General features: G+C 37.2%; 11 protein-coding genes, 2 long non-coding RNA genes and 1 pseudogene across 17 annotated transcripts; 6 read left to right on the plus strand and 8 right to left on the minus strand.

Moving 5' to 3' along the window:
* Positions 1-8,204: 8,204 nt before the first annotated feature.
* LOC127171329 (uncharacterized) lies at positions 8,205-12,007 on the minus strand. The gene is made up of 3 exons (XR_007828499.1): positions 11,932-12,007; positions 9,372-9,409; positions 8,205-8,661 (listed from the first exon to the last, which is right to left on the minus strand). It is a non-coding gene; the product is annotated as an uncharacterized LOC127171329 (long non-coding RNA).
* A 9,139-nt stretch (positions 12,008-21,146) lies between these two features.
* Positions 21,147-28,131, plus strand: ihha (Indian hedgehog signaling molecule a). Its single transcript, XM_051119907.1, has 3 exons — positions 21,147-22,174; positions 24,034-24,295; positions 26,641-28,131. Exons 1-3 carry the CDS (start codon positions 21,875-21,877, stop codon positions 27,309-27,311), a joined length of 1,233 nt encoding a protein of 410 aa, XP_050975864.1. The 5' UTR covers positions 21,147-21,874; the 3' UTR covers positions 27,312-28,131.
* A 1,287-nt stretch (positions 28,132-29,418) lies between these two features.
* slc23a3 (solute carrier family 23 member 3) lies at positions 29,419-39,109 on the minus strand. The gene is made up of 12 exons (XM_051118582.1): positions 38,863-39,109; positions 38,443-38,579; positions 38,279-38,349; positions 38,074-38,147; positions 34,978-35,159; positions 34,708-34,792; positions 32,888-33,080; positions 32,553-32,803; positions 32,353-32,458; positions 31,340-31,507; positions 31,160-31,255; positions 29,419-30,772 (listed from the first exon to the last, which is right to left on the minus strand). Exons 1-12 carry the CDS (start codon positions 38,998-39,000, stop codon positions 30,516-30,518), a joined length of 1,758 nt encoding a protein of 585 aa, XP_050974539.1. The 5' UTR covers positions 39,001-39,109; the 3' UTR covers positions 29,419-30,515.
* Positions 39,110-41,956: 2,847 nt separating this feature from the next.
* LOC127171112 (myc box-dependent-interacting protein 1) lies at positions 41,957-57,523 on the minus strand. The gene is given in 21 exon segments (XM_051119553.1): positions 41,957-44,746; positions 44,827-44,928; positions 45,023-45,085; positions 47,097-47,168; positions 47,489-47,725; positions 48,189-48,206; positions 48,510-48,587; positions 49,169-49,291; positions 50,301-50,373; positions 50,868-50,912; positions 51,130-51,185; positions 52,163-52,238; positions 52,518-52,603; positions 53,146-53,238; positions 53,394-53,420; positions 53,422-53,502; positions 53,584-53,679; positions 55,178-55,272; positions 55,372-55,426; positions 55,536-55,616; positions 57,268-57,523. Coding segments are annotated over 21 exon segments (1,746 nt in total). The 5' UTR covers positions 57,355-57,523; the 3' UTR covers positions 41,957-44,644.
* Positions 57,524-62,993: 5,470 nt separating this feature from the next.
* On the plus strand, positions 62,994-96,886 carry tmem198a (transmembrane protein 198a). 3 transcript variants are annotated; one of them, XM_051119707.1, is made up of 6 exons: positions 62,994-63,305; positions 65,713-65,842; positions 81,399-81,684; positions 85,466-86,041; positions 92,295-92,542; positions 94,795-96,886. In XM_051119707.1, the coding sequence occupies exons 3-6, from the start codon at positions 81,516-81,518 to the stop codon at positions 94,945-94,947; spliced, it is 1,146 nt and encodes a 381-aa protein (XP_050975664.1). In that variant the 5' UTR covers positions 62,994-63,305; positions 65,713-65,842; positions 81,399-81,515; the 3' UTR covers positions 94,948-96,886. The 3 variants fall into 3 exon arrangements, with proteins under 3 accessions (XP_050975664.1, XP_050975663.1, XP_050975666.1); XM_051119706.1 differs by lacking the exon at positions 65,713-65,842; XM_051119709.1 differs by lacking the exons at positions 62,994-63,305; positions 65,713-65,842 and adding an exon at positions 74,050-74,474.
* Positions 96,887-101,096: 4,210 nt separating this feature from the next.
* On the minus strand, positions 101,097-108,540 carry desma (desmin a). Of its 2 annotated transcripts, XM_051119772.1 has the most exons (10): positions 107,914-108,540; positions 105,110-105,170; positions 104,893-104,988; positions 103,982-104,143; positions 103,747-103,872; positions 103,210-103,430; positions 103,079-103,122; positions 102,124-102,239; positions 101,921-101,962; positions 101,097-101,493 (listed from the first exon to the last, which is right to left on the minus strand). In XM_051119772.1, exons 1-10 carry the CDS (start codon positions 108,465-108,467, stop codon positions 101,452-101,454), a joined length of 1,464 nt encoding a protein of 487 aa, XP_050975729.1. In that variant the 5' UTR covers positions 108,468-108,540; the 3' UTR covers positions 101,097-101,451. The 2 variants fall into 2 exon arrangements, with proteins under 2 accessions (XP_050975729.1, XP_050975730.1); XM_051119773.1 differs by lacking the exon at positions 101,921-101,962.
* Positions 108,541-113,226: 4,686 nt separating this feature from the next.
* ptprna (protein tyrosine phosphatase receptor type Na) lies at positions 113,227-151,807 on the plus strand. Its single transcript, XM_051118683.1, has 23 exons — positions 113,227-113,680; positions 117,538-117,588; positions 125,668-125,778; positions 127,337-127,430; positions 130,299-130,452; positions 130,532-130,841; positions 131,234-131,359; positions 131,564-131,595; positions 131,828-132,108; positions 133,637-133,723; positions 133,832-133,911; positions 134,015-134,079; positions 142,999-143,208; positions 145,154-145,366; positions 145,746-145,893; positions 146,323-146,396; positions 146,561-146,638; positions 146,806-146,925; positions 147,016-147,182; positions 150,614-150,667; positions 150,757-150,821; positions 150,896-150,969; positions 151,056-151,807. The coding sequence occupies exons 1-23, from the start codon at positions 113,605-113,607 to the stop codon at positions 151,125-151,127; spliced, it is 2,742 nt and encodes a 913-aa protein (XP_050974640.1). The 5' UTR covers positions 113,227-113,604; the 3' UTR covers positions 151,128-151,807.
* Positions 151,808-155,531: 3,724 nt separating this feature from the next.
* On the minus strand, positions 155,532-166,475 carry dnajb2 (DnaJ heat shock protein family (Hsp40) member B2). 2 transcript variants are annotated; one of them, XM_051118685.1, is made up of 11 exons: positions 166,174-166,474; positions 165,462-165,548; positions 163,550-163,659; positions 163,377-163,430; positions 163,177-163,293; positions 162,409-162,501; positions 161,507-161,633; positions 161,142-161,212; positions 159,630-159,887; positions 155,888-155,947; positions 155,532-155,608 (listed from the first exon to the last, which is right to left on the minus strand). In XM_051118685.1, the coding sequence occupies exons 2-10, from the start codon at positions 165,524-165,526 to the stop codon at positions 155,919-155,921; spliced, it is 924 nt and encodes a 307-aa protein (XP_050974642.1). In that variant the 5' UTR covers positions 165,527-165,548; positions 166,174-166,474; the 3' UTR covers positions 155,532-155,608; positions 155,888-155,918. The 2 variants fall into 2 exon arrangements, with proteins under 2 accessions (XP_050974642.1, XP_050974641.1); XM_051118684.1 differs by lacking the exons at positions 155,532-155,608; positions 155,888-155,947 and having other exon boundaries at positions 156,900-159,887; positions 166,174-166,475.
* A 5,908-nt stretch (positions 166,476-172,383) lies between these two features.
* Positions 172,384-176,798, minus strand: tuba8l3 (tubulin, alpha 8 like 3). Its single transcript, XM_051118782.1, has 4 exons — positions 176,662-176,798; positions 173,995-174,217; positions 173,593-173,741; positions 172,384-173,486 (listed from the first exon to the last, which is right to left on the minus strand). The coding sequence occupies exons 1-4, from the start codon at positions 176,662-176,664 to the stop codon at positions 172,509-172,511; spliced, it is 1,353 nt and encodes a 450-aa protein (XP_050974739.1). The 5' UTR covers positions 176,665-176,798; the 3' UTR covers positions 172,384-172,508.
* A 494-nt stretch (positions 176,799-177,292) lies between these two features.
* LOC127170644 (tubulin alpha chain-like) lies at positions 177,293-179,934 on the minus strand (annotated as a pseudogene).
* Positions 179,935-185,584: 5,650 nt separating this feature from the next.
* LOC127170646 (uncharacterized) lies at positions 185,585-188,420 on the minus strand. Its single transcript, XR_007828388.1, has 3 exons — positions 188,293-188,420; positions 185,861-185,976; positions 185,585-185,673 (listed from the first exon to the last, which is right to left on the minus strand). It is a non-coding gene; the product is annotated as an uncharacterized LOC127170646 (long non-coding RNA).
* A 16,623-nt stretch (positions 188,421-205,043) lies between these two features.
* Positions 205,044-207,876, plus strand: mnx2a (motor neuron and pancreas homeobox 2a). The gene is made up of 3 exons (XM_051120146.1): positions 205,044-205,653; positions 206,348-206,508; positions 206,895-207,876. The coding sequence occupies exons 1-3, from the start codon at positions 205,230-205,232 to the stop codon at positions 207,249-207,251; spliced, it is 942 nt and encodes a 313-aa protein (XP_050976103.1). The 5' UTR covers positions 205,044-205,229; the 3' UTR covers positions 207,252-207,876.
* A 698-nt stretch (positions 207,877-208,574) lies between these two features.
* cfap65 (cilia and flagella associated protein 65) lies at positions 208,575-224,601 on the plus strand. Its single transcript, XM_051120144.1, has 33 exons — positions 208,575-208,711; positions 209,431-209,510; positions 210,090-210,259; positions 210,775-210,877; positions 211,049-211,215; positions 211,306-211,505; positions 212,144-212,268; positions 212,339-212,561; positions 212,638-212,906; positions 212,991-213,188; positions 213,301-213,690; positions 214,851-214,988; positions 215,101-215,340; positions 216,157-216,381; positions 216,458-216,604; positions 216,778-216,943; positions 217,419-217,547; positions 218,332-218,545; positions 218,636-218,764; positions 218,857-219,033; positions 219,118-219,184; positions 219,277-219,387; positions 220,543-220,734; positions 220,882-221,031; positions 221,121-221,264; positions 221,382-221,498; positions 221,580-221,717; positions 221,797-221,841; positions 221,988-222,211; positions 222,338-222,463; positions 223,715-224,008; positions 224,125-224,259; positions 224,426-224,601. The coding sequence occupies exons 2-33, from the start codon at positions 209,436-209,438 to the stop codon at positions 224,568-224,570; spliced, it is 5,373 nt and encodes a 1,790-aa protein (XP_050976101.1). The 5' UTR covers positions 208,575-208,711; positions 209,431-209,435; the 3' UTR covers positions 224,571-224,601.
* Positions 224,602-225,044: 443 nt separating this feature from the next.
* On the plus strand, positions 225,045-230,567 carry LOC127171297 (melanoregulin-like). The gene is made up of 5 exons (XM_051119843.1): positions 225,045-225,217; positions 225,316-225,502; positions 227,830-227,920; positions 228,205-228,368; positions 230,134-230,567. The coding sequence occupies exons 1-5, from the start codon at positions 225,150-225,152 to the stop codon at positions 230,209-230,211; spliced, it is 588 nt and encodes a 195-aa protein (XP_050975800.1). The 5' UTR covers positions 225,045-225,149; the 3' UTR covers positions 230,212-230,567.
* Positions 230,568-247,148: the final 16,581 nt, after the last annotated feature.

A 247,148-nucleotide genomic window follows, 5' to 3' on the forward strand; every position in this document is an offset into this window, starting at 1 on the left:
ACTTACAGGCTGTGAGTTAGAAGTGCCAGACTCCATTTTAGGAAGGCGAGGCTGAATCTTAACTTTTATTTAAGAATATCTCTTTGCATTTGAGACTTTAATCTGTGCAACTTTACAGATCTTATATATGCACAAACAGCTTGTAACACTCCAAAGACAAAGGAAAACACTGAAATCACATCATATGATCTTGAATTTTTGGTTACATGTGGCTCCATATGGTTTCCTGGCAGGGCACAAATCATCCCGAATTCAGTCTCATGGCTATTTCTTCCAGTTTAGAAGCGATGGTTGTTCTTTCCATGAAATCTTTTTTCTTTTTTCTTTTTTTTTTTTTTAACTTTCCCATAAAATGGTGTCTTCAGCATAGTTTATTTTCCCTGCGTCTCCCAGGGAATCCTGAATCACGTTTGGTGTAATAATGATAAACTTGCTCTCATTCTACAGACCTGAACACAAACAGACTTTTAGGACAGCGCACTGTCACTGTCAGTGTTTTTACAAGTATATGATGGATGAAAAAAGACATTAATCATCAAATCCCGGAGCCAGATATTTCTGGAGAATCATTTTTCCTCATCTGAAATGTTAAAAAGGAGTCTTGTTTCAAGGTTGTTTAACATGGTTAACCTGTCCTGTGGAGAAACAGAGCATCCTACGCTCCCCGTTAACCGCTCTTCAGCTAGAGGATACAGACTATAGAGTGATGAAAGATGGAGATGAAGTGATTTATAGTTACACAGCTTGTAAGGTGAAAAGGTCATCGCCTGATGAACTAACGCAGGCGTTACAATGCACCCTCACAGAGATTTTTTGACCAAAATATCCTGCTTTGCTTATCTCTGTAATACCATGAATGGAAATTCACACTACAAACATGTATTTCTGTATGTTTACTATAAGTTAGGAATAGATTCCCAAGGAATTTGTTCTCTGTGATCCCCTACAGTCACACTTTTCCAACGGTCAATATTGACATGCATGGTAATTATAACCCGCTGAACACTGCTGACCCAACAGCCTTAGTGTCAACAGCTAGTGTTAGAGGTTTTCATTTAGATTACATGATCAAAAGAGACTAGCATATCATTTTTGCCATAAATATTTAACTATGCCCTCTTAGAAGTAAAGATTCCAAAAAGGAATTTTCACAGCGATGTCGTAGAAGAACCATTAGTTCAAACAGTTCTGAAAAGAGACATTTTTGCTTCATGTGAAGAACATTTTAATAATCTATCAAACCTTTTTACTATAAAGAGCCTTTTGTGCAATGGAAACGTTCAATGGATGTTAAATGCCTTAAAATAACATATTTTTAAGAGTGTACTTATGTCAAACAGATAGAAGTTGACCCTTTCTTTGTTTGTGCATACTTACTTTGAGCATTTATAAGCACATTTCCATTAATTCCTATCATTTAAACACAGTGGACTCACTCGTCCTCGTCCTCGCTCTGCGTGTCTGGCTGTCGCAGACTTGTATTGAAAGCGTGTAGTTCTCTGCCTTGTCAATCAATGGGTAAAAAGCAGTTAAATCTCTCTGTTAGCCATACATGTAATTATAGCTTGCCAAAATGTTACTAAATATGCCCTCGCTGGCTTTCTGGTTTTGTTTTTTCCTCCCCTTTCGCCTTTTGAAGGAGTTCTAATTGGTGGAGACAGTGTGTCAGGATTAGAGGCTGGGAGTTTTAAACCCCAACACCCCCCGAAACCACACACACCCCCTCCTGTTCCCTGCTCGGAGCTGTAGTACAGGCTCTGTGAGGGACATACAGGGCTGTGTGCTCGCTGTGGCTGGCCTCTCAGCACCTCTCCTCTGATTCTGCTCTGCACCTCCAAACCTACTTCTCCACAAAGGCCACAGTCAATATACCGCTACATATGACTCAACAGGCATTTCGGGGAATTGTCGTTTATTTTCAAGTTCGACAGCCGTTGATTTGCCTAGGCCCTGGGAAGGAAATGCCTTGACTGAGCAGTGAGGATCAACATAAGCGAAGATTAAAAAATACATACAATCAAATGTTAGGATGCAGGCTCTTTAGGGTCTGGGACAGGTGTATGAGAGCAATCAATCAACCTCTTTCGTCACCTTCTTCTGCTTGACTTGTCGACTCTGTGGGCGCCTCATCGTACGTGCTAGGAAGTTATTCTGCCCTCCTCTACACAGTGCTGCCGCTGTCCTTCCGACTCTGACTGAGCCAAGTCAGAAAAACACAGAATCCCTAAGGTGTCTATAGACTTACTTTCTATGACAAAGCCTGCTAGGACCTGATCATTCAGGTTGCAGTGAGGGTTTAATAGCACTAAAGTGCGCGAATGTAAAGTATGTTAATTGAAATCTGGGAACTCAGTACGCCGTCCATGTTTTGACACCACAGCCGCAGGAAAATTGTCACGTGAAGGCTGATTGCACAAAAACACGCAGTCCCAAACTCTCCACTAGTGATTATCCAAAGCTGTGACGCCAAAGGTAGCATGGAAAATGTGTCCAATTCACAGTTTCAGAGTCCTCAAGACAGAAAACTGGCAAAAGATCTTTTTTCTTCACTTGCATAGTGCTTTATACAATACGCATTGTTTCAAGCAGCTTCACAGGAAACAGGAAAATAAGTGTTGCAAAATTTATCAATTGTGAAATGACTTAAATTTCAGCTATAAGTCATTATTCACCTTAATTTAGCTCAATGTTAATTCAATTTAGATCAATAAGTGTCTATGATGAGAATTTAATCAATTGTGAAATTGATTCAGCTAAAAAGCAGTTCTGTTGAAAATAATCCTGAGATTATTTACCTCATTTTAATTCAGTGTTAATTCAGTTCAGTTTAATGCACAGTTCATCAATTCAGTTGATATTTTGTTCTAATCCAGTAGTGTTTTTGGAAATCAGTAATATTTCTGAATATTTCTGGATTTTTTGTCCCAACTGAGCAAGCCAAAGCAACCATGACAAGGAACCAAAACTCCATCAGGTGACAGTAGTGGACAAAAAAAAAAACCTTGGGAGAAATTAGGCTCAGTTGAGGGTCTCTGTCTCAGGGTCAGAAATTAATTTTTCCATTTGATTGCCATTAAATGCCCTAGAATTGATTTTCAGTGGCATTTTTGACATTTGTGAGGGCCATTTTTACAATCAGCATTATTATTATAAAAACCAAATGTTGTCTTTCATGTCCAATACTTAAATTAACCCAATTGCTTTAATTAATATTTTAAATATAAATATTTGTTTAGAATTGTATCTAAACTATACATGTAAAAAAAAAGAAACTCAAAGGGCTGCAATATTATGACAAAAATCATTATAGTAGATTATTGCTCTTAAAATTGTAATAGTGATTATAAAAAAAGGTTTTTGTTTCATTTTGAGCATTTTGGGCACATTCTGGCTTCACAGACAAACATGTCGGTCCATGACGTTGGCAAAAGTTATGCAAAAACTCCCGTTATAATCACTGAAGCTACAAAATTAATCTTTTATTTACATCGTATCTGCACTGTGTTGTTTATGATGAGGGAATTCACAAGCGTGTGCACTCATTAACAGCTCCAGCGTTTTCATGCACTGACTAATCTGACCTCTAATTGGCCAATGCCAATAAAATCCATGGAATAAGAGAAAAAAAAGTATTTTCTGTGCCTTTTGATGCCAGAATGGGAATGCAAATAAATTTTTTAGAATACTGTCCCCAAATATAGCATTTTAAGTTAAATGCATATGTTTAAACAAACAGAATATGGATGAAAACGGCTATGATTTTAAAGCAGAAATTTTATTTTATTTTATTTAAATAATATTAATCATAGGGGACACATTGTGTTAGCCCTACAGTTATAGTATGATGTAATATTTAAACCTACTTTTTTACATAACATTATACATTTTATTTCACAGTTCTGACTTTTTCCTTACAAATGCAAGTTTTTCATCTATTCCGTGGCTCCATAGACTGCCACTTGAAAACCATCATTTTCTCCAACCAGATCCACCCACAAAAAACATCACTGTTTGCAAGCACTGAATTGGTCTATATTAGGCTGGTTGCAAAAAAACAGAATGCATAGCTAATTTTAATGATCATCAGCAGAGAAAATGCATTTTGTGTCCATGACCTTGTGTACAAATACGCTCTACCAGTAGTCACCTTTTCTATGTATTCTTGCATAGGCGTTAAGCAAAAGCTATTGAGTTTGTCTATGTTTTTGAGACATTGCATAAGTTGCAAGAGTAGATTTATTCTAACTTTGAACAGACAAGCTTGGTAAGTTCTGTAATGTTTATATATTCAGTGCAGTGCGACAGTTAGTGTTTGTTTCATGGTTCTGTTTATGCTCTATAGATTTCCATTGTAAGAATTCCATTGGATTTTTCTTTTGTCTTCATAAACTGAGGAATGAATTCTTTGTTGTGGGCACAAATGCTGTCAACATAGCTGAAATTGCACTTAAGCCATAATATTCCTGTAAAATCACATATATGAGCAATGTTAGATTATCAAAGCATCAGAAACGGACAGAAAATAATTGACTCAGCATGTCTGCGAAGTGTCGCTTAAGGTGAACCCTGTGGCCTTTTTGACAAATGGCAAGTCAAAATACTCTCCATTAGCAAGCAAATTCACTCACTGACCATTTGTTTAGGTCCATTTTAAATTAAATTCAATGAAACAATATGAACAATCAGCAAAATCTCTGGGAGCCAGCTAAAGTAATTATGCGCTCCACACAATAAACACATGAACAATGAATAAGTGTGTTTGGAGTCTCGGAGTGTAAATATCACTCCCCTCGTGCCCGCTGCTCTCCAGGACAGACCCCCTGATGGGCTACTGGAGCCGTCTGTATTTTTGAGGGTGTACATGGAGTTTCCCATATTGCTATCAATCATTATAGTTTAGAGTGAGCACTGAAGCTTTAATATACTGTTTTTATACTGTTTGTGATTATTATTCACCAGATAATCAACTATGCTAAGTTAACTTTAAAGCTTTGCACAAATATATAGAGATTAGTTCATAATTTAATACAATTATGCAGCGATCAACCTGTCTTCCTAGCTACTGGCTCGGAATAATTGATTCCAGGTTCGCAAACACTGTACCTCTCCGTGATGAATGACCCTCGCATGTACACTAAACTGTCACACACACTAACAGGCCTTTAAAATTATATCTATATTATGCTGACTATATTGCCTCATAACTATTTCTGGCTCCGAGTTCTTAGAAAATGGGGGTAAAACTGGTTTGCATTGTGTTTGTGTATATTTTTCTCCTTCCTCTGCTTTTTTTCAAAGTTGTGTTGCAATTCAGAGTTCAGTGAACCAGAGGCTGTGCAGCTATCAGAAAGGAAGGGCTACGAGAGGCCAGTCCAGCCGCTGATTATACTGCTTGCTTGCTCGTGCTCTCTCTCACTCATTCTTGCCCTCTTCCCTTTATTCTACGGGTTAAACATTTACAGACAACCTGTCAATAAATGTTCAAGCTGTTTGATTGTGTGAACTTGTAGAGGTGATGCAAACCTGTCCATTGAAAGAAATACTGCACAGAGATTGAAAATAAGTCGAGATTAAACAGCTTGTTCTCTGAAGTACATAAACAAATGTAAGGACATCAAAGTTCCTTATCGGCTCCGAAATACCTATTTGTATAATTAAAAAAAAATGGTGATAATGGAAGCATTTTTTCAGATTTGTGATATTTAGATACCAGGTATCTGGTTGAAGCTGTTTTTAAAAGACATTTTTTGCTTATATAGTTGTTTTGATGTTTAGGTGGGTGGTTTAGTAGATAGTTTGTAGATTCAGATTATAATTTGTAATCCTTCCTATTATTAATTTAAATCATATATTATGGTGCAGTTTCTAAAGGGACCCTAAAGGGTATTAAGACTTGTATGGCTTAATGTTACAGAAATGATGTCTCTTACTGATATATGAAGAAAACTCATGAAAGATTTACATTATTTATAAAAAATCCAAATCACTTTATACATATTTTGGACTATGGGGGGCATTATTATTTTTCAGTGACGTGAAGTGGTGGCACTCGGTGATCTACTGGTGCTGCCTGTTGCTATTTTTACCCAGAAAACAACTCTAAACAGCTACTGAAAGAGCTCACGGGTGGTGATGGATGTGAGTGTAGGCTTAAACCAAATCTTGTACCATCAATTTATTGATTTGACCCCAAAAGGAGTCTAAATGCCCCCAGATATCAAGTAAAATCCACATTAAGAAACTCCTTCAGTGTCTGCAGCGTCATGACAAGCATCTGTATGTTTACATCCTACCAGGATGGCATCTAGCGTTTCTTGTCTGTGCCATTTGTAAGCTCTTTCATTCGCTGTGGTCTCCTAAAAGCCTCAAAGACATCAGGACTAAAGTGGAGAGAACAAAGATGTGAGTCTTTATGAAGTTTTTTTCATCTATAGCATCTTCCCATTCTTTTCTCCTCTTTTTTATCACTTGGAAAGCAGTGAAGACTTACATCGCTTCTCTTGTTGCCCTTCGACTGAAAATTACAACCAAAAAAAAGCCACACAATGTGCGACCCCCCCACAGTCCGAAATATGTGTAAAACAATGTGGATTTTTAAATAACTTAAATCTTTCATGGGTTTTCAACTACATATTTTAGTAAGAGACATCATTTACATTATATTAAGCCATACAAGCCATACCCAGGGTTCCCTTTAAAGGAATAGTTCACCCAAAAATGTGTGAAAATTTACTCAAACTCGTGACATTCAAGATAGTAGGTGTCTTTCTTTCTTCAGTAGAACAGTAAAGATGATTTTTAGCTGAACCCATGGTCCTTGGTGATGCATAATATGCAAGTCAATGGGTGCTGTCACTTTGAGAGTCAAAAAAGCAGAAACACAAAATTAATAACTATGGCTTCTGGCGATATATTGAGGTCTTATGAAGTGAAATGACTGGTCTGTTTAAGACAATGAACATTATTTAAAACATTATTATGTGTAATCCATAGCCCTAGGCAAACAGTCAAGCTTTTGTCACATGACGTACTGTAGCCATGGTAGCAGAATCATTGAAATGCAAATCAGTGCTATAATGCAAATCATGGCAAATTAGCATATTTGATGCAAATCTAACTTAACTGAATCAAATGAAAATTGTATATGTATGTTTGCTCAAGCAAAGCAAATTTTGAAAGTCCACTCAAAACATATGTGACCCTTGTCCACAAAACCAGTCATTTTTTGAAATTGATATTTATGCAACATCTGAAAGCTGAATAAATAAGCTTTCTATTGATGTATGTATTTGTTAGGATAGGACAAAATTTAGCCGAGATACAGCTATTTGAAAATCTGAAATCTAAGAGTGCACCTTTAAAGTTGTCCAAATGAAATTCTTAGTAATGCATATAACTAATCAAAAATTAGGTTTTGATATACTTACAGTGAGAAATTCACAAAATATCTTCATGGAACATGATCTTTACTTAATATCCTAATGATTTTTGGAATAAAAGAAAAATGGATAATTTTGACCCTTACAATGCTACTTAAGATTGTTGGTCCAGGGTCACATATACAGTTTTTGACATAGACAAATTACAAAGTACATGTTATTTGGCAACATGCTTGAGCAAACTAATCAAAGATAATCGATTAGTTAATCAAGAACTAACCAACTCCCTAAGTGATGGCACCCACTGACTTGTGTGTTATGAATGACCAATAACCATGGGATCAGCTTAAAATCATCTGTAGTGTATGGTGAAGAAACAATGTTGGATGAACTATTCCATAACAAGGTTACCAGTTGATTGGCACATAAAGCCACATTATTTACTCTCCAAAGCCATTTTTTACTCACATTTGGCTCTTAGCTAACCAATATCTCATACCATTCCAGCCATTAGTTTGGTTAGTTTTTAAATGATGTGAGAAACTCATTGGATTGTTACAGATGGGTTAATACGCCTCCTGCCAACAGCACACCAGCAGCCACAGCTGGGTTGGATCGAGGCCGTTTCTTTCCAACACAGCTGTGCACTGAACTGACCAGGGCGCCCATCGCATTTGCCCTTTAAAAACCACAGTGGACCAAATCTCTCTCTCTCTCTCTGTCTGTCTTGCATACCCATTTGACAAACACACAGTTTCTCTGCCAGTCTAGTGCGGCCTTGCATCCCCTCTCTAAAAATACTATTAGCAACAAAATACAAGGATTATATAAAAGCATGAGTATAAATGTATAAATATAAAGTGCATAATGAATGTATTGATATTTGCCGTTTCAGAGTTGCAGTTTCCTCAGGGAGTGGCGAACCAGAGCAGCCGGGACGCTCTTTAAAGTGGTGCGCTGGGATGTGGGAATGTGCGCTTTTGGGCCGGAGTGCTGAGCGATGCAAGTGATTCTGGCTCTCGCTCATATAACATCACTGATCAGTCTCACTCAGGCTATACCTTTCATTTCCAGAACTTTCCACATGCATTCATAGACTGAGATATTACTGCGTTAGAAGAATAGTTCACCCAGTTTAGTCTTTTTGAGTGTTTCTGTTTATCTCTTCTCTCAGCCTTTTCCTCTCTCGTTTAGTCTTCTTGTCACGTTCTCTTATAAAGCCTTTGATTTTTTCCTCTTCTTTACTCTTCTCCAAAGTATATTTTGTCCAGGAAGGGTGTTTCTGTGAAGATAAAAGATACGTTGAGTGAAACGTAGGAGACAATAACATTAGTCATTATTATAACCTCTGATTAAATGGCAATTCCGGTAAATTGTGTTGTTCCTACAGAAGTATTAAAGCTAGCGTGATTAAGCCCCCCGCCGTTGACGTTTGAAATCTGCGAAGATCACAGAGCGATGTTTTGGTTTCAGTGCATCTGTACGCTGGTCGCTGATTGCACTTGCCTGTTTTAAATCACTACTGATGACAAATTGTGGCTGAGGTGGGACTGTTAGCACACGCTAGCGCAAGAGTACCAATGAGTTCCAGCGGCTGCATGGGAGTTGCCATTATTACTTCCTTCAGATATTAATCTTTTTGTGAACACGAAGTTTGTTCAATGAGTCTCCTCCACTTTCCTTCCTATTCTGAATTTGACTTTCAATTGTGAGTCAGCAGAGAACACCTCCACCCATATCTATATGCGGAAATAAAAGTTTGATCATTTATAGATATCCAAAAATATAAGTGGATTTTTCCACTCCTTTTAGTCGGATAGAACAATTAATATTAGCTCTGGGCAATTTTAATTTACTTGGTTATGCAGTTAATTTTAATTACAATCCAGCCAATGTCTTATTTACTACTACTACTAGACTTTATTCCTTGAATCTGTCTATTAAAACGGATAGATGCAAAAAAGAATTAAAATGCTATTATTATTTACTCACCCTTGTGACATTATAAAATCAGTCTGACCACCTTTCCTCTGTGAAACACAAAAGAAATACATGAATTTATTTTGGACAAAATTGATATTAATTTTATTGAGAATAACAGTCAAAATACTTGAAAATTGCTAAATGTATTAACATTTTTGAAAGAAGTCTCTTATGCTCTCCAAGGCTGAATTTATACCAAAAATACAATAAAAATAGGAATATTATTGAATATTAATACATTGTTAAATAATTTTTTTCTATTTAGATATATTTAAATATGTAATTTATTCCTGTGATGTTAAAGCTGAATTTTCAGCAGCATTACTCCAGACTTCATGTCACATGATCCTACAGAAATTCTAATATGCTGATTTGTAAGAAACTTTTTTATTATTATTATCGATGTTGAAAACAGTTGTGATGTTTAATATTTTCGTGGAAATTGTGATATATTTCTTTTGTAAGTGTAGCTTTGTAACTTTGTACATTTCTGTAGTTACTTTTGAGCAAACTTTTAAATGAATGTTTATTGACAGGAAAAAACGTAAGTTCAAATATACATACAACACAAGAATGTAGAGCATGGGGTAATCAATTATTGCTAAACAAAATAACTATAAATTACCAGATTAAGTGTGATCAGAGTAAATATTTCATAGTGAGAAATAAATATGCTGCAGTGTATTTGAAATACATTTATTTCATGCTAAGTGTACTACAAATACGTGTACGTATTTACAGTTTTATGTGAAAGTTTGGGAACCCCTTGCAGAATCGGAGAAAATATGAATAATTTTAACAAAATTAGAAATCATACAAAATGCATGTTTGTTTGTTTTTATTTAGTACTGTCCTGAGTAAGATATTTTACATAAAAATGTTTACATATAGTCCACAAGACCAAAAAATAGCTGAAATGATTAAAATAACCCCCCCAAAAGTTTCTTAATACTGTGTGTTGTTACCTGGATGATCTATGACTGTTTTTTTGTTTTGTGATGGATGTTCATGCATCCCTTGTTTGCTCTGGACATCTTTTGCATATTTGAATCCTTTCCAACAGTGACTGTATGGTTTTGAGATCCATCTTTTCACACTGAGGACAACTGAGGTACTCAAACACAACTATTAAAAAAAGATTCAAACATTCACTGATGCTCCAAAAGGAAACACAATGCAGTAAGAGCCAGGGGGTGAAAACTTTTGGAATTTGAAGATCAAGGTAAATTGTACTTAATTTGTCTTCCAGGAAACATGCAAGTATCTTCTGTTGCTTCCAAAATGCTGTACTAAATGGAAAAAATATATATATTTTAACAAAATAAGAAAAATTTCGTCCTCTTCATCCTGTTCAAAAGTTTTCACCCCCCGGCTCTTAATGCATCATGTTTCCTTCTGGAACATCAGTGAATGATTGAACCTCTTTTAATAGTTGTGTTTGAGTCCCTCAGTTGTCCTCAGTGTGAAAAGATGGATCTCAAAATCATACAGTCACTGCTGGAAAGGGTTCAAATATGCAAAAAATACTGGAAAACTGACAAATCTGCAGGACCTGGAGGATTTTTATGAAGAACAGTGCTCAGTTTAACTGTTCGGAACAAACAAGGGACTCATGAACAACCATCACAAAACAAAACAAAAAAAAAAGTAATTGATCATCCAGGTAACCACACACAGTATTAACTAAAAGTAACTTTTGAAGGGGGTTATTTCAATCATATCAGCTATTTTTTGGTCTTGTGCATATGTAAACATCTTTTATGCAAAATATTTTACTTAGGACAGTACTAAATAAAAAATAACATGCTTTTTGTATGATATAAGCTGGTATACTTAAAGTCTGCTAAATTGGAACAAGTAATTTTGTGTTTAATGCACTTCAGTTGTGTGGAAGTAGTTCTGAGGTCCAGCTAAAGATATGCTGAAGTATATTTGATTGTGCTAAAGTGAAACTATTGCAAATATACTTCAGGTACACTTTAAATATCTTGCATTTAAAGACAGATATTATTCAGAGATCAGACAGTTCTTATTAATTGTGACATTACACATTTTAGGCATAATACTAAGAAATGTGTATTGTGCACAAGTAGTACTCCAAATCAAGTTATGATATATTATGTTTTTTATATCAGTAAGCCTTGAGTGCTGTGTCAGTATGTTAATAGATTTGAACTGTACTTAGTATGAAATAAATGTATTTGAAATACATTACTTTTTTCACTAGGGTTAGCTAGGTGTAAATATCCTGGTCGTCCTCATCTCTGTCACTGTTTTTGTAAATCCGCTTTCTGTCCCTTACTTCCCTTTCAATCCCTTCTCCTGAAGAATGCACTGGGAAAATTTACTGTAAGGCACTGGATATATACACAAACCATGAGGACAGAAAATGTGTCATGAATCAGATTGTGGTCTTTCTTGGAAAACCCTGAATGATATAAGCTCTCTCTGAGAGTAACAAACAGTTAGTCTGCTTTAAGGTGTATGTGTGAGTGTGCATTCATCGCAGTGTGGTATTTTTGTCCATTATAGCCCTAAGTGAGCATGTCTGTGGTAAGACGGTGTTTACCTGTGGTCAGATTAGCTATACTGCAGGCCTGTGGGTCTCCCTCTGTATATAGGTGAGACAGGGAATGTGAGGGGACCTGAAGACAGACAGGGAAGAGGTTAAAATTAGCAAAAAGAACCACTATGTTGCTGTGCCGATCATAAACGGCATTTAACAGTCCAGGCGGAGATGTGGCCGTGATAATGAACTGATTCATCATCACAGCGTGTGCTAATGGCTTACTAAAGAGGGGAACTGAGACAGAGTTGTGGAATGGCAGTCTTTTAGGGAATGATGAAAGGATGTTGTAGCAATCCTCCACTAAATCATTAAACTGAGGAAATAACCAGGTACATTTAACCACTAACTGACTGTATCCTGTAGCGGTAGGCTGAGGGCCATTGCTAATGGGGTGAAAGGTGGGAATCATTCTAGGGGCCCACAGATCCAAGGAGACTCACAGTATTTCCAGTAGGATTGATGTAGGATCCAGTATAATAATCCATTTGAAGCCACATTTAAAGAATCAAGGCGAGAGGCGAGAAGTTTATGTGGTCAGCGAGTCATACTGTCAGGAAAGAAACAAAAATCTGCTCGCCATAAAAGTCAAGAAAAGAAGGAGAATGAAAACAAGCAGTATATATACACAACACAAAACCAGATTTACCTTTCAAGAAAGTTTAGTTTATCAAACAAGTCATATTAACAATAACAGACAAGAAAGGTCACTACAGGAAAGGTCAGGAAAAAAATGGCTGGGTTTACCGCTTCTTCGAATCATTTATTTCTCACATTCTTCCACAAATTGACTAAACTCAGTTGATTGCTGGACCTTATATTTGATTTCTGATTATCATATGAACACATAAGTTTATATAATTAAGCTAAAATAGCTAAGTAACATGAAAAGTCATTAAAAATGAGATCGAAGACAAAAGAAGAGAGATGAAAGAAGAAGGAAATAATCAAAAAACAGCCTCCCATATGGGGTCATATTTATATTATAATATTAACGCCCCTTAATCTGCACGTTTCCATCCTCGGCGCCGTCATTTTGTTTCCGTAAGTGACAAAGGGGTACTAGTTTTAACGCCATGGCAAAAATTTGAGCAAAGCATGCTAACTGTTCTGTCGTTGGCTGCACAGATGAGCACAGAACACTATTTAGAGTCCCAACCTCAGAGGAGACGAGAGCAATGGATTTATTTACTGTATATTACGCTGCTGCCACACAGATCTGATATAAACATGATTTCTTTCCAAGCTGTTTACCTTCACAGATATAATTGACTGTTTTTGTAACTCCTGTGTTTTTAATATTAACCTGTGTGTATTTGATAGTTTAAGTGCAATAAGACATGAAGGAAGTTAGTTTAGTACTCACATGCCGTGTGACAGACACTTTCTGTGTGTGTACTTCAAATGTGTATACTCAGAAAAGCCTGTGAAACTGATATGGTTTAAATATCATGATTTCAGCATGATAGACATGATAATCAAAACCAAACAGATGTTTTTTAGCAGAGTATCTGATTTAGGAGCTGTAAAGGCACAGCTCTATTCTGGAAAAGCAGCTCACTTGCATTTAAAGAGACATGCATGAAAACAGCGTGTTTCTGCTTTCACTCAAAATAGGCATTTTCAAAACAATAAAATAAATGATCTGTGGGGTATTTTGAGCTGAAACTTTACAGACACATTCTGGGGACACATGATACATATTGTGAAAAGGGGCATAATAGGTCTCCTTTGAAGGGGTCATCAGATGCCCATTTTCCATAAGTTATTATGATTCTTTAGTGTCTTAATGAAAAGTCTATAATATACTTTGGTTAAAAATTCTCAATGGTAGTGTAAAACAACACCCTTTTTACCTTGCCAAAATCAGCTCTGCAAAAATAATCTCTTTCTGGTCGAGGCTGCTTTAAATGCAAATGAGCTCTGCTCGCCCCGCCCCTCTCTTTTCTCTGTGGAGTGACGAGCCTGTTTACTTTAGCCGCATTTAGCCGCTAAACTTGCTAACTAGCACATTATTAGGAAAGGTGCTTGCAAAGAAACCTTATACTCACTTCTGCTGTAAGTGAAGCTGGATCATGAATGATTTGCGTGAACATAGACGGATATATGTAGATCAGGAGCCGCATTCCCTTCACAAACAAATATAATCCACTGCATCTTCAGCAGCTCAGATGTCGGGAGTAAATGATGACCACTACGTTCATTATTACATCCAGCAACACAACACCTCAATCGCTCAATTCTTGTCTAACTTACATCCCTGCTCCAGCATCAAAACATGGAGGTTGGACTGTTACAGCTGATCTGAGGTAAGACGCTCATGTCAATCAACTATCATGGGAGTGGTCGATTTGAAAAAGGGGATATTATTTTTACAGATTAATTAAAAACCACTGCATGGATTTTTATCATTATAGGGTAGATTTGTACATACACTGCCAAAACACACTTATGTTCAAACAACATGTAAAAGTGAACTTAGCATCCGATGACCCCTTTAAATAAGATCAAATACAAAAAGGAGAAGAGATGAAAGAAGGAGGAAATAATAAATAAAAAAATAATAATTAGATAAATGGGGAGAACATTCTCAAGCCAGAACATTCCCAATCTAACTCTCCCATGTGAGGTCATATTGACCCCACATATTTTAATATATGTGACCCTGGACCACAAAATTAGTCAAGTAGCACAGGTATATTTGTAGTAATAGCCAACAATACATTGTTTGGTTCAGAATGATTGATTTTCCTTTTATCCTTTTTTTATTCCTTTTTTTTCAGTATTCTGATTTGCACCTTCAGATTCCAGATTTTCAGATAGTTGTATCTCGGCCAAATATTGTCCTGTCCTAACAATACATCAATGGAAAGATTATTTATTCAGCTTTCAGGTGATGTGTATATCTCAATTTCAAAAAATTGACCCTTATGACTGGTTTTGTGATCCAGGGTCATGTATGATAATTTACTGTAATTAAAGATAGTATTTAATTTTCTTTTAAAGTCTGTGTAAAGGCAATTCAGAGAATTGTTTCTAAAAACATTATAAATGTCTTTTAGGTTTTTTTTATCATTCAATTTTGGCTGGGTGGTTAACAACATTTTTCTGTCCTGTGACAAACTTAGAACACATATTTAATATTGCTTTAAACAGACTTTATCTCACTCTCCCTTCTGCCCAATATTTTAAATAAACTATTAGGACAAAATACAAAATCACAAAAATCACAAAACCATATCACATCTTACACCAATTAGATATTGCACCCTTAAAATCATCATGTTATTTTGTTCAAAGTTTGGCTTAAATAAAAAAGAAACAAGGTAAATAAAACACAAACTAGGTGTTCAGATACAGAGACAAAAAATATGAGATAACTTCAGTTAATTTTGTAACACTGTAAAATTGGTAGAATCAGAAAATTACTCAAGCAACATTCAAACTTGCATCATCCGCATACAAGCGCCACATGTCAGAACATGTGCACTGTCCACCAGACCACATCTCCGTCTAAGCTTGTCTTAAAAAAGGTGAGGGGCCTAGAGAAATATACATTCATGAGGCCCAGACTCCCTAGCTGCAGTCCCAACGACAGCACTAATGGTTTCCTTCCAGGCCTGGGTCGTGGATTGACAGAGAGATACAAACAGACAGAAGGATAGAGCGAGAGAGACTACTGTGGGACAGATGAGAGTAAGATGCTATTCCTCCCTTCATCCATGTCAGCCTGCTGCTACTGAAGCGTAGTGTGTGCACTTGCGCACACTTTCCGCTAGCTTGTCCCCAGCTCCAAGCAAGCACCCTCTAATTAGGGCTGCGGGCAGGCCTGCAGTCTTTGAAGCTTGCAGCAGCACCACAGCAGCTCGCCACAGCCGGGGTGACAGCGGCATCCCACAGAAGATCACGAGACAAACCCGTACAACATGGACACGCAGGATCTGTTCTGTCTTTTCTTCACCGTTCCCCCTTGCGTCGTTGCGCAATACTGTATCTCTCACCTTTCTGTCCTTTCTGTCCTCTGTTTTTCTCCAGCGCTTACCTTTGTTCTTTCATTTTTTTTCATCTATAGCTGGTAGCACCACCTTTCAGAACAAAGATTTCAGTAATAGATCTGTAAGTTTCTTGAAGATCAATCCAGGCTTAGGCCGCTCGAACGATCACTTTAAAGTGCACAAACACTCACGAGTACAAATAAACGAGCTTGACAGCTTCTGACATAATATCGGATTTAATTTCCCACTCACTGAGACTCATTTGTACTCTTGCCTTTTACCTCGGTCTTGCCTCTCGGCAAAAATTGAGGCCTAAAATCCAGCCGTTTTTGCTTGTGGGCTCTATGTCAATACTGGGCACTGAATGTTGATGTTTACCTTCATTTTAGCTGTTTAATCATATTGTCACAGCCTATTTAAAGGAAACAGGCTGTTAGCCAGTACACAGCTGGCAAGGGCAGCAGCGGTATAGTAAAATATAAATATAATAAGAACGTTTTTGAGCTGGTGAATCCATTCTGAGCAGTGAAACATCACCACAGTGACCACAGCTGTGGCATGCGTGCAGGAAAAAAGCAGCCCAGGCCTCTGAAGCCTGAGAGAAGAACCCAGTAGAACCAATAAACAGGCAGAAATGTGCAGCATGTGCCCTACTTCATTTTAAACGCTGCCATTAGCATGGATCCCTCCACAGCTATCGGTTACGCAAAACAACGCTGGTCATCATCATCGGAATGATCACTACTAAGTATAACGTTATCAGTATCCTTGTGAATCACAAACAGCTTTGACTTCTTTTGGGTTCTTTAAGGATAGGCCACAATCTTAGTGACATCTTAAACTAATTTCTGATGCTCAAATGCACAACATTTGATTTAGACTTCAAAACATACTGCATTAGTTAAATAACTAAAGTTATTCGAGAAACACTGAAACTCACCTTTCATCTCATCATCTTATATATTTAGCTAAGAGTAAAGGTCACCACAGTCATGGAGGTGAGTGAGGTTTCAGCTCATCCGTGGAAAAAAAAAAAAAAAAAAAGAGGCGGTTTCAGGTCGGTTATGAAGGTAAAGAGAAACATAGAGGGGGGAGGTCCCACAGGCTGCTATTGATGCATTGAGTTATTCAGGGCTCTTGACTTTAGGCCTCAATTACAGCCATTTGGCAGGAGCACTAACGTGTGGAGACGCGGCTGTGGCGAGTCCGGTCCACACTGCCCGACCCTGTGCTTGTCCCCTGGGCAGTGCTTTGTTTTTTTAGCAGGCGGCTAGCTCAGGCTGCTTTTAGCCTCTGCTTTTATACATCTCTGGTATTATTTTTTCCCTGCTTGCTCCAGCTGTGACTGCCCCAACCACTCCTCGTGCTCCACTGCATGTGGAGGAATGGAGTAATCGGACATTGACGCTGCACAGCTCTCTGCATGCATGAATGAATTCAGTGACATCTTCTGTCTCTTGTCCAATCAAAACAGAGGCCTCTAGAGACTTCAGAAGTGAAGCTGGGATTCAGGTGCCCTTAGCTGAAGTCGTGTCCCAAATGATGTAGTATTGTGCACATAAACTACACAACATCTCATTTAGTATTTTAGAAGGGTTATATTATTGTGGCGCAGAACAGCGTAAATATTTGCAAAATGGGACAAACCTTTCACTCTGAGACAGTACCTTTAAAGGAACTTCTTTGTACCGTATTTACCCTAAAAGGTTCATGGTAGTACCTTAAGAGAACTCTAAGGCAGGGGTCTCCAAACGCGGTTCTGGAAGGCCGGTGTCCAATCCTAATTAATCACACCTGAACCAACTAATCACAGTCTTACTAGGCATGCTAGAAAGAGATTTTCAACTTGGGTCACATGTGCCTTGATAACCAATCACATTACAGCCTTGACGTCACTGAATTTCAGTCAGAGCTGTGCGACACTCAAAAGCAGTTTTTACGGATACCATAGGAATGAATGGGAAGTGCCGTAAGATGAATCCCACCTGTCGCAAAAAGTCTGTGATTTATCTTATAAAATGGCTTTTTTTTTGTGTAAACTCCAGTGTAAAACATATTGAAGATTAGCCAATAGGTTGACGATTCATTACATGATTAGCTGTTTCCTCTAAAAAGCTGTTAATTCAGCATAATGAAGCCTCTTCTCCATTGACATCCATTAAAAAGAACGGCCTCTAGTCTCCTTTCCCAAGCCATTATGCTTTTTTGGCTAAAGGTTGCAGGCTTGCCTTCTTTTGGCTTTGTGCTAGAAGCTTCCAGGCAGGTGTATAGAGCTAAACTCCCTGCAAAAAAAAACGTGTATTATACCCCCGGGAACGCAATTTTTATCGGGGGGACCTCCCTCAAAATGTGATTCTCTTGAGCTAGTTTTGAGTAGCAACTGGGTAGGTTTTGTTGTGAAAACCTGGCATCCCTGATATGCACCGTTTAGGGCAGAGTTCTCCAATCCTGCTCCAGTAGAGCCAAAAGGTCTTGCAGAGTTTAGATCCAACCTGCTCCAATACACTCACCTGGAAGTTTCTAGCATCCCTTGATTAGCTGGTTTAGGTGTGTTTAATTACGATTGGACCTAGGAGTGGTTTTCTGGAAGCAGGACTGCACACCCCTGTTTTAGGGGTTGATAAGTTACAAAGGTTGTACCTTTAAGGGTACTGCCCTTGTGACAAGCTGTTTTACCACTAAAAGTACAATTTTTGCATTTTTCTAAAAGTGTTAAATTGTGAAACTGTCTTTGGTTTCCGCCCAAATTAGCGGACTATGGAGGCTGTTGAGATCCTACAAGGTTTATCATGCAGTTCAAGGGCGCTGCCCCTCTTTCCCCTGAGGCTGTTAGGGACAGCAGGAAGCGGTGAGGGAAAAAAAGCTGCTATTACCTTGAGGGGAGTGGAAGAGCGGCTCACAGAACACCGAATCCCACCACAATCCACAAGAACGCCATTCCGAAGAACGAAAACAACTAAAAACAGAGTTGTTTACCAGTTAATAGTGGAGAAACACCAAGTTGCCCATGCTCTTTCTCTCTCTCTCTCTCTTTCTCCTCCTCCCCCTCGGCACTCACTCTCCCTGTCCCTCCTGCACACCCTTTGTTGGTTAGTTCCGTGGGTAGCCCTGGTGCCCATGTGAGAACCCAGCAGACCCAGTTCACTCACCCCACTGACAGCAGATGAAAGGCTCCCTGGCTGGCATTATTTGAAAGGCACCCATCTCCCTCTGTTTTGGCCCGGGTGTCCTCTTATTTCACAGGGCAAATTAATAACTCTGCTACATCAATGGACTCTCACTAAAAGAGCCTGGGTTGGCGTCTGAACCACTGCCATCGCCCGGTTGACGGGGAACAGCCGCTGCTGTGTTGCCTTTAAGGACGTGGGCTCTTTTCTTGAGGGCAGAAGGGATTTCTGACTGGATCTGACCACTTCTGAGGCATTGTCAACAGCCAAGTTCAATAGGCAGGCCTGCAAGGAGCCATGTCTTTATTTACGTCCATCAAAGGGAAGAGGACATGCTCAGTGGGATCCACACGCTCTGTAATTGTGTCTCTGTGATCTCCAGAGTCAAGATGCAAAAATTTGAAAACAAGCTCATCCGTTGCATTCCATCTATGCACGCTGGTATTGCTTAAAACGTACCTGGTTCCCATGAGGAACCATCAATCTGTGGAAGGTGAGCTAGTGGAAGTCTTGACAAAAAGTTCTTCAAGACTCCAGTGACTGTAACTCATGAAGTGCTTGTTTCTTATTAAGAATATATTTAGATTAATGATCCAGATACAGGGCGGCACGGTGGCTCAGTGGGTAGCACTGTCGCCACACAGCCTGGGACTCCCGGCAGAGCAATGAGGCCTTTCTGTGGGGAGTTTCTCGCTGTGTTGGCATGGGTTTCCTCTGGATGCTCCAGTTTCCCCTACAATCTAAAGAGACGCAGGTCAACTGAAGAGCCAAAAATGCCAATAGATGAGTGAATGTGTGTATGCCTATGTGTGTTAGCCCACTGATGGACTGTGATCCTACATGGGAGAAGCGGTTTGCAGAATGGATGGATGGGTCCAGTTAAGATAGAAAACAGGAGTACAATATAAACAGCCATTAAAAGACTTTTAAACAACCAATACAGAATAAAAATTAAATGATTTATTAGAGAAACAATGGGTCGTGATAGTAAGAATGAGGAATGGGTGACCTGTACCAAATGGTCAAAGTGAGAGTGAGTTTGATTGAAAGAGTGACAGTAGTGTTTTCCTCATCCGCTCAATTACTCTCTTTTACTCCTTGTTCCAAATGAGGACATGCCAACCCCCAAACCTAAAATACTTTGATATTTACAGACGTAAATAATAAAAAAATAAATCAACACCAAACACCATGTCTGTTAAATTTGCTTTTGAAATGGGCACAAAACCACTAGCCCCTTTCCGGCAAATATTTGCGGAGCTAATTTGGAAGACTTGGGTCTGTTTCCTTTCCCTCATTTAAAGAGAAAGTGAACAGAGTTTGAGTGTCGTGGATATATCTGTTCTTAAGGTGCTGACCGCTGGCTACCTCCACACAGTCATGACTTGTGTAAGTGGAGCGTCTTCTCTCAGTGCTGTAGAATAGAGCTGCTCCTGTGTAACGGTCTTCCAAGCTATACGGTCCCAGCGTCTTTACCAGCTTCATCTTCAATTAGAACAGTGAACCCCTCATGCAGGTCCCACCACAGCCCATTACCTCAGCACAGGCCTGCACACACTGGAGCTCTGTCTCTTAATATCTGATACAAATAAGATCTATTGAGCAACTGATCTATCAGCAAGGCTCAGTGCAGATAAGGATGCCCAAGATAATACAAATGAGAACTATTTTTGTCATGATTTTTAAAGTCACGAATATTGAGAGTTATTCCATTTGACATGAAAAAGCTTTCTTACTATTTACTACACCACACTGGATTTGATCTGGCTGGACAAATATTATTTGAAAACAACATTGCTTTGCTGCTTATTTTTAGATAACCTTTCCAAACTGCTTATGCAAACAACACTTTAAAAAAAAAAAGCTTATTTCTAGACACCACTTTTATGTATTATTGCATAACTTTAAAAAAAAAAATCACTTGTCTTTGACTAATAAGCAACGTCGTTACACCTGTCACCAAAAAGGAACGGTTTAAACAAACGGGCGTTTCTGATCAATAAGTGATCAATCATTCAAACGAACGCGCCAGGTTGTAGTCTAGCGTGTTTCCTTTAGCGTATCAATGTTATAAACAGGTAGGGGAGGGCAAGAGTCGCTCACGTTTGTTTGAGGAGCAGCCAGACTCGTTCTCTATTCGTGGATCTATGAATGGGAGAGTCTGAGTCCACAGTTCTTCCCCGAGACTTGTGTTTGCCCAGCCAGGCGCTGTGAAGCGTTAAAGGGAGCCGGTGGGTATACGACGCACCCAATGTGACCCATGGGGAGGAGTGGCAGGCAGGGATAGAGAGGGGCAAAAAACTGGCAGGGTGCGGTCTCAGTTCGCCGGCAACTCAGATCACTTGACGTGCGCCAAAGGACGTGCTCATTCAAAGACAGCAGCCGCAGCAGTCTCTCCGAGTCTGACAGCTCTCTCCCAGTGTGCGTCGGAGTCACCCTGTATCTCTGTCTTCTAGAATCTGTTAGATAAATAAATGGACTTGCCTGCTCGCTCTCATTTCGGTGATTTTCTCGAGAGACCAGCGTTTCGCATTCTATGGGCACTGAACACTTGGTATCACTGGATCTTTTCTCCGGCGTCTCTCCATGACAGCCTCTGCGTAAAGCGACTTTTACGCACGGACGATGGCGAGGATAAGGCTGATAAAGAAGTAGAGGTTTTGTCCTCCCCATCTTTTACCCCGTGGGGGGGAATAAGGATCTTCCGGGGGGTAGTTTCTCATTGAACGGCGAGCTGTGCCACCGTACCACTCCGTGTCGGAGTGCCCAGCGGGTTGGGGTGGAATGCGTCTCCCCGTGGTGTTTGGGCTCCTCGTCGGCTGCGCCCTGATTTTCGCACCTGTTAACGAGGGCTGTGGGCCGGGGAGGGGACATGGGAAAAGGCGGCCTCCAAAGAAACTGACACCCCTTAATTACAAGCAGTTTAGTCCAAATGTAGCCGAAAAGACACTGGGAGCCAGTGGGAGACACGAGGGCAAGATCACCAGGACCTCGGAGCGCTTTAAAGAGCTCACACCGAACTACAACCCCGATATCCTGTTCAAAGATGAGGAGAACACAGGTGCGGATCGACTCATGACGCAGGTGAGCGACACTTGGATAATGCAGCTCGAATGAATTCAATTATCTGCCCATTAGAAACACACTCAGTGGCTTTGATTCGATTGCGAGCACATTAGACCTGTTGCTCAGCGGTGTGCCCTTTGCTCAGTCCCACCGACGCGCTTTCATCGATCTTCGCAGCTTTCAGAGGAATTGATTGCTGACAGCGGGTTGCCTCTTAAAATCGTTTAATAATAAATCTTCATCGATAGCTCTCGGGTTCGGCACAGAACCTTGTGTTCTTAAAAAGCATAAGTTTGGGTTCTTGAGTTTGGCAGTATGGTTCTATGGGGGATTTTAAAAAAAGGTGTTACGTTGCAGCTCAAATCAACACATTGGTTTCTGAGTTCTTTAAAGCAGAAAACAGATTGTTTACGAAGTGACTAGAGAATATGACGTTCTTACGATGTTTCTCTGTGGAACTTACAGGTTTCTCAATCAAGGGAAATCTAGGAGCTGTCAAATACTTTTTAATATGGTCATGTGCTTTCTGTGTAAAGTGTAAATAATTCACTTTTACGCAGTGGATCTACATAACAGTGATTGTTTTGTATTCTAAACGATGTAAACATATCTTTTGATGTACTACGTTATCAAAAAAAATAAAGAATATAAAATAACCACATTCAGCGTTAAAAATCAACGTTAATGGTAGCTATAAAACGTTTTGACTTATTAGTCATAAACGGAAATAGCTTCAAAAATAAGTAAACTTTCCGTTTAGTGTGTGGTAACAATTTATTTATTTAAATTTAATTAATTTATTTAAACAATTTATAAATAAATCATAAATGACTCATGAACCTGAACTTATGACTCGTACTTCCGTTGCAAATAATGAAACCGATATTGCATTAAATTGTGGTTTGTTACAGTATATCTATGCGTTGGCAATGAACGCTTGTTTCCATGCCGAAATATGAATTTGCTGTTAAAAGCAAATTTGCCTTGTGTATTCTAAAGGGTGGTGAATGTGGTTAGGTTAAATAAGTAAAAGTGAATCACTCAACATTCTGGACACATTTTGTACCTTGGTCGTTGAAAAATACCTGTGGGATGGTAAAAATAAGTCAGTATATATTTGTGGGTTCAAGCATCACTCCGTTCTCCTCATGATTCAATAATTTGTCATTATGTAATGTTTTAGGTGGGTGCTTTTGAAAACAAACTCTAAAGGCATTAAAGAGAGGTGCCTGGGTTAAACACAAAAAACTAAGGCATATTGTATAGCATGTTAAAAACATGGAAAAACGCATTGCAAAAACTATTTTAGTTAATTAATATAGGAACAAGTGCTAATTTGTTTAGGAAAGCAAAACTAATTGTTGGAAAGTCTACAGTTGAAGACAAAACAGGGTAAGTGATACTGATTTCTAAAATGTCACTTAATTCAAAGTGATCAAATCATCTTTATATAAACAAGAATTAGAGATTTAGCCTGTTCATTTATTTTGCATATAACTTGTAGTGTTGCAGGACTCTTTGAAGTATCATTTTCAGATCTTCATTTCATATTTTTACCACAACAACAGAATTCAGTGTCATTTGCCCACTGAGCACTGTACGTCCAAACGACGTCATTTCAACGTCTTTGTCGGAATATAGACATGATCTGCACGTCGGGTGGACGTCTCATGTTTGTTGGGTGCATCAAATCTGCCCGTCTTTTGTCTTGCCCTGTGATGCAGGGTTTTTTGTGTGTGCAAGTGTGTGTCTGCTTTGCCCTTTGGAGTTATAACTTGTCTTGTTTGCGTATTTCTCGCAAAATTCCAGTAAATGCAGGCCATCATCTTCCACGTGTGTAACCCAGGGCTAAACATCTTTCCTTGTTGCGTTCACAGCGCTGTAAAGATAAGCTGAACTCTCTGGCTATCTCTGTGATGAACATGTGGCCCGGGGTGAAGCTCAGGGTGACCGAGGGTTGGGATGAAGACGGCAATCACTTTGAAGATTCGCTGCATTACGAAGGAAGAGCTGTCGATATCACCACCTCTGATCGAGACCGCAATAAATACGGCATGTTGGCACGTCTAGCAGTGGAGGCTGGATTCGATTGGGTCTACTATGAGTCCAAATCCTACATCCACTGCAGCGTCAAATCAGGTAGGACTGAGAGTCAATACACTCCTAAAAATAAAGGCTCCAAAGGAGTTCCATTTTTGGTTTCTTTTAGTGAACAGTTCTTAAATGAACCATTTTGAAGAACGTTTTAAAGATCTAAAGAACCTTTTCTGCATTTGAAAGTTTCCATGGATGTTCAGGGTTCTTGTTCAGGAACCATCGATACCAATAAAGAATCTTTATATGACTTGTTTATTTACAATACACCTATATATAACTATATCAAATGTGTAACATTCAGCCAAGGACTTTGTTCATTTAACTTCAATAATAGTTGAGCCATACTCATTTAACTAGTGCTTCCCATCCAAATGGATAAAATTGGAATATAATTATGATTTTAAAACCAGGTTTATGAGGCATGGTAAAAACTGTCCAGTGTGATCTCTCAGTGTGATGTTTAAAGAGACTTCAGACTGAAAGGTTTACATGCGTTCACCGTGCAGTTAAATTAGGTGTGTCCTATTGTGGTGAAGATGGTCATTTCTCATTAACTTGGGTGAGATAAGTGCTAGACCTGGAATGAAGGTAACAACAGGTAACAGACCACATCATTAAACCTTAAACACCTGCCTCTATACCTGAGTCACCAGAGACCAAATTATTGGCCAGACAAGCAGAAAGTAAAAGTGCAACCATTCAGTGTTTTATTGTCTTGTCTACTGACCTGCATTTTCTTTTTTTTGGATACTAAAAATTACCTTTTGCGCACAGGATGTTTGTGTACTCATTGAAGATGGATTGAAATAATAATTTCATTTAACACACATCCTACATAATGGGAACAACAAAAAAGTTTTTTAAAACTGTGCCAACAAAACTACTTATACTTATTTCTGCAAAGTGACCCTGGACCACAAAACCAGTCTTAGGTAGCACAGGTATATTTGTAGCAGTAGCCAAAAATACATTGTATGGGTCAAAATTATTGATTTTTCTTTTATGTCCGAAAGTCTTTAGGATATTAAGTAAAGATCATGTTCCATGAAGATATTTGATTAATAATATACATTACTAAGAACTTCACTTGAACACTTTAAAGGCGATTTCTCAATATTTAGATTTTTTGCACCCTCAGATTCCAGATTTTCAAACCATACATCAATGGAAAGCTTATTTATTCAGCTTTCAGATGATGTATAAATCTCAATTTCCAAAGATTGACCCTTATGACTGGTTTTTTGGTCCAGGGTCACAAATGTTTTGGATAATTTGTTTATCTTATCACCTAGCTACCAATAAAAATCCATGACTTTATAACTTACTTACCTTTAATCAGTTCCTCAGAATTCATCAGATCTTCCTGCATAGACAGAACAGATCTGTAGATTTGGATTGGGTTTGGCTACTAGAAATAGTGTCTGTAGAGTATTTCACCACTTCTAGCGAGGAATGAGACCTGTGTGTGGACATATTTGAGGCCCTTCTGTTATCTTTCTGATAGAGCATGCAAACACAAGCAAGACCTGTTGTCTACTTCTGCTTTATCAAAGTCCTCTATAGGTGTGTTCTTCAACTGGCTTCTTCAGGCACTTAGTTCGATATAAAATAAAAAAGACTCTAAAGAAGATTCAGTATAACTCGAATATAAACAGTCTTGAATTTGAAGCTCTGTTTTTCTTTTTATGCACTTCCGCACACATACAGTACATGTAGAAGTGCATATGTGTGTATGTAAGAGAGAGAGAGAGAGAGAGAGAGAATGTGCCTTAAGAAGTAGGTCTGGCTGCTAAAGTGCTGTGAGATGATTAACCAACTCCTTTGTTTTCCAGACGGCAACTCTGTTGTCCCCTTTTCTCAGATCTCTTATCTCAGCCTGTCTTATCACCTGGCCTTGGTACTTACCTTTCCCAAATATTTGTGTAGGACTCAACGGAGACTTGGGACTTACTCTGGTTTTCATAGCGCATACGTCGCTCAAGACCCCAGTCACTTCTGTTGGACAGAAGTCACAGGGAGCCAAGATTGAATCAAGTGGTTATTTATTAGCTTTTATTGCATTTTTACCCGCTGACTAGAGTCGTGCAAAAAAACTAATTAGCTTGAAGGATGGCGCTAGAAATGTTTGCCACATTATTTTGCCACCGCAACTTTCAGTTTGATTGGATTTTTATGGGTTTACAATGAGAGCGGGAGTGTGTTTGTGCTTGGGTGTGTGTGTTTTAAAGATTGAAGATTAATCCGAGGTGCCGTTTGAACAATCCAAACCTAAGCTTTAATAAACACACAACCTTTGGAATTATTTTAGGCTACTGTGCACATCAAGAAGCGAGAATGAACAACTTTCTTGTTCATTTCTTATTATATTCTCTCTGTTTCTCTTTCAGAGCACTCTGTAGCTGCAAAAACCGGCGGTTGTTTTCCCGCATCGGCTCTTGTCACCGTTGAAGACGGAAGCGTGAAGACTATGGACAGCTTACGGCCTGGAGACAAAGTACTTGCTTCGTCAGAGAGCGACGGAAGTGGGCCGCTCATCTACAGCGAAATCATCGCCTTCCTCGACCGCGATCCCTCCGCAAAGAAGCAGTTCTATGTCATCGAGACGGACTCGGGTGCTAAACTGAGCTTGACAGCGGCCCATCTCCTGTTTGTGTCTGAAGGGAACTGCTCAGGGCCTGCAGAGCTGAAGTCTGTATTTGCTAGTGACGTGCTGCCAGGTCAGTGTGTGGTGTCCACACGAGGAGCAGGACAGCGGGGACATTTGTCCCGGGTCACTAGGATCCAAATGCAGGAGGACAAAGGGGTGTTTGCGCCGCTTACCCGCCACGGCACGGTGGTGGTCAATGGTGTTGTTTCCTCTTGCTACGCGGCCGTGGACCAGCAGTGGCTGGCTCATTGGGCTTTCGGCCCACTCAGGGTACTTTATAGCTGGGGAGGGACAGTTGGACATCAGGCTGTGGGGATACACTGGTATTCATCACTCCTGCACTGGGTTGGGACTCGCGTGCTGGATCCAACACACTTCCATCCCTGGAGCATGATGGACAACGATAGATGAAATAAAGGTTTTGGAAGGACCTAAAAGAAGACGAAGTATGTAAAGTCCTGAATATGAAGAACACATTCATTTGTGACCCTGAATAGACTTTAAAAGACTATGCTGTTCTGTGGGTCGAGCCTTATTTGAGGACATTGGACGTGATGAAATTGATCTTTAGAACCCATATTTAACACTTTCAGATGGGTTTTCTATACTGCCTACACTGGAACATTATCACAAGTATATCAAGACGCGCACACTTCCGTTCGGATATCTCTTATTCAGTCTCTTTCTCTCTTATACACACATACACGTTGATTAAACATATCGTTATAACCGTACTAAAGATGAATTTGCTTTAAACTCAGGTATGCAGTGACTCAAGCAGACCAACGCGGCCTGATAAGGTTCGAGACGGAGGAGGAAGTTCGGTTAGAAAAGAAATGAGAGTACACACAAACACACCCATAGAAACGTACACTTTATAACTGGGTTAAGGCCTTTATAACATCACTTTGAGGTCCAGAGCGGTTCATGATAACATTCGTATGGTCAGTTACATGTTTCTCACTGTAAACGTAGAGGTGTCTGTCCCAACGTAATCAAGTATTTAATGGTCACATTGTACACTGTATTTCTCCATCTAGCATACATAAGGGTGTCGAGTACTTTTATGAAGGCTTCATTCGAAATTAAAGAGTTTACTCTGTGCAATGTGTAGCAATGTTTATGCCAGTTTATGTAGTCCTTATGTGTGCTTTATGCAGTAATACTCAGTTTCCCATAGAACTTACTGTATTTATCTGTTTTGTGGCATTATTTACATTTTACTTAAAGATGTCAGAAATTATATAATATTTGTAAAACTATTTAAAGATCTATTTTTCAGAATTAAAGATTATGGAAATATCTGCCTTTGTCTTTCTTTACAGACTTTGTCTCTTGACAAACTTTCTATGTTTTCAGAACTTCATGCTAAAATGTATGCAGTTGGTTCCAGAAGTATTTTTCATCCATCCATTTTTTTCAATATGGATTTTAAAAGACTTAATTATGGCATTGAAAGCCATGAACCAGATCAACCAGCTATGGGGTGAATCGCAACATCACAAATCTTTATTTGAAGCACCAAAGGTATTTGAAAATTGGACATAAGGACAAAGGTACAAACTGTGTACTGGATTTAATAAGGGAAAGAACTACAATCCCATGAAGCATTCCGAATTACATAAATTAAAAAATGTTGGTAAAATTAAACTATTGACTTCAAAGCTGTTAATTATAGCTATGAAAATAATATATTTAAAATTTAAAAATAATATATATATATATATATATATATATATATTTATATATAAATAGTTAAGTATTTTGAGAGTAGGTAGACCAGCTTGATTGTTGATTTGCAGTGATTCATCTGGTGGATGTCCTCTGCAAGCTCTTTTGCTGTAATTTGCTTTTTTGCTCTCTCATTGGTGGATATTTCTGCACGGTATCATGGGTAATGTAGTTTTTCCACTACAAAAAAAAAGCATCTATGGGTCGACCAATACATGTTTTTCAGAGCCGATGCTGATACCGATTATCACAGATCAAGTTGCCCGTTAGCCGATATTTTGAACCGATATATATGTCTGGTGTAAAAATGAAAATGTCAAAATTTAAAATAACAAGGGCTCTGACAAAAATTTTCTTTAAATGCTTTTAAATTATTTTATCGGTAAATTTGTTTTGTAAATGACCGATACCGATAACCATAAAAATGCTTTAAGGCACAATGTGTACGATTTTTTCCAAAAACCACTAGAACAGTGTTATATATTTTGCTGAATTGTGTACTTACATTATCCCAAATGTTTCCAATAATGTTTAAAGCCAGAGAAATAAGCAATTTTAATTAGCATAATGGGCCGTGTCATTGTGTCGACTGCCAATGACGTTGTACCCTCGAGTTCCAAAGACACTTTAATATGTTACAGTGATCTTAAAACAGGTCTTCTTTAAAGGGTTAGTTCACCCAAAAATGAAAATTAGCTTATGATTTACTCACCCTCAAGGCATCCTAGGTAAATATGAATTTCTTCTTTCAGATGAATCCAGTCTGAGTTATATAAAAAAATGTCCTGGCTTTTCCAAGCTTTATAATGGTTTTCATTCAACTGTTTTCATTTCAGTCCGAAACAAGTCTAATAAAGTGCATCCATCCATAATAAAAAGTTCCTCAAAGGCCTCCTGTAGTGAATCGATGCGTTTTTGTACAAAAAATATCCATATTTAAACCATTACAAACACTTTTCTCTAGCTTGTACCAACTGTCGTGCGCACAAGCCGTTCTGGGCGGATGATGTAGGACGTTGGCGTTGGCCAATGAGAAGTGACAAAAGAGCAGAAAACAAAACAAAGCACCAGTCACGAATTAGAAGTACAAAACGAGGATTTGTAAAGAAAAATGTCAGAGAATTTCGGTGTAAACCAAAAGGAGACTGTTTTTCCTTTGCTAAAGTAAGGAAACTTTGCTTCCTTTGCTCCTGTAAACAAACGTTTGTTCTCGTAAGACTAGCATTTTCTCCACGGCGCATGGCTTGTGTATACAACAGTTAGCGCAAGCTAGAGAAATGTGTTTCTAACGTTTTAAATATAGATATTTACTTGTTATAATGGATGGATGCACTTTATTAGACTTCTTTTGGACTGTTGAACAGAAACACCCACCCACTGCCATTATAAAACTTGGAAGAGCCAGGACATTTTTTTTTAATATAACTCTGATTGGATTCATCTGAAAGAAGAAAGTCATATACACCTAGGATGGCTTGAGGGTGAGTAAATCATGGGCTAATTTTCATCTTTAGCTGAACTATCCCTTTAAAGGTTCAAGGTATCTTAAAAATCAGTTCCTCTATAGGAAAACTGAAAGAGATTACACTTCTGGAACCCAACTGTTGCACTCAACAAGGGGACCACAAATGAATATATTACCAAATAATAATTAATATTAATAGTAATATTATTAATAAAATAAAACAATCTAACTTAACTTGACCTAATAAATAACTTTTAAAAAAAAAAGAAAACTGGTGATTTAGGAGGGGGAGAGAGGGGGTTGAGAACCACTCCATTACTACAAAACTGTACTACCCATAAACATAATACAATTTATAAAAAGCTAACTAGAAGTTAAATACAAAAACACTAATAAAAGATGGCCTAAATCCCAAAAATTCAGCCACTGCTAGCATCCTTGTCAGGTAACAAGCTAGACATCTCTGGTACTGTCACTACCACCTCTTCAACAGGTGGGCTTCTGCAGGCACAGAACGGGACGGTTCTCAAGCCGCTCAGGTCCAGCACTTTCATCACAGGTGGAGGAGGGTCATACACTGTGTCTGGACTATGGCTGTATCCCTGCTGCAGGTCGGCGAGAGACAGAATCTTCTTTGTGTCTTCATGTCGCACAAGACCCCTCTCAGCCAAAGTCCCTAAGCACATTAAATCAGAGCTTTATTTTAGGTCAGTAAAGACAGTTATAATGTCGCATAAGATTTCTATTTCAAATAAATGATGTTCTTTTGAACTTTCTATTCATCAAAAATCCTGAAATAAAAATGCATCATAGTTTGCACAAAAATATTCAGCAGTACAACTGTTTTCATCATTCATATTAGAACAATTTCTGAATTCAGCTTTGCATCACAGGAATAAATTACTTTTTAAAATACATTCAAATAGAAAACAATTGCAATAATATGTTACAAAATTGCTGTTACAATATTTTTGATCTAATAAACAAATGCAGCCTTGGTGAGCATAAGAGACTTCTTTTACAAACTTGCATTGAATGGTAGTATATTTCTGTGTTGTTTTACCTGAAACAGTGTGCTCTAGAAGAAAAGCCAAAACTCCCACAAAGAAAACAGGTAAGGTTAAAAGACACTGGAGAAAAACATCAACACTTGGTACACCTGAACACAAGAAGATGAAAATTCATACAATGAAACAGACTCATGCCCAAATGAACATAATGTCCTGATTGTATTATACCATACCTGTTTGTATAAAACTAGAGTGAAGTCTGAACCAGCGTGGCAGTGCTAATGACATGAACACTGTGAAGCCAATGTTGAAAATGTTGCGTCCTGAGTCAACATCTGCATGTTGGAAATAAGTTATGCCTGTTGCAATGGCAAGTGTGTAGGTCACGGCGAGCACAGCACCTGAGAGAACAAGAGCACACCCAAACATTTCATTTATGACTATAACGCCATAGTCTAAACAAGATGACTGGGCTGAAACCATTAGATTGACCTGATGAAACTCAAATATGGACACTTGTGTAAATTTGTGTACACAGTCAAGAAAGACAAGAGAGATATAGAGGCAGAGTTATGAGTTACGAATATGGAAAATACACAACTGGTCAAAACTTTGAATTAATTTATTAATTCAATTAACTTGTTCGGGAAAAAGTTTGGTTTTATTTTTTGTTGGGTTTTTGCTCATCAAGGCTGTATTTATTTGATCATAATACAGTAAAATACAGTAAAAACTGTAATATTGTGAAATATTATTATAATACAGTATTATCATAATGTATTTCTGTTTTCTACTTGAATATTTTTTTAAAATGCAATTTATTCCTGTGATGCAAATATGAATTTTCAGAATCATTACTCCAGTCTTCATTGTCACATGATCCTTCAGAAATCACTCTAATATGCTGATTTGCACCTCAATTATTAATACTGGTTTAACGGATAATCTAGAATACCAGAATTTATTTGAAATATTTATTTAAAATAGAAATCATCTGAAGTCAAAGTCATTTAATGCATCCTTTCTGATTAAAAGTGTTTTTTTTAACCTAAATGTTTTGACCACAAAACCAAAAAAAAAAAAGTTACAAAACTGTAATAATATTTCACAGTAGTATCAATTTTACTGCAGTTTCTGATCAAATAAATGCAGCCATGGTGAGCACAACAGACTTCTTTCATTAAAAAATCTTGGAAATTGGATAAAAAAAGGAAAATGATAATCTTAAATAGAAAATGATAATCACCATGGATGGCCAGAGGGACTGAGCAGAGCATCTGAGTTAATTGAGGAGACACACCCAAAATTACCAAGAACACCCCAGCGAGCTGCACTGTGCTCCGCGACCCAGACTGAGAGACAGAAACGTCATGAAGAGATGTTGCAATAAACATCAAAAAGTTACAGTCACAATAATGTTCTGAAAGCATCAATACAGTCTCTTACCTGGCTTAGCCCAATAACACATGCATTAGGCACACTGCTGCACAGTCCTACTGGCGCCCCCATCAGGCCAGAGAGCACACTTCCCAGTCCATCCACACAAAGGCCCCTGTTACAGGCATGTGCTGGGGGCACAGGAGCCTTCAGGAGCCGAGCTGCCACCACGTACACAGCCGAAGAGCTAATGCTGGCAGACAGGCCTCCTGCCACTCCTGCTGCAATGCTTCGGCCAGACAGCAGGGGGAGTGCTGAGGCTGAAATTACACAAGAAACATAAAGATCAACCAAAACATGGGAGGAAAAAGCATTTTGAGAAGAAAACAGATCTTTCAGATTACCAGGAAAGGGGAAGTCCAGCCAGGGTACAGAGTCATTAGTAAAGGCAAAGTCAGATGAGTGTGGACTATTCCTGGACTGAATAAAGGTGGAATTTCTTGTTGAGAGCATCTGGGTCACAGAGGTAAGATGGACATTTCCCACGTGCACAAGTATGGCACAAACACCCCACGTCACCATTACAGATAGAAGTACCTAAACAGGACAGACACAAAGAGCAGGAACAATATATCTGTTATTTTTTTTTTTTTTAAAAAAGACCTACATGCTGTGACCCAACAGCATTTGGACCAACTAGTGCATAAATGTCATTGCACCTGAATTATGTCACATACAAAAAGACAAGAAGTCATTGCAAAAAAGAAAAAAAAGAAAAGCACATAAATCTATGTGCAATATATGTGCATTTGGAGTTGGTAAGATTTTTCGGTCTTTTATGCTCACCAGGGGTGCATTAATAAAATAAAATAAAATAAAATAAAATAAAATAAAAAGACAGTAATATTGTGGAATATTATTCTTATTACAATAACTGTTTTCTATAGTAATATATTTTCCTGTGATGGCAAAGTTAAATTTTCAGCATCATTATTCCAGTTTTCAGTGTCACATTATCCTTCAGAAATCATTCAATATGCTGAATTTGTGCTAAACAAACAAAGAAAAACACTTATTATTATTACCAATCTTAAAAATTGTATAGCTGAGCTGTGCTGCTTTATATATAATACATACATATATATAATATTTTAAAACAGCATTTATTTAAAATAAAAATCATCTTTGGTAACATTATAAATGTCTTTACTGTCACTTTTGATCACTTCAGTGCATCCTTGTTGAATAAAAGGATTCATTTAAAAAAAAAAAAGAAAAAAGAAAAAAAACATATTGACCCCAAACATTTGAACAATGATTTTAAATATATTCCAACCATAAAAAAAGAAAGCAAGCATTAATCTATGTTTATACTAATTTCTACATATACCGATGCATTTTAACATTTATATTTATAAATGACCTTTAATAAATGCTGGTAAATATTAATAAAATTGGATAATGCAATTCACACATGTTAATCAGACGTAGATGGATGAGAATAATAACTAGACAGTCAGGCACTGTCTAGTTTCACACGGCAGAGAAAAACCAATAAGGATTTCCCAAAAGCGAGATTCCAATGCGAGCTTACGATCACTCATAAAAAGCTTCAAACTGTTTCCCATAACCTTTGACAACATGCAACCTCATATTAAATTAAGAACATTTTAGCTAAAGATCACTGTAACACAAGGCACATCTTCGTTGGGAAACTTTGCCAAGATCAATGACATAATCTTCTTACAGGCAAAACACTGATCTAATGTACTGCAGGTTAAAAGCTGTAAAAGAGCTCGACTACCAGCGCAACACAGGAAATCCCATAAATCATGACCGAAGGTGTCTGTGTTAGACTAGTTTTGGAAGTGAACGTTAACTTTTTTTTTAGTTGAAAGTCACACAACATTAAAAAGTGAGAAAAATAAAGGCTGGAATACACTACACAACTTGTGCCCAGATTTTCGCTGATTTACAGTCTGAGTCAAGACTAGATGTCAAAAGTCAGAGCCAGCCTGCAGATCTTGTTTCAATTTGTCTCGTAGCAAAGAGCCACATGTTTCTGTGCAAGTAAGTGTGTGATTCTCAGTCGTTTAGTGTATGTCTCTCTATAAACATTTACAAACACTGTCAGCACGTGTATCATGCCTAGTGTTTTAAAATCAGTCTTATAGTGTATTCCAAGTCATCCTGAATATAAACAAAATCCCTTGATGTGACTCACAGAGAGTCTCCTGCAGATGGAGAACACAGACAGCCGCAGAAAGGAGGGCAGATGCTGAGACAGAACCACCAGAAGAACAATTGCCCTGAAAAACAAAACAAAACAACAAAAAAAGACATTTTGTATTTACAAAAAGACATTTTGTGCTGTCTACGTAGACACACACTCTTTCTTTTAGGGTTTTTTCGATATTGTTTCATTACTAATTTTACAAATGTTTTTTCCTGGACAGTACACAATATGAAAGACTTCAGGAAAGTTTGCGCTTACAGCGTAGCCATGCCCCAGTGGTCAGAACAAAGCAGCGCTGCCTCCTTGTAGATGGAAAAGCCCAGAATGCAAAGGAGAGGAGCCAGAACCAATGGTCCACAATGTACCAGTGCAAAGCCACCCAGACCAGTCAAACCCACAGCGAGCTGCACCATACCTGCAACCACAGCCATGCCTCTCAACTGCACACACACCAGCACATGCACACAATATGCCAATTACAATAAGCACAATGAAACTTTAATGGACAAGCACTGACTAACTTGCACAGACACACTTCCCTCCAAAAGTTTGGAAACACCCCTGGCAAAGTGTGGTTTTGGACGAAATCAGCATAAATCCTTATCATTTTCTGATGCAAATACATTAAAGTAACTTGACATTATCACTGAAGACCAGCAATAATAATTTTCATTTTGATTACATAACAATGGCAATATATACATGTCAAAATCAAGACATGCCCTTTTGCTAGCTGTGATGCCTGGTTACTCGTTTAATCTTGGCCCAGGTTTTTAAAAGATTTTTGAGTCAGCACACCTTAATAGCTTCAACAATTGATTGCCAATTAAGTTTACAATACAGTGAATTTAGGCCCAGATTATGCAGAGCTGTAATAGCTGCTAATGCTGGATATTTTGATGAATTTACGTTTTTTCTATATATAAACTGTTTATGTAATAAAATATGTTTTCGTGTTTGTGTTCTCCCTTATCAGTGCAAAATTATCACAAATTATCACAGGATTCATGCCAATATTGTCCAAAACCCCACTTTTCTAGGGTGTTTCCAAACTTTTGGAGGGCAGTGTATATACACACAAATCAAGATAAATATGAACTATTAATATAATATATAAATATGAAATATTTGCTTATCTAAAAAAAAAAATAATTATTTTATTGTCATTCCTTGCCGCTGTTGCCTCTGGCTTGCTTAGTTTGGGACACTTATTTTTTTAAACGATATCGTATACTATTTGAACTGAACTGAGCTGAATGATGACATCACTGAATTCAATGATGAACTGCCTTTAACTGAAAATGGAGTGTTTATTGTTTTCCTTTTTGCATTATTGGCACATTATTTCCTATTTAATATTGTAAAGCTGCTTTGTCACAATCTGTATTGTTAAAAGCACTATATAAATAAAGGTGACTTAACTTGACATTGATATATTATTATATTATTATAGTTTTTGATGATATTTTGAATTTGATTTTTGTTTTGTTTTACAATGTTGTTTCACATTTTTAAAATGTAATTTATTGATGCGACTTCAAAGCTGAATTTTCTGCACCATTACTCCAGTCCTTAGTGTCTATGCTGATTTGGTGCTCAATAAACATTTTTATTAATTTAGTGTCATTTATATATTTTTATATATTATATTTTGAATTCAATTTTATTTTTATATTTTGGTTCACTTTAACATTAGTTAAAGTTTTAGCAATTTTGGTTTTGCCATTTTTACTATTTCTTTTATGTATGGTTTTTATTTAGTTTTATTACTTTGTTTATTAGTTAAGTATATTTAGTTTTAGTTATTTTAGGTCTACAGTGAAAACAAAACATTTTGCCTTGGCAGTTAGCTAACAAATTCAAAGCATTTTATTTTAGTTAAAGTGCATTTTTTTTCAAGTAACAGATTTTTTAAATTACCTTTAAAAACACTGAAATAAATAAATAACTAAATATTTTCTTTCGGTTAACATTTATTTTAAGTAACAGAAAGGTTTTAAATGTTTTTAGTTATCTAAAATAAACAAACAAATAAATATTTATTTATTTTATTTCGGTTATTTTACTTCAAGTAACAGAAATGTTTTAAATGGTTTTAGTAATCTATAACTCTGATAAATAAATAAATAAATACTTTATTTCAGTTAACATTTATTTTATTTCAAGTAACAGAAATTCTTAAAAGGTTTTAGTTATCTGAAATAAATAAATAAATAAATAAATAAATAAATAAATATTTTATTTTAGTTAACATTTATTTTATTTCAAATAACAGAAATGCTTTAAATGGTTTTAGTTATCTATAATAACTCTGATAAATAAATAAATATTAAGGTTAACATTTATTTTATTTCAAGTAACTGAAATGTTTTAAATGGTTTTAGATATCTATAATAACTGATAAATAAATAAATATATGTAGAAATAAATATTTTATTTGAGTGAGTATTTATTTTATTTCAAGTAAGAGAAATGTTTTAAATGGTTTTAGTTATCTATAATAACACTGATAGATAAAGATAGACATATAGACAGATAGATAAAAAAGAAATAAATAATATTTTCTTTCAGTTAACATTTATTTTAAGTAACAGAAAAGTTTTAATGTTTTTAGTTATCTAAAATAAACAAACAAATAAATATTTATTTATTTTAATTCAGTTATTTTATTTCAAGTAACAGAAATTCTATAAAGGTTTTAGTTATCTGAAACAAACAAACAAACAAATAAATAAATATTTTATTTCAGTTCACATTTTTTTTCAAGTAACAGAAATTCTTAAAAAGGTTTGTCATCTGAAATAAATAAATAAATAGATATTTAATTTTATTTCAGTTAACATTTATTTTATTTTAAATAACAGAAATGGTTTTAGATATCTATAATAACTGATAAATAAATACATAAATAAATAAATATTTATTTTATTTGAGTGAACATTTATTTTATTTCAAGTAACAGAAATGTTTTAAATGGTTTTACTTATCTATAACAACACTGATAGATAAAGATAGACAGATAAATAAATAAATAAATTCAGTTAACATTTATTTCAAGTAATACAAATGTTTTAAATGATTTTAGTTTTCTATAATAATGCTGATAAATAAATAAATAAATATTTTAATTCAGTTAACATTTATTTTATTTCAAGTACCACAAATGTTTAAAATGGATTTAGCTATCTATAATAACGCTGATGAATAAATAAATAAATAAATTGATAAATTAATACATAAATTTGGCTATGCTTTTTTGGCGTGGGATCTGACATTAATATGCGCTACTGTAGAACAATGTGACAATGGAGGGTGGTCTGAATGTTCAGCACCACGGACAGCACTGTGCTCTACCTCTCTTATTGGGTGTGCTGGGGCCACAGGCTCCTCTGGTTCAGTGCACTGCCCCCTGCAGGCCACAGCAGTCCCTAACACACAACACAACCAGCACCAATAACATTTTTGTTTTCTGCAGATGGGTTTTATAGAGTTTGTTAGTATGTTCAGTAGGGTAGATTATTAGATTGTCTGTGGCTTTATTTTAATTCCACCATTTTACCTGACTGAGCAGAAAGCAAGGCCAGGGCAGGGATCAGAAAGTCCAAAGATGGAGCCAGGATCAATGGCAAACTAAACAGAGGAAACATTGTACTTAACCCTATAGATGCTTTAGCACAACTATATCATCTTACACGGAAAGCAACAGGGTGAATGTAATCTTACCGTGACCCAATCCAGCTCTGCAGCAGTGTAGATATACCTGAGTAAAAGAGCACGAAGGCCACTATTCTGTCTTTGTCTGCTTCCTGAATGAGTGTATCCACAACCAACGCACACAGAGAGAACAGTACCAACACATGCTGCACGAAAACAGAGAACAAAACAGACTTTTACTTTTTTTGCTGTTTGTGTTCAACGTTAGCTTTGAGAGCTTTGCATTTATGTAGTTCATTATGATGAAAGATTTCAGCATTGTAAAATATGAAAGTATACTCGTAAGCTACAAAGAAAATGCAGTTTTAATGATTATATAGCTGTGATCCACACAGGAGTTAAAGTGCATGCTTCTATTATACTCTACTGTGTTATATGACTTTATTAACTTACAAAAAATATAAGAAATATAAATAAATAAATACTTACTTGGAATGCAAGAGCAATATTCAGCAACAACGAAGGACTGTAATTCACACCTAGGCTCTCTGTTCCTCCAGGTCTTTCTGGGTCCAAAGGTCTCTTTTTAAATGTAGTCAGTTTCTTGCATCTATTAGTCTTCACCATTGTTTTCACCGTTTTCTTTCCTTCTTCTTCACCTTGTCTTTCCTTAAAATGCTATTTGGGCTGTCACTCTGTTACAGTGTTGGCTAAATTCCTCTAGCTAAACCCTCTGATTTCTCCACATATGATGGCCTTTGACACAGTTACACAACATGTAGTTTTTTCATCAGCGTTAGTCCTTTTAATCATTATCTTCCCATTGACTTAAAATAACAATGGATTATTGCAACAACCTTGCTTGCGAAGCTGATATGACTTGTGAGGAAATCTGTGATTTTGCTTGCCACTGTGAACACTGTACATTTGCTGTTAAATTAATAATAATAAATAAATAAAATACAATGATTGCAGCTAATAAATGAAATAAAATTCCATGTAAGTGTACTTAAGAGAGTAAAAAGTGCTTAAATTAAAAGTTTTTATTTAACACACATTTACACATAATACATAAATCATTATTTTAATTATCTTTTGTCATGTGTTAACTATAATATATTCTTTTTTTGTGTTATTTATTATTTATATTTGACAAAAGGTTTAAAGGTGACATATCATGAAAATCTGACTTTTTCCGTGAATAAGTGTTTAATCGGGTCCTCGGTGCATCGCATCTACCAACACAGAAAACGTGAAAAACAATAACCCAGTACCTTCGTTTCGGTAAGCTTGTGAAAAAATGAACCGTTCAGATTTCACTCCCCCCGTGACATACACAGAGGATCTTATTATAATATTTCAGATGTGTCAGGGCTCAGAAAACCCTATATCAGAAGTTTAAACTGATATGGCTTTAAAACACATGACAGACATGATAAACAAAACCAAACAGATGTTTTTTGGCAGAGTATCTGAGATCCATATGGAAGCCCATTTCTGCCACGTAAGAAAATATCATGCCTTAAATTGAAATTATGACATACTTAAGTCATAACTACGAGACAAAAAGTTGAAATTATGACTTACTAGGTCGAAATTAAGACTTTAAAAGTCCTAATTACGAGATAAAAAGTCAAAATTATGACTTACTTTGGTAATAATTCCAAGATAAAATGTGGACATTATGGCTTAAAAAGTTGAAATTATGAGACAAAAAGTCAAACTATTACTTACTTTAGTCATAATTACGACATAAAATGTTGAAATTATGACTTAAAGTCAAAATTATGTCGAAACTATGACTTAAAAAGTTGAAATTATGACTTATAAAGTCAAAATTATGAGATAAAAAGTGAAATTATGACTTACTTAAGTATGAATTATGAGATCAAATATCAAAATTATGACTGAAAATGTCACAATTATGTTCAATTTATGACTTAAAAAGTTGAAATTATGACTTAAAAAGTCCAAATTCTGAGATAAAAAGTCAAAATTATGACTTAAGTCGAAATTCCGGGCATAATGTCTGGAATATGAATGCAATGCATTGAATTTAAGTGCTTTCCTCTCATAGAAAACTGTTATAAAGAATAAACGCTTAACATGAGACTTTGCGTCCATATTCTGCTCACATCTGCTTGCCTATATGTATGTGTGTGTGTGTGTATATATATATAGTACATATTTCACATTCTCCTCTCATATTCTGGGGTATATTCTGCTCATTTGTAAATGTTATATGCTTTATTATATAGAACCTGGTCCTCTAAACGTTTTTAAGCCAAATTAATTTGTTTTAGAATGTCCCGTTTATCATTACATCACTATACTGTGACCAATTTATTTCTGAAGTCATTAAGTCAATTTTGAAGCTTTTTATCTCATAATTTCGACTTTAAAGGGGTCATCGGTTGCCCATTTTCCAAAAATTGATATGATTCTTTAGGGTCTTAATGAAAAGTCTATAATATACTTTGGTTAAAAATTCTCAATGGTTGTGTAAAACAACACCCTTTTTACCTTGCCAAAATCAGCTCTGCAAAAATCATCCCATTCTGGTTGAGGCTGCTTTAAATGCAAATGAGGTCTGCTTGCCCCGCCCCTCTCTTCTCTCTGTGGAGTGACAAGTCTGTTTACTGTAGCCGCATTTAGCTGCGTTTACCCACTAAACTTGCTAACTAGCACATTATTAGGAAAGGTGATCGCAAAGATTTATAAAAAAAAAAACCTTATACTCACTTCTGCTGTAAGTGAAGCTGGATCACAAATGATTCGTGCAAACATAGACACATTTATGTAGTTTGGGAGGCGCATTCCCTTCACAAACAAACGTAATTCACTGCATCTTCAGCGGCTCAGATGTCGGGAGTAAATGACGACCACTATGTTCATTATTACATCCAGCAACACAACACCTCAATCGCTCAATCAGACATATTCTTGTCTAACTAACATCTCTGCTCCAGCATCAAAACAAAGAGGGCGGACTGTTACAACTGATCTGAGGTAAGACGCTCATGTCAATCAACTATCATGGGAGCGGCCACTGTCGGTGTGATGCCACAATGACAGGCATCTGAGAATGGCTCGATTTGAAAAAGAGGATATTATTTTTACAGATTAATTAAAAACCACTGCATGGATTTTTATCATTATAGGGTTGATTTGTACATACACTGCCAACACACATTAATGTTCAAACAACATGAAAAAGTGAACTTAGCATCCGATGACCCCTTTAAGTCATAATTTAGACTTGTCATAATTTTGACTTTTTAGCTCGTAATTATGACTTACGTATGTCATAATTTAAACATTTTAAGGCATTAATTATTTTCCTTACGTGGAGGACAGCCATAGATACAAGCTGTAATTTGCATTTAAAGAGACATGCACGAAAACAGCGTGTTTCTACTTCCACTCAAAATAGGCCATTTCAAAATGATATAATAAATAATCTGTGGGTTTTCAGCTGAAAATTCACAGACACATTCTGGGGACACCTGAGACTTACATTACATATTGTAAAAAAGGGTATAATAGGTCTCCTTGAAAGTGAACAATTTGTAGACAGAAAAGATGAAATATGACAGGATTAAATCCATGTTTATTAGCATTGGTGAGTCAGCAGGATACAGGACTGTAGAATGACTACACTCATGGCTTATAGTGGCAAAAAGTGGCCTTGATTTCCCAGGCCACCTCAGCAAGAAAACATCAAGTCACTACACACAGACACACTGCTCATGGATTTAAGCATGCCCCTTTCACATTCACACTTACTACAGATATAGATATGCTCAGAGAATTTCAATCTTTAGTGACAAAACTCAACAAAACTACACAATGTTCACAGCTACAGGTGCAACAACACAACAACGCTAGCAAATATCGTAACTGCGCTCAAATACATGAAGAGGAAGAGTTTGTCTGCCCACGAGGACTTTCGATTTAATTAAGAGCTTGCGCGAGAGGTCATTAAAGATGCATTGGCAGCTTAAATAACTCAGTAATCAGCCTCTATACAGATCACATTGATTTCTCAGTACTGGTTACAAAAAAACCAAGCACGCAAACACATACACTTGCTTCAAAACTGGTGAAGCGTGGCAAGAACTCTGTCCAAGCTTGGGTCACATGACGTCCAGTTAGCAGGAGATCAGGGGTAGCAAGCAAACCAAACAAAAAGGAAACGTTCTCATTCAGCACAACAGATGATTGCAGAATCAATATCTCTGCCATACCAATTTCGGTCCATATAAAAGCTCATATCCTCACTAAACCTGCTCTGCTCTGAGACTGATGGTACGTTCTGATCCAAACGTGAAAAGACCAGGGTATACAACACTGAAAAAGACCCCAGTTAAAAGCCAGTGTTCATGGCACATAGAATCATTTTAACCCTCATTTGTCTCACAATGTACAAAAATAAAACTATAATTACAGTGTAAGAGGACTGAATTCATATTATGCATATTTTGAGTCACTTTTGAATGTTGCACACAAGTGAGCATTAATATCCACTTAAAATGCCAGTATCCAATATCTCCTACAAGTCAATGAATGCAGTTCATAAAGAAATAAAAATTTGTGCAGAGATTATTGCATTTCATGTTAAGAAGGACAGAAATTCTCCTTCGCTGAATAAAAAACGTATTTTACTTAATGACAGAGACAAACTGTGTATATGACTCCGTTTCCACAGTATACAATATAATCACATATTAATACCTGAAATGGCTTCATCAAAAAAGAAAAAAGAATCAGTGGATAGTAATATTGTGTGTAGGTAAAGCTAAGAGTGAAAGATAGCACACAGGTTCATATAAATATAACCTGAGCAAGGGTCTGGGATTATAAATACGTCAGCTTAATTAGTGTCGACATCAACTGCATATGGAATGAGTGCATATGTTTTTTGTTTGGTAATGAAAAGGATAAAATACTCCTTTAACTATATTAGTCTGTTTTATTTGTTTGTTCCCGATTTAAACATGCAGAAATGATGCTGGTAGATCTTTGACTCTGTATTACTTACGTATGGCTTAATATAATGTAAATGATGTCTTTTACTGAAATATGTAATAGAAAACCCATGAAATATTTACATTATTTTAAAAATCCACATCATTTTACACATATTTTGGACTATGGGGGGCACCATTTTTTCAGTGACGTGAAATGGTTGTAGTCAGTGAGCTACTGGCGCTACCTGTTGCTATTTTTACCGCAACGCAACTTGAAAAATACTGATATGATGACCACATTTTGTGGCTTTTTTGGCTTTTTTCAGTCAAAGGGCATCTAGAGAAGCAATGTAAGTTTTCCTAGCAATAAAAAGAGCAGAAAAAAGTGGAGAGTCTTTGTTCTCTCCACTGATGCCTTTGAGGCTTTTAGTAGACCACAGCCAATGAAAGAGCTTACAAATGGCAGAGACAAGAAATGCTAGATGCCATCCTGGCAGGATGCAAACATGTCGACGGTTGTCATAATGGCGTAGCCACTGAAGGAGTTTCTCAGCGTGGATTTCAATCAATATCCAAAGGCAATATCCTGTAAGCTCTTTCAGTAGCTGTGGTCATCATATTAGAATTTTATTTGTGCTGTGATAAAAATAGCAACAGGTAGTGGCAGTAGCTTACAGAGTGCAACCGTTTTACATCATCGAAATAACGTCGCCCCCCCACAGTGCAAAATAAAATTGGATTTTTACATTTTTTTCTACTACACATTTAAGAGACATCATTTACATTATATTAAGCCATACATATTTTAAAAAGAAATACTGTTTGCTTCCACCTGTGACATAACTATATATATATCATGCAGCTCAAATAGTGCTCTGTATTAGACTATTAGACTGATTTCTCACCATTTTGTGAGCTCATTTGGGATATGACTTTAAAACATTTCCACACAAAATGGGACATGGTTAAGACTGGCTAGTCTAAAAACATTTACAGCAAGGACTTACTTTGGGTATGTTACTCCATCTATTAAAAAAGGCAAAACTAGTTAACAGAATACCACTTATTTTGCCAAAGGTTGATCCAGTCTTCTTATACTTGCACCATGACAGATATGAGTCACGGTAAGGACACCCAAAACAATTCAAAGACTAACCTGTCAACATCTTTCACAAACATAACCAGCAGATTGCCTGTGGCTGTGCATTTGTTGGTGTAGTACAGTTTTTGTCTGCATTTTGAAGGGAAGCAATAAGGAGTTATATAGAAGGGATAACACAGATCTAGCGGATCACAGGCTCTCACATCCTCTGGGTGAAGTTTTCAGGAAAGACTCCTTTTTTCCCAAGATCTTTATTCTGAATCCAGTCAGACTCTTTGACTCCCATCAACCACCCTTCATCCTGTAAGTACAGAAATTCAGTTAGGTGATCCTAACACCAAGATCTCTTGTGTAAGAACTGGTCAAAACAACTATACTAACCTGCTCGTCTGGGCTTTCATAGTTCACTACCAACACCACATCTCCTGCCTTCAACTCCAACTCATCGGAGTCATTGGCATTGTAGTCGTGCATTGCTTTCACCTGTATTCACATCAAATCACGTCTCACTTCTTCTGCTTCAACTTCTGATTAAAAGACCAATGTTAGTTAAATTGAAACATAATTATGCACTCACTTTAAACAGGAAGGATTCTGGCATCTCTACACTCTCTGTGCTCTCAGTGGTCGCCTGTGGAGTCTGAATTAAAAAAATACATGAAAATACAACAGCAGACATAAACTTTATACTTTTTAAAGTAATTTATGAATAATTAGCATCAAGACATAAAAGGTGCTTCACTTAGTGCCTGACAACTTGAAGGATTTTTTCTCAATGTTGTGGATTTCCATGTAGGTTCAAACTGTAGTTTTAATGCAGCTTCAACAGACTCTTATCTAGCGAAATGATTGGTCATTTTCTGAAAAAAATTCAAATGTATTTACTTTTTAACCACAAATCCTCATCTTGCACTAGCTATCAAACATTACGTAATCACATTGGAAAGGTTACATATGGTTAGTTCTTTGTCTGTGTACTTTGGTTTACAAAGTTAGGGTAGGTAAACTCCATCTCATTTTCTCCTCCAACTTCAACATTATCCAACATTGTTGGATCTTCTTTTGTAAAGGGTGTTTGACTTTCTTTGCACGTTCGCTTTGTAAACCCTGGGACGGTACTTCCCTGGTGAAAAAACCAGCATATGCTGGTAGCTATGTTTTGATGCTGCGATGCTGGTTAGGTATGTTTTGGTGCTGGTTTAAGCTGGTCCTTTGCTGGTCTATGCTGGTCCTTTGCTGGTTTATGCTGGTCATGTTGCTGGTCAAGGACCAGCATAAACCAGCAAAGGACCAGCATAAACCATCCCAGGACCATAGCTACCAGCATATGCTGGTTTTTTCACCAGGGTTACTATTTTTTTTTTTTTTTGAAAATGACTGATCGTTTTGCTAGATAAGACCCTTATTCCTTGGCTGGGATCATGTAGAGCCCTTTGAGGCTGCATTTAAACTGCAATTTGGACCTTTAACCTGCTAATCCCCATTGAAGTCCATTATATGGAGAAAAATCCTGGAACGTTTTCCTCAAAAACCTTAATTTCTTTTAAAAGAAAGAAAGAAAGACATGAAAATCTCATGTACATTAAAGGAGAAGTCCCATTCCAGAACAAAAATTTACAGATAATTTACTCACCCCTTGTCATCCCAAATGTTCATGTCTTTCTTCAGTCGTAAAGAAATTATGTTTTTTTGAGGAAAACATTTTTGAGGATTTTTTCCCCATATAGTGGACTTCTATGGTGCCCAGACTTTCCAAAATGCAGTTTAAATGTGGCTTCAAATGATCCCAGCTGATCTAGTGAAATGCTAAATTATTTTCATAAAAATAACACAATTTATATACTTTTTAATGTCAAATGCTTGTCTTATCTTACTCTGCCTGAACTTTTTTTCCGGTTCATGACAGTTAGGGTATGTTGAAAAACTCCCATCTCATGTTCTCCCTCAACTTCAAAATCGTCTTATATCACAGTTTTACTATTTGTTAAGGGTGTCTGATCTTCCTTGCATGTTCAGTTTGCGTAGACCGAGTCGGTACTTCTGCAGTCATGTAGGATGATTTTGAAATGATTTTTGAAGTTGAGGGAGAAAATACGATTGAACCAGAATACACACTTCAGGCAGAGCAATAAAAGACAAGCTTAAAATTGAGATAAAAAAGTATTTAAATTGTATGTTTTTTAATAAAAATAACTAATCGTTTCGCTAGATAAGACCCTTTTTCCTCGTCTGGGATCCGAATTTGGGATCATTTGAAGCCGCATTTAAACTGCATTTTGGAAGTTCACACTTGGGGCACCATACCAGTCCATTATATGGAGAAAAACCCTGAAATGTTTTCCTTAAAAAACAACATTTCTTTACGACTGAAGAAAAACATCTTGGATGACAAGGGGATGAGTACATTATCTGTAAATTTTTGTTCTGGAAGTAGACTTCTCCTTTAAGGCTGAGTCTGCAACTGCTCCTTCAGTCCACCAGAGGGAGTCCTCACCTGATTAGCAGCATGTCTTTTTGTTTGTTTATGCAAGGTTTGAGTCATTTATAGACTTCATGTTTGTCCTTTAGGATGGTGCTTTGGGTTTGATTATCAGATTTTTACTTATAGATCATATGCTATGCCTTATTTTATTCACTTACTCATCACTTACATCATTTACTGTTTCTTGTACCGCCTCTTCTGTAACAGCTGCCTTTTCTACAACAGCTGCCTTTTCTGTGGCCTGCAAAAGGGAAAGACCGGGAGATATAGAAGGAGAGAGCCAATGCAGATTGAGGAATAAAAGGTAGAAATACCAGGAGAGAGCCAAGAATTGAAAGAGAGAACAGAAAGATGCAAATTACACAGCTATTCTCATAACATAGCAAGCCCAGCTGTAGCTGTTACTACTACTACTACAACTACTGCTACTAGCACTGCTACCAGCATTCGCCCTATTGCCATGCTAAGCATCTTTTCACTCCCATCCAGAGGTTCCTACAGAAGCGCGACCTCAATACAGCACAGCTCAGCTCCTGTCAGCTTGCTCTATGTGATTTGTACCTGAGCCCCATCATCGTCCCACCCCTGGGCCTGCTGGGTAGAACCATTGTCATTCCCCTGCACAGGCTGAGAGCCATCATCATCATCCCAGGTTGGGTATGCGGCCGGAGCACGCACAGGTTGGCTACCATCATCATCCCAGGTAGCCTGGGTACCATCATCGCCCCAGCCAGAGTGCACAGGCTGGGTACCTTCATCGTCCCATGTCTGAGGCACCTCAGCTTCCTTGTCTGCTTGCTACATGTGGCAGGAAGGTGGGTAGGTATGGTGGGGAAGGGGACATGTGGGAGCCGGGGAAAAGCATGACCAGGGATCATTCAGAGTGGAGAAAGAATGAGGAGCCAGAGAAAGTGTAAAACACAGATGAGCATTTCGGCAGCTGAACACAAATTAGTTGACGTCTTCTAGCCTCTATGGAATGACGTGGCACGTGCAACATTAATATCGTGGACAGTTACTAAAGCAGGACAGACAGACGTTTACAATCTTTATGTAGGAAAGCCTTGCAGTGAAAGGAAATTTAATGGAAAAGCCTTTTCGCAACTGTTTGACAAGGGCAGACTGGTTTCCCTAACTATTGCATATTGAATGTCATTAGCTAAATAATTCAAAATAGTGTAGGAATCTGTTTGAATTCAAAGGAAAAGTTATACATGCTGATATACACTACAACTTTGAGTAAAAATGAAAGCACACTCACCTCCCATGCATCCCAATTCTGTCAAAATGCACAAAAACAAAGCAAAATGAATGACTGGACAATACAGATTTGTCCATTAGATTAGGAGGCATTTACACTGGTGTTGTAGTCCATCTCAAGTCCAAGTTCCAGACCACTCCATATTTTTTAGCCAAGACCAAGCCTAGACTCAGCCTAAACTTGTATTCGAATGAGCTTGTCTCAACTAGAAAATATGGTCTTGAGTTTCTTCTTGCTTAGACTCAAGTACTACAACATTGCGATAAGCTTTAAAAAACTTCAATTAGTTGATATTAGTAAGTTCTTCTAATTCTGACAGACCTGTGCGGCTGGTGTGGTGGCAGCCTGAAGTGAGTCCAGATCCATATCCAGTAGATTAGCAGTGGCTGGAGCATCATACTGACAAAAGGGAAATACATTTCTTTTCAGTTTTATAACTCCAGTGAGTACTTCACATCATCAATTAACTGATTTTACTTGTTATGGACAGGAAGATTGTTCAAGTACAGTACAGCACATAAACAGAGCTACTCATATGGAGCAGCTTTATTATAGGTGCAGTCATATTAGGTCAAAACTCCATTGTCTACTGTCAACAGTGTTGAAATACATGAAGCACAACTTACACAGAAGTCACTTTCAAACCAAGAACATTTACGTTGGTCAATGTGCAGGGAATTCTGACTCACTTACTCAAACCCACTGCAAAGTCTGAGTGGCGAAATTTTTGGCCCTTCCTTGGATTTTTGTTCAAATGACTGGATTTCACCCACAAGAATTTGCAGAACAACAGGAAATGTGACTGCACCTTAATTCTCACAGTTGATTATAATAGTTTCACACTAGCATATTACTAGGGTAACAACTTTCTAAGTACTGCAGTCGGTGTATTTTTGTGTATTTCAGCCAACTCTGGTATCTTCACATGTAGCATCAATAGCCTGAAGATGAGGATTACAAAAGAAGAAAGTACTGCTGACCTGTGTTGGCGAAGTGACACTGATGTCTGGAGTGGCAGCCTCACCAAACAGATTGATAATGTTCTCCGGCTTCATATCCTTTGATGGAGTAACTTTAGGAGGTGGAGGAACCGCAGGCCTTAGCTGGAAACACACATAAATATGAAACAGGGTTTCATATTTCATAGAGAAATTACTGCAGTATTGAGAAATCACTCCAATTACTAATTTTGGGGTAATTGGTTGAGCTTTCTTCTTTCAGCAACCACTTGTATGGTCAAGAGGTGTTGTATTATCTCTTAATCAGAAGACAAACTGCCACAAAGGCATGATTCCTATCTTCCTCTATTTGTTCAATTCTCAGTTGATTTTCACATGTTTGAATGACATTATTTTATATCTAATCCTGATACAACTCCTTTACCAATCGTAAGTTAAAGGGATAGTTCACCCAAAAAAGAAAATTCTGTTCACCAAAAAATGAAACTCCAAACCCGTAAGACCTTCGTTCATCTTTGGAACACAAATTAAAATATTTTTGATGAAATCTGAGAACTTTCCCAGAAAGGCCTTAAACGTGAATGACAGCAGACTGACACGGAAAAGAAGAAATTGTTGGATAAAGCCATTATTTTTGTTTTCTATGCACACAATATTCTCATAGCTTCATAAATTATGGACTATTTTATCAATGTTCTTACAGCCTTTCTGGGCCTTGAATGTGGTAACTGTGTTGCTGTCTATGCAGGGTCAGAAAGCTCATGGATTTCATCAAAAATATCTTAATTTGTGTTCTGAAGATGAACAAAGGTCTTACAGGTTTGGAACAACATGAGGGTGAGTAATTCATGACAAAATTTTCAGTTTTGGTGAACTAACCCTTTAATTATTTCATAATAATTACTTTTAAACACTTATTTTTGTCAATAAAACCAAAACTTTTGACATTTGACTGATTTTATAATTTTGATAAGTGCATTAAAGCTGATACACATTTACCTAATTTGGAAAACTTCAGTCTTATTTTATAAAAACAGTTTTTACTAACATTTTTTGTACTAAACATCTTTAAATGAATTACCTTTTTGGAAATCACCAGAATGTGTTACTGTACATGGCAAATACAACACAATAATGATTTCTAAATACATACCTTGGACGGTGATTTGGGAATGGCTGGTGGTCCTCCTGGGCTCAACGTGTGATTGGCATCTTGTGTTCTGTCACTGGAGCATAAAGTACAGATAAATGATATACAGTATCATGGCTATGAAGAGTCCCTCTGTGTCATGCTTTGATTAGGCTCAATCCAAGCACCAATGCTTCACAATGCAAGCCCTAGTCTTAGATGACCAGTGTGACCAAAAGCCTATCTGGGATACTTCCAAGCCAGAACCGACAAACTGTAACTAGTAAGACGGTATCAAACTTAACAGTTATTCATGCAGACGCAGTCGCTTCCTGTGCAAAATCATTCTGCTCATGCAGTGAACTCAAACGCACTGTGAAGGCATCATCTAAAACACACAATTCCAGAATGCATTGGTGGAATTACTGGATAACTGTATAGCACCTACAGTCTCAGGACTGCAGACGGACTGCACAAGACAAACCCTTGTCTAGGTGGGCAGCACTTGAGGGCACGCAAAAGCTTTAGTACGGAATGCAGAGACCCACACACACACTCAATCACACAGCACTGCAGGGCTACCGCCGTTACCTCTTCTGGGCCGTTGATGTCCTCACCACTTGGCTACCTGTTTGTCTGTGAGAGTGGTGTTGGGGTTTGTTCATTTATTTAATTGTATAAACTGTATAGAGTGTAATTATACCAATACTATTAATTGCCATAAGCACATTAGCTAACGTTTTGATGCACAAAGAATAAAAATGAACCAGCAAGGGTATAATGTACAATAAATTCAATTCAGTGCATATAAATGAAACATTATGTATGTATGCTGCATACAAATTTGACTAACCTGGACATATCTTGATTTTCTAATTTGTCCAGTGTATCATTCAGATTCTGATTAATCTGTAAGAAAACATATATACAGTTGAGGTCAAAGGTTTTTTACATTTTATTAAAATTGTTAATTATTTTACCAACGTAAGAGGGATCATAGAAAATGCAAGTTTTCTATTTAGTACTGACCTGAATAAGATATTTCACATAAAACATGTTTACATATAGTCCACAAGAGAAAATAGTAGTTGAATTTATAAAAATGACCTGATTTAAAAGTTTACATACACAATACTATGTTGTTACCTGAATAATTCACAGCTGTATTTTTTTTGTTTAGTGATAGTTGTTTATGAATCCCTCGTTTGTCCTGAACAGTTAAACTACTCGCTGTTCTTCAGAAAAATCCTTCAGGTCCCATAAATTCTTTGTTTTTTACAGCATTTTTGTGTATTTGAACCCTTTCCAACAATGACTGTATGATTTTGAGATCCATGTTTTTCACACTGAGGACAACTGAGTTACTCATATGCAACTATTAGAGAAGGTTCATTATTCTTAATGCATGTTTCCTTCTGAAACATCAGTGAGCCTTCAAACCTTCTGTAATAGTTGCATATGAGTCCCTCAGTTGTCCTCAGTGTGAAAAAGTAGATCTCAATATCATACATTCATTGTTGGAAAGGGTTCAATTACACAAAAATGCTAAAAACCAAAGAATTTGTTGGACCTTAAGGATTTTTCTGAAGAACAGCGGGCAGTTTAACTGTTTAAACAAGGGACTCATGAACATCTATCACTAAACAAAAAAAAAAAAAACAACAACTGTGGATCATTCAGATAACAACACAGTATTAAGAATCCAACGTGTACATTTTATTAACATTTAAAATTAACATTTTGCATATTCTGCGAGGTGTATGTAAACTTTTGACCTCAACTGTATTACTCATTCACCAGAATACTTACTTATAATTAAATTACAGGTAATACACAAAACATAACCATAATGTTCTCAGTTGATTGTGTTGCGCTGGGTTTCTTACTTTTCCCATTTCTCTATGAAACTTCTCCTCCAAACCAGCCACACTCTGGAATGTATTCACATAAAAGCCAACACGACTGAAAAAGAGCAAACACAATCTCAGCCTGACAAAGATGACAACAGATCTCAGTCTTAAGATGGGGCACTCATGGACCATATATGACCCATTCTATTATTACTGTTGATTTTACATTTATCCACCCATTAATTTCACATAAAGAAAATGAACTGTTACATGTTGTTTTACATGATGATCAGACAGGTTTTTAACCAGAATTAACCGGAATGTGGACCAACATCTGTGAGAGTAAACACAGAGAAGATCTGTGAAAGCAAAACAGTTAATAAATCCAGACCTGTTCCACAGAGATGGCAGTTCCTCCTGCAAATCTATATTAATTTCCTCAAACACTTTCTGTGCCCTCTCCAGCTCTTCCTCTGCCTATAAACACAAAAAAATTACATTACCACATGACAGAGAGTTCAATAATCTTATTCACCCACACGGCTTTAGCTGTTGAAACAATTTTCCTCAATAGAGCTAATTAAACATGATAAATTGCTTCAACTACCATATTTGATTTGTCATTTATTCAGTCCAAGCATGCACAGAATAACCAGGTAATATAAGATTCTTTTTAATATAAGATTTGTGTTGGCCTAGCTTGACAATACTGCCCCCTTGAATGAGGAAAATTAAATCAAGATGATAGCTAATATCTCATAATAGCTCAGAATGTAGTAAAACTAAAAAAAGGAAGTTATTTTAAAGAACGTTGGTAACCAGGCAGTTGACAGTAGCCATTGACTTCCATAGTACTTTTTTCACACTATGGAAGTCAATGGCTGCTGTCAAATGTTTCTTCAAAATATCTTCTTTTGTACTCAACAGAAGAAAGAAGCTCATACAGGTTTATAAATATATAAATGACAACAGAATTTTAATTTTCAGACAAACTATCTCTTTAAGTTACAGTGCGTCACCTGACTCCTGGAGAGGCTGGTTTGAGCCACATTATGGGCAGACAGGATCCCCTGAGCCCAGCCTGGGGCGGCCCTCTCCAGCAGAGAAGCTGGCTACATAGAGAAGCAGAAAAAAAAAACAAACGTTAACGAAAAATAAATCTCACTTCATGTGCATTTACTGTAGAAACATTAAATCGCAACATGAATACAAGAAACCAAACGGCATGGCAAAATTCTTGTAAAAAACTAAAAACTAAGGGCTGTACCTTGGTGATCTTGATCCCCTCTTTTTTTCTTGCCTTTGTTTACAGCAGCATAGTTGTGTCGTGCACTGTCAAAGTCCACCAGCTTCCTGTCACGCTTCGCAATACGGGCCTGAAAAAAATCATGCAGACATTAAACAGAAAATCACAGCATGATATGCTAAACTACAGCATCGTTGTGGGATCTTAGTACTTTGATGTCAGGAAACTGGCCCAGGTAAGTGTCCATGGATATAAGCGCATGATCCACAAGTTTCTGATGGAAGTCTGTCCAAAGTAGGTCTGAATCCTGTTTTACACACAACAATAGACACAAAATATTAGTATGGTGGAAGACCATCTTAAATACATTATGCACACACCTACACACATTCACGGAGACATGTACTGTATCTACAGAGACAACTACAAAGCAGCTGGATCCTAAGTAAAACTGTTTAGACTAATCATAGTGTCACTACTCGTGCGGTTAAATAACAGTTTCCTGCAGTCACTGATGAAAAACTATATAGCGTTTAAATGTTTATAAACTAACTATGGGAATACACAAAGGAGTTAAAAACTAATTTCTAATCAAAACCCCTTGATTTACCTCCCATCAGTTTCCTCACTTCTAACACTCCTTTCAAAGAAAACAGAAATCAATTAAGAAGTAGAATGGATGCACATATGCTACTGTTCAAAAGTTTGGAGTTTAGGAAATTAATATTTTCATCCAGCAAGGACACATTAAATTGATCAAAAGTGAAAGAACCCTGAAAGGAAATGTATTACTATTTCTACAAAAATATTAAGCAGCACAACTGTTTTTAATATTGCTAATAAGAAATGTTTCTTGAGCAGCAAATCAGCATGTTAGAATGATTTCTAATCATGTGACACTGAAGACTAAATTAAAAAATTAAAAAGTAAATCTTACCAGTGCTAAACTTTAAAACAGCAGTGTAATGTGTAATAAAAGCATAATGAAATGACAGACAGGTGTGAATTAAAAACAATAAAATAGAAAGAAGAAATGCTGTAGGGGATACCTTGTGCAATTTCTGCCTTTCCTCTTTCCTCTTTCCTCAGTTAACGTGTTAAAGGAATTTTATGTCATTCTTGATGATTTGGTTTACGCTTTACATAAAAATCCCACGAAATTGCTTGGTGAGGCAATTTTCTGTTGTGTGTTGAAATTATTTCCTTTTAAAATACAAAGCTGAGGCAAAACACAAAATGTCATCAGGCAAAGACTTGCTACTTGCTAGTCGACTGCAAATGATTTGGGGGGACAGCATTTGCATATAAAAAAAGCCATTTTTGGACTAAGATTTGGATAGCACAAGATGAGTCATCAATACTTTGGTCCATTTTACAATAAATACTATACATTTTAGTATATAAAAGGAAGAAAAATCCAATTTACAAAAAGCAAAAACATGGAAGAACATACATTTTTATTTCCAACGTTGTTTGAATGTACACTTTTTAAATTCAAACAAAAACGTAAAATTTTCACCCAAAAAATGAAAATTCAGTCATTAATTACTCACCCTCATGTTGTTCCAAACCCTTAAGACTTTCAATTTTTGGAACCCAAGTTAAGATTTTTGTTTGAAGAAATCAGAGTGCTTTTTGACTTTCTGAAGCTCTCAGATTTCATCAAAATATATTTTTTTGAGAGAAAATTTTTTTGAGTGAACTACCTCTTTAAACTGTATTAATGGGACAAAAAGAGGGCTCAATTTACTCCTGAATGACTCTGAGAGTCTAAAACATTTTACTGACAAGTATAAAACACTAACCTCCAAGAGTGAGTCCACGTCCTTTCTTCCATACCAGTCAGATTCATACATGTCATCCAGGCACTCGTACAGACGTTTAGAAGACTCATGCATGGCTGGGAGAAACGAGGAGAAAGGGATCAGCAAGGCAAAGAAAGTTACACATACAATTCATGGTGCATCAGGTGTGTACATTTGTCAAACGTTAATCTCACTTTTCACAGCAGTCAAATAGGCCCGAAGGTCTTTCTGCAGTTTGGTACCCTCAACCTATGTGAGCACATGACACAAAATTGGAAAAGAGAGACATAACCCAAGAGGATAAAACCAGAATAGATTCCCAATGCTTACACTGCTAATGAGTTAGAAAAACACTCACCAGCTGTTTGTTGAAGTTGATCACACCCTCTTCAAATGCCAGATCTTTAGTCTCATCTGCCTTGCCAAGCTTTTGGAGAACCTAAGAGAAGATGATTGCATTCTTGACCACATTATTCATATTAAAATAAAAAATAACTAAATTATTGTGGCTTGTTACATTTCCAGATTTGGTAGTTGTATACTGCATGTTGTTGAAATATTAAACGAACAAGAAAGTGTTTTTTACAATGTGCAATGGCAAACCAGAACTTCTATACAGAAATAGCTTCTCTGCATTGATGAGAACTACATAGGATAAACCTGGATATCTATATTATCCTAAATGTGTAAATGAGTCTACAAAAAAAAAAAAAAAAAAAAAAAAAAAAAAAACTGCTCCTCCTTAGCAAACAACAGCACCACATTCAACTGTAGCTGTATAAATGTCCATAGAGACAATCTAAGTGTGACTATTTAAATAAATGCTGTTGAAATATTATTAATAAATTCTCAATGTCATATATATTGCTAAAAACCATGGCTGAAATATGTATTTGTCTCTGCAAAATTTAAACGAAATCTCTCATTTCCTTAGCCTTATTCAGTGACAGCTGGTGTAAAGAACCCGAACATCATTCTAAGGGAAATACACAATCAATAGTCAGAAAAGCCAGATGGTCTCCTGACCTAGGCTATTTAATCATGCTGGTAACATTTCTGACCACAATTTACTTATGAGTTTAAGGAGATTAATATTTTTAAAAAGCTGTTGGTCTATTTTACACAAAGTTATGAAATGTCAGGCTGCAGCAATCAAAAGTGGTGAAGGATGGGGGACAGCAGTGCGTGATGCAGCTGCTCATCTACTGTGGTGAAGGGAAGACTCATTTCCGCGAATCGGTTCTTTAGAACAATTCGTTCGAAGAACCGAAAAACGCAATTGCGTCATCACGTGGACCACGTCGTTCCAGCGTGATGCTCTAAAATGCTTTAAAATATCTAACCTGATATTTCAGTTTATTTTGTTAATATTTGTTGTTTGTTTACTTTATTGTAATTTCTCAGTTGAGTTTGTTGTAGCCATCACTAAACTTATTAAAACAATTCAACTTACACTATTCAACTTGTATGCTTTTCAACTTATAAAAACGACATTCGACTCTAAACATACTAAAATACTAAAATTCAATAAAATCCAGTTATCTTCTCATTGCACGCAGGAAAGGGACGGTTCGATTCGTTTTGTGAACCGACTCACTAAAAAGATTCTATTCAAAAGAACGATTCATTTTCGAATCCGGACATCGCCGTCGCGCTCATCCATTGGAAGTGCACTGCTAGGTTTATGCAAAGGTTCTTAGGCAAAAATGGGTTAAATTAAGCTTAAAACACACTGAGAGCTGATCGTCGTGGTTTTAAATCAAACACACAAATCCAGTGTAACAGGCGCAGCTTAATGTTACTTGTTTCCATAGCAGCCCCATTGCACTTGCACTGGCTCAATAAACAGCGAGCTTGCACCTTCCATTATTCCATTATTGCATTAACCATAATTTTATTATAACATTTGGAAATATAGGTGAGGCAAATGCATGGATGAGCCTCGGCTCTGACACTTTCCACATTTTATGCATCACGACAGAGGACGACACACACTGATGTTTTATTGTAATGTAAGGTAGATAAAACTGAAATCAGTGGTAAGAGAGGATTATGTATTTGATATATATCTGATGATTAAAATGGCTTACCTTTTCCTGAGCCCTGGTAATTTTTTTCTGTACATTGCTTGCTATTTTTCCTGCGGATACCCCTTTCCCCATCGGTAATTCAGCCATTTTTATCCGGAGTGTGTTGTTTTCAAATAACACGTCAAATTAGCATTTGTTACAGTGTATAAATCACCAGAGCTGTTTTTCCCTCAATGCAGGTGCATTAAATTCTAGGCCTTATAATAACACTCGCCCCTGGAATAGAATGAACCTGCACAAGCGCACACGATACAGATGGTCATTGACCAATGACAATAGCGCAGTCTTAAAGGGACAGTAAACTATTTTTCATGTCACACCAACGAGGCCGTAACCCATTATTTTAGGCCTGTTGTCGATTTTACAGTGGTTTTGCCCTGAAATGTGCATCAGAAATATTTATATTGTCCAAGAGTTGTTTCTTTCTGAAAGATGTTGGTATATACCAAGTAAATGACTGAAAATGCATTCAAAGCTGCTACTTCAAGCAATGTCATAAACAATCATAAAAACGGGACTCAATGATTTGCTTCAGTAGTCTATTTAAATCAGTTACATGTGCTTTAAATACATTAAAAAGGAAGAAAAAAGGAAAATAAATGTTTGTGGGTTGTGCATGGGTCAGCCTCATTTGCGGATTGGCATGAACAGAACTCCATAAACTCCAGAGTTTCTCCGCAAAATCTCCATCACATTTCAGCAGATGGTTCTGATTTATTTGTGGTACACAGCCAGCCTCTTAGTGGTTCATGGATCAAACATTTATTGGAGCACCAGAATTAGGCAGTCCAGGGCATTTGATAGTTTGTGGTGAGACCAAAAAGCACAGCCTCTAAGGAAGCTGCAAGTGATGTAATTACTATTTCAAAACCAATTGCCATCAGTTGCATGCACAACAATGGAAACAAAGGAAATTATTCATATTTAAGATGAAACGTACACTAGAAATACAAAGGGTGAAACCAAATATTGGTGTATTTGTACTGTGACAACAAATAAAATAAAAATTTAGGTGGAAAATTTAAGTGAACTCACCTAGTCTTTACTATACTTCATGTGTCTATGCATTTTAAAATCACTCGAATCATGCCAAGATGCAAATGTGACCTAGAATGCTGTTGATGATAATATACAATCAAACCAAAAATTATTCAGACACCAGATATAATTTTTGGTATTTTTTTTACTAAATGACATTTACTGACATTATCAAGCTGAGTTTGTTCTGACACAGTTTAACTCTGAGTTCTTGTCATTTTATAAACTATAATGAATAAACTCTGGTAATGTGAGAAATGTTGAAGGTGTCTGAATAAATTTTGGTATGGCAAGTAAGGATTCCAGAATAATTATTTTTAGGGGAAGAAAACGACAACTCGTTTTGCTGAATTAACACGCCAACACTGCTATCAAACTGTTTTGACCTTTTAATATACACCAGCATCCACCATAATAACACAAACAGTAAAGAGACCACATGATAAATGAAGTAGCTTATATTTTTAAACATACTCTTAGTTCAAGTGTTATTGTGGGCCTGTAAAGCATAATACTGCAACCCTTGGACATTTTCTGAAGGTGTATTGCACTACACGAGCATCAAAGGCTGTCTGACATCCCTTATTTCATTAAATCATGTGCATTTATTCATGCTTTCCTTTTGTTAATGGCAATTCTTCTGTTTAGAACACATTCACAGTATAAACAATATCAATATCCTAATCTAAATTAAATGTATGAATATGTTATAATGCCATTATATAATTTAAGAAATGTATTCTAACACGCTTTGTCTCATTTACACAATTTCAAAGTATCACCAGCAGAGGGGGCACTTTGCACGTGTATCTGTTAAGAGTGATGTCCATATGTCTATAGTGACGTTTAGGGTGATATTTGGTAAAGGCTAGAAGAGACACGGCTCTGGCTACTGGGCATGCGCACATCAATCTAACGTTATTTTTGTCACACTGTACAACAATAATACTGGTTTTGTATTATAGTAAGAGTTAATAGGGTTGGAGTAGGCGTAGAGGTTAAAAAACACAATCTAATAGGTAGAACAATTAATTTCATTGTTAGTTTCCGGTCGGAGCTGTATCCCTACTAGCCACAACCGTGATATTTCCACACTAAACAATCTTGCCCAAATCGTAAAGTGTAATAAATAGCTAGTCCAACTTGTTTAACAAGGAGACAACGGTGTCAGTGAAGAGGGTATGCAGTGTGACATACAGGTTCATATGTGAAGAAAACAAAATAAAAGAAGAATTATTTTGCACAGCAAGTGTGAAAATATTGTGTTCGTTTATATGCTACGAAATAAAGGTTGAAATTACTTATCCCTGTTGCATTTGCTGCTCCATAGTATTTGCAAAGTATTTGTGATACTAATATAAAACATGGATGTCAATTTGAATTTTGAATAGTTTTGCGTAAATTTTGTGTATTTTAATATGTATACATAACCCCAACATTAATTTAATTTGAATGAACATTTTATTTTAAAGTCGGTTAAATAAACTAAAAAAAGTTTTTCATATTTGTAAATATGTTTTATACAGTATAAATATATTCAGACGTATATAGCACAAAAATATACTACTATGATATATGTAATATGATCATATGTAAAAGAGCATTAAAGAATTACTCCACTTCCAAAATAAATATTTCCTGATAATTTATTCACCCCCATGTCATCCAAGAGGTTAATGTTTTTCTTTCCTCGGTCGCAAAGAAATTACGTTTTTTGAGAAAAATATTCCAGGATTTTTCTAGATTTTCCACTAAGTAAGCATATGGGCGAGACTTCCGGTTTATTAGCTGTAGGAGAAGAGTAACAACATGCAGTAAACTGTGAAACTGTTTGCACTACAAACCACTGCGTTCATAGTTAAGGTAATACATTAAAATTACATGGTAAGATACAACAATTTACAATATCAAAGAAGCTAAACAAGCTGTTCTGTGTACAGGTAAAAATATCTGGACGCGGATGAGACTGGAAGCAAGAACCATAAAATTTACAAATGGGAAAAATTTGTACTTACGGGAAAAACTGCATTTTTAACCTTCAGGTTGTAAGCACCATTGAAGTCCTCTACATGGAGAAAAATCCTCTGTTTTCCTCAAAAAACTAACTGGAGAAAGAAATAGATGAATATCTTGGATGACATGGGTTTGAGTGAATTAGGAAAAGTTTATTCTGGACGTTGAGTAATCCTTTATAGATTCCGAGAGAAAAGCTATTGTCCTCATGTACTTTGTCATTATTATTGCAGTTTCGGAGATTTTGTTTTATTTCTCTGAAGTTAATGCGATTGTATTGACGCAACTGTCACACAGGAGGGCGATAGTGCTTCATATCTTACCCTGTCAAAATAAGATGAGTTTTTGTGCAAGTGCATCCTGTTGCAGCCAGATGCTAAAAAACCTTGAACGGTGTGCTATACATCACACCAGCAACAGCCATTTGCTTTGTACACATAAAAAGATTTCTATAAATCTCATTCATTGCCATTTGTCTGTTTAGACTAATAGTAGAGTCTAATAACATACTGTAACTTCGATGTTCTCAAATCTTCTTTTCTATTAATAGAATCGTGTCATGTTTCAGCACTAGACAGCGCCAGAAATTAGTCAACACTTTCCCTTGACACTTATATAAGAAATGAGCAATCTTATATTCTTAGAACAGAACACATTTTATGCATATATTTGTTTGTTTTGTATTATAATTGACATATCAGGATTTTATGGCTCATAGTATGATAGAATGAGAATACAGAGCTCACACAATCCAGAAGCCAAACCGAGCAAAACTATGCAATTTGATGCAGTTATTTATATAACCAAAAAAGATTTAATTCTGCATGTAATGTATAAATCAATGAGATCTTTAAACTGTATACCTGATCTCTCATTAATACAGTATGTCTTGTTAAGACGATATTTAAATGCTTTGATCAAAGTTCCGTAGTTTTCATTGTAGTGAGCAAAGAATATAGTGCCATGCAATACAATGATGATTGAGAGATGAACAAATAAATGTTCCTCAAAGCCTGTAGTATCATATTTGATACGTACATTTTCGTGCATGTGTTCTATCATAAAAAATGATATATGTGTAATCATAATTTCCAGTAATAAGATAATCAATAGTAATAATAGTAATATAGGCTATGTTTCTAATGACATAAGTTATTCTTAAAGGGGTCATCGGATGCCCATTTTCCACAAGTTCAAATGATTCTTTATGGTCTTAATGAAAAGTCTATAATATACTTTGGTTAAAAATTCTCAATTGGTAGTGTAAAACAACACCCATTTTACCTTGTCAAAATGAGCTTTGCAAAAATCAACCCATTCTAATGGATTGTTCCTTTAAATGCAAATGAGCTCTGCTCGCCCCGCCCCTCTCTTCACTCTGTGGAGTGATGAGCCTGTTTACTTTAGCCGCGAAACTTGCTAACTAGCACGTTATTAGTAAAGGTGATTGCAGAGATTCATTAAAAAACCCCTTATACTCATTTCTGCTGTAGGTGAAGCTGGATGACAAATGATTTGCGCGAACATAGACGCATTTATGTAGATCAGGAGGTGCTTTCACTTCACAAACAAACATAGTCCACTGCATCTTCAACGGCTCAGATGTCGGAAGCAAATGACGACCACTATGTTCATTATTACATCCAGCAACACAACACCTCAATCGCTCAATCGGAGATATTCTTGTCTAACTTACATCTCTGCTCCGGCATCGAAACAATGGAGGTTGGACTGTTACAGCTGATTTAGGGCGGTTCTGAGGTAAGACGCTCATGTCAATCAACTGAAAAAGGGGACATTATTTTTACAGATTAATTAAAAACCACTGCATGGATTTTTATCATTATAGGGTGGTTGTGTACATACACTGCCAACACACATTAATGTTCAAACAACATGTAAAAGTGAACTTAGCATCCGATGACCCCTTTAAACATAAATACACCTTTATTTGCTATGATATATAAACAATCAGACGACAGAGGGCATGATTGTGCACAACAGGCTTTTCTACAAAGTTTTGATCATGCTGATAATTTAGAGGGCTTAGAAATTTACATATCAAATATGATACTGATACTTTTATTGAAAAAAAGATATATAACTGGAGAATAAATGAAAAGAATTAGAACAAATGTACAACCTTATAACCATAAAACCTAGTAGACTTTATTGCATTCCTGGGCTCACTGGCAGCAGGGACATTGCCATGACTGGACAGCTGAAAAGGAAATACAGTACGTTAATATAGAGTTGACATAAACACTACATTAATACATTTGGCACGTGAGAATTATGTTTTAAAAAATCTTTAAAACGCCAGAAAGATTAAGATAATCATTTTTTGTGTGTATGTTTTGATTTGATTAAATCAATTCGTGACTGCTTTGTGACAAACATTCACCAAACTGCAGTTTTCAGCATTTTGCCGCAACGTTGTTGGAAGAGTCACGTAACAAGTTTTGTGGTTGCATTTATTTTGCCCACTTACAATCACATTGTTTAATTTAACATTTTACACATCCAAAAATTAAAGTATATCCTCATTTGAATGGCCAATTTGATAAAACTAATACTGAATGGGGTGCACAATGCTTCAGCTTCATTCACTGAGGCCCCCATTGTGCACCTCCCCCCACTCTTAAGTGAATGGTACACTCCAAAGACAGGGAGCATGTGAATCAAAATGAAAACACTGAGTGCCATCAGATGTACACTAGAAAGAAAGGAAACCGGAGGGACACCAAAAAATGCAGGTATATGATAATATCGAATCAGTCTGAAAACATCTGGACTTCTAAAAAATGATGTGAAATACGTGCATACTACAGGCTTAACATCGTGACACACGAGTTGTCTTATTAGATCACGGACGGATTGTGAATGCTTCGGAATGGGAAAAAACCTTTGCCACAAAGGATGCTAAAACTGAGTTATCGGCGCTTCGTATAAGCAATTAAAATTACTGAACTCGAGCTGTCACAACGGTAAGTTTTGTGTTTTTTTTCTTAATGTAAGTCCTTTATTGTTCAGAATTTTTGGGTGTTTTTGTAACCAAAGAAGTTTTAAAACATTAATATATCGTGAAAAAATAAGTCAAGATGTTTTACTGACAGTACACTAAACGTTGAATATAAATAGGTTATATGTTGGAGGTTTGTTCAGTCCTTTGTCCACAATGCGTTTGATTACGGTGGGCTGAATTACGATGTTAAAATGAACTACCACAAGACAAAGGAGATTTTAAGAGTATTGTCCCGAAGGTTTTTCCCTCCATTTATGTCTAACGTTATATGTGATCATTTTTGGCAGCGGACTCGTTGTCGTTGAGCCATTGTCCAGCCCATTGTGTGCGTGTGTGTATTCTTTTGTTTCTCGCTCTGTATACATTATGCTGTATGTGGTTGTTTTTGTCCAGTAGTGATAGTGTGCTTAACAGCTGAGTACCGTGTCATGGGAGCAACAAGCTGCTATCACAATAGGCACTGCTATAGTACTTGGTTGTGTAGAAACGTTTTTTTCACAAACACTTATTGGGGTATACGCCGTGAAAACAAGCGGGATCTACTGCTCGATTGCTGTGGAACGAGTCACGTGATCCTCGCGACAGAACTCGCTTATTGTTTTGATGTCGTCACTGTAGTAATCCTGTACCTACATTTTACCAATAAAATATTCCTGGGTGAAGGATTCACAACCATTACATTATATTAAATTCGAGGTGACTATATAGTTTTAATATTACCTCTGTTTGGTTACATGTTTTTTCGTCTTTTGTTTATTTCTGTTGCTTGTCTGTAAGGTATCATATTTTAAGGTATTTCATATTTTTTTGTCAAAAAATGGCCTAAAGACAAGACCATGAATGTTCAATTGATGATTTGACTGATATTAATAGATTTGGTACTGACCCCACCAGTCATAATTTTTTGATTAGTAAGATTTTTTATGTTTTTAAAGAAGCCTCTTCTGCTCACCAAGCCTGCATTTACTTGATCCAAAGTACAAAAACAGTAAAATTTTGAAATATTTTTACTATTTAAAATAACCATTTTCTATTTGAATATTTTTTAAAAAGTAATTTATTCCTGTGATTCCAAAGCTGAATTTTTAGCATCATTACTTCAGTCACATGATCCTTCAGAAATCATTCTAATATTCTGATTTGCTGTTCAGAAAACATTTAGCGTTATTATTATGTTGAAAACAGCTGAATAGAGAGTTCAGAAGAACAGCATTTGTCTGAAATAGAAATCTTTTTGTAACATTATAAATGTCTTTATCATCCGTTTTGATTAATGTAAAGCATCCTTGCTAAATTTTGAAGTATTAATTTCTATAGTTTAAAAAATAAACTGGCTCCAAGGTTTTGAATGGTATAGTGTATGATACAAAAGATTTTTATTTTAGATAAATCCTGATCTTTGGATCTTTCTACTCATCAAAGAATCATGAAAAAATGTACTCAACTGTTTTAAATATTGCTAATAATAATAATAAACATTTCTGAACAGCAAAGCAGCATATTAGAATGATTTCTGAAGGGTCATGTGACACTTAAGTCTGGAGTAATGATTCTAAAAATTCAGCTTTGAAATTACAGGAATAAATTGTTTTAAAATATTTAAGTTATTTTATAGTAAAACAATTTCAAAATTGTATTGTTTTTGCTGTACTTTGGATCAAATAAATACAGGCTTGGTGAGCAGAAGAGACTTTAAAAAACACTAAAAATCTTACTGTTCAAAAACTTTTGACTGGTAGTGTATTTTGGTACTGATATCTGCTAGACTGATTATTTAAATAATTTAAAGCATTGTTATACATACAAGTACAAATTTCAAATCATGTTCAAAAGACTTTATGCTTACTTCTTTAACATTTCAGACATTTTTATGAAAACAGAGCTTTTATTGAAGAAAAAAACATGAAAACTTTCTGAAAGCTTTTTTTGCTGAACATCTCTAATGTGGCATAGATAATTTATGTATTAGAAAGGCGGGTCATTTTCCAACTGCCTGTCTATTATAAAAAATGTATGAAAAACAACGCTTTTTTCATAATCCAGGACAGCATGATTATGTAAGGAATATAATGTTTAAAAAAAGTTGAGGCACAAGAAGAAATGTCCTCATCTGTTCAAGAATTACAGTACAGTGAGGCTCAGCTGTGAAACAATGCCCCAACAAATGAATGGAGGTTAAAATAATGGGTGGGGTGGAAAAAAAATATGAAGAGAGAAACATGAAGTCGTATGAAAGCCAAGTGCCGTTCTCCATAGCGATGACTATTATGTAATAATAGATGGATGAAGGAAGCAGCAGTGCCCCTCAGAGATCCATGTCTGATTGAGTCAGGCTGCAGCACACCAAACATTTCTGTCTTTGATTTAAGGGAGAGTAGAAGATGAAGCTCGAAAGAATGAGATGATGTGATGCAAGAATGAATGGATTTGGATATTGCAGAGAGAAGAACGCATAACGATAGGCCAGAGCCGGGAGAACAGAAAGAGACACGTAGTGAGGTGAGTGGGAGAGCAGGAGAAAGTCGATGATAAATCCATTTCACTGCTGCTCTGCCCAGCAGTCATAGTTTCTGCATACAGCAACACTTAAGACTTTCTGAAGCTGGCCATATTAAACCAATCAATAAGACTGTAAGTGTTACATTCATACTGTAAATCATTCTCTCTACTATGTATATGCATTTATGAATAAATAAATAAAAAAACATATGAGGACAGAGAAATTTATGCTGTTTAATTCAAAGGCAACTATGCTGAAAATTGCTTTTTAGATCTCCATTGCTGTAACATTCTCGTGCTATACTATTCACAAGAGGCCAGGCATTTTCATGCAGTTTATCTGTAATCTTTTTTGTGACAATGCATTTTCCATTTCATCTGCCGTCTCTTTTGTTCAATCTGTTTTTGCACTGATCTACTATAGATTTTGCTTTCCATCTCTATCTCCCATTTGTCTCCGATCAGATTTTCTGTCTTCTGGAAGCAACACGTCTTTGTGCGTGGGAAAGAATACTCGCAGATTAGAATTGTCTCATAGGCATGTCACTCATCTTTTGTTCGTCCTTGGCTTTTAAAAGACTTTGAAAGTCTCTATCTAAGCTTGTACTCCATAATATGATACATTAGAGCAGATGTTTGGTGAGTCATGTAATGATATAAGAGCCAGGCAAAATATCCCCTAGTGAATATTGTACATCTATCTACTGATCCCCTGCCTTGCCATTGAGATTTATGGTTTAAATTAGCACACCACCCTGTGTTCTTTGCTGTGGATGTGAGCTGAGTGTCTTTCTTTGTTTGGCTTTATTATATTCTCTCAAGTGGAAAAATGAAATGAGTTTTGTATGAGCTTGAACTGGAGTCATTTTATTATCAGATACTTTTATGATCGATAGATTTCTAAATACTTCATTTATCAGTTCAAGCCAGATTTGCTTCTTAGAGGGTCAGGAAATGGTTTAAGCAACAGATGACGGTTAAGCTAATGTTTGTTTTTAGACCCTAGTGTTGATTTGTAGTCGTCATGTTGGACTTGGCTGAGGAGGGGCACTTTAATCTGAGAAAAGCCTATTTAGATCTTCATCTCTCAGTCTCATCGCCAGCGAAAATCACTGGAGGACTGCAGGGCATCAGTTCAAACAAGTGAAATGGGTATTTATATCTTGAAGATGTTGCTGGATTTGGCTTTGGTGTTGGATAAATCGGGAGTTGTGATTAAAAGCTAGAGTAAAAGAGTGACAAAAGAGGCTAATTCCTCCTCCTGGCACATCGTATCATTAAAGTCGACATGAAAAGGATGTTGCGATTGTCTTTTCTTCCCTGTTGTGATGTATATCTTGAAACAGCTTCTTGAAGTGGAAGAAATGTACTGCGGGACTTAAATTTGTCTACTGATTCTATTGTTGGGTCGGTGTTGAGTATCATAATGATGCATCAGGCTTTTATGGCTCAAAAAGTATGAGAATATAGAGCTCAGGAGGAAAAACACCAGCAAAAATATGCAATTTGGTGCAGTTGCTGATATTTATATAGCTGAAAAAGTAAGGAAAGTCTAATACCAGTCAAAAGTTTGTGATTTTTAATGTTTTTAGAGAAGTCTCTTCTGTTCACCAAACCTGCATTTATTTGATCCAAAATACAGTGGAAACAGTAGAATTTTGAAGACTTTTTACTGTTTAAAATATTTGTTTTTATTTATTTTTATGTTTTAAAATGTAATTTATTCCTGTGATTTCAAAGCTGAATTTTTAGCATCATTACTCCAGTCACATGATCCTTCAGAAATCATTCTAATATTCTGATTTGCTGCTCAAAAAACATGAATTATTATTATGTTGAAAACAGCTGAGTAGATTTTTTTCAGGTTTCTTTGATGAATAGAAAATTGTATTTGTAATACAAATCTTTTGTAACATTATACAATATTAATTCAATTAAAATATTAATTTCTATAATTTAACTCCTAGCTTTTGAATATATATGATTCTGATGTTTATCACAGAAATAAATGACATTTTAAAATATATTCAATTAAAAAGTTATTTAAATAGTAAAAATATTTAACAATATTGCTGTATTTTTATACCAAATAAAAGTAGGCTTGGTGAGCAAAAGAGAATTCTTAACAAAAAACCCCAAAAACATTTAATGCATTTTTAGAATTATACTTGCTAAAAAGTATAAGTTTCAAATAAGACGACAAAAGAAATGTAGCAAAATGTTGGTGTCAAATATGATAGAGTTGGCTTTATAGAGTTAAGAAATATTGATGTGCACGGATAAATAATTTCTAATAAACACTCTGATGTTCCATAAAAAAATAAGGATTGTCAATTGTAATTTCATGCTGACTTGAACATGCCTCCAATTTATCTGACTATATTTCATTTTCCCCATTGATTTCTTCTAATTATCATGCCCATCTGTCACATTGCCTTAAATTTCAGCTTTAAAAGCTCAGAGGTCTTCATAAGAGGGATTCAGCAAAAAGCACATGATCTTAACTCACAAATGGGTCTGTTCTTTTCATGTGCTTAGTGTGATTTTTAATGTGTTTTTTTTCCCCCTGACTGCCGGGGAGAATGATGCGCCTAATGTATTTCCTCCATATATCTCTCAGTCAGTAGTTCCTTATCTGCCCGTTCCTGCTTTCTTTACTTTAGTTTTCTAGATTTTGTTCTTCCTGTACATGCCGGATAGCACCCTCTCTTCCCTCAGGCCTGCCTTTACTTTATCCACTTCTGCTCCAGTGGACTGTCAGAGACTGTTCCTAGCCAGGCCAAGAATAGCTCAATAGATGCTCTGTATCATCCCCGAGAGCAGCCTGGGAAAATCACCACAGCATTTGATTTGGACACAAAGTCGGTGTCAGAGGTCACCCAGACCTTTTGTAAGCTCGTTTGGTTTGTATGTGTGTGTGCATAAGAATATGCTTGCCCCACATGTGTATTAGGACAAATGTAACGTGAAGCCAAGGCTCTGACATAATTACATTATGTGCTCACTTCATTTGTTTGCTCAGATTTACATGCTAACGACTGATTGTGAGTGGGGCCCATTGATTACTGATCCACCCACAGCACAATCAAGAGCAATCAGAGGTAAATGGGCCCCTAATGAAACAATGAAAATAATGAACAGCAGATGATGATAAATTGTCAGATCAGAAGTGTGAAATGCCACTGCTTTTGTTGTTTTTTCTTGCTGTGTATTCTTTGAAGTCACTAGCTTTTATCACAAACCCCAGACCAAACCTTTTCCTTTTCCTTTGTCCTCTCTGTGAAAGTGGAATGAGTTTGGAGGGGTTCACCCAGGGGCCTCCCAGCTTGACTGTGTGCCAAGAGCATTGAGTGCTCTGTTAGCCCCCATGCTGATGCAATGTGCTTTTTTTTCTGAAAACGTTAGATTGGTGTGCTCTGCTCTGTAGCGTATCGAGCCATACAGGACTGATGTATAGTTGTGTAATTGAGTAGGCCAGTTCTAATCTGAAGTCAGCTGCATTGGCTAAGGTGGTGATTGTGTTGCTAATGATGATTGCGCTCATAATCGCACACTCAAATTAGTTCAACACACACATATAGTGCAGTCTTAAAGAAGTAGCTTACCCACAAATTTAAATTTAATAATTATTACCCTGATGTTGTTCCAAACCCATATGCTGTTATTGTTTTCACCAGAACAATTTTTTTAACCGTCATGCAGCTTTTGATGTACTTATAGTTCATAGTAACCATCTGTTGTTAACTTCCAAAAAAGCACCATTAAAAGAATTGTTCACCCAAAAAGGTACATTCTGTAATCACTCACCCTAATGTAATTACAAATCCATTATACTTTTGTTCACCTTTGAAACATAAATTAAGATATTTTAAAGAAATATATATATATACTGACCAAAATTATAAATGCAATACTTGTTTTTGCCACCATTTTTCTTGAGCTGAAATGTCCACCAGAGCTGTTGCCCGTGAATTCAATGTTCACCACAAGCCGTCTCCAAAGACTTTTCAGAGAATTTGGCAGTACATCCAACTGGCCTCACAAACGCAGAACCACACCAGCCCAGGACCTCCACGTCCAGCATCTTCACCTCCAAGATCATTTGAGACCAGCCACCCAGATAGCTGCTGCAACAATCAGTTTGCATAACCAAAGAATTTCTGCACAAACTGTTAGAAACCGTCTCGGGGAAGCTCATTTGCATGGTCGTCATCCTTATCGGGGTCTCGACCTTACTGCAGTTTGTCGTCGTAACCGACTTGAGTGGGCATATGCTCACATTCGATTGCGTCTGGAACTTTGGAGAGGTGTTCTCTTCACGGATGAATCCCGGTTTTCACTGTACAGGACAGATGGCAGACAGTGTGTATGCCGTTGTGTGGGTGAGTGGTTTGCTGATGTCAACGTTGCGGATCGAGTGGCCCATGGTGGCGGTGGGGTTATGGTATGGGCAGGTGTATGTTATGGACAGCGAACACAGGCGCGTTTTATTGATGGCATTTTGAATGCACAGAGATACTGTGACGAGATCCTGAGGCCCATTGTTGTGCCATTCATCCACGACCATCACCACATGTTGCAGCAGGATAATGCAGGGCCCCATGTTGCAAGGATCTGTACACAATTCCTGGAAGCTGAAAACATTATAGTTCTTGCATGGTCAGCATACTCACCGGACATGTCACCCATTGAACATGTTTGGGATGCTCTGGATCGGTGTTTACGACAGCATGTTCCAGTTCCTGCCAATATCCAGCAACTTCGCACAGCCATTGAAGAGGAGTGAACCAACATTCCACAGGTCACAATTAACAACCTGATCAACTCTATGCAAAGGAGATGTGTTGCACTGCTTGAGGCAAATGGTGGTCACACCAGATACTGACTGGTTTTCAAAAGTGTTGTGTTTATAACTTTGGTCAGTGTATTAATGAAGAGAATATATATATATATATTGCCTTTTCTAGAGAGGACAGTAAAGATATGACAGAAAGCAAGTAAGAGAGAGAGAGGGGAACGGGATCAGGAAATGTCCACAAGGCAGCATTTCAACTCAGGACACCCACAGCGCAACTGCACCATATGTCGGCGCTCTGCCTACAAGGCTGTCGGAGCTGACGTAAATAATATTTCTGTCATGACAACTCTCTGAGAGTTTAGCATGGTAATGCACATGACAATGTTAATGTTAATGTGCGTGGTCTTGGCAGAATAGATGCTACACTGCTGCTGCGACAGAGCAAGTAACAAGGTTTGTTACCGCCATTACATCCACAGATGTGCTGCTGTGAGCATGTAAGAAATACTGTTGCTGCACATGTAACATGAAAAAAAAAACATATAACAAACAAAATCACCCTTTAGCAGATCTATACAGGTGGAGGGTTTCTAAAGCCCACTGCAACTGCTATAGCAAGCACTAGCAAAGTATTTGAATGTTGAGCAACAAGCTCATTGGCTACTGAGAAATAAAGAAACCAATCAGCTGCACCATGTGAATTATGTCAGATTGAGTTAGAACATATTGGGCTGTGCAATCTAGAGTTTTATAACAAAACTTTGGATTAAAGGGTTAGTTGACCCAAAAATGAAAATTCTGTCATTAATTACTCAACCTCATGTAGTTCCAAACCTGTAAGACCTTTGTTCATCTTTGGAACACAAATGAAGATAATTCTGGTGATATCTGAGAGCTTTCTGGCAGTGCATAGACAGCGATGCAACTGACGTGTTCAAGGCCCAGAAAGGTAGTAAGGACATCATTAAAGGTGATCAATTATGCCCCATTTTACAAGATATAAAATGCGTCTCTGATTTCCCCGGAGTGTGTATGTTAAGTTTTAGCTCAATTTCTGACAGATAATTTTTTGTAAAACTTGTTAAAATTGCCACTTTCAGGGTATGAGCCAAAACACACTTTTTTGTGTTTGTCTCTTTAAATGAAAATGAGCTGGTGCTCCTGGACCCCCCTTCTTAAGAGGGTGGAGATTCAAGAGCCGGCAAAAACAAAACAAGACAATCTCACATACTGAAAATGTCAGTAATGTCAGTAGCAGTGTTTAGCCTTTTATGTTCGAACCGAAATCGGCTTAAAAGTCAATCATCTGATTATACTGTGCATAATAAATGTGTGTTTATGAATTACACAGATGGGGAACATGGCACAATAATATAATATAATAACGACATAGCTGGTCTCATCGCATGCTATCACAAACTTTATTAGCCTGACTTGTGACTATGAGCTTGACAGACTGAAACAGTCGACTTCACATTGATTTCATATGCAATTTTCACTCCCACATTCCTATTTCCGATTATTCTAGTAGCACGTAAAGGCAGCATCAGTGAAAACACAATGCATTGGTATTTTTTATTTTTTTTTCCCAGGACATTTCCTTCAAAAATTAAATTTAACCAAAGTGTCCTCAGTGGTTCAGATGGAGGCAGTTCAGTGGTGCATCCCAAAATACAGCACTTGTAAATGCCTTTTTGGTGCTGACATTGTATATCTTTAGCAGCTGCAGCAGGAAAACAGTAATAGCAGACTGCTGCTTCTCACTCAGGGCTGTGTCTATGCTAATAAAGCAGAGATTGTCACAAATGGGCAGGACTTTTCCCCCTACGACGACGTCATCATAGGGAGAAATCTGGAATCATGTGTTCAGAGAGACTGTTTATGATTTATCGGGATTATAAAAAAAAATTAGTGGGTGGATTTTTACCACTGTAAGTTGGTGGTTTTCACACACTGCACCCACACAACTGTTCAAATACCTTATAAAAGTGATTTTTGCATTATAGGTCACGTGATGTCAGTGATTCAACTGTAATATTATGAAGCTACGAAAATACTGTTTGTGTGCAAAGAAAATAAAAATAATGACTTAATTCAACAATTTCTTCTCCTCCGTGTCAGTCTTTGATGCACATTCACGACAGTAATAAATTGTCATTATAGTTTCACGTTCTCACTCGTTTGGTGGCATTTAAGTAATTAAGCACAAGAAAAGCTGTCCATGAATTGCTTGCCCATGCAGAAAAATGTGCTGTTGCTGTCAGATCTCAATAACGGAAAATCGCATTGTATTTGACACAAAACTAAATATGAAAAAAAAGTATAAAAAGCTGTTTTCATGTTTTCTTAAGCAAAGCAAATTTTGAAAGTCCACTGAAAACATTCCTACATTTTTTTGGCACAGACAAAGTATGTTAAGGTACAAAATATTTGGCAACCAGCTCAAGCAAACTAATCAAAGAATACAGTTCGGAGGATTTTTATTGTTCCATTTGTTTTCTCCACATTTGGAGGCATAGCATTGAGCATACCCAGTTAAAGAAGTCATCGTTAACCATATTTGATGTGATCTCTACATGTGTTGGTTCATTTATATGAGTCCAATCTGATCATCACATAAAGCACTGTTGTCTTGGATTAAACCGCTTGATACAAGTTTCTCTTAGATCTTTTTATGAACAGTAGTCACTGAAGGAACCAAAATCTCTCAGGCTTCATTAAAAATCTTCATTTGTGTTTCGAAGATGGCAGGCTCATGGTTTGTTTAGAACAGCATGATGAAAGAATTTTCATTTTTCGGTCAACTATCTCTGTAAGCAAGATGTCATAGATTCAAGAATCTATGCTGTCTGTGTTTTGTTTGTGTGTGTATGGTAGTCATGATGTTTACAGAGTAGACTGGCTGCTGTGTTAGTCTCCACGGTTGTTCTCTCTCACCTCTGACTCATGGTAACGCACAGTGGGGCCGCTGTAGGGTTAGTCATTGTTTTGAGCCGACGGCCAGTGTATAAAACTGAAGAATCGCAGACTGAAAGACCCACACATCAGTTTGCACATGACCATGTACACATACGCATACAAACACCCATCACATTGCTAATATCATTCAGGTGAGCAGAAGGAGAAAGCAGTCCAGTGCTAATGGAATTTAGAGCAGAAGCTCTCAACAAGATTAACGAGGTTTAGCAGGGCCATCATCTTGTCCGTTAAACCAAACACACTCTTTCTTTCTCTTTCAAACATAAAGCGCACATACCCTTCTCTCTCAAATATACGTGTCCGTTCTCTTTATCTCACACTGACAAACACCGTCACCCCTTCCTCTCTTTTATTCCATTGCACGCTTACCCACCCCTCCATTCAGCCACTCACATTTCTCTACACAACCACTGTCTGTCCCTTTAACCAGGCAACCATTGCCAGGGAGACCTCCACAATGGTGACTGCCGCGGAATAAGAAATGGACAGTTTAGCAGGATGCTGCTTTATCTCCATAGCCCAAAGCCTCGTCTGGCATCTGCTCTCTTGCTCTCGTTCCAGACGAGTAAGTGGTTGTCGAGGGAGCAGGAGCGGTACATTTTACCTGTCAGATGCCACCTTCCACACCTGCAAGTGCTCTGCAGGGAGCTAATGAATGGGGGGATTCAGCGTTTATGTGCAGAAGGAGCATTGAGGCTTCCTTCTGCAGCTCTCGGACCTGTTCTTGCAACTTATAGTTCTTGGACTATTATCAACCTCCATTCACCATTATAAAGCTTGGAAGAGCCAGGACATTTTTAATAAAACTCCAACTGTATTCGTCTGAAAGAAGACGAATATACGCCTGGCTTGAGGGTGAGTAAATCACTGGGGTAATTTTAATTTTTGGGTGAACTATCCTGTCAAGAGCTAGCACTGTAAGCTCTCTCTCAAACATTTGCCAGGTTTAAAACCATTCTGCAGATTTTCCCCTAAAACCAGCACGGAAAATATGATTAGAATTGACCTTAGAATGACTTAAAAGGGGTCGTGTAAAGCATAATTACATTTTTCTTGATCTTTTGAGGTAAAAGTTTGATGTACCATGAAAACATAACTTTCAGAACATCCAGAGAGACCATTTATTAAATTTACAGAAACAGAGCTCACTGATGAATTCACTAACGCATTAACAGCGTCTGCTTGCCGTTCAGAAACTTGGCTGCTTGTCATGTTGCAGTAATTAGATGGAAGTAGGATAGATTCAGTCATTGCTAAATGCGTAAAATACTTTTGTTCCAGTTAGTGTATAGCTAATGATAAAATTACCCTTCCAGTTTGTTTTCAACACGATTCTCTGTGATTTTAGTCAAACACACTTGAGCGCACATTGTTTTGTAATCTTGTCACAGTGTTTTGTAAAGAGGCTGTTGTTCAAGAGTGCGACAGAATCAATTTCACTGAATCTGACAGCAAACCCACATTAAGTAAATGCTATTCATTGAATTCATTTTTCATGCAAATAGGGTATTTACATAGGAGTTGTACAGGATCACCCTAAAATGAAAATCATTTACCTACTCTAGAGCCCATTTTATTTATTTTTCTTTCCAAATTCAGTTTTTCCAGTGTTTCTAGACTTTGTTTTAATGGTCAAATTAAAAATATTATCTAAAAAGCATGTCTAGTTAATTAAAACCATGAAACTTAACAGCAATTTATTAAAAGTCCAACAAAAATTGAAACACTTTTTTTTTTTTTTTTCTTTTCTTTTCTCAAATTCAGTTTTATTAATTTTTCCATTAATTTTCTGGGGTCAGTTTGAATGGCTTCATTAAGTTTTGCTAATCAAAAGCATCACTAATTGATTGATTTTATAAATATAAATATATATATATATATATATATATATATATATATATATATATATATTATATATATTTTGATTTTGTTTATTTCCTTTTTTCCAGAAATACTGTTTTTACATTTTGTCTGGTAAATACATTCTGGTAAATATTCCTTAAAAAAATAATGTTTTATTGATCATTTTTATTAGTTATAGTACAACCATTGCAAGTAATATTGTTTTCTGTCACAGTTAATCCAAACTTTTATTTTGACAGGATGCTGTGAAGACCATTACGTTTCTGTTTGTATATGATACGACGATCGTTTTTCTCAAAATTAATGGTAAAATGCTTATGAAGTGACTCTAAGATGAACTCATAGGGCCCTACTACTCTTATGTTGTTCCAAACTTGTATTATTTTCCTTCTCATGAACACAAAAGAAGATATTTTGAATGTTGTAGAATGTTTATACAAAATGAGAATTTCACTTGGAAGACTTGGAACAGTGTTGCCAAGTCCGCGGTTTTCCTGCGGAATGGGGCTAGTTCAACACTGTTGCCGCAGGCTGTTTTCATTTCCGCAGGTTGAAGTGAGCCCAGTAACGTGTATTTTACATGCCCAGTAATGTGCAGTTTAGAGTTGACAGAAAGTGAAGTGGGAGAGAAAGAGAGAGGGGGTGGGTCCTCAAGCCGGGATTCAAACTCGGGATGCCCATAGCGCAACAGCACTGTATGTCGGCGCACTTCACGCAAGGCTATTGGCGCTGACGGAACACAATTTTTAATGGGGGACTCCCCTCAAAAAGCGAGTGGGCTAGTTTTGGGCTAGTTTTGAGTAGCAATTGGGCAGGTTTTATTGTGAAAACCTGGCAACTCTGACTTATGCAAGTCAGTGGAATATGCAAGTCTGGTGATCTGGATTCATTTCACACACTACCTTTGTTTTTTGGCGGAAGCTTATGCAGTTTTGGGTATCATTTCGTATTAAGAAAAAAAAAACACTAGCTGAAACATTCTTAAATTGTGTGTTCCACTGAATAAATAAATACACAAAGTACAGAATTTTGGAAAGACAAAATGGTTAGTAACAGCCATTCACTGCCATTATAAAGCTTGAAAGAGCCAGGACATTTTTTTAATATAACTCTGATTGTATTTGTCTGAAAGAAGAAAGACACCTAGGATAGCTTGAAGGTGAGTAAATCATGGGGTAATTTTCATTTTTGGGTGAACTATCCCTTTAAGACCCTTAGCGAGAGATTTCACCAAAAACAAAAATCTGTCATCATTTACTCACCCTCATGTAATTTAAAACCGTTTGACTGACTTCCTTCTGCAAACCACAAGATATTTTGAAAATTGTTAGTAACTTAGCCTTTGTACTGACCGTTGACTTAAAATAAGTGGATAAAAAACAACAAAGACATAAGCGTGAATAAATGATTACAGAATTGTCATTCGTAGTTGAACTAACCCTTAAATGAGAGAGGAGCAGTTTTAAATAAGGGATTGTTCTTAACGTCAGTGATTTATCCAATACACAATATTAGAAGCATTATGCTGTTTTTTTCCAACTGAATGGGTGTTTGCCTGATTCTGTCATTTGTGAATTGTGCATCCAGCGTCCCACATTATAGCAGACATAGGGGGCGGGATGCATGTTTGGGACCACCAGGTGCTGAGTGACTGTTGTAGCAGTTAACCTAGATGCACACACATGGGGCTGCTTGTAGCACAGATCTGGGCAACATTTCAGTGTTTTTCATTCTTTGTGCTCTTGAGCAAGCCTGCTAGTTGCAGACACAGTCTCCAGAGGCTGTTCTCACACCCCTCACATTGGCTGTTTTTGTTTAGCTGGACAGCTGTTTACATTGATCTGTCATTTTCCATCTAATGCGCAGGGCACATACATATACACGTGCATACATGGGTCGAGCTTCATTCTGCTGACATTTTCTCTGCGGGCCTTTCAGCGATCTCTAAAATATTCATGTGAAATCGCAAGCTCAATAGAGCCTTTTGTTCTACATCATGACTGACATCTACACCTGAGGCAGACAAGGACTCGTTGCCCATGATCTGAAGTGCACTGGGACGTTCCGAAGGTACCATCAGAGGATAGAAAGAGAACAACAGAGATTTTTTTTTAGTGATTGAAAAAAGGTTGAAGACAGCTTCTTGTCCTCTGAGACAGCTGGCGCCGAATAATGCTCTTTGCATGGAGATGGCGTAAGACCTGAAAGTGGTTTTCCCAGGCCATTTCAGTGGTGAAATTTCATGTAATGTTATCTCTTTCTGTCTCTCCATCCAATTGATGAATTTTTCACCTGAGTGCTGAGAGTTGTTGTGGAGTGTTGGTGCAGATCGATTTCTTATTCCTTGTTGTAACACGAGCCTGTTTGAACTGTGTGCTACAAGTTTACTCATGCACAGATGAAGGCAAACATGGCTTAATAAAATCATTTCTCTCTCTCTTTTCTCATCTATATCTCTATTTTTCTCTGTCCCAATTGTAACTGGTAGCTTTGGAACATAGTTGCTGGTTTCTAGGTGATCCAAGTTGGTCATTAAAGGAATAGTTCACCCACAAATGAAAACTGACGAAAAAAAAAAATTATGCACCATCAGGTGATCTAAGATGTAGATGGGTTTGTTTTTTCATTAGAAAAGATTTAGAGAAGTGTATCACTTGCTCAACAGTGGATCCTTTGCAGTGAAAAAATCCAAACAGCTGATAAAAACATCACAATAATCCAAAAGTAATACACACGACTCCAGTCCATCAATAAACATCTTGTGAAGTACAGATTTGCAAGTTTGTAATAAATAAATCCATCAAGACGCTTTTAAAGGGAACCCCCCTTAAGAGGTGGTTTAATATAACATAAATGATCTCTCTTACTGGAATATGGAATATTTTGGACTATGGTGTGCGCCATTATTTCAGTGATGTGAAATCTCGGTGAGATACTGGAGCTACCCGTTGCTAATTTTACCGCAACACGTCTTGGAAAATAAAATACTGATACGATGACCAAATGCTGTGTCATAATTTTTTCTCCACAAGGAGTATAAACGCCCCCAGATAATGAGTAAAATCCACACTGAGAAACTCCTTCAGTAGCTGCAGCGTCATGACAAGCGTCGACATGTTTACATCCTGCCAGGATGGCATCTAGCGTTTCTTGTCTCTGCCATTTGTAAGCTCTTTCATTTGCTGTGGTCTACTAAAACCCTTACAGGCATCAGGGCTGAAGTGGAGAGAACAAAGACGCAGGTCTTTAGGAAGTTTTATTTGTTCACAGGCATCTTCCCATTCTTTTCTCCTCTTCTTATCACTAGGAAAGCAGTGAAGACTCACATCGCTTCTCTTGTTTCCCTTCAACTGAAAATTACAACCAAAAGCCGCACAATGCTGCATCGTATCAGTTTATTATTTTTCGAGTTGTGATGTGTTAAAAATAGCAACAGGTAATGGCAGTAGCTTACCAAGTGCAACCATTTCACGTCACCCAAATAATGGCATCCCCCAGTCCAAAATAGCTATAAAACAATATGGACTTTTTAAGTAACAAGTCTTTCATTGGTTGTCTACTACATATTTCAGTAAGATACATCATTACATTATATTAGGCCATACAAGTCTTAATACCCAGGGTTCAATTTAATGTGAGAGAACAACAGAGAATGGACTTTTTAATTGAAGGAAGTGTTAATATTGATTATGAATTGGTATTTTGAACAGAAGTGACACTTTACCATTAAAACACCTTAACGGTGGCTTTGTTTCATATGAACACACAGTGTTTCACTTCACAAGAGAAAATGATTCTATGAAATGGACAACTTGTGGATTATTGTGATGTTTTATATTAGTTGTTTGCACCCTCATGGGAATTTTTGGGTGAACTATTCCTTTAACTGGCCATTGGCATTAGTTGGTCCAACCTGGTAATTGGACCAGTCAGCATGTTCAAAAAACCATCTGGTAGCTGGTTTGTTTCAGATCCAAGCTGTTCAGCTAGCTTGGACCAGCCAATGCCCAGCATGCTCCAGTTTGGACCAGCAGACACCAGTTACCATGTTCCAAATCAAAACTACCACCTTTGAAGTTTTTTTTTTCTTGATTTGTCTCCATTTCTTCCTATCTTTCCCTTTTTCCCAGGCTTTCCCAAGTTGTTATTGGCACGTCTTGGGTGCAGAAGGGGAGGGGTTTGCTTAAGGGGGAGAGAAAACTCTCCACCACTGAAAAAACTGCAAGCCAGGCTAAAACATTGATTGGTTCTCAAGCTGTTGCCATGGTGGCAGGTTGCTCTTCTCATCTCAGCCAAATGGTGTATAACTTGTAGCATCCCAGAATTACACTGTCGTTGTGACAACAGACAGGAAGTGAGGTATTGTCATCCTAGTTATGTTATATGAAGACATTCATTTGCGTTGGAGAATCTTTCATAACACAAGAGGCTTCCAATAATGATAATCAATTTGAGGTTACTCTTAGCATTGTGTCACAGAGCTGAAAAGCTGCATTGTTCTAAAACATGCTTCATAATGTAAATAAATAGAGCTGGTGTTGCTGGAAATGGTGTTTTTACTTTAATAAATTCAAATCTCTGCCTGTTTTTCAGTTCAGTTTTTTAAGCACTGATGAAAATAATAATTCCCTGTTCATTAATAAAGCATATTTGTTAGTGTCAGATTCAGAGTAAATGCCAAAGGGTAAGTTTAAGTGCATGTCAGTTTTTTGAGATGGTTTAGTTTAATGAATACCCCAAAGTCAAAGTTGGATGTACGTAGGGGCTTAATAGAGCCTTAATTTTTTGCTCCCTGCTGTCTAAGTTTAATAATGTTATTTCAGGACAAATCAAAGCATGAATAGATAGAGATTAGACATTCCTCTGAAAGTAGCGGAGAGGATATTTGCAGTTTTCCCAGCACCAGTATTCGTTTTATTCAAAAATTAATATTTTTCATAGCTCTCCAATAGAGTTTGGCACATTATTCCAACATATTCCTGATGTCTAAATCGTCTAAAAGGTTGCCTGAAATGCAGAGGGAACGAATATATAAATCAACCTTTGTGATTACCATCCCAAAAGGCGCCAAACCCTACTGGAATCCTATTAAAAAAATATATGTTTTTGAATAAGTTGATATAGCGCCTCATGTCTGAATAGCAGCGGGAACCAACATAAATTAATGGAGCCTTCCCCCCCCCGCCCTTTAACCGTATTGTGCAATGAACCATTTGTAGTGTGATGGAGGCTTTTGTAGCAGTACATTTTTCTAAAGCAAGCAAAATCTCACTGACAAAGAGATGCAGTCCTTTGTGCTTGGATGTTTTATGTAAAACGTAGGAGGAATTCTGTAAAAAATCTAATTCATATTTTGCGAAACAACGCTGATGTTCTCTCCTTTGGGCTTGTGCATTAACAAGTACTCTGCTTCTTTGAAGTACACACTAACAAATATTGACTTTTCAATAAGGCAAATACGCTCAGTGCGATGCACTTAAAAACAATTAAAGCACTGCTGTCAACCATGCAGTGCACAATCCACTGACATAATGTACAGCACTGTTCAGTTTTAGATTAGAATTATAATACTTTTTGTTTATTATATTGACTAAGGCAGTTTCAATAAGCCTTTGAGGGCTCTTTTATACCAGCATGTTGATGTTAGAGGTTATTTGTCCCAGACTGACATCCCACATTTACAGTTTTTAAATCTCAGGTAATATAGTTTGAAGAGTGAAAGATTCTATATGAATAAATGAAGAGAAAATATGACTTGACCTAAGAGTTTAATAGAGTCAGACAACTTTAGACTGTCTGATGTTGTCACAAAGAGAATTTTTAAAAGTAATCTGGCTATACCATGTTTATTCTGACGGGTAGAGTCAGACTGTCTCTGACGCCTATGAATCAATATCTTCTTATCTCTTTGAACAGGTAAATTGCTGTGGATGGGAACCTTCTCTGCAGCCTCTACCTTCCACATGACCCCACACTCCCCGTTTCATCGGCTCCCGTGAAGATACGTAACACTCTCTAATACGCACTGACAGCATGACGTCCACTGCCCAGATTCTGGCCTTTAAGCTCTCCCCACCCTCTCAGGATGGGAGTCCAGAGCGTCTGTTCAGCTGTGATGAGGACATTGAACGGCAATATGAGGTGGTCCCGTCTGTCGTCTGCTCCATGTGTTGCCTCTTTGGCATCATCTACTGCTTCTTCGGTAGGTTGCGAAAGATGAATGATTATATTTAGAAAACTCAAATCTGTCTAGGTTTCTCAAATCTAAAAAATGTAGATTTATGTAAGTATTACTCATATGACCTGAACGCGCGGGTTATGTTTTTGTCTCATTATCAAGAACATTGTTTTAGCTGTGGTTGTTTACATCCAAATTAAATTCACCTAATAACCATCTTGATGTGACAACCAGACAAGGGTGACAAATCTATGTCCCTCTCTATTAGATAAGCTTTATCACTTTCACTTGACTGTGAAATTTCCTTTCACTGCCCATTACTTGCTAGGAGAGAGAGAGAGATGGAGGATCGAGGCCATCTCAGCTGTGACGAACAGCAGCATATAGAGTCTCTTCTCTCTGTGGCATTCAGGCCTCAATGTGACTATATTAAAATGTTAAAACATGTTTTTCATTCATCCTGCCCTTCCACCGCCAATTTGAGCCATTATTAACAGTTATAAATTGCATCAGGTGAAAGCAGATAACCTCTTAGAGAAAAGCACAATGCATTATGAAAGGCTCATGTTGATTTAAAAGCTACTTTTGTACAGTAACTGTAGCAACAGAATGAACATTAATGGCACAAAAACCTTCACTCAAGGCAAATCTGATGATTCCACTCATATGGTACTAAACAGAATGATTGTCCCTGGAATTTCAAGTAGAGCTGTTTTAGAAATTACCTTTAAAAATATGCCCAGCAACAGACAATGACCTTGTTGAATAATCCATCTGACGTCTTTCTTTAAAAAATGCATTTTTATCAAGCTCAAATGTATAGGTTTGTATGTAAGTACCGGTACTTCTGATTGGGCTGAGGCTGGTGTTTCAGCGAGTTTGAAGAAAAAGTATTTGGTGGACGTATAATATGTGTCGAGAGCATTCACTCAGTATCATTATCTCATTTTTGACCGAGATGGCTTTTAGCTGGTTTTGCATCTGAACTCTTAATATATAATAGATTCAGTATCTGATGTTCATGTCTTTCTTTCTTCGGTCAAAAAGAAGCTAAGGTTTTTGAGGAAAACATTCCAGGATTTTTCTTCATATAGTGGACTTCAATAGTGGCCAATGGGTTGAAGTTCCAAATTGTTCCAAACTGCGGTTTCAATACAATTTCAGAGTGCTCTAGGAATAAGGGTCTTGTCTAGTAAAACGATCAGTCATTTTCTAAAAAAAATTAAAATGTATATACTTTTTAACTACAAATGCTCATCTCGCACTAGCACTGTGATGTGCGTCTACTAGGGGTGTAATGGTACACATATTCATACTGAAAATGTTCGGTTCGAGTATGCATGTGTACCGAACAAGTACAGCATTTTCTCCCCCCAGGAAATTCAAACAATAAATAAATGATGTGGCATGACAGATCGCTGTATAGATGCCTCAGACAGCCGCTTCTGGGACTCTTCAAAAATGTGCTTTGACTAGAGTGGCTGCGTCAGAGCCGTAACGCATCGCAGACTTAGCAGTGTAAATGGGGTCCATTCAAATGGCAGCATGAAACGCGAGTGAACGCAATCATTTCTTTCTCTGTACTACTAGTTGCTTTGTCAACAACAATGGGGCAGCCGTGGCCTAATGGCTGGAGTTGGGCTTGTAACCGAAAGGTTGCAGATTCGAGTCCCAGGTCTGGCAGGGATTGAAGGTGGGGGGAGTGAATATCCAGCGCTCCCTCCACCCTCAATATTACGACTGAGGTGAGTCTCTTGAGCAAGGCACCGAACCCTCAACTGCTCCCTGATAGCGATAGCAATATGGCTGCCCACTGCCCACTGTTTTTTCACTACGCAAAGCACAAATTCCAAGTATGGGTCACCATGCTTGGCCACACGTCACTTCCTTTCTTTTCCTTTCCTTTTCTTCCAAGACAGCGTGGAAATAAAAGGTCACGTAGCAATTCATTTACCTCGGGCAAGTCATCAGTGTCCACAGCTCGTTAGTTTACTAGAGAAATTAAGTCTAGAGATGAGCATTTATTAGGAAATATTACACTAAATACTCATTGTATTTTACTTTACCTGTTAGTACTATTTTTTAATGTATGTTTAAATTGTTATGAAACATGTTATGACAGCCACTGTGTAGTTAAATATATATTAACAATAGAAATGTTATAATTTGTAACTTAATTTAAATACTGCATTGCAATTACAACATGTGCAATTTACGTGTTTGCATGCAATTTGGTCAAGTATTGATTATTATATTTAAAAATAAAGAGTAATTAAATTAAGTTTGGGTTAAATTGTTAATTGTAACCTATGGTAAATATTTAGTTGATGACTTGTCAATACGATAAACTATAATACAATATATAGGATATGATTTTACTGCACAATTCAACATATTAACATGAAATGATAACTGCAAATCCGTGTTTCACTCCCTGGAGACCATTTGAGCAGGAGTCCAGGATTCGTCTGGAAAATATTTTTAAAATGCACTTACTATAAAGAGAGCAATAAGACAGCATTATAAAATGAAAAGACACACTTAGATTTTGAGCGAAGACGTGCTCACACGCAGACATTCAGGTTAATTTTAAGAGGTATTAGCAAAACAACAAAGCTGCTGCTGTTCATGGAACTGTGATTACCCATTATACATTGTGATATAGCCTGGTTCATTGGTCCATTGGATCAGATTGCTTTTTCACAACAACTGAACTGCTCCAGAGTTTGTTTTCAGTCGAGCCAAGACCACCTCGTTCAGGTGATCTCAGGTCGTTTGTTTTGGCGCGGATTCGAGCACAATTGCCGTGTTCACATATGCCCAAACAAACCAAGCTAAGGAGGGAAATGTGCCAGGTTCCGAAAACAACGGAAGTGTGAAAGCACCCTAAGACAATTTTAATTATAACTGAATGCATTTAATAAAAGACATACTTGTTCAGTAAACCACTGTTCATTTAAAAAATAAAAAAAAAAGATTAGTTTTTCCCCCTGCTGTACCAAAATCATGACATTAAAACCATCATATTTGTGTACCGTTACACCCCTAGCGTCTATGACTTCGCATTCTTCGTCTGTGTACTTCGGTTCAAAAAGGTAGGGTAGGGCAAAAAACTTTCTACTCTAAACTTCAAAATCATCAGATATCATTGTTTTACCCTTTTTTGTAATAGGCGTTGGACTTTCTTTGCATGTTCACTTTATAAACACATCACGCATGACCTTTCCAACATGAATACATGAAGTTGTGGATGCAGAACTAGTGCGAGATGAGCATTTGTGGTTAAAAAGTATATAATTAGTTTTTTTTTTTTTTTTAGAAAATGATGGATCGTTTTGCTAGATAAGACACTTATTCCTCGGTTGGGATCGTGTAGAAGCCACATTGAATAGGCAATTTGGACCTTCAACCTACTGATCCCCATTAAAATCCACTATATGGAGAAAAATCCTGTAATGTTTCTTTCAAAACCGTAATTTCTTTTTGACTAAAGAACATGAACATCTTGGATGACATAGGGGTAAGTAAATTGTCAGAAAATTTAAATTCTGTAGTAAACTAATCCTTTCATTTGGCAATGAAGACCTTTTCAGTGTGTATTTTGAATGTAATTTTTCATCTATAGCTTTAAATTGGAATGTACTTTGACATGCAAGTCAAAAAGTGACTGTCCGGGTTATTTCTGCTGTGTAATAGCCTGTTAGATTTATTCATATTGAGTAAAAAATTCAGAGCTTATCATCATGATCATGCCATTTGCTAATAAAATAATCTTCTCCTCCTGTCCTGCCTTCTTCTGTTGTAGGGTACCGCTGCTTCAAGGCCGTAATGTTCCTCACGGGTCTGATGTTTGGTTCCATCATCATCTTCATGCTCTGCTATAAGGAGAGGGTCATGGACACTCAGCTCAGCGTGGAGGCCAGTGTGGGCATCGGCCTTGGCATTGGCACATTGTGCGGTTTGGTCACTATGCTGGTTCGCAGCGTGGGGCTGTTCATGGTTGGACTTCTCCTGGGTTTACTGGTGGCCCTCGCCTCTCTGGTGGTTCTGGAGGAGTTTTATCACCCGAGGACAGTGTGGCTTCCCCTGGGCGTGCTGCTGGGCTCGGGCATGCTGTTTGCTGTGCTCACATTGCAGTGGCAGCGCTGTTTCACCACCCTCTCCACCGCCGTCTTCGGATCAGCTGTGGTGACAGTGACTGTGGATTATTTTGTCGAGCTCTTCGCTTTGACACGGTATATCTATGAGAGAGTGAAGGTGGATCCACCTCGCCAAGTTTGCTGGTTCACGTGGGTGGTCATGGGAGTTTGGCCCGTGCTGGCGCTGCTGGGTGTTCTTATTCAGTGGAAGGTCACGGCTGAAGGATATTCACACACAGAAGGTGAGTTTGGCAAGCAATTGTAGGGAAAGAGACAAAAGTGTGAATTAAAGGAATAGTTTGCCCAAAAATGAAAATTCTGTTGTCATTTATTGTCCCTCAAGTAGTTCCAAACCTATACCTAAGTTTCTTTATTCTTTTCAACACAAAAGAAGATATTGTCTTCAAAATATCTTCTTTTGTGTTCAACATAAGAAAAAAACTTTGGAACAACTAGAGGATGAGTAAAAGATGACATAATTCTCATTTTTGGGTGAACTATCTCTTTAAGCCTTAAGTATACTTTCTGTATTGACTTGGAGAGAGTTTGTCTGTTGTTGTCTGTTCTACACAGCATGTGCAAGTACTTTAAGCACTCAAAAACAAAGGTCCACTAGGTAGTGCGTCCATCCATGCTCATGGTCAATGAAGTATACTTAAATGGCTTGTGCCCTCAACTGTGTGCTAGATGGAGCGGAACACAGAAAATGAAGTAAACCCGGGCCTTTATTGTAACTCAAGGGGTGTCCAATCCTGGTCCAGTTCTCAAGAGCTTACAGAAATCACCCACTGTACCCTAAGTGCTGTTTGAAGGTACAGCCATTTGTTGTGGTTTCCAGATTCTTAGTGGACATTATCAAGTGCGCTCATTCAATCTTATAATGCACTTCTAAAACACATGTTTACAACTAATGTACATTTAACTGATAGCCATTAGAGAATACCAATGCATTCTGAGAGTCAGGCTAAATGAATCTTGGCAGATTGTGTCCAGAGTCCTTCTGATGCTTTCAGTGTCTGGATTTGCTCACTTGTTTTCATTCACTTCTTATATTAGTGGAGTAATATAGAGAGTAGTGAATGAAGGTATACAGGGTGATTTAGGATAAAGCCTAGTAATCCCGAAGTCTTTGATTAACTGGTCCAGCTGTGTTTGATTAGGATTGGAGATCAACTCTGTAGGAGCATGATAGGACACCCCTACTGTAACAGTAACATCACTATTAAATCCTTTAAAGGGGAAAAATAATTATTTTCAACCCTCATTCTGACCCTCTGTCTAAAACAACCCGTTTTAAGGGTCGGGTCCTTTAAGGCTTGTCAGGAATCGACCACTTATGATTGGCTAACGTCATTGCATAGGAAACAGTATCAATGCCCCCTCGCGAGTGTTTTGACAACATGATTAATAAACATTTCCAGACAAAGCATTATGAAATAATTTACTTACCATTTGTGATGCAGCTGCAGTCAGATCTAGTTCCGCTTCATCTTTCAACAAATGTTTCTTTGTGAACTCTCCATGACACTGTGCGTTGTTTACAAAAAAACATGCTCCAAAGTCCGAACGATCCTCTGACTTTGTCCGGGGTGCCATTAAACATAAACTATCCACTTGTTCCTTACACTGGGATCCTTCTGATATCTGTACAAAGATGTGAACAATAGGGCTGTGTGTTGCCAAGAATCTGGTGATACGATATGTATCACGATACAGGGGTTGCGATACATTGCAATACTGTAAACAAGGCAATATATTGGGATATTTCTTATTTTATGAATAGGACATAATTTTAGAAAAGCTGTAATTAAGAACACATCACCATATGCAAACCATTCAGTGTTATTGAATCACTTTCTGTGCATAATGAGTAAAGGGGAAAAATAAAGTGCTTGCAAGATTCTTTAGTTATTAAATGTATAAAATGTAAGCCACCATATATATTTTTAGACCCTGCTTTACAATTTAAGTTTACAAATATAACCATGTCAGATCATTTTGATCTGAACTTAAGACTTACATCTGCTTAATATAAAAAAAAAATTGCAGTGCTTGCAGGATTCCTAAAGAAAACAAAATAATTGTAAAACAGTAAAATAAATACAGACATTGGATATTCTGAGAACCTTTTTGTTTTGAGAATTTCGCAGGTTTTGGATTTTGCAGGTTTTTCAGTTTGTAATTATGCTCCGCGTGGAATCACCGAGACCACGATGCGAGCACCGTCTCAACTGCACAAAACAGCCCCACCACGAAAGAAAGCGGCTGGCAGCCGTCAGGATATACACTCAAAACGGAGCAACTGTCATGAATCTTGTATGATTTTTTTTTTTTTTTAAATATGGATATTCCATTTTTGAGAATCAATACAGTATCGCCAAACAAAATATCGATATTTTCTTACACCTCTAGTGAACAAGCTGTTTAAACCAGATGCTTCAAAGCAAACATTCTTTCACTCCATTTGTCTGGAAGGCAGTAGACTCAAGCGCGTGGACTGTGTCAGAAAGCAAACGTGCATCTGTATGCTGTATTCAGTGTAGACAAGATAGCGGCAGTGATTGTAATTTCTATTTGCTTTTGGCACAACACTCGAATTTAGCGTAATCAAGTGTCAGCTATTAAGCTACTGAATGGCAGTGGGCGGGGCCTATGGTGAGAAGATGACTATTCGTCAATGCCAGTGTTTATGCAAACGACTGCCCAGGTGACGTCACCTTTCAACTCAGATCTAAATGAGCTATTTTTGGAGCTTGTTTAAATAAATGCTTTGTTTATAATGAGGAGGACATTTCAAACTATGAAACTTGCAGGATGTTGTAATGGTAAAAAGTATGCCAAAAGATCAAGGCAAATTTGATTTCTCATGTCATGACTTCTTTAAAGTAAGGATTGGGGTCCAAAACTTTTGAGCTTAAAAAAACTGAATAAAAATGTATGCCAATTTTGATTCTTCAGAGTTTTAATGGACAAAAGAATCAATTCTTTAGAATATTATTTTGTGTTCTGCAACAGAAAGCAAGCCATATGAGTTTGCAACAACACAATTTATATTTTTGAGTCAGCTACTCCTTAAAGAAGGCATCCTTCCATGGATTTCATTACAGCAAGGTGTCTTTCTGAAATTCCCCCCTGGGTATCCTCTGTGTTTTGGGGTGATAAGGTTTTTGGCAGTTTTCTATATCTGGGTGCCCTAGTTAATTACTTGCTGTGGTAGTGATCCTGTGGATATCAGACCGGCTCATCTGTGCCCTGCATACAAGCTCCCATAGAGTCTCTGAGTGACTCAATGGGAAGGCCTGACCTGAAATCCATGAATGGGGATTTTAAATTGCCTCATCACTTTCTGGTAGAAAGCAACCACCAACATGCTCAGCAGGTCAGAAGTATGCATGAAATTTCCAAGGGTAGAAGTCACATTCCCTACAGAACTTAGTCAGGTTAAGGTCGGGAAAGAACTAGCGGCGACGAAAGCCGGCGGTGTTGTTGCCTCACGTCGGCAGCACCAGACCAAAAAGCTGCACAATGACACACTGCACAGACTACAGCTGACTGCAAAGTAACATGTGCATTCTGTGGCTGCATGAGAGGAATTAGCTGTTTATATCAGCAGCTATAAATAGTAAATATTCGTCATTTAAATGGAGAAACCGAAACAAAGATAAACGCAGATATACAAAAATTAAACAAAGCAGCGCTTGTTTACGATTTAGAATATCAGTAACATTAATAACATGTTAAGTGGCTCATGTTGTTATGAAAACATTCGCATATTGGAATGCTTGAGAAAGATGTCTGTGTCGCCTTCATTTACATGCATGTTTTCATTACTTTAGCTTTATTCTTGGACACTGATTAAACACTAAGCTGAATATCAGTTCTCATTTGCGTCAGCGGCCCCGACGGCAATTCAGTATGTTGAATCGGGGCAAACTTCCGCCGATGTGTGGAACACACCAAACAAACTAGCCTGACAGACACGGCCCGACATTGGCCGTCGGCCGACCGTCAACTTGTTCCGGGTTTTAGACACCATGGGATAGTTCACCCAAAAATGAAAATTCTGTCATTAATTACTCACCCTCATGTCGTTCCAAACCCATAAGACGTTCATTCATCTTCGGAACAAAAATAAAGATATTTTAAATGAAATGCAAAAGCTGTCTGAATCTCCTTAAATTGGAATGCAACTGACATGTTCAAGGCCCAGAAAGGTAGTAAGGACATCGATAAAATAGTCCATGGGTGACATCAGTGATTTTATGAAACTACGAGAATGCTTTTTGTGCGTTCTGACATAGAACCCGGATGCGCTGTGCCTTGTTTACAAGCAGAAGGCGGCGCATGTCTAAAGATTTGGACAGAGGATGACTTCCAATTTTTTTGCCCAGCCTTACTTATTTGAACCAGAATATACAGACAAACTAAGAGAGATGGACATTCTATGGCAGAATGCTGGCTCCTCCATCAAGAGCACCACATGCATACATCCTGGTACTCTCCTGAACGCGCCAAGACTGACACAGAAGAGAAGATATTGTTAAATAAAGTCGTTATTTTTGTTTTCTTTCCACACAAAAAGTATTTCTGTACCTTCATAAAATTAGGGTTGAACCACTGATGTCACATGGACAATTTTTAACGATGTCCTTACTACCTTTCTGGGCCTTGAACATGTTGCGTTGTTGTCTATGCAGGCACAGAAAGCTTGAGGTTTTTATCAAAAATATCTTAATTTGTGTTTTGAAGATGAACGGGTCTTATGGGTTTGGAATGACATGAGGGTGAGTAATTAATATCAGAATTAAAATTTTTGGGTGAACTATCCCTTTAATTTAACACAAATGAAAACAAAGCTGTGCGTCTTAGAGCCTTTACAATGGCACACACTGTATAAAGGTCCTAAACATTTTTAATTTTTTTCCAGAAAGACATTTCGTCAACCGAGCCTTGAAAACTGATCAGTTATTAAAGGAGAAGTCCACTTCCGGAACAAAAAATTTACAGATAATGTACTCACCCCCTTGTCATCTAAGATGTTCATGTCTTTCTTTCTTCAGTCGTAAAGAAATTATGTTTTTTGAGGAAAACATTTCAGCGTTTTTCTCCATATAGTGGACTTCTATGGTGCCCCGGGTTTGAACTTCCAAAATGCAGTTTAAATGTGGGCTTCAAACGATCCCCAATTGCGGTTGTTAACGATCCCAGTCTTACCAAGTCTTATCTAGCGTTGCATGTTTACTTTGCAAAGATTGGGTCGGTACTTCTGCAGTGATGTAGGATGATTTTGAAATTTAGTTGAGGGAGAAAATACGATAGGAGTTTTTCGACATACCCTAACTGTCTTGAACCAGAATACACAGAGTTCAGGCAGAGCAAGACAAGATGAGCGTTTGAGATTAAAAAGTATTTAAATTGTATTTTTTTTTTTAAACGAAGATAACCGATCATTTGGCTACATAAGACCCTTCTTCCTCAGCTGGGTTTGTTTACAACCGCATTTGGGATCGTTTGAAGCCGCATTTAAACTGTATTTTGGAAGTTCAAACTCGGGGCACCATATCAGTCCATTATATGGAGAAAAATCCTGAAATATTTTCCTCAAAAACCATAATTTCTTTACAACTGAAGAAAGAAAGACATGAACATCTTGGATGACAAGGGGGTGAGTACATTATATATAAATATTTGTTCTGGAAGTGGAGTTCTTCTTAAAAAAACAGTCTATTGAACGCATTGTGCTTCTATCCCTCACATCCTAGTAGTTTTCATTCCTGTCAGAAATTAAATATAGCACTACGCTGACTAAGGTCATTGACTAATAACTAAGAACAAGAACACTTATCCCACAACAAGGACAGAATTGTGGGAAGTTAAAAACAAAGCCAAACATCTGCAGGACCTTGAACAGTTGCTTTTTAAAAGTACACATTCATAATCTACTTTTCCTTGTCAAGTGCAAGGCTAAACCAAACATTGTGCTAATATTCAGAATTAAAGTGCGCACTGGGAAAACGGGCGGCGTGAACTGCGCTGGGGGTGGTTGCCATGGCTACAAGCTGGGCTCTTGTTTGGCAGAATGGGGGAGGGGGCTGCAACGAGGAAGGGGCAGAAGAATAGAGACGAGAGTGGGAGGAGTGTTTTCTGAGGGGGAGAGCGAGAGAAAAAGATCATTACATGAATTCCCTGACAGATGGGCTGCGAAGCTGTTGAGGCACAACAGAGTGACTGAATGGGCAGAAATAATCCGTCTGTTTTTAATAATGACAGAGAACAGAATGTCGATTTAGCCCAGCACAGAGCAGAATGTGTCAAAACACTCAACGGTTTGTTTATCAGCTTGGCTTCGGACCACTGTTTGAGAGACCCAGCCAATACACACTGCATAATGTCTTTTTAGAGAGTAGAATAACGCCTCTGTTTTGCAGTTGTGACCTGATGTGATTCTTCCATTCCTATCGTCTTACTTAAATTTCTTGTTCGTTTTTTTAAAAGTCTTCATCAGTCACCAGCAAAGGCGAGTGCAGTTAATGCGAATCCGTCAAAAGGAAGAAAGAAGGGAATGCCGAAAGAAAAAGAAGAAAAAGCCTCAGAAACAGCCGCCGCAGCAACAGAAGTACCACCACCCCCCTCAGACCAATCCTCATCCCCCAAACCCTCCTCCCAAACTCCAGCATCCCGAGCCCACCCACCGCAGGAAACCCAACACCATTCGCCGCTTCGACGGAGATGTACTTTCACCAGTAAGTTTCAGTCATCAAATCCATCTGCCAGTTCACATTATCATGAAACCAGATCTGCGAAACCCGACAAATAAATCCCTATGCTTACAGTGGCATGCGAAAGTTTGGGAACCCCTTGCAGAATCTGTGAAAATGTGAATGATTTTAACAAATTAAGAGAGATCATACAAAATGCATGTTTTTTTTATTTAATGCTGTCCTGAGTAAAATATATTTTACATACAAGATGTTTACATATAGTCTACAAGTCAAAAATTGCTGAAATTATTAAAATAACCCCCTGCAAAAGTTTGGGTACCCTTGGTTCTTAATACTGTGTGTGGTTACCTGGATGATCTGCGACTGTTTTTTTTGTTCTGTTTTGTTTTGTGATGGTTGTTCATGAGTCCCTTGTTTGTTTTGAACAGTTAAACTGAGCACTGTTCTTCAGAAAAATCCTCCAGGTCCTGCAGACTTTTGCATATTTGAACCCTTTCCAGCAGTGACTGTATGATTTTGAGATCCATCTTTTCAAAAAGTTCAAACATTCACTGTTGAAGACAGAAAGAAATGCAATGCATTAAAGGAGAAGTTCACTTCCAGAACAACAATTTACAAATACTTTACTCTCCCCCTGTCATCCACGATGTTCATGTCTTTCTTTCTTCAGTCATAAAGAAATTATGTTTTTTGAGGAAAACATTTCAGTATTTTTCTCCATATAATGGACTGATATGGTGCCCCGAGTTTGAACTTCCAAAATGCAGTTTAAATGCAGTTTCAAACGATCCCAGCCGAGGAAGAAGGGTCTTATCTAGTGAAACAATTGGTTATTTTAATAAAAATAATGCAATTTATATACTTTTTAATGCCAAACACTAATCTTGTCTTACTCTGCCTGGACTGGTTTTTGTTCTGGTTCATGACAGTTAGGGTATGTCGAAAAACTCCCATCTCATGTTCTCCCTGAACTTCGAAATCGCCCTATATCGCTGTTTTACCTTTTGTGTTAAGGGTGTTTGATCTTCTTTGCATGTTCACTTTGCAAGGACTGGGTCGGAACTTCTGCAGCGATGTAGGATGATTTTGAAATGATTTTTGAAGTTGAGGGAGAAAATACGATTGGAGTTTTCCACATACCCTAACTGTCTTGAACCAGCATACACAGAGTTCATGGAGAGCAAGGCAAGACGAGCGTTTGAGGTTTAAAAAAAAAATTCTGTTGTATTTTTTTAATGAAAATAACTGATCGCTTCGCTAGATAAGACCCTTCTTCCTTGGCTGCGATCGTTTACAACCGCATTTGGGATCGTTTGAAGCCGCATTTAAACTGCCTTTTGGAAGTTCAACATCGGGGCACCATATCAGTCCATTATATGGAGAAAAATGCTGAAATGTTTTCCTCAAAAAACATAATTTCTTTACGACTGAAGAAAGAAAGACATGAACATCGTGGATGACAAGGGGGTGAGTACATTATACTGTATATGAATCTTTGTTTTGGAAGTGAATTTCTCCTTTAAGAGCCAGGGGTGAAATTTTTTTTTAAATTTGAAGATCAAGCTAAATTGTACTTAATTTGTCTTCCGGAAAACATGCAGGTATCTTCTATTGCTTCCGAAGGGCAGTACTAAATGGGAAAAAAATTATATTTCAACAAAATAAGAAATATTTGGACATCTTCATCCTGTTCAAAAGTTTTCAACCCCAGGCTCTTAATGCATTGTGTTTCCTTCTGGAGCATCAGTGAATTTTTGAACCTTTATAATAGTTGTGTTTGAGTCCCTCAGTTGTCCTCAGTGTGGAAAGATGAATATCAGAATCATACAGTCGCTGCTGGAAAGGGTTCAAATATGCAAAAGATGCTGGAAAACTAAAGAATCTGCGGGACCTGGAGGATTTTTCTGAAGAACAGTGTTCAGTTTAACTGTTCAGAACAAACAAGGGACTTATGAACAACCATCACAAAACCAAAAAAAAACAGTCGTAGATCATCCAGGTAACCACAGACAGTATTAAGAACTGAGGATTCTTTTGTATGTGGTTGTTTCAGCTATTTTTGTCTTGTGGACTATATGTAAACATCTTTTATGTAAAATATCTTACTCAGGACAGTACTAAATAAAAAATAACATGCATTTTGTATGACCTCTCTTATTTTGTTAAAATTATTCACATTTTCACAAATTCCGCAAGGGGTTCCCAAACTTTCGCATGCCACTGTATCTTTTCAGTTCATCAGAGATTAATTACACATTCATTTTCTCTTTCAGAGTTACATCCAGAACTTCCGTGACAGACGTACGGACAGGAGGGGCTACTCTCATGACAGGTTGATCAGCCGCTCACATGTTGTTGATTTGGACTATGACTACGGCTCCCAAGTGCCCCTAACAGCTCATACAGGCCCTGCAGTGAGAGGTTGACCCTGCGCCCTTAAATGAGCAGGAACTGCACTGCACAAACCATTCCGAGAAGCGAAAACTTTGCGGCCGGATCAAATCTTAGAGCATGCGGTTACCTCAGCCGTCACAATGGCTGACGGGACGTTCATACCCAAATCGATTTGCTGTATTCCCATGATTTTAATGCAGAACTACAAAACAATGTGAAACCACAGTATTGCTCTGCATTTAACTCCATTATATATTGCTGAAGATGGTTGTGGTATGTGTGCTCCTCTGAGGCTCATCTTCCCATAATTAGGCTGCTGTTTGGCTCCGTTCGAGAAGAACAGACTCATTACAACAGCAGAAGTTTTAAAGAAGATCCATTATGTTCTGAACTGAATCTCGGGACCAAATACGGCCTTGGCTTTTATGTGACTAAGCAGTCATAAAGCATGCAAGGGTTCTGCCAGACAGACTATTCATATATCCAGTTTACACATTCAAACTTCAGTCCTCCTGTTAGTTTCTGACCTTTTAAAGATGTTTCAGATAACATTATGTTTACAGCACAGACAGGGAGGTGTGTGTCATTTTCTAAACGTTTCAAACGGCTTTATCTGCTCTGTGTCAGGGCCTACACGAAATCTGTCAAACCGTGTATGGTGAACAAAGTCTCTGGTCAATCTGAGCCTATTGCACAAGCATATAAGTTTATCGTTAGCCAGTGCATGTGGGGAAAGTGCCACCATTGCTTTTGTGTTGTAGATATACAAGTTTTTAAGATGTTTTTCTCCATTTAAAGGGACAGTACACTCTAAAATGAGAATTCTGTCATTAGTTGCTCATCCTCATGTCATTCCAAACCCATTTTGTTCATCTTCACAACACAAAGGTTCATAACATTACAGTTGAACCACTGATGTCACATGGACTATTTTAATGATGTCCTTACTACCTTTCTGGGCCTTGAATGTGTCAGTTGCATTGCTGTCTATGCAGGGTCAGAAAGCTCTCGGATTTCATCAAAAATATGTTAATTTGTGTTTTGAAGATGAACAAAGGTCTTTACAGACATAAGAATGAGTAATTAATGACAGTTTTTTTATTTTTGGGTGAACTGTCCCTTTAAAGCTTAGTATAGAGACTGTTTGGGTGGCTCCCAGTTAAATCTCAGGGGCTGTGGCATCGAAAGGAGCCCTAATGATGTAACTGTGAACACTACTAAGGGGTTTTGTGTGACTGATTTAAGTGTCCTTGCCTACAAGAGAGAGTTTTGAAAGGGATTAAAGAAGGATGCCTAAGAGGGGTGGAAAAGATTTACAGTGGTGGACGTCTCACACAAAAATATGTGTATTTCTTTGTCTGTGAAAGCCTGAAAAGGAGAGAGAGGGAGAGAGTGTGTCTGTATTTGGAGTGTTTTGTGTGGATGTGTGAAAGCATTTGTCATACTGTGAGTCTGCAGCAGAGTTAAGTCTTAATTTCTGATTTACCTTCATGTTCGGATGTGGGGTGATTTCACACCAAGTTTCCCCTCTGTGTTTATCAGGGCTGTCGGAGCAATGAAGAGTCAAAGTCTCTAATCTTTTCCTCACTCTGAAGTAGTGAAAGGGCTCAAAGGCTTAAATTCCTCTCTGTTTACCGTGTCTTTTAAAGTGACAGCTTGGCTCTCTTGTAAAATTTTGTACATTGTCTGAATGTAAATATGCTTACGTTTCTGTATTATTGCTAGTGATTTGATTAATTTTATTTTTTATTTTTTCCTAATCAGTGGTTACATCCGTGTTGATAAACTGTCTTTTTGAATTGTCCCATTGATAGTCATTTGTAATTATAATTTATTTCTAATTTATTAGATTAAGACTTCAAGTGGAGCTCTGTGTAATTAAATTGATGTTTACCATTATTATTATGATTATTATTATTCCTGAGCATGTATTTGTACAGTACTGATAACCATAAATGTTGTGCTCCTGAAGTCAAGTATGCATGTGTATGTGTGTATTTCCTTCTTAACACACTGCTATTTTAAAAAGAAGTTGGCGGATAGATGGCAAAGAACGTGGCAGTGGATGCCTTTGAGGCACGGGGTGAAACATATTAAATTCTGTGAATAGTTACTTGCGGGAATGCACCGGCAATAAAGACAAAACATGCTCAAGTAGCTCTGTGATGCACAGCATAATTTTCCATTTTGAAAATAAATGTGCATATCCCTGCAGGGGTAGAATTCATTTACACAGTGGAAAATGAAAAATCACATTAAAATGGATTATTGTTGTCATCCTATTGTTTTACTTGCAAATTGATGGAAAGAGCTACAGATGTGATTTCAGCTGTGTGTGTTAAATTATCCTAGATGTCTTGAAGTTTTTCGAGATACAGAAATACTCACTTGTCCTTTATTTGATTCACATCTTATGAGCTGCTGGATAATTTTAACTAGTACATTATTTTCAAATTTAAATATACCCTTGCATTTCTGCAATGGTCACATTCATCTTTTAGAAGGTAAAAGAGTCTATGCATACCGAGTCTCAGACAGAGGGGCTGAGCCGGTAACGCTTCTCTTTCATTTATATGTACGTGCTCAGAATACACACTTTCTGGTGGTCTAGATTCCCTCGATTAGAAGACACTATAAGCTAGTTTTAGCATGATTATATGCTTCCAATTACAGCCTGTTTGTACTGTCTTGTATTAATAGCCCACAACCTCTGTGTGATGTTTCTTGTCATTTCATTTAGAGAGAGAACCCCGTCTTCAATTCAACACTACCAACAACCACATTCTTAGAAAAGAAAAAGGGTACAAAGCTATCACTGGGGTGTTACCCTTTGCACCTTATAGCATAGTACCTTTAAGATAAATATTGGTATTTTAAAATACATTTTTATAACTGTATATACCTATTTATAAAAGGGCTTTTCACACTTGAAATAGTTAACCCTGGCCTGGGTCAGGATTTGGGTTTGGTATTTGGGTTTCTTTGAACCCCAAATCAGGGTGTATCTTGTTCATGTTTTACGTCACTCATAACTTACCCGAGGTTAACATTCAATCCTGGGTATCCAACTTTTTAAATAAAACCCTAAATAAAAATGTGTGCAGGTTTAACATTGTATTATTGGCTTGGAAAATATGTTAATTTGACTAGAAACACCAGAGACCGGAAATGTAAAGCACCGTTCTGGTCGGCCGAGACATCTGCTTTTAGAACGTTATAAACCCTGGGTTAACCTTCTTAAATATTTGTGGTATCACATGGAACGATTTTGCTGGTAAATACAAAAATGCACTGTTCACACAGGGAACGACTTTCCGTGTTTTTACCGGTAAAGTACCATTCACACATCAGTTTCACATTACAGGAAAATTCGGTGACATCATTAACTGGCAGTAACCTTAATGGCTGCGCCTCCCGGCATTTGTAAACATGGAGGGGTGTACGCGGTCAGTCTTTTGGTTGCTGGTTTAATTTTTATAGCTATCAAACGTTTACAATCATGCAGCTACTCTTGGCCCACATTCTTAAAAATAAAGGTTCTTTATCGGCATCAGTGATTCCACAAAGAACCTTTACCATCAATGGAACCTTTTCATTCCATAGAAGGTTCTTTACAGTGGAAAAGGGTTCTTTAGATTATCAAAATGTTCTTCACACTAAGAAAAGTCTGAAAGGTTCTTGAGGGAGCCAAACTAGTTCTTCTGTGGTATCGCTGTTGGAACAACCCTGTTGGAACCCCCCCGTTGGAACCTTTATTTTTAAGAGTGCAGAGACATCGCAATGAATGACTACAAACCGAACTACACAGCGAAATAAATGCGTCATTGCGTCAGAATTCTATGAATGGCCCTCTTCCCTCAGCGCGTTAAACTCGCACTTGTTCATACCGGTAAATTGTCGAAACGAATTTACCGGTATTTTTAAAAAGGCCCTGTTCACACATAATATCTTAACGGTAATTTACCGGTAAAGACTGTATTTGTGAAAGGGCTATTGTCAGTGAATGGACGATTGCAGCATGCCTGTTTACATAACGGCTCTAGCATTGCACCTCTTCGTGTCCTGAATTGGCTTTTTGGAAAAGACTGTGCATTCTGGTTCATGTCTGTATCTTTGGGGTGCTTGTGCCAAATTATATCAGTTTAATTTAAAATAGAGGGTTGGCGGTTATGTCAGGGTTTGGTCAGTTACCCGGATGCGTAGCCATATTAGCGGTAGGATGTTAATGTACTCCTGAATAAGTTGTTCTGCTATTTTATGCTGTCTAAACCACAGAAACGTGTGGAAACTGCTACATCATATACAAAGACTTAGTAAGCAGAAAAGGGTGCAATATTTTGACAAACTAAAGTTAAAATACGAGGTAAAGATACTACCAGCAGTATTGATTAATTAAGATATTAGCCTAATATTTCACATACCTGACTGGAAATTATAAGAACAAACAGGAATGTAGTCAACATTCTTGCCTTGGAAATCCGGCTTTATTTTGGCCAACCACAAATACCTTTTGTTCCTCAAACAGTTATTTGGACTCTTCTCCTTGATTTGTTATAACTTTTGGCAGTCTATAATACTCCAGATGTTTTTCACGGTCCCACCAGTAAGTACAGCCCAAAACGTGACAATAATTGACCATTTTCAGCAGCAATAATCAAAATATGCGAGTTCTGTTCGGTTCAGTGGTTTACATTATGTGCCGCCAATATGGCCAATTGATGGCTTCAAAAACACTCTAGGCTAATTTACGCTTAATGGATGTTTCAGTGGACTATAAAGGTAAGACATTTACGTGTTTTCCGTCACCATTCGTCATTTCCCCTTTGATAAAATGTGGGGTGTTTCCGTGACTATAAAAAGCATGATAAAATGCACATGAGAAGTCTGTTGCTAAGCACCAAGCTGTAACATTGTAACACTGCATTTCACACTGAATATGTTTAGCGCTCCTGCACAAGGTTTCTTTATCTTGGCCTGGGTAAAAAGCGGTGCTAACCCCAATACTAATCTACATGTGAAACACAGGTTTATTTGGTGTTAAAAAGCAGGGTTTAGAAGTCTACATACCGCCCCAGTGACAGTTTTGTAACTTTTTTTTTATTTTGAGTATTTTTTAAATCTGGTGATAAGAAAAGGCTGCATGCTTGTTCATGTATGTATCTTTGGGGTGCTTTGTATTAAATTATATCAGTTTAATTAGATTAAAATAAATTGGATTAAAATCGGATTCATGTTATTAGTAGTCTCCATATACATAAGATATGTTTAAGAGTTCACAGTGTTTCAACCTCATTGCAAGGAAGCTCCTTAAAAATTGATCCTTTCATGGATTTTAAAAGGTTTTGATTTCTCCAGCTTGCAGCAGCATTACCCTCACTTTTCAGTTTTTATTTTCAAACCTACCTTGCACTGACACAGAAACAGACACGCAAGCCTGAAACACAACATAGCCCAAGAGGCTTTCTAAAGGTCAGAGTGAATGCTAATAAAAGAGTCTCATTAAGGTTATGATGATCCGTTTATAACCTGTCAGTATAAAGTGAGGTAACTGTAAGGTGACAGTGTGAAGGTTATAGTGGTGTGAGTCTGCACATATGCGACTCGCTTCGCCTCAGGAACAAAGTGCTGGATGTTGAATTAGGACAGAAGGTGGTATTTTACTGTGAAATCTCTTAGCGTTGTTTACTCAACCTGTCAGTTTTTTCCCTTCTGTGTTTTATTTGGATCCCTAGCAGGCCTATGTTGGTTTCAAATACCGTTTTACAATTTGTTCTGTTAACTTTAAACTATAGCAACTCTATGTATTTGTTTTTCATAAATAAAAATTGTAATTTTATGCAATTTATTACAAATTTTGTTGTCCAAAAAGATTTTATAATTTGCATTTACATTTTGTGTTTTCATTGTATTAGTTTTCATTTTGTAGAAAAGGCTATTTAATATTTAATATGCTCTGCGTTTATCTTTTACATGGGGAACAACAGTTCATGTTCATTTTTAATATCTTTTTTTTATAGCCAAGATTTTTTAGTGTTGTTGTCTACAGAGAAATTGATTTAAATGGAAAAATATTTACTATTTTACTATATATCTTGCATGAGATGAATCCAAATTCATCAGTAAATTGACTTAAAAAAGATTTTACTACTATGTATGAAATTAATCCAAAAGCACAGAAGCCTTCAATTGTATAGGAGGAAAATACAGTGCAGTTTATTGTTGTATTTTTGTAGCAGTGGAACACAGTTTCTCAGATGTCTGACCCTACCACACATGCACACGTACATTCATATCAACAAAAACTCTGGGATCAACTGCCCACATTCAGGACTCTCCAGACAGTATGCATATTATGCTGTTTTGCTCGCTCTCCATCTCATTCTTCAGCTCACTTTCCTTTTGTCTCTGTGCGTCATCCACACATGCGGTAATGGGTCATGGCAATACTGGGTGTGTGCATAAAAAGCCTGAGGCCATCGGTGAAAATGCAAGTTAGGGAAAGGAAATTCTATGAAATTCAATCTGTTTCATAGGCTTTACATGATGTCCTGCTGGTGCTGTGTGGACTCACTGACGACCTGAAGGGAGAGGAGAAAAGAGGAATGATTAGAGCAACGGGGTCTGAATAGGATACAGATGATTCACATGCACAGATGGCAGCAAATACAAGTTGGGAAAAAAAAAAGTGCTTTAAAGTGAACAGTTGATACGCCATAATAAGGAACAGAGACAGCTGAGGCTTTTCTATAAGTTAAAACAGCCCATTTCCTGCTGGAAATCAATACAGGGCTAGTGCAAGGACACATTCTTTGATAAATGAACTTCTCCGTATGTGCTGTGCAGAAACACTCTTGTGTGATATTCAGCAGAGCAGAAAACAAATATTAACAGTGATACACATGAGAATCGGAGGATTCTGTAGTGCAGTGCTGGTTAATAGGGAACAGGACTTTTTTGGGGATAGACTGTAGAAACATGAAACAAATGAGCCATGGCTGAACTTACACACTGAGCATTGAGGGCACTCATGCCCTCACTTGTCCTAGTCTAGAGTAAAATAGAAAATTATTTTGATAATATTTATTGTATACAATACACACGTGTGTGTTTATGTGTACAACACATTTTGAGGTTAGACGACCTGTAATATTCATAATTGTATCAAGCAATTACTAGCCTGTTAGTGAGTGTTTGTGCGTTTTCATTACCTCGCCATCCCGGGTCTCAATGGTCTTGATCAGAACTGTTTTCTTGGAGTGGATTTCAGAGGAGCGCTGTTGTTGTTGTTGTTGTTGTTGCTGGTGGTGCTGCTCTGGGCTGGTCTCTATAGTAACACGATTCACAACATCAGCATCATTAAACTCACTCTCACATAGTAAATACATAAATACTGCATTATTGATATCATCTTTAGTTGAGGTGCTCAAACACAAAAAAGCAGACGGAGAGGTAAGTATTTAAAAAACAATGACTTTGCCCCCCCTTGTGGATAAAAAAGACAACTTTTGGGCAAAGATGTCTATTATTAAAGGGCAGTTCATCCAAAAATAAAAATGCGTCATGATTTACTCACCCTCATGTTAGTTCAAACCTGTAAGCCTGACTTTCTACTTTCTCCACCAACTTCAAAATCATCCTACATCACTGCTTTACTTTTTTTTAAAGGGTGAGGGTGTTTGACCCTCCTTGTGTGTTCACTTTGTAAACACTGGGTCGGTACATCTGCAGCGACGTAGGATGATTTTGAAGTTGGAGAAGAAAATGAGATGGGAGTTTTCGACATACCCTAACTGTATTGACCCGGACTGCACAGAGTTCACGCAGAGCTAGGCAAGATGAGGATTTGAGGTTTAAAAGTATATGAATTGTAAAATTTTTTTAAAGAAAATAACCGATCATTTTGCTAGTTAAGACCCTTCTTCCTCTGCTTTGAAGCTGTATTTAAACTGAAGTTCAAACTCGTGGGCACCATTGAAGTCCACTATATGGATAAAAATCCTGAAATGTTTTCCTTGAAAAACAAAATTTCTTTGAGACTAAAGAAAGAAAGACAAGAACATCTTGAATGACATGGGGGTGAGTAAATGATCTGTATATTTTTGTTCTGGAAGTGAACTTCTCCTTTAAGAATTGTGAAAGTAGTTTTTCTTGTGAAGAACTCACCTCTGAAACTCAAGGAAGAAAAGGACTGCACAGGAAGTGAGATCCTGAAAATATGAAAAATAATAATATAAAGCTTTGTTATATTGGTTAAGAAAGCATTAAGCAAAAGTCTAAATACTTCTGTCTCTTACCTGCTCTCCTCTCCTTCCAGGAGCTTCCTGTAGGTGGCGATCTCCACATCAAGTGCCATCTTAACATTCAGCAGGTCCTGGTACTCGCGGAGATGGCGAGCCATCTCATCCTTCATTTTTGCGATCTCAGACTCAAGACGGGTAATGGTGTCCTGATAACCACCGGCCTCACGACCCATCCTCTCCTCCATCTCTCTCATTTGCCTCATCAAAGACTCATTCTGCGGACGGAACGACAAAAAGATGGAGAATGTGAGAGAAGGAAAAGACAAGAAGGTATGGGTGAAACTAATGTACAGAGGGAATATTAATAAAAACTGAGGATGAATTCCAGAAGATATTTCTAGTGATACAGTGTGCCATTAATGGCTGTTTGCTGAATCAAATTTATTCATTGAGTACCTGGGGAGACATATTAAAGACTTCATAATTGGTAATAAGGTGGATTCAGCTGTGCTGAGGCTCAGCTAATATTTGTTTTGGCTGGGAAATAATAACTCGGCTTAGAGCCCATGCACAGAATCTTTAAGGACTTACGGTGCCCTTGAGAGAGTCAATCTCGCAAGTGTAGGACTGGATCTGGTGACGGAACTCCATGGTTTCCAGCTTGGCTTGTCTGAGAGCATCATTATTCTTGTTTACTGCCTGGTTCAGATCTGACACCTGAGGGTGAAACAAAAAAAGTTTGGTTCAAACACCTGGCTACTTTCTGTCTAGATATAAAGATCTCAATATAGCCTTTGTGTGCCTATCCAAAATCTCTGAAACAGACCTTAGACTTGTACCATTCCTCAGCCTCTGCGATATTCTTGGCAGCGATAGCCTCGTACTGCGTGCGGATGTCCCTGAGGGCGGCAGTCAGGTCTGGTTTGGACATGTCCATTTGGATCTGCACCTGACTCTCTTGCATCTGGTTTTGCAGCTCACGGATCTCCTAAAGGAAAAGGTAAACAGAGATGTGGCTTCAGAGCGTGCTTATGTATTGTCATTTTACTTGACAAGCTGAGGCTTGATTGTCATTCTAAAGTGAAGCGGGAAACTCTTAAGAATGAAGGTTGCTTATTGGCATTGATGGTTCTATGAAGAACCGTCAACATCCATTGCACAAAAGGTTCTTTATAGTGGCAAAACGTTCTTCGGAATATTAAAATATTGGTTCTTTTAACAACTGATCGCTGAAAGGTTTTTTGGGAAACCCAAAATGGTTCTTCAGTGGCATCGCTGTGAAAAAAACCCCGTTTGGAATCTTTATTTTTAAGAGTGCAGCTGTAATTATTTCTTATCTCTGATAGCTATGTTGTAATTGTAGGACTGTGATGCCTTGTAAGGCCTTTTTCTTTTTCCACCGCCCTTCTCACAGCTGCGTCTCAGAGAATCTGTCTCTGTTTAATTATAGGGATGCATCTGTTCCACAGCTTTACACTGCCCCCTCACTGTCGGTGCGCAGCTGACACGCACACAGTTGCACATGTGACCATTTCATCCTTGCATGTCAAATAAAAAGCAGAGAGCATTTAAAGAACTTGACTTCAGAGCCACATGAGTAAAAGGTCAGTGTACGTGTTGTATGCTGGGTATGAGAGTGGGGGAGGATGCAGACAACAGACAGTGAGAGAGATGAGCAGTCAGTCACGTAGAGTGGGGAAATGTTGAGGAATGTAATTTTAATAGATGCATACAAACCTCCTCATGGATCTTCTTGAGGAATGCAATCTCTTCATGAAGGCCCTCGATACGTCTTTCCAGGTCCAGCCTGGCTAGAGTGGCAGCATCTACGTCCTACAGAAAGCACAAAAACAATAGGAAGTTGAAATTTTGGTCTTGCTTTTTTATGTTTCACCCAAGGTAACCTTAAAAAAAGACATTTTGCTAAAAACTAAAGGTGATGTAAAGAACATACCGCTCTAAAGGCAGAAAGGTTGTTCTCAGCTTCCTCTTTCTGGTGGATCTCCTCTTGAAGTCTGTGGTGAAAACAGATATTATTAGTACTTTGAGTACTTTTGAATATTTCTAAAAAGCACTCTAACTAGTCTGTCAAGAATTCCTACATAGCCAGAAATAGAGCCTGTTCTAATGGCCAAGGTGTTCTGAGTGTCCTCTATCTTTGAGATATGCTGAGAGACATGTGAAGTTGTCATTCCTTCATGCCCAGAGATCAAGACAGAACATTATATTCTCACATACTCCTTGGAGTCACACAAGGCTCCAGTTTAATGTAAACGTCTCTGAGTCTTTTACAGGAGGCATGTTGTTAATGTGGCACATATCTGGTTTCATGAATGTAATTGTTGGCAGTCAGATGGCATCTGATATTTTCATCAGAGATGAAAGGAGTGCCATGAATTATACTATGCCATTCCAATTTTGTAGGTCCTATAGGCTATAAAAAGTAATGGAGAGCTAAAATACTGATAATAAAGTCTTTTAGCTGTTTTTTCATACAATGCTGGGTAGCAATAACAAGCTATAGCTGCATGTCATATAACAAGTTCTATATAATCTTTATATGTGACCCTGAACCACAAAACCAGTCTAAAGTAGCACAGTTATATTTACAGGTAGCAATAGCCAAAAATACACCGTATGGGTCAAAATGATCTATTTCTGTTTTCTACCAAAAATCATTTAAGATATTAAGTAAAGATCATGCTAACAAACCATACATCAATGGAAAGCTTGTTATAAGCATGGCAGCTGGTTAGAGCTGGTTTAAGATGGTCCTTAGTCGGTCATGAGCTGGTTTAAGCTGGTCCTAAGCAACTAGTTCCTTCTCAGGATCAGCTCATAACCAGCTTAAACCAGCTTAGAACCGACCAAGGACCAGCCTAAACCAGTTCAAACCAGCTGCCATGCTTCAAAACATACCTAACCAGCATATGCTGTTTTTTTCAACAGATATTTCAAAGCAGCCCACCATTGGCTTCACGTTGAACAATGTCTAGAAATAGCAATTGCTGTTGGTAGGCTTTAAACAGTTATCGTTAATTAGTGCTGATAAGGTGAGGTGATTACAGTGGGTCCCTTAAGTGAAATGCACTCAGACAGACAGACACACACACACACTGAGGGAGATAAAGGTTATTTTTAGGGACACGCATTCTCTGCAGTTCTGGGGGGTATATTGAAGAGGCTAATAATAGCAGGCTAATCTGGGCAACGTGTAATGTGACTCCGGGTCCTTTTGCAAATAGGAATAACACTCTTGTACTCTTTCCAACATCATACACAGACATGAGTTACACTGGTGGTTGCTGCTTGCAGTTACTGTATACCCTGACATAGGCATTCTTGCATTCATGTTGTCTTTACGTCTGAGGTGGTCCTGACCTCTGTCTTTAGTATGGGGTGTCCGTTTCATGTCTAGTGGTTGTGTTTTAAAAATCAGGCCGTGATGTCATTGTTGGAGAACCTGAATGCATACCAGTCATATTGTTCTAGAATGTTTTGGGGAGACGATTAGCAGTTAGGAATAGTAGGTAGATGTCTAATAAAGTTTCCAATGTCGTACGTGAGTTATGAGCACTATCATGACTTCCAGTACGCTATGTGACTTCTTTCTGGACCCACATCAAACACACTTAAAAATAAAAGTTCTAATAGGGGATTGTAACCATTTTTGGTTTCTCAAAAGAACCTTCTAAAGAATGTTTAAGAACCTTTTGTGGAATGGAAAGATTCCATGAATGTTAAAGGTTCTTCATAGAACCAAGAACCTGTATTTTCAAAAGTGTCCCTGTTTTGAAAAAAACAGCATTTGCTGGTTAGGTAAGTTTAGAAGCATGGCAATGGTTTGAGCTGGTCTTTATTTGGTTTTGAGCTGGTTTAGGCTGGTCAGGTGCTGGTCCTAAGCAACTAGCTCCTGCTCTGGGCCAGCTCTGGAACAATTAAGGACAAGTTTAAACCAGTTCAAACCAGCTGCCATGCTTCAAAACATACCTAACCAGCATATGATGTTTTTTTTAACAGGGATACTATATAATAAAAGTCACTATGCCTTCAAAAAGTAAGCAGTTATGCACTCTGAGAGAAATAAACCAAATCACTTCAACACAACATCAATACTGTAAGAGATACTGTATTAATATTGAAGCTCAGAGTTAGTGTTTGGTCAACAGCTATGGCAATATCCTGTTATCTCGAACTTCAGTGAAGATAAACACAACGCTATCAATCCATATGTGACCCAGGACCACAAAACCAGTCATAGGGGTCAATTTACGGAAATTGAGATTTATACATCATCTGAAAATTAAATAAATAAGCTTTCTGATGATGTATGGTTTGTTAGGATAGGACAATATTTGTTTGAGATTCAACTATTTGAAAATCTGGAATCTGAGAGTGCAAAAAAATCTAAATATTGAGAAAATCACCTTTAAAGTTGTTTAAATTAAGTTCTTAGTAATGCATATTACTAATCAGAAATTAAGTTTTGATATATTTATGGTAGGAAATGTACAAAATATCTTCATGGAACATGATCTTTACTTAATATCCTAATGATTTTTGGCATAAAAGAAAAAACGACAATTTTGACCTATACAATGTATTTTTGGCTATTGCTACAAATATACCCGTGCTACTTAAGACTGGTTTTGTGGTCCGGGGTCATATATTTAGTAATATAATATTTCAAATTTAAATAAATTAACCTGAATGAATCGGAAGGTTGACAAAAAAAGCTAAAATTCTTGAAGGTCTCACCTCTGTTTTAGTTTCTGCAGGTCATCGGCCAGGTTGTCTCTCTCAATCTCAATGCGGGATCTCTGATTAGTCAGTGCATCCACCTGTCTGCGCAGCTCTCTCATCTCCTCCTCATACATCTCGGCGACGCGCGTGGGCTCGCGGCCCCGCAGACGTTCGATCTCCACGGACAATGCCTGGTTCTGTTGCTCTAGGAAGCGCACCTTCTCGATGTAGCTGGCGAAGCGGTCGTTAAGATGTTGCAGCTCTGCCTTCTCATTAGTGCGTGTATTGAGGAAGTCCTGGTTCATGGCGTCGGCCAGATTGAAGTCCAGCTTCTCACCAAGTCCTGCATAGGAACGGACCACTGATCCACCACCAAATGAAGCACTGGATGCGCGCTGGCTGGAATAAATGGGAGAAGAGGAAGTCTTGGTCACCTCATAGACTCTGGACAAACGAGAGGATCCAGAAGAACCAGCATGGCTAGAGAAAATGGAGGAGCCCAGGCCGGAGCCGAAGGTACGGCGATAAGAGGAAGCCGACTCGGCTGATGCTGAATATGACTTGCTCATGACTGGGCCTCTAAGGTTTGTTCGGTGTGCAAATGCCGGTTTGCTTAGGGCTGTGTGGTAGAATGAGGGTCAAGCAGCGAAGCTGGATTATATATAGTGTAGCTAGCCCCTATCTGCCCCCACCCACATTCTTTTGTCACTATCACCTCACACGTTGGCCACTTCTCTCTCTCTCTCTTTTCTAAACCTTGCTTCCTCAGCTGTCATGAGGTCTAGTTTCCAGCAGCTGGGTGGAGCAACTGGATGGGGCATGAGGTGGCACAGGTCACGTCACCTAGAATGTGCTGTCATTTCTTCTGGGCAAGAGGATGCTTACCAGGAAGAGCTCTTTTACAACGATAAAAATAATTGATAATTCTACATGGGTTTTTGGCTTATTTAAAATGTTCAATATTAAAGGATTAGTTCACTTCCAGAACTTCCAGAGTTCACCCCCGTGTCATTCAAGATGTTCATGTCTTTCCTTCTTCAGTCAAGAAGAAATTAAGGTTTTTGAGGAAAACATTCCAGGATTTTTCTCCATATAGCTGATGGGGATCAATGGGTTGAAGGTCCAAAATGCAGTTTCAATGCAGCTTCACAGAGCTCTACATGAATATGAAGCACCCCTGCAATAATTAAATATGTTCAATAAAACAAATATCCTTTATGTATTTAATCACATTTTATTAACCAGTGTCTAGATAAACTAACATTTTTGCTTCAACTAACATTTGTGCTTCAGAGTGATCTCCTGCATGAATGTACTTTTGTTTCATCCTTCTTTCAGAGGTGAATTCATTTCAAGAAGCAAGCCCTGCCCCAGATTTAAAAAGTAAAGCAAAAGTAATGTAACATGACTTTCCATAAAAAGTAACTAAGTAACGTAATTAGTTACTTTTTCAGGGAGTAACGCAAAATTGTAATGCATTACTTTTAAAAGTAACTTTCTCCAGCACTGGACAGAAATGAACTAATCTTTTAACTAAATCTTAGTGACTTTTCTCTCACAGGGTGTAACAAGTAAAAAAAAAAAAATTAATGTCAAAAATAACTGGCCTGCAAAACAAATGCTTATAAATCTCTTGCTGTTATATTATGATCAAATATTAGATTTAAACTTTTTATCAACTTCAACATTTCAACATTTTCATTCAATTCAACTTCAACAAATATCAACATTTTCAACATTTTCAAGTTTTGTATTTCTTTTTGGAACTGGTTTATCATAGGCCATGTCATTACTGACCTGAGCTTATGGGCCTAATACATTTTCACACAAAAACTGAGGTCAGGTAAAGTAATTTACTTACCTTCATTTTGTTTCAAACTTTTTTTTTCTGTGGAACAGAAAATTATATTTTAAAAAATGGCTTTGATTTTTTTGTCAATGAAGGTCAATGGGATCCAGTGTTCAGTTTTTTAAATGGACTCTATAAAAAAAAATCAAGAAAGAAAATACAAAAATGACAATCTAATCATGATTAATCTTGTGATATTTTAAGTTCAAACAAGAAGAAAATGAGTGCTTTTTATAAATTTGTATTAAATAGCGCTACTTGCTTTTACTTTAATAATATTAATGATAATGGTGAACTATGTCCAGATTAGTATGAGTTTAATTAGACAATATAATGTCTTTATTTGCATAGTGTGATATATACACTACCGTTCAAAAGTTTGGGGTCAGTAAGACTTGTAATAGTCTTTAAAGAAGTCTCTTATGCTCATCAAGGCTGCATTTATTTGATTAAAAATATAGAAAAAAAACAGTAATATTGCAAAATGTTTTTACAATATAAAATAATGTTTTTTATTTTAACATACTTTAAAATAGAATTTATTCCTGTGATGAAAAGCTGAATTTTTATCAGCTGTTACTCCAGTCTTAAGTGTCACATGATCCTTCAGAAATCATTCTAATATGCGGATTTATTATTAGAATGATCAATGTTGGATAATATCAACAGTTGTGCTGCCAAATAATTTTTGGAACCTGTATTTTTTTTTTTCCAGGATTCTTTCATGAATAACAAGTTTAAAAAGTACAGTGTTTATTCAAAATATAAATATTTTATAACAATGTAAATTATTTATTATTAACTTTTAATAAACTTTTAATTATTAACTAAATTAAATTAACTTAATACATCCTTGGTGAATAAAAGTATTAATTTCTTAAAAAAAAAAAGAAAAGAAACAATAAAAATGTACTGACCCCAAACTTTTGAATGGTAGTGTATTTCCATGATTTTTCAGTTCATGGTTTTGCCTTTAAATGTCCTTAGCTATATAAAATACTATGTGGTCATGAGACGAGAGCTTAATATTTTAGAAATACCACATCATCCTTTCAATGACAGGATGTTCTTAATTTGTTTTTCATGTGTCATAAACTCCTACATTGCACCTGGGAAATCACAGTAATGTAACGGTGTATTTGTGTCATCAGATATACCAAATACAATCTCTGTCACTCCAGCCCCCGTAGTTCTGCCTGTTCCCGAAGCTAACCATAGTGCCTGAGAAGCCAGTGTTACTCCACAGCTGCTGTCATAGTTATTAATAGACTTCCAGTCTGAACTCCGTCACCAGGCTGCTTTTCTAAGGGCCTCTTGGAAAAAGACTGGACTTGATGGGGACTCAACAATCTCAAAACACTTTATTTAGACTTGTTTATACAGAACACAAATGTGTAAATATTAATGCAATACGAGTTAAATATTTAACATATTTAATTTCGCTGAATGCATCTTTGTGAATGGAATGAATTGCGGTCTTTGTCTCTGGTGCCAAAAGTGCCTCAAGGAACTTTAACAATGCAGTTTATACCCTCGCAATTTAACACCATCTTTCCGTATGGAGGGGGGTGGGGATCATTATTTTCAACAGACACAGGGCCGGCGCCTGTAAATGCAGAATTGATTGAAAATAAATAAATTGCATGTACAAAAGAAATGTAAAATAAAAAAAATAAATGAATAAAAAACAAATGTCTTTAATCGTTTGAAACGAAAAATTTAAATATTTAAGCTTGATCCACGTTTATGCATTTTGGTTGTATGTTAACATTCACTGTATTAACATTAAAATAAAAACAGGTTGTTCAAGTTACTTAGAATTTTTAGTCCTGTTTATTGTTTATGTGTGTAGTATATTTCAAATTTAAAGGGTAGCCATTCAAAGGTTAGATGTTTAGATCAAAAACAGCAACATTACCATTTAACATCCTAATTTAATCTGACAGATGTGTTTCATCATCACAATGCTTCATAAATAATCTTATAATCTATTTTTAGCACATCATAAGAGTGCCCTCTGGAATTTCCTGGGTTACAGAGCAATTCTGGGACAGGCATGTGTCAGGTGAGAGATGATAGTTTAAAAATGAATTCTGACAAGGTCAAAACACATGAAGTTTATGTTGCCAGGTAACCACAACAGAAATTCGGCAGTGCTTCAATAACAGCTGCCAGATCTATTTTTCAAATAAGATGCATGCCTTGATGTCTAGCAGTTAAATGACTTTTTAAAATTCTTAAAATGAAAGAATTATTAAAAAGGGAGGAAAAACAGCTAAGTCTAAATTCAGGGTTTTTTAAATTCCTCATTTGCTTGTTTGTTTATTTGTTTGTTTACATGACAGTACCATAGAAAATACATTACTCATAGTATCTAAAAAAGCCTTTAATTACTTTGTTTTTATTGGCCCACTATAATAAGAAATTTAACTAAAACATAATGCCCGTGAATGCGGTGTCCAAATGGCAGGACATGTGAAACCACACATGGGTAAGGGTCGGCTTTCAAAAACTCCCTCTGGCTGCCTTAGCAACCCACCAAACAGGCACACACAGATTCCAACAAGGTGAAATGCCACACAGAGGGGGTAAAGGGGAACATAGTGAGATTTTCGGACAGAGATTAAAACATGTAAAGCGTGCAAGAGTCCCCTCTATAAGACATTTACATATATAGCTGTACTTGAGGCCACATTTCATTACACCTTCACTTTTAGAATCAGAAAAAGAACAAAAAGAGAACAACAAATGCTTTTTAAAAAAATAAATACAAAATAGTGTGCATCATATGGTCACTATTTTAAACATGTATTGTAATGTTATAATGGCAAAGCCATGCTTATACCATAGACTTATATTATAGGGTGTTTAAAAATACTGCACTGACAATATCTGGCCAGTTGGTGGCACCACAGCTCAGTTTAATCGGTGCACCTCCTTGTAAAAATGACGTGTTTTGTTGTTACTGTCTCAATTGGTGGTAGATTATGGTGACGTATAAATGATGATGACTATGACATTGGTTTTCTTTTGACAGTGCAATACACAGTAAATGCTCATTTGTCATGTTTGTCAGCTGTAAGCCTATAGGAATTTGTGTATCCCCGTTTAAACAACAGAAACCTTGCAGTCTGATACAATAACCTCAGGTGTGATATTATATTTAAAACGGCCACTCAGCTCACTTACACTCGTCTATTACTGCACAAAATTATTGCCGCTAATTTTGGTTTTATGTTAAACATTCCATATTCCGGAATGAACACAGAAAACGCGTATGATTCCAAATAACGGGTTTGAGTGACAATTAACATTTGTCACTGGGCATGTATTTACCTTATGTTCATTTGATATGAATTCTTTCCTCAGTGATATGTGATGTCATTTTCCATTTCACCTCAGTCTCTTCGTGGGAGGAGGAAAACTATAACCAAGGATTTCATCATCCTCTGCAGTCAATAGACAGCCATACATCCTGCCCACTCTTTCATTTCATAGGTAAACCAGGAGTCAGACGTATAGGCTCTAGCTCCCTTTCTTCATATTGCATCTAAGCCTCCTCACAACCCTCCTGGTCTCCCTATGACGTAATTGCGGGTCCCCGCCACATCGATGAAGGAAGATCGTGATTCCCGCTCCAGATCCGCACCAGAAATTCAGTCCATTCGTTAATGTCTCTGTATGTTTATTACTGCCTAAAACGAAAGCCTACAGTTAATTTGTCTCACCTGACGCGTCCATCACTTGTGCTACAAGCGTTTAGCACAAGCCTGCGGCACCGACAAAATGTGGATTTAAAATCTTGACGGAGGGCGATAAAACAACGCGCGCTGACTTCAATCCCGTGGATAGTTAATATGATGCATCCACGAGTATGGAGAGCCCTGTTTTTGATGTCCGTATTCTGCCAGCTTGGGATGGCAGGCAAATACGGTAAGTAGGCTATTTAAATCGCTAGAAAAGAAAGGAAAATCGACTGGAAGAGTCAGTTTCATTGTGCACATACGTGCATTGGTGTGGTTGTTTAGGCCTATGACAATTACAATGTGACCACATTTATTTACATACAGTACAACAAATGCTTTTACTCGTGGGCGATTTAGTCTATTTTGTGACTTATGGGATCACGTTTAAGATGGTTTCGTATAGATATGAGTGGCATTATTTTAAAATCACTTTTTGAGAATATTTGCATAATGTGTTTGTTTCTTATTGCCATTGCATACCCTTCTCTCCTTAAACATGCATCAAAAGTGTTTCAGACGTAAATTGAAGTGTAAAATGCAACTGGTGGGAAAGGACAGTATGGAGACAAGGAGTCGTTCAGTGAAGAGCATCATTTCAGCACCATGGAGAGGGTCAATTTTCATATTTGTTTATTTTGAAAGCATCTTTCGACTTTATGTTTTATTGTGTATATATCATCCTATATACATCGTCCTTCTCTATGCAAGCATTATCTGCTTTACAGATATGCTCTTTACTTTCCATCCCTGCTCTGACCAATAGAAATAACTCTTCTCTGTATCCTTGGCGACACGTCGGCGACATTGGAGGAGTGACCCATTTGCAAATATTTCTGTAATATATACTGTCATCTGCGTCTTATACATTTTCTAATTGATCAAAAGTTCGGTTGCACTCTCGCAGTTTGTTTAATCAACGATGGTTTTCGTGAGGTTGATTTGATTTTGTCGTGCCTTGTTCAAGAAATTGTGTTTACTGTTGACATTTATGAATGGCATGAATTCTAGCTGCCCTTTGCATTGCATTGTCTAATTTAAGCTGCTCTAAACCGATTCAGATGCTGCTTTTAGTTCTGTCATGCGTCATGAAAGTGCATCTAGTTATTCATTTATATCTTAATTATTTAAAATTATAATATTTCTTGCAAGCATGAGTTTTGTCTCATTCATCATAACATTTCCTCATTTTCTGAGGGCTGGTGTTGATGTAGTTATGACAAAATGGGTCTTTGTTAGAGTTAAGGTTGTTGCTGCTTAATGCTAATTTATACAGAACTTGATTGGATTTTGTGCAAATGTATTGCTTATAATCTTAACATATTTAATAATAATTATTCCAGTTTCCGTTTAGATTTGCACTGTGTGTGTCTGAGACTACACTGCAGTGGTTGGTGTTGTTCATCACGTTGTTTACAAGAATTCAGTGGACTTTTAATCATTAATCCAGCGTGAGTAGAACACTGCCACGGTGATTTTCACTGATGTGATAAGTCATCAGTGGAAAGTGGAAAGGAGAGGTTGACATCACATTCTGTTCTATTTCTAAATGAGCAGCTCACACGTTCCTAGTGGAAAATAGCTGTAAATAATGAGCAAACTTTACACTTCCAATTTTGTTCAAAGTAAATCACTGTTCGTTAAAACTATGCTCAACCTTCACTCTCCAATATTATGAGTTCTTGTTTTGCAGCAAAAGCTTTTTTAAACACATAATAGGGCTTTTCACACTTGAAAGGGTTAACTATGATCATTCTAAATCCTGGGTAAATGGAATCATGTTCCACACCATCTATAAAAAGTGAAACCCATCTATAAAAGTGAATGCATGTCTCAAATAGGTAAAACATATTAGGAATACTTTTAACTTGAAGTTTAGCAGGACATCTGTGTCTTTGTGTATTTTGGCAAGTCTTTGAATTTTGGCTTGCACTTCTGTAATGGAATCTGAATTTCTTACACTGGATAAACAACATCCTCCATCCCAACCTGCTACAGTAGCCACGCCCCAAACTCTCACTATTGGCTATACAGAAGTATGGAAAATGCATAGGTTAAGGCAGGTAGAAAAGATAGATAGATAGATAGATAGATGCTTCTCCTGTAGGGTCTTTTCGGACATTAAAGGTAAGAATGAAATGCTCTCTTTATCTAAATGGTTTTCCATCACCATTTGACATTTCCCCTCAAAAGCTAAAACAATAATATTAACACTAACAGTACTTTTCCCATAAATTTAATGCGTCTGGTTTCCAGGCGTCATTAGCAGCCAGCAATTTTTAGCTGTACAAAACAGCTGGTTTTGCTGCTTGATATTACAAACAGAGTTTTTTCACAACGCGTCATCAGTCGGCCATATTGGCGGCACTGAAAGTAAACAGTGCCACTGAGCCGAGTGTGACTCGCATATTTTACTGATTATTGCTGCTGAATATGGTCAGTTATCATCATGTTTTGGGCTGTGCTAATCGGTCAGATCAGGAAAAACATTTGGAGTATTATAGACCACCAAAAGTTATAATAAATCAAGGAGAAGAGTGCCAAAAACTGAGGAACAAAAGGCGTTTGTGTGTGGCCAGAAACTGAGCCAGGATTTCCAGGGCAAGAATTTTGACAACATTCATGTTTGTTATATCATTTCCAGTCAGGTAGGTGAAATATTATGCTAATATCTGAATTAATACTGCTAATGTATCTTTACCACCTATTAACTTTAGTTTGTCAAAAATATTGTGCTGTTCCCTGCTTACTAAGTCCTTCTCTATATGATTTAGCAGCTTTCGCTTTTTTTTTCTGTGGTTTAGACACAATAAATTAGCAGAACAACATATTCAGTAGTACATTAACCGTGCAATCAATTCTGTTGTTTACATCCGAGTATGGCCAATATAGCCGCTGATCCGGGTAACTGACCAAATCGTTACCTAAAAGTGCAAACCCTCTGTGTGTCTTACCATATTATTTTAACGTAGCCAACTGTCTTAAGTATAGATACACTGGTTTGTAGTGTAAACAGTAGTTCAACCATAGCAAAAGTTATCGTTTTAAAAACGAAAATGCACTAGCGCAAATGTATCCTAGCCTTTAGCATTAACGATGGAAAGTGGTGCTAACCAAAGTCCCCTTCAAGGATTATTATTTATTGTATTTCTGTAGTATCTGATGCTAACTGCTTCGGAGGAGGGCTCCATTACAGCTGGTAAAAACTTTGCTAACCCCGCTTCTATAAATCACTATAAAATGTGAAACGAACCTTTAGCAAAGACCTTTACCCGGGTTTAAATGCGTTTGGAACGACGATAATCTGGGATTAAGATAAATGTGAAAAACCTTAATCCGGCATATAATTTGCTTTAGAATTATTTCACCAAAAACAAAAACCCAATCCTTTTTTAACTGTCTAAATCTGTTTTTAGGCCACTTCACTTTATTCTCTCCAGCTTTATCTGCTTGACTTTTTATCTTTGTTTGTCCTGCTCGGTTCCCCTGACAGCAGTGCTGTTGGCCAGCCTAGCGTTTCCCACACACACACACATTCGGGCAAACAAACAGACATACACATTCACACACCCATATACACGCTCAAGCATAGTCAGGTCATGCTCGCTGGCAGTTATGTTTCCTTTTATTTGATCAGCTGTGTTCAGCACATGCCCAGAGCTTTCCTCCTCATTCTGTCTGCCCACACAGCAGTTTTGCATTTTAACAAGCTACTGCAACATGGATGAATGATTCTTGTCATTGATTCATCTTTGTTCAATATTGTTTATATGCTTTCAGATTGTGTTTTTAAGCTATAACTCTTGTCCCAGAGTCAGAAAACTGGAAAGACAGATTTGACACATTGGTTTATAGCTGAGATGAATGTGTCGGTGAAGGAAAGGTCAGTTAGACATCACTTGAAAACAGTCTATACCGTTCCTCCACTGACAAAAATGCTTTCAGGTTTTCAGTAGCTGTCAATTTAAATGTTTTATTAACTTATGTTTTCAACTGCTCACTTGCTTTTTAGTGCTTTACATCTCTCTTTCTGTCTCTTGCACACAGGCTGTTTGTTTGAGAAGAGGCTGTGCTCTAGGGAGCAGTTCTGCTCTGATGGTGAGTATCACAATCTGCAGACAATATCATATGTTGTATCTTAAGTTCAGAAACAAGGACGTGGTTCTATCTTCTGCATCCTGTCTCTGTATTTCTTGCTCTTGATGATCTAATTGTGATTTCCGGATCATCGCTTGACACCACAGCTCTGCTACATCCTGCTAGTGCTACGACGCAACAGGAGACACATGCACACAGTTCAATAATTTACACTCAAGCAATTTTCACTTCACTCATTTTATATTAGTCAGCAGTAACGAAGATTGTGTTGGTGTGTACTGGAGGCAAATGTTTATGGTATTTGTGTCAGTGATTTACATACACGTCCACATGAAGATACAATAGGTTCCAAAAGACTGGAAAAATCCTTGTATTTTGCATTATTTTCGAAATCAGACTTTTTTTTTTGGTAGCACTTTACAATAAGGTTGCACTTGCTAACATTAGTCAACATGAATTAACAATGAAAAATACATCTTAAGCATTTATTAATCCTAGTTAATACTAAAGGGATGTTTCTGGTGACCCAGAAATGAAAATTCTGTCATTAATTACTCACCCTCATGTAGTTCCAAACCTGTAAGACCGTTGTTCATCTTTCGAACACAAATTGAGATATTTTTGATGAAATCCGAGAGCATTCTGATCTAGCATAGAGAGCAATGCAAATGACATAACTGTCATTGTTTTGTTTTGTTTTTTTTCTTTTTGCACACAAAAAGTATTCTTGTAGCTTCATAACATTATTGTTGAACCACTGATGTCACATGGACTATTTTAATGATGTCCTTAGAAGAACATCTGACAATCTAAACAAAGATTTCTTTGTCAGAAATGTGCTCATTTGATTAACGACTTGAAAACAGTGCAGAATCTTATATGTTTCTCCCCCTAATTTACATCATTGTTTACACTCCTTATTTGAAACCTAACAAAATCCTAACTTTCTGTTAATTTCCAGGATTAAATATTAAAATAAATCATGTGGTCTAAAACTTTTGAATCCCACTGTATGTAACATTTAGAAGACATTCTAAAATATACAAGTTATCAGTTCTGATTACATATTCCTTTTGTGTTTCAGTACAGCTATCTGAAAATTCCAAACTGGAATCATTCACATTCCGTCTGTTATTTTGCACTCCTCTCAGGGGTTTACCTGCATACGTATTACCACAGCCATGAACCACTAGTATTCTGTCACCTACTCTTCTCTCTCACCGTCAAGTCCCTCCCACCTCTGCTCCGTGTCCCCTTGGTAACGGTGACATCATCAAGCCCATGGAAGCTGGGTGTACGCCCCCACAATCACTGATGACTCACTACCCGGTGCTTACGCACAGGCTCACGTCTTTGCCGTGCTTCCAAACACGCTCATACGCACGTACCCGCCCGCATATATACCCACACGCATACCTGCAAATTCAAAAGAGGTTACACAAATACGAGCAGCTCTTTAAAATGCGCTTCAGAGACTTGTGTTCGCAATGACGGTTAGCTGGGTCTTACGGTCAAGGCTTCCGTATTCCCAGTTTAATAAAATGATGGAACAGAGGTGTATAAATAGGCAGTTTGCTCGCAGTACAATCTCTTTTGCTCTGACACCACTACACACACATATACTAAAAGCCAGGTTTTTGTATTACACTAAATATGTACAGAGACACAGCCATAAAATACAAAAAGAGAATGGTGCTTACTGTTTAATTTCTGCATTTTTTTTGTTATTCTGAGTTTATATCTCACAATTCTGAGACAATTCTGAGACAATATAAATTCAGAATTCAGATTTATTTTCTTGCAATTCCTAATTTATATCTCACAATTACATCTCACAATTTATATCTTATGATTATGAGTTTATGCCTCACAATTGACTTTTTTTAACATCAGTATTCTTGGGTTTACTTTTTTTGGTTTCCACCACTGAATAAAAAATAAAAAAGGTAATTGCAATATTATTTCTCACAATTCTGACTTTTTTTTCTTGCAATTGGAAATTTACATATAACAATTTAGACATTTTTCTCTGAATTATGAGTTTAAATCTGACAATTCTTACCATTCTGAATTATGAGAAAAAAGTCTGAATTGTGAGATAAAAAGACACAGTTACCTCTTTTTATTTTTTTTTATTCCATAGCAGAAACATTCTTCCATAAGACAATAAACTTCAGTTAGACATTTGTTAAAAATGCCTTCAAAAAGCCTTCACTTGATCCCTCATTCTGTCATTTTAACTACAAGCATTTGCTCAGAAATAGATTCTAATGAACAATTATTAATTTATGTATGTAGCTTATATGTACACTACCAGTCAAAAGTTTTTTAACAGTAAGATTATTAATGTTTTTTTTAAAGAGGTCTCTTCTGCTCACCAAGCCTGCATTTATTTGATCCAAAGTACAGCAAAAACAGTAAAATTTTGAAATATTTTTACTATTTAAAATAAATGTTTTCTATGTGAATATGTTTTCAATAGTAATTTATTCCTGTGATCAAAGCTAAATTTTCAGCATCATTACTCCAGTCGTCAGTGTCATATGATCCTTCAGAAATTATACTAATATGCTGATTTACTGTTCAAGAAACATGTTTTTATCATTATTATTTTTATCAATACTTAAAACAGTGTAGTACATTTTTCAGGATTCTTTGAATAGAAACATCCAAATATCAGCATTTATCTGTAATAAAAAGCTTTTGTAACTATCCAAAAGCTTGGAAATTATAGAAATGTATACTTTTATTTAGCAAGGATGCTTTAAATTGATTAAATGTGATGAAAAGATTTCTGTTTCAGAAAATTGCTGTTCTTCTGAAATTTCTATTAATCAAAGAAACCTGAAAAAATTCTGCTCAGCTGTTTTCAACTGTAACGAGGACGCTGAGGCGGCGTTTGAATCCAATTGCGGAAGTTTATTACAAATGACAGCACACATAAACGTGGAAACAGGCAGAGGGTCGATTACCAGAAAAGCAGTCCAACAGCATACAACACATAAACGTAATCCAAGCAGCAGAGAGATAAAGCAGGCAGTGGGTCAAATACCGTGAAGTCAGTCCAGAAACAGCAAACAATCCAATAGGGGTAATCCGTAAACTCAGTAGTCCATAAACAAAGCAAGATAGCAACAGGTAATCCAACAGAGTAAATATAAACGCTCGGTAAGGCAGGTGAAACTGGCAATACTTCGCAAAGTATAGAGCACATGGTCAGTCTTTAAATAGTGTCAAACAGGAAGTAACAGTAGAAGCAGCAGAGGGAGCATGCAGGCAGTCCTAGGGTGAGGGCTCCCTCTGCTGGCTTGGCGTTACAGAATCCCCCCCCCCAGGAGCGACTCCTGGCGCTCAAAACAACAACAGTCCAGGTGGGTGGGGGAACAGAGGCAAAACAGGGGGTGGGACGGAGGGCCAGGTCCATGTAGAGCAGGTGGGCCTGGATCGTGGAGCAGGGACAGACAGTGAAGCACTGGAGGACCTGGATCGTTGGGCAGGGACAGACAGTGAAGCACTGGAGGACCTGGACCATGGAGTAGTGGCAGACAGTGGAACCCTGGAGGACCAGGGCCATGGAGCTGTGACAGACAGTGGAACCTTGGAGGACCTGGGCCGTGGAGCAGTAGCAGGCCATGAAGTACTGGAGGGCCTGGGCCGTGGAGCTGTGGCAGACCGTGTAGTACTGGAGGGCCTGGGCCGTGGAGCAATGGCAGAGTAGGGGACCATGGTGGGGCAGGCAGAGCAGGCAGAACAGGAAGCCGTGGCGCAGCAGGCAGAGCAGGCAGAACAGGAAGCCATGGCGAGGCAGGCAGAGCAGGCATAACAGGGAGCCATTGCAGGGCAGGCAGAACAGGCAGAGCAAACAGGAGCAGAGATATCCACAGTGGGACTAATGACATGCATAGCAGAGCGGTGTGTTCATGCATGATTTTCTTGGCCGTGGCATGACAGGCAGAGAGTTTCATATGGGTCTTCTTGATTGCGACCTGGCGGGCAGAGAGTTCATCCTGGGACGCCGCCCCCAGGGAGGATCTACAGCATGCGCTGACACCTCTGGGGGCATGGGCGCAGATGCTTGGGCAGGTGAGGCAGGGAAGTCATGAATGGCCTTCATGGCCGTGACAGGACGGGCAGAGAGTCCTTGGGGAAACGCCACCCCTTTAGGAGGTTCTACAGCCGGAGCTGCTGCTTCTGGGGGCATTGGCGTAGACTCTTTGACAGAAGAGGCCTCTGGTGTAGACTCGTGGACGGACGAGGCCTCGGGAGCAGACTCGTGGACAGACGAAGCTTCTGGAGCAGACTCGTGGACAGGCGAGACCCCTGGAACACAGTGTGCAGCCCACACACTGAAAATGGCTACGGCCATTACAGGCAGCACAGTAGATAATGGGGTGTCTGGTGACCTTGTGGGTGTGGATGTTATGGACTTATGGCTTGCGAATGTGGGCTCTGCGTGGCTTGGGAGCGTGGGCTCTGCGCGGCTTGGGAGCGTGGGCTCTGCGGTTTCAGCTGAGATGTGAGGTAGTTTGAGAAGGTTAAAGGAGACCTGGTGAGGTTTTGGTAGGACATTAGTTGTTTGCCTTGACTCAGGGAGGCCTGCCGTGGCCGGACTTGACTCAGGAGCAACAGCAGCAACCTGACTTGGCTCATGAAGAACAACCGTGGCTTGACTTGGCTCATGGACGACAGCAGCAACTTGACTTGGTTCATGGAGGTCAACTGTGGCTTGACTTGGCTCGGGAATAACAGCAGCAACTTGACTAGACTTCGGAAGAGCAGCTCTGACCTGACTTGACACAGGAAACACAGCTTTAACGTGACTTGACGCTGGAACAACAGCTGCAGCTAGACTTGACTGTGGAACACCAGCCGTGACCTGACTGGATTCGGAAACTTGACTTAACGCAGCTGCAACGTGGCTTGGCTCAGGAACAACATGGCTTGGCTCAGGAACAACAGCTGTTGCTTGACTTGACTCTGTTGCTTGACTTGACTCTGTTGCTTGACTTGACTCTGTTGCTTGACTTGACTCTGTTGCTTGACTTGACTCTGTTGCTTGACTTGACTCTGTTGCTTGACTTGACTCTGTTGCTTGACTTGACTCTGTTGCTTGACTTGACTCTGTTGCTTGACTTGACTCTGTTGCTTGACTTGACTCTGTTGCTTGACTTGACTCTGTTGCTTGACTTGACTCGGAAGCCTTGGACTTTGGAGCAGCAGCTGTAGCTTGACTTGACACAGGAGACACAGCTGCAACTTGACCTGACTCTGAAGAAGCACCTGCAGTTTGACTTGGCTCTGCAGCTTGACTTGGCACAGGAACAGTAGCTGTAATCTTGCTTGGCTCGAGGGTGGCAGCTGTGACTTTACTTGACTCAGGAAACGCAGCTGCGAATTGACTTGACACCGCTGCAATTTGACTGGAACCAGGGGTAGCTGCCATTTTAGCTGCCCATACAGCCATGAGGGGTGAGTCCAGTAAGTGGGTCATCATGTGGCATGACTTGGAGACAGCGACCATCTTATGGAGTGGCTCTGGGATGGCGGCCATCTTGTGAACTGGCTTGGGGAAGGCGGCCATCTTGTGGACTGGCTCTGGGATGGCGGCCATCTTGTGGACTGGCTCAGGGACGGCGGCCATCTTGTGGACTGGCTCAGGGGGGAGGGCGGCCATGACAGGTGCGGACTCTGGACGGGTGGCCATGACGTGAGCAGGCCCTGGAGCGGCAGGCGTGACGTGAGCAGGCCCTGGAGCGGCAGGCGTGACGTGAGCAGGCCCTGGAGCGGCAGGCGTGACGTGAGCAGGCCCTGGAGCGGCAGGCGTGGCGCAGGCCCTGGAGCGGCAGGCGTGACGTGAGCAGGCCCTGGAGCGGCAGGCGTGACGTGAGCAGGCCCTGGAGCGGCAGGCGTGACGTGAGCAGGCCCTGGAGCGGCAGGCGTGACGTGAGCAGGCCCTGGAGCGGCGTGGCGTGAGCAGCCCCTGGCGGCAGGCGTGACGTGAGCAGCCCCTGGAGCGGCAGGCGTGACGTGAACAGGCTTTGGCTTGGTGGACGTGACTTGAGCTGGCTTTGGCTTGGCAGGCATGACGTGAACAGGCCTTGGCTTGGTTGACGTGACTTGAGTTAGCTGTGGCTTAGCAGGCTTGGTTTGAGGAGCCTCTGGCGTGACGGTGACGATACCGGACATGAAGGTTGGGATGTGACGGGTCTCTGGTTTGCTGGAGGTGAAGGGAGCTGGTTGTGGTGGGGTAGCTACTGGAGGATCACGGGGTCCCTCATCCGCGATCCCCACAGTAAACGTGGATCCACTTAATAGCAGGGCATGATCAATATATTTCTCTAGTGACCAATGAATCTTTCCCCCAGGTAGCCATGAACGAATGGGATCGTTTAAACCCACCCGAAAAATGTCTTTCAGTGCCACGTCATTAAAGTCAACCAGGTGACACAGTCCACAAAATTCCCCCACATATTCCTCTATAGCCTTGTCACCTTGACGAAGGCAGAGGAGGCGAGATACTGCAGGGTTCATGTTAGCTGGTCGTGTACTCTGTAATTTCCGCTGGATTCTTGGTAGGCGAAGTATTCTGTAACGAGGACGCTGAGGCGGCGTTTGAATCCAATTGCGGAAGTTTATTACAAATGACAGCACACATAAACGTGGAAACAGGCAGAGGGTCGATTACCAGAAAAGCAGTCCAACAGCATACAACACATAAACGTAATCCAAGCAGCAGAGAGATAAAGCAGGCAGTGGGTCAAATACTGTGAAGTCAGTCCAGAAACAGCAAACAATCCAATAGGGGTAATCCGTAAACTCAGTAGTCCATAAACAAAGCAAGATAGCAACAGGTAATCCAACAGAGTAAATATAAACGCTCGGTAAGGCAGGTGAAACTGGCAATACTTCGCAAAGTATAGAGCACATGGTCAGTCTTTAAATAGTGTCAAACAGGAAGTAACAGTAGAAGCAGCAGAGGGAGCATGCAGGCAGTCCTAGGGTGAGGGCTCCCTCTGCTGGCTTGGCGTTACATCAACATAATAGTAATGTTAAATGTTTTTTGAGCAACAAATCAGAATATTAGAATGATTTCTGAAGGATCATGTGACTGGAGTAATGATGTTAAAAATTCAGAAATCACAGGAATAAGTTACATTTTAAAATATATTCAAATAGAAAACAGTTATTTTGAATAGTAAAATTGTATTTGCTGTTTTTTTTTTTTTTCAAATAAATGCAGGAGCAGAAGAGACTTCTTTAAAAACATTACAAATCTTACTGTTCAAAAACTTTTGACTGGTAGTGTCTGTCTGTGCTTAACCAATGTATAGTCAGCCATAAAAGAAAATAATCACATTTTATGTGTTTATGAATATTCATGTATATATTATGAGAGGCAGAAAACAATTTTGTTTTGTGTGCGTTACTCCTCAACTGTACGTCTTTCTTTTGCTAAAGTGATGGTGTGACATCAGTCCTCCTGGGTGACTTCTATTGCGATGTAATAATGTACTGTGTATTTCCATGCCCCAGGGCAACTGATCTATCTCCCCCATAGTGCTCTCACATCTCCATCTGTACTATAAATAGCTGTGAGTCATGTTCATGGACAGACCTGCTCTGAGATATAGAAAATGGCCGGGTTCATGTTTAGAGCTCATCTGCGTGAAGGGATCACAGGCTTTTTTTAAACCACACAACTGGAGGTTTAGTCAGGGATGAGTCAGTAGTATATGTGTGGGAAGTGAGTGTATGAGAGTGTATGTGTGGGGTGGGTTGAATATGTTATGGCTGATTATTAGTCAAGAAACTGGCTCATTTTTCACGTATGGGTTATTTTGTCTGCGACATTTTAATGTGCTTCGTAGTCACACCGTATTTAGTGCTTAAGATATCCTAACATATTTCTTATTTTATTATTTTGACGTTGATACTGACATCAGTAGCTTTTCAACAATGTTCATAAGACACTTTTTATTTTTTTGCATCATTTAAACAATGTTATTTTAAAAAGGTTCTTTTCAAGATTTTCACCTCAGTGTTCTAAATCTAAATGGTCTGAGTTTGTGTGTGTTACAGACAAGCTCTTTGGACAGTGCCGGAGCTCCAGACACGACCAGGTTCAGTACCAGGTCTCTGTTCCTGTTCTTCAGAGACTGCAGGAAGTGCTCAAAGAGTTGATGCTTCAGGGTAAACACACACACACACACACACACACACATATTTGTTTTTCTGTCATGGTGAGGACTTTCAAATTGCCTTCTGTTGTTTTTATAGTGAGCTAATAATGTTTTATAGCCCCTACCTCAAAACGTATTTAGTATGTATTTTGTTTATTAAAGGGTTAGTTGACCCAAAAATATAATTCTGTCTTTAATTACTCAACCTCATGTTAATGAACTTAAGAACACAAATTCAGATATTTTTGATGAAATCCGCATGCGTCATGGTACTCTTGTGAATGTGTGGCAGAGACTGACGCAGAAGAGAAGAAATTGTTGAATAAAGTTATTCATTTTATTTTCTTTGTACACAAAAAGTATTCTCGTAGCTTCATAAAATTACAGCTGAACCACTGATGTCAGGGTCAGAAAGCTCTCAGATTTCATCAAAAAATATTTTAATTTGTGTTCTAAAGATGAACAAAGGTCTCACAGGTTTGGAACAACATGAGGATGAGTGATAATTACAGAATTTTCATTTTTGGGTGTACTAACCCTTTAAGCTAACTTTCCTCTCTGGCCAGGCCACACAATGCTTATGATTTCAGGTTTTGTAGGCTGACACACACACACACATTTTGTGTGTGCTATTATTTTAGTGCTTTTATTTTTTTTTAAATATGAAAAATTAGGAAATGCAAATATGAGTACAAATCAATGAATAATAATAGTTCTGGATGTCATGGAATTTTGGATATTGGTAAAACATATGAGAACCAAAAATAGCCAGTGTTTTCCTGGAGCTCTACGGAGAAGCATAAAAATGACATTTACTATCACAGTTGACATCCTGCATTAAATCCTGCATCCTGTGACAATAAATAGCTGGTAGCTTTGTTACCCCTTGCATTTAAACTCACTGGTATGCTTGTATTCATTGGCTAGTAAACTTTTAATAATTTATGTCTGTTAATTTATTAAATTTGACTAATTTTAAATAAAAATAAAATAATTGCATATACTAATATAATTTATATAATATAAATTAATAATAATAAAATAAATAAAATAATAATAATAATAATAATTTATATACAAACATTTTATGATGAAAACAAACTTTTTTTTCAACTTTACGTTACATTGATTTTATTATGATACTGACAACAAAACATTTCCCACAATTTTAATATTCAACTTCATGTATTTTCTGAATCATTATATTACCAGTTTTTAGAACAGAAGTGCTGTCATCTGCTGCTGTATCTAATGGACTGTGCAAGGTCCAAATGTATGTATGAAAAGCATAATATAGTATAATATCAAATGAAATAATGAAGAAATATATTATTCATTAGGATTAGGACAGACTAAAGGCAAACAAACAAAGCATTGCCGACAGGATTGGGTATCTCAGGTTTCAGACTTGTTTTCAAGAAAAAGCACACTCACAATGCATGCTGACTCACTCCTGAAATAATGACTCTGGGAAGTCATGTACTATAGTGTAAGTGATAATGTACTGCTTTACATGTACATGCTTACATTGTTTGTGCTGTTGTGGGTATTTGTGTGCCTGTGAACAGGATTCTCCTGGCAGGATGAAATCACCCAGCGCATCATTGCAAAGGAGCTGAGCCGTATTCCTCACACACGCACACAAAAGGTCCAGAATGCACAGTGAGTGCTAGGAACAGACAATGCTTTTAGTTTAAAGGAGCAGTATCATTTACTCACCCTCATTTTGTTCCAAACCTGTATGACTTTGTTTCCTTAGTGGAACATTTTTTTCTCCCTGACCATTTTTTTTGTGTGATTGCAGTTAATGGACTCTGGAGCTCAAAAACACCATAAAAGTATCATGAAAGCGGACTAAGTTTGTTGAATTCACATAATAGCTTTGTGAATTTTAAAGGGGTCATCGGATGCTCGTTTTCCACAAGCTGATATGATTCTTTAGGGTCTTAATGAGAGGTCTATAACATACTTAAGTTAAATTTTCTCAGTGGTAGTGTAAAAAACACCCTTTTTACCTGGTCAAGATCAGCCCTTTTCAGAGCGAGCCGTTTTGTTGCATATGCCTTTAATGCTAATGAGCTCTGCTCACCCCGCCCCTCTCTTCTGTGGGGTGACGAGCCGGTCTGTTTACTTTAGCTGCATTTAGCCACCTTTAGCCGCAAACTTGCTAACTAGCACATTATTAGGAAAGGCGATTTGAAAAGATGCATAAAAAACCTTATACTCACTTCTGCTGTAGGTGAAGCTGCGTCACGAATGTTTCGCGCGAACACAGATGCATTTAGGTAGTTCAGGGATCAGCGTAGTTACTTAATAAATGAAAGTAACGTATACCCTCAGCATCTTCAGCAGCTCAGATGTCGAAAGTAAATGATGACTGCTATGTCATTATTACATCCAACGACAGAACACCTCAGTCGGAGACATTCTTGTCTTCCCTTGCACTGGCGTCAAAACAATGGCGGTCAGAGTTTTTACAGCTCACTCAGCTCACTCAGGGTGGGTCTAAGGTAAGACTATCGTGGGAGTGGCCTTTGTCTGTGTGACAAGATGCTGAAAATGGCTTGATTTGAAAAAGAGGATATTACTTATAAAGATTTTTAAAAACACCACTGGGTGGATTTTTATCATTATAGGGTGGTTGTGTACACTACAAAACAACATGTAAAAGAAGTTTTGCATTCGATGACCCCTTTAAAGGGAAATAGAATGAACTTTTACATAGTGTTTGCCTATAAATGTGTTTTACCAACCAAAAAATTAACTTTTTTTAATCCAAAATCCATAAACCTAAACAGTCTCAATTATTAAGGCGTTTTGATTTTCTGAGCAGTATGATGTCACACTGCTCAGGCCCTGCCCACAATTGCTGACGGACTGTCCTGTATTAGCGCAAATCCAGTGTTATGGATGTGTCATTTTGCGTTGTGGATGTGACATGTAAATGCTTAGAGAATGTATGCGTTACCAATATACTGCACCATCTGTTTATATTTTAATAAGCCCTTGTTGATAGTCTAAACATCAGAAAAATATCAGTCTATGCACAAGTTTTCTATGTTAAAAAAGGAAAATAATTATCCGTTATGGAAGTGACAAAAAAGGACACAGTTTTTGAGAGACTACATACTTTGTAGGATTTCTGCGAATTAAAATGCACAAACCAGTCGCAATAATACCCAACAAATAGAAAAGCAATGGCTCTTCACAGAACATATAATTGTTACTTAATTTTAATTTTTGATGTGTCTATTTTTGAGGAATATGTACTGTTATGGATGTGACAAGCCTGAAAATAGCACTTACCAGACTATGGAAAAATCATACACTAAAAATAAAAATAAAAATGCTTTAAAAACTTTAAGAGAGACCTCACATGGATATTTGAACCACCAAATATTGACATCTTTGCTATTAATATAGTAAAAACCTTTGGTAAAGACTATTTTTTCATGGTAAGGTTGACCTTTGCATGGAATTACCCATTAGCATATTTCCTCCCTCAGCCAGATGTACGTTGCACGCCATTTTCTCTGTGCTCGAGCAGCTGTAGTGTCAGTCTTGTAAGCAATGCAGGTGTTTTGTAGTCGGATGTAAAAGTGAACATGAGAGTCTGGAGCCACTGGAGACGCAGTGGATTAGTTTTACACAAAATGTGGAAGAGAGGGGCGGGGTGAGCAGTAGCTCATTATCATTTAAAGAGACATGCACTAAAACGTGTCGCTGTGAGCAGAGCTGTTTTTGACAGGGTAAAAAGGGTGTTGTTTTACACGAGCATTGAAGAATTAAATGGGAAATGGGCATCTGCTGATTGCTGCCCCCTTCAAATTTATATTCATTATTAATCTTTCCCTTCAGATAGCTGGTAATGGATGACTCAGTCAAGTTAAACTTGACGATCAGATCAGTCTGATTCTGTGATTAATTTTTCAGACTGTTTAAACACTTTATCAGTTCATTTAAAAAATCATTTCATTCAATTGAATATTTCATTCATGAATCGCCACTTCCCTCATGAATTTTCACAGTAGAGTTAGCATAGATGTCAAGATTTTCTTTTAAAAATATTTTGCCGTTTTTGCCTTTATTTGTAAAATAAAATAGACACTTGACAGAAAGCAAAAAATTACCACAACTCAGAGCTCAAACTCAAATCCATCAGCTCCAGCAGATATCAAGATTTTTGTGTTTCTTACACAACGCTGTTTTATGGCTTCAGAAGACTTCTTAGATGTTGCACAGACTTGTATGTTGTACTTATGTAAAAGATCTATAATACTTTTAAGGTGCTTAAAAGGTCTATTATTATAATTGAAAAAAATTCTCCTCAATTTCTCCTTTTGTTACAAAAGAAAAAAGACAGTCATCCAGGGTTGAAACAGCAGGAGGATGAGAAAGTAATTTCTTATTTTTCAACCGTTCCTTTGAGCGTGTGTTATTGCTGCTAGAAAACTTGATTTCAGAGGTCTCTCAGACCTCAGATGTTTGATCTCTTGTATTAGATTTAATCTAATTGACTGATTTTTTTAGGCCGCCACAGCCTGCAGCTAAGAAGATCTATTCCAGCTCAAACTCTGAACCTGGTCCAGCTCAGAGCTACATGGATTACATGGTCTTAGACCCCCACCAGTCCTCCTCGCTCCGGATGCAAGCCCTACCAATGGACCCATATTCATACCTACAAGTAAACCTTTTTTTTTCTTTTAAGTAGCTTTAATTTACCTTATCATTTTATATATATTTCTCTCATTGTTTCTTAACAGGAGGACATGAGCCATTCTCTCCATCCTCACACCAGCATGGGATACCAGAGACCCTCGCCTCGAGCTGGAGCCCAGCAAAGAGACAGAGACCGTCAGCTCCTGGAAGATGCCGTCTCTCTCTACCTCTCCTCCGCACAACCCTCTTTCCGCCACAGGGGGGCAGCAGCCCTCCCTGCCGCCCCATACTATGAAGATCTAGATTTTCCCTTGGAATATGGAGAGGACTACACCCTACAGGAACAGCCCAGCTCAGCCCAGCGCAACAACAAGAAAGTCCCTCAGGACTACAGCTCTCTTGCTGGACTTGATGGTGAGTACCGCTTCAAATGTTGTGCCCCTAAAGATGATGTCATAGTAAACAATTCACTATTGAAGTCTGCATGTTTTCCCATTTGCTTTAGTTTTGAATGGATTACAATTATGTGTATTGTTATTATGTGTACTATATATTTATATTTAGAGAGTCAGTACAATAAGATACATTTTTTAGAGCTTTTGGTGCAAGTAACACCAAGGTCATGTTTTAAATCCTAGAAAATGCTTGTTAAATGTGCACTTTGAATCCAGTGTAAGTTGGTTTGAATAAGTAAATGTGTAAATGTAGCATTTCATTTAATATAAATATGCATTTATTTTTCAGTTGTTAGAGTTGGTCTGTGCTGATGTTTTTATTTTGTTCGGCTGTTAATATTTGTGTTATAGATGATACACTGGCACAGCTGGCCAACCTGTTAAATAGTTTTGGGGTGGACCCACGAGACCTGAGCCCTCAGCAGATAAAAAGACTCACTCTAGTGTTACAGCTGCTGCAAAACATGGAGAATGCAGGTATCGAGTAACATCACAACACACACAATGTACTTATGTCATGCATTTAGACATTTGCATTGTCACACTGCTTGAATCATATGGGAAAATGTTATGGGCCTAATACATTTTATTGACAGACTACAGTTTTACTGTAATATCAATAAGATTATTTGTGGGACAAAAACACTGTGTGATGTTTTTTCTTATCTTTGTGTTCCTCAGATCAATCCCCAGGGACAGTCACGGTAAAAGAGGTAGATGCAGATTTGCAGTCTAATTATTCACCTAAATGCTAAAAGAAAGTAACACTTTCACTAGGAATTTTTTTTAACATTGCTTTTAATGCATAGTGAGTCATCTAATTATAAGTAACACTGTCACTTATCAGAAAGCGTGAAAAAGGAGTGATTAATTAGCTTCACATTGCATTTTTAGGTTCATAAAATCTGAATTATTTGTACTATGTTGTGTTTTTTTCCTTGACAGACGATTGTAGAAGGCAGTGATAAAGTGTCAGAAAAAGGAGCCAAACCCCACTTACCTGTTTTAGCGCTGCCTTCTACCCAGACATACCAGCGGGCCCCTACTCAGCCCCCATCCACACCAGCCCCTGCGACTGTGCCTAAGGAAGACAGTGGGAGCACTGTGGGGCCCACCCTGTCAGCAAAAGACCTGGGTTTAAAAGAGAAAACTTCTAACATCTTGAAAAGCGCTAAGGATGGGACCAGCACCAGAGAGGAATATGGCTACATTGTCACTAATCAGAGGTAAGAGCTCCTAAAACGTTTAGGGTTTTAATGCTCAGATCAGTACAAATCATTTACTTGAATTTACTGTGTTAGAGTTATAGATGGCAGATTCCTGATCATTTTAGACACAGTCATTAATGCTCAGTGGAACTGATGGGTCTTCCTCCTCTGGGTTTTGCAAAAAGGCAATTTTCTTAGTATTAGTATTATTTAGTATTAGTATTATTACACTTAGTGGTAGTGTTATTTCTTAGTGTTTTTTTGTCTAAGAGTACAGTACAAAAGACTGATTTTTAACTACTGGAGAGTTTTTCTTTCCTTCTTTAAAAGTAATGAATGTAAAGAAACAAAATGATGAGCATTTGAATAACACAGTATTCCCATGGTTATGGAAATCATGAAAATAGCAGGGAATTTTTAAATTGTCATTAAAAAGTCATTAAAACATTTTTTTTTTCATCAGTAAATTGTTATACTTTTTTTTTTTTTAATAATTTATGTAATTATGACTTGAAATGCCCCAAAAGTCATTTTTTTTATAAAAATGATTGGCAGGGTTTGTCAGGGAATATTTAATGTGACTACATTAAATCTAATCTGCATTCAAATTAAATGTTTCTATTAGCAATAATTTATTCTACGCTTTTTCACACTACCAGTCAAAAGTTTTTGAACAGTAAGATTTTAAATGTTTTTTTTAAGAAGTCTCTGTTGCTCATCAAACCTGGATTTATTGATCCAAAGTACAGCAAAAACAGTAACATTTTTAAATATTTTTACTAGTTTAAATAACTGGTTTCTATTTGAATATATTTTAAAATGTAATTTATTCCTGTGATTTCAAAGCTAAATTTTTAGCACCATTACTCCAGTCATGTGATCCTTCAGAAATCATTATAAATTCTGATTTGCTGCTCAAAAACAATTATTATTATTATGTTGAAAACAGCAGAGTAATTTTTCAGAAAAAAAGTTCAGAAAAAACAGCTCTTATCTGAGATTTTTTTTGTAACTTTATTATAATTTCAGATTTCTGTGAATCTTTTATTCATCAAATAATAATAAGTTAGTATTAAATATAGTAGTAAATATAAATTAGTATGATTTCTGAAGGATCATGTGACACTGAAGACTGGAGTAATGATGCTGAAAATTCAGCTTTGAAATCACAGGAATAAATTACATTTTAAAATATATTCAAATAGAAAACAGTTATTTTAAATTGTAAAAATATTTCTAAATTATAATGTGCTTTGGATCAAATAAATGCAGGCTTTGTGAGCAGGAGAGACTTCTTTAAAAACATCAAAAATCTTACTGTTCAAAAACTTTTGACTGGTAGTGTATAATTGACTAGAAATGAAAAGGAAACTGATTCAAGGTCAGTTTTTCCTCTTGAAATACATGGCATGTGTCTCTGATGATTTCCTGATAGTAAATTTGTGTTAATATAGCTGAATGTTTCTTCAAACGACTTCTTATAATTTATTTGTGCTGAACACTCAAAATAAAACAAATGTATGTCTTCCTGTGTTTTTTCCTCCAGTCCTTTAAGTCTGTATGATGGGGTGAAACTCCTAGAGACCCTGGCAGAGAGAATCCATCTCTCCACGAGCAGTTTCATCAACATTAGGTGAAGTGTGTGTGTGTGTTTGCATTAGTAGATGGAGAGACTGATAGATTAGAGAATAAAGGGTGAGAATAAAAGACAACGCAATCTATCGTCCGCTTGTCTCTGCAGCGTGGTGGGGTCGGCCCTGACGTTCAGGATCCGACAGAACTCTCTTAATCTCAGCGCGGAGGACGTGGCCAATAAAGCCGGTGAGTGACAAGCCCTCTCGCTTGGACCGTTAACTTAGATGAAAAAGAAAAAGAATGACCAGGCACTTTTTTGATTATACCGTTTATTGTCTTTACATTGCAGTAGCTGAGAAGAAGTTCCTCGAGGGTGAGACAGGATTGAAAATCATCCAGACTGGAGTGGGAGAGGTATGCTCGTCCCGTTTTTATGTTCTCCAACTGCAAACCGCAAAACCCACACATTCACTGTGATCAGCAGGTCTATAGATTAGCGATTATGGGAACTGGTTGGTATAATGAGGCACTCTCTCTTGTCACTCAGCAACAGAATTGGCCACACAGGTCATTATTCTCTACATAACCACCCTCATCAACCAAACAGGGAGCGTTCTCATTGAAATTCATAGATTGTAGAGTTCCGTCCATCTATTATGTACAGATCACGCGCCGAGATATAATTCCCGGTTCTCATGAATCACTTTGGCGTTTAATACTGAACTGAACAAGGAGGGCGTTTGAAACGAAATGTTTTTGAAATCGTCACCGTTCATCTCGGACTGTCCCCACTGTACCGCTCGCCCGTCTCAAATCCTCCTGCGTTTTTTCCCGCTGTGCCTCATTTCTCTCCCTCGCTCGTTCTTTCTCTTCTTGTCCCATGCCATTCTCCCCTCTGCCATTCTTTTGGCCCTTCTCTTTTTGTTACCTCTGCCTTTGACCCCTCCCCATCCCTTTCTCCCCCTCTCCCCCACTTTCTTGGGTGGCTTTTGTGCTCGGTGCATATTGAGGCGTTCTGCTCTCCCTCGCTCGCTCCCCTTTCACTTTGTACAGCTGTTGCAGGCCCTTGAATGCAGAATAATGTCTTTTGTTGCATCCGGCTGCTCATATTTTTAATTATTCTTTCTTGTTCTATTGTGGGCTGTGACACTTTCTTTGCTGTGAAGTGCACGGTGTACGGGCAAGTGAGCGAGTGTGTGCGCGCTCTCCCTGTCCTTTATCTTATAATTTTCTCTCTCTGCCTCAGTAATGAGACCTGCTTGCACCTGACTGTTTTTTGTCCGCCTTTTATGGGGATAAATGCTTTTCTGCTTTGGCTGTTTTGTCTCTCTGTGCTGCTTTCTCTCTCTGTGAGTCTCTTTCTTTACTTCGCTTCTCTTCTTTAATGAATTAAAGTTTTTACGTCCCACGGTGACATACACTGCAGTGCCCTTTTAGCACTCCCACTGAGATTGCGCTGAAATCTTATTAAAGGGATAGTTCACCCAAAAATTACAATTCTGTCATCATTTACTCTCCCTGAGATATTTAGGGTTGATGGTCCTCATTGGCTTCCATAGTATGTTTTCCATACTATGAAAGTCAGTGGGGACCAGCAGCTGTTTGGTCACCAACATTCTTCAAAATATCTTCTTTCGTGTTCAACAGAAGCAGTTTTGGAATGAATTTTCATTTTTGGGTGAACTGTTTTCAAATGCACCCTAGGACTTTTATATTTATTGGATTAAATCCTTTTCAACTCAAAATTCGCTACCGGTTAAAAGTTTTTTAATGTTTCTTAAACAAGTCTCTTCTGCTCACCAAGCCTGCATTTATTTGATCCAAATTACAGCAAAAGCAGTAAAATTTTGAAATATTTTTACTATTTAAAACAACTGTTTTCTATTTGAATATATCTTAAAATGTAATTTATTCCTGTGATTTAAAAGCTGAATTTTTAGCATCATTACTCCAGTCACAAGATCCTTCAGAAATCATTTTGCTGCTCAAAAAACATTTATTATTATTATTATGTTGAAAACACCTAAAGTAGAATTTTTTCAGGTTTCTTTGATGAATAGAAAGTTCAGAAGACCAGCATTTATCTGAAATAAAAATCTTTTGTTACATTATAAATGTCTTTATCATCACTTTTGATCAATTTAAAGCATCCTTGATAAATAAAAGTATTCATTTCTATAATTACTTTCCCCAAGCTCTTCAATATTATAGTGCATAATGTTACAAAAGCTTTTTATTTCAAATAAATGCTGATCTTTGGATCTTTCTATTCATCAAAGAATCCTGTTTTAAATATTGATAATAATAATAATTAATGTTTTTTGAGCAGCAAATCAGAATATTGGATGATTTCTAAAGGATTATGTGATTGGAGTGGTAATGCTAAAAATTTATCTTTGATCACAAAAATAAATTACATTTTAAATAGTAAAAATATTTTAATTTTTTTTTTACTGTTTTTGCTGTACTTTGGATCAAATAAATTCAAGCTTTGTGAGCAGAAGAGACTTATAAAAAAAAGTATTAAAAATCTTACTGTTCAAAAACTTTTGACTGGTAGTGTATATCCATCTTAAAGCATATTTATTATTTGTGTCAATTTACACACTTATTATTCTATAAATCTTTGTCAGGGTACATTACCCGTATTGTCCCCAGCTTGTGTGATCTCATATATCTTCTGTCGTACGGTTATTCCAGATGTGAAGGCTCAGTGTTTGTGTCCTTGCCAAACCATATTACTTACAAACCCCTTTTTGGGCCCATGGCACTTTCCTTACACCCCATTCGTTGTACCCCCTCCTGCTCCTGTTGCTTTCGGCCCATTTTTTCCCCCTCCTTTCTCTCTCTCTCTCTCCCTCTCTCACGGACGACCTATCCAGGGCATCAATACCACCCCCCACCCCAGCATTTCACCATCAGCAACATGTGGAGCTGTCGCTACGGCAACGACGTTTGATGTGACAAGTGGCGGCATTGGTTGAATGGGGCTGAGAGGCAGCGAGGCCTTCATACGAGTCGGACACAGCTCTCGGGGAGGCACATTCTCTCTCTCCCCTCCCTTTTCTTGTCCTTCCCATTTATTTTCACTCATTTACCTTTGCGCTCCGGCACTACACGTATGCCACTCTTTCCCTCCGTTTTGGTTTCTCAGCTCTGAAACGTTTACCGCCGGCTACTTTGCTTACGTGCTTAAGTTGTCTGACCAGGGATGCTCGGACTGTGAGGAGGTTTGAAAATGTGAGATCGAAGACGGTGCTGCGTGTGATGTAAAGAGGTATACGGTCTGAGCGTCCAGAGAGCACACGGGATGTGTGCCGGTGAGTTCTGCTTCATGCTAGATTACTCATGCTGTAGGCCTTTATGTATGATTTAAATGCTAAGATGTGTATTTTTTTGGACGTTTGTGCGTAAAATGATAGGAATAATGTAAAAAAGTGTGTTCATATAGACATAAGCTTCTTATCGTTTTAATAATCGATCAACGTACTGATGCCATTAACCATGCATCCTGATTTGTCAGATTAAATTTAAGTATGTATAATATATACATTTCGTATAGTTTATAAATATTTTTCAAAACATATTTTTTCTCCTTCCCTTGTATAAGTTAAAGAAAGGTAAAAAATGCAATATACAATTTTTAAAAAATCTCAAAAAATGTTTTTTTTTCTTTTGCACACCCATACACTCCTTTAAATATAGTATCGGTTAAAAGCTACGACACAGATATGAATCATGCTGTATTTTAAGTGTTTTGTACAGTATATATTGTAGGGTTTATCAGTTCTATAAATCAAATGCACATTGACTAGTCAAACTTTTACTTTCTAGTTACTAAACAGCACTAAACTAGACTAAACTTATAAGAAGGTATTACATTTTTTCTCTCAGTTTTCAGAAGTCAGAATAAATGAACTGTCTACATATATAAACTGTATATAAACTATTTGATACAAATATTCATTCATAAGCTTAAAACACATTTTTTTTGCATCTGTGTCATCATATCTTACCATAATAACAGAATTAAAATATTTGAAAAATTATGCTAAGACTTAAAATCATTAGAAATTAAGGTTACACTTTATTTTAAGGTGCCGTTCTCGCTATTAACAAACCATTAATTACAACTTTTGACTTAATAAACTCTTAATTTGCTGCTTATTAATAGTTATTAAGGTAGTTGTTAAGTTCAGGATTAGAGATGTAGAATATGGTCATGCAGAATAGGTGCTTTATAATAGCCAATATGTTAATAATAGGGATGCTAATAAGTAACTACTTAATAGTGAGAATTGTTTTATTACAATTAAAATAACAATTAACCACATGTATTTAATCTCAGTTCACATTTTCAGTGTTATTCAGCTTGGCACACTTATGAATGCGAGCCATGTGCTGGATGCGCGAGGTATATATGTATGCGTTTGATGAAAGATTTTTGTTAAATTCTGTTTTTAAGAATTATGCTCTTGAATGGTGATGTCAGGTGGACCGGTTGCTGTGGTAACAAGGCAGAGCAGGCTGGATGAGTGAGATGATGTAATCTGTTTGTAGTCATTGCAGGTGCACCAAAGTTCATACTATTTCTCTTGGTTTCGTGTACTTATTGGATATTATTGCAAGGTCGTAAAAAAGAGCTATTGCATAAAATGTTTTCATCACATACTGCTAAAACTACTCATTGAGTGACTGGATGTACATTTTTCATGTTACCTTAAAATGCATTTCATTGCTTACCCTTATAGTGTTTCTAGTTTCCATCTAGAATGCTATTTCAAATATTACTTGTAAATAACAGCTGGTGGGAATGTACTGAAACATGCAAGGGAGAGGAAAATCATTCATCTTAGACAACTCTCCAAAGGTTTTTTTGGAGAAAACTTAATGAAAACAGCACACCTTCTGCTGTGCAATATAGAGGCAGCGAGACGACGACAGCGCTGAGAATTCTGACGAGTCATAGTCTGAACGCCTCTATCAGATAACAGCAGAGTCCTGCTGAATTGTGAAATCAATTCACAGCGAGTGAATGGAGCAGAAGATACATAATGGGACAGACGGACTGATGAAATCTTAGATCACCGAGAGCCTCGGAGACGGTCGGTGCTTCGTTTCTGACTCGGGCCGTGCTTGAATTGCCTATTGTGATTCAGAGTGCGAAGCTCTTGGTGATCTTTGCCCTCAGGATCTTCCAAAACAAACAAGTGCACACACAGCCGTACGTGTGTGTTTGTGTGTGTGTGTATCTCCTTTTTTTGTGGATGAGGTCAAAGGGCTCAGTGGATGTCAGCGGGGTCATGGGGAACGGCAGAGGGGTCCTGGGACCCTGAATCCTATTTTCCCGCTTCTTGAGGAACAGATGTTTGAATTATGCTTCCTCGGCCAACAGCTTATTGTGATTCAAATGCACATTTGTATTCGCGGCGACATGTATGTGTTGTGATATGTTTTCTTTAAGCACGTCGAGAGGTTATTCCTCACGTATCACCCTCTCCGGACCCCGTTTACCCCTCCTGTGCAGAGTTTTACTTTCTCGTTCCCTTGCAATCTCTCCTGCTTTCTCTCTGCCTCCTCATTTCTCCGCCTGCCCCTCTCAGACCTTGGGGGGGCCTTTGTCCTCTTGTCCTAAACCAGCTCATTTTTCCTGCCTGCTCCCGTGCTCCATTCTAAAAGCCTGTCAGTCTTCCTTTCGGGGCCTCTCTGGAGTAGCAGGTGAGGCGCCCCACACCCTTTATCTCCTCCCCCATTGTCCTTCTGTCCAGTCGCGCACCCTCGCTTCACCGCCCCCTCCCCCTCCCCTCCTTCCACCTCCTTCAGTCTCTCCTCCGGAACATTCTTCTAGCTTTTCAGGAGAAAAGGCCGAATTTGAGTGGGAACAAGAGGGACAGAATGAAACGTGTGAGGAACGGAGAGAGAGAGAGAGTGGGTGTGAGGAGAACAGGGAGCGAGGGGGAAAAATGGTTGATGAATTTCGAGAAAGGACAGAAAAGAAGGGAAAGCGTCCTGACCTCTTTGTGGCCAGACTTAAGTGCTCATTCACTCAATCTTTCCTTTTGCTAGCTCAGCTCTAACGGCTGCAGAGCCTGTTCAGATGCTGGTGAGGTGTCAGCCTAAAGGTCTGTTCCACTTTCTCAGAAAAACCAGTGGGGGCCTGTGTGAAAATTATAGCCAGTGTAAGAATAGGTTTTTAGAAGTTCGTGTTGCATTTTTTTTTCCATTTTGTTCCACATGGAAAGGTTTTTTGGTAACACTTTACAATAAGGTGTCATTTGTTAACATTAGTTAACATGAACGAACAATGAACTATACATTTATTACACTATTTATCAATCTTTGTTAATGTTAGTTAATAAAATACAGTCGTTCGTTGTTTGTTCATGTTAGTTCACAGTGCATTAACTAATGTTAACAAACACAACTTGTGATTTTGTATTAGTAAATTCTGACATTAACATTAAGATATATAAGTGCTGTAGAAATATTGTATATTTTTAGTTCATGTTAACTAATGTACCTAACTAATTGTAAAGTGTTACCCTTTTTGTTTACAACTTTATTAATCCCTCAAGAGGCGATTAACAATTAAAGTAGCTTTTTGAAACATTTTTCAAAAAAGTGACTAGTAATATAAAGCTTCATCATATAATAAAAACATCTCAAAAGATTGTTTAGTTGTATTCAGATAATTTGCAATTGTTTACAGCAATTTTAAAATTGTTATTTGATTGAAATCATTAAAATATTAAATATTGAGGGTTGGACACTAAATTAATAATTCTTTGATCAGCTTTGGTTGATGTGAGAACCATATAGTTTAATTGAAATAATTAAAATATTATTAAAAGTATTGAGCAATGTGTACTAAATTAAAATCATTTTTGACACTACAAGGCTCTTAATGCAAGAGCCATGTAGTTTAATCGAAATATTATTAAATATTGAGCATTATGCACTAAATTAAAATATTTGTGACCCTGGAACAACAAAACCAGTCTTAAGTAGCACAGGTATATTTGTACCAATAGCCCAAAATACACTGTATGGGTCAAAATTATTGATTTTTCTTTTATGGCAAAAATCATTAGGATATTAAGTAAAAATCATGTTCCACGAAGATGTTTTGTAAACGTCCTGCCTTAAATATATCAAAACTTAATTTTTGATTAGTAATATGCATTGCTATGAACTTTAATTTTTTTGCGCCTTCAGATTTTCAAATAGTTATATCTCGGTCAGATTTCAGATGATGTATGAATCTCAATTTCAAAAAATTGACCCTTATGACTGGTTTCGTGGTCCAGGGTCACATTTTCTGATTAGCTTTGGTTGATGTGAGAGCCATATAGTTTATTTGAAATGTCAAATATTATAAAATATTAAAAATTATGCACTAAATTACAATAATACTTTGATTAGCTATGGTTGACAGGCATATAATTTAATACAATGCAGGAATTAAAATAATTTAATTGAAATAATTTAACTGAAAGCAGAAAATAAGTTCCTGCTCATTTTGTACATTTTCAGAATTATTGTCATGCAAAATATTAATTGATATTCTGGAAACAGGTAATATTACTTCTGGTTATAAATGACAATTTAGGTATTAATGACCAAAACTGAGCAAACATTAATATGGGCAAGTGCAGTTGTGTGATTATGTATTTTTTTAATTATCTTGAAGTCCTACAAAAGCTGTAGTTTATTTTAGTATGAATTTTGTTATTAATTATATAAATCAAGCATACATTTACCAGAGCAAGTGCAGTTGCGTGATTATATATCGTTAGTCACCTTAAAGGGTTATTTGACCCAAAAAATGAAAATTCTGCTATTAATTGCTCTCCCTCATGTTGTTCCAAACCCATAAGACCTTTGTTCATCTTCAGAACACGAATCAAGATATTTTTGATGAAATCCGAGCGCTTTCTGACCCTGCATAGACAGCAACGCAACTGACATGTTCAAGGCCCAAAAAGGTAGTAAAGACATTGTTAAAATAGTCAATGAGACATCAGTGATTCAACTGTAATTTTATGCACCTACAAGAATATTTTCTGTGTGCAAAAAAACCCATAAATAACGACTTTATTTGTCAATTTTGTTTCTTCAAAGAGTGCCGTGTCCTTATTACCTTTCAGGGCCTTGAACAAGATTTCATCAAAAATATCTTAATTTGTGTTCCGAAGATGACAGTCTTACAGGTTTGGAACGACATGAGGGTGGGTAATTAATTAACTAACATTAACATAATTTTCATTTTTGGGTGAACTAACCCTCTCATTTTAGCGTAAATTTCATTATTAATGACATATATCGAGCATACATTTACCTCACCAAGTGCAGTTGTGTGATTATGCATTTACGTCTTACAGAGGCTTAATTTATTTTAGTACAGAGGATATTCTCTTTTATCTGAAAAATTGTAGTAAAACATTTAACATTATCCTATACTATAACATACAAAGATACCAAAATAATACCACCCAAAGGTAAGGATTAGGACGCACATGGATTAAAAAGATGTGCCAGCGAGCATTACGTACTAAGGTGGTTTCTGTAGATAACACCGCATATTATTCAACGTAATAATGTAGGCGTTTTGACAATGGCATATTTCCTCTGCTCTCGTCTCTCATTTCCTTTGCTCACCGTGATGGCCATGGATTACATTGAGCATTCTGTTGTTGCCATGGTAGCGCTACGGCCTGTTCTCCCCTGCTGAGGCTCCCAGACACCATGGCAACACCAACAGGCAGGGGTTGGAGACACGGGGGCAGAGGGCTGGGACGGCGGCTGCATGACATCAGCAATCATTGCATCCATTCGTTTTCTGCTTCTCTCGATTTGTGCTATAAGTACTACAGAGTGTGGAAAACCGGAGGGAGAGAGATGGAATAAAACTAAATGAGAGTGTGCGAGAGATCCCCTCGGAGTGATTGACCCGGCATTGTGTGGGGGATTTCCTTAATTGTTTACTCGCTGGTAATTATTCAGTGGGGCGGGCGGGTCAGTGACTTTCTAATTATTTCAGGGTGGCACGTGGCTGTGCGTGTGCGACTGGGTTGCCAGGGTAATTAGTAGTCGATGATGACATCCGACTTGTTTACACAAACACAGAGAGAGACAAAAGAGGGACGAGGGAGTGTAGGGAAGACACTGTCCTGTGCCAGAGAGACTACACATCGCTGCATCTTCATTTTATTTAATGAAAGCGATCTCTGAGATGTTTTTAATTTTAACTTTCATGTTTTCCCCTGCCTTTTTGTAATATGTTGTCTCATGTTCCCTGTATTTGTCTTTTTCTTTTTTTCTCCCTTGTCATAGAGGAGCGAGGGGCGTGGCTTGCCCCAGGCCACACGTGTAGGGGAGGGTTCGCGTGGGGTCGTCCTGACAATGGTGGCCATGGCATGTGTGGGCACGGTGTTGTTAGTCGCTCTGGCGATCGCCTGTCTCCGACACCATGCCCGTCAGTTAGCCTCTGGCAAATTGGGTCTGGGACCAGAGGCCGGTGCGGAAACCCACTTTGATTACCAGGTATAGTTTAAAAACACACAAATACAAATAGAGAAAAAGATACGAAATGACTCCAAGATACTTACTACCTTTTCAGGAGCCTGAAATGCCTTTGGGGTTTGACTGGTAATCAAAACCAGTAATATTGTGAACAGTTATTACAATTCAAAACAACTTTTTTTTTTTAACTGTATTTTATTGATGTGATTCAAAGCAGAATTCTCAGCATCATTACTCCAGTCTTCAGTGTCACATGATCCTTCAGAAATCAGTCTAATATGCTGATTTGCTGTTCAAGAAACATTAAATATCATCAATTTTGCAAGCGGTTTTGCTGCTTTTAATTAAATGTGACCCTAAAAGCATAAAAAAATGCAAAAATACATTCCACAGAAAGGGTGAAAACAATAAAATGGCACAACTGTTTTCTATTTTAACACAACTGTTTTCTATTTTAATATATTTTAAAATGCATTTTATTGATGTGATTCTGTGCTGAAGTTTCAGCATCATTACTCCAGTCTTCAGTGTCACATGATCCTTTAGAAATCAGTCTAATATGCTGATTTGCTTTTCAAGAAACATTAAATGTCAATTTTGCTGCTTTTAATTAAATGTGACCCTAAAAGAATTAAAAAATGCAAAAATACATTCCATAGAAAGGGGAAAACAATAAAATGGCACATGAAATATTGCATAATGACTAAAATATTTTAACAGTCTTTTTTAGGAGCCTTAAATGCTTTTGGGGTCTTTTGATTGCTCACCAAGGCTGCATCCAGTGATCAAAAGCAGCAATATTGTGAAAAATTATTACAATTTAAAACAACTGTTTTCTATTTTAACATATTTTAAAATGTAATTTATTGACGTTATTCAAAGCTGAATTTTCAGCATCATTACTGCAGTCTTCAGTGTCACATGATCCTTCAGAAATCATTCTGATATGCTGATTTGCTGCTTAAGAAACATTAAATATCATCAATTTTGCAAGCAGTTTTGCAGTTTTTAATTAAATGTGACCATAAAAGAATTAAAAAATGCAAAAATACATTCCACAGAAAGGGGGAAAAACAATAAAATGGCACATGTAATACTGCATAATGAATAAAATATTTTAACAATCTTCTTTAGGAGCCTTAAGTGCTTTTGGGGTCTTTTGATTGCTCACCAAGGCTGCATTCAGTGATCAAAAGCAGTAATATTGTGAAAAAATATTACAATTTAACACTACTATTTTCTATTTGAATATATTTTAAAATGTATTTTATTGATGTGATTCAAAGCTGGATTTTCAGCATCATTACTTCAGTCTTCAGTGTCACACAATCCTTAAGAAATCAGTCTAATATGCTGATTTGCTGCTCAAGAAACATTAAATATCATCAGTTTTGTAAGCAGTTTTGCTGCTTTTAATTAAATGTGACCCTAAAAGAATTTAAAAATGCAAAAATACATTCCACAGAAAGGGGGAAAAACAATAAAATGGCACATGAAATACTGCATAATGAATAAAATATTTTAACAATCTTCTTTAGGAGCCTTAAATGCTTTTGGGGTCTTTTGATTGCTCACCAAGGCTGCATTCAGTGATCAAAAGCAGTAATATTGTGAAAAATGATTACAATTTAACACAACTATTTTCTATTTTAATGTATTTTTAAAATGTAATTGATTGATGTGATTCAAAGTTGACTTTTCAGCATCATTATTCCAGTGTTCAGTGTCACATGATCCTTCAGAAATCATTCTAATGTTCTGATTTCCTGCTCAAGAAACATCAATTATCTTCTATTTGAATATAAAGTTCAAAAGAACAACATTTATTTGAAGTAGAATTCATTTGACATTGAGTATTAGTGATATTAGTAACTCTACATTAACACTGATGGTTATTGATCTGAAAATGTAATTTTAAAACATTAATGCTCAAGCAGTAATGATAAGGTTTTCCTGTGTCTCTCAGGAGCTGTGTCGCCAGCACATGGCAGCCAAGTCATCGTTCACTCGTCCGGAGCCAGGCGGTCGACGGGGGACCGACACATCTCGAGTCAGCAGTGTGTCGTCTCAGTTCAGCGATGGACCGCAGCACAGTCCCAGCTCTCACAGCAGCACACCGTCATGGAGCGAAGAGCCTGCGCAGTCCAACATGGACATCTCTACCGGACACATGATACTGGTACAGCTACAAAAGCATTTTACACACACAAATTATACTTCAGACTTCAAATGTGCTATAAAAAGTGAGATACTCGAATTAACAGGAGTTATTGCACTAGCATTTCTAACTGTTCAGCATATATCAGTAAATATATCAGTACCTGCTTGCACAAACCAAATCTATATTTAAACATGCACAAAACTGCAGCAAATTTAAGGAAAGATTAGAGTTTTGTGTCTTCTTGTCTTATATAAGTCAGTTCTGAGGCTTAAGTTGCGTCCTGAAGTCTAATCTGGAGTCTTTTTGCAATGTCAAGTTGTTTATTAATTACATAGAAGCAAAATAGGCATTTCATGAGCTGTCAGTGGAATTCTTCAAATCCATTTCTGTTGTTCAGGCATATATGGAGGACCATTTGAAGAATAAGGACCGTTTGCAGAAAGAGTGGGAGGCTCTGTGTTCGTACCAGGCTGAGCCGAGCTCTGTCTCTATCGCCCAGTCTGAAAGCAACATGGAGAAGAACCGCTATCCTGACTTCGTGCCCTGTAAGAGCAATGTGCCTTTTTACAAAACATTTATTTCAGTGATCTCATCCTTTCAAAACACATTAAGATTTAACAGTAACAAATTAAACGGTTTTATTCAGCAAGGACACATTAAATTGACCAAAAGTGATAGGCATTTATAATGTATATTCTGTTCTTTCGAACTTTCTGTTCATCAGAAAATCCCGAAAAAATGTAGCAGTGTCCACAAAATATTAAGCAGAGCAGCAAATTTTTAACAGTTTTTAATGTGTTTTTAATCAAATAAATGCAGCCTTGGTGAGCATAAGAGACTTCTTTTTAAAAACGTTCAATCTTACCAGCCCAAACTTTTGAACAGTATAGTAGTATACACTGGTAAAAAAAGGCATAATATAACTGGAAAATATAAATATAAATATATAAATATATAAAACATTCATGTTGTAGATGACCATTCGAGAGTGAAACTGAAGGCAGAGGTCAACCCCTCCAAAGAGGACTACATAAATGCCAGCACTATAGTAAGAAACAACAATCTTTATTCCACTACAAAGCAAAGTATTTGCTGTTAGCACTAGTATGTATGACGAATAAGTAAATGTTTGTTTCTCGATTTAAAAAAAAAAAAATGCAAATGTGTTCATGTTACAGGAAAAGGTCTTCATTTTACTATTTTTACCTGTAGATTGATCATGATCCACGTTTACCTGCTTATATTGCAACTCAAGGACCTTTACCACACACTGTTGCTGATTTCTGGCAGGTAAAGTGCACATGTTGAGAGTAATTTAGAAATTTTAAAAATATTTTCAAAAAACAAAATATTATAACAAATATAAATTGATTACTAAATGGTTGTAAATGGAATAATAGCATAATATAAATGGTTCTTTGTGTACTGACACTGTTTTTTGGTGCATATGTTATTAGATGGTATGGGAGAATGGCTGTACTGTAATAGTGATGATGACCGCTTTAGTGGAGGATGGAGAGAAACAATGCGAACGTTACTGGCCTGATGAAGGATCATCTTTGTACAACATCTATGAGGTGAGAAACATTCAGTTTAACTGCCCTAAAAGTCCCTTGTGGGTTTTAGTTTTTTACTCCTTACTACTTATTTTTTCTTGTATGTCTCAGGTGAATCTTGTATCTGAGCACATCTGGTGTAAAGACTTCTTGGTTCGTAGTTTCTACCTGAAGAACGTTCAGACTCAAGAGACACGCACTCTGACCCAGTTTCATTTGCTGAGCTGGCCTGCACAAGGCATTCCCTCATCCACACGCCCCCTGCTGGATTTCCGCAGGTACTGCCACAACCCAACACCAACTCGCATCAGGTTGTAGCTCCTCAAAAATTTCAGATGAGGAAATAATTGATAATACAGAAATAGCAAAATAAATTTACTAAAAGATAATAGTGTACAAATGATTTTCAAATAATAGAGGGCAGCATCTTTTTTGCCTCCCTTGTGCTTGATATGTTCTCATAGTGAACATAATGCCAAATTCATGTGACAGTGTTCACAACCGCTCTTAATATTGATAAAACTGGCGCGAATGATTTTCAAGTAATCCTGCTCAATAGTAGCACCCTTGGATGAAATTTCAGAGGGAGGCAGCATCTTTTTCCTCCCTTGTGTTTGATGTGTACTCACAGAGAACTTAATGCCAAATTCATATGACACAATGTTCTCATCCGGTCTTAATATTGATAAAACTGGTTAAAATGATTTTCAAGTTTTACTGTCCAATAGCAGCACCAGTGGATAGGGTTTCAGAGGGAGGCAGAATCTTTTTTGCCTCTTATGTGTTTGATATATTCTCATAGAGAACATAATGCCGAATTCATATGACAATGTTTGCAACCGGTCTTAATATTGATAAAATTGGTGCAAATGATTTTCAAGTTTTACTGTCTAATAGCAACACAACTGGATAAAGTTTCAGAGATAGGCAGCATGTTTTTTGCCTCCCTTGTGTTCAGTATTTTCTCATAGAGAAAATAATGCTGAATTCATGTGGCATAATATTCGCAACCGGTTTTAATATTGATAAAACTGGTGTGAATGAGTTTCAAGTAATATGTCCAATAGCAGCAACACTGGATAAAATTTTAGTGGGAGGCAGAATCTTTTTTGCCTCTCTTGTGTTCGATATGTTCTCATAGAGAACATAATGGCATATTCATGTGACATAATGTTCGCAACCGGTCTTAATGTTCACAAAATTGGTGCAAATTATTTTTAAGTAATACTGTCCAATAGCAGCACCACTGGATAAAGTTTCAGAGATAGGCAGCATCTTTTTTTGCCTCTTTTGAGCTCTGTATGTTCTCATAGAGGACATAATGCCGAATTCATGTGGCATAATGTTTGCAACTGCTTTTAATATTAATAAAACTGGCCAATAAATACTGTCCAAATTGAAGCGCCACTGGATAAAATTTCAGAGGGAGGCAGCATCTTTTTTGCCTCTGTTGTGCTCACTATGCTGAGCACATTTATGTGACATAATGTGACATAATGTTTACAACTGCTCTTAATATTGATAAAACTGGTGCAAATGATTTTCAAGTTTTACTGTCCAAATTGAAGCACCACTGAATGAAGTTTCAGAGATAGGCAGCATCTTTTTTGCCTCCCTTGTGTTCGGTATGTTCTCATGGAGAACATTATTCTGAATTCATATGGCATAATATTCGCAACTGGTCTTAATATTAATAAAACTGGTGCAAATGATTTTCAAGCAATACTGTCCAATAGCAGCACCACTGAAGGAAGTTTCAGAGGGAGGCAACAACTTTTTTGCCTCGCTTGTGTTTGATGTTTTCATAGAGAACTTAATGCCAAATTCATGTGGCATAATGTTCGCAACTGCTCTTTATATTGATAAAACTAGTGTGAATGATTTTCAAGTTTTACTGTCCAATAGCAGCACCACTGGATAAAATTTTAGAGGGAGGCAGCATCTTTTTTTGCCTCCCTTGTGCTTGATATGTTCTCATAGAGAACATAATGCCAAATTCATGTGACATAATGTTTGCAACCGGTCTTAATATTCACACAATTGGTGCAAATGATTTTCAAGTAATACTGTCCAATAGCAGCACCACTGGATAAAGTTTCACAGGGAGGCAGCATTTTTTTGCCTCCCTTGCAGCTTTGTTTGTTCTCGTTGGGAACATAATGCCAAATTCACATGACATAATGTTTGCAACCAGTATTAATATTGATAAAACTGGTGCAGATGATTTTCATGTAATACTGTCCAATAGCAGCACCACTGGATAAAATTTGGCTGGAGGCAGCATCTTTTTTGCCTCGCTTTGCTTGGTATGTTCTCATAGAGAACATAATGGCAAATTCATGTGACATAATATTCACATCTGCTTTTAGAATTGATAAAACTGGTGGAAACTGATGGATAATTACAGAATAAATAACATTTCCACTAAGTTACGTCTGAATTGAAATTGAATACAAAATTAACATTGAGTGAGACAATTTTTAGTAAGCATTCTGTTAAATTAAAGGTGCACCTGTGAATATCTATGTTGAAGATTTGTTGACTTAATAACTAGTCAAAAAAACAGCTAGAAACAAATAAATGTGCTTGTTGCTATTATTTCTTTGTATGTTTTCTGATATTTTTTTCTAAAATATGTATACTACGTGTTTCTAAAAATGCATAAACATAGTATATATATTTAATTGTGTAATAGTATATTATGTAAGACCGTTTCTGCCATTGCATAAAACATTGTACTTTTTATCTCACAATTCTGTTTACATTTCGCAAATCTGACTTTTTTCTCAGAATTGAGATATAAACTTGCCTATCAGTTTTTTTTTTCTTCAAAACTGGGCTTTATAACTTGCAATTCTGAGAAAAAAAAAGTCAAAATTGTGAGATAAAGTTACAATAACCTTTTTTTATTCAGTGCGGAAACTGGCTTCCATTGCATGTTTAATATCTTGTTAATAAAAACAAGATATATAATATTTAAAAGCATATGTAACAATATCTAAAAATATGATACTAACAAACAAAAAAATGTTAATAAAAACATCCAAAAATGTTTCTTCTTAATAGTGTAAGGTCAAAGGTGTTCCACATGGCTTTGATTCAGAAGCTGAACATATTATTAAAAATATCATTATTTAAATGATCAAATTTAGACACCCATACACACAGTGTCTCATCCACATCTGTCTCACTGCGAAGACTTTCCCTACTGTTTTTCCTCACCCTAATAAGAGGATCTGCTTCACACCTTGGATTCCTTAAATATCTCTGTTTTCTTTACCTTAAAATCCAGTCCTTCCTCATTCCTCTCCTCAATTGCGTTTGCACTTTGGACCTTCCCTGTTTGTGCTCGACACAGGCCCTGTTTTACCCCTTGCTTTCTCTCCTCCTCCTCCCACCACCGTCACTCTCTCTGTCTCTGATGGAGATCGGTAGGTCCCTGGACGTAGCACACCTCCCAGTGTCATTTTTGTGATTTGCAGCTAGTAGTCTGGGTCCAGTTGCATAGTCACAAAAATGATCATTGGTAGGTGTGAGTGCAGCAGGAGTGAGGCTTAACGGATGCTCCATCTCCTCTCTCCCCCTTCCTTCCCCAGCCTCACGCGTCGACAGAGGAATGAATTGTAGGGTTGAGCAAATTGACTGTTACGCTCATTACGTTTAGTTTTTCATTTTTTGTTCTCTCTTCTATTCTTTTTCTATTTTTTAGAAAAGTAAACAAGTGCTACAGAGGACGCTCGTGCCCAATCATTGTGCACTGCAGGTAAACAACTACAATGTGTCAAACATTCTTTTTTTTTTTATCACTGTCATCATTGAAAATGATTTAAATTGGTTTCATGTTTCAAACAGCGATGGAACTGGCAGAACCGGCACCTACATTCTTATTGACATGGTACTTAACCGCATGGCGAAAGGTAAGCGCCTCATTACTCTAGCTGTTTGATTTCACATACGCACCACATGCTCATAAGCTGTTTGTGTGTTTTAGGCGTGAAGGAAATCGACATCGCCGCCACTCTGGAGCATATTCGTGACCAGAGACCAAGTATGGTACGCACTAAGGTACGTACAAAGTGCTTTCGCACGACTTAAGCGTGAATGTTTTGAATGTGAGTGAGTTTACACACTAAGCTTCTTTGTTTTTTCAGGACCAGTTTGAGTTCGCCCTGACGGCTGTTGCAGAAGAGGTCAATGCCATTCTGAAAGCCCTTCCTCAGTGAGCCACATCCAACTGTGTCACTATTACATCCTTTCCACTTACTCACCTATTTTAATACACCTCACTATCACAAATCAGAATCTTGTCACTTTTTGAAAGACAATGAAAGCTTTCCATATGCCGGAAACGCTTTGGAGGGGCCAAATTCTTCAGTCCTAATTGAATTTCAGGGAGAAATGGTAGTTTGCGTTCCAGCATCTGATTTAAAGTGTCCTAAATCTTGAACATTGACAGTATAATGTTGTCTTTTTTGTATAAATATATATACATACATATAATGTTTGATGTCGAAAAATGCAGATTTTGTTCTTTAAATGCTTTCTTTACCATGGCCAAAAATGCAATTCATGTTTCAAATGTAGTAACGACAAAAGAACCCGTGTCTCATGCAGTCAAACATGAGATCATATATGCACAGTCATGTCTCAACTTTGAATTCGTTGGAATGTACCTGAAAAGCGCCTGTGATATCTTAAGGTTCCTGTCCAATCTTACGTTCAGTACTTTCACATCTTTAATGTCTAGTGCAGCCTTTACGTCGTGTGATCACTGTACATAATTCGCAGAGAGCTCTGTTTGTTTATTCCTGTAGCAAACGTGTAGAAAATTATCAAAAAAAAGAGAAATATATGAATATAATTTTTAATGGTTCTGAATTAAATGTGAATCTGTGTAGCAGCACTGCTTCATGAGTGTGGCTTCTCTCTTTCATTATGACCATGCAGACTGAACTATGCTGTTTATTAAAAGACATATGGTTGTCTATAGAAAAAAGCTTTTTTCCTACAGACTGTGCAGTGTGCAGGCAAACCTTGATTGTATCCGTTGGAGCTCTTATTATTCTGCTTCTTCTTCTTCTTCTGCGAGTCTATGGCAGCCTATAGAACCGCTGTGGTTATGAAATTTGGTACACAGACAGAGGACAGTTTTAACATTAACCATAACTCAAACTCTCTAGCGCCACCACTTGTCCAAAGTTTCTGCTAACTTTTGAATCATAAGGTCTAAAAGGGAAATTCTTTTTCTTCTGAATCCTTGGCTTATGCCGAGTCAAATGGACACCAAAAGGTAAAATTCGTAAGATCAAGTTTTTTCGCTATTGCTGTTCGTAAGATCTACTTTTTGTCGAGCCCGTCCTAGACGGTTTGTCTGATTTTCACCAAGATTGGCTCAGGTCATCTTTAGACCATGCTGGCAAAAAGTTATGGAATTCATGTTGATCAGTCAAACTGTTCTTGACGAAGAGCACACAAAAATGGATGTGAGGCTATATCTCCTCAATGGTTTGATGTATTAAGACCAAACTTGGTGTGAGTTATAACAACCATGACTTAAGGCTACCCGCAGTTTCGGAGCAGCGCCACCTAGTGGTCAGGAGAGATGAAAAATGGCTATTTTCTCCAATTTTTCCATGTCAGCTATTTTGGGCCATTTTGAATTTTGTCATAAAATGCTATATTTTGCAAACGCATCAGTGTATCGGTATGTGTCTTCGTCACCATGCTCTGACAGTACTCAAAAAGTTTTGGGGCAGCGCCACCTTGTGGCTATTGTAATGGAACTGGTCTCAATGTATTATTTGGATCATGCCGAGAACACAGACACCAATTTTGCCATAGTCAGCTAAACTTCGTGTCCACCATTTTAATTTATGTTGAAAATCTAACTCAAGCTCCGTAGCACCACCACTTGTCCAAAGTTTCACTCATTTTATGCTATAACTTTTGAACCATAAGGTCTAGAGTGAAAATTCTTTTTTCTCTGATTTCTTGGCTCATGCCAAGTCAAATGGACACCAAACTTAAAAAATCGTAAGATTTCATTTTTTCACTATTTTTAATAGTTCGTAAAAGCTCATTTTTCAAACCCGTCCTAGACGGTTTGTCTGATTTTCACCAAATTTGGCTCAGATCATCTTCAGACCATGCTGGCAAAAAGTTACAGAAATAAAGTTGATTAGTCAAACTGTTCTCGAATAACACACAAACGAATTTAACGAATTTGTCCACCATTTTAATTTGTTGAAAATCTAACTCAAGCTCCGTAGCACCACCACTTCTCCAAAGTTTCACTCATTTTATGCTATAACTTTTGAACTGTAAGGTCTAGAAGGAAAATTCTTTTTCTCTGATTTCTTGGCTCATGCCAAGTCAAATGGACACCAAACTTAAAAAATCGTAAGGTTTCGTTTTTTCTGCTATTTTTAATAGTTCGTAAAAGCTCATTTTTCAAACTCATCTTAGACGGTATGTCTGATTTTCACCTAATTTGGCTCAGATCATCTTCAGACCATGCTGGCACAAAGATAAAGAAATAAATTTGATTAGTCAAACTGTTCTCAAATAACACGTGAATTTGACGATGAGCACATAAAAATAGATGGCTGTATCTCCTCAACGGTTTGGCGTATTGACACAAACTTAGTGTGTGTTATAACATTCATGACCTGAGGCTACCTGCATAGTTTTGGAGCAGTGCCATGTAGTGGTTAGGAGAAATGAAAAATGGCAATTTTCCCACGTCAGCCATTTTGGTCGTTGGCAATTTTGAATTTTGTCACAAAATGCTATATTTTACGAATGCATCAGTGTATTAGCTTGTGTCTTCGGCACCATGCTCTGGCAGTACTCAAAAGGTTTGGGGGCAGCACCACCTTGTGGAAAAAAAGTTATTGGCCTGTTGTAATGAAACTGGTCTCAATGTAATATCTGGGTCATGCTGAGAACATAGATACCAATTTTGCCATAGTCAGCTAAACTTCCTGTCCACCATTTTAATTTATGTTGAAAATCTACTTTTTCAAACACCTCCTTGACTATTGGTCCGATTTTCGCCTAAATTGATAAACAGATCATCTTCAGACCATTCTGGCAAAAAGTTACATTTTTTTTCTTGTCAATATATACAAAACGGTTATTGATTAATGCATCTACAAATTTGCTGGAAATATGCCAAACTGCATCTGAGATTGTATATCTGCAAAGCTTTGACGTATTTACACCAAACTTTGTATATGCCACCTCACACTGACCACGCCACATTCATTTCAAATTTTTTTCTTTCCGCCATTTTTATTAATGTTGAAAACTTACTTTTTTGAACTTGATCTAGAGCAGTTTTCCCATTTTCACCAAAATCAAGTCAGATCATCTTCAGACTGTGCTGACACAAAGTTATGGATTTTGTGTCGATAGACAGAACCGTTTTTGAACAGCACCACAACAAATTTGAGGCATGATGCCAAACTGCATCTGAGGTTGTATCTCTGCAAAGCTTTGAAATATTGTCACCAAATTTAGTTTGTGCCATTATCACCTCACACAGAAAATACCACATAGATGATTCTCAGCAATTTTTAGTAAAATCATCCTAAAATGGCTTTCATTACTCGTTGTAGTTGGTCTGATGGTCCATGCCATGTGCTTAGCCCCTTAATTGCTGCTTGCAGCTATTTTATTTTTTGGTACCATTTGTAAGCCAAAAATGGCACAGAAATGACACACTTAACCTTCAAAATCATAAAAACAAACAAACAAACCAAAAAGCATAGTACCTGTTTTTGGCAAATCTACACTAAGTTTCAAAAGTTCAGGGTCAGTAAACATTTATGATGTTACAAAAGATTTCAATTTTAAATAAATTCTGTTCTTTTGACCTTTCTATTCATCAAAATTTTTACGGTTTCCACAAAACATTCAGAAGCACAACTGTTTTCAACACTGATAATGTTTCTTGACTTCAAATCAGCATATTAGAATAATTTCTGAAGCATCATGTGACACTAGAGTAATGGTGGTGAAAATTCAGCTTTGCATCAAATGAATAAATTACATTTTAAAATATATTTATATATAAAACACATTTTAAATTGTAATAAAATTTAACAATATTACTGCTTTAACTGTATTTTTAAGCAAATAGATGCAGTCTTGGTTCTTTCAGAAACATACCGACTCAAAACTTCTGGACAGTCTGGACAGTAGTGTATAAAAAACTATGAAATACCGAGTTATGAAAAGCAGAGGTTTCAATTAAAACACAAGAAACCCTTCTGAATAAATAATAAACCTTTATCATAAGTTAAGAAGATTTTAAATTCTCAAATATAGCATATCAAGTGCAACTATACATTCATCGCAGGTTTGAATCATTCATTATTAAAATGTTAATATAGAATTTTGTCCTTAAGACACCAACATTTTTACATTAGCTCATATATTTTATCAATGCAGGCCATAATGTAATTAATATATATATATATATATAAAAAGTAATCCAGTATTCTCTCTTCAAGACTGAGAACACATTCATATACAAACACACATACATACATAGCACAGACATTTTTGACCTTTATGTAGTGTTGCCTGGGTGTTTTTTTTCCCAAATAAAACTTTGAAAAGGGTCTGAGCAGCAGGTGTGCCAGGCAGAGAAAAAGACAGAAAAGCAGAAAGAGAGAGCAGAGCACCGGGAACGCTTCACCTGTTAAGAGCAGACGGATGAATCCAGTATTAGTGTTGCTTTACAGTTTCTTATGTTGTGTTTGGTGAAATAAAACTGATTTTGACTCTACTAAAGTATTTTTATGCACAAATTAATCATGTAGACTTCAATATTTTCCTGGAATACTGCATGCTTTACAGCACGAGCAGCAAACTCTCAGATATTTACACAAATACACAAATGTTAATGAACTATGAATGGGGAGAAGAGCTGAAAACTATGCTTAAGAGCTGCAGAGACATCTACACTACGTTTTACCTCAGAGGGTAAGAGGGGTCACAGCAACAGGTCAGCCTGTGAAGGCCTGGAAGTCGGACTCTGTAACGGCAGGGAGAATGAGTCAGGACAAAAAAAAAAAAAAAAAAACATACTAAAAGCACATGAGGTTTACATATGAGTGGGCATGATGATATGAATGTGCTGCTAATAACAATTCGGCTAAAAAAGTGAGAATTACATGCTGAAGAGTGAATGGTGGATTATAGCAGCAAGTGAAAAGGGATTTATTAATGCAAAGCCTCAGCTGAAAAAAATGATTTTTCTAAAGCTGTATTTTCAGAATTTGATTTAAAGGCATAAAAGCTGCTGTTTTTATTAGGTAAACTAGAAAAAAAGTAATCATCAAAAATTCTTTTTATGCTGAAATTTTAAAATGAACTCTTACGAGCAAAATGTATTTGTTAGAGTTTATTGTTTCTTATATTAGCAACAACATCATGTCTGAAACAGCATTTATTAACAGTTTAGTCATTTAAATAGCACTTTCTGAGCACTGAAAATGCCCTGAATTATGATACTTCTTACATAACAATCAAAAGCAAATAGTAGTTTTGTGTAAATCAATGACTTGGTTTCCTCTTTGCAGCTTACATAGTTACACAAAATATTTTTTATTAATATTCACACAGCATTACATTTAAAGTTCTTGTGCTTAGCGTTTTAAGCAAAACAAATGTTCATGTATTGATGTTTTGATTGTTCATTTTATATCACAAAGCTGATAGTTATTATGGAACAAAATGCACAAACAAGTGAAAAAGTAAAATGTGCTTCTTTGGCTAACTTACACACAAACTGGCAAGTGAGATATAGCATTGGCAACAATAGCCGTGCATTTCTTTTCTAAAAATAAAAAAGGCACAAATGAAATTTCAATACTGAGTAATTCTGATACATATAAAACTAATGATGCTGTCAGTTACTGTCAGTCAGTTATTTGGCACATTCTCATTGAGATAATTCTGGATCTACATTCTCTTACATGTCTGACTAGCCATTAGTCATTGCTAATCACAACATTAGCCCTCAGAGGCAGATTATCTTTAGGTTTTTGTGCAAAATTCCCCCCCAAAAACAGTTTCACATTCAACAAGTACCTCTGAAGGAATTACAAATGCACAGTAAAAATCAGTACACATCGAATCAGAGAATCTCCCTTCTAAAATGAACATTACCAATAAACGTCAACACGGATGAAACAAAGTACTTCACTGCTGAAAGAACAAATGGAAGGTTCACTGGGAACGGGATGCCAGCTAATCAGCAAGATATCCATTCAGATGCTATGCAACACTGAGAAAAGCCATTAAAATCATGTTTAGAGCAGTGGTTCTCAATCTTTTTGACTCCAGGACCACCCATCGTCCATAACAATATTCAAAGGTCCCATGACTTTTACAGTTTTTCAGAATTTACTGGATAATGGTTTTAATAATCCCAAGGAGTTGTATGACTTTTTTAATTCACATTGCTTGTCCAAATGTAAAAATCACTTTTAAAATTAGGCTACCTCATATACAGTTGAGGTCAAAAGTTTACATACACCTTGCAGAATCTGCAAAATGTTCATTGTTTTACCAAAATAACAGGGATCATACAAAAAATGTCTGCAAGATGTCTGTTAAAGACCTCTTGATCTGGAAAGCATTTGCTGTGTACAAACGTCTGGCAGATGTCTGTAAGATGTCAGTTTTACATCCATTCTAAATCATAAAGATCTTAAAGACATCTAATAGACGTGTACTTTAACATCGGATAGGAAATGTCCAATAGACGTATTGCAGATGAGCAAACTATGTAAAAATATGTCTTGCAGATGTGCAGATGCAAATGCAGATATCAAGTAGATGTCTCCGAGATGTACGCGTGCTATCAGGGTTATTTTTTATTTAGTACTGACCTGAATAAGATATTTCACATAAAAGATTTTCACATATAGTCCATAAGAGAAAATAATAGTTAAATTTATAAAAATTACCGTTTAAACGTTTACATTCCCTTGATTCTTAATATTATATTGTTACCTGAATGATCCACACCTGTTTTTTTTTTTTTTTCTTAGTGATGGTTCAAATATTCATTGATGCTTCATAAGGAAACACAATGCATTACGAGCTGGGGGGTGAAAACTTTTTGAATATGGAAATCAGGGTAAATTTAACTTATTTTGTCTTCCGGGAAACATGTAAGTATTTACTGTAGCTTCTGAAAGGCAGTATCAAATGAAAAAATATGGTATTTATGCAAAATAAGAAAAATGTACACATTTTCATTCTGTTCAAAAGTTTTCACCCCCAGCTCTTAATGCATCGTTTTCCTTCTGGAGCATCAGTGAGCGTTTGAACCTTCCATAATATCTGTATATGAGTCCCTCAGTTGTCCTCAATGTGAAAAGATGGATCTCAAAATCATACAGTGATTGTTGGAAAGGGTTCAATTACACAAAAATGCTGAAAAACCAAAGAATTTGTGGGACCGGAAGGATTTTTCTGAAGAACAGCGGGCAGTTCAGGACAAACAAGGGACTCGTGAACAACTATCACTAAACAAACAAATAAAAAAAGCATTCAGGTAACAACACAGTATCAAGAATCAAGTGTATGTAAACTTTTGAACGAGGTAATTTGTATATATTCAACTATTATTTTCTCTTGTGGACTGTAAACATCTTTTATGTGAAGTATCTTATTCAGGTCGGTACTTAATAAAAAATAACATGCATTTTGTATGATCCCTCTTATTTTGGTAAAAGAATTAACATTTTGTAGATTCTGCAAGGTGTATGTAAACTTTTGACTTCAACAGTATCCACGTTTTCCAAGACTGTGAGAACCATTGGTTTAAAGTGCAGCAACTCACTCAGTAGAAATGTATTTTATCTGAGTGAAAATGCCAAGCATTTATCTTGGTTTGGCAGCAAAAAGTCATGTTAAACATTGGATTTAAAGGTGCTGCAAGACATTTCAGCCATTATGTCAACTTTCAACATTTTGCTAACTTTTGCTAACCATATAGCTGCTCTCCCAAATCCCAAAAACGGATTATGTCAATCAACCTGATGCCAGCAATCCCAAGTGATTCACAGGCAGACAGTGTTTCCTATCGGTTAAAAAAAAAACGACTACACTGTTTAGAGAGTGAAGGCTGGCAAATGATATCCCAAGACACCTATTTCAGTGATATCTGTCAGATAGGACATTTTGTGCGTGGCATTTTAAAATATTGCGAACAGTTCCTTCAAAATTTCCTGTAAAGTTTCCTAAACACATTTTGGCACCTGTTACTCATACCTCAATGCGAGAAAATACAATTTCAACAGTCATCGTTGTGCAATGCCATACGAGACAGAGCTGTAAGTCAAAGCACAGGCAAAAACCTCCGGAAGGATATAAAAACACAACCATAGGGTGAAAACATAAGGTTAATTCTGCTAACTCAACACACAAGCATGATTATTTTCCACATTTTTACTAACAAACCACGCACTGACACTTCCTCCTCTTTTTTACCACTTTAGTCCCATTGGCTGCCATTTTGTCATTCTCCTTATCCTGTACAACAACACTTTCTAACTCTCTAGCCTGACTCTGTTCTGTCAGTCTATCCTCTGGAGACAAGGGGGTGCTTTGTTCTGAATTATCCAGCACTTCTCTCTGATACTCGGTTTTTTGAACAGCACCCTTAACACCACCTGGTTGCTTTCCCCTCCCTTCCCCAGCACCTGAGATCATGTCCTCTGCCCGCTGCTGGGCCTCCATCTCCGACAAGCTGTAGGCCAGCGCCATCTGCAGGTCTTCGTCCTCCTCTTCACTGGCATCGGGACAGTTGTAAAACGGGGCGGCGCTGTAGGAGCGTAAAGCGGGGTTTGGGGAGCTGTCGTCGGAGGGGCGGAGCAGTGGACGTTGGGATTGTCTGGGAGGCTGACTGGACTGCTCTCTGCGACTCAGTTCCAGAGCTAAGGCCATCTCATCCTCCACACCTGGACATACAAACACAGCTGAATGTCAGATCGAGTATGCAGCAACACCTTAGGAAATGAGGAATCTGCATACGGAATAGCAAGAAGCTGGTGTGAAATGTAGCGAGTTAGCTAAATCTACATGCAAGCTTAAGATGCCGTTTTAAGTCAATATTCAAATAAACAGTTGGAAGAACATGTGTTGTTATTCATTTAGTTAATGGTTCTGGCATGGCTGTGTGGCTCAGATCATAAGAGAATAGCTAAATTAGTGGTTTAGTGTTATTTGAGAAGTTCTTACTACTAAAAAAGGAAGTCAAAGTTTAAACATAAACAGTTTTCACTGTTATAAAAGGGAAACAACCTTAAAACATTTAAAGCAAGATGACGTATTTAAAAAGACATACAAATCAAAGGATAAAGACATACCAAAAAATTATTTGTCTATGCACCAGAGTGCAAGAGTGTGAAGTCAGTCTCCAAAATATTTAAAAAATGTTACATAGCTGTCCACAATATTCTAGGTTTTAACTTTTGTAACCAAGCCAAAAGGTTATGATGTACACACATGATTGGGGTGTAATCATGTTACAACATTATTTGTATTTTCCAGTAATATTTTTTAATTAAAATTAATTTTTTTTTTACAAGTGTACACAACTTTTCGAAAGTTTGATGTTGGTAAGATTTTCTAATGTTATGCTCACCAAGGTTACATTTATTTGATCAAAATACAGTAAAAACAGAAATATTATTACAATTTAAAATAACTGTTTTCTACTGTAATATATTTTAAAATTCATTTGTTCTTTTGATGCAAAGCTGAAATTTCAGCAGCCGTTATTCCAGTCTTCAGTGTCACATGATCCTTCAGAAATTATTCTAATATGCTGATTTGCTCCTTTTATCATAATTTATCAATGTTATAAACAGTTGTGAGGCTTTATATTTAGTGGAAACTGTTTTTTTCAGGATTCTTTGATGAACATTTATTTGAAATAGAAATCTTTTGTTACATTATAAGTCTTTACTGTAATTATTTTTCTGATTCTTTCTGTATAAAGTATTCATTTCTTCCAAAAAAGTCTTATTGACCGCAAATATTTGAAGGGTAGGTTATGTGCATTAGTATTCCAAATGCATCTGCTTTCCCAGGCAGATTCATCCTGAGCTGATAAGGTGGATTTTTATTAAACACCAGAATATGTGCATTAACTATTGAGAGTGCCTTTTGGTCCCATATTATTATTAAATGACAGCAAAAAAATAAATTACCATTGATGAGGACAGATTTCAAAACCCCATCCTCCTCAACCTCTGTTCTCTCCTGACCATTTTCTCTGACCCTGAGGGAAGAAATGCAATGTTTATCAATAAATAGAAATACATAAACAAACTTGAATTCCTCTGACTTTCTGTAAGTCAGTTCTTCTCATTATGCCAATGTATGTGATCTTTTACTAATTTTCATCAACTTAATTTAAATTGCTTAAACAACTTAATTTAATCAAAAACAACTGTCTTAATGCGCAGGATGCCTATATTTTGCATATCATACATTCTGTATTCATATTACATTATACCACTTATTAAACAAAGGTAATAGTAGGCAAAATTAGTATAATGAATAGCAAACTGACTTTTTTGTGGTAATACGTTTTCCATTGACAATGCGGGTGGAAGTAGAAACAGACTTGAAATTTGCTCCTCCCATGCTGCCCATGCTGCCCATCCCACCCATCGAAGAAGAGAAGGAGGTGAAGTCAGCTGTTGATTAAAAATTTAAAATTAAAATATAATTGTTATAAGCATTTGGAGCTACATTTTAATATCAAAAATATCCCTTAGAGATTTTTTTCACCAAATTTTCATCATGTTATCAAAATATATTCAGCAAACCTAGGTGAAAAAAGTGCATACTATCATACTACCTCTGTATTTTAAAAATGCATTTAGCTACCATTTGTAGTACACTTGAACCCATCTTTCATACACCAGTACACTCAAGTGTACTACAAGTGGTAACTAAATACATTATTTAAATACAGAGATAGTATATTAAAAGCACATTGTAGTTCATATCCATGCTGTTCCAAAATAGCACAGGCGAGTACACACAGATGAGCTTAAGTTCATTTTAAGAAGTACTGAAGAATCATTTTTAATATCCACCTTTTTCTGAACGCAAAAGTCTCGTCCGACTGGAACGGTGCTTTACATTTCCGGTCTCTGGCGTTTCTAGTCAAATTAACATTTTCTGAGCTGATAACATAACGTTAAATTATTTTTATATTTAGTTATTTAGAAAAAGTTACAATTTATTTGATCTTTTTTACCCCGTTTTAACATCCATCATGGCGCCGCTCATTGGTTACTCAGGAAAAAGGTGGATATTAAATAAAAATTAGTGTGTGAAAATAGAGCACTTTAAGGAAATTATGGAAATGCACCTTTTTTTTCCACCTGGGTAATCTCAGAGGACACTGACCACATATGCTATAATTATATACAAAAAGAGCATGAAACCAGTTTGAAAACCAACCATTTGCTGAGGGGAAGGAGAAGAAGCGACCGGGCCCAAGCCTGGAGGAGGAGCTGTGAAACCCACTGTGCATTCCACCAAATGGGAAATCATCTAGTTTAAAAGTGGGAGAGTGTAGAAAATGGAAGATAGTTAAAGAGCGTAATGCTGAGTACACACTGCACGATTTTAGCCCAGATCTAGGAGAAGTGCCAATTTGTTGTTGTGTGTTTTGACTGGAAATCAAATCGTCTGTGACCTACAGCCAATGTAAGAGCTAGATACAAGGCAAGGGAAAGTTCAGGAGAATATCATAAACATGCAAAAAAACATCAGCAAGCAACCATTTTCTCCCTTTACTGTCATTCGTAATCAGCATATATTGCAAGCTTCTTGCGGCCCACGATTTTTAACAGGAAGACATCTATCTTTGCGCAAGAACTCCTGTCTCACAAGTGAACTTACGAATGATCTCCTGTCTCACAAGTGATCTTATGTTATTTCCTGTATCACTTCCTATTGAAAAGCTGTCACCCATCTGTCATGCAGTGTGCATGTAATAGCAATTAAACGGTACCCTAGACATTCACTCAAAAATATGTCAGTTTAATGTTGTTTATCTTTATTTTTAAATTTTGTTTATCTTTATTTTTACTTTTATTAAATTTAAATAATTTAACGCCCCCTGGACGTTTGTTGAGACCCCCTCGTGGGCCCCAGTATATGGTATATACTGGTATATGGGCAATATTCAGAATATATACCCACTTAAACTCCCTGAGAACCCACCAAAAAAGTCTGCGAATGGGTCCTGCCCTCCGAAGAACTCTCGAAACACCTCATCTGGGCTGCGGAATGTGAAGGTGAATCCTGGGAAGTCATCAGGAAATGAAGAACTGCCAGAGCCTATAAAACAGATGTAAAACACAATTTAAGACCTCACATAAACACATGTAACAATGAATTAAGCAGTATAAAGCTCTCCTCACCTGAACTTGGCATGTCCGATCTGCCGTATCTGTCAAAAGCATCTCGTTTGCTTTCTAGAAAAGGAGAAAAAAACATCAGTGAAATGTAACACTCTAAGTAACCTAAGCCTTTCCTAACAAATAATTTAACCATTAATAAAATTGCTGCAGAGATCAAATTTCTAGTGTCTTACTGTCTGAAAGAACTTCGTAGGCCTCTGCTATCTCCTTAAATTTTTTCTCTGCCTCTTCCTTGTTGTCTGGGTTTTTGTCAGGGTGCCACCGCAGAGCCAGTTTCCTGTAACTGTATACACAAACATAAATAAACATAAGTAAACTTAGCTTGTCTGGCATCTCAAGATTGTAACGAAGTGATATATAGGGTCAGGGGTCAGACACACATGACACATTCTTGCATCCATCTTCTTCTATATAAAAATTAGACTGACATATTAGACTGCTGTGGTTCATATTTGTTTTTAGTATCCTGCACCATGAATTATACATTTCGTTAAAAGGTCCTGTGCGAATGGTCACTTTTTTATAATTCAGACATGTCAGCTTCATCATTTTACTTAATCTGAAAGAAAACAGAAAATAAAAACATGTCATATCAGTTACACTTTACTTTAAGGTGTCCTTGTTACTTATATATTTAAGTACTGAGTAATATTAATTAACTATATGTACTGTACTTATTATATGGGTAGGGTTGGGATTAGGGTTTGGCTTAGGGTTACTTGCATGTATTAATGCATAATTAATTGTTATTATAGTAATATATAAATAGTTTCAACAGATATTGAAGACTGAAGATGATGCTAAAACTTCAGATTTCCCATCACAGAAATGAATTTTGTTTTAAAATACACTACCAGTGAAAAGTTTTTGAACAATAAGATTTGTAATGCTTTAAAAAAGTCTCTTCTGCTCACCAACCCTGCATTTATTTGATTCAAAATACAGCAAAAGCAGTAATATTTTACTAAATATTTTACTATTTAAAATAACTGCTTTCTATTTGAGTATATTTTCAAATGTAATTTATTCCTGTGATCAAAGCTGAATTTTCAGCATCATTACTCCAGTCTTCAGTGTCACATGATCCTTCAGAAATCATTTTAATATGCTGATTTGCTGTTGAGTACATTTAAGTACATTTTTTCAGGATTCTTTGATGAACAGAAAGAGCCAAAGATTAGCATTTATCTGAAATAAAAAGCTTTTGCAACATTATACAGCATACTATTAATGCTGTATAATAATACTGTTATTATACTGTTAATACTTTTATTTAGAAAGGATGCTTTAAATTTATCCAAAGTGGTGATAAACACATTTATAATGTAACAGAAGATTTTTATTTCAGATAAATGCTGTTCTTCTAAACTGTCTATTCATCAAAGAAACCTCAACAATTCTAGTCAGCTGTTTTCAACATAATAATTATAATAAATGTTTTCTGAGCAGCAAAACAGAATATTTGAATGATTTCTGAAGGATCATGTGACTGGAGTAATGAAGCTAAAAAATCAGCTTTGAAAACACATGAATAAATTACATTTTAAAATATATTCAAATAGAAAACAGTTATTTTAAATAGTAAAAATATTTCAAAATTTTACTGTTTTGCTGTACTTTAAATCAAATAAATGCAGGCTTGGTAAGCAGAAGAGACTTCTTTAAAAAAAACATTAAAAATCTCACAGTTCAAAAACTTTTGACTGGCAGTGTACATTCAAATTATAAAAACTTTTTTTGAGATATTCTCACAATTCTGAAAGGAAAAAAGTCATAATTACAAGACAAACTGCAAGAAAAATGTTCACAATAATCTTTTTTGTAATATTTCACAATTTTATTGTATTTTATTGTATAAAATATATGCTACCTTCGTAAGCATATAAGACTTCTTTCCCACACTTTTGAATGGTAGTGTGATTCACTGTTAATCAATATTTTATACAAAGGTGCACAGTAAGTCTCAAAATACTTGAGACTTCGCTTTTATCTGTTAGAGACCAATTTAGTTACATTCAATAACAACAAAGCCGAAGGCCATCCCATACTGCAAGCTACTGATAAGCAAAACCAGTTTTAACTTACGCTTTCTTGATGTCATCTGGAGAAGCATTTCGTGACACTCCCAGAACATCATAGTAATCCACCATTGCGGCCTTCAGCTTAGTCCACCTGTTATTCACATGTGTGAAAGAGCAATGACCTCATGATAAATCATCAAAATGAGTTATGAAGTGTTTCTGAAACCTTTATATGATTTTCAGAACTGTTGTTACATGTCAGTTACAGTCACGTTTACACAAATAGACATCTGTGATCATTCAAATCCATTCCCATGACACCAAACATAACAGGTTGTTGTGTTTTTGTATCAGATATTTTATTTGTATGTATCAGATAATTAACTTGTAGGCTTTTTAACAAACGTTTAGCAGGTATTCTACTTTATTTCTGTTCATGTTCAAACGCAGTGCTATGGATGACAGCAGCTCAATGAACTGTTGCTTTTTATGACAGTTTATCACAAAGTGCTGGACTTGAATTAATTGACTGAATATAGACTGGTATTCCCCTGGAGTCTGGCCTGCCCATGTCTGGAACTCTCTGGAAACCGGACACAATGTGATGTTATTTCAAGCCCAAAGTTGAAAAGCGATTTGTGTGGGCCATATGGCCACTGACAGCTGCTGCTGCTGAAACACGCGTGTTCATCACAGCGACAGACACAACTCCATATAAATACAGCATTTTTAAGATCCAGCAATCCCTGTGGCCGCCCAATTATAACAACTTTTACCTTTTTTAGAAGTATATCCAGCCAGGAGGAGCCGTGCTTCTGTAAACAGGGCTGAGATATTATTTCGGTGAAGCGCTAGTCCGTCCCGACTCCCAAGACGCGGATCACAGGAACTGACGCTCTTTTAACGTACGCGTGAGTACGGAACACCGTCAGAATCACCCGTTTACCGTTGGCACACGGGGCTTCATTACTGCAGCGTTAAACCGACACCCAACTTCTATATGTGTCTGTCCTTCGCCTTCTGCTGCGAATGCGGTGCGTCACGATCAGCTGAGCGGCTGTCCAAAAAACTGTGCGACGTCTAGAACATGCCAGTGTTTGTTTACGTCACGAGCCCCGCCCACTACTGCCTGAAAGAGCCATGTGCAGCACAGAAGCGGTAGCACAGCTAAGCGCACTAGACATTAAGTACATGAACTACATTAATGGTGTTTAAAAAAACATAACGCATCCTGTCAGGCTCAGAATACTGAGAGGAGTTTAGTAAATAAAAACAGGGACTGCGCCAAAATGGGGACACTGACACTGAAATAAATATTTCAATTACATGAATGAAAAAAAGCCTCATTTTAAGCTGTGAGGTAATTTACTTACAGGATCTTTGGCAGCAAAGCAGCAATGTTTACGCAAAAAAAAAAAAAAAAAAAAAAAAAAAAATTGTAATAATTTTGTAATATTTACTCACCCTTATGTCTTCCAAAACCCATATATTATAAAAGATAATAAACGCCTACACATTTGTGACCCTGAACCACAAAACCAGTTAAGTAGCACAGGTATATTTGTAGCAGTAACCAACCATACACTGTATGCGTCAAAATGATCGATTTGTCTTTTGTGCCAAAAGTCATTAGGATATTAAGTAAAGATCATGTTCCATGAAGATATTTTGTAAGTTTCCTATCGTAAATATGTCAAATTTTTTTTGATTGGTAATATGGTTTGCTAAGAACTTAATTTGGACAATTTTAAAGGCGATTTTCTCATTATTTAGATTTTTTTGCACCCTCATATTCCAAATATTGTCCTATCCTAACAAGCCATGCATCAACTGAAAGCTTATTTATTCAGCTTTCAGATGATGTATTTACCCTTATGACTGGTTTTGTGGTCCAGGGTCAAACTTATATTGGCCAGAGTTTTACATCAGGCTGTAAATTGACAGCTGATCCTGTTGTGGATCCTACAATAACCTAAAATGCTGAAATAAAGAATAGAAAAATAATAATAATGAAAATATATAGCTTTAAAGTTTTTATTTAAGCAGGGTGGTTAAGTAGATAAAATATAGCAGTGTGTAACAATTGTATTTTTCCATAATTGGGGATTTGTAGGTATTGGTGTGTGTGTGTGTGTGTGTGTGTGTGTGTGTGTGTGTGTGTGTGGTTATTTTTTTATTTATTTTTTTAAGTACACAGTATGAACAATGTATGTTTATTGAGGTGTATATGTATTTAATTGTACTATTTGTGGGTTTATTTATTGTATTTTCTTTTTCTTTTTTTTTTTTTTTTTTTTTTTTTCTTTGATTTGCTGGCATGGGGGCTGGGGGATTGTTCTATAAAATGTGAAAAGCTTTAAATAAAATATTAAAAAAAAAAAAAGAAAAAAGAAAAGAAAATGTATAGCTTTATGTTTAGTAAACAATTTACCCTACATTTTCTTAATTTGTTTAAGATGATAAGCATAGTAGCATAGTACATACCACATTTCTTAAGCATACTACAAGACACTTAGCATTTGTGGAATCTTTTCAATGATCACAAATTGTACTAAACAATTAATTTTTATTACAAATATTTTTTCTTATCATTTTCTTCAGGTTCTTTCTTATTTATTTATTTATGTATGCATGTTGTTGTTAACCTCTGTTGTGAGTTGTATAGCGCTGTATTCATTTTGTAAATGGTTTAATAAAAGATTCATTTTTCGATTTAACAACTCACTGATTTAGTTATCCGTTGAGAGCTAGTCTGCTGTTAACATCTTATTGAATTACTCATGTCTGACTCAAAACCAACCAATTAAGCAGTTTCAAATTATATAAAACTATGTTTGAGTTCTTCTTAAAATGTTAGCACCTTTCCCCCATGTGACTTTTTTATATTATACAGTGTATTTATAATACTGAATGTTTGATCAATCATATCCATGTATTAACATAGCATATCAAAGTTTAATCTTTTGATAGTGTATGGCAAAATTTTGTAATAAAGTCAGATGTTTGTTTACCTGAATTGACCAAAATGTGGTGAAGCCACTGGAAGTGCTTGAGTGGCCATATTAGTATGCCCAATCACTGTTACTGACTGTCCAACTTGCTCAAGTAAAATATAATTTTTAATAAATACAATTTTAAAAAGGAGTACTTACGTCCTTACTGGATATTCTGTGAATCTCCTTTGTCTGCTGTTTCACATCAGCTAAAAAAAGACACCACCTGTTCTAAGATAATGGAGTGGCCTTATAAAGTCCACAGCAGCAGACAGGTGAAAGGCACAGGCCATTATGAGCAACAGATTACATGTTCTCCACAGGTCACTGATACTTATCAGCGCAATGAATAAACACAAAAAAATAACTAAATAAATTAACCAAAATATATGTCCAAGTAAAAAAAAGACTAAAATAAATACACAGGCACTAAGAGAACTAGCTACATTAATGAATATATCCACAGGAAGGCGCTACAAACTATGAAATAAGTACATCACCGGCAACTCATATGACAGGACAATTTTATTTCCTATATTTTCCATAAAAAAGTGGCATTACGCACCTTTTAAAACAAACATGTATAAATGCATGAATATATGCGTGCCACATTATTTAATCACATTCAGAAGTTATTTTTGAAAAGCATATAACTTAGCAAACTGAATTATTGCATAATTATTATCAGAAGTAGGCCATTATTGCCTGAGCACAGCCTTTTTTACAGCATAGGATTTATCTCAAAATTGTTTGGTTGTAAGTGTATTTATTAAGGTTTGAGACTAAAATCCATATAGTCATGTCTAAAGTGTCTTTCTCTGTTAATCTAGATGCCTGTCTTCGGTCACTCTGTAGCAGCTGTTGACATCAATAATGATGAGTAAGTGATGCTTTACTACACTCTGCTGTTAGATGTTTTCCTCACTGAATAGATGCTTATCATAGACAACTTTCCTCTAAACTCTTTGACAACCTATTCATTGAACAGTCTATTTATAACTTTTTGAACTAATCTTCAGGAAATCAAACTGACTGACATTAAAGGGACAGTTCAGTCGAAAATTAAAATTGTCATGTTTTACCAAAGTCCCTTTAGGTTTTACTCACCTTCATGACATTCCAAACCTGTATGCCTTTATTTCTTGAATTGAACATGAAAATATTTTGAAGATTGTTTAAGCTGTTAATGAAAGTTCAGAAACAACATACAACATTGCCATAATGGACAGAAAACAAAAATCAAAATATCTTATCTTAATTTGGATGAATGATCCCTTTGAAGACAAACAAATGATATCCTTTTGTCTTGACGCAGATATATTAAAAGAAAAATTAACAAATCGAAAACACAGAAAACACAAAAAAATAACACTTTGAGTTAAATGTATTTTTTTTATTATTATTATACCACATAACAACACTCTGATTACCCACAACACAAGTTAAAATTATTTTTGAGCTTCTCATGTCGTTTAAATGATTTTACGCACTGTGATTGTTTTAAATTTGTTTAGTTTTTTCAGTGTTGTGTAGTTTTTTCTCTCACATTTATTTTTTGTTTTAGTTTTAGTAAAGCTTTATTTAAAAAATGTTAGCAAAACATTGTAGCATATTATGCTTTTTTTTTCTTGAGGAGGAGCTAAATGCATTTTGACATGAAAAGAAGTAAATATGTCAGCCAGATATCTGGTTGTAAATTGAAACCAAAACTTTCCACATTTTATAATCCTCAATTTCACAGCAAAATGAATTAACTTAATTTGACAATTGCTATATGCTGTATGTGTATCCAACTTAACGTTACCTGTAAACAGAAGACTGTGATCTTCTGGCAGGAGCATCAGGTCAGTCTGCTGCTGTGTGGAATCAGGTGGTTTGTCTTCGTCTGGCATCTCAGCTGAGACCGGTCCACTAGGGGTGACCATACCAGTAGTTGTGAAGTACCAGTGGCATAGCTGTCAGCATCACTGATGCACACAAGCCCTCACACCACGTCAAGCTGCAAACCGTGTGGGGGACCCTAACCTACCCTAACCCAACTGTTTAAAACAACCGCATGTCAACCAGCCGCTCACAACATCCTAACAACCTTGTAACGATGCATGAAAAACCAAACAGAGAAGTCCAGCAACCGCAACGCAACACGCTAACAACCGTCCAGACAACCTTGGCAAACGCAAGTCAACACACAGGAAACCACCAAAAACATCACGACAACGTAGCAAAGCAATAAAAGGAACCGCAAATCAACAGTCACCAAAAACATCCTAACAGTCAAACAGCAGTGTGATGAAAACTTTTATAATATAAAACTTACTTTACAAATTATAAAAATACTCTATAACTATGTACAGTATATACAGTATTTACATACATAGGTCCCGCTGTGTGATGCTCCATGTGACACTGTGATGACTCAGTGTCTGGGCTTCTTCCTTCGGGGTTCCTCAGGCAGAGGCTCTTCAATGACGTCCACGTGGATTCGTGGAGCGACGCTTCTGCTGGTCGTGAAACTCTCAGTGACCAGGACGCGTCCGTCTGGCTGCTCCGTCTCCAGCAGTGAAGGGCAGTTGAGCGTCTCCCACAGGCGCTGCTTGATCTTCAGTCTCAGCTCAAGGCTGTAGGGATGCTGTCGACCGCTGCGTGTCTTCATCATGGGCTCCACAAAGCGGTAGATGTCCTGATAGCCCTGCACGCTGCAGCCGTGGATGGAGACAGGCTCTTCCTGCTGATACAGAGGTGCCGGACGCTCATCATCTGAAGAGGCTGATGCTGCTGCACGGATGTCAGGAAGGACAGCAGCATTCTTCAGGTAGCGCTCCTCCAACCTGTTGGGACTGAAAACTTTGGCAGAGATGCAGCTGTAGGTGTGATCTAACCTGATTACAGCTGCCAGCTGTGAAAGCTCACAGGCCTCTTGAATGGAAGAGACGCCCTCCACCAAAAATCCCCTCAGGTGACTAGGAAGAGCCCTGCTTTGTCTGGGGCGACGCTGCTCCATGAAGATACCTGGAGAAACACTTTACAGAATTGGACAAATTGAAGAAACTCACCAAACTGTAGAGTTGAAGAGCTTGTATCACTTGTGATCAGCTTCAAGGCTTCAGAGACAGTATGTTGATTTCAAATATCAACTCAAGCTGCTGTTACTGACATAGAATGTTGAGGTTCATTTAAATGTAAACAACACTTGACATCAGCAGTCAGTCAGAACAGCTTGGGCTCTATATGTTACGTGCACTACATACTTCTCTGTTATCATTATCGTCTTCATTTACATTTATATATACATTTTTTATATGAGTGTGTATGTAGTTGTGCTTATGAAGTCCAGCATCGCTATAAGACTTGCTCTATGTTAATAGTCCATACCACTTACTGAGAAGTGCTGGTAGGCTGATAACTGGTTGACTGGAAAAAGCACATTTCCACAATGGCAGTGTTAAATTTTTGCAAGCTTCTGCATGGCACTAGGTGTCAGTATAAGCCTTAGATTTCTTGAATGTGGAAAAAAAAACAAAAACTTCAGACTACAGACAGTAGAATAATCAGTGAAATAGAAAATAATCCAGAATTTAGTGAAACTGTGCAACTGACTTTAGGATGAATGGAAATGCCAACAGATTAATTCCAGATTGATACTGATGAGGTATCTCTCCACATATTATAAACTTCCTTAGTGCCTACTGTTATTTTATTTATTTTATTATAATTTATTTGTAAGTCATTTAATATTTCTAAATCTAAAGGTATTTCCAATGGCATTTTAAATGGTTTTAAAAATATTGAAAGAAATGGATTGTTTTATCTTGGCCGCCTTATAATTTTTAGGTATGGGGAAGAACTAACAGAAGCCACAATAAGTAACTTAATAAAATGTGCTTAAAATATTAAATAATTAAATATGAAAATGCTTTTTTGTAAAAATTGTTTTGTAAATGTATGAGACCAGAGAGAAAACACACACAAAACACACAAAAGAATACATTCTTTCTTTTCTTATTCAAATTTTATTATTATAAAACCAATTGTAATGCAAATTGAATGTCAAGTAACTTCACTTTTTGCATAAATCTTAATGGTCAGATTTAATTTTGCCAGGCAGTAGTTCTGCCTCTTTAATATTCTTCTCCCTCTTCGTCTTCCTCTCCCATGCTGTCAGTGCCGACTTCTTCGTAATCCTTCTCCAGAGCTGCCATATCTTCTCTGGCCTCTGAAAACTCTCCTTCCTCCATTCCTTCACCCACATACCAGTGCACAAAGGCTCTCTTGGCGTACATCAGGTCGAACTTGTGATCTAGACGAGCCCAGGCTTCAGCAATGGCTGTGGTGTTGCTCAGCATGCAAACGGCTCTCTGAACTTTGGCCAGATCTCCACCAGGAACCACAGTTGGAGGCTGATAGTTGATACCTACTTTGAATCCAGTTGGACACCAGTCAACAAACTGGATGGTGCGTTTGGTCTTAATGGCAGCGATGGCAGAATTGACATCTTTGGGCACCACATCTCCACGATACAGAAGACAGCAAGCCATGTATTTACCATGACGAGGATCACACTTCACCATCTGATTGGACGGCTCAAAGCAGGCGTTGGTAATGTCAGCCACAGAAAGCTGCTCATGATATGCCTTCTCAGCAGAGATCACAGGAGCGTATGTAGCCAGAGGGAAATGAATACGTGGGTAGGGCACCAAGTTGGTTTGGAACTCGGTGAGATCCACATTCAGAGCTCCGTCGAATCTCAGCGAAGCTGTGATGGAGGACACGATCTGCCCGATGAGCCTGTTGAGGTTGGTGTAAGTGGGACGCTCGATGTCCAGGTTTTTTCGACAGATGTCGTAGATGGCTTCATTGTCCACCATGAAGGCACAGTCAGAGTGCTCCAGGGTGGTGTGGGTGGTCAGGATGGAGTTGTAGGGCTCCACCACTGCTGTGGACACTTGAGGAGCAGGATAGATGGCAAACTCAAGCTTGGACTTCTTGCCATAGTCGACAGAGAGACGCTCCATCAGCAGGGAGGTGAACCCAGAGCCAGTGCCTCCACCAAAGCTATGGAAGATGAGAAATCCTTGAAGACCAGTGCACTGATCAGCCTGTTGGAGTAAATCTGCTTATTAGAAGATACATCTTCATATTTATTAATGCATCTAAGTCAAATTTATTTGGGACTTTTCCAGGTTGAATTTTTATAATCCTCACCAGTTTGCGGGTCCTGTCCAGCACTAGGTCAATGATCTCTTTACCAATGGTGTAATGACCACGGGCATAGTTATTGGCAGCATCTTCTTTTCCAGTAATTAGTTGCTCGGGATGGAACAGCTGGCGATATGTGCCTGTGCGCACCTCATCTGAAAAGAAAAAAAAAAATGGAATCTAATCGCAGCCAAATGATCTAAACTCGGGTTCTTTTTTATTCACAGTAGCAAATTAGAAGAAGAAGGAATTTAAATGGTCCAATAAATTCAAAGGTATTTTTTAAATTAAAATTATTACTTCTTATCAGGACATGTATTTTGTAGAACTGTGCTTTTCCAATAGTTTGTAAAATGGTTTTCATGATCATTTAAACAGATTATGTTCTGTTTCTCAGGTTCAACTTACCAATCACAGTGGGTTCCAGATCAACAAAAATGGCACGTGGAACATGTTTCCCTGCTCCAGTCTCACTAAAGAAGGTGTTGAAGGAATCGTCTCCTCCTCCTATTGTTTTATCACTTGGCATCTGTCCATCCGGCTGAATACCATGCTCCAGACAGTAAAGCTCCCAGCATGCATTTCCCATTTGGGCCCCAGCTTGGCCAACATGCATAGAGATACACTCACGCTAGAGGGAGAAGGAGGGTAGAATATATTATGTTAATTTGTACATATTTTTGCTAAATACTTTAATAAGCTAACAAGTCACAGTAACATATTAGTTCTTAATATTTAACTTTTAATTAACTTTAATATTTAGCAAAAGGCCCAGTCCTCAGCTAACTTCTAAAGGGAACTTAAAGTTTCTGAAATAATTTAAAATAAGGCAAAACAAGCATTAAAATAATAATGAAAAAAAACTAAATATCAAGATATTTAGGGCCCGAGCACCGCTGGTGCGAGGACCGTATTGGATTTCTTCAGTTTCTTCTTATACTCCAAATAAATTGCATTTTCAGGGCCTAAACTTGCTTGAAAACTCATGAAACTTTGCAAACATGCCAAAAGTGGTGAAATTTTACATGTGATATGGGTTTCAGAAGTGGGTGTGGCAAAATGGCTCAATAGCACCACCTATAAAATTTTAACAAAGTGCCCCTTGAAGCTGCATTTTACATACATGTACGAAATTCGATAGTCACATGTAACACACCAATACCTATGAAAAAGTTCCTTGGTATGAAGTCTGAAACCCAACAGGAAGTCAGTTATTTTTTATTTTCTCTACAAGTTTTGTGCCGTTTTTGCCATTTTCAGGCCTTGTGTTTAAATGAACTTTTCAGATCAACACCAAATTTGGTCAGTGTAATCTAAAGCCTATTGTGATGTTAAATTGTGAAGATCTTGACTTTTCGTCTAAGGGCGAGTCTGACAAATGTCAATGTTTTGCCATTTTGTTGTAACCCATAAAATATCCAATCTGCCCCAAACTTCACACATTTGATAAGAGTCCTGGCCTGAACAAATCTAAAGATCAATATTCCATTATAATCATAGCCTCCTGCTGGCAACACGAAATTACTTGTTTTGCACTAACTTAATCTTACAATGTGTCTATTCTGCCCAAAATATCACGTTTAGTAAGAGTCCTGGCCTGAAGACATCTAAAGCCAATATTCAATTACAGTTATAGCGCCACCTGCTGGCAGCAGGAAGTTTGGCACATATAATTGACTTTAGCATATTCCTCCTATATTTACCACTTTAAATTCATATTGCTCACTGCTCACTGTTTTCCTAAGTCACTGGGTGGTGGTGATCCCAGGTGCGAGGGCCCTTTCAACACTGTTTACAGCTTTAATCCTTTGTAATTTACTCCTTTAATAACAGTTTATTTCCTTGGAAGAATTAGAGTTCCCAAAGTCTTGACATTTTTTTTCTTGGATTTTTTTTTTAAAGATCTGGAAAAGTCATTTAAATTAATAAAATCTTAAAACGTCATGGGCATTTTTATAATGAATGTATGAATGGAAAAATGCAAAAGCTACGCCAAACAAATTAGTTTATTGTATATTTAATTATTTAAATTATATTTTATTTCTTTTTATATATAAATATATACAGAAACTAGCTCATAGATTAAAAAGTTTTGAAAAGAAAACTCAAGTTTTGTTGTAGCTAATGTGGGGCCTTGAAAAAAGAACCACTGAACTAAATGTGTTCTTTTATTTTTTTGAATAAGTAATTTATATACTTAGGTCTCTTATGTTCAGCGTTAACGTGCTGACTCAGCACAAAGCTCAAAACTCTAACATGAATTTTCCTAAGCTTTTGGGCTTGTTGTTCAATGGAGAACTCGTTCTTTTCGATTACATTTACATGCATGTTTACCCTCTCCTCTAGATTGGGTCATAGGATCTCTATAGAGTACAGAAGAAGAGACTGAGTGTGTTCCTTTGAGGCCTCAGTCCACCCCCTCCCTGTCCCAGCTGTACACTCGCCTTTGTGTAACACAGAGATATCTCACTCGGGGCTTGTCACTAGAACAGTTATACCTATTATTCTGCCATGCTCCAGATTTTGTCACTCATGATCTCATCTACTACCAATGCCTCTCTGTATGTCATAAAGGCATGAATGTATTCATTCTCTTAGTAATAACTGCATGCTGCAGTTCCCCTTTTTCTCCTCTTTAGTTAACTGAGGTTCAGTGAGCTATTTTGGCTCGCTAGACCCGCCAAACATAGATAAATGTTATATTCAGAAAAGGCAAAGTACTGGAGTTTCCTGCTGACATGTGTGTCATAGTCTGAGATCAGGCTTTGAAGGCCGTGGCCACATCCTCTGTATAATGAAAGACCAGCCTTGTGTCTGAAACTCAGCATGGCTTAATGCTTTACTTTTGATTGTTTTTTATAAATCTGTTTCAGTAGTTTTACTACACATCTTCCACATAAAAATAATACACTCATGCAAGATAATTTTTTTAAACTATCATAGAGTTTACTGAAATCTCCTAATGTGCCTGAAGTGCACAATATCTGAAATAATGAACATATGTGTAGTACAATAGAGTGATTTACATATATAAAAAAAATAGAATTAAGAATCGATCAAGCACTATGAACTTACCATCTTGTCAGATTTCCCTTCAGGCCGACTTGAGGATTCGGAAAGAGAAGGCAGATGTGGAGAAGAAAGGAGAGGTGGGGTTTTTATAGAGAGGGAAGAGGGAGGAGGAAGAGAGGGGGGGTTAGCAGGAAGTGGGATCGCCTGTTGGAGTGAGGATAGTCGCACAGAAGGGCCGTCCTTCCTAGGCAAGCATAGTCTAGCTCCCTCTTGGGACTTCAGGGTCTGTGAAAACCATCTGGCTTCTTTACTAGCTTTTTCGATAATGCTAAAAGCCAAGAAGGAATTTTACAGGCTATATGTCAAAGTTCTCCATGGTCACGTGTTAAAGTTTTATAACAACTGCAGGAAAATTGATATCTTGACTATTTGTAATATAATGCTTATAGCAGGATATTGTATTCTTTGTAATCCTGCATGAAGAAAAGCACATTTAAAGCCTTCAGGGTGAAAGTGTTATTTTATATCACTAATTACCTAGACTAAATCTTTTGTGTGTAAAAGACAACTTTTGTGTCGAAGTACTGTAAACGTAGCCCTCTATCTGAAAACTGATATGTCTTTTTCTGTTTACAAAGCATAAAAAACACTATTGAATAAGATTTTCTATACAGAAAGACATTAACACACAGGCCCAATTGTCATCAGACTTTAATTTCTGTGCTACATTGATAATGAAAGCACTGACATTATCCAGCCTCTCATAGTGATGCCTATTGACATGTACAAACAGCTGAATCATGAATAACAGCTATAGCAGGTGGTCATTTTTGTGCTGCATAGACACCGAAGGGGGAAGGGTGTTGAGCTGGAAAATATTCTGTTTTGCATGTATGCCTTTATCATGTTTGCATGTGCAAATATATACAGATTTGAAACAGATAACATTCAACTGTATCACATAAAGGGTGTTTAGATAACAACTAATTCTTAGAACTCATCATCAGACTTTTGTATTGTATTTCTGAAGTGTGTTTTTACTATTTTAATAGATTTAACTTTTGCATAGGACATAAAAAGCAGAATGCATTAACATTTGGTATCATGAACAAACAATAAACATTTCATGAACTAACAATGTAAGCTTTTAAACTGTTTACTAATATAGGTTATTTAAAATTACATGTTATTTCATTAACATATGTGACCCTTGACCACAAAACCTCATAAGTAGTATGGATATATTTGTAGCAATAGCCAACAATACATTGTATTTTTCTTTTATGCCAAAAATCATTAGGATATTAAGTAAAGATAATATTCCATGAAGATATTTTGTCACTTTCCTACTGTAAATATATCAAAACTTAATTTTTGGTTAGTAATATGAATTACTAGGAACTTCATTTGGACAACTTTAAAGGCGTTTTAGATTTTTTGGATTCCAGATTTTCAAATAGTTGTATCTCAGCCAAATAACAAACCATACATTAATGGAAAGCTTATTTATTCAGCTTTCAGTTGATGTATAAAAAATTATACTTTATATATAAAAATTATACCCTTATGACTGGTTTTATGGTCCAGGGTCATATATTCAACTTAAAATGTTAAAATATAGTAAGATTGAATGCTCTAAAAGTATTTTTCATTAACGTTAGCTTTTGCATTAACTAAAATAATCTCATGAAATGATACCAAAGAATGTATAGCCCCAAAAAACATAAAAGATAAAGATAAAATTAATATCAGTTACCCTGAGATTAAAAAAACAAACTGCATTTAAAATTCCACTCCGTCCTCATCATCGCCAATGCTGTCAGTGCCGACTTCTTCGTAATCCTTCTCCAGAGCTGCCATATCTTCTCTGGCCTCTGAAAACTCTCCTTCCTCCATTCCTTCACCCACATACCAGTGCACAAAGGCTCTCTTGGCGTACATCAGGTCGAACTTGTGATCTAGACGAGCCCAGGCTTCAGCAATGGCTGTGGTGTTGCTCAGCATGCACACGGCTCTCTGAACTTTGGCCAGATCTCCACCAGGAACCACAGTTGGAGGCTGATAGTTGATGCCTACTTTGAATCCAGTCGGGCACCACTCTACAAACTGGATGGTGCGTTTGGTCTTAATGGCAGCGATGGCAGAATTGACGTCTTTGGGCACCACATCTCCACGATACAGAAGACAGCAAGCCATGTATTTACCTTGACGAGGATCACACTTCACCATCTGATTAGACGGTTCAAAGCAGGCGTTGGTAATGTCAGCCACAGAAAGCTGCTCATGATATGCCTTCTCAGCAGAGATCACAGGAGCGTATGTAGCCAGAGGGAAATGAATACGTGGGTAGGGCACCAAGTTGGTTTGGAACTCGGTGAGATCCACATTCAGAGCTCCGTCGAATCTCAGCGAAGCTGTGATGGAGGACACGATCTGGCCGATGAGCCTGTTGAGGTTGGTGTACGTCGGACGCTCGATGTCCAGGTTTTTACGACAGATGTCGTAGATGGCTTCATTGTCCACCATGAAGGCACAGTCAGAGTGCTCCAGGGTGGTGTGGGTGGTCAGGATGGAGTTGTAGGGCTCCACCACTGCTGTGGACACTTGAGGAGCAGGATAGATTGCAAACTCAAGCTTGGACTTCTTGCCATAGTCGACAGAGAGACGCTCCATCAGCAGGGAGGTGAACCCAGAGCCAGTGCCTCCACCAAAGCTATGGAACACCAGGAAACCTTGGAGGCCAGTGCACTGATCAGCCTGTTGGAAAAGATGAGAAAGAAAGCTTAAAAGACTACAATAGACTAATTTCAGTCAATTTTTTTTTTAGACTACAAAGTTTACCAGTTTGCGGATACGATCCAAGACTGAATCAATGATCTCCTTGCCAATGGTGTAGTGTCCCCTGGCATAGTTATTGGCGGCGTCCTCTTTTCCAGTGATGAGTTGTTCTGGGTGAAAGAGCTGGCGGTAGGTGCCTGTCCGTACTTCATCTACATTCAAAGAAAGAAGTTTCAGTTGTTGTATTCTCATATACAAACATCCCATGTATTTTAAACAATTTTTAATCAAAAAAAGTCCCATACCAATCACAGTGGGTTCCAGATCAACAAAGATGGCACGTGGAACATGTTTTCCTGAAGCCGTCTCGCTGAAGAAGGTGTTGAAGGAATCATCTCCTCCTCCAACAGTCTTATCACTGGGCATCTGTCCATCTGGCTGGATACCGTGCTCCAGACAGTAAAGCTCCCAGCATGCATTACCAATCTGTGCTCCAGCTTGGCCAACATGGACGGAAATACACTCACGCTGCAGATTGAGAATTACTTATTTAATCATACAGACTAAATATATAAATATTGAAATGATGTATAATAGAAGAAAAAGTTACCATATTGAATTTTGTCTTCCAGCCGATGCTCAGGGTTCGGAAAGAAGCTCTAAATGTGTCAAAGTCTGACACGGAACATATTTATACCTGGAGCGTCATGCGGTAACAGTGTTCTCTGTAATCGGAGAAGCCGCTGATGTCGATACTATCTTCAGGTGAAAAAAGGAGGAAGACAAAAAGAAAAATGAGGTTAGCACCTCCTACACTCATAGGAATAGTTTATTGTTAGTGCAAGATAGGAATTTGAATAGACTGGTGAACAATATTACAATAAGCTCCTTTGATCCTCCAGGGAGCATTGTGACAAAAGCACAGCTGAGCAAACTCTATGCCTTTACATGTGCAAAATCTTGGTTCATGTATTCTCAACAAAGAAGCATATATCTAAGAAAGAATTTGTAGGTTACTCATGCAGAGGAACCACTTTCATGAATTAATAATGGCTCCTCTTATTACAGAGAGTAATGCGATATCCTCTGTGTGTGCTCTGAATGAGGTTTGCTGGAGGAGAGTGAAAAATAGTAATACAATAGTTGCTCAGATTGACTTGTATAGATACTGTGAACTATATACCTTTAAATTTTCTTTTATGTGGCTTCCTGAAAATTGCAAAAACACAGTACACATCCTTTTTCTTGTAACCCTGGCCTGCATGCTGCTTAGACAAAGCCTGTTTGAATGTGAACAGAATTAAGAAGATTTAATAGTTCCTAATTTATCAATGTCATGTCTCTGTGATTATGTATCTGTTTATGCAAGTGCCTTCAAAGCAACTTTCACTTTTAATGTGTGTGTAGAAGATTAAATTTCACTGTTTCATGCTCTGCTTCCAGCCTTGCTCTGGCTTGTATTGTTATTACAACCAAGTAACTTACAAAAAATGGTTTTTGAACTGGTTTGGGTTTCAGTCAGAGTATAGTGTTGTCCACTTTTGTATACTGGCTTATACAGTATGTTGCTTGGTAAATTATTTCTTCTTCCTACAGATCAATATGGACTCCATATGTCGACTGTCACTTTCTAAACTCATTCAACTTTAATGTTAACTCACTTGACCTCAAAAGATGGGATAAGTTTTTATACTGGCCTCTAGTGGTTGTAAAAGGTAAACAACAAACATGGCATAATCTGAATAGATGGTGCATTCAACAATTTGACCATCAGATGGCAGAAAAGTTATAGATTTCCAGTCATCTTGTTTCAAGATGATTTTTCAATCAGTAATAAATGTTAGTAATTGTTATAGCATACGCAAATCAAATTTGTTTTTCTACATTTTTGCTAATTTGCCTAAAATTTTAATACCACTATTGACATTGTTGGTGTTTGATTTGTTCTGTTACAGTAATTGTGACTGGATGAACCTGTTTCCCCATCTGCTTGACTGGTAAGTTAGGGCACTTTAAGATGGTCATTTATATACAGACAGAACAAATCAGATGTCCTTATGCTAAAAACATCCAACTGCATACTATATGGTATAATTTATAGCACTAGTGGGTATTTATTTATGATCTGTCCATGTTTGCAACTAATGAATGTAGCTGAAAAAACACTTCTGCACTTAAAAGATTAGTTCAGTACAGAATTAAAATATCCTGATCATTTTCTCACCCCCTTGTCATACAAGATGTTCATGTCTTTCTTTCTTCAGTTGAAAAGAAATTAAGTTTTTTGAGGAAAACATTCCGATAATTTTCACCACATTCTTCAATGGTGGCCAATGGGCATTTTTTTTAATGCAGCTTCAAAGGGCTCTACACGATCCCAGCCGAGGAATAAGTGTCTAATTCTGTGAAAAGATTGGTAATTTTCTAAAATCTAAAATAATAACTACACATTATGCATTCATGTTGGAAAGTTCACAGGTAGCGTAGGCGAAAGTACTGACCCAGTGTATACAAAGCAAACATGCAAAGAAAATCAAATGCCCTTTACAAAAAAAAAAAAAAAAAAAGGTAAAACAACGTCAGACAATGTTGAAGTTGGAGGACAAAATGAGATAGAGGTTTTTGCCCTACCCTACCTTTTTGAACTAGGTGAAGAACTAACACTTTCCTAACATATATATAATGTCTGAAGTCACAGACGAACATTGCAGAGCTAGTGCAAGACGAGCATTTGTGGTTATATAGTATTAGGGCTGTGTATTGCCAAGAATCTGGCGATACCATATCACAATACAGGGGTTGCCCCATATTATGATATTTCTTATGAATAGGACATAATTTTAGGAAAGCTGTAATTAAGAACACACCACCATATGCAAACCATTCAGTGTTACTAAATCACGTTTCGTGCAGTACGAGTAAAGGGGGAAAATAAAGTGCCTGCAAGATTCTTTAGTTGTTAAATGTATAAAATGTAAGCTTTTATAAACAGACCATATATATTTTTAGACCCTGCTTTACAATTTAAGCTTACAATTGTAACCATGTCAGACCATTTTGATCTGAACTTAAGAATTGCATCTGCTTAATATCAATAAAAAATTAAGTGCTTACAGGATTCCTAAAGAAAACAAAAGAACTGTAAAATAAATACAGATATTGGACATTTTGAGGACCCTTTTGTTCTGAGAATTTCGCAAGTTTTGGATTTCCCAAGTTTTTCAGTTTGTAATTATGCTCCGCGTGGAATCGCCGAGACCGCGACGCGAGCACCGCCTCAACTGCACAAAACAGCCCCATCACGAGAGAAAGCGGCTGGCAGCCGCGTAGCTACCCTAACGCGCCCGGCGCGAAGGTCCTTTCGCGGGACGCGGCAAGGAACCACGGCGCGGGCGCTGCCTCGCATGCACGGGGGCCATGGCGTTATTTTAATGACAAATGTCGAGAGCGCATTATTGTAGCGCGAAATTAGATTAATACAATGCGCGAGCGCGAATCTCTCCACTCGCACGCGGATTTCCTTTGCTCTCGCACAAAACCGGACGCGAGTTCTCAGATTCACGCTCCTCTCTCTCAAAGTGTGCGTGTGCGCGCTCAAACTGTGTCCTATGCACTTGCAAATCTCTCCGTGCTCATTCGCTAGAAAATAATTCTTTTCACACCTGGATTAAACGTTTTTCAATATGCGCTGAAAAAAAACATCTCAAACCAGATTTTTAGTGTCTTTCCTTTATTTTTTTATTGTTATATTTTTGTTTTAACATACACTGGTTATTGTACTTCGTTTTGCTATCTCTTTTATGTACGTATGCAATCAAAGATGGATCTTTAATCGCTTTAATTCTGAGCGATTTATCTAAGCAACATATCATAGCCAGTGGCTCTAAAGACTTCATATAAAAGATCACTGTTATGTCATATGTCAGATTTATGAAAATAATTGCAATAAATTCTCAGTTTTCCTAGCTATTTCTTATATATATTTGATTAATATGACTACATATTATTAAATTGTAAAGAAATTGCAGATCCATCTTTGGAATTCCAGCTTCATTTCCCTATAGCCAATAAGATTTCATATAGAATTTGTATCTCTCAGCCGTAAAAAAAATCTGATTGGTTGATAACTTTTGACAACGTTTAAAAGAATTATTTTCTAGCAAATGACCACGAAGAGATTTGCGAGTGCACAGGACACAGTTTGAACGCGCACACGCACACTTTGAGAGGGAGGAGAGCAGGGCCGGCCCAAGCCTTCAGGGGGCCCTAAGCAGAATTTTATTTGGGGGCCCCTCTGTGCCACCAATATGACTAATTATTGTCAATCCTTTATTATTCGCACACTACAAATCTAACACACCCAATATAAATTTTATTTTTTTTTGTAGCTGTGTTGTTTTTACCCTTGCTATGATCTTTAATTGTAACAGTAGCAAACCCACAGGAGTAGTCAGGTGTTAATTTGCACTTTAACATTCAAAGTCTTGCAGTACCAGTTGGCATACTTAATGTGGTGTACTGAAAAGTAGCAAAATAAACTAGTAGACAATGCTCTTACTGTAAACACTTTAACCACTTTATTTTTTGGCAACATGTAAAAAGTGCAATACAATCAACTACAAATAAAATAAATAATATAATAAATAATAAAATATAAAGCTAAATACCAAAGAACTACAAATTAGTCAAATACAAACAGTTATAAAGTTATAAAACAGAAGCTTATTTTTTATTATTAGCACCAAGTTTATAAAACAATTTTTTTTTTATTACAAAAAACTATAATCTAGGAAAGTTATTTTTACACAGAATGCAAAAACGTGAATCTTAATCCAGCTAAGTAATATGTTGTATTATAATATATTAATATTGCAAATCTTAAATTTGCGGATGTTAAATAAAACATTAACTTTCTTGTTTGCTTAATTAACTAGCCAGCTAAGGTTAGCTTGCAATTTAGCCTCGTTTAGTTTATACTCATTTTTTTTTAACTTACCTTTATCTTGCTGTTTTTTCTCTTCCTCTGATTTCTTCCGTTTTCTTTTTTCTGCACCAGAAAGATATGTCCTTTTTTGTGACATTGTTAATCGTTTTGCTGCAGTGACGCTGCTTCTTCAATTAATTTAAATTACCTCAGTCAGGCATCGTATGGCTGTCATACTCCAACTGTGCATGCATCCTGCAGGAGCCAGTTAAAATAATATTGCGTTGTTTTTTTTTTTAATTGAATAATGGATTTCATCACCAATATGATATCCATTGAAATATTATACATATATAAATAAAAAATAAAAATAAAAATAACGATGTAATTTCATGTACTCTTGGGGGCCCCCTGGTGGCCATGGGGCCCTAAGCAGCCGCTTAGTTCGCTTATGCCTTGGGCCGGCTCTGGAGGAGAGACACGTTTTAAGTGCGCGCAATCTCTCTGGGCGAGAGCAGCGTGAATCTGAGAGCGCGCGTCCGGTTTTGTGCGAGAGCAAAGGAAATACGCGTGCGCATTGTATTAATCTACTTTCGCGCTACAATAATGCGCTCTCGACATTTGTCATTAAAATAACGCCATACGCCACACTTTACACCGAGGCGGGAGCAGGAACTATTCTTTCATTCTCCATTAACATTAGTGGCGTACCCATATGGTAGTATTTCCTGTCACTGTTTAAGTTCAGAGATAAGAAGACTGCAAACTAGCGGTCAGGATATACACTCAAAACGAAGCAACTGTCATGAATCTTGTATGATTTTTATTTTTTTAAATATCGATATTCCATTTTTGAAAATTGATACAGTATCGCCAAACAAAATATCGCGATACACACGTGTATCGATATTTTGTTACACCCCTATATAGTATAGAATTAAGTATAGAAAAGTATGGAGTTTTTTCTTTTTTTTTTGGAAAATGACCAATTGTTTTAATAGATAAGACGCTTATTCCTTGTCTGGGATCGTGTAGAGCCCTCTGAAGCTGCATTTAAACTACACTGTAAAACCTCACGAGTTACGGTAACTCAAACTGTTTAAGGAAACCAATTGCTTTAAGCCATTTAAGTTTTAAAACCAATAAATATGAGTACTATAAACTCATATACACTGAGTTAAATTAACTTATTTATTTATTTAATTAACTTATCACAAAAATGTATTGAGTTGAATTAACTTTTTAAAATTTTTGAGTTAAATGAACTGATTTCATTTAGCGAATTTCACTGTTAGGTTTTACAGTGTACAATTTTGACCTTCATCCGCCTTGATCCCCACTGAAGTCCTCTTTGAAAACCCCCTTTTTTTTGACTAAAAAAAAAAAAGACATGAACATCTTGAATGACATGGGGGTGAGTAAATCATCAGGAAACCTTAATTCATAAGTGAACTAATCCTTTAAAGTTTAAATCAAAGAGTTTAGTATTTAAGGCCCAGGTTAATGACAAAACTACATTATTAATTGACAATCCAAAAAGAACAAAATCAATATTCTTACTTTTTTTTTCTTTCCATACAGCAGATATTTGTTGTGGGCCATATGAGTAAAGGCTGTGAGGAGCTGTGCAGTTCGGACCACAGCTTTCAGCCTGATGGCCAGATTCCCATGTCAATCTTCAAAGAGATAGATACAAAGGCAATCAGCCAATCAGTGTTTCCTGTGCGTCACTTTAGATAGCACAGACAGACTGATTTACCAAAGGCAAACTATAGCAACTAGCTTAAGAGAGTATCACCGTTATACTACCTCACTAAAATGCTAAATATTTAACAAATTCTGGATGCATGTTTCTGAAGATAACCCATCCATTATCCATTGTGGCAAAAACTCCACTAGGAGGCAGTATAGTCATGCTGTTTTGGTGAGAAGAGTATTTTCATATACTGTATTATACCTGATATATATGATTTTGTAAGACAACTTATTTATTCAAAGTAATTGAACATTTCTTAAAGGGATAGTTTACCCAAAAATGAAAATCCTGTCTTTAATTACTCATCCTCATGTCGTTCCAAACCGGTAAGACACAGGTAACACAAATCTGATGAAATCAGAGCTTTCTGACCAAGCATAGACGGCAACGTTCAAGGCCCAGAAAGGTAATAAAGACATCTTTAAAACAGTCCATGTTACATCAGTGGTTCAACCATAATGTTATGAAGCTATGAGAATGCTTTTTAAGTGCAAAGAAAACAAAAATAATGACTTTATTTAACAATGTCTTCGAAGCGTGTTCATGGGTACCACAGCACATGTGGGTCTAATGGGTTTGGAACTACATGAGGGTGAGAAACTAATGACAGGGTTTTCATTTTTGGGTGAACTATCCCTTTAAAGAAATTAGTTGAAAGTGAAAATGTGTGATTGCATGGATACTAAAAGACATTATTTAAAAAAATCCAGTACACAGAATTAGGGGTATTGGCTGGCAAAACCAACACTAAAGACATGTAAGTTTAAGAATCAGTCACTGAAAATTCATAATGATTTTTTTTTTTTAAGAAAATAAAGTTTGTGTAATGCAATATACAATATACACAAATATACAATTCTGTATATTTGCAAACACATAATAATCCTGTTTCCAGGTTCACATTTTACTGGAATGTATGTATATAATATTTATATGCGGCTGATGAAATTAGGCAAAGAATTCACTAAGCAGCGGCCAACAGGTCTCAGACCATCACAAAGAAATATGTTGGCCAATAGATTTACAGCCATCAAGGTCAGCAAGCTCAAAGCGATGTCGTACCTCTTTCCATGTCCTAATTAATCACTAGAGTGACCTTAACCCTGTAGCTCATACACACACAGAGGAATGAATTACACTTTGATTAAAGTTTGCCACAGTTACGTCCTCACCAACAACCCTGGGTCTCATGCTTACAGTGTTTTTGATTGGATAGTCTTTCACGTATTACCTTTTTACTGGTTGTTTTTCATAGCCTATACTTTTCCAAAAGAGAAAATGAAAGGATTTTGGCTTATTTTTGAAAAGATGCATTAAATTTTTCACACACCTGTGAGCATTAACTCTCTATATATTCTATTTTGCGTCTTTTGCAGAAATGGACTGCATTAGGTTGATATATATTAGCGGAGTAACAGAAATAAAAACAGTCATAAATAATGGAAAATTTAGAGTAGGAAAAAATGTCACTTATTTACAATACAATGAAACATGCTGTGTGATTAAGAAATTATATTTCTTATGTAATCTAATTAAGAATATTTCCTATGCTGGATTTAGATGGAGCCCCTGGGAGCAACTAAAACACAAATGGTGTGAAACTGGCAATGGCATTCAGCTGTTAGCTGATTACATTGATTCCATTTATTTGTGACCGTTTTCCAGTCACTTCACTCCTGAAGGTGAGTATTTCATCTCCATATAAACACTTTGGACTCAGAGCCCTTTCTGTAAGCTTTGAATCTCACTGAGAATGCAGATTGGAAAACGCAAAGCGTTTTGGGATAATCAATACTGACATGGATCAATGCAAATAATTATTGATTTAATTCATTAACACACTCCACTTTCCCCTCATTCACTTACGCAATTAGAATATGAAATGCCAACAGCATATTTATTAAAATATATTTACAAATCATCTATCTGAGAGCTGGAATTGGGAAATTGTAATAAACATTTCACTGCACTGGTATGTGGAGACCATTGTGGTCTTGATCTACAGTAAAAAAAACTCTTCAGCAGCCTAAATGGACACTGTTAGTGTGGAATTCAGATTCTTTTATACAGGTTTTGAATCTTTTGATTTGTATGTTTGCAGTGGCCAGAAAGCAAAATCTATAGTTGACACTCTCTTTGATCTGTTAATCATTACTGTTAACTACTTGCAAGCTAACTCTGAGAACTTTAAGTAACATTCTGTAAAATTCTGAAAATTCTGTCATTAATTACTCACCCTCATGTTGTTCCAAACCCGTAAGACCTTCGTTCATATTCAGAACATAAATTAAGATATTTTTGATGAAATCTGAGAGCTTTCTGACACTGCATGGACAGCAGTGAAACTGACATGTTCAATGCCCAGAAAAGTAGTAAGGACATTGATGAAATAGTCCATGTGACATCTGTGGTTCAACCGTAATTTTATGAAGCAATGAGATGCGTCTACGTGCATGAGAGTTCCATGTGTTGTGACAAAGACTGACACAGAAGAGGAAGTGTTGCATAAATCATCATTTTTGTTTACGCACAAAAAGTGTTCTTGTAGCTTCATAATATTATGGTTGAACCACTGATGTCACATGGACTGTTTTAAAAATGTCCTTACATTGTAATGTTTTTTTTTAATGTTTTTATTCAGGCTTCCATACTTTACTTCCATAATTTAATTAATTAGCTGTTTAGTTTTATAGTCTACAGTGTTTCATTAGTACTTTATTGGCCTCTAATACTTAATTATTTAACTTTCTGTTTTCATGTTGTTCAACTCTATTTTAACAAGTTTAAATAAAATTTGCTTAGTTTAAACTTGTATAGTATTTAAGTCTGAAAACAACACTTTTGTAGACACTATACAGTTGAGGTCAAAAGTTTACATGCACCTTGCAGAATCTGCAAAATGTTAATTATTTTACCAACATAAGAGGGATCATACAAAATGCATGTTATTGTTTATTTAGTATTGACCTGAATAAGATCATTTCACATAAAAAACGTTACATATAGTCCACAAGAGAAAATAATAGTTGGATTTATTAAAATGACCTCATTCCAAAGTTTATAAACACTTGATTCTGACTGTGTTGTTACCTGAAGTGTTTTTTGTTTAGTGATAGTTGTTCATGAGTCCCTTGTTTGTCTTGAAAGGTTAAACTGCCTGCTGTTCTTCAGAAAAATCCTTTAGGTCCCACAAAATCTTTGGTTATCAGCATTTTTGTGTATTTGAATGCTCCATAAGGAAACATGATGCGTTAAGAGCCAGGGGTGAAAACTTTTTGAATTTGAAGATCAGGGTAAATTTCATTTATTTTGTCATCTGTAGTTTCTGAAGGGTAGTACTAAATTAAAAAAATAAAAGATATTTAGGGAAAATAAGAAAAATGTGTCATTTTTCCTTCTGCAATATCAGTGAGCGTTTGAACCTTCTGCAGTATTGAGTGTGAAAAGATGGATCTCAGAATCATACAGTCATTGTTGGAAAGGGTTCAAATACTCAAAAATGCTAAAAAACAAAAGAATTTGTGGGACCTGAAGGATTTTTCTGAAAAACAGCGAGCAGTTTAATTGTTCAGGACAAACAAGGGACTCATGAACAACTATCACTAAACAAAAAATCATTCAGGTTACAACACAGTATTAAGAATCAAGTGTATGTAAACTTCTGAATGGGGTCATTTTTATAAATTTAACTATTTTTTTCTCTTGTGGATTATGTGTAAACATATTTTATGTGAAATATCTTATTCAGGTCAGTACTAAATAAAAAAAAAAACAACATGCATTTTGAATGATAACTCTTATTTTGGTAAAATAATTAACATTTTGCAGATTCTGCAAGGTGTATGTAAACATTTGACCTCAACTGTAGCTCATAGCTTAACATCGTTCAAGAGAGAATATTATCAGGATGTTCGCATAATGAATTCAAAATAAACATTCATATAACCAAGGAAAATATTTAAAAATATTACAAAAAGATCGGTTTTGGCTTTTAAATAGTGGCTACTTCAGGTGTATAATCTCAGTCTGGGCTGTTAGGCTGGAGACATCTGTTCTTGGTGTGAGTTTGTGCGTGTGTGATTTAAGGGTTATGATTTTGACCGTTTCTCTGGTCTCTTAAAGTTCAGATCAAGGGGTATTACGAATGGATTTACAGAATTTGTAACATGGTTTAATCCTGTGGCAGTTAAAGCACACTGGTAATTTATCGGCCATATCTTAACATGAGGTTTGATAGGGTCTAATTGGTGGATTAAGGCCTTGTTAAAACAGATTAGGACTGATGGGATTATGTGGCTGTGAGAGAGATGAGACAAAACAGGAGACACAGCACAAGTTAGGGGTGTCAGTTTACAGGGGGAATTAGTTAATTAAAGTAGCCCAGGAGGAGGCGTAGGGTTGTGATTTATTCCTGCTAGTGGGTGGTGGAACATTTGCGTATTCTTCCACACTGTTGTCAGAGCGAGAGTGAAAAGTCTTCATCAATTTGTACCCATTATCATGTCAATAGACTAAGAGGGGATGGGCATAAATGCAAATGCACTCACACACACTTCTGTTCCCTCCATCTGTGTGAGTTTTTGAAATCATTCAGTTTGATATGGGATTCTCTCCTTGGCCAACATTCTCTCTCTCTCTCACCCACTGTCACACACACACCCTCCAGAGTCCTTTTACCGTAAACCTTATTCATTTTCCTGAAACAGTGACATAGACAAGCCCTCATGTTGATTAAATTGACGGACAGCGTTGGAACACCAGGACTTTGCTACCGTTGCTTATTTTAGCAGAAAACCACTAATATTATGTAACAGTGTCAGTTTATCTAAATACACAAAATGTATTGCAAATGTTTCTGCACTTAATCTGCAGATTGTTCTCACACTCAAGGTCACAAGTAAAAATGCCCTCTGTTGAGTTTAGCCCACCTGGACTCATTGTGACAGCCCCAATACTTTGCATTTGCTCATTTCAAGGATTTCAAAGGACATTTTCATGTTGAACTTTAGTCAGAGAAACAGAAATAAACATTTCCAGATATGCAGCACAGAAAAAAAACTTGAAAGCACTTGAATCCTCAATCAAAGTGCATTTTAGCCTAGTTCTAAACTTAATCTCCTGGTCTCTATTACTGACACTTTATATAATAAAAGACAGATTATATATTCTGAACGCTAGCTATGCCGAGAGCCTTTAATACCTCATACGCACTTAAAGTTCTCTGTGATTTGTTTTCAGTGACCTGTAAACAATAGCAGGTGTTATAATGTCAACCATTTCAAAAGACAAATGACAATCTGTCCTTTGATGCTTATCCATTGACGACTTCTGCACCTACCCGGGGCCCATTGAAGAGTCACACTGCAGCATGGCTCTTTACCAATGCAAACAGCATAAACAAACAAACTCAGAGACACAAGTACGCAAGATTATATCTGTGGGTGAGGTCATGTGATTTCATAGAGCATTCATTGTCATTTTATTCTTTATTCAAAAGTCAATTTTAGATGATCTAACTGCTGCTGAATAAACTCGTATGAATAGAAATTAATCCCCATTCAATTTGTCTTTGTGAGTCAGAAAAAAAGAAAGAAAAACAGTTGATACTGTGCTTATATATTAATCAAACATAGGACTGCTGAACATGTTATGTAATATTATTATATTATATTATATTACATGTAATACTGCATTAATAGAATGGATTAATAGTGAATTTTGTTCCTGTAGCCCAAATGGTACTAGAATGGTGCTAGGGATGGGGTAAAAAAAATACAGATTTCTCGATTTTAATCGATTCTCATTTTTACAAAACAATAATGCTTCTTACATCCCAAGAATCCATTAGTCTAGCCTGCTTTTAGTTAGAGAACAAAACACTGTTGTGCTCCTCCAATTCAATAAATCACAATAAGCTTTGTTCTTTGTTATTTTTTTGTTACTGTTGATATAAAAACAGTCTCAGATTTTATATTCTGCCCATTTTATTACAGTATTTAAACAATAAATGCCATTTTGGTGCTGTTTGGAGTGAGAGATTTCTGTAGCGCCTCAGTTCAGGAGAAGCGGCACATAAACTGATTGTCTCCTCCACTTTAACCAATTTCAGCACATGAACATGAATGAACATCCGAAGGTAAAAGAAAGAGTACAACTTACCGAAATCCGCATCCTGTCTCATGTAATCAATGTTTTTAATCAATTGCGGAAAGAGGTCAGTATAACAGCTTGTAAACAATGTCCTCAGAAAAACCATGTTCGGTGACCATAAACTCATTAGCTAGCTAAAAAAAATGAACTCTATAGGAGAATTTGGCTAAACATATGCACCATATGACATATTCATTATAATTTGTTGTAACTGTTCTTCTATGTTTTATTTTATGTTTGAATAAATCCGTCAAGTTTTTATGACAGCCACCATTTAAAGGTGACCTGTTGGATCACGTGTCCCTTAATAACCAATCACATTACAGCCTTTGCGTTTACAGATACTATAAGAATGAATGAGAAGTGCCATAAGCTGAATTCCACCTTTTTCAAATATCAGTGACTTTAAAAATAGTAATTGTTAACTGTTAAAAAAAGTATTGTTTACTGTACAACATGTTGAAGCTTAGCAGACAGGTTGTAGATTTATTAAATGATAAGCCGTTCCACTAAAAATATGTTTATTCAGTGTAGTACAGCCTCTCCATTGACATCCATTCAAAAAAAAAAAAAAAAAAAAAAAAAAAAAACGGCCTCTGGTCTCCTTTCCCACATACTGTCAGACCGGAAGCGTTTGCATTAGCCGTTGTGCTTGCTTTTTCAGCTAATGGTTGCAGACTTGCCTTCTAGTGGCTTTGTCCCGGCCCCCTTTTCAGAAGAGGGTGGAACTTCAAGAGAGTCAAATTTTATAAGCCCACTTGTGATTACATCGTCAAATTCAAGCGGTCGACTTCACATTGCTTTCATATGCAATTTTTTACTTCTACATTCCTATTCATAATCATTCTGGTAGCATGTAAAGGCAGCATCAGTGAAAACAGGCAGAGACAAGGCTAGCATTAGCAACATTAGCCTTACAGAGTGCTAAGAAGCTTTTTCAGAAAGGCAGTTTGGAAAACAAACGTGTGATACCTACTTTGTCTGGAGCTGACATTCGCGCATACAAAGCATTGGTATTAATTCCTAAACATATAAGATACATTACAGATTTTTTCCGGGACATTAACTTCAAAAATAAAATTTAACGGCTCAGGTGGAGGGAGTCTATGGAGACTTCTATGTTTGTTGGTGCATCCTAAAACACAGCACTTGTAATGCCTCTTTAGTGCTGACATTGTATATCTCCAGCAGCTAACACGAGAAAACAGTAATGGTGGACTGCTGCTCTTTACTGAGGGCTCAGTGTGTATGCTAATAGGGCAGAGATTGTCACAAATGGGTGGGATTTCTCCCTACAATGATGTGTATGTAGGGAGAAATCTGGAATGCCTTGTTCTAAAAGACTGTTTATGATTTATTGTAATTATAAAAAAAATTAGTGGGTGGATTTTTACCATTATAGTTGTTTTCACAAACTGCGGCCTCACAGCTGTGTTCAAACACCTTATAAAAGTGCATAATAGGTCCCCTTTAAATGTTTATATTTGAAAAAAATGAATTGGTAGAAATATAGTAATGCAAATATAGTAGAAATATAATTATGCAATTGTAACTTTATTATAAACAATTCATTTAATGTAATTTAAGTGTTTACAAATCTGTTCATATTAATTTAAGTCTTAATTTTATAGTAATGTAGTACCAACCTACTCATGTGTATTTTACAACATTAGTTGACAGATTTTTTTTTTTCTTGAGGAAATGTGGCATGTGCTATACCTGATATTTATCCAAAATAATCAATTTCAATCTGAATCGAATTGAAACAGCTTGTGAATCAGAATCGAATCGAATTATGAAATCTGTCAAAACTCAGCCCTAGTGCTTACAATGCCAAGGTCACATGTTTGATTCTCATACCAATAAAATGCATACTTCAAATGCACTGAGAGTCACTTTGGAGCATCTGTCTAATGCTTAAATGTAAATCCATGTCTAGGTGTTTCAGTTGCATGCGTTCCAATTAAATTCTATTTGCATTGTACATGCTATAGGTAAAATGTTTTTGTAATGCTAAAAGACATTAAACTAGGCATTAATCAGTGCTTACAAAGGGCATATTAATCACTCGATAGGAACAGCAGGACATTTAACTAATGCATGACCAGATGTACAATTTAGCAGTGCTGCAGTTTTTTAATTAGTCCAATTGCAACCAATGCCCAACCCTCCATCCACAACACAGCATTTAAGGGTTAAGCAGCCTGATAAATGGCTTCTTCCAGTGAATACAGGCTTTTGGCTGTGCTGTGGCTCATTCTGGCTGTGTTTTCCCCCACCATCCTCCTCCTCCCTTGTGTCTCTCAGGGGTCAGTCAGTGAGACGATAATTGAGAGATTCCCAAACAGTAATCTCTTATCTGCCTGATTGACCTCAAGTCCTATTCAGTAGAAAGCAACCAAGTGACATCTGTTGACTCTGCTTGAAAAGGACATCGCAGCCTGCATTTGTTTAAGTGGCTGTACACCCTTTGTGACGGCAGTGTCCCCTGCTTCTATAAAAATGATGAGCTGTTAAACACTCCAGCTTGTTTTCAGAGGTGGCGTTAGCTTGTCTTGATGCTAAGTGGGCAATTCACAGGGAAACATACAAAGGAAATCAGATACATTGAAAAAATACACCAGTTCTTCATAATGCAAGTGTCCCAGGAAATCTTATTTGGAAAGAACAGGGGGTGGAAACCTGTTGTTTTTACAGTTTAATTCCACCAGCTTGTGCTTTTGATTCAGATTCTGCATAAATGTATTTTTTTAATCATATTAAAGCTGATCTAAGAAGAAATGACAAATTGAAAATGGTTTTAGTATAATAGTCACGTTTTAGAATGCATGCGCCTACAAATGTTGGAGACACCCGATGTATGACCTTCCCAGTTTTGACTCCAAACGTGTTGCGGGCGTATCTCAATAAATCATCCGTCTTAATCAAAGTAGAGCCCTCCTCCATCACTAAAGCAGTGCGGCGAGTCCAATTCCACTACACAATGCGGCATAATGGAACTATTTATTTCCATAATGCCGCATTGTCACTGCGATGTTGCGCCCTCGGGACGATGACGGAGAGGCGGAGGGATCGAGGAGAGGTGACGAAGTGCTAGAACAGAAAGGGTGGGGGGTTTCTAATTAGCGAATGAAATTTCATGTTGGGCTCCATAGGAGATGAATTAGCTTTTGACAGCTCCTCCCTTTCAGCTTGTCAGAACCTCTGACAGAACGGCCAGTTAACGGATTGCTAATTCCTCTTTTAGGCCCCACCGGTTCGGACTGCTGTACACAACCAAGACTATTTCCTAAATGGGCTGCAGTTGTATGTAGCAGCGGCAACACGCAACTTTACATAGATGCAATTATACTGGCCTAATCTCATGCAGAAAATGTAACTATTTTAAAGGGTTAAGATCACTTTCAGAACAAAAATTTACAGATAATTTACTCACCCCCTCGTCATCCAAGATGTTCATGTCTTTCTTTTTTTAGTCGTGAAGAAATTATGTTTTTTGAGGAAAAAATTTCTGAATTTTTCTCCATATAGTGGACTTCAATGGTGCCCGTGAGTTTGAATTTGATGTTAAAAAGTGTATAAATTGTAATTTTTTCTAGAAAATGACACTAGATAAGAAACTTCTTCCTTGACTCGTTTAGATCGTTTAGAGCCCTTTGAAGCCGCATTTAAACTGTATTTTGGAAGATCAGACTCGGGGCACCATAGAAGTCCACCATATGGAGAAAAATCTTGAAATGTTTTCCTCAAAAAGCATCATTTCTTTACAACTGAAGAAAGAAAGACATGAACATCTTGGATGACAAGAGGACGAGTAAATTATCTGTAAATTTTTGTTCTGGACGTGTACTAATCCTTTAAGAAAGCTTTATAGTTAAAATGAAAATTACCCCATGATTTACTCACCCTCAAGCCATCCTAGGTGTATATGACTTTCGTCTTTCAGACGAATACAATCAGAGTTATATTAAAAATGTTCTGGTTCTTCCAAGCTTTATAATGGCAGTGAATGGCTGTTGAGATTTTGAAGTCCAATAAGGTGCATCCTTCCAGCATAAAAAGATCTGTACTGGGGGGGGGGATAAAGGTCTTCTTACGCTACACCTACATCCTACGTCATCTGCTGGAAAGCCACTCTCTCGTGAACATGCATACGACTGTTAGCGGAAGCTAGAGATTACGGTTTAGAAAGTTTTAAATATGGATTTGCTTCAGAGAGCCTTTATTAACCCCTGGAGCTGTGTGGAGTACTTTTTACAATGGTTGGATGCACTTTATTGGACTTCAAAATCTCAACAGCCATTCACTGCCATTGTAAAGCTAAGGAGAGCCAGAACATTTTTAATATAACTCAGATTGTATTCGTCTGAAAGAAGAAAGTCATATACAACTAGAATGGCTTGTGGGTGAGGAAATCATGGAGTAATTTTTATTTTTGGGAGAACTATCCCTTTCATTCCTGTAAAGGTCAGCTATTATCTGCTACTATCTATTATCGTCTTGCCTTTCTCTCTCTGAACTGTGTATTCTGGTTCAAGACAGTTAGGGTATGTCGAAAAACTCCAATCATATTTTCTCCCTTAACTTCAAAAATCTTTTCAAAATCATCCTACATCGCAGCAGAAGTACCGACCCAGTCTTGCAAAGTGAACATGCAAAGAAGATCAAACACCCTTAACAAAAAAGGTAAAACAGTGATATATGACGTTGAAGGAGAACATGAAATGGGAGTTTTTGTCTGTCATGAACCGGAAAAAAAAAACAGTCCAGGCAGAGTAAGACAAGACATGCGTTTGGCATTAAAAAGAATATAAATTGTATTGTTTTTATGAAAATAACCGATCGTTTCGCTAGATAAGACTCTTCTTTCTTGGCTTGTTTACAACCGCATTTGCGATTGTTTGAAGCCACACACAAGTTCAAAATCGGGGCACCATATCAGTCCATTATATGGAGAAAAATGCAGAAATGTTTTCCTCAAAAAACATAATTACTTTATGACTGAAGAAAGAAAGACATGAACATCTTGGATGACAAGGGGGTGAGTACATTATATGTGAATCTTTATTTTGGAAGTGGACTTCTCCTTTAACAAATATGTCACCCTAGACCACAAAACCAGTCATAAGGGTCAATTTTTTTGAAATTGAGATTTACGCATCTACTGAAAACTGAATAAATAATATTTCCATTGATTTATGGTTTGTTAGGATAGGACAATATTTGACTGAGATACAATTTGAAAATCTGAGGGTGCAAAAAAATCAAAATATTGAGAAAATCGCCTTCAAAGTTGTCCAAATGAAGTACTTAGCAATGCATATTACTAATCAAAAATTAAGTTTTGATATATTTACAGTAGAATCTTTGCTTAATATCCTAATAAATTGTTGGCATAATAGAAAAATCAATAATTTTGACCCATGTATTGTTGACTATTGCTATAAATATACCCTTGCTACTTATGACTGGTTTTGTGGTCCAGGGTCACATATATTACATTTTTAATTAAACTTTGGTAACTTGGTAACACTTTAGTATAGGGAACAATTCTCACTATTAACTAGTTACTTATTAGCATGCTTATTATTAACATATTGGCTGTTGCTTAGTAGTTATAAAGCACATATTCTGCGTGATCATATTCTACATCTCTAATCCTGAACTTAACAGCTACCTTACTAACTATTAATAAGCAGCAAATTGGGAGTTTATTAAGGCAAAAGCTGTAGTTAATGGTTTGTTAATAGCGAGAACTGTACCTTAAAGTAAAGTGTGACCAAACTTTTCATATTTCACTATAATTTGTAATGGAAAAACAGTTACGTTCAGAAAATGTGCATAATTTTCACCAATGTTCCTTAGAGCCAATTTCCAGTAATGAGGAAGATACTAAATTATTCACAAGCCAGATTTGTTTCTGGATGAGAATATGCTTTCTTGGACCCTTTTTGTGCCCCATGACTTGATCCCCCATAGATCAACACCCATTTAAAAACACCTAGCAGCCTACGCAGTCACTCTGCAAATTGGCATAGATTTGCAAAGCAAATATTAAATTTTAACGACAACCTTCCAGACAAACACAGAGATTTAATGTGCGCATGTCATTATCTAAGAGAATATTTTAATGAATTCCTGATGGAAATCAGATGCTGTAATTTATGAATGACAGGTTTATGATATAAAAGCACAGACATAATCAGTGCATAAAGGGATCGCTGGCTGTACGCAGATGCTATTTGTTTCAGGGTTATTCTGTACAACAAAACAGCAATTGGTTTGTAAACTATACACATTTTGATTGGAATTAAAAGGTAAAAGATATCAGTTTCTGCTTACTACTATTCTGTCTATGCAAATGTTTTTTTATTTAACATAGCATGTGAGCTAAGGTGCACGATTCAGAAAGGTGAGGTGGGCTTAAATCGTGGTTTTGAATTATAGCTGTGTGGTCTGAGGACTGTCTGATTAAAAAACATATAGTCTATTGGTGGGTGGGGCTGCTTATCCTACAGCAGGATTAGGTGCAAGCATTTGGACAAGCAGGGCTAATTGAACTGTCATATTTAATTTGCTCACCTCTGACAGCCGCACACACATACAGCCCTGGATGAATCTGTGAGCTGACTAGGATGGTCCTGGAAGATAAACACAGAGGCTGATTAGATGTAGTAGTTATCCATCATGCCTGTCCTGTTATATATCTCCGGACTGACCAAACACACACATACCCGTACACAAAGGGCACAGCAATTCAGCCCTGCCTTCTGTGCATGTTGTTTGATTTTTGCTTTGCTAATTAAATGCCACCCTGACAAATAAAAATACGGCTATACTTTGGAAGTTATTACATTGTGGTTCAGAAATCTGAAATGATATCCCATAAATTATTGTGCCTCAGGAGCAAGAAAGGCCCCAGAGGAATGTTCTGATTAAACTTTTTTAATATTTGTCCAGGGCACCTCACCTTATATCTCTGTAAGGAATAAAATGAGTATTTATTTATTTGTTTGTTTGTTTTGTTTATTAATTTACTTTTATTGTTAATCTATCTATCTGTCTGTCTGTCTGTCTGCTTATCTATCTATCTGTCTATGTATCTATTGATATTTTATGAAATAATTCATAATTGGTATTTAACTTTGTTTACTTATTTATTTTAATATTTGATTAAATACATAATCTTATAATTGGTATTGCATTAGTTTATTCATTCATGTTTATTATATTATGTCATAACTGGTATTGCACTTTATTTAGGTTGTTGCATTTGTTTAGTTTTTATTAAATGTATAATTTTGGTATTGCACTTTATTTCATTTTTATTAAATGTCTCATAATTGATACCGCATTTATTTATTATTTATTTATTAGTTTTTTTTTTTTATTAAATGTATGATCTCAAAACTGGTATTTCACTTTATTTATTTAGTTTTTTTTATTATAAAATGCATAATCTTATAATTTATTCATTTAGTTATTTTTTATTAAATGTATAATCTCAAAACTGGTATTTCACTTTATTTAGTTTTTCTTTTATTAAATGCATAATGTCATATTTGAAATTGCATTTATTTATTCATTTAGTTATTTTTTTTTATTAAATATATAATCTCAAAACTGGTATTTCACTTTATTTATTTAGTTATTTTTCATTAAATGCATAATCTCATAATTAATATTGTATGTATTTATTTATTAATTTAGTTTTTTTTTTATTAAATGTATAATATCAAAACTGGTATTTCACTTTATTTATTTAGTTTTTTTATTAAATGCAAAATCTCATAATTGATATTGTATTTATTTATTTATTCATTTAGTTGGTTTTTTTTTTTTTATTAAATGTATGATCTCAAAACTGGTATTTCACTTTGTTTACTTAGTTATTTTTTAATAAATGTATGATCTCAAAACCGCTATTTCACTTTAGTTGTATTTGTTTATTATTAAATACATAATCTCATTATTGATATTGGATTTATTTATTCATTTAGTTATTTTTTATTAAATGTATAATCTCAAAACTGGTATTTCACTTTAGTTTTATTTTTTATTATTAAATACATAATCTCATTATTGATATTGGATTTATTTATTCATTTAGTTATTTTTTATTAAATGTATAATCTCAAAACTGGTATTTCACTTTATTTATTTAGTTTTTTATTATTATTAAATGCATAATCTCATAATTGATATTGGATTTATTTATTCATTTAGTTATTTTTTATTAAATGTATAATCTAAAAACTGGTATTTCACTTTATTTATATTTATTTTTTATTATTAAATGCATAATCTCATAATTGATATTGGATTTATTTATTCATTTAGTTATTTTTTATTAAATGTATAATCTCAAAACTGGTATTTCACTTTATTTATTTAGTTCTTTTTTTTAATGAAATGCATAATGTCATAATTGATATTGCATTTATTTATTCATTTAGTGTTTTTTTTATTAAATGTATAATCTCAATACTGGTATTGCACTTTATTTAGTTAGTAATTTTTATTAAATGCATAATTTCATAATTCATATTGCATTTATTTATTTATTTAGTTATTTTTTTTTATTAAATGTATAATCTCAAAACTGGTATTTCACTTTACTTATTTAGTTTTTTAAATTAAATGCATAATCTCATAATTGAAATTGCATTTATTTATTCATTTAGTTCTTTTTTATTAAATATATAATCTCAAATAGGCATTGCACTTTAGTTAGTTATTTTTTAATTAAATGTATAATCTCATAATTGGCATTTCGCCATATTCATTTTTTTTTTTAATCTCATAATTAATAGTGCATTTATTTATTTACAGTATTCATTCATCTAGTAATTTTTTATTATTAAATGTATATTCTCAGAATTATTAATTGAGGAGTATATATTTTGTGTCTTTCTGTGTGCATATGTCTCAGCAGGAGAACCACCCACGATGCGCCACCAGCCCCTGATGTTGCCACCATTTTTTCCGGAGCAACAGATGTTTGTAGCAGCTCCGTCGGACTAATTATCCATCCCGTTCATCCTCTTTGTGTAGTACGTGCACGTGTGTGTGTTGAACTTTCTGTTATGCTTTAACTCCGCAATAGTAGGATTTAGCAGTAATTATCCAGAAACACACCCCTCTTGCCTCTGCCATTGTCTTGATGTCTGGGCAACATAGCCGTCATTAATCAAACGATTCAACGCAGGCCTGAACTGGTTAACCTGCACCGCCCAACCCTGGTTACTGAGGAAGTTTTCAATTCCCTCTGGTCAATCACAAGGACACAAGAGTGCAACAATGGCTTGGTTATGAATGGATATGAAAATAAGATGCAATTATTCAGTGGATTCCAGCAGTGCAACATTAAGTTTTGGTAGGTCTGGACAAAGAGTTCAATTTGCTGAGTAGGAAAGCTGGAATTGGAAATTAGACAGCGCTTTAATGCTGAAACCTACATAAGCAAAGCGCACAGCTATTTTTTACATCTGACCTAGAGCAAGAGGTCAGACAGTTACGAAAGGGGCAGCCCATGTCACCATGTTGCATTTGTGTATGAATAGCTGTCCATTCAATGGCTCTTTTACAGTCTCTTGAATACAAGTGTTGGCGCCCTTCTGGACAGTCAGAATGCAGAGTGCATGCACTTTTGGCAGGCTTGTTAGGCATCTGTGGACTCCTTTTATAGAAAGAGGACATTTATTTGTAGATCTACCCTGTCTTGCAAAAAACGTTACCATTTCAGTTCTCTTATTTTACCGAATTAGTAATCTTACACTAAAATTTAGTTCTCTGTAATAAGTAAACTATAAGATTTGTAAAGGCACATTTAGCAGCACTAACCACTTTATGTCTTATGTGCCAAGTTTGCACAACATTGCGCAAATTCAGCTGTGATTCTGGCCCATTCTTCAAGTCAGTCAGTCAAGTTTTGAATTTCACAGTCTCAGAAATCTGCTCTTTATTATGCTTATTGCAAAACTCCAGATGAGTTTTCACATGGTAATGCTTCTTTTGTGTCACCATTTTTTTATATAGGCCAGCACAGAGAGATGAAAATTTTGAGGGACCACTATTTAGGCACTTAATTCACTACATTAATTTAGTTATTAATATTATTTTTGTAACATGTTTTGTAATAAATTATTTTGAAACTGAATACAGACAGTTCGAAACTGATCTTTTTCTGCCTGCAGAGGTTAAGCCCAGTGCTCCTTTTCCTTTTGTAACATAATGTTGCATTAAAACAATTAGTTTTAGTCAATTTTATTATTTGTCACAAATTAGATTTTATAACATATAGACTTTATAATAATATTAGATTTGGTAACTATTTGATAACTAATTAGCGCCTTAAAATATATATGTTTTTGCCCTTTCATTTATATTGATTGGAAAGATGAAAGAATAAGCAGGATACTGATTATACCATGCTCAATTTCAGGAAAAAGAAAATCCCAATAATTTTCCCATTTTCCTCATTAATTTGGAAAATTGTATTACAGTTACTGGAAGCTTTTTTTTTTTTTTTTTTTTTTTTTTTTTTTAAATAGGCTTAATATCCATGCAGTTCTTTCTAAAACACCACATTTCAGTATGAAGTACACAAAAAAAAATATATATAATGTAAAAATTCTCATATAATTGTTTTAATTTATATTAATTTGTAAGATAGGATGATGACATACTATGATACTACTAAACCTGAATAAATAAGCTTTCCATTGATGTATGGTTTGTTAGGATAGGACAACATTTGGCTGAGATACAACTATTTGAAAATCAGGAATCTGAGATTGCAAAAAAAAGAAAAAAAAGAAAATTGAGAAAATCACATTTAAAGTTGTCCAAATGCAGTTCTTAGCAATGCATATTACTAATTAAAAATTAGATTTTAATATATGTAAGGTACAAAATATCTAAATGGAACCTGATCTTTACTTACTGTCCTAATGATTTTTGTCATAAATGAAAAACGGATCATTTTGACCCATACAATGTATTTTTGGCTAAAATATACCAGTGCCACTTAAGACTGGTTTTGTGGTCCAGGGTCACATATATAACACTGAATTTGTATCACTTGGTCGTTCTGTTTAGTATTGGTCGTTTTCAAAAAAGAAAGCTGGTTACCATGCAACCTATTTTTTCCCCCAGAAATTAAAGAAAGGCAAATCTCTTTATTATCTCTTCCGCTGCACAAACCCTACCGCTGTTAATGATTGACAGTTAGAAGCCTAATAATTGACCTTTATCTTCCTAATGAACTGAGATTAATTATAACCTCAAGGTCTTGTCTGGGAACACACTGACAGTGCTGAGTGCATTACCTTACTTCCCATGAGAAAAAACTATTCACAGACCGCAAATAACCATTTAAAACAGCAATCCTACACCTCAGGTGTGAATGCCATGGCCTTTTTGTATAATATAGGCATCTTTCTCGCTTTTAAATCTTTTCTCGATCTTTGACATTGTTATTATTATTATTATTATTTTTTACTTTTTTGTGTTGGCGCGCTGGCGTCTCAGCAGCCCTTAATGCAAAGTACCGTTGTATCAGTACCAGTTGTAAAGTACCAGTCGTTACTGGAAAAATAAACAACGAATATCCGCCAGATAAACATGGTGCTTTTGCGTTTATCCTGCTTGATGATTTATTTGTGCATTAGTATATGTTTGCACCTGATAAGAAATAGGTATAAAGGTGGTCGTGCAAACACGCCGCATTACTAGCGTGAGAAAAGCAAGGCGGCATCGCACCTGCGAGAGCACGAAATGGAAAAGGTCAACCTGTCCGTCAGTGTCCCTTTCTTTGTCAAGGTTAGCAAGAGTTAGCAATGTATTTGAACCTAATCTATTTCACCTCTCAGGAGAAACCTGTAATATAATTTCGAGATAGGTCTAAGTGAAATGTTTAATTCCTCTTCTGATATTAATATATGGTATAAGGTCCAGTGCTCTTAAAAAGCTTCTTTATTCAGTGTAAATTACGATCTGAATGTATGTTACAAAATACATGGCATTGTATATTCTTCTCTTTGTATTTTGCAAATTAAAAATTCTAAAAACTATTATATTTTATTAATTCAGTCGAAATGTTTTGGTAAAATTGTTTACTATTATTAAATCTTTATCATTGTAATTGTAATTAATAATAGGACTCTGTTATTAACTTGAACCACGCATATATAAAAAGCTCAAACATTTTCCCCCCACCACTTCGAATGTAATTATGAAATTATTAAAATTATTAAAATCTGTTTTAGACAGATGGCAACAAAAATACTCCCGTACATGTAGTATAAAGTCCCTCAGTGAAATAAGAAAAATAAATAACACACACAGATCAGTCGAAATGATATCGACAACGTGTTTTTTTTAGATATTTTAATAACGTTGATTTCTAACTGTGCCAAGTTGTTGTTTTTTAATGTATCCTGAAATAGCTACGTTTTCTTTGTTCGTATATTAATCTTTATTACCCTAAATAACGCATTTTCTAATTTCTCATTGTTATTGTTTAGCCTACATCGCCGTGTTATTGTTTTAGCAATATTGTGATCTTGCAAAATTATTTTTAGAAAACCAGTTGTCGTGGAAAAAAATGTTTGTGTGGCAAATTTATAATTTTGACCAATAAGTCGTAAGAGATGTGAACTGTATGGCTTGACGTTAAAATAAATGCGTGTAATGAATTAAAAGGCATGCGTTGGAAGTTTCTCAACTCTAAGGTACGAAATGAACCAATCAGAGTGTTTAGGAGGAGCGTGCTGGACCGCCAGACGGTCAAAAACTGAGGACGGTCGCGTTCCAGGCATAACATTGCGTCACACGTATAGAGATGAAAACACGTCGTAATAGAGCAACAAAACATCCACAACTGTCTTAAATAATTAGAGAAGGTCAGGTCAGCGGTCTAAGTAAAAGTTCGTTATTATTTTAGGTTAGTGTTAGGGGAAAAATCTCTTAAACTAAAATATTTAAGCCCGTAACATACTTGAGACTTAAACGTTTTTCTCCATGGATAAGTCGAAGAACTTTCGAATAGACGCCCTGTTGTCAGAAAGCTCTCAGCGGATAGTTCGCGAGGACTCCCCGGGACTGTGCAATGACGGCTCTGACATCGAGCCCGTGATATGCAAACGGACAGAAAACTCTCCTCCCCGCGGTTTTCAGCTTCAGACAGGGGTGATACCCAAACCAGGCATGCTGAACATTTCTCACCCCGGATTAACGTCACTTTCCCAAGGGTCTATGCCTGGAATGTATCCCTCACCTATGTACTCAATCACGGCACTTGGAGCGCAGCATCCCACCTTCGCGTATTCTGGTTTCCCGCAGCCGTATCCGGAGCACCTGAAGGCGGCTGCCGTGGCCGGTTCATTTCCTTTAGAACACTGGCTCCGGGCTGGACTCATAATGCCTCGGCTTGCAGACTACAGCGGTATGTGTTTCTTCTGCAGAATATTCATACTTAGACTAAATTTAAAGTATACTTTTGAATTTAAAAAGTAAAAGGTCTGAATGATGCCACTATAACGTGTGTAGCTAATTGTAACGCAGAAATCTAAAAAAAAAACAGGCCTAAATTTTATGTTTTACCTCAGTACTGTTAAATTACATGTATCCCAAAGTGTAGGGAAAATGATGACATATGTAACATACTCATGTATCTTTCTGCAAAAACCCAATAAGTGAACTCACGCCATAAATATTATCCAGCATAATTGAATCAGTATTTACTGCTAACGGAACTATAATGTAAGCTTTTTTATTTTCAGTCTTTTCATAGCGTCATAAATGACAACTCCATTAAAACTGCCTTCATCCGAAGGAAAACTATAAAGAAACACTTAAAACGGTCCGAGCTTCATCAATAAAGTTATCTGCAAGCATTTATTGAATTTTCATTAAGTTAATGGTGCTCTCTGGTGTTTTATTGTCTCGCTAAAGCAATATCTCCCGGCCCTGTCATCAACAATAAACTGAAGTAAAGCTGTTATCATTATCTATTAGGGGGAGGAACAAGAGGTGAATATGTTCTTGTTTGCTGCGTCTGCTTGGTGTCTTCGCCGTATGTCTTTGGTTTTTTTTGGCACGAGTCTTACACCTCCTTCATCAACTAACTTTCTTCTCAGGGGCACCTCAGTCTGGTTTAATCGGAAAGTGCCGGAGACCACGCACAGCTTTTACCAGCCAGCAACTGCTAGAGCTGGAAAATCAGTTCAAACTCAACAAGTACCTATCAAGACCCAAACGCTTTGAAGTGGCCACTTCTCTCATGCTGACTGAGACACAGGTGAGGACAAAAAAGCAACACGCTCTCATGATTTCATCATTTTTGCAGCAATGCCGTAAAACTATTTTTGGTCCCCCAAAGAATCTTTCAGTCAACAGTTCTTAAAAGAACCATTCTGAAGAACATTCTAAAGAACTGTTGAAAAGGTTCCATGAATGTTAAAGGTTCATCATGGAACCATAGAGGTCAATAAAGAACCTTTATTTTTATAGTACTGGACAAATTGTTAGCTAATTTGTTAGGTTAGGTTTGGGCTGGACCTTCATGCTTGCTTTTTTCTAAACGCATCATACGAATTTGATCACCTACTCGTAAACATTTTTTATGAAATTAGGCTGATACCAATGGATCAACCTTTGGGTGAATGATTGTTATGTATTTACCAGGTGAAGATTTGGTTCCAGAACCGACGGATGAAGTGGAAGCGCAGCCGTAAAGCTAAAGAGCAGGCCGCGCAGCTGGAAACAGATGGCTGTAAGTCAGGCAAGAGAGAAAACAAGCCCAAAGACCTCAGTCGCTGCAGTGCACATGATGACGATGAGGATCTGGACGCAGAGGAGGAAGATGAAGAAGAAGAAGAGGAGGAAGCGTTTAGAAAGTCTATTAACGCAGGTGTGGGTTTACCTCACCCCTCAGACTTTCTACATCACAGCTCTGCGCTGAGCTACAGCTCCCATGGCTCTTACTCTGACGACGACCTGGAAGAAATCGGAGGAGACCGAAAGATCAGACTAGGGTTATGAAAAACAGGTTTAAAACCCAAGAGCTGAAGACTGAAAGCTGTTGATGTCTAAACTATCCCTTAGAGCCAATGAGTTCATTGTCCATGATGTTTATAGTCTTAAATAATTCATGAAAATGGTCTTCCAGTTTATTTGCACTTAATATTTTTTCTTAAAGGCTGCTTGTAAACTGCAAATGTACACTGTTTCAAACTAACGTTTTTCTTATGTGATCAAAATCTTTACAATATGGACATTTTGGCTGAAAAAAGCTGTTGAACCAAATGAGGAAGCCTTTGTACTCAACGTCACAGGCTGACACTTGTGTTCATTGGTCTCTTGAACACATTTCATGTAAGAGTGATGCTGAGGAACAGACGATTGTTGAGGTCATCATTGCCAGCTTTCTTCCAATAACCACTGACTGGAACACTGAGGAACTGGTAAATCCTCTGCAAATATTGAACAAGGGCAAACTGTGAACAGTGCATTAGTTAGTCCATTAGTTTATGTCATGTTGTTGATGTTGGTGTCTTTAATGTTATTTAACTGTTATAGATTATATCTAATTTATTCAGCTGATATCAAGACTCAAGAAGGATGTGTGACCTTCAACGACTCTACTTGAAGACAAAAGTGAAATAAAATCGAGTTTGAGCCATTGTAGAAACGCCATCCAGCTCATGAGTGAAAGATTTAAAACTGTAAATGAATACTCCCATCCTACATATTCATCGTCCCACTCTCCTCTCCTTTTTAACCTCTAGCTGACACAGATGGTGATTGAAGCGCAGGCCATTGTAGAATCTACAGTGCATTATAAACAACAGGCCCTGATATTTATGGCCACAGCCTCTCAAATATGAATTACTCAGGGGGGTTTACTGATAGGCAAATAATTAAGTTAATGAAGGGAAAGTAAAATAATCCACTCCTTATGCTGATGTCACCGGGCCATTTAATTTGAAAGGATGAATTACCTCAGTGACCAAAAGAGCATTTTTACAGGGGTGTGGTGTAAGGCCAACAATTAAATATTAAAGCAGAGAAGATGCAGTGTTCTCAGCCAAGCTAGAATAGGACATATTTATATGTTGATTAAATGCATTGCAGTGGCGGGAATAAACACCCTGCCAAAGCAAACGAAACTTGAGCACTCAAGGGAGGGAAACTTTGAACATTTATCACGCATTTGGAAAATTACACCTGCATTTTGATCTCACCTGAGTGCTAAAGGTATTGTTGAAGCTGAATGAAGAAAAAAACAGAAACAAAGAAAGAAAAAGGCTCGCTGTGTGTGTGCGCGTGTGTGTAAAATGTCCTTCGGCTGTTTCCGTCGGAGCTCGGCGTTGTCATGGAGCTCGAATACACAACTGAACTGTGGAGTGAACTTTCAGCATGGCGAAACAAATAAACTGACACGTTTCTATTCAGTTTTCTTGTTTGTTTGTGATATAACTGCGTGAGATAAAGATACAGTGGTAAGTTACAATTTCCACTAGGATACTTAACGTAAAAATGACGCAAATTTTGCGTAGGCGCTTAACGTAGGCTAAGCGAGTACCTGTAATATTTCATATAAGCTGTTTTATTGTTTAGCAAACGGATTTATGATTGACTTTAACAGAATTGCAGCTTCTATGTAAATATAATAACGCCATGTTAACTTCATTAAAGACAAAATGTCAGTAATTTTGGACATAAAGCGAAAAATACCTCCAGAAAACCACTTTTACTTTATCAATAACATTTAATTTGATGATCCTCTGAGGCAGTCACCTTTGCTGTCAGTGATTTCCTTAAGGCAAATCACTTAATCTAATAGAGAGGTAAAGAAATGAGTGGCAGGGTCATAAATTTACACCAGCCTCAGTTAACCTCAGACAGACATATAACTGACTGCTTATGCAACAAATGGAGAGAAGAACAAATAGATGTAAATGTACCACTTTGGCATAAAGCTGTTTAAAGTAATACAGATACTGCCTAACACAGTCTGTTGTTTATGTTCATATTATCAGATGAATTATAGGTTCATTTCTGATATATATATATATATATATATATATATATATATATATATATATATATATATATATATATATACATATACATATATATATATAAGCTATATCGCATATCTGAAGCCCACAAATGCAGCACTATTTGATCTCCTGTGGTTTGGGTGTATGTTTTTTAGGTGCAATGTTGACAGATCATCCAGTGAATCCTCTGAGCTCAGGCATTCCCTTTGGAGTCACACACAACCCACATAGAAAGGTAAGGTGTTTTTTTTTTTTAAGGAGGGAATAGTTTTTATTTTATGTGGATAAACATTGGAGACTATGAGTGGAAACACTATATAGGCTACAACATGTAGGCTAAGACTAAATGGATTACGTTGATTATGGAACGTGCCTTTTTTTTAGCAAAGTTTAGAAAATGAAACAATAATAAAACACAAAATATATAGCATATATAAACATATAAAACCCCAGTCATTTGACCTGATTTAAATTACTCTTAATACTTCCTCGTTTGATAGCTAGCCCCAATTTCTTATTTCTTCAATCCTCCTGTTCTTATTTGTTTTTCATTATTTTTGCCTACTTAATCAAGTTTCATTATTCTGCTACTTGAAGCTAGTATCTTTTAGTATTTATATTGTAATATTTTTATATATATATATATATATATATATATATATATATATTTTTATATATATATATATATATATATATATTTGCATTGGTTTCTTACCATCAGTCTGTTAAACTGCTTTGCTGAGATACACTGCCATCTGCTGGTAAAAAAAAAAAAAATCCAATGACATAATGACTTGCTTACCTTTATTTTCAGAGGGTCTCACGCCTCAGGCCAGGAAGTCTTCTGAAGAGAGCTCAAAACTGCTTTTTTGGGGTTGAGACCTGGGCTGAGCTGGTCTGGGAGGGCTGGGAACCAGGACGGGAGTATACCAAATCATTGTTCCTTAAAAGCATACATGGAAAACTTCAGAAACTCACCTTCAGGTCAGTCTACTTAAACCAAAAACTCATTAAGACCTGAAGTTTGTGGTTAATTAGATTTGTTAATGGTTTCATGAAAAAGTAAAAGTGATAAACAGTAATATTGGGAAATAGTATTTAAATGTAAAATAACTGTGTTCTATTTGAGTATATTTTAAAATGCAATTTATTTATTTTCACCAGCCATTACTCCAGTCTTCAGTGTCACATGATCATCAAAAATCATTCTAATATGCAGAATTGGTGCTTGAAAAACATTCCTTATTGTCAGTGTTAAAACAGTTGTGCTGCTTAATATTTTTGTAAAAACTGTGATTCTTTTTTATGAGTAGAACGTTTAAAAAACAGCATTTATTTGAAATATAAAGCTTGAGTAATATCACAAATGTCTTTATTGTCACTTTTGATCAATTAAATGCTTCCTTGATTAATAAAAGAAATCTTTTTTTTATCTTTCAGACTCCAAACTTTCAAACATTGTTCAGATTGATGTATTTGTGGTATTTTCTCCATTTCAGACCTCCTGCTTCCAAATTCTTCAGCACACCATTTCCTCAGACCATCCTACTAAGCCCAGGAACATCTTACTCACTCCCAGTTACTTTTCAGCCTCTAGAAAAAGTAAAATATAAATGACCTGTGTTTCTTATCTAATATATCATCTTAAACTTGTTAAATTATTGAAACATTCAATAATCCTATGATTAAGATGAATTTACAGCAAGGAATGAGAGATTTTATATGCATGACTAGATTTGCATATATTCTTCTTTCTTGGTCTACTTGTTCCAGTGTGAGTATGCAGACACTATAGAGTTTCAGAGCAAGGAGGGCTCATTCCACGTGTCTCTGCAAGCTGTGATTCCTCATCATGCCCTGGAGGTACCAGACGCGGTGATGCTGCCACCCTGTGCTGCCCAGCACAGCTCCCAAACTAGCTTCGTCTTTCGTAATTCCAGGTAAAGCATGACTAAAGATCTGATTTATGGAGAAAGTGCAAAGGAAGTGCTGAATTTTAAATCCTGTGAATGCACTTTTTGTATCCCTAGTAAGCTGCAGACAGAATTCAAGTGGTTTGTGGATCCTCCGTTCCAGCTGTCCCCTGAAAATGGACAGTTAAAGCCTGGAGAAGAGTGCAGGGTTACAGTAGAGTTTAAACCCCAGCAGGCTCTGGTTTATCAGGCCGAGGCCTGCTGTGCTTTTGGAGATGATGGGGAAAACAGCTGTACTGTGCTTCTGCGTGGCCTGTGTGAGTTCACTTCACAAGTTTTTCAAATAATTTCGGAAAACACGTTAAGGATATATACTGGTCTTTACCGTTTTACTGTAATAAAGTTATTAATTTTCTACATAGAGAAATAAATATTTAAAAGGATAGTTCACCCAAAAATAAAAATTCTGTCATTAATTATTCACCCTCTTTTTGTTCCAAACCCGTAAGACCTTCATTCATCTTCAGAACACAAATTAACAAACTTTCTGACCCTGCATAGACAGCAACACAACTGACACGTTCAAGGTCTAGAAAGGTAGTAAGGACATCATTAAAATAGTTTATGTGCATCATGATACTCTCATGAACGTGTGTCAAAGACTGACACAGAAGAGAAGAAATTGTTAAATAAACCTGTTGTTTTTGTTCTTTTTGCACAGAAAAGGTATTTTCATAGCTTCATAACATTACGGTTAAACCACTGATGTCACATGGACTATTTTAACAATGTCCTTACTACCTTTCTGGGCCTTGAACGTGGTAATTGTGTTGCTGTCTATGCATAGTCAGAAAACTCTTGGATTTTATCAAAAATATCTGAATTTGTGCTCTGAAGGTGAGAAAGTTTTTTAACATTTAAATGACTCACATCACATCTAAATTCCCTTCCACAGGCAAATACCCTCACCTCCAGATCAGCTCCACGGGGCAAGAGGAAGGCTGTAAGGTGCTGGAGTTTGGGAGTGTGGCAGTAGGAGACTCTCTTGAAAGGCACTTTGAGATCTACAACCTCTCCACTGTATGTTTTCCTCCACCCTGTTTTTTGCTCAAAGAAAATTTAGATTACAGTCACTCTCTTTTTCTTTTAGGTTAGCACAACATTCAGTCTATCCTGGTTGAGACGTCCTGCTCTCATGGAGTCTGTGTTCTGCTGTGAGGTGCGTGAGGGAAAGATCGCTCCAAATTCAGTGTTGAAAGTCCCTGTCTGCTTCTCTCCTCTTACAGTGGATAGCATAAGTGTGGACTACCTCTCTCTTACTTGTCCTGGGGCTGTAGGCAAAGACCTGCTCAAAGTGTCAGGCACCTGCATAGGTACGATATATAACCCTACGCTAAGAGCTTATTAACATATTAAACCTGGTCTGACATTTTATTCTGTCCACTATAGGTCCAATAGTGTCTCTAAACACCTCTGTACTAGACTTTGGCTGTGTTGAGGAGGGCACAGAGGTCACACACAATGTACAGATCATCAACTCCTCTGAAGTATTGGCTCATTACCAGTTTGATGTGGACACTGGCAGCCATAATGTGTTCAGGATTGATAAACCTTGTGGTTCTCTGCCAGGCAGCAGCAAAATCACCCTGTGTGTGAAGTTCCGCCCACATCAGCCTATAGCTTATCACAAGACAGTGACCTGTTTGCTGCTCCACAGGGTAGTCTGTCTGTTTATCATTCAATCTGTTTGTCAGCTTTTTGGTTTTGATTTATAGTATACAATTGTGCTTGTTTCATTAAAGGAACCACTGTTTCTGGATTTGATTGGCACCTGTCACTCAGAGCAGTCGAAGCCAGCCGTTTTAAACTCCATGCACCTAAGTATCTACAGAATGAATCTGCTACGAGGGCTCACCTGTTATCCTCCTGACATACTGAGTGCCTTACTGGATGAACACAAATTAAAACTGGATGATAGCGGAGCATTGCTAATCCAGGAGGTGTGTGTTTGTCCATCATACAAACGTTCTGACATCTAAGAGTTAAGTCAAACACCCTAACCTCATAATCATGTATGTGACATCACATAACACTTCATCTAACTTTCTTTAGTTTCCAGAAGAGGACATTGACAATTCCACACCTCTCTTCAATCCACGCAGTCTTCTGGAGGAGTATTTCCACGTTAATTCAGCACCTGAAGTGGAAACCGAACTTGACGACACCTCAAACCCCTCCAAATTTCCAACCCCCCATGTTACAGTTCAGCCCTCTGAGCTTCTTTTTTATGACGGCCCAGCATCTAAGTCAGTTTCCATCACCAACCACACCAAAGGCAAGATCTGTCTGATGTGGACTCATGGAGCTGATTCCCCTTTCTCCATCTCTCCTCTTTCCTGTGAGCTGGGCCCTCTAAAGAGCACAGCCTTCAGAGTGACATACAGTCCCAACCAGCAGAACGTCTTCCATGCAGCTCAGCTTGAGTGTTTCTCTTTTTACAAGGTAATGTGAGACTAAAGGCTGGAATATACTACTTAACATGTTTGATATTCGCCGTCCTCTGCAGACTGGCTCTGACGTTCAGCAAGTAGTCGTCATCCAGACTATAAATCAGGGCAAAAGTCGTGTAACGTATTCCAGTCTGAAAGAAGAAGTTCACTTCTGGAACAAAAATTTACAGATAATTTACTCACTCCCTTGTCATCCAAGATGCTCATGTCTTTTTTTCTTCAGTCTTAAAGAAATGATGTTTTTTGAGGAAAACATTTCATGATTTCTCTTCATATAGTGGAGTTCTATGGTGCCCCCGATTTTGTACTTCCAAAATGCAGTTTAAATGCAGCTTCAAAAGTCTTTAAACAATCCCAGCTGAGGAAGACAAGTTTTATCTAGCGAAATTATTTAGCATTAATTATTTACAATTATTTTCTAAAAAATGTACAATTTATATACTTTTTAAGCTCAAATGCTCATCTTGTCTAGCTCTCTGTGAACTCTCTGTGTATTCTGGTTCAAGACAATTAGGGTAGGTCAAAAAACTCCTCATTTTCTCATTTTCTTCTCCATCTTCAAAATTGTCTTACATCGCGGTTTTACCTTTTTTTGTAAGGGCATTTGATCTTCTTTGCACATTCACTTTGTAAAAACTGGGTCTTCTGCAGCGATGTAGGATGTTTTTGAAGTTGGAGGACGAAATTAGATACCCTAAATGTATTGACCCCGGAATACACAGAGTTCACGCAGAGCTAGACAAGACGAGCATTTGAAGTTAAAAAGTATATAAATTGTCATTTTTTTTTAGAAAATAACAGATTGTTTTGCTAGATAAGACCCTTCTTCCTCAGCTGGGATCATTTAGAGCCCTTTGAAGCTGCATTTAAACTGCATTTTGGAAGTTCAGGGAACCGCCATAGAAGTCCACTATATGGAGAAAAATCCTGAAATGTTTTCCTCAAGAAAACACAATTTCTTTACGACTGAAGAAAGACAGACATGACCATATGAATAACAGGGGAGTGATTAAATAATCTGTAAATTTTTGTTCTGGAAGTGAACTTCTCATTTAAAGTAAATTGATTTGGTGACCTCCAGCAATTGTAGTCAATATGTAAATGGGACGTAAAGAGAACATCAGTTCTGAATTTAGTTTTTGTCATCTCCAGGTTCTGAGGGATCATAGAAATGTGGAGGATCGGACTTTGTGCCCACCCTGGTGCCTTACAGTCAAGGCGAGCGGTCACTCATTTCAGCCTGGAAAAGAGCACTTCATCCCCAAGTTCTCTCTTCAACACCCTAAAGTAGTGAGTCTGATAATGCTAATATCTTTTAACATAATATGTAGAGAGAGAGTGCATAATTGGAAAAATACTGTATAAAAAACCTTAAAAGGTTTTAACATCCATCTCCCTGCAGGTATTCCCTCCATTGAAACAGGTATCATACCGCAGTATTCTCCTGCAGAATACAGGGGACCTGCCCTTGATCTTCAGACTAGATCCAGAGGAATGCCCATCTGTATGCGTGCTGCCACCCAGTGGTCTGGTGCCACCAGGCAGCCATCAGATCCTTACCTTCAGATGCACTCCATCACCGGATCACCCTGCCAGTATCCCTTTGACATTACATCTGAATGCCAGCCCCAAACACACACAGGTTAACACAATGTCTTACATGGCAGATAAGATAGCATAATATTGTGATTTGACACAAAAAAGTAATTGGAGCCACTTCCAAAAAGCCAAAAATCTATAATGATACCTCTAGAAACATGAAGAAAATGGTCATTAATAAAGTCATGAACTCATTTTTGACATAGTCTATGACCTTAAAAAACATATTATCTGGTTATTACTGCCAGTTTCTCTAATAAATTTATTATACTACTGCTTCCTTATTTAAACAATCAATTTTTACGTTTATAAAAGACACAAGTATGATATTTCACCATCATTTGTGACCCTGGGTGATTTTTTTGCACCCTCAGATTCCAGATTTGAAAAAAAGTATCTCGGCCAGATATTGTCCTGTCCTAACAAACCATACACCAGTGGAAAGCTTATTTACCCGTAATTGACCCTTATGGTTTTGTGGTCCAGGGTCACATTTATGAATAATATCAGTATAGCTGAATTAGGAGTTGGACACAGACACATTTGGCTTTTAAATATAACAATTAATCATCCAGTATTAAAATAAAGTAATGTAGCAAGAACAAACATGATCTAACAATGAACAAAAGAATATTTATTAATCAACATTAACCAAGATTAACCCCTAAAGACCCCATTGTTGTGCAGAAAAACTTTTACTTTCCTGTACTTGTATCAATTTTCATAAAGTTATCTTTACTTTAACTAAAGTGTGGCACTGCACACCTGTGAAACTCATTAAAAAGTAAAATAGGAGTTTCTGAAACTGAACGCGTTTGTTTCGATGGGCCATTTTAGCCTACAAATTAATCTTTTGTAGGTACTGAATGTGGTCGCTGTAGCAGAGAAGCTTTCCATGAGTATGGAGGGAGATGGAAATCTGTTCTTTCAGCCCACAGCCGTGGGCTCCTGCTCTGAGAGGACCCTGCGGGTGAAGAACATGAGCAGAGTGCCGGTGGAGTTTAAGTGGAGGCTGTGTGGATCTGACCAAAGGGTTCTGACTGTACCGCCGGACACAGACACACTCCAGCCCAATGAATTGAAGGTAGGGCTGCAATGTGATTGTGCTATTTAGGGAATAGTAGTTTCAGTCTTATTATTGAAAGTATGTTTGCTTTCAGGTACAGAAATGGTCCTTTGCCCCTATAGAGGAGACGACATACAACATGAAACCCAGTCTCACATTCTGGCCTGTCCAAATGCCACAATGCAAGAAGTCCAGACTTACCATTAAAGCTGTTGGATTGGCATCCAAAGGGTCTCTCCAGGTGTGTTACCTGAATTGAAATAAGAACATCTAATCATCTGTACAATGGAGCGTATATTGTCAGTGACACAGATTTGCTTACACTTGATTAGTGACCTTGTGTTGGGATGGGTTGGTTCTGCATACTTTCCTAGAATTTTTATATAAAAAATGACTGTCGTTTTTTTTTCACAGGCAGAGCATCCTGTTATAGATCTTGGTGAGGTGCTAGTGGGAAGCTGTAAGTTATTTGATGTCCCTCTACTGAACGACAGCCCATGCGCTGTCAGCTACTCTCTAACCACACAGCAGAGTGTCACAGTTACAGGCCTCCCTGAAGATATGACTCAAGATCCTTTGGGTTGGAGACACTTACATTGTTAACTCACTATTCTTAGAAATATTTTGACTGCCATTGCCAAGACTCACTGTGTCACACTTTAAATGCTTCATTGTCTGTATTCAGCCATATGCAAATGGTGTAGACTACCATTCAAATTGATACTTTATTTAGCAAGGATATATTACACTGACAAGTGACGAGTCACACTAAGCACTATTTCAAATAAATGCAGTTCTTTTTAACTTTCCATTCATCAGAGATTCCTAAAAAAAAAAAAAACAAGAAAAATTGATAACTGATCAGCATTGATAATAAGAAATGTTTGCCATCACAGAAATAAATTACAGTTTAAAACATATTCAAATATAAAACATTTATTTTAGATTGTATTTTTTAATGTATTTTTTATTTAAAGAAATGCAGATTTATTTCAGAAACTTGAAAAAAAGTCTTACCAACCCCAGAAATTTGAACTTAAGCTTTACTTTTTCAGTTCTGGAGATGGAGAATGTAAGGGGAACTATACCTGCTGACTGCAGGCTACTGATCCGCTGCACAGTAAAACCAGCTCGCAGGGCCCATTACTGCTGGACCATCAGTTACCACATCCTCAATGCTTCTGGTAGCGTATTAAGAAAAGAGTGCTGTTTATTCTTTGAAGGGAACCCTGGGCATTAAAGGAGAAATTCACTTCCAGAACAAATATTTACAGATAATTTACTCACCCCCTTGTCATCCAAGATGTTCATGTCTTTCTTTCTTCAGTCGTAAAGAAATTGTGTTTTTTGAGGAAAACATTCCAGGATTTCTCTCCATATAGTGGGCTTCAGTGGTGTCCGCAAGTTTGAACTTCCAAAAGGCAGTTTAAATGCGGCTTCAAAGGGCTCTAAACAATCCCAGACGAGGAAAAAGGGTCTTATCTAGTGAAACGATTGGTCATTAAAAAGACAATTTGTATACTTTTTAACCTCAAATGCTCGTCTTGTCTAGCTCTGCGTGAACTCTGTGTATTCCGGTTCAAGACAGTTAGGGTATGTCGAAAAACTCCCATCTCATTTTCTTTTCCAACTTCAAAATCGGCCTCCATCGCTGTTTTATATTTTTTTGTAAAGGGCTTACAGGTGGTGATGGATACAAGTGTAGGCTTAAACCAAATGCCGTAACATTTTCCCCACAAGGAGTTTAAACGCCCCCGGAAATCGAGTGAAATCCGCACTGAGAAACTCCTTCAGTGGCTGCGGTGTCATGACGAGTGTCGGCATGTTTACATCCTGCCAGGATGGCATTTAGCGTTTCTTGTCTCTGCCTTTGTAAGCGCTTTCAGTAGCTGTGGTCTACTAAAGGCCTCAAAGGCATCAGGGCTAAAGAGTAAATTTCACAATATAAAATTCTTTTCTGGTGGCCAGGGTCTGTGGGAGGAGAGCCGCAATCTGTATGCCATGTACAGGCAGAGGGAGTGTATCCCACTCTGGAGGTAATGGATGCTCGTAGCTGTGGCAGTGTGGAGGGATTGAGTAAACTGCAGCTTTGGCGCCTTCTCAATCTGGATGCGCTCAACACTTATCTACGCAGAGATCCCAGCCCATCTGAGCTCACCTTCAGGGTGCCCACTAGACACAGGCAATGCTTTTATTTTGTGCTTCAATTAAGTCATTCATTCAGATATTTCTTTCTTCCACACTTTCTAATATCCATTAAAATCTTTCACAGTCTTCAACGTTGCCCTTCCATCTTCACCTCAGCCATGTTGGATTTTAGCTTCAGCGCTGCTACCCTGGGCTCAGACCCTTCCAGTATTCTGCTTTTGTTTAAGAATCCAGGAAGTATTCCTGTAGAGTGGTGAGCATCCGTAACTTGCTCTGCCTGTAGTTTACGGTAGCAAATAAAGTTAGCCTGCAATATGAAGAAATTATCAAAATGGTCTCTCTCAGGTCATTCTTGCTTCCAGAGGACCAACAGATTGAGCTGGAGTACTGGGCTGAGTCTGGAGATTTCAGTCCATCTGAGCTCCACCTGATGAAGATTCAAGACCACAGGCTCTTCTCCATCTCCCCACGCTCTGGTAAACTCCTGCCCGGCCAACAGAGGACAGTGCAATTCACATACAGGTCAGGAATGAAAACAGTAGTGCTTTTACACTGGTGTTGTTCAGTGAGGCACAGAAAACTATAAGGCATACACTTCTCTTTCAGACATGACTTTGTGGGGACAGATCGTCTTCCTGTCTTGTTGAAACTTTCACATGGAAGAGAGATACTGGTGAGGCAAATGATTCTTTTTCTTACAGCATGTGCGTCATTTTAACAAACAATTTATGCCGACAAATCTTGATTATTTTTTTATCTTTCCAGCTGAATTTTATAGGAGTAACTGTGGAAAGAGACAGACGCTACATTCACCTCTCCTCCAACCGGCACATCTTTTCCCCGGTGGCAATTGGAGGGTTCAGTCCACCGAAACAGGTTTGTAGGTGTATAATTTAACTGAAGTGAGGTTTTCCCTGTAAGCTCTTTTTATAAGCTGTATAGTTTATGTAATAGACTTAACAAAGTCTAAGTTACTTAAAAATAACTGTATTAATCATTTAATTATTGGCAGGTTCTTACAGTCATCTACTAGATATCATGTGGGTTTTTTATACATTTGTCAAAAGTTTACACATACCTTGCAGAATCATTAAAAATTATTTTACCAAAATAAGAGGGATCATACAAAATGCATTTTATTGTTTATTTAGTATTAACCTGAATAAGATATTTCACATAAAAGATGTTTACATATAGTCCACAAGAGAGAGCTAGTTGAATTTATTAGTTAGTTAGTTGAAGTTAGTTGAATAGTTGAATTTATAAAAATGACTCGGTTCAAAAGTTTACGTCCCATTGATTCTTAATATTGTGTTGCTACCTGAAGGATTTACAGCTGTTTTTTTGTTTTTTTTTGTTTTTGTGATAGTTGTTCATGAGTCCCTTGTTTGTCCTGCAGTTAAACTGCCCGCTGTTCTTCAGGTCCCACAAATTCTTTGGTTTTCCAGCATTTTTGTGTATTTGAACCCTTTCCAATAATGACTGTATGATTTTGAGATCCATATTTTCACACTTAGGACAACTGAGAGACTCATATGCAGCTATTACAGGAGGTTCAAGCACTCAATGATGCTCCAGAATGAAAAAAAAACATGCATTAAGAGCTGGGGGTGAAAACTTTTTAACAGAACAAAGATGTGTACATTGAAAACCAATGAATTTGTGGGACCCAAAGGATTTTTCTGTAGAACAGCTGGCAGTTTAACTGTTTAGGATAAACAAGGGACTCTCACTACTATCACTAAACAAAAAAATACAGCTGTAGATCATTCAGGTAACAAGGGAATGTAAACCTTTGAACCGGGTCATTATTATAAATTGAACTATTATTTTCTCTTGTGGACTACATGTAAGCATCTTTTATGTAACATATCTTACTCAGGACAGCACTAAATAAACAATAACATTTATTTTGTATCATCCCTTATCTTATTTTGGTAAAATAACTAACATTTTTAATGGTTTTGAAAGGGGGATGTAAACTTTTGACCACAACTGTAGTCACATATGCTAAATACTGAGTCTGCACAGGTGTTTGAATTGTATAATGGAGGCCCTCTTCCACTGAGATACCACATTGACACCACTCCTCTGGAGGAACTGATGGAGGAGAACTTCAGTCACCCAGTTTTACAGTGTCTGAACCCTGGAGGAGAGGTGGAACCAGGCGACACCGCACTGGTGGAGTGGATCTTCTCCCCACTGGAAGCTAAAACATACAGTGTTAGTTACTCCAAAATGACATCCTCTTAAAATAAATGTGGCGTTAACGTCCCTTGTTTCTATTTGAAAAGACATTACTAAAAGACTTTATATGCTAACCATTAAGTGTTTTATACTGAGTTTGGTGCACGATTTCATGTTTTGCAGGTGGACGTACCTATTCATGTTGTGGAGGGGGACAGCATGTTTGTAACCTTTGAGGGCCAAGGCTTTGATGAAAGGGAGTCAGAACCCATTCAGATACAGGATGGACGTATTACTGTGCCTTGCACTCAAAGAATCCCAGTACCTGGACAAGTAATAAAATGCTTGTTGAAATAAGCCATATATAAGAAGTGTTACATGAAATGAAAGATGAAATTTTCTCTCTCTTTCTTTGTAAATAGGTGGTGTTCCTGTCAGAAGAGAGAGTGTGTTTTGGTGATATCCCAGTGGGCTCTCGTAGTACACGCATCCTGTTTTTGACCAACGTCTCACACACAGACCAAGTGTTGTATAAATGGAACGGAGCAAGCGCAGAATGCCAGCAGGTATGTAAATTTAAAATATTAGATCATGCTAAAATGAAAAATGTGCTATAGCCAGTCTACTCAGTATATTGGCTATATTAACTGCATGTGTTCATTTGTTTGTCACACTGAGCGTAGACTGTAAAGATCCATCCTGAGAGTGGTCGTCTGGCACCAGAGGAGAGTGTTCTCTGCATCCTAACAATACAGGCTTCAGGCAGCCCTGCTTTCTACCAGCAAGACCTCATCTGTGAGGTGAGAAATACAAAGATACACCAGTGAACACACTGTCACTGTATATAAACACACCTAAATGGTTATCACTCTCTTTGTCAGATAACTGTTGTGAAGCAGCTTGCACAGTATCACAGAGACCTTCGACAGTGGAAGGAGGAGACAGAAAGACAGAAATATGAGTTTACTATCACTGAGAAAGACCTGAAACCGACAAACCAACTGGATAAATGCTCTCAGGTTAGAAAGACACATTTAAGCATCTTCTGCGCTGACTAATACCCTTTCACAGCTCATTTACATCAATTGACCCCCTCAGGAAGGTGCAGTGTTTGAACAGAGAACTCGCCCAAGAAAATACAAGGTAAACAACACCAGAAAATGACAAATGAGTTATTACAAGTTATGTGAAATATTCACAATTTAGATGGTAGCATTTAGCTGAAGCAGTGTTTATGTGTACATTATATTTATAAATGAGAAACCGATATTTTGTTTCTCATGTGGCAGACTCTTCCACCCATCCGTAGCAGTGATCAAGCTGAAAACGGTCCCTCGGTAAGACCCAGTCGGGCTGAACAGCGGGCTCAGCAGCAGACAGGCCAGGAAAGGAGAAGATGTCCCGAGCCTCCTCGTCCTGCAATACTCCACTTAGGTGTCACTGCACGCTCTCACAGCTTAATGGAGTACCAGACACATTTCCCCACTCAGTTCAAGACTCATTACATCAACAGGTACAATGGGATGCAAAACTTTAAGAATAAAGAATTTTTTTAAATTATTTAAACCTGGAGATAAGGAGTAATTTAAAGGATTAAATTTAAATAAGAAGTCAGACATGATGATTATCTTTGTTTCAGGTCTAGGCAACCTAAGCTTTCTCAATCTGGGACAGGTGAGAGCTGCCACTGTCCTGCAGACCTGCCCCCACTTACTCTGGGTCCTGAGAGAGACGTCATCACACACATGCTCACCTCTTTACTACAGTATGACTTACAGTATTAATACTTTTATTGAGAAAAGATGCATTAACTTTTGATGCATTGATATTAAAGACATTTATAATGTTTTGGAAGACTGTATTTTAAGTAAATGCTGTTCTTTTGAATGTTTTGTTCATCAAAGAACCATGAAAAAATGTAGCATTGTTTCCACAAAATATTAAGCAGCACAACTGTTTTTAACATTGATAACACTGACCTTCTGAAAATTCAGTTTTGCATCACAGGAATAAATTATTATTTTAAAATATATTTAAATAGAACAGGTATTTTAAATTGTAATAATATTTATTACACTATATATATGCACTATATTGCCATTTGTACTGTATTTTTAATCTAATGCTGTTTTGGTGTGAGACTTATTTGAAAAATATTATAAAACCAGACCCCAAACCTTTATACAGTAACTTTTCCATTAAAGGGTAATATTTGCCTCCTGAATTGATTTCCAGGGGCATTTTTTTTACATTTGTGAGAGCAATGTTTATAATCACGTTATTATTATAAAAAGCTTATGTTGTCTTTAATGTCAAATACTTAAATATATGCTTTAATTTATATTTTAAACTCGTCAATAACAGTAGACTGTTTAAAATCTAAATTATACATGTAAAAAATGAGCAGGACTGCAATATTATGTCAAAAATCATTATTGTAGATTATTTCTAGTTATATTGTAATAATGATTATTAATATTAATATAGAAAACAATATAAAATGTTTTTGTTTCATTTTGGGCATGTCACATTCTTGCTTCATAGACAAACATGTAAGTCCATGACGCTAGCCAAGTCTAGCACAGGTTATGAAAAAACTCCCATTATAATCACTGAAGCTACAAAATAAATCTTTTATTTACATCGTATCTGCACTGTGTTATTCATGACGAGGGAATTTGTGAGCGTGTGCACTCATCAACAGCTCTGAGATTTTCAGCGCTGACTAATCTAAGTGCCTCTGATCGGCCAGTACAACAGAAATGCGTTTGATTGGTTATAAGGCTCAACGCTGCACAAAAAAGCATGTATCAGCAAAGTAAATTTAAATGAATTGACACTTTTCATTCATTTTCACTTTACATTTTAATCATGGCAGCCATAATATGTTGTTTAATTGTGGAAGGACATTTTTTGCCTCCTTGTCTTGAAATTGTGGGGTATTTTGTTTATTTTGGTAGCATATAAAAGGTCATTTCTAACCCTGACTAGTAAGCCATTCTGTGTTCTCCTACAGGAGTCTCCTAGATGAGCCTCAGTTCCAGCAGTCTCTGGTAGAGGGCGACAATGAGCAGGTGCCGTACTTCACACAGCTGCGGCCTGCTCCTGTGCTCCCCACACAAACACAACCTGGCTCTCCTGCAGGCAACCAGAACCCTGTAGAAATGTCCAGTGTGACCTGTGTCACTCCAGCAGAGACCTACACAAGGAACTGTAGCACTGCAGACAGACCCAAGAGTGAGTGTGACCAGGAGTCTCTGAAAGAAGTCCAGGAGGAGATAAAGGTGAAAGTCCAGGAGTCCATTCGCAGGTGTGCTATGACACTAGAGAGGCTCTTATAACACTTTAAGACGAGGAAATATACTCACAAATCAAATGCTGCCATTTAAACAACTTATCTTCAGTCTCTCTCATTCTTTTCTGCAGGTTGCCTGAGTTTTATGACCTGGTAGAGGACATTTTACTTAACACCTTGCAGAACCTAATGACGGAGGCTTTCCTGGGTGAGCTGGTGCTGACGACACGACCACGAATCATTGCTCTTCCACCGTCTTCTTCCAGGTCACATCTACATTTTATGTTAATCTCACATTATCAGTTTTTTAAAATTACTTTTGTGCCATAACCTTTTTTTAATAAGTAATGCATCTAAGTGGCATTGACTCTTGTTTTATTAGCTTAAGAGGTATTAGCCAAGACTTTAATTTTTCATTTTATGTATATGTAGGCAAAACAGCCTTGGCTCCAACAGACAGTCCAGGGCCGGATCAAATAATAACAGGGAGCAGATGCACCCCCTAGTGACCAGCCCAAGCCCCTACATGTCTACTCAAGCCATAGTATCAAACCTGGAGCCTGATCATCAGCAATAATTAACTTAACACTTAGTATCTGTATGAAATGCTTGAGACTTATTCGTATTAAACTGTTTTTAAAAATAACAACCTCTGGTGTAAATTCACTGAGTCTGTTCTATCACCAACAGCTGGATTTTCCAGACTAATGCTGACAGATCAACACATTGTCTTGGTTCTAAAAGACGTGGAATGTTTGAGAGTTCCTTCTAAAAGCATTCTAAAATTCTAAAGCAATTTAGTTAGAAAGTTAGAAAGAAACTGGGTCACATGAAGTACAGTAGTCATTTCTACATATAAACATAAATGTATGCATTTTAAATAAGGCAGCTCTAGATATAGTGTTTATGTTTTATTTGTGCTGGCTGTCTTGACTTTGGTTAATCTCAAAGGTATTTAAACAGTGCAGTCACATGGCCAGAGTCACCCATTATCAAGTTAAGGACACCGCCTGTGAGAATTAACTTTGGCAGCACAAATTTCTGTCCTAGTGCATGAAGGATGTTGGTTCAACTATAAGGAACTGTAGCAATGACTATGAGTATGACGCACTGAATTTTAGCTAATTTTAGTGGGAAATAAACGCTGTTGCTCTAAATGGGCGCCATTTATTCTGGCTGCTGTCCTATTCATGAAACTACTGAGGAGAAAGATTGTATATTAAGGTAAGCGACAAAATTCATCAACAGAATAGTACTTTATCTGAATGTGTTTGTGAAATATAGTTTATTAAAGTCTCTAAATACAGTGTTGCCTCCACCAGGACCAGTATGTCAAGTGGCAGTGAGACTGCAGTGGCTCATGAGCTCCAGGACAGCAGATCTGGACCTGAGAAGGAGGGGAGGACCTGGAGCAGCACTCAAACCTCCATCTGCACCACTGAGGGGGAATCAGATGCCGAATTACACGCATTCATCAAGATGAGAAACAAAGTGGACAAAGATACTGAGGTGAGAAACAAATACACATGCACGTTGAGATACAAGCAAGAATTGTGAGAACAAATACAGAATTAGGCAAGTGAAGATATTTTTAAAGAGATTTTTTATATGAATAAGTGGAAAAATTATTATTTTCAACCCTCATTCTGACCCTCTGTCTAAAACGAGCTGATATAAGGGACAGGTCCTTTAAGGCTTGTAAGTAATCGGCCACTGTTACGATTGGCTAATGTCATTGCATATGAAACAGTATCAGCGACCTCTCACTGTTGCATGTCAGTGTTTTGACAACATGATCAACAAGCCCGTAATTTCTAGACAAAGCATTATGAAATAATTTACTTACAGTTTGTGATGCAGCTGCAGTCAGATCTAGATCTGCTTTATCTTTCAACAAATGTTTCTTTGTGAACTCTCCATGACTGTGGCTTGTTTACAAAACAAAATGTGCAGATCAATCCTCTGACATGATCTGGGATGTTGTTAAAAATATAATATCCACTTGTTTCTTATTCTGGGATTCTTCTGATATTTTTACAAAGACGTGAATGAGCTGTTTTGAAACCAAACATGTCAAAGCAAACATTCTTTCACTCCATTTGTCCTACTGACGATCCGCATGGATTGTGTCAGAAAGAGACCGCACAACTGTATACTGTATACAGTGTAGACAAGATAGCGGCAGTGATTGTAATTTTTATTTGCTGTTGACGCATAGCATCAGTGTAAACACGTGTCAGCCGTTAATCGACTAAACACCAGTAAGCAGATGACTATTCTTCAATGTGTTGCTCTGGAGTGCTCTCCAAGTGAACGTCACCTTGCACCTTGGATCTAGGTTTTAGGCTATTACACTTGCAGGATGTTTTAATGGTACAAAGATGTTTTATATGCCAAAAGATCAAGGCAAATATGATTTCTCTGTCATGACACTTTTAAATTAATTCTGAAATTCTGTGACTCGCTTTTGTAAATTTCATTGGCATTTGCTTTTTTAAGATCTTTAAAATATGTTTATATGAATGACAACCTACACAAATCTTGGAATGAACTTTGTGAATTCTGGGAAATGTCAAGTCTGATGATGATATAATTAAGTCTGTGTGTAATGTTGGCGGATTTTTTTAGATTAATGGTCAGCTGGCTCTTAAATACAGGCAGGAGTTGTCTTCACAGCTGCCATACACGTCTGTCTAGCATGTTTACATAGAAAAACAATGGAAAGTAGTGCATTTGAATGAAAAAACGTGTACTGTGTGAACGCCCCTTCATGCAGTTATGCCTGAACCAGCACAAAACCCATAAGTTCTTCCATACTTACTGCTTCATGCTTTAGAGCAGATGTGACTTTTGACTTTTTTGTACTGGATTTTGGCTACGAGTAAATACATCGGAATTTAGGCTGATGTAATTTGCCAATTTTCTCAAATTGAATTCAGCTCAACTGTACCAGAATGACAAGTGATGAAGAGTTCATTTCAGACACAACCCTAAGGTGTGGTGAGGACACTGATCCGGTCCATTACATTTGAATCATTTAAACTGTAAACCGCAATCATATGATCAGAGCAGAAATTCTTGGTCAGTATTAAAGGATTTGTTCACTCCTGAATTAAAATAATAATTTACTCACCGCTATGTCATCCAAGATGTTTAGGTCTTTCTTTCTTCAGTCGAAAAAAGAAATTAAGGATTTTGAGAAAAACAGGATTTTTCTCAATATATTGGACTTCAATGGGGACCAGTGGGTTGAAGGTCCAAACTGCTGTTTCAATACAGCTTCAAAGGTCTGTACACGATCCCTGCCGAGGAATAAGGGTGTTACCTAGTGAAACGATCAGTCATTTTCCAAACTAAAAAATCAAAAATGTATACACTTTTTAACAAGTCCACTGTATGGAGAAAAATCCTGGAATGTTTTATTAAAAAACCTCTACTTTTCAGCTGAAGAAAGAAAGACATTAATATCTTGGATTACATCTTGTTCTGGAAGTTAACTAATCCTTTGATCTTTGGTCCTGTTTTATTTTATTTATTTATTTTTTTAATAAAATGCAATGCAATGTATGTGATTCTAACAACCTTATGATGTTGATGTTTCCTGTATGTCAGTGTCCACGTCATACAGCTTTAACTTTTCTCATGTTGATCAGGCTGAGGACAGCTGGAAGAGCACATGGTCTATAATGCACTTATGAACTTGTTAGAGTCAATCGACGGTAACCCAATAGTGATGTTCTGCCATGCAACCTATGCGTCCATCGACAAAACTCTTCAAAGCTTTCTTTCTGTCTTGTTTTTTGACCGCACTTCCACTATTTGTGTATGTGTGTTAGGAATGGGAAAAACTGAACTATGATATCCACACTCTGAAGTATGCTCGTAAAGAAGTTTGTACACGTTGGAAGAAGATCTTGCTTCAGCTGGGTGAGGTGCAATATATATATATTTTTTTTGTATAAATAATTATATTACATTTGTCTTGTTGAATTGTATTTTTTCTTATTTTTTCAGCTCTTGTCAGGGCTTACAAAAACAATGTTCATTTTATGCTTAAATGTACAATGCACAATGCCACTTGGCATAATAGGAATAGCATACCCAGTCAAACGTGATCCTTCTTTGTCCACGTAATGGCAGTGGACTGTGAGCATGTCTTTGTGTCTAAGAAAGAGCAGTCATATAAATGAACATGTATGTTATTGATCCAGGTTACCAGAGGGAGGCGGACTCCTTACTGACAGTGAACAGACAGACCATTCTGAGTGACTGGGACAATGTGGAGAAGGCCAGAGAACTGCTGCGATTACTGTCAGAGGAGACAGGCCTCTTCCCCCGTGGACTCAGCAACAGTGAAAGATACGTCTTTGTCATGGTAAATGAATGTCTGTATAATAAATGACAGTCCTCAGTCCTACAGCCTTAATACTGTACTGTATGTGTACATGGACTCATTATGATAAATGTGTAATGTAAAAAGTAGTTTTCTTTTTACTTACTTGATTATACAAACCCAATTCTAGAAAGTTGCGTGAAATACCATAAATTCAAGAAAATGTTATCTGTTCATTCTCTTTAACCTTTATTTAATTGACTAAAGTACAAATAAAAAATTTCAGGTGTTTTTAGTGGCCAACTTTTAATATTATTTTGTAAATATAACCAAATTTTGATTGTCATGGCTGCAACACAGAGGCATGTTTAACATTGTGCCACATCAACTTTCCTTTTAATCACAATGTTTAATTGTTTGGGAATTAAGGACACTAATACTTCAAGTTTTACAAGCAAAATTGTTGTCCAATCTGGTTTGATAATAAACTTAAGACGCTCAGCAGTCATTGTCTGATTCTCCTTTTCATGACTGGTTATACATTTTCAATAGGAGACAGATCTGGACTGCAGGCTGGCCAGTCTAACACATCTTGTCTACAAAACCACACTGTTGTAGCACATGCAGAATCAGAGCTGGCATTGTCTTGATCTAATAACTATGGACTTCCCTTGAACAACGTCATCTTGATGCTAGTAGAGTGTCTGTACAATCCCAATACATGACTCCATTTCAGTGTTACCTTCGCACATATTCCAGTGACCAATGCCGTTTGCTCTGCTGCACCCCCATACCATGACAGTTGTTTGCGTTTGCATCTGTCGCTGATGAAAGTCTGGATGGTCCCTTTGGTCTTTGGTACTGACAACTCAATGTCCATTTTTCCCAGAAGCAAGTTGAAACGTGGACTCCACACGTGACCACAGCACACATTTCTATCGTCTTTTTGACTATCTGAGTTGAGGTCTGGCCCAGAGAACCTCATATCATCTCTGCATAGAATTGATGTATAACTTTCTGCTAGAGTAACAGAAATTTAAGTTGCATTTGTTGATGCAGCAACAGAATGTGTTAAGTGACAGCAGTTTCCCGAAGTACTCCTGAGCCCATGTGGCTATATTTAACACCACAGCATGACGGTTTCTTATGCAATGCCATCTGTGTGCTCAAAGGTCATGCACGTTCACCTGAGGCGTCTTGCCTTGACCGACATAGACTGACATTTCTCTGGATTCCATGAATCTTTCACAATATTATGTGGTAGTTGATGAAAGACATATATTCTTTGTGATTTTCTATTAAGAAATTTGATTTTTGATTTGTTTGACACTTTTGTCATGAAATTTGGCACAAAGGGATGAGACATGATCCAGCTTCGCTTGCAAAGACTAAAATGCTCCTTTTATACCCAAACATGATATCCTCACCTATTTCCATTTCACCTGCTTACTGTGAACTGTGAAAAAAACAGTTTAATTGGGATATTCTATAACCTTTTCACTTTTATTTTGCCTCTGTCACAACTTTTTTGAGTGTGTTGCAGCCATGAAAATCAAAATATGGTTATATTTACAAAATAAAATTAAAAGTTGGCCACTCTTTGTACTTTAGTCAGTTAAATAAAGCTTAAGGAGAATGAACAGATAACATATTCTCAATTTTATGGCATTTCACGAGATGTCACAACTTTTCCGGAATTGGGGTTGTACTTTACTTGATCAAGGATGTGCCACTTTTACATACAGCTCGGTGGAGCTGAAGGACGTTTGGAATAATGAGAATTTTAATTGTTATGATCATTTCCTAGGACCGACTGGTGTCTTTGGACAGTGCTGAAGACTTTGTGCGGTTGGCCAAAGAGAAATATCCAAGAATTGAGTCTTAAGATGGACAAGAACTTTTAAGTTGGGGCTCGTTTGCTCTCTTTGATGCTTCTTCTACAACTATTTTTATCAATAAATTCATTGTTGTTTTGTCCTGACGAACAGAGACTAAAGACTTAAGAATAATTCTTCCACTTTAACAATAATCCAGTTTAATTAACTGATTTAAATGTTATTTACATGTGTCTGCTAAACGCAAAAATGTAAAATGTAAGTGTAAATAGATACAGTACACATTTTGATTTATTTATTGTAATTCATTATTCATATTACAGTATAAATTACAAATAAAGATGTCTTTTATTACAATTAAATAAAATTCATACACTTTAGCTTTTTTTTTTTTCAAACAAGACTGTTTCACAGCCATAATTAGTTTAGTTTCATACTACATTTTGAAAGAATTCTCAGATTCTGTGATTTCTCATATTGCGTATATAAATGTGTTTTATTAATATACTTTAATGTACTCATAGTAAAAGTTCATTCAGTTTGATGCTATTGTCTGTACGAATATTGTACACATTAAGAAATAAATTGTGTTTTTGTAAAGAGTCATCTAAATTTTGTACACTCACATAATATGAAGACTGCACTCGTTATAGTTTTCTAAATAATACATAATGTGACCAAATAAGTTTTTCACCTTAATGAAATGACGTGACCTGCACTGTTTCATCATACGTCATGGTTAATCCTCACGTTCATTGGCTGCCGCCTATCAACTTCATTTTTTCCTGTAAGAGTGGGTGTGACCATTTGTAAATGTTATGGGTCTGGCTTCTGCTATAATGATGTATTAATGTATTATCCTAATTATGACCACATTGGTTTGTAACACAAACAGTTTTACTGTTCACTCCACGTTGTTATTTTTCTCATTATTTTCCTATATCAGCTAATGAACCGGAAGTCTTACCCATAGGCTTACTTCTATAGAATATCCCCTTTTGTCATTTTATGCACCAGATTCGCCAGCAGAGGTCAGTCTAACCTATCTTTTTTTAAAAAAATAGTTTTTCCCCCCACTCAGCACATAGTCCACCATGAGCTAACTAAACATCTAAAGACATGACTTATCCCATGATGAAGATTGACTACAGTGTTTTTCGTAACTCTCTCTGCTTGATGCCATGCATGTCTGTTTAATATCGTTCTATCAGATAATAAGTGAGTGCAGTCATAGTTTCAGCTGTGCACGTTGACCTATATATTGTTGTCTCCTGGGCCTGATCAGAGGGGCCAGAAACAGATGTGGAGCGGAGAAAGAGAGGGAGAGAGAGATTGAGAAAGCAGTGTAAGAAGGAGGAGGAGGTGGGGGCTTTATTATAAATCTTCTGCGTTTGCAAGCTTGGCTCTCTCTTATTGCTGAAGGCCAGCAGAAACACCTTGTTCTGATTATACGTGTGTGTGCGTCTGTTCATGTCAGCGTGGATGTGTGTGCGATAGTCCTGGCTTTGTTGTTACGTCCCTCTAGCAATTGCTGAAAATGTTCCTCCATGACCAAAGAAAGGACAGGGTCCAACTCTCTACAGTTTACATCATCTTAGGGTCTGTGTGTGAAAGATGATCTGCCCTCATTCACCTCGCAGACGGAGAAAAATAGGAGCGTTTTATCCCTATGTGATTGTATTTCATAATGACTATAATTACTGCATGAGTCCAACTTCATATCAGCTCTACAACTGGGTCAGGGTCTGGGTCTGTCCTTTTTTTCTTTTTTTCTTCAGTCTTTTCCCACTTTTTCATTCACTCTTTAACTTTCAACTCCTGCCACCCTTTCTTTAGTGCTTTCTACTTCTCTTCCCACCATTCTCCAGCTGTGTTGCGCAAGTTACTACGGCCGTATCCTTGAGTTGCACTAGAAATCTTATATTTTTTCCAGTTGCCTGGATCCTATTTGGATTTATTATATTCCAACAGATAAAAATTGCGAAACTGTCCCACAATGGGGCTGTGGTGAAAAATAGGTGGTTTAGAGCAGTTTGATTTTTGTTTCATTTGTATTCTGTGGTAGTTTTTATTTGAAAATTCATTTTCATAATGTTTATTTATTTTTAATTTAAGTTGTATAGTATTCATTAATTTAAAATTACTTTAGAATATTTTAAATTCATTTTAAGTGTAAAAATTTTGAACCTTTATTTGAAAATTTGAGTAAAGCATCTGTTATGCAGCAATATGCAGAATGCAGAATTATTGCAAAAATAAAAAAAACTTCAGTTTCTGGGCGAATGCAGTAAGTTTGGTTATGTTTTGCTTCGTTATGGTTCCTAAACTCATTCAAGCCAAATTAGACTCAACAAAGACAGCCATAATGGAGTGTATGCATATCTGGCCTCAGATTTAGACATTACCCTGCTTCTCACACACCACAGGGCATGACCTACATGTTTAATTTGCTGAAGCATGTAGCATATACTGACATCAAAACCATGTGTAGTCTCAACTTTGGGAAACTTTATTTACTTACAGGAAACCAAAATGTTTCATTACTAACAAAGCTTACCACAGTCTCTCAACACTCCTTATTATGTCCAGTACCAAAAACTGTCTGATTAATCAAATAATCATACTGAAACCTGCAGTTCTGTCATTTACAAGCACCATCAATAGAAAAATCCTATTATCATTTGTTTGTTGATCCCACTTACTTAGATTTTTATGTATGGCTTAAGTATCCTGTCCAAAGGTGTTCAGATATTTTTTAAGCCATTATATATGTGTGTAAGTATAAGTGTGTTTAACAGATGATGGGGAATGTGAGAATGGTTTTCTAATCATAAGAACACTTGGCAAAGAGAGCAGCCAGACCTGTGTCTCTCTCTCGCTCCACTACCCTATGAGGTAAATAGACCTGGAGCCAGATTTCTCTCCTTTTTCCCAATAATATGGATGTGAGAGATCAACTGGAGTGGCATAATTTATTGGTTTAAGAAAGCAGAAAATACAGAATTTTCAGATGAGCAGACAGACCAGGAATCAGAGAGCAGCTGAACCCTAATCAAATGATTTAGTGGGACAATTAAGAATAATTTTCCCACTAGTAATTTTCCATTTTCTAATTTAGCAGCTTGTTGCATCAGTTTCTTTTGACTTGAGATTTCTTTGAAGAGGTCATCGGATGCCCATTTTCCACAAGTTGATATGATTCTTTAGGGTTTCAATGAAAAGTCTATAACATGCTTTGGTTAAAATTTCTCAATGGTAGTGTAAAACAACACCCTTTTTACCTTGACAAAATCAGCTCTGCAAAAATCATCCTGTTCTGGTCAAGGTTGCTTTAAATGTTAATGAGCTTTTGCCACGCCCCTCTCTTCTCTTTGTGGAGTGACGAGCCTGTTTACTTTGCCGCATGACTAAACTTGCTAACTAGCATGTTATTAGGAAAGGTGATCGCAAAGATTCATAAAAAACCCTTATACTCACTTCTGCTGTAAGTGAAGCTGGATCATGAATGATTCTCGCAAACATAGACGGATATATGTAGATTGGGAGGTGCATTCCATTCACAAACATGTCAGTTATGGCCTCTGTCAGTGTGACACCACCGGCTCGATTTGAAAAAGGGGTATTATTTTTACAGATAAATTAAAAACCACTGCATGGATTTTTATCATTGTAGGGTAGATGTGTACATACACTGCCAACACACATTAATGTTCAAACAACATGTAAAAGTGAACTATGGTGCCCCTAAGTTCCAAAATGCAGTTTAAATGCAGCTTTAAAGGGCTCCAAACAATCCCAGCCATGGAATAAGGGTCTTATCTAGAGAAACGAACTGTCATTTTCTAAAAAAAAAAAAAGTATATAATTTTTAACCACAAATGCTCGTCTTGCACTAGCTCTGCGATGCACATGTGTGTCTTTACGCATTGTGTAATCACATTGGAAAAGTCACATGTGGTTAGTTCTGTCTGTGTACTTTGGTTGAAAAAAAGCAGGGTAGAGCAAAAAACTCCATCTCATTTTGTCCTCAGACTTCAAAATCATCCGACGTTGTTTTACCATTTTCACATAAAGGGTATTTGACTTTCTTTGCACATTCGCTTTGTAAACACTGGGTTGGTTCTTCCACCTGTGTCACACATGTGATTATGTAATGCATGAGGTCGGACAAGTGCAAGATGTGCATTTTTGGTTAAAAAGGATATGCGATGCGATCTGGGAAAACCCGTTGGATGTCACACTGGGACGTTTTCAGGAAATTCGAAAAATTGGTTGAATGTCAATTTTTTGCTCTAAATTAGATTTTCATTAAATTATTATTCCATAACATCTTGTCTGTCATCTCTGAAAATATCTTGGCAAAATTAACTTCTTTAGTGCAGAAAAATAGTGATTTATTGCAGCAAGCAGAAATATCTGTGTCTTTCTCTCAAGTTAAAGGAGAAGTCCAGTTCCAGCACAAAAATTTACAAATAATTTACTCACCCCCTTGTCATCCAATATGTTCATGTCTTTCTGTCTTCAGTCATAAAGAAATTATGTTTTTTAAGGAAAGCATTTCAGGATTTTTCTCCATATAATGGACTTCAATGGTGCCCCTGATTTTGATCTTCTAAAATGCAGTTTAAATGCAGCTTCAAAGGACTCTGAACGATCCCAGCCGAGGAAGAAGAGTGTAGCGAAACGATCTGTCATTTTTTTTTTTGAAAAATTAAAGTTTGTATACTTTTTAAGCACAAAAGCTTGTGTAGCACTAGCTCTGGGATGTGCGTCCACAACACTCCATACTACAGAAACACGTCGAAAGGTCACGCGTGACTCACCACCTGACTTGCTGATACTTTTCGACAGTGGAATAGATATGGTCCATTCTTGACAGCATTGGGATTCCTGCTCCGTTGGCAATGGTTGGCATTTCTCACATGTGCACCACCATGTCTTGTTTGAACGTGGTCTGCCTGAGGCTTGAGAGACATTGTCGCCACAGCAGTCTCCTCTCGGGAGGGTATGGTGCAAAACTCTATCTCATTTTCTCCTACAACTTCAGAATCACCCGACATCGTTGTACCTTTTTTTTGTTTGTAAACAGCGTTTGACTTACTTGGACTTCATTAGTCTTTGCATGTTCTCTTTGTAAACACTGAGTCTGTAGTTACACCTACGTTGCACGTGACCTTTTGACGTGATTCTGTAGTATGTAGCATCATGGACTTTTGTGCTTTTGTGCTTAAAAAGTATAAAAATTTTAATTTTTCGAAAAAAATGACCGATCAATAAGACCCTTCTTCCTCAGCTGGAATCGTTTAGAGTCCTTTGAAGCTGCATTTAAACTGCATTTTGGAAGTTCAAAATCAGGGGCACCATTGAAGTCCATTAAATGGAGAAAAATCCTGAAATGCTTTCCTTAAAAAACATAATTTCTTTACGACAGAAAGACCTGAACATCTTGGATGACAAGAGGGTGAGTGAATTATTTGTAAATTGTTGTTCTAGAAGTGAACTTCTCCTTTAAGAATGCTCTGCGGAGGTGCTTTCCCTTAACACCACATAAACAGTTAACCTATCAAAATAAACCATGTAACATATTTAATAGAGGTGTATCAATGCACATTCCCCACCAGTCCTGTGTAAAGTACGGCAAGCAAAGTTTTATTTATTTTTTTTAATATCGTGAGATGCGGAGAACAACACAGGTGATCAAAAGTTCAGAGACTATGCCCATGAGAAACAACGGAAAGCTGTCCTTTTCAGGGTAACGTTAGTCTGTTTGTGTAATAATGCTTATAGACAGCTCTCGTTAAACCCATGAAGTGAAATCCGTCTCATTTTAAAACCAGTTTTTCTCAAAATTCCATTCCTGAAAATCATCAGCCAACTTAAGATAGCCATAACTATTGTTACGTTCAATGGACAAAATAAAAACAGTTTTGGAAAGAGCTCAAACTCAGCTTTCAAAAAAACCCCAGCTTTTTTAAAAAAGGTAACAAAAAATTAGAAAATGACCGATTGCTTTGTTAGATAAGACCCTTATTCCTAGACTGGGATCGTGTAGAGCACTTTGAAGCTGCACTGAAACTGCAGTTTGGACCTTCAACCTGTTGGCCATCATTAAAGTTCACTATATGGAGGGAAATCCTGGGATCTTTTTGACTTCTAGGTACTTCTAGGTTTAAATCTAAGTTATTGTTATCGTTTTGCTACCAATGTAATGTCAGAAAACACAGCAGTAAAATATGAGGTCCCTCAAGGCTCTGTTTTAGGACCAGTGCTGTTTTCCTGTACATTTAAGCAGTTAGTAAAAAGGAGAAACCAAGTTTCAAACATCTGTATCATGTTCCATATGCACAACTGTGCTGTCCTAAGACATCATGCCTTTGTGTCCTCATTTGTTTGGTATTTTGTAAACATATTACCATAAATGTCTGGCAACTTGGATGAAACTCTATACAGATGTGACTCTAATGACGTTGAGTGGAGAGTGGGATTCATACTGCCCATAGTTTGTGTATCCACGATTTTCCTTTCCTTTCTTTTTATGTTGAATTCAGTTCTGATGGAGAATAAGCATTTATTATATGGTCCATACTTCTGCTCTTAGGGGGCCATACCATGTTTCCTTACTGAGTGAATCCAGTCTGTGGCTTAAAGCCATATTGGACAATGTCCTCTTATTGGCTAACATATGAAGTGTGGTTAAATAAACACATGTCAGTCTTTCTGAAAGAAAAGCACAATTTCTGTACTGTCCTCTTCATGAGGCCCCAGCATAGCACAGCTCTCTATTCCCATAAAAGAACAGAAAAATGTGGAGTTAAAGTTTTTGCGTAACAATGAAAAAAGGAGCATGTAGCCCCAGGCATGTTGGATCACAATACAGATTTATTGCTTCAGAAGGCAAAAGGTGAAAGGTCACTGTTGGTAAGTAAAAATGCAGCTTATCACATGTGTAAATCATTCCAAATACAGCATATGTTCCCCAGTCTGCCCTCTTTAATCATACTGAAATTCGGAGAGCAACTATATCTTTTTTTCTTTTCTTATAGAAAAAGAAATACTAAGAAAAACTTTTAATAATGGCCATAATGTATAAAATCAGGAGAAGAATAATCACAATGACCACTGAGAATATTTATGAGCTTTAATTTTATTCACATCTGCAAAAATTCACTTTTAAGATTTGAAATGTTCTACAACAATTAATCACACTTCTTTTTCACACACAAGTCTACATCTGAAGGGTATGTTACTTAACAGTAATGCACTCTAATGGCCCACTCCAGTGTCATCGCATAGACATTTGTCTGGGGACATAAATCATGTTAAATCTACAATCAACTTTGCTGTTTCCTTCCTAAACAACACAAGGGTCAGGTCACCAGACTGAGGTAGGATAACCAGCTTTAAACAATCCAGTTGACTTCTAAACTGCGTTCTTATCTATAGCCTTGCTCTACTCTGCTTTATCTCACCGCGAAACACTCCACAACCTATACTGACCTCTTTGGCCAAGTCTGCATGCTCCTACTACCCCCTCAAGAACCGCTAGACTTATTTGGGTCAGTTGACGTAGTCCACAAATGAAACCCATTATGCGCCGTTCCCGTGAGACTGGACCATATTGAATCAGAAATTTTGCACGTAAGCATACTGGCATTGTCTCGTCCAGTGTTTTTCGTTTCTTATGCTATTCCCTGATTTAAACAGTTTGGTTTAAGCAGCTTTGAGGGGTGACAGAGTCTCCTTGGAGCAGAGCAGAAATCCAGATGTGCTTGGAGGGTGAAATGTGCAGTTATGTCACAAGCGCGAGGTGAGCAGAGAAATTTGTTTAAGAGAGAGGCCCTCTGAATGGAGATAAACATTCAGGAGAGAAAGCTTTACTGCTGTTTGCATTCAGTATGGTATGTGCTTGAGATAAGTGTCTGGTTTGAGTTGTAATGTGTCTTTAGTGACATTAATGTGTCTGTGGATCCCCGGAAAACCTGTCTTGAAAAAGGCATAGGGTCAGCAGAAAATTTCTGAATTGAAAACAAAAATCTCATTGCAAAACTGCGATACTCTCGTGAACGCGTAGTGGACACAGAAGAGAAGAAATTGTTGCATAAAAGTCATTATTTTTATTTTCCTTGTGCACTAAAAGTATTCTTGTAGCTTCATAACACTAAGGTTGAACCACTGATGTCCAATGGACTATTTTAATGATGTCCTTACTACCTTTCTGGGCCTTGAACGTGTCAGTTGCATTGCTGTCTATGCAGGGTCAGAAAGCTTTCAGATTTCATCAAAAATATCTTAATTTGTGTTCCAATGATTAACGAATGTCTAATTTTTGGGTGTACAACCCTTTAAACCAATTAGTTCACAATAAATCACAGCATTTTGTAAATACGAAATTCTTTTTATTACAATTCTAAAATTTGATTTGTTATAGATTTGTTCTGAAATATTCAAATATGCAGGAAAACTTTGCAAAGACTGTGGAGACTGGTTCCGTTATGTAATTCACAATGCTTTATGAAGGTAAGGGGATTAATAAATAGTCTGGCGCTATGAAAGGAGTCCTTGATTGAAAAAAGTTTGATAAATTCTATCTATGCTATGTTAATCTGACTGTGTCAGTTGCCCTGTAAAACTAATGCACATTTGATTGTGTGTATGTTCCCATGGAAAACTGGCTCTCACCAAAAATGACTCGATGACCCTGAAATACCAAACCGCCCGGTATAACAATAACATTATGCTGACAGCAGTAAGAAAAAGTGTGCAGAAAGAAAGAGAGAAATTCAGGCTGCCACGTAACGGGAAAAAAGAAGAGCTCTTTCAAAAAACGTCTAATTACCTATGAATGGAGAATCCATTTGCTATTTGTTATTTTATTATTTTATTTTGTGGAAATGATGAGTTTATAAATAGCACTTTTTTTTACGTTTGGTATGAATATAAATTTTTATATGTGAAAATAATATTTTCACACAAACATTAATAGGGACAAAATTATAAGCTGCAGTAGAAATGATGTCAATTGTGTTTATAAATGTTTTAATGCCATTTTCTATAAAAAGAAAATAATTTTTGAATTAAAAAGATGGCAACATTTTACAATAAGGTTTCACATTAGTTAACTATTTTAGTTAATGAGCTAAGAATGAACAACACTTCTACATCATTTATTAATCTTAGTTAATATTTATTTCAGCATTCACTAACACATTATTAAAATCAAGTTGTGCTTGTTAACATTAGTTAATACACTGTGAACATTAACTAACAATGAACAACTGTATTTTTATTAACTAACGTTAACAAAGATGAATAAATACAGTGCCTTGTGAAAGTATTCATACCTTTTCTTTTTCTTCATGTTTTGTTATGTTGCTGCTATATGTTAAACTGCTTTATATCTACACTGCATTCACCATAATGGCAAAGCAAAAAAACATTTTAAGGTCTTTGCAAATTTATTAAAAATAAAAAAACTTAAATGATTCCATTGCATAAGTATTCATACCCTTACTGGGACAGTTGAAATTTAGCTCAGGAGCATTCATATTGCTTGTAGATGTTACTACATTTCAAGTGAAGTAAACCTGTGGCAAATTCAATTGAATGGGTATGATTTGGAAAGATGTACACATCTTAATAAAAGGTCTAACAGCTGAAAATGCATATCAGAGCAAAAACCAAGCCCTGAGGTCAAAAGAACTCCCTGTAGAGATCAGAAACAGGATTGCATCAAGTTACAGATCTGGGGAAAAGTTCAGAAAAAATTCTGCTGCATTGAAGGTTCACAGAAGCATGTAGCCTCCATTATCCGCAATGGAAGAAGTTTGAAACAACTAGGACTCTTCCTAGAGTTGCCCTGCTAGCCAAACTGAGCAACTGATGGAGAAGGGCTTTGGTTAGAGCGGTGACCAAGAAGCTGATGGTAACTCTAGTTGAGCTCCATGATCATATATGAAGATGGGAGAAACTTAGAGAAGGACAAACATCACTGCAACACTCCACCAATCTGGGCTTTATCTGGGCTTTATCTTTAGCCTCACTCCTCTCCTCAGTAAAAACACATTTGGCATTTGCAAAAAAGCACCTAAAGGACCCTCAGACTGTAAAAAACAAGATTCTGTTGTCTGATGAACCTCAATACCAAGCATCATGTTTGAAGGAAACCAGGCACTGCTCATCATCTGCAGAGGACCATCCCAACAGTAAAGTGTTTTGATAGCAGCCTCATGCTGTTTTTCAGTGGCATGGACTGAGGGACTCGTCAAAAAACTCGTCAGAAAGCTCAACACAGCAAAATATAGAGATAGCCTTAATGAAAACCCAGTCCAGAGCATTCAGAACCTCAGACTGGGCAGAAGGTTTACTTTCCAACAGGACAATGACCCTAAGCACACAGCAAGAGTGATTTACAGATAACTCTGTGGATGTCCTTGAGTGGCCCAGCCTAATCCCAATCAAATATTTCTGGAGAAACCTGAGCCTGAGAGTTTGAGAGGTGAAGAGGTGAGGAGAGGAATGGCAGATAATTGCCAAATGCTGATGTGCAAAGCTTGCTGATTCATACTCAAAAAGGCTTAAGGCTGTAAAGGTGCTTCAGCTAAGTATTGTGTTAAAGGTATGAATACTTATGCAATGTACTTATTTCAGTGTTTTTAATTTCAATAAATTTACAAAGCTGTGACAATTCTGTGCTTTGTCATTTGGTGTATGGAGTGTAGATTCGTGTGGGAAAAAGTAATTTAAAGCAATTTAACATCCTCAACCTAAAACATGTAAAAAGGGGGTATAAATACTTTTGCAAGGAACTGTACTGTAATAAATGTTTTGTTCATTGTTTGTTCATTAGTTAATACATTAACTAATGTTAACAAATGACACCTTATTGTAAAGTGTTACCAAAAACAATGTTTTAATAAAGACAAAACTCTGAGAACATGGAAGTGCCTGAAGTTGAAGAAACACCCAGATATCACAGACACATACACAGCTGAATTCACTTATAAGTAAACGCCCAGGGCTGGCAGGCTGGTAGAGGTTGGCCGTAGAGAAGCTCAGTGTGGTGAATATAAGGCTATAATTGAGCAGGGATCTCCCTTTTTTGGCATGATTTATTCATGCACATTAAAGCATCTGCACAGTACAGTCAGATAATTACTGAACTCAGCAAGACACTTCAGTGCATCCTTTACAGGACCGCCCCACAGATTACAGCTGCTATCAAAAGAAAACAAACGTCTGTTTTATGATCAAGTGAATAACATGTAATTGAATGAGTTATTGCCAGCATTTATTCTTTTTAGAGTACATGACCTATGAGTTTTTGCTTTAGATTTCTAAAAGGAAGTATCATTACTTTGGTTTTGGACTTGATATAGAGTCATTATGGCTTCTTTGTTTTACTGGAAATTAAGAAGTTTGCGTAGGCAGGCCGCAGGTTAGGTTGTATTTCAAGGCATGACGTCTTTCAGCAAGATCTAATCTGTACGCTGTGACCTTTCACCTGAGGGCATGTGTTGGGACAGACAGAAGCACATATTAAGAATGTTGTTCCATGACTGTTACCTGTTGACTTTTATCTTATAGACGACACTATATTATCTTGAGCCGTCAGACAGTGACTCACACACTGAAATCACCGACCCCACAGAAAAATCCTGAGCTTCTGCTGTAGAAAAGACACAGAAAAACCTCCATTGTAAGTTATAGGAGGTATATAGATAAAGAAAGTATTACAGTTGAGGTCAAAAGTTTACCTACACCTTGCAGAATCTGCAAAATGTTATTTTACCAAAATAAGAGGGATCATACAAAATGCATGTTGTTTTTTATTTAGTTCTGACCTGAATAAGATATTTCACATCAAAGATGTTTACATGTAGTCCACATGAGAAAATAATAGTAGAATTTATAATAATGACCCCATTCAAAAGTTTACATCCACTTGATTTCTAATACTGTGTTGTGTCATGAGACCCTTGTTTGTCCTGAACAGTTAAACTGCCCTCAGCTTATATCAAGGGTTCCCAAACCTTTTATGCTTATTGTTAGTTATAGGAGGTATATAGATAAAGAAAGTATTACAGTTGAGGTCAAAAGTTTACATACACCTTGCAGAATCTGCAAAATGTTATTTTACCAAAATAAGAGGGATCATACAACATGATGCATTAAGATCTGGGTAAATTTAACTTATTTGTCTTCTGGGAAACATGTAAGTATCTTCTGTAGCTTCTGAAGGGCAGTACTAAATTAGAAAAATATGATATTTTGGCAAAATAAGAAAAAAGTCCACATCTTCATTCTGTTCAAAAGTTTTCACCCCATTGCACTGTTTTTCCTTCTGGAGCATCAGTGAGCGTTTGAACCTTCTGTAATAGTTGCATATGAGTCATAAAAATCATAAAATTATACAAAATCATACAATCATCAAGTGTATGTAAACTTTTTAACATGGTCATTTTTATAAATTCAACTATTATTTTCTCTTGTGGACTATATGTATATTAATATACATATTGTATAATTATCCAATTACTTGATTATTCGCCAGAATAATCATCTGATTACTCAATTACTAAAATAGTTGTTACTGACAGCGCTACATCAAAATATATGAGATCCACCCAGTTGGATTTGCCATTGTTACTAGATTCTTTTTCTGAGAATCTGAGAACAAAGTTGTTTCGATTTACTTTCCATTTAATCTCATTGTTGTCCGGGAGAAACCATTAAGATTTTAGAGATTTCATTTGGAATTTTTTCCTTCCTACCCTCCACATGTTCACATTCCATAATCATAACCCACGTTGTCCAGATTTTCATAGACCATTGATTCTCTCCAAACTGTTGTATCCATCTTAACTCTCACTTTATCCATTACTTAACATGTCCGCTACACACATTACCATATAAACTCTGACCACTGGTTTGCTGAAATAGTCTTTGACTCAGGTTACGATGACATCAGGGGGAAAACACATAACTATGACCATCCTTGTAACCATGGATACAGTACAGCCGGACCCTTCCTTGGTCTTGTGAGACACATTCTGGTCTAATGGGACCTGGTGAGATACTCAGAGAGCCTGCAGAGCTCTATGGTTAGAACGCAACCACATTTGAGGAGTATCTCAGACTTTAGCCAGGCAGTGAACCCACAGTTAAGCAAAGTTTGATCTATAAATACCAATGGAAGTGAGACAAAATTCCTCATCAGGCTGTGTGTGTGTGTGTCAATGTATGTTGTACAGACACACCCATGTTACTAATGCTTCAGGAGTTGATGAAGGGGTAGTGTGTAGTGGAAAAGGGATGTGAAAAAAGAAATATGTAAAAAGAAGATTCCAAACATTCAAAATGTGATGGTATGATGGTGTGTGCAGTTTACTCTATGAAGTCAGTCTACAAGATCAGAATTTTCCTTAATGGAATTGTTCACCCAAAAACTATTCAGTCATCATTTATTCACTCTCATGGGGTGTCAAATTCTTTTTGTGGAACTCAAAAGCCTGTGCTGCTCCCTCTTTTCTGTGCAACTACAATCAAACTTCAATCCAAAAAAAAATAAAATGTTTTTCTCTGAAAATCTTGACATCCACCCCTAGCTCTACTTGGCACATTTATGAATGTTCATGAGAGAAGTCCAGTTTCTTTTGAGTCATATCTTTTCATTGAATCTGCTTCACTAAACTGATCTGAATGATTTGTTCAAAAATTGCGTGTTCTTTCTCACACAAAGCTATTGTGCAACTTTAGAAGACTTTAAAGGAATAGTTCACCCAAACAGTGAATTTTGCTCATCTTGTCGACAGAAAGGGCCAAAAAAGAAAGAACCTGAGAGTGGACGCAAATGTGGATTGTGTAAAGAGGTAAAATTTTTATTTGAACTTTTTTTTACTCGTCATGACAGTACCTTGAGAAAACATCATAAATGCAGGAGTAATATTGGAACACAAATTAAGATATCTGTGATGAAATCCAAGAGCTTTCTGACACTGCATAGACAGCAACACAACTACCACGTTCGAAGCCAAGAAAGGTAGTAAGGACATCGTTAAAATAGTCCATGTGACATCAGTGGTTTAACTGTACTTAAGCTACGAGAATACTTTTTGTCCGCAAAGAAAACAAAAATGATGCCTTTATTCTGTCACAGTTGTGTCAGATACAGACGAAACGAGGACGAAATATAATAAACAGTCTTTAATACAAATCCACAACAAGGGTAAACAGGAACAGCAGGATGACACACACCAAACTTACAACAAGATCCGACAACAAACACTGAACTCAATACAACTTATAAAGGGGTGCAAACGATACAAGGACAGGTGTGGGTAATTAACCAATAAAGACTTAACAAGAAACAGAACAGGAAAACCATATAAGGACACAAGGGAGAAACCAACATAACAGTCCAACGGGGGTGTGACAAGAGCAAAACCAACACAGAACGGTGCAAGGGGTCTGACACTACTCCCCCCCTCCCGGAAGGCGCAACCTCGCGCCGTAGAACAAACAAAACAAAAGAGTGGATGTGGGCAGGTAACAAAAAGTTCAAAGTAGGAGGAGGCTCAGGCGGAGGACGGACTCCCGGAAGGAGGACAACAAACAGAGTCCAGGGTGGTGATGACGGAGGATTGAGCCAAGGAGGAGACATAAGTGTCCAGGGTGGTGACGACGGAGGGTTGAGCCAAGGAGGAGACAGAAGGAACCCGGAGCAGGAGGAGCCAGGTGAGACCCAGATCGCAGCCACGATGGTAGTCCACGGTGGAGCCAACGGAGGGAGGAGCCATGGTGGAGGAATGGCTGACGACTCCAGGGGGCCGACCAACGGCGGCGGAGCAGGTGGAGGTGGAGCCCGAGGCGGAGAGCCGAAGATCCAAGGCTCTGGCGACCGAGGCGGAGGCGGAGATCTGGAGGGCCGCTGCGGAGCCGGAGCGACAGCAGACTGAGGCGGAGCTGGAGGGAGGGAGGAGCCCAACGGAGCCGGTGGGACGGAGCAACGAGGCGCAGCCAAAGGAGTGGAGTCCTGAGGCGATGGCGGGACGACGACCGACCAAGGCGGAGCCGGAGGGATGATGGAGCCCGGTAGATCTGGTGGACCGACGGGTGACTATGGAGATGAGGGAGCTGAGAGCCGGGGTGGAGCCGCTGGGTCGAAGGGCCGAGGCGGAGTCCAGGATTCAGAGGCTAGAGGCGGAGACGAGGGATCCTCCAGCCATGACGCCGATGGAAACTGGCAGACCCGCGGCGAATCCACTGCACCGATGGTGGGCTGAGGGTGAGTAGCGGGGCTGCCAGGAGACAGCGGTGGTAAGGCTGATGTGGCAGGTCCAACAGGAGAAGAATGCACAGGGAGGGTGGGTGGGAAATCCAGGCCGGTATGTTGTTCAGAGCAGGCAGGAAATTTCACATGTATATCCTCAGTGACATTGGTTAAGTCCAGTTCAATTTCTAACAGTCCCAGGTCCAGACTCCTCTCACCCTCAGCAGTGCAGTGGGCGGTGCTGTCCTCAGCACCCTCACGCTCCACTGAAACATCCCCCGTCACAGGCATAGTGGCCGGCTCTCGCACCTGGTCAGACTTGATAGGCTCCGGCTCCGTAGCGATCTCTAGCTCTGTCACTCTTTGTGGTGATAGCAGTGTCGCTGTCGGCTCGGGCTCTCCATCCGCGGTGGGCTCGGGCTCAGGCTCCGTGAGTTGTGGTGGTGGTGGGCTGAGCTCTGGGTCTTGTTGCGAGACGTCTGCGAGGTGTGGCTGAACGAGATCGCTGTCCTCCTCCGCTTCGCCCAACGTGAATGTTGATCCACTCCTCCACAATGCGATGTTGATGTAATCTTGTAGAGTCCAGCAGGGATCTCCGCAGGGCATGACGAAGCGAGGTCATCGTCCAGACCACACCTAAATCCCTCCATCAGGCAGACGTCATCGCAACTGGCACGATGGCAGGTGTCGACAAATTCCTCCACGTAGTCCTCCAGGTCCCTCATCAAAAATATCTTAATTTGTGTTCCAAAGATGAACAAAGGTCTTATGGGTTTGGAACAACATTATGGTCAGTAATTAATGACAAAATTTTTATTTCAAAATTAATTTTGGGGGTAAACTATCCCTTTAAAGGAGAAGTCCACTTCCAGAACAAAAATTTACAGATAATGTACTCACCCTTGTCATCCAAGATGCTCATGTTTTTCTTTCTTCAGTTGCAAAGAAATTATGTTTTTTAAGGGAAAAAATTCCAGATTTTTCTCCATATAATGGACTGGTATGGTGCCCTGATTATGATCTTCCAAATGTGGCTGTAAACGATCCCAGCTGAGGAAGAAGGGTCTTATGTAGCCAAACGATCGGTTATTTTCATTTAAAAAATACAATTTAAATACTTTTTAATCTTAAACGCTCGTCTTGTCTTGCTTTGCCTGAACTCTGTGTATTCTGGCTCAAGACAGTTAGGGCATGTCGAAAAACTCCAGTCGTATTTTCTCCCTCAACTTCAAAAATCATTTCAAAATCATCCTCCATCACTGCAGAAGTACTGTGAACAAGTGAACATGCAAAGAAGATCAAACACCCTTAACAAAAAAGGTAAAACAGCGATATAGGACGATTTTGAAGTTGAGGAAGAACATGAGATGGGAGTTTTTCGACATACCCTAACTGTCATGAACCGGAACAAAAACAGAGTTCGAGCAGAGAAAGGCAAGATGAGCATTTGACATTAAAAAGTATATAAATTGTATTTTTTGGGGGGCTTTTTATTGCAATAGGACAGTAGAGAGATGACAGGAAAGAGTGGAGCTGGGTCGGCAAAGGACCTCGAGACAGGATCCGAACTCGGGTCACCAGGAGCGTAGTTGCGCTATATGTTGACGCACTAACCACAAGGCTATTGCTGCTGACAATTGTATTATTTTTATTAAAATAACCAATTGTTTTGCTAGATAACATCCTTCTTTCTTGGCTGGGATCATTTACAACTGCATT

Source organism: Labeo rohita, chromosome 9, assembly GCF_022985175.1.
Source record: "Labeo rohita strain BAU-BD-2019 chromosome 9, IGBB_LRoh.1.0, whole genome shotgun sequence".
NCBI classification, from domain to species: domain Eukaryota; kingdom Metazoa; phylum Chordata; class Actinopteri; order Cypriniformes; family Cyprinidae; genus Labeo; species Labeo rohita.

Coding starts and splice junctions, on each gene's coding strand:
- ihha (XM_051119907.1), top strand. CDS start 21,875: ATGCGTCTCCCCGTGGTGTTTGGGCTCCTCGTCGGCTGCGCCCTGATT. Junction 22,175..24,033: donor CGGATCGACTCATGACGCAG/GTGAGCGACACT, acceptor TTGCGTTCACAG/CGCTGTAAAGATAAGCTGAA. Junction 24,296..26,640: donor CCACTGCAGCGTCAAATCAG/GTAGGACTGAGA, acceptor TTTCTCTTTCAG/AGCACTCTGTAGCTGCAAAA.
- slc23a3 (XM_051118582.1), bottom strand. CDS start 39,000: ATGGTGAAGACTAATAGATGCAAGAAACTGACTACATTTAAAAAGAGA. Junction 38,148..38,278: donor CTTGCTTTCTGCTCAGTCAG/GTAAAATGGTGG, acceptor GTTGTGTGTTAG/GGACTGCTGTGGCCTGCAGG. Junction 32,459..32,552: donor GTGTTATTGGGCTAAGCCAG/GTAAGAGACTGT, acceptor TCTGTCTCTCAG/TCTGGGTCGCGGAGCACAGT.
- tmem198a (XM_051119707.1), top strand. CDS start 81,516: ATGACGTCCACTGCCCAGATTCTGGCCTTTAAGCTCTCCCCACCCTCT. Junction 81,685..85,465: donor CATCATCTACTGCTTCTTCG/GTAGGTTGCGAA, acceptor CTTCTGTTGTAG/GGTACCGCTGCTTCAAGGCC. Junction 92,543..94,794: donor ACGGAGATGTACTTTCACCA/GTAAGTTTCAGT, acceptor TTTCTCTTTCAG/AGTTACATCCAGAACTTCCG.
- desma (XM_051119772.1), bottom strand. CDS start 108,467: ATGAGCAAGTCATATTCAGCATCAGCCGAGTCGGCTTCCTCTTATCGC. Junction 103,431..103,746: donor TTGACTCTCTCAAGGGCACC/GTAAGTCCTTAA, acceptor TTCCGTCCGCAG/AATGAGTCTTTGATGAGGCA. Junction 103,123..103,209: donor CTGGAAGGAGAGGAGAGCAG/GTAAGAGACAGA, acceptor TCATATTTTCAG/GATCTCACTTCCTGTGCAGT.
- ptprna (XM_051118683.1), top strand. CDS start 113,605: ATGATGCATCCACGAGTATGGAGAGCCCTGTTTTTGATGTCCGTATTC. Junction 133,912..134,014: donor GGACGTGGCCAATAAAGCCG/GTGAGTGACAAG, acceptor TTTACATTGCAG/TAGCTGAGAAGAAGTTCCTC. Junction 145,367..145,745: donor CTACCGGACACATGATACTG/GTACAGCTACAA, acceptor TCTGTTGTTCAG/GCATATATGGAGGACCATTT.
- dnajb2 (XM_051118684.1), bottom strand. CDS start 165,526: ATGGTGGATTACTATGATGTTCTGGGAGTGTCACGAAATGCTTCTCCA. Junction 163,431..163,549: donor CTACGAAGTTCTTTCAGACA/GTAAGACACTAG, acceptor CTCCTTTTCTAG/AAAGCAAACGAGATGCTTTT. Junction 162,502..163,176: donor CCCATTCGCAGACTTTTTTG/GTGGGTTCTCAG, acceptor CTTTTAAACTAG/ATGATTTCCCATTTGGTGGA.
- tuba8l3 (XM_051118782.1), bottom strand. Junction 173,742..173,994: donor TCTGGAACCCACTGTGATTG/GTAAGTTGAACC, acceptor TTTTCTTTTCAG/ATGAGGTGCGCACAGGCACA. Junction 173,487..173,592: donor TGGACAGGACCCGCAAACTG/GTGAGGATTATA, acceptor TTACTCCAACAG/GCTGATCAGTGCACTGGTCT.
- mnx2a (XM_051120146.1), top strand. CDS start 205,230: ATGGATAAGTCGAAGAACTTTCGAATAGACGCCCTGTTGTCAGAAAGC. Junction 205,654..206,347: donor TCGGCTTGCAGACTACAGCG/GTATGTGTTTCT, acceptor CTTTCTTCTCAG/GGGCACCTCAGTCTGGTTTA. Junction 206,509..206,894: donor TCATGCTGACTGAGACACAG/GTGAGGACAAAA, acceptor TGTATTTACCAG/GTGAAGATTTGGTTCCAGAA.
- cfap65 (XM_051120144.1), top strand. CDS start 209,436: ATGTTGACAGATCATCCAGTGAATCCTCTGAGCTCAGGCATTCCCTTT. Junction 218,765..218,856: donor GGAAGTATTCCTGTAGAGTG/GTGAGCATCCGT, acceptor GGTCTCTCTCAG/GTCATTCTTGCTTCCAGAGG. Junction 221,265..221,381: donor CAAGCGCAGAATGCCAGCAG/GTATGTAAATTT, acceptor CACTGAGCGTAG/ACTGTAAAGATCCATCCTGA.
- LOC127171297 (XM_051119843.1), top strand. CDS start 225,150: ATGGGCGCCATTTATTCTGGCTGCTGTCCTATTCATGAAACTACTGAG. Junction 227,921..228,204: donor GAAGATCTTGCTTCAGCTGG/GTGAGGTGCAAT, acceptor TTATTGATCCAG/GTTACCAGAGGGAGGCGGAC. Junction 228,369..230,133: donor AAAGATACGTCTTTGTCATG/GTAAATGAATGT, acceptor ATCATTTCCTAG/GACCGACTGGTGTCTTTGGA.